The 288,358-nt window shown below is 32.8% G+C and overlaps 4 protein-coding genes across 10 annotated transcripts; 3 read left to right on the forward strand and 1 right to left on the reverse strand.

Annotated features, from left to right (window-relative positions):
• The first annotated feature begins 23,280 nt into the window (after positions 1-23,280).
• On the forward strand, positions 23,281-68,454 carry Coq9 (ubiquinone biosynthesis protein COQ9, mitochondrial). Of its 3 annotated transcripts, XR_004760755.2 has the most exons (9): positions 23,281-23,674; positions 36,221-36,424; positions 44,622-44,760; positions 45,740-45,842; positions 45,929-46,033; positions 54,081-54,236; positions 54,321-54,374; positions 64,220-64,391; positions 68,334-68,454. XR_004760755.2 is itself a non-coding variant. In XM_035376566.2 (8 exons), exons 1-8 carry the CDS (start codon positions 23,596-23,598, stop codon positions 68,370-68,372), a joined length of 879 nt encoding a protein of 292 aa, XP_035232457.1. In that variant the 5' UTR covers positions 23,282-23,595; the 3' UTR covers positions 68,373-68,454. The 3 variants fall into 3 exon arrangements, 2 of the variants coding, with proteins under 2 accessions (XP_035232457.1, XP_035232458.1); XM_035376566.2 differs by lacking the exon at positions 64,220-64,391 and having other exon boundaries at positions 23,282-23,674; XM_035376567.2 differs by lacking the exon at positions 64,220-64,391 and having other exon boundaries at positions 23,284-23,674; positions 45,761-45,842.
• Positions 68,455-79,544: 11,090 nt separating this feature from the next.
• On the reverse strand, positions 79,545-91,283 carry LOC146997576 (uncharacterized). Its single transcript, XM_085815083.1, has one exon. It carries the CDS (start codon positions 91,144-91,146, stop codon positions 89,839-89,841), a length of 1,308 nt encoding a protein of 435 aa, XP_085671209.1. The 5' UTR covers positions 91,147-91,283; the 3' UTR covers positions 79,545-89,838.
• A 1,444-nt stretch (positions 91,284-92,727) lies between these two features.
• CkIIalpha (casein kinase II subunit alpha) lies at positions 92,728-210,629 on the forward strand. Of its 5 annotated transcripts, XM_085815085.1 has the most exons (14): positions 92,740-92,864; positions 118,634-118,751; positions 131,271-131,437; positions 160,929-161,040; positions 172,160-172,261; positions 172,349-172,399; positions 173,003-173,062; positions 173,475-173,558; positions 173,679-173,789; positions 175,533-175,634; positions 179,884-179,984; positions 185,079-185,227; positions 194,515-194,610; positions 209,793-210,629. In XM_085815085.1, exons 3-14 carry the CDS (start codon positions 131,343-131,345, stop codon positions 209,894-209,896), a joined length of 1,167 nt encoding a protein of 388 aa, XP_085671211.1. In that variant the 5' UTR covers positions 92,740-92,864; positions 118,634-118,751; positions 131,271-131,342; the 3' UTR covers positions 209,897-210,629. The 5 variants fall into 5 exon arrangements, with proteins under 5 accessions (XP_085671210.1, XP_085671212.1, XP_085671213.1 ...); XM_085815084.1 differs by lacking the exon at positions 118,634-118,751 and having other exon boundaries at positions 92,728-92,864; XM_035361097.2 differs by lacking the exons at positions 92,740-92,864; positions 118,634-118,751 and adding an exon at positions 129,710-129,728.
• A 49,176-nt stretch (positions 210,630-259,805) lies between these two features.
• LOC118190398 (uncharacterized) lies at positions 259,806-266,301 on the forward strand. The gene is made up of 2 exons (XM_035361095.2): positions 259,806-259,993; positions 265,850-266,301. The coding sequence occupies exons 1-2, from the start codon at positions 259,976-259,978 to the stop codon at positions 266,186-266,188; spliced, it is 357 nt and encodes a 118-aa protein (XP_035216986.1). The 5' UTR covers positions 259,806-259,975; the 3' UTR covers positions 266,189-266,301.
• Positions 266,302-288,358: the final 22,057 nt, after the last annotated feature.

Here is a 288,358-nt window from a genome sequence, read left to right on the forward strand (position 1 = left end):
ATAATAATAATAACCCTTCCTTTTTTCTTTTTTAATTTGATGTCTTCACTTTTTGACATTCTACAAGGTCAAAAGAGTGAAGACATCAAATTAATAAAGAAAAAGGAAGGTTTTTTTTTTTTTTTTTTTTTTTTTTTTCAATCTCAGAATTTTTCCTGAGCTCTGAAAAATTTTTCCCAGCCGATCCCATTTCGTTTTTTGACTTTCACTTTCAATTCTTCTCTTTTCTATAAAAGTATTCCACGTTTTTGTTCAGAACAGTGTGGGCTGTTGAAAAGGTAACATGTCTCCCTCTCTCTTTACACAAATCTGGAACCCATGATGATCTTAAGAAGAATTCTTTAAGAATCTCTTACGATTCCTGAATCTTAGACAAGCTGAATGTTTCTTTTTCGTATTTCGAAGCTATTGATGGATCAAAGAAGAAGATTTCAATGGACTGACTTCATCGTTCTAGGATAGAATATTTTTCGAAATCTCTTCCTACTTTCGTCTACACAGAAATGCTTTCAACAAAAGTTAGGTCCTCTTTTACATTTCCTTTTTAAATAGTTGTTCAAAGGGATTTTCGTTCTGCTGATTCAGGTTTCCCGCGCTTCACGCTACCCATCCTCACCCATTCCTAAAGGATCTCAGAGAAAATTGAAAGGGAGATCGCGAAAAAGAAATACCCTCCAGTGAACACAGTTCTAACGACAGTGGATAGATTTTTTCGGTCCTTCCAGAGATATCCCCGGTGACCGATAGGTTGTTCAGCCACATGGGTGTCACGAAAAGGCACACCATGCCTGTTTCCCTCCCTAAAATGTTTCTTCGGAAAAGGGAAAGTTTTTTTCCCACCCCTTTGCAGATTCCTTTTCCGAATCGATACCCAAACCCATCGGCCAGAAAAATAAATTTTTTTAAGAACTTGCCGTTTCTGAAATATATTACAAATATACGTATTCATTCTAATATTGTTAACAAATTGGATGAACTAGTCTGTAAACTCTAAATTTCTTAAGTGATTCCAACAACATGAGACTTTAGTGTTATTTCATCAATCTTTTAAATACTATTTGTGTCTTGTCAAATCCTTTTTATTTGAGATGGATCATTGATAAACAAAATGGTTGAAATAGCATGATAAGAAGGAAACGAAACACGTGTTAGCAAATATTTACGTGACATAAATATTATCTAATTATTTCCACGGATCCAGCTAACTCAAACTGCCTATATATTAATTGTTTTGGGGAGTTAAACTCATCTTGTCATAGGCTTTAGCTAAATACACAATGTATTAGAAATTCCTTAGAAACTTTAAACAATATAGTTGTAAGAGGTTAGAAGAAAGAAATAATAATACGGTTCTTCCAAGCTACTTTACGTAAGATTCACGAAGCATTGTAAGAAACAATAAATAACCTCGTAAAATACATGTATGCATAATTTATTAAAAATATTACAATGAATACGTATCTTATATTGGGTTTCAAGAGTAGAAAGGTTCTTAAAAAATTTATTTTTCTGGCCGATGGGTTTGGGTATCGATTCGGAAAAGGAATCTCCAAAGGGGTGGGAAAAAAACTTTCCCTTTTCCGAAGAAACATTTTAGGGAGGGAAACAGGCATGGTGTGCCTTTTCGTGACACCCATGTGGCTGAACAAACTATCGGTCACCGGGGATATCTCTGGAAGGACCGAAAAAATCTATCCAATGTCGTTGGAACTGTGTTCACTGGAGGATATTTCTTTTTCGCGATCTCCCTTTCAATTTTCTCTGAGATCCTTTAGGAATGGGTGAGGATGGGTAGCGTGAAGCGCGGGAAACCTGAATCAGCAGAACGAAAATCCCTTTGAACAACTATTTAAAAAGGAAATGTAAAAGAGGACCTAACTTTCGTTGAAAGCATTTCTGTGTAGACGAAAGTAGGAAGAGATTTCGAAAAATATTCTATCCTAGAACGATGAAGTCAGTCCATTAAAATCTTCTTCTTTGGTCTAAGATTCAGGAATCGTAAGAGATTCTTAAAGAATTCTTCTTAAGATCATCATGGGTTCCAGATTTGTGTAAAGAGAGAGGGAGACATGTTACCTTTTCAACAGCCCACACTGTTCTGAACAAAAACGTGGAATACTTTTATAGAAAAGAGAAGAATTGAAAGTGAAAGTCAAAAAACGAAATGGGATCGGCTGGGAAAAATTTTTCAGAGCTCAGGAAAAATTCTGAGATTGAAAAAAAAAAAAAAAAAAAAAAAAAAAAACCTTCCTTTTTCTTTATTAATTTGATGTCTTCACTCTTTTGACCTTGTAGAATGTCAAAAAGTGAAGACATCAAATTAAAAAAGAAAAAAGGAAGGGTTATTATTATTATTATTATTATTATTATTATTATTATTTTCTGACTCAGAATTTTTTCTCGGCTCAGAAATTTTCCCAGCCGATCTGATTTCGTTTTTTTACTTTCACTTTCAATTCTTCTCTTATCTATAAAAGCATTCTACGTTTCTGTTCAGAACAGTGTGGGCTGTTGGAAAGGCAACACGTCAATGTTTTCCCCCTCGACTCGATGAGTCAAACGAGACCTATCTAAAGTGTTATTAGAACGAATTCATACTTGTGTATTGAAATCACTCCAGTTTCGACTTAACATCAGTCTGTGCTCTGTATTCTGCTTGGATACACACTTTTCCCTCCTAGAAAGAGCTTTTGTGAAGGTAGGCCATCCATTCTTCACAGCTCTTAGACATTTATTTACAGCTGATTTGATCGACGAGACATCACCTTATTTTTAAGCATCCACTCTCTGGGATCTATGAAAGTTTTTATCGTTTTGTTTCTGTTGAGTCTGTGCTGTAGAGCCCCCAAATGTCTACAAGGGTTCTTATTCTAGAACGTGTGCACTGTTTTGAAGTTTCATTTCATAGCTGGGGTGATGGGTGGGTCACCTTCCTTTCAAACTGCACCGTGAAGGTAGAGATGTTAGAAAGTTTCGAGCCTACGTGTTTAATTCATGGGTTAACCACGGTTCGTGAACAAAACAGGAACCTTCGTAGATCGTCCCTATGAAAAAAGCACAGAACGGAAATGGCTACTCGTGTTTTTGTCTATTCGACATTATTCAAAAGGATCTCTACTCTCTTTTTGGTTCGAAGTATGTCTCTACCTGTTGTCTTAGGTGTCTAAAGAAATTAGCTTTTCAGGAAAGGAGTTGTCTTAAGTTTCTAAAGAAATTAGCTTTTCAGGAAAGGAATGTTACTTGAGAAACAGGACGAGATAGGTTGAGAGAGGTTTCAAAGAAAAAAGAGAGATGTCGTTCATTTTTATCATGTCTGAAGACATGATAAAAATGAACAAAAAGTATTTATAATATATATTATATAATATATATATTATATAACATATATATTATATAATATATATATTATATAACATATATATTATATAATATATATATTTTTTATTTTTTAAATTTTTTTTCAAATCTCTCAGAAAATATTTTCCAGCTCATCTCAAAATGACCCTCCTACTCAGTTTCGAAAAAAGAGACTGTGTCTTACTACTCTCCATTTTTTCAACTTTCTAAGAAAAAAAACTATTTTACCACCTCATCTCTCACCATGAGCCACCTTCATGCTTTCTGAAAAACGACACGTTGGTATCGTCTTCATGGGTGTTTCTCTGAGATCCTTTAAAAATGGTTTCAGAATCCACTCGACAGGATTTGTCAAAGTATTCCGAGCTTCACTTCAGAGGGCGTGCGCTGCTAAACATACCTCATTTCAGGGAAAAGAGTTCCACGAGTCGTTGGAGGAGATATCCAAAAAAATATAACGTGGTTGTGAGTCAAAATAAACGAACTCTTTTCACTTGAGCCATCACGAGATTTCAGTGACCACGAGAGGGTGGAGAAGATATCCAAAACACATCTCGTGGAGATGACTATCTCGTAAGAAAGAAAGCTAACCGTCCCACCACACCTACACAAACACACATGTTTTTTAAAAGGATCATGCTTTTGGAAACTCATTTCAACTTTGAATAGGAAAATCATGTTTTTAAGAGAGGGTCTTGTCTAAAACGTAGGGTAAAACATATGAATCATGCCGGGTATAGGTAACCCTAAAATTAGGCATTGAAATTTTTTAATAGATTCATGATCAACAGAAAATAATACAACGTCTTACTTGCAACTATTTAAAAGAATCCTTTGAACCCATACTTGGAAAAGAAATGAAGAAATATCCAGCTAGCTCGTCTAAAGTTCAGAAAGGTTAAGAGATTCTCAAAGAATTCTTCTTTAGAACATCTTGGATTCCCAATTAATGTAGAGAGGGAGACGTGTTGCCTTTTCAACAGCCCACAGTGTTCTGAACAGAAACTCGAAATATTTTTATAGAAAAGAGAAGAGTTGAAAGTGAAAGTCGAAAAACGAAATGAGATCGGCTGGGAAAATATTTTCAGAGCTCAGAAAAAAATACTGAGATGTAAAAAAAAAAAAAAAAAAAAAAAAAATCTTTTTGTTAATTTTTATCATGTCTTCTAGACATGATAAAAATTAACTCATCCCCCTTTTATCTGGGAATGTTGTCTTACCGTTTCTAAAAATAGACCAGAACCCAATCTTTTCTTGGAATTCTATTCTTTAGAAAGGATGAGTCATGGTCTATTTTTAGAAAGTGGGAGACAACATTCCCAGACAAAAAGAGAAGGGAGTTAATTTTTATCATGTCTTCTAGACATGATAAAAATTAACAAAAAGATTTTTTTTTTTTTTTACATCTCAGAATTTTTTTCTGAGCTCTGAGAAATTTTTCCTAGCCGATCCCATTTCGTTTTTCGACTTTCACTTTCAACTCTTCACTTTTCTATAAAAGCATTCCACGTTTCTTTTCAGAACAGTGCGGGCTGTTGATGAGGCAACATGTCTCTCTCTACCCAAATCTGGAACCCTAGTCACGAGAGAATATGAGACTAGAAAAATAGTTTAGCTTATTGATTTAAAAAATATCCCATGCTAGAACTCAGAATTATAATCAGAGCGGGGCTTTCCAGTATCCAGTGCCAAGATTTTAGATTTGCCATGGGTGACATGTTCCCAAATTCATAAATTCTTCAATTATAGTCCCCTTCTTTGACAAATGGCTAAGAAATTCTTAAAGAATATCATGAGATTGGGTAAAGAGAGAGACGTGTTGCCTCTTCCACAGCCCACACGGATCTGAAATGAAACGCGGAATGCTTTTATAGATAACTGGGGAATTGAAACAAAGTCAAAACCCAATCGAAAGTAAAAGCCCAACAGAATTCCACAAGAATGAGTCATAGTCTATTTTTAGAAAGAGTGAGACAACATTCCCAGACAAAAAGAGAAGGGAGTTAATTTTTATCATGTCTAGAAGACATGATAAAAATTAACAAAAAGATTTTTTTTTTACATCTGAGAACCGACTGGTAAAAATTCTCAGAGCTCTGGAAAAATTTCCACACATTAAAAAAAAAAAAAAAAAAAAAAAAAAAAAAAAAAAAAACCTTCCTTTTTTCTTTCTTAATTTGATGTCTTCACTTTTTTTATTTCTACAAGGTAAATCTTTTTTCTTTTTAAATCTTTTTTCAGCTTTGAAAATTTTCTTCCCAGTCTTTAACATTTCGTTTTTGGACTTTCAGTTTCAATTCTTGGACCCATGATGTTCTTTTCTTGATGTTCTTGTAGTATATTCCTATACAAATTCACTCCTTTTCCCCAAAAAAGATATCTTTTTTTTTATTTTTTTTACCTTCCAATTTGTATAGCTATATACTGAAAACAGGCATTAAAGTCAGTTTGTAGTATATTCCTATACAAATTCACTTAATTTCCCAGCAAAAAGATGTCTTTTTTATTTTTTTACCTTCGAATTTGTATAGCTATATGCTGAAAACAGGCTTTAAAGTCCGTTTGTAGTATTTTCCTATACAAATTCACTGCCTTCCCCCCCCGAAAAAAAAGATGTCTTTTTTTATTTTTTTTACCTTCCAATTTGTATAGCTATATGCTGAAAACAGGCTTTAAAGTCCGTTTGTAGTATATTCCTATACAAATTCACTGCCTTCCCCCCCCCGAAAAAAAAAAAGATGTCTTTTTTTTATTTTATTTTACCTTCCAATTTGTATAGCTATACACTTAAAACAGGCCTTAAATTCCGTTTGTAGTATATTCCTATACAAATTTACTCCCTTTTCCCCAAAAAGATGTCTTTTTTTTTAATTTTACCTTCAAATTTGTATAGCTACATACTGAGAACAGGCATTCAAGTCCGTTTGTAGTATACTGGTATACATGGTCTATTTTTAGAAAGGGTGAGACAACATTTCCAGACAAAAGGGGGTAGAGTTAATTGTTATCATGTCTAGAAGACATGATAAAAATTAACAAAAATATTTTTTTTTTTTTTTTCATCTCAAAATTTTTTTCTGAGCTCTGAGAATTTTTTTCCCAGTCGACAGCGAACAGAAATGTTTCCAGCCAACGCGATTTACTTTCACTTTCAACTCTTTCTATATAAGTATTTAACGTTTTCTGTTCAGAACCGTGCGGGCTGTCCAAGGTGCAACATGCTCTTTCTCTCTCTCTCTCTCTCTCTACCTCCTCTAGACCTAGTATGTTCTTTCTCAAGAAGAGGAATTCTTTTAGTCAATTGCGAGGGAGGAAGATGGATTTCATCCTGTGCGTCTTTGAAAAACAACACACAGAAATAGAATTCAATACCCACGAGCCTCCTTCACGGAACTCTGTAAGGGAAGCTGGGTGCACTGGATGCTGGAAAGCCACTCCTTTCGTGATTTGTGAGTCGGTAAAAAGGGATTGAATGTGATATCCCTTCCGACAACACCATAGACGAGCGGTCCAATAGTTCCATGAGGAAATATCGCTTTAATCTTTTCAGCAACATTATTGAGGATACTTTTCTTGTAAAAAAGAAAAAAAGGTATTGTTTTCTTTCATCTAGGGAAACAATCATAGCTTGGATGTTTAGAAGAAGATCCGTTTAAGTAAAAAAGATCAGCCTCATCGCACAACATCATCATGGGTTCTCAATCTTATCCCAACAGCCCTGTGATCATTGTTTTTTCAAACGTCAGGCCAAAGTATTCCTTTTAAAACATTTTCTGTTCTTCCTGGGTGGGGGATTACGTACCGAGAATGTATTTTCCACAAACCCCACGGATTAGAACAGAAATATATTATAATCATCACGCCATCGTGGTTTTCGAAAGCCAAAACAATTCCTCATGAAACAACATCTTTTCTTCCTGGTTGTGGGATGAGGTAGAGATGTTGCATCGTCAACAACCCACACTGATCTGAACAGAAATGTGGAATGTTTTTATAGATATAAGAAATTAACTGAAATTGAAAGTAAAAATGAAATCGTGTTGGCTGGAAATATTTCTTGGCTGTTGAATGGGAAAAATATTTCCAAAACTGAAAAAAAAAAAAAAAAAAAAAAAAAAAAAAACTCTTCCTTTTTTTCTATTAATTTGATGTCTTTGTTTACTTTGGAATGGAGAAACCCAAAGACCATGACTCATCCTTTCTAAAACATATAATTCCTAGAATGAGTCATGGTCTATTTTTAGAAACAGTGAGACAACATTCCCACACAAAAGGGGGTAGGGTTAATTTTTATCATGTCTAGAAGACATGATAAAAATTAACAAAAAGTTTTTTTTTTTTCTTTACATCTCAAATTTTTTTTCTCAGCTTTGAAAAATTTTTCCCAGTCGGCAACCAAGTGAAAATTCTACAGCCAAGACGATTGGCCTTTTACTTTCACTTTCGACCCTTTTCTATAAAAGTATTCTACGTTTTCTGTTCAGAGCTGTGCGGGCTGTCCAAGGTGCAGCATGCTTTTTCTCTCTCTGCTGCATCTGGACCCAGGACCAGTCTTCTAGAAAGAGCTTCTGTGAACACAAGCTTTTTTTCAATTTTTGACGTCTCTCAGAATAGAAATAATTTTTCTTTTTAGGGGAAAATGTTTCCCATTTGAAAAGCTAAGACCCTTCGTTTGGATTTCATCAGCAACCGTTTATCAGGGTCTAGCGAAATTGGATGATCCATCCATGGATCAGAATTTCCCATCCGTGGTTTTTATGCATCAAGATTTCAACATGGTTTAAGAAAAATCCTTCAATCCTATTTGAAAGGAGATGACATGATATTGAAAGACATTTTCCCATGACGGACACTGAAAGACATTTTCCCATGACGAAATCTCTCTATCCCACACCTTCTTCTAAAGTGAAGTTAAAGAGATTTTTCATACCGGGTTTTCAATTTTCACCTCAAATCATACCGTTGACGACGTGTGACACACAAACCGTGACATAAATTTCAGTTTTCATGACCGCTAAGAGTCTTGAGGTTTAAACAAATGTATGAAAGAATTTATTTTTGATCCGTTTCAGCGATTGAGTGGGCTGGGAAAAAAAGGCTCTTTCCATGACAGCTAACACGCTTGAGCGTTAAACATGTATGAAAGAATTTATTTTTAATCCATTTCAGCGATTGAGTGGGCTGGGGAAAAAAAAGGCTCTTTCCATAACAGCTAACACGATTGAGTGGGCTGGGGAAAAAAAGGCTCTTTCCATAACAGCTAACACGCTTGAGCTTTAAAAATGTATGAAAGAATTCGTTTTTAATCGATTTCAGCGATTGAGTGGGCTGTGAAAAGAAAAAGGACTTTCCATGACACCTAACACTCTTGAGCTTTAAAAATGTATGAAACAATTTATTTTTAATCCATTTCAGCGATTGAGTGGGCTGTGAAAAGAAAAAGCTCTTTCCATGATACCTAACACTCTTGAGCTTTAAAAATATAGGAACGAATTTATTTTTAATCCATTTCAGCGATTGAGTGGGCTGGGAAACATTTTCTTAAGAGCTCTGGGGAAAAAAGGCTCTTTCCATGACACCTAACACGCTTGAGCTTTAAAAATGTATGAAACAATTTATTTTTAATCCATTTCAGCGATTGAGTGGGCTGTGAAAAGAAAAAGCTCTTTCCATGATACCTGACACTCTTGAGCTTTAAAAATATAGGAACGAATTTATTTTTAATCCATTTCAGCGATTGAGTGGGCTGGGAAACATTTTCTTAGAGCTCTGGGGAAAAAAGGCTCTTTCCATGACACCTAACACGCTTGAGCTTTAAAAATGTATGAAACAATTTATTTTTAATCCATTTCAGCGATTGAGTGGGCTCGGAAAATTTTCTTAGAGCTCAGGGAATGTGTCTCCAGGTTGAATGCACAGCACACACGGATGGGAAGTCGAAACTCGAGTGGCTTAAAAAATAAATATACGAAATTTGGGTCTTCGAGTGACTAGGAAAAATTCTCAGAGTTCTGGAAATAATTCTGAGTTCAAGCATCGGACTTGAGAACAGAAATATATTACAATCATCATATCATCGTTGTTTTCGAAAGCCAAAAGAATTCCTCATGAAAGAACATCTTTTTTTCCTGGTTGTGGGATGGAGTAGAGTTGCTGCATCTTGAACAACCCACACTGATCTGAACAGAAATATGAAATGTTTTTATAGATATAAGAAATGAACTGAAAGTGAAAGTAAAAATCAAATTGTATTGGCTGGAAATATTTCTTGGCTGTTGAATGGGAAAAATATTTCCAGAACTAGAAAAAAAAAAAAAACTCTTCCTTTTTTTTCTATTAATTTGATGTCTTCACTTTTTTTACTTTGGAATGGAGAAACCCAAAGACCATGACTCTTCCTTTCTAAAACATATAATTCCTAGAATGAGTCATGGCCTATTTTTAGAAACAGTGAGACAACATTCCCACACAAAAGGGGGGTAGGGTTAATTTTTATCATGTCTAGAAGACATGATAAAAATTAACCAAAAGGTGTTTTTTTTTTTTTTTTTTTTTTTTTTTTTTTTTTTTTTTCATCTCAGAATTTTTTTCTGAGCTCTGAAAATTTTTTCCCAGTCGGCAACCAAGTGAAAATTTTCCAGCCAAGACGATTTGGCTTTTACTTTCACTTTCAACGCTTTTCTATAAAACTATTCCACGTTTTCTGTTCAGAACAGCGCAGGCTATCCAAGGTGCAGCATGCTTTTTCTCTTTCTCTATCTCATCTGCACCTAGGAACATTCTTCTAGAAAGAGCTTCTGTGAACACAAGTTTCTTTCCACTTTTTAATGTCTCACAGAATAGAAATCAATAATACGTTTAGGGGAAAATGTTTCCCGTTTGAAAAGCTAGGGCCCCTCGTTTGGATTTCATCAGCAACCGTTTATCAGGTTCTAGCGAAATTGGATGATCCATCCATAGATCAGAATTTCCCATCTGTAATTTGGATGGATCAAGATTTCAACATAGTTTAAGAAAAATCCTTCAATCCTATTTGAAAGGAGATGTCATGATATTGAAAGACATTTTTCCATGACGGAAATTGAAAGACATTTTCCCATGACGGACATTGAAAGACATTGAAAGACATTTTTCCATGACGAAATCTCTGTATCCCACAGCTTCTTCTAAAGTAAACTTAAAGAGATTTTTCATACCGGGTTTTCAATTTTCACCTCAAACCATACCGTTGACGACGTGTGAGACACAAACCATGACATAAATTTCAGTTTCTATGACAGCTAACACGCCTGAGCTTTAAAAATGTATGAAAGAATTTGTTTTTAATCCATTTCAGCGATTGAGTGGGCTGGGAAACATTTTCTTAGAGCTCAGGGGAAAAAAGGCTCTTTCCATGACAGCTAACACTCTTGAGGTTTAAAAATGTATGAAAGAATTTGTTTTTAATTCATTTCAGCTATTGAGTGGGCTGGGGAAAAAAAGGCCCTTTTCATGAGAGCTAACATGCTTGAGCTTTAAAAATGTATGAAAGAATTTGTTTTTAATCCATTTCAGCGATTGAGTGGGCTGGGAAACATTTTCTTAGAGCTCAGGGGAAAAAAGGCTCTTTCCATGACAGCTAACACTCTTGAGGTTTAAAAATGTATGAAAGAATTTGTTTTTAATTCATTTCAGCTATTGAGTGGGCTGGGGAAAAAAAGGCCCTTTTCATGAGAGCTAACATGCTTGAGCTTTAAAAATATAGGAACGAATTTATTTTTAATCCATTTCAGGGATTGAGTGGGCTGGGAAACATTTTCTTAGAGCTCAGGGAATGTGTCTCCAGGTTGAATGCACAGCACACGCGGATGGGAAGTCGAAACTCGAGTGGCTTAAAAAATAAATATACGAAAGTTGGGTCATCGAGCGGACTAGGAAAAATTTTCAGAGTTCTGGAAATAATTCAGAGTTCAAGCATGGGACATGAGAACAGAAATGTATTACAATCATGATGTCATCATTGTTTTCGAAAGCCAAAAGAATTCCTCATGAAAGAACATCTTATTTTCCTGGTTGTGGGATGGAGTAGAGTTGCTGCATCTTGAACAACCCACACTGATCTGAACAGAAACATGAAATGTTCTTATAGATATAAGAAATGAATTGAAAGTGAAAGTAAAAATGAAATTGTATTGGCTGGAAATATTTCTTGGCTGTTGAATGGGAAAAATATTTCCAAAACTGAAAAAAAAAAAAAAAAAAAAAAAAAAAAAAAAAAACTCTTCCTTTTTTTCTAATTATTTGATGTTTTCACTTTGTTTACTTTGGAATGGAGAAACCCAAAGACCATGACTCATCCTTTCTGAAACATATAATTCCTAGAATGAGTCATGGTCTATTTTTAGAAACAGTGAGACAACATTCCCACACAAAAGGGGGGTAGGGTTAATTTTTATCATGTCTAGAAGACATGATAAAAATTAACAAAAAGTTTTTTTTTTTTTTTTTTTTTTTTTTTTACATCTCAGAATTTTTTTCTGAGCTCTGAAAATTTTTTCCCAGTCGGCAACCAAGTGAAAAATTTCCAATCGGCTTTTACTTTCACTTTCAACTCTTTTCTATAAAAGCATTCCACGTTTTCTGTTCAGAACCGTGCGGGCTCTCCATAGTGCAACATGCTTTTTCTCTCTCTACCTCATCTGCAGCTAGGGTGTTTTTCCTTCTTCAAGAAGTGGAATTCTTTGGGAATATCTTACAATTTCACGAGCTAGCTGTTTCTTATATTTCGAGATTTCAATGAAATTGTTTATAGATGTCACCTATTGCAGATGGGGAAAAAGTCTATACTGGATCGCTGGAGACATCTCATCCAGATAGGTCATGTTATATTTTTTCCCACACCTAAATAAATTGGACATGAGCCATTCTTTTGTTTTCTCATCCAACAAAGATAGACACTGCAGACCGTTTTGGGTTTTCACTCTTCGCGAACCGAGACGAGCCGCAGCGACACTTTGCGTTTTCTCTGAGCGCAATAATGGATCACGTGAGCAGCCATTTTGTTTCCCATCTCACCCAGATAGGTCATGTTGTATTTTGTTTCATGCACCTAGCCAATTTTGGACATGAGCCATCCTTTTGTTTTGTTTTTTTTTTCTATCGAACCAAAATGGACTCTGGAGACAATTTTGTTTCTCAACGGAAAAGTAAATTTTCTGAATGGGTGCCGGTGTTCGAATACTTTTGTGACCGACTGTACTTTGTTATCAAAGGAGCTGTTTCGCACGTGCTTATTACTGAGGATGGCGGTAGGAAAAAAAATCGAGTTCGAGTTAATGGTGAAATATTTCGAAAAAATACGCTGCTGGATTTAGTAAAGGGTATGGAAAAAAGAAATGGGGCACGTTAATGGATATTTTGAACGCAGAAAGAAATGGCGTTTTCAAAACTTCAGGTATGGGAAGAAACGTAAACATAATTTTACGTATGATCTTTTGCAAAATGGAAATTTTCTAAAAGGTTACATGTTTGTAAACTATTTGTTAAGAGGAATTTTATGATTAAATTACATTATTTTGTCTGACAAAGTTATACAACAACGTCATAAGTCAAATCATTGAAATATAACACCGCGTACGCGTGTTTAATATTCCTAATGAATTTGAATAAAAAAATTTAATTTTTAGCAACCCATGATTATATCAATAATTTAATTTATTCAGGAATTATACCTATCAGATACTACAATATACTATATTTGTGCTACAAATATACTATGTATCGTAGATACTAATAAGCAGTGAATAAAAATATAACAAATTTTTAACAAAAGTAATAGGAAGAAAAATAAAAAAATTAAATAACTATAGGTTAAATCATAAAACATATTATCTTGCGTACTCACACACACATATATATATATATATATTAACATATGCAGTGAAAGGAAATTGCAATACATAATCCTATTTATACCCTTTTTAAATCGATCCCACCAGTGACCGTGTGGTAATATCGCTGAATACTGGTAGTTCGGTCCGAGGTCCAAATACTGCGAAGGGGTTTGTTGCATTACCAACATATCTCTGATAACCAATATATCTGTCGTTACCAAAATATTTCTCGTAATTTCCAAAAGCATAAAAAATTAAGGCATACAAAACCTGTTTTAAATAAATAACTATATACGTGTATATAAATGTATTATAAATGTATTAATATATGCAGTGAAAGGAAATTGCAGTACATATTCCTACTTATACCCTTTTTAAGTCGATCCCACTAGTGGCCGAGCGGTAAAATCTCCGAACACTGGTAGTGCGTCCGAGGTTCGAATTCTGCGAACAGGCTGGACGCATGGGCGTCATTACCAATGTATCTGTTATTACCAATATATCATTGGTAATGACAGATATATCATTGGTAACTTCCAGAAGCATAGAAGTTTAAGGCACAGAAAATCTGTTTTAAATATATATATATATATATATATAAGAATAAATTGAGTTTAATTAAAAAAATTAAATTTAAATACATATTTAATTAAATATTCTTTGCGCCATTGCTGCAAGGAATGAAATTTAAACAAATTTAAATTCTTAACAAATACGGAAAAAAGTAAAAAAGCAATTTTAATTCTAAAAAAAGCCAAAATAATTTAAAATAATTTAAAAATATGCAAACATGTAAAAGATTTAATTCTGGAACTAATCTACAATATCATTTAAATTCAGAAGCATAAGCAAATCAAGTGCAAAATCTATCCATGAAAATAAATCTACTAATTTAATAAATTAAAATTAAATTAAACAATTTTTTTAAAAAATGCATATGTGAATGATCGTAGAGTAGGCAGGAGACAGACTTATCAAGGGGAAGTTGCCTCCAAACCTAACTCTCCAATCATTCAATTCGTGTTTCGTCATTCATGCAGGCAAGGGTAAAAGTCAAAACCAAAAGTAATTCCAATAAAGTGGTACCCTTAGAAATTAACATTTAAGTATTAACATTTAAGAATTAAAGTTCAAAAAGGAAAATACTAATTAAGTCTTTTGAGAAACAAGCAAGTAAAGTCAAGAATTAAACTTTTTCTTAAAAAATTAAATTTTTTATAAAATAATAAAAAAATCTAGAAACCAATGTATTTTAGAAATCCTTGTCTACAGAAACTTCCCCTACACGAATATGCATATCAATAAAAAGAAACTATAAAAGAACTATACATAATCCATATAAACCAATAAGAAATAAAAAACAAAAAGAACAAATTCACAATTTTTAAGATAAATATATATTTAAAAATATAATTTCATATTTAGAAAATACTTAGATACTACATAAAAAATTTTTTAAAAAATACTTAAAGCAAGTAAATAGTAAGTTTTAATTCTAACTTACCTACTATATGAGTGTTGGGGTCTGCAAAAGTGTTGTGAAAGAGAAGTAAGTGTGTTCTTCAAATTATATAGATGGCGCTTATGTAGGTAAAGTTGAGTGTCAAGCTGCTATCTTTGTTATAGTAAAAAATTTTTTGTAAAGATTAATATTAATTAAATTTAATTTAATTTAATTATAAATCCTAAAGGTAGTAATATCAATTATTTAGGGAGTTAAGTAACCGAGCCAATCAAGAGATGTATGTTTGCTTGAAGGAAATTAAAGTTAAGTGGTATGTGAAAAAAATGTAAACTGCTTGTAATTTGAAATGTGTGTTCTGTTGAAAAATTGTGAAAATTGTTAAAAAATTAAGCGGACGGTAAAATCGCTGAACACTAGAAGTTCAGTCCAAGGTTGAAATCTCGCGAACGGGCTGGTTGCATGGACGTTTTGTGGTTTTCCCCATGTGTTACGTGTATACGAGCTAGTTTTCCTTAGTATGTCCTCCACGAAGGCAACCCTCACTTTAGGCAGATAACCCTCGAGGATTTGCCGGAATTACATAAAACCAAAACTAAGCACTTTTTAGATCTGAATAAATATACACAAAACTGATGTAATATCTAAAAGTAGACCACATTAAAAAATCTGATAACTAATTATAAATCTGGCATTGTAATATTGACAAGAATTTAACTGGAAATGATACAGGAATTTAATTTGTTTTATACAGGAGATTCTAGAAACTATTGGAAATTGACATTGATATCGGTACAGTTAAAACTACTTAAATAAATTTCTTAACTCAAAGCAATTTAATGTAAATGTTGAATTTAGGATTGCATAGTTTGAATTATATACTGTATATTCTTTAATGCATGTCTAATGTATGGCATTTTTATACACTACAAATTCAAATAAAAGAGAGGGAAATACATTATAATTTAAAATATAAAATTTCAAAATTTATAAATTACTCATAAAAACATGAAATTAAGTACATTGATATATGCATTCGTTTAAAAATTACAATTTTAAATTAAAAGTATGCACCCCTTCTGTATATGTGAAATAGGAAAACACCAAATATATTAATTTCACTAAAATTTAATTAAGGCATTGGTAATGTAGAATAAATAAATAATGTAGAATCGTCAGCATCAAATGCGTTATTTCCATAGCGAAATAATTGAGTTTTTCACAAATCTTAAGAAAATAAAATATCTATTACGTACACTTTCAAAAACAATCCGTGACCTCCGCCGTCCTCAGTTTAGCTCTAAAACGACAGTCAGAAACCTAAACGGCAGCTGTCCAGCTGACGGAAAAATTTCCGACGCATCGATCTCTGTAATGATCGTGGCGATGACACCAGACTCGCTCTCTCTCGAGTAGATCGCAAAAAACGACCCGTTCTTCTAACTCGACGGTGTCCAGACTAGTGCCCCTACCTTCTGCTGTCGAGTGGAAAGAGAATCCCGACTGGTTTTCCGATATCGATCTCGACCGGTGTCCAGACTAGACCCCTTAGGGGTCTAGTCTGGACACCATCAATCGGCCATCAGTCGACGAAAAAGGTGAGTGTCTAGTCGAAGGTCCAAATCAGGGAACTGAAGAATCTATTATAAGTAAAAAATATTAAGGATGGAGAATGTCAGATGGATATTTGTGCTTTTCTCTGGGAAATGGAGAACATCTATGAGAGTTGATGCAGTTTTTAGGATGAGTGAGAACTGAATAGAAGAAATTTCTGGCAAGTTTTTGAATACAATCTTGAATTGCATCTACTTTGAGATAACGGTGGATACACACGAATTTGGAATGAACCATGGTGCGTTGATGGTCTCTCTGAGTGCTTTGTTTTGAGCTAAGGAGGTTAGAATAGAGGAGGGAGGTTAGAATAGTCAAGGAGGCTATTCTTAACCTCCTTGTTTGAAGTTTTCAACACAAAGAAGTTTAAAGCCCTTCTGGGGTAACGCCATTTGGGCTAAAAGTAAAAGGGAGACTACACATACACCAATACTTTTTATATTATTAGAAGGACAAAAACAATATTAGTATAAACAGGGGCGTAGCTAAAGGGAGGCATCTTTTCCCGGGCGCAGAATCAAAGGGGCGTCAAACTGATCTTACGACATTTTAGAATAAAATGTTTTCCATCCTTGGCAAGCAGTAGGGGGCGCGAAATCTTCAGTTGTCCCTGGGCGCTGAATACCAGGACTTAGAAGAGAAAGGCTAGCTCATAGAGCTTTTCCTCCTGAAGCAGAAAGTGAGAAGTGATGACGTAGTCATGATGACACTGAGCGCGCAGATGCAATTCACAGCTTGAAAATTAGCGATTTTGAACCAGCGTTTGAAATGAGCTGGGTGTGAAAGATAGCTATAATTTGGAAGAGACAATGTTACTGCTTTATGCATTTTAGACTGAACCATTAAAAAATTTAAAAATACTTACTCAATTTTAAAATAATAGATAAAATGTGCTACTCTTTTAACATAAAGTTCCGTGGGGTTTTTTTTTTTTTTTTTCGATTTTTATTTGCAGGTTTTTTATTTAATGAACGTTTATTTCTAATCATTTCTTTATCTGCATGCTAACTGAGAGAATTTTTATACTGCTTCTAAGATAACTATAATAGCAGCTATTTAAATTTACTCAAAAAACAACTTTACATTGACATAGGTTTAAACATATATCACATTTATGGCAACATTTCTGCTAACCTACGTTTGTTTTTTTGCCTAATTGTAAATTTTACATTGTTATAATTCTCTTCCGATTCAATATAATAATTTTTTAAATAATTTTGTAATTTATACTTATATCTATATTACAATTAAATAAATGTATGTAAGATTGTTACCTTAATTTTGACAAAATAGCTTTACTCAGAGTACCTAATACAGTTACTTAATTTTTCAAAATTGTGAGTAAAGGAAGCAAGTCTTTTTATGCCAATTACTTTAATATTTTATACTATTATATTTTATCTAGAATGCTAATTTAGCACAAAATCTAATCAATAATTAGTTACAAAGGATACAATAAGAATAACTTTAACAAGTACTTAACAAAATTAGTTTGTTAAATATTTGTTATTCTTGTTGGTACTATTCATAATACCGAAGATATTATCGATTAACTCATAGAAGTCAAATGCTTTTTGATTTCCTGTGGGGGTGGAGTATACCTTTTGCGGTACTTTTTGAAAATAATGTTTTCTCTGGAACGACTTTTTGTCTCTCGTTTCCCTTGACCATTAAATAATTTGATTTTAGTTTGTGACATAATTTGATTTCTTCTCAATCTCTATTTAAAACCTCTTTAATAATAGCAAAATTTAAAACAGTTCCATCTTCTAAAACAAATCCTTTATCTAAAACGTGGTTTCTCAGTAATTTGAGGCAGAGCGCCTCAAATTACGAAATGACCGTAAAAATGACTCAAATTGCGAAATGAGACCTCTGATTAAAACAAACTGCACATTTTGAAAAGAACCGAGAACTTGGTACAGTTTAGAGTCATAGCAGAGTTTTCAATCTATATGCATTTCGTCGAAACTGAGAACGCATATTTTTTCTACAGAATACAAATATTCGCCTCTTTCCTTCTTTAGAGTAAGAACATGACTTTGAATTCTTGGACTACACTAAAATTTAGCGCACCATTTCTTTAATTTGCTAATACTAGGTAAAGATATTCCAGTTTTTTTCTTAATTTTTTTTCTTTCCAAAAATCATAGCTTTAAGATGACAGAGCTCTTATGACAATGCAGCGTGAAATATCTTCACTAGTCCACTTGATTTTTTCCTTCTTTTTCAGTAATACATTAATCTGCGTCTTTATAAAAATAGGCTTTAGACATTTTTTCAAATTCTCCGATTTGTGCTTCCCCCCCCCCAAATTTCGCTATTTGAGATTTTAATTTTTGATACCAATTTCTGTCTAGATGTCGTCCACCTTCTTTGCCGCTGAACAAACATTCTAAAATTTTTCTTTTCTCTATTTTTCAATACTTTAATACAATTTTCTAAGGATATTATTTTGTTCTTCAAATTATCAATGCATTCTTGTTTATCCTTAAACTTAGGGCATTCAAAAATATCTATATTTTCATTTGTGAGTTTTATTTCAAAATCATTAAAATTTGATTTACTATTGTCATCATCAATTTCGATTTATTATTGTCATCATAATTTACTTTTGGCACAGCATTCCATTTCAACAGTTTCTTTTTGTGGCTATCCAAACAAGCGATTTTTCATATCATCTTCATATACACTGCATAGAAAATGTTCGCTGCAGATTTTCCCGCTCTTCGCATTAATAGAATCTTGTCTTTGACATTTGTGTATCCATTCTTTCGTCAAAAGCAAAACATTACCTTTGGTCCCATGAAATAAAATATCTCATCCTTTCGTACTTCTGTAAGTGCTACGACAAGTTACTACAGCGCAAAAAGCCATATTACGTAAACGGTACTTTACAATATAGAATTTAAAATAAAAACTGACTAAAATTACATATATATAAATTATTTTAAATATATACATTATTAGAAAACAGATATATATATGATTAAAATTAATTTGGAATATGTAGCCTCTAGAAAATCGTCCCGCAGCTGAATGAAACTACAGTTTTAAACGCGGGAAATCAGAACAGGTGGCATCACAGTGACGTCAGATTACTGCCTGTTAATTTTCCCTATTAGGCTCGCGTCGGCATGGAGGTAGGAAAGGGAGGAGGGGCCAACCCGCGCTAGAAGTGAAGCACTGCTTTGAAGCTTGGGTCACCAGATGGGGTTGTTCTTTGTTTACATTCAGAAGCTCGCTTGACAAGATTCTGATAGTATTTCGACACACGACAGTTCCATAGAAATCGAAAAAGGGACACTTTCGCATGAAAGAAACATTCATAGTGTGATGGATAATAGCAATTTGTATAGTTTAGTGACATTTACGCAAAAATCGCATCTTGGTTATTTTTCGATAACTAACAGCGATTTTGATTATGAATTTGTTTTATAAAATTATAAGCTGTTGCACTACAAAAATATAGATTTTAAGAAAAATGTTATGCTTAAAGAATGAAAAATACCTTACGGTACATTTCAAATAGTATACGTCTTTCGATACCCTTGATAGAGTATTCGCTACTTTTATTTTATTTTCCAAACGCCAAAATGTTTTAAATAAAACAAATTTTTTCCACATCCATATATTATTGTAACATGTACCTTTTAAAAATTTTTAGAGGAAAGGCTTTACTGCTGCTCATTTTAAACCCATCGTTTTAATTTTATATATCTGAAAAATAATCACTTTGGGTTTACACGTTTTATAAATATAAAATTATGTATGTTAAAATATTTGTAATTAGGCACATAGGTCAGATAAAGTTTTTATTAAATAGCGTAATGCATGCAAGGGCTATCTGCCTAAAGAGAGAGATGCCTTCGTGGAGGAATTTTGAAGAAAAACTGACCTTTGAGTGGGTATTAAAATTAATACTTATAATTTTCATTCAAATCATATTCATATATATTTTTTATGTAAAACTTTCGGGTGTATGCTAAATTAGTGTAAATTACTTTAGACGAAAAATATAGTGAATGCACAGAAATTAAAGATTTGCACATGCCGGAAATGAAAAATAGGAAATATGTATGGGTATTTATGCATGTGCTTGCAAAAAGCATATATCTGCCTTTGACAAAATACTTAAATATTCATTAAATTATTTATAAATGTATTTGAAATGAAGAATTTATTCACTTATAAATAACTGTGAAAGTACTGTGAAGAAATCTAATTATTAAATGTATCTAATTTATAATGATTATAAATGTTATCTAAATATATAATAACCTTAATATTGAATTGTAAACATAACTTGAAATCCTGTTGACAAATACGTTATAAAACTATTTAAGCAAGAATTGTTCGTATTGGAAAGCAATCTGTTAAAAGGCATTATAAAGCAAATGCTATGAGATGCGCACTTAAGAACGTAATAAAGAGTTTTAGAATATGAATTGTTGAAATGAAGGGTAAAAAAAAATATGATAAGTATAATTCAAACAATTATTCCACTTACATTTTATAATAACTCAGTTACAAGTTTTAAATAATACTTTAAAAAAAATATTTTATTCCCTTTCAGAAATGTTCAGAGAAAGTCAAGTACTATTTAATACCTATTTAATTATTAGGAATTAGCGAAATACTTATTTAAAGTATTTCGCTAATTCCTAATAATTCTCTAATTTAAAATGAACCGAATAGAGCATTAATTATAAATTGACTTACATTTTTCGATTTAAAAGATGCCTCAGAAGCCAAAAAATCATGTCATATTTAAGAAAGTATTTTAGGAAGAAGCTCTATAAATAGAAAAGAAATAATGCATAATTTTAATATTAATAATACAATAAACTCTTTATCTATATATATCTTATATATTATATCTTGATCTTAATTTTTGTACCCTAACCGAATAAAATTGAATTACCTTAAGTTTTTTTTTCTAACGTAATTAACGAAAACTTGTGAAAATATTTCATTCAAATTAAACCATTCTGAGAAAACTGTCCTGTGAAAAGTATAGCATTTAATTCCGTTCAGAATGAAATGTTGTTTAAAAATATGTTGTTTTCACATACTTAGGACTCTGAAGTGTTGTAGAAAAAGAAAATATATACATTTATATGTATATTTACGACGTAATTACAAAATATTTACATCCGAACGCGTCAAATCCCATAGAACTCAATGGTAAATGACTCAATGTTTTGGTCACCACGTAGGAATCGCCGGTGCTTCAGAGCAGCGTACGGGAGAAACTTGCTTAGGGCGACTCCATCTTACTTCCTACCTCCATGCGCGACGGCGAGGAGTCGAACAAAGAAATGAGCTAGCTCTTTCTATTTATCCGTGGCTGAATACCCTAGCTACGACTCTGAGTATAAATCTATAGCCGAGGACGCTGCGATCACCGAGGCAAGCGGCTGGACGTTCGCAGCGCTCCGTAAAAAAGTGAAAAAAATTCCTTTGCCCTTGGGGAATATAAATTAAATTACTTTGAAATACTGATTTTTCTACAATACCTACACGTTTTCAAAAGTTTTTCAGTTGCGATGTTGATGAGAAGGAAACAGCGGACAATGTGAGGAAGTACAACGAAAGGATGGAATTTTAAGATAAGTACCCTTCTTTCATCTAAACTCAATCAAATTTCTATAAATATGTGCCTTTAAATCAATAAATTTTAACTTTTAATCAGTTTTTAGCATTAAAAAATACTTGAAATTGCTTATTGCCTATGGCTTCCTTTGTTAAACAATTCCGAACAGACGCCAACGTTATCAGTTCACGTCTGTCGTCACTTACAAATCCCCCTATCTTGCTTTGAGGAATCTCGTGAGACGGAAAATAGGGGATTCACGGCATCGCGCTATTTCCTCTCGGATCCTCTGGATTCTTTTTTTTTTTTTTTTTTTTAGATCGCTTAAATATTTTTTGCCTTTAAATAATATTATACCTCACCGATTTTTTCTCATACTGTTCCTTGCTATCTGTTAAATGTCCATATGTAACGGATGGATTATTCGTCACTGCCTTAAATAAATTCTTAGAACTATGAGCTTATATAAACAACAGTGTCCCTCATTGTGTAATTAATTAAGTAATTAATTGTGTAATTAATTAATTAAGTAGTAATAAATTATGGTAGCAAAATAATAAATCTTGTAATAAATTATGATATATAAATTAATAAATAATATGTTTAATTTGTGTTTTTAATACATATACTCAGTAATTTACATACACACACATATATATATATATCTTTTTTTTTTTTTTTTGTGTGTGTGTGTGTGTACGGTTGTGGTCTTGTATTCTATATGGTTCTATCTTGTTTGTCTTGTCTGCTGCTGTTTTTTGCAAAAATGTATGAAAATGTTGGGAACGAAAATAGCACAAGTTACTTTAGTTAAATTAATATATACTTTGTATGATGACTTTTGTTGATATCTCAGGATGCAATACATATTACTTTGCATATACTCAGCATACATATTACTTTGTATTTCATGCTAAATACCTTGATACGAAGCAATTTAACACCGTCAATATTTTTTTCTCCCCCAGTAACACATCTATTCATCATTACCAAACACACTCACCACACACACACACACACTTGTGAGACACTATTTATTGTAAATGAAGACAAATTTTCCTCCTTTTAACTACACTCATGGACACAATCGTATTTTAGGATATTTTCTACTTCTTTTCCTTTTCTTTCTATAGGCCTTTTTTTTTTTTTTTTTCCCTCTCTATTATTTTTGGGCCATTTATTTTAAATTTTATTTTGTCCCATCTTTTCTTCCTGACCCTTTGAACTCGTGCAAGATGTACGAAGTTCCCTTTTTACTCTCCTCAAATACGAAATTGCCCCCTTTCTATATACCTTTCCTTCGCACCTATGCTTGATTTTTCGCCCATCGGTGCAGAAAGACTTAGCGGGTGCAAAACAAGACATCTGTCTACTTTGTCTGTCTGTCTGTATGTCTATAAATCTATATATGAATTCCAATAATTCAAAATACGTGATACAATAATTAAAAATACATGATATATATAAAGTTAAAGTTATTAAACGAAAGAGTTCCAGTCAGATTAAACTTAAGAAACATTGGCAGGTAACAATAAAATGACTGCCGTAAGTTAGGGGAAATATGGGATCATTCTGGGTTACCTGAAAAGCGTTGGTATTTAGCGCCGAAGCTTTTCTATACTAGAATGAAATTTCTTTCTAGGGGTTGACAATACGCTGGTTTTGTTGTCGTCTGTCAGTTTTCTGCCGAAATTTTTATGGCATCCTCGCGTTTGTTTACTTGGAAAGTGATTTCCCTATCAGTTCAGAAGAGTTCTTTTCCATGCTATAAGCAAGGTAAGTGATTTTATTCTGTTATGCACAAAGAAGACATATGAGGAAGAAGAGATATATTACTTCTTTAGCCACCCCAAAACTGTTTTCAATTTCAGAAACGTATGTAACGTATAAGTATCGTTTGGAAACTTAATGGCTAAGCAAATGAAAGATCTGCCTTACATATGTATTGCTGAAAAGATATATATTTTATCTTTCTAATTTAGCGTTGTTTCTTGAGATTTAATTCGAAAGATACTTGCTTAATTCAAAAGAACAATTGAAGCATAAATGGATTACTATAATTCATTTTTACTGCCAGCTAATTATTGTTATTATTTTTTCCCACTAATACTGCCCTAAATAATGCTAATAAAGGTGGTTTAAGTTTATTTTATAATATTTTCACAGTGGTTGATTCTTTTATGATATATTAGATGTTTCGAGTTTTCATCCGCAGAGAACCCGTTGGCGCCGTTGCATTTTTACTCGCCAAGCTGAGCCGAGCCGTAAACGTGGTTTTTAGTGTATGTAAATTCAAGTTAGCAGACAATGGTAGTAAAAATTCACAGATAATAAGTATGTAGATGTAAAACTAACAGGTTAAACGTGATATACGAAAATAAATTTGTATTAAATTCAAGTTAGCACAGAAAACAATGTATTAAGCATAACGGGAAGTAGAAATTCATTTAAAAAATAAAAATTAGTATTGTTATACTTACGTTTACATTATACTTCTATGTATTTTCTCTAATTCATATAGAGTACTAATATACAAGTGTCATTTTTCATTATTAAGTACTTGGCCTGTTGAGCCATGCCATTTCGATAAGAGCCATGCCCATGTAATAAATTAATGAATGCATGACCTTTAATACATCCATTTTACATAGTTTTCAGTATTTTTTTTTTTTTTTTTTCAAGTTACTTGCATACAGCTTAAAGCATTTTACGTTGCAACAAATACCTGTCCTTTTTCATAATATATTTCACAATACAAATAACCTTCAACAGTAATGAAATTTTCTTCACTAGCATTGTTAAGTTAATAAAACTAGAACTTTATACATTTAAAAATTATTTTAGGATTTGGAAACCTCATGGTTCTGCGTGCTTACAGCTGTTAATAATTAAGAACATAACGTGAACAGCATGTTACAAATTAGCATTCACCCCTCCCGCCATATTTTCTTCCTTTGATCCCGAACTGACGAGCCGAGAACCGGCATCTTTCGACGAAAACTTCTTTAATTATGCGAAAATATTTCTATCTATTCGTTGTTAAAAAATTCAGAAAAAATAAAAATAAATAAGAGAAGAATAATATAAATCTCCAAATGCGAACAACGACAATCTTCGCACAAGCGAATAGGATGAATTAGCTAGGTTACCATGTTTGAACTATTATCGCCAAAGTTGGCGATGTTTACATTTACCGGGTTCTCTGCGGAAGTGCTTCCGATGTCTCTTTCTAACTTAGCGTTATTTTCGCTTTAATGTCGTTAAGCAGTTTGAGTTCAAAGTTTGCATCCCAAAGTACATTCAGATGAGAACTTTTTAAGAAATTCATAATTATATTATAAGTTATATTCAAAGCTGTGATTAAAGTATATTTTATTAATACAATTTAAACCAATGGAGCTAAATTTGAGAAAATAAAAGTGAATAGAAAAGGGTATAAATAAATTGGATTATAATTATATTATAAGTTATATTCAAAGCTATGATTAAAGTATATTTTATTAATACAATTTAAACCAATGGAGCTAAATTTGAGAAAATAAAAGTGAACAGAAAAGGGTATAAATAAATTGGATTTTCTGGTACTTTGGAATTATCCCGTCGACTTGTAAATGTTCGCGCAAATCCTTTGGCGCCATCATAATAAAAAGCAATTTCCAAAATAAACATGAATCAAAACAAAGTGAAAACCTGTATTTTTTTTAACTACACTCTGAATTATTCATGAATTTAACCATATATATTATTGTAAATCATTTCAGCGACTAAATCATGTTATTTTCTTTTTTTTTTCCTACTTATTTATTCAGAATTGTTATTTATATTATGTTTAGTACTGTGTTTCAAATATTCTGTTATATTAAGCTTAATAGTATTATCTATTAGCTTAATTATTATATGCTAAATTATATGCTAAATATATCTGTATTATTTATTTCTGCTATTAAAATTTGTAGAAAAAGGTATTCCCCAGACATCTTGCATAGTTTTGTGAATAGAATTTTGTTTTTAAAATTTTCTTGAATCTGTATAAATCAATTACAGAATTTCGTCTTTCACATTTAAATGTTTTTCAGTAATGTTTTACTTTAAGTAAAATTAACTATGGAAATTTTAGGATAATGTATTGTCTTAATTTTAATTAGTATGTACATACTGTTTTAATTTAATCAATTCTTAACTGTTTATCAGTATAGATTTTGTTACATATTAAAATTTTATGTAAAGAATTAAATACTAGGTAACTATATAAATCTAAAAAATGATCATTGATATTAAATTTTTAAATTTAATTTTTGTAAAGAAGGGTGTTGTTCTTTATTGTGTTGGTGATAGTTCAAAATATATTTTCAATGATTATTCAGTTCATTTCTAAAGCACCATCTCTTACAATTAACTCAAATATCTAATTATCTGAAAATGTAAGATATCAGTATATAACATTTTCCAATACAGGATGCAGTTTAACATCCAAAATATCATATACATTAGCAGCCTATATTCATAAAATTTGATTACTCCCTTATACCAAGGAAGGTATATCTGACACCAGTTCTCGAAATAAAAGTTTGAATTCACCGATTAACTTATATAACTTCACCCATTAAAATCCACAGTATATTCCTAAGTAGCATTCGAATAAAAATGAAATATGAATTTATGGGCATGGTTATTTAGAAAAAGCTGCATTAACCCAATTTAGTCTAATATATTTCCAGGCTCCAAATGCACCTTTACCAGATTTATATATTCATGGAACCCATGAATTTTGAAGGAATTAAACATGCAGCAACCATAGCTTTCAAATTTGTTTTTATTATGTTATTATTATTATTTATCTATAGGAATCAGGTTATACAGTTATTTTTAGTATCAGTATACCACTAAAGATTAACATACTGTTCCAACCTCTACATATTATAAAAATGCTTGAAACATTAAATACAGTTTCAGTCAGTTATGAATTTAAATACTTCAAATATTAAAATGTAATTTTTGTCAATTATTATTTTATGAAATTACATCTATTAATAATAATAAAAGAATAACTGGTTAATCTTTGGATTATGGTAACTTGGCGATTTTTTGGCCAAAATTTGGTGACCAACCCTGCTACAGCAACCTGCAAGTTTTTGTTTGTACACATTTTGTTTTCACGAAGTAAAGGCATTTTTTTTTTTACTCAACATTTTTTTTCCAATAATCTGCTAGCCGAATTACGCTTATGCTAGAACTTTTATGGAAAAAAAGTGCTTAATCATGATGAAGATTAGGTGCAAAATTGGGAGAAAGTGCCGAATCGCAAACTGCTTGCCTCGTTTTTAAGAATTGCACATACACGGTATCCATGTACACATCGACCTACTTTCACTTAAAAAAAACATCCCAGAATTGCACAAAAATGGCACTGCACACACTCATGACTTTATTCATGTACACTGCTAAAGTCCTAGCTAGTAACCTTTATCGCCTTACCAAAATGTCACCAAACTACCTGTTACCATATTCCAAAGATTAGCCAAAACTAGGTAGTCTGAAGCTCATTCTACCTAACTGAAAGCCCAGTCTAGACAACATGCACAGATTAAAGTTCAAACTGTTCATATTCTCGTAAGGGAAGTATACTTTTGTATGAAAATTTCAAGATATTCAAGTTTCTTTATATCCACATGTGCAGTCATTCATCAGATTCGACCATTTTGTGAACAAGCTACTTGATATGGTATCTGTTTGAAATGAACAAGCAGGTATACTTATTTCTTGAATCATGAAAGCATGAAATTGTGGGAAAGGTAAATGAGGCAAGGAATGTTGACCAGCTTGAAGTTTTTCACCCATTTTGAGAGGAGTCGTTGATGCAAGAGACATAGAAAATTAGCCCACCAGTGGCCGGATGGTAATGCCTCCAAACACGGGTGTTTTGTTCGGGGATTGAGTCTTGACAAATGGGCTGGCTGCATGGGCATTTTCATGGTTTTCCCCCATGTGTAACATATATATGAGGCAGTTTCCCTTAGAAATCCTTCATGAAGGCATCTCTTCCCTTAAGCAGATGGCTCTGAAATGCTTTTCCATAATTAAGTAAACAAAACCAAATGTAGTAAATGACATACTTTCAGCGTACCTGATCCAAACTCTACAAGAATTCATATCTTTTATAAAATAAAAAATAAAAAAAAAAAATTGGTACTCACTGATTATCCATCCCACCCTTTCACAAAGTTTCAAATCATTGGCTATTAATTTTTTACCAACCCAGCATGTAAAAACAGTAGCCATTTTAAAAAATGACAATGCATTGAAAATTACATAAAACAGCAAGAAATTAAAAATGTAACAAACATCCTTAATAAAACACTTTCGGAACTACTCTGATATGCTCCCTCAAGTCGCCAAATTTTTTGCCAAACAGTTTTGGCGAGAAACTCCACGCTGCCTTATTACTATCTAAATTTTTTGTCCACATTTCGAACTTTAAGCCTAAAATGTCTCCAAAAACCCGGTTTTCGCACATGCAAAAACCATGTTTTGAACCCACAATTTAAGCTAAAAATCCGAAACAAAAACAAAAAATTTAGACAGCAAAAATGTAAAGTTTCTAACCAAAAATATTTGACAAGAATCCATGTACACAGAGATATGTTTTAACTTAAAAAAACATCTATGAATGGCACAATCTAGGCAACGAACGAATTTACAAACTACTCACACTTCACTTTAATAAATTAGCATAACAACAATAAATTTCAAAGAATACCATGTACACAGCATCCAGTTTAAACTTAAAAAAAAATCTACGAATTGCACAATCTAGGCAACAAACGAATCTTCGAACTACGCACACCTCGTTTTAATAAATTAAGATAACAAAAATAAATTTCAAAGAATACCGTGTACACAGCGTTCTAAACAACAATAAATTTCAAACAATACCGTATACACAGCATTCTATTTCAACTTAAAAAAAAATCTACAAATTGCACAATCTAGACGCTATGCATTAATCAACAAAATAAACTAAAATAGCTAAAATAAATTTCAAACAATTAAAAAAAAAAAACAATAACGACAGGAATTCATACTAAAAAAACAATGAATATAACATTCTACAAAATAAGAACAAGAATAAAATAAAATGTACTTACCATTAATTAATGCTTTTTCGAACAGCAGAAATACCAATTTCATACTGCCTTTAACATGCCATCACGTAATCACTATCGTTTTTATATGACAGCCAGGCACCCTATCCGGAAAATTCATACTATGGTTCACAAATCCCTACTTCTATCATGCACAGCCACTAAAAGTAATCTCCCAAATCCTCTTTCCACCTCCAAATACCCACTGCTCCTCAAAAGCATGGCCATGATATTTCCTTTTGCCAAACTTCAATTCAACAACTTCCACCATTTTATCTTTCTCTTTTATATTCGCAAACCAGTGAGCTCCAGCAAAAGATTTTTCAATGCCAGCAGGGTTGTCATACAACACGCGATCGCACCAAAAACCAGCGCAGAACACATATTGCCACATTTAGTGAAATTAAGGCGTATATCAGAGTTGTACCACACTTTCTTCTTTCATTGTCTTCTGGCCATGTGCACAGTGATATGTTTTAACATTAAAGAATGAAAGAAGGGGGGGCAGAGAATTGCTCAAATTTGAAAAAAGCTGTTATCATCCAAAATGGTTTTAAATATGGTATCATGTAGTTTCAAAATGCGCACACAATCATTAGTAGGCTACCAGATACCTACATTTTCATAAAATTTTTGGTTGCGTCCTTTGGTGACATAATACCTGGTGGTTCTTGTCAAGGTGGAGTGGATAATCAGAGAGCACCAAAATTTCTAATATCTTCAAAGCTTAATAATATTCACAAGAAAATAGTCATATATTTCCCTCTCTTTCTCCCTTTTTTTTTAGTGTCCAAGGAATGTTATTTAAACTTGCCAGTGTGTTCTTCAAAACTTGTTAGCATGTCCTGTCCACTCGTCACGAAGCTGCACTCCCCCTGACACTGCATTAGTCAAAAATTTTTTATCAAGATCTTTGATAAGTCTGTGTTCTTTTCTTTTGCAGGCTTCAAAGAAAACTCAAGAATTCATCTTCATGTTAGTACTGATCTTTTTAAAATATTAAAATTTAACATTAGCCAACCACTTAAGCTTCCTATAATCAGTGAGAACAGAGCAATAAATTGCTAAGAATTCCCACAAGGAAATAACTTACTGAACCATAGTGATTGCAAATAAACATCAGTAATGAATAAGCTCTTTCCTGATGAATACAGTTAAGACTTCCCACCTTGAATGCAAAACATCGCTGATGAAAAAAAAAAAAAAAAAAAACTTCAGTTTCTTACAAATAGCAGCGACACGATCTTATTTTTTATTCTTTCAGCCTTATCTTAAATTCTGAAATCATCACACCAAACTGGCATTAAAAAGTTAAAGATTAGGCAAATCCATACCTAATTTTAAATTCTTTAATATTATGCTTTTAAATTCCATTACTATTATTAATATTAAACTTTATGCTCAATTATTCCTGTTATTAATCCTGTGAGTGCCATGACAGTTTTATCCAGTCATGAGATATTTTTATCACTTGGTATATATTAGTTTATAATTTAAGACATTTTGCTTTCTTACTTTCTTTAATAATGTAAATGTCATTTTAATAAATGCAGGGGTGTTTGTGCTCCGGGGAAACCCTGGAATTCCGCGGATTTTGAACTTCAATACCCTGAAATTCTGGGGATCGTCGTTCTAAAGGAAGTAGGAATAATAATGAATTATTTATTTTGATCTGGGTAATTTTGTTGGCTTTGAAAACAGAAAATGAAAGGTCAGTGTGTGTGGTGAAAACTTTTCCTTTCTTTCTCCAAAGGCAGTGATAATACGTGAAAAGGGGGAAAAAACTTCTTTTTTGTTCTTTCCTTATTGCGAGTTATGACTCATTCCCCCGGTTCTCGGACATTCTCTTCTGGATTCTTTTCGGCAAGTAGGCGCGGCAGAAAAAAAAGGGAGAGACTTCGTTTGACCAGATGTGCGATCACATGACTCTGGGTTCAAAGGTCTTATCTCTCCTGGCATGGCGCCAATAAGTAGAGAAGGGGGATTTTTCGCTGTATTAGCTATTTGTCATTGATCGCTTCTCAACTTTTTTTTCTCCGCTGTGTAAAATTTTCGTTTCATTTATTGATGCACGTGTAAATTTTTTGTTTCGTTTATAGAAATATTTTTTTTATTTATGTATGCAAGAGAATTTCACTATGAAATTTCTCGATATAAATAGTGATATTATACAATTAGAAGAAGGTGTCCGGAATGCATTTAGGTAAAATTGGATTGAACGGAGAGATGGTAATGGGGATACCATCGGCACATGGTGCAAGAAAATAAATGTTGCTGGACAAGCATATTGTGTTTTTTGTAACTCACTGCTGAAGTATGGTGGGGAAGGATTCAAGGCTTTCACAAATCATTCTAAAACTGTGATGCACATAAAATATTCAAAGTGCATTAGACATTCAATGATGAAGTAATTATGCTAATTCAAAAAATACTGATGACTTACTGGAGACTGATGCTCGGCCATTGGATATAGTGACAAGAAAAGCACGCCAAGAGGTATTAATAACTTCGTTTATCGCCGAGAATTCTCTTTCTTTCAATGTAGCTCCCAATTTAATTGAACTCTGCAAACAGTTGAGCCGCGATCAGACGGCACTAAACTCATTAGAAATGTCCAGGACTACTGCATGTTATAAGATGAAATATGGGCTCGCAAAAACTATTAAGGAAAATATCATTAAAACTTTAAAAGAGACTCCATTTTCTCTAAATTTGGATTATTAAAGTACTAGCAATGCTCAAGAAAGTATACTGGCAATATTGGTGCAGTTTTATGACAACAATCAAAATGAAGTTGTAGTTCATCATTTTGCATCTCTAAAGATGGAATCTTGCAATTCAGAAGCTGTTTTTAAAGCAGTTGTTAATACTATTGAAGATAATAATATTCCATGGGCAAACTTAATTAGTGTATTAATGGACTCATGTAACACCATGCGTGGAAAAAAAAAAGGGTGTTGAAACCAGACTACGATCAAACAAAGCACCTCACTTATTAGATATTGATGGTGACACATGTCACACAGCTAATAACTGTGCAAAAAAATTTGCTTCATGTTTTGATAGATACTTAGAAGATTTGTTTGATGACATCTATTTTGATATGGAAAGCTGCAATAAAAGAGAAAATTTTTTCAAAATCTGTAAATCCCTTGCCATTAAAAAACTTAAGCCCTTGAAGAGACCAGACCATAGGATATTTTAGCTCACAAAGGATGCTTTAGCTTGGAAAAAAAGAATACTAAATGGGTTATTGTTATGCAAAACAAAACTTTATTGCATATGGCATTATATTCAGCAGTATTACCAGAGTTCAACACATATATTAAATTATTTGAAACAAAAAAAAAAAAAAAAAAAAAAAAAACAATGCTTCATTTAATACATTCCAGTATTTATAAATTGATGGCAAAATTTTTCTCTTTTTTTATGAAGCCAGAAAATATAGAGTGCACATCTTATAATGATTTATTAAAGGTTGATGTCACAAATCCAGAATTCTATCTATCTAGCAAAGTAATATTTACTGGTGCAGAAGCTTCCACTCTCCTGAAGAAATTATCAAAAAATCATCCAATAGCAAAAGAATTCCAAATTTATTTGATGAAAGCTTATACTAATACAGCACGGCATATGAAACAGAAATTACCCCTTAAAAATTCATATCTAATTAGTTTTACAGCATTAGATCCAGAGCATTTACAGCATTAGATAAGAGGTAAAACCAGTACAATATTAGCTTTTGAAAAATTATGGTCTTTTATGTAACATATTTTTAGTGATAATGAAAAGTCAAAAGTAGAAGCTGAAATAAGGTTATACCAGAGTGATATTGATATCACCAAAGAAATTCTGTACACATCTGATGAAAGTGGAAATCAAGTCAAGTGTACAATTGATAAATATTGGTCTAAAGTTTTTAATTTAAAAGATGATTTCACAAATGATTATAAGTATCCTACATTGGCTAAACTGGTCAAAGCCTGCCTTAGCTGCTTCCGTGGCCCGTTAGTGGAAAGTGCATTCAACTTAATGGATACACTTGTCACTGACTATAGAACCTCTCTTAAGATTGATTCCCTAGATGCAGTGCAGACTATTAAATATGAATTCAATATTTAATGGCTTCTAAAGAAACCTCATGGGAAAAATATGGCTCAAAAAATCCAATGACTGATCCAGTTCACAAAGATCTCTTACTGAATATGAAGAGAAGTTGGAAAACATATCAAGAGGACTTAAAAACATGTATTTCAGATGAGTCACCTATAAAAGTCTCTGAAAAACCTTCGACATTAGCAGAAAAGCAAACTGCTTCTACCTCTGCATGTGCAGTTCTCGAGGAAATTTCTTCAACTGTAAATGAGGAAAATAAAAGTCAACCTTCCTGCAATTATGAAGTTCACCACAAAAGAAAGACAAGCCCACAAACATCAGAAAATAAAATAAAAAAAAAAGCAGCAGAAATTAGATAATTTTTTTTAAAGAATTAATTCAGGTAATTTAAAATATTTACATAAAATGTAGTAGTTTATATGTTTGAAAATTTATGGTTATTAATTTTGCAAAAAAAGTAATTCATTGAACTTTTATAATTAGGTCATTCAATACTTCATAATTGTAATTTTTCATTTCTCTCCCCCCCCCCTTCTCGAAACTCCAAAATGTCGGTAGTAAGTCCGTAAAAGTTTCAGGGGATTTTTTGGGGTCCCACAAACACCCCTGTAAATGTATGTTCGTGAAAATAGAGACTAAAGTAAGTAAATATACAAATGCACTTAATAAAGGCTGTTTATGACAGATACAGTCAAAAGTCTTTAATCCGGACTCGTCAGGACTTCGGCGATTCCGAATTATCGATTTTTCCGGATTATAGATCATCAGTTTAAATCTGGTAAGATGGCATGCAGAAATTATAAAATTTAAAATATGAAACCGTAATTTATAAAATAATGAGCAATCATGATCTAAAGGGTATCAAAATTTACAAAAAAAAAGCTTAATATTTATTTGTTTACTTTATTAAACATTTCTTTTAACGCGCGCATGCGTAAAGCATACATTATGCATAGCCGAAATTAGAAAATTGCAACCAGAAAATTATTTGATTTGTATTCATGATATTTATAATGACGAGGAATTTGATTTAATTTTATTCTATCTATTTTATCTGCACCAGTAATCTATTTATAATTTGATTTAAATCATATCAAAGACGAAGTACATCGAGATGAAATACTACATTTAATAAGGAATTATAAGCTGAATAAAATAAAAACATCTGCCCTGAAGATAACGATAGTGTTGACAGATCAACTTCCAGTTCATTGCGCGCCGCCACGTCCCCCCCCCCCCCCCGCACAGAGCAGCATGAAATTGATAAACAGATTTCGGAACAGTTAGATAAACAAAGGATAGGCCTTTATCCATTTTTTGGAGCAATTCCACTTTTTGTTTGATGGACATTGAAACATACTTTCGTTTTCGTAGATCCTTTGGGAGCTCCAGCATCGGAAATTCTATTTGACATAATCGAAAGTTCAAGCTTACTTTTATAAAATTGCTCTTACAGTCTGCAAAAAGTAATAAGCCGGATCCAATTTGAAGATTAAGGAACAACACAATCGTCAACATTAACTGAAATAGACAATTAGATAATTATAGCTTATACTGTCCGTTATACATTAAACACGCAGCGGAAACGTATTCTGCGCTTGTGCACATGCAAATGCGCAGTCGTAAAGGTCTTACACGCGTGCTTAAACGCCTATGCGCATGCGTAGAAAGTTTTTAGCTTTGAGGTCCGGATTATAGATCATTCCGGGTTATGGGTGTCCGAATTAGCGACTTTTGACTGTATGAAAACCCATTCTGGTCAGAGGATTGATATTACACCGTGTGCACTACAATTTCATATTCAGAAAGATACGGGTATTACCAAAATGTAAATCACAACTTACATACTTTATCTTTCAAATTCATGTATTTTAAATTAATTATTAAAAGTATTGGAACTACTCTTATATGCACCCTCAGGTTGCCAAATTTTTCGCCAAACATTTTTGGCGAGAAACTCCAAGCTGTCATATTACTATCTAAATTTTTTGTCTACATTTCGAACTTTAAGCCTAAAATGTCTCCAAAAACGCGGTTTTCACACATGCAAAAACTACGTTTTGAACACACAATTTAAGCTAAAAATCCGAAACAAAAACAAAAAATTTAGATAGCAAAAATGTAAAGTTTCTAACCAAAAATATTTGACAAGAACCCATGTACACAGCGATATGTTTTAACTTAAAAAAACATCTACGAATTGCACAATCTAGGCAACGAATAAATCTATGAACTACGCACACCTCGCTTTAATAAATTAAAATAACAACAATAAATTTCGAGAATACCGTGTACACAGTGTTCTGTTTAAACTTAAAAAAAATTGTGAATTGCGCGCGCACTATCAACAAAATAAACTAAAATAATTTTCAAACAATTAAAAAAAAACCAACAATAACGACAGAAATTCATACTAAAAAAAAACAAAGAACATAACATTCTACAAAATAAGAACAAGAATAAAACAAAATGCACTTACCATAAATGATTGCTTCTTCGAACAGCAGAAATACCAATTTCAAACATCACCAAAACAATTTCACCACAAATTTGTTAAAAGCATCTTCTCCCGTTTCAGAACAACGATGGAAAAATATATAAAACTCCAAATCGCATTTCCGATTATAAGTCGGCAATGTCGCTTTAACACGCTGCCACATAATCTATTATGGCATCGTAATCTTAATTTATTATTTATATGACAGCCAGACTCACTATCCACAAAGTTGATACTATGTTTCACAAATTAATGTTCGAAACCTTCTTCTCCTAAGTACTTGTAGAATTTCCAGCCACCCGAAAAAATAGTTGTACGTGACTAAAATTTTGCCAACATGTCATAAATCACTTAATTACCAAACAAACCAACTAGCAAATCCAAGTTTCCGTGTAAAAAGGGTTGCCATAGAAACCAACATCACCCGAACACTCAATCATGCCAAAAACCAGCGCACAACACATATCGCCACATTTGCTGAAATTAGGGCGCATGTAAGAGTAGAGCGAAAGTATTGATTAAAATTAATTTATATATAACATTAATGTATATGTTTTTTATTTACAGCTTCACTGTATAAATTGGTATATTACCATAAATATGCAGCTGTACAACAAAACTTCAATGTGGAGAATCGGCCTGACAGTGGATCTGATACTGAATATGAAGAGGAAAAAATTAAAGATATTTCTGAGTTAAAAGTTAAAATATTAGAAGCTGCAGTAAATTTTGTTCCGGAATATGGATGGAGTAAAAAGTCTTTGGCACATGGTAAAAGCATATATTTTTAACTTAGATACTGCATTTGTGCATGAAAAAATATAATTTAAAGAAAGGAAGAAATGGGGGGGGGGAGGGGACATTGATGTAATCCTAAAAAAAAAAAAAAAAAAGGGGGGTATTTTCTGATAATGTGCATTTCTACTGAAATGTCGCGAAGTTGTTTGCAACTACTTTTTTGCCATATTAATGCATGAAAGGCAACAACCGTTTTCAGAACTGCAGCATTCTAAGAATTCCATAAAAGAGTAGTCCATCATTAAAATATAAAAATCTGATGTGCGCACCATATTACTTCCTTGTTCATTATATGCTTTGTTTGCTGCACATCATTTAAACTTATTTCCTCAAATTATTATATTTTAATTAATCTAATTCTCAAGGCAAATTGAAAATGATATCGAAACTGCAAATTTTAAATTAAATCTCCCATTTTATTTTTGTCGTATGAGAATCACACTTCTCGTAATTTTATTTTTTCATAACGAGTATAAAACTTTCCTAAATATAAGTATAAACACTGGGAGACCACATTAAACATTGGATTTTTGTTATTGTCAGAAATTAAATTTATTTTTGAATGTGACATTATCAGAACATGCACATTTTCATCATTTAAAAGACTTCTGTAACAGAAATTATGTGACTACAACCAACGATTGAGAAAATAAAGGCCAGGTAAGGACTTTTAAGCTGAGTAAGGGGTGGGCATGCGTATATTATATATGTAAGATAAAAATTGTTTAAATAAAAAATAGCCTCTTAATTCCTCATTTTAATTTGGGTATTTTCCTTCTTTATTCTAAAAATAGTAATACAGTGCAAAGTCCGAAATCCAGATATCCAGTATCTGGAATGATCTAAAATCTGGACCTCAAAGCCACCAACAACCTTTTTTTTTAAGGAAATTTCTTTCTGTATGCCTTACACATGCATATTTTATTTTTTCCTTCCCTCATAATAAATCATGTCGAGAGTCCGATTCTTAATTTCACTTCCGCACTAAATAAAATACCTCGTTACTGAAGAAACAATTAATTATATTAGCATAAATTTGTGAGATCAGTAATTTGGCTCCATAGCTGCACATCTGCTTGGTCTCAAACCAAAGCATTCTAAATAGAAACATCATTGATTTTACACCTACTAATATTTTATATCCGTGATACCTACTTCACAGATCATTACTTATTATATTTTGCTTTCATCACCACAAGTTTATCAATACGTGACAAGAGTAATGACTCATACAGCAATGTCTAAACAATGTTTTTTAATATTAGTAATTGAATAACAAAGAATATGGTAAATTTTTATGCTGACATTCGCTTGGCAATAATTACAGATTTAAGTTAAATCTGCTAAGAAATGTTGACAAGGAAAAATTTAACAAAAATTTCTTTCCATATTATAAAAATAAATTTTGTTAATGATACTCATAGGCCAAAAGATTACATTTAGTGCTATTTGAATTAAGAATAACTGATTTGTTATTCACATAAACCCAGAACGGCGTCACAGTTCGTATAGCTGCATCAGGAGGCAGAATTTAGGGAAGACAATATTTTGGAATTTAGAGAACCACGAGCAACAAAATTAAAGGATGACAAAATTCTTAAAACTTAGGAAAAGCACTGTAACCCCAAATTTAAAACTTAGGGAGTTGCCTGTCATGATTGGTAGAAGAACTTTGGACTCGTAGAGACTGCATCAGGCAGTAAGACATCTAATGCCGACCTTTCATAAGCTTTATGCATATGTGAGAATTCATTTATTCAAGACTCAGATAAGCCTTAAGCATGTGCAAGAAATAGACATAAGTATACTAAATAACTAATACAACTGGCTAACTTCAGACGTTATCTGCTAGACTGTTCTGGAAAAGAATGTTTCAAAATGCTTTTGGGGGGTTGGCCACATGTGTAAGGAAATCAGCCACTGACAACAAGAAGTGATTAAAAGATATTGTTCTCAATGGTCATTCTAAAGGTAGGTGATCTATAAATAGATCACTCGGTGGTAGCAGGTTGATTACTAAATCGGAAATACTACATAATAAATTTAAATAAAAGCAATACAAGTTGAGAGTATTCCATCAATTAATAGTGCAAAAGAAATCTCAGAAAAATAAATAAATATTTGTCTTTCAAACTTATTATATAGTTCGAAAACTGTAGGAGATGCTTCGTTAAAAAAATAAAAATTAACAATTTATTTATATAAAACATGTAATTCCTGTTTTCTGTACTCGCCAAATTTTACTTTTGCATTACTTAATAAAAACAGAGTTTCAAGTTTCACATGTTCTGAATTTTATTATGAAAGATTTTATGCTGATGAATAAAATTGCTGAACACTAGTAATTCAGTTGTTGAGTGTGGTTAAAATTCCGAGCAACGGGGTGGCTGAGGTATGGGTTTTTCAAAATTTTCTCCGTGTATAATGTGAATACGATCCAGCTGGTATTAGGAAATCCTCCATGAAGGTAGCCTACTCCTTAGGCAGCTAATCCTTAGATGCTTTTACCATAATCAAATAGCCTAATCTAAACTTTTACACTCGTAGCTTTGTCAAGATTTGATTTGATATTTTTTGTTTAAAGTTTTTCATGCAAAATTTTATTTCATTATGGCTGATGAAATCACTTCAAATAATGCAGAAACTTGATCATTGTGTATAAGATTTGTTACAGTAAAAAAAAAAAAAAAAAAAAAAAAAAAAAAAAAAAAAAAATTATAAAAGAGGTCCTAGATTTTTTCAGACTAGATAGATTAGAGGATAATTTATTTCATCCTCTATAATTTCAATTATTTCAAAATTTGGGGTAGATGCTAGCAATTTAAAGGTCAGAGTTATGATAGAGCAGGTAACATGTCATAAAAAAAGTTGGAATTTAAACTCGTATTAAAGCTTTCGCACCAAAAGCAAGCTATCCATACAAACCGGATGCTTATGTATATAATCAATGGAGTGTGCAGTGTAAGCAAACCACTATGGTTCTGATGAATTCAGTCGTTTCATCTGCTTTCATTGTAACATTCGTAACAACATATCATTATCTCTCTCATTTAAAAGGAATTACAGTTAACTTCAGGGATGAGCTGTTGATATCCTGAAAGCCTATAACATGGTCCAGGAAATAAGTGAGTTTTATATTTCTGAGCGTGAAAATGTAGAAAAGAGTATTCTGAGAGTATTTTGTTCATGCTGGGCAAATGTGTAAAAAATTAGATGTAGAGCTTAAAATGCCACTCAACATTTGAAAGCAAGTCTCAAAATAATGGTAATTTGATTTTGTGTTTAATTACTACAAAACTAGTTTAGCAATCCCTTTACTTGACCATCTCATTTTCCATCTAAAATCTTAATTTTTAAATTTAGAAAAGACTGCATCATCCCACTTTTGTATACTACCATCAATTAGCGTTGATCATGTAAATGAAATTGCTGTGAATGTGTTGAAGGTGACATAAAAATGATTTGCCCTCTCCGGAAATTCTAAGTGAAGCGCTGAAACGTTAGCGACGGCATTTTATGTCTATTCCCAAGGCAAAGCTCCTAGACACACCCACTTTGTCCTTAAAAGCTTTGAATAAAAACTTTTTCCCAAATATTGATATGTTTTTGCACAAAGCAGCTACATTGCTGATAACATCTTGTGAATGTGAACGTTCTTTGAAAAGATTACAAAATTATAATAGAGATACTATGACGGTAGAGTGCAAAAGTTCTCTGGCATTAATGAATATTCATTATACCAAAGAAATATTAATTGACAAAGTTACTGACATATTTTCCAGTTTACAGCCACAAAAAATGGAATTCGGGAATATTTTAATTGCTGAACCAAAATGAAAGGGCAGAAAACTGTTCGCTTTTTTTAAATCCATTTTTATTTGCAATTTAATTTTATGCCCAAAATAAATGATGCATTTACAACTTTTATGTATTTAATTCAATATCTTTATTATATAATTATATAAAATAGAAATATGGATTTTATTTATTTATTAATCTTTACAGTTGTATTTTGAAACTAAAGTAAGATGAATTTCAAAATTCTTTTAGTATTTCTTTGTATGTATTTGAGTGTGTATGTCTGAAATGAAAGTAAAGTACTGAAAGTACTTTTACTAGTGTTATTCTAGTTTTGTTATTTATTATTTCTCTTATTTTGCTTTTTAAAATTGCTTTAATAAAGGTTAAGGTGGTTAAGGGGAAAACAAAAGTACTGAGTTACGCATTTAATATGTTTGTTTGGTAATAATTATAAATACAATAATTAAATGCATTATATCCATAATTAGGATACATAATTTTTTTATTAATAAAATTTATAATTGTTACTTATATTCAGATAACTGCCATTAACATAATGTATTTGTCACGTAATAAATATCTACATATTTGAAAATGCTATAATAGGTAGAACAGTATAGCCATAGGAGTCCCGTATTTTGAGGTGCCCATGGAATTGCAGAATTCATGTCATCTCACAGCAACTTTGGCACTGCTTACTATGTACACAATGACGTGTTTTAACATTTTCTGATTTTTTCAGAAAATTGCTTTTATTTGCAAAACTGAATTTTTTAACATCAATTTTTTCCATATGATACATGCATACTTCTTCCAGATAACTACATTTATCAGTAGTTATATTCAGAGTCAATATTGAGACAATAAGAATTGTAAGAATGATAAGACCTACTAGGTGTATATTTTTTAGACCATCAATAAATAAAAAGAGCAGCTGTCATACATGATACTCAGCTATTCTCACGCCAATTTCCTACTCACATTGGAGCACTTTGTTGGCAATCTTTAACTGTACTTGTGCATACAATTCAATCATTTGCTTCATCATAATTCCAAAATGGCACCTATTATGTGCTTGCATAATGTGCACTCAACCATTAGTGCATTCCCTGATAAAATACATGTTCATTATATTCTGGGTTGCTTACTTAAGTGACATAGCATTTTGCCCGGTGATGCTTCTCACCACTGAGTGAATAATACGAAGATACCATTATGCTGCTTTATTTTGAATGTACATTATAGCTAGAAAAGATATCAAAGAATAAATTGAAGGCCAGTGTTCTTAAACATGTGTGTACGCAAGGAAAACATGAGTTGTATTAGAAAAAAAAATTTTTTTTCTGTGGAAACAAAGGACGAAAAAGTTATTAATGCAGAATGCCTGTTCTCTGCTTTTCTATTGAAGCACAATTTGCAATGAATGCATGGGATCATGCTGCAGCATTTTTAGAAAAATGTTTCCCGGCAGTAAATTTACTAAGAAATACTTAAGTGCAAGGACAAAAAGTTGCAGTTGTAGATAAAATGAGTTAAAGGAATTGGTATGAAAAATAAATCTTCAGTTGTTGATTGCATTAAAACAGTTCCGATGCAAAGCTCTATCCAATGCTGTTTTATTTATTTATTTTTTTTAAATCCAGAGTCTTCAGAAATTTAGTGTATCTTACTTTCTGTCGTCACCAGAAGGAGATTCAACAGGTTTTAATATATAGCACAGCTAATTATTATAACTTTAAAAGAAAGTACAATTCTTCGGGATATTTGCTTAGCACTTAGTGCCAACAATGCACTAGCAATTGTAGGCTTGGTAATTGATGTTGCAGACATCTTAAAAAAAGAAAATTCTGATTTGCAAATTATGAGGTGCATTAATTAAGTGTGGATGAACACATTGTTGATATTTATTAACTTGAAAAGAATTCTAAAAGGATTAAAAGGAAAGGAATTTGAAACAACTTCCTGCATAATACTGAAATAAGGAAAAAGTCGGAAATATGAATGTACATGCTGGTTATCTTTAGAGAAATGCTTATCCAGAATCCTCGACAAGTGGAACCGACTTCATTTTTTAAGAAAGAAGTAAATGTTTCTAGAATTAATATAAAAGGATGTGTTGAAAGTTAGAAAATACCTTTAGTAAATGAAGATGTATGTATTACATCCAGTGTTAAAAACAGGTGTGAGAAAAATAAGTAATTTCTGCACCTGCGAGCAATTTAATTGGCAATTCTCAAAATTACACCACACAATATAAGCGTAAAGTTCTTCCAAAATAAAATTGCTTGACAAGGGATGCATTTTCTGATTATTGTGAGTTTATCTTCTGAAGAACAAATATTTATGTTTTTGTCTTTACACTTGCTTGGAATTAAGCATTTTCCTTTTTTGTACGCTCCATTTTGCCATCATTTAACATTCTTAACACAATTCCACAGTGCAGAATTAATTCATGTTTTACATCAATGATTAGTGATCTGGTTAAAGTATTATTTAATGATTAGGGAAGTTGATTAGAGTACTTTTGTTATTAGAAGATACAAGTAATAAACTTTTTTTTAACGTGTTGTATTATTTGCATTTAAGAAATAATAACTTTCAGGTATTAATTAGTTACTATTTAAAGTTATTTAATTAAAATTTATTTTCTTTCTACATATTTTTATTATTTAAAAACGTAGAATTTAAGACTCTTTTTGTTGTTGAGGAAATTCTCCTGATTTCTTAAACAAAAATTTCCTGATTTTTGAGTGTCATAGTTGGCAAATATGAAGTCTGATAACATAAAATGATTACAACAGAATAAAATTTACTGAAACCTTTAGTTGTACTTTGGCTTGAAATTATAAAATCTGAAATGTTACAACTTAACATTTACTTTCTGTAAGTTAATAACATAGCGGTATTTTGTTTATTTATAAAGCAAATATCAGATTAGAGACTAGGAATGTGACTGCTATGTTAATGTGACTTTTAATTTAACTACAAGAAAAGTTAAAAACCCAAACTGGTGGACAATTGGTTCAGCACTTCAGTCGCAACCCTATTGGTTGAGATTGCCAACATTCCCCCTCTTAACTTAGATTCTGACTGCTTATTTAAAACTCGCTAAATTTGAATTTCTGTTGGAGTTGATGAAAAGAATGGAAAAAATTTTACACAAGAAAATAAACCTTACATTATATCGTATATCAGTATCAGTGACGGCTCTCCTTACCACCATAGTAATTGGATGGCCATTTAAAATAAGTGTAATTCAGAAATTCGAAAACAATCATCTATTCCCTCTTTTTTTTTTTTTTTTTCCCTTCTTCTAAAGTATTACTGGCAGTAGAGGATGCAAGAAGAAATCATTAAAAATTTAGCATTTTAATAACAAAATATTTGTTATACTTTAATGATGCAAGAACATATAATAATTGATACTGTACCATGTCTGAAATTCAGATATCCATTATCCAGGATGACCTCCAGACCATCCAGTACCCTCAGATGTCAGACAACCAGCACACCCTCTAAATTAACAATAAAAAAATCCCTTCAAAGTCTAGGAAGCAGAATATAAAGGAAGCAAGTGTTTGTAAATGCGACTTTTCTCTTGACTAAGATTCCTGCCTGCCACTTTCAAACCTCTGCTGGCTAGAGTCGCATTTAGGCCAGTGATAATACATTGGTAACGTGATTTGATTTTTTCCCTCGAGTGTTTGTGGTCATGGTGGTGGGAGGGAATTAGCATTTTTCTATCTGACCTAAACAATAATTGAAAACACAATATTCCTTTAAAACTGATGGTCTGAAATCTGGGAAACTTGCGAAGTCTGGAATCGCCAGAGTCCTGAGGATTCTGGATCTTGGACTTTGTACTGTATTTCTTTCTATCAGACTTACCATTTTCCTTTAAAATATACATATTCATAGTTTTCAGGTTTTTAAACCGATTAGCTTGCATGTTTAAGGTTTTCTTTTCTTTTTTTTTTTTTTTTTTTTCAAGTAGTCAAAAATATGCCTGTAATTTTAAGTACTGTTTTTGGTTAATAATTTATTCTTTAAATGGTGGCACTAAAATTGATTAATGTTTTAATCATTTCTCTTTCCTGTCATTTTATCACACATGAGCAGTAAATCGCATACTTCATAATTACCAGAAGTTTCTTAATACTGATTTTATTTGGGTGCGTATCCATTTCCTCACTTTCAGAAAAGATTGTTTTGAAAGTCTGTTAAACTTGCATTCTTTTTTATTATGACAAATGCTATAAATTGCATTTTATGTTGTAGTTTTAATTTAGTGAGGTGACATAGATTTAATTTAAGGAGATCAGTTATATGTTATTACTGTTAATGCATAATTTTTATTTTATATTATTAGGTGCAAAATCTCTTGGTCTATCTACAGCTGCTCACGGTCTTATCGAAAGTGGAGGGGCAGATCTGGTCCATTATTTCAACTTTTCAAGCAACAGAAAGCTTGAACAGCATCTTAAAGAAAATGCTGCAGAAAACGAAAGGCAAGATGTGTATTCAATCTCAGAGCCTCAGATTTGATTTTTTTTAAAGTAATGTGTTAATTAGACAAATTAACTTTGAGATACAGCAAATTTTAATTTTATTAATCCCCAATAATAAATCTTTAAGAAGTATTATACTTCTGTATTTACTGTATCATCATTAGTTTGTTAGTATTGGCTATGGAAAATCTTTTTTTACTTGCTTCACAATATTACCATGCCTTATTATTTCCTGAATTTTTAGTGTTTCATAAAAGTATCAGTTTAATTGAGTTTCTTATTTATTGCAGTTGTTGCATATAAAGTTAATGCATATTTCAGACTTTATTAAAACAGTGAATTTATCTTCTTGAACTCACAAGTATGTTATGTACATGTAATAATCTTTATTGTTTTAAGTTATTTTATGCGATTGTGAAATGAAGTAAATAATTTTCTCTCTTTGTAGCAGTTGATTGAAGATAGATTTTTTTAATGTAAATTTTATATTTTTGTTTATTGCTAGGTATTTTGGGCTGAGTGTCGCAAGTATTTCTGAAATAGAGTTATGTTTATTTTCAGTATAGATGTATTAAATTATTTAAATAATCATTATCTTTATTCTTTGTTGATTTTCATATTCTAATCCATGCATTCAGCAAAAGGAATCTCAGCTAATTGAGAGAAGAATAGATATAGGGCAATCTTTCTTAAGTATCATATTCTCTATTCATACATGTAATAAAAAGTCTCAGGGGAAAAAAAAAAATATGGAACTTTTAGATCATCAATAATTCTGCTTTTTCGACATTTGACTTTTGAGTTTTGTACTGTATGATATGCTATGACATTAATGGTTTTTAATTGTTATGGTAAGATTGCTTTGTTTAATAGTAGTTTCTGTGATGCCGAACGAACTTAATATTGAATATTGTTATGCATAATTTTATATTAAGGAAAATTTGTTAATTTCTTTTCTTTATTTTATTTGGGGCTTTAGCTGTATTGCTATTTCTTTTAGGACTGATCTGAAAAATTTTCTAGAAAATGCTCTGGAATTTAGGCTTAGAATGGTTATCCCATTTGTATCAAACTGGCCCGAGGTAAAAGCTGCAGTTCGTATCTATATAAAAAAACAGTCAAACTGTTCACCATAAAAGTAACTTATATCACTTTTTTCTTCTGATAGGCTATGGCTCTTATGTTATTTCCTACTCAAATTCCTGCTGATACAAAGAATTTGCTTGATATGGCAGATCAAATTTGGCATTATTCGGGAGATAAATCCTTAGACGTAAGTTCAAGATATGTTTTACTTCATTTATGAAATTGAAGCTGTTGACTGCACATATTTAATTCTAATCTGAGAACTAATGTGAGTCTTGCTACATTTGACTTGTCAGGTTACTTTATCTTGTAGTCAGTCTAGTTTTATATATATTTGATGTTGTGTGTGTATATACATTTTGTAATTATATGACACACATATACATACATGTATGCTATATAATTACAAAATATTGTTGTGAATGATAGTTTATGATAATTTGCTGCCCACCAGTGCTCAAGCAGTAGAGTTACTGAACACTAGTAGTTTATTCCAGAGTTTGAATCCTCACCAACTGGCTGGCTGCTGGGCATTTCCTCATGTGTAACATGTATGCAAGCCAGCTTCCTTTGAAAGTCCTCCACGAAGTCATCCCTTCCTTTAAGAGGTAGCCCTTGAGTGCTTGGTCATAATAAAAAATAAATACAATAATGATTTGCTTCAATTAATATTTTAATTGTGATGTAAATTTCCTAAATTAGATTTCTTTCCCCTTTCAAATTTTTTGAGTTAATTCATGAGTTTTTATGTTCAAAGTTGTATTCTGAAATCTTTATAGTTGAAGTTTATTCAAAGTACAAACTCTTATTTTTTATTGCTAGGCTATGCTAAACTTTATTCAGATTATGGTCAGTATATATTTTTCAATTCCATTTCACTTTATTTTCTTATATCTTAGCTTGCACCTTAATAGATGTAGCTTTTTAAATTCCACTTGACTGTCTTTTCTCAGTTCCTCTAAGCCATTAGCTGTATAACACTTCACTCTATGTATAAGTTTTTCTTGAAATGTATCACCTAACACATCCGTGTAATTTTCTTATATTTTCCATTCCTATCCAAAATAATAAGAACTCCTTATTATACTGCTTTTAGCTTACACTTTTATTTTATTAGATATTTTTTTTAGGTAACATAATTTAGTTTTATCAGTCTTCTGATAGATTATAACAAATTACAATATAATGTCACAATTAGAATTTCTTATTATCTCCCACTACACATGATGGTCTAATCCAGTGCTTCTTAAACTTCATTCATGACCCTTTTTTGTCATTGAGATATTTTTATGACTTCAGATATTAAATATAGAATAAGGGTATATAAATAAATATTTTTCTATAAATAATTTATTTCGTTGGTAAACAATATACATATGAAAAGTAATAGTTTTAGAATTTGTTTCAAGTATACAAAAATTAATGAAAGAAAATCACATTTTAATCAGTTGAATGCACTTGTTTTTTGCTGCATAGCAAATTAAATTTTGGTGTAAGATTTGACACTTCTTAATGTAAAACATCTTCAGTGTTTTTCAACATTGCATGACATTTGGATTTTAAAAGCATTAAAGCTGAAAAAGTTTTACGTAAGTATGTGGTGCCGAATGACATATAATGAATACTATTTGAGAAATTGTAAGAAATTCAATTGTGCTCCAATCCAGAATTCAGTCAAGGACTTTAGTGGAAACTCAGGTTTCAAGTTTGAGTCACTCAGTAGCTGAACAAACTTCTTTTAGGTTTAATTATGGCAGGCATTAATGTCAATTAATATAATTTCTTTAAAATTCATGTGTCTGCATTAAAGTTTTGTGACGCCATTTGAAATTCCTACCAATGGTTAAGAAATGCTGGTCTAGTGGACATTCCTAAGTAACTGTAATTGTAGAGTTATATTTCAAAGAATGAAATCTAGGTTTGTGTCCTTATATATCTGGGATTTAGTGTTGGGCAATCAAATTATTGTACTGTTTAGCTGAACTATTTCATATGCTCTCAATGTATGAATAAACTAGGAATTTCAAATTTGAAAAATTTAAGATCGATTCTCATGATTTTTCTTTAACCCATTAACCACCAAAACTACAAGGAATGTTTCTTTTTCTCGTGAAAATAATAACAAATATTAAATTAAGCATTTATAACGTAAATTTACATTGAAAATAAAAAAAAATGCTCTTACCTGTGGAAAATGCGAGTGTTGCGTTCGCGCAACATCAGCGGAATAAGACTACGGATGTTTAGTGAAAAGGATTGTACTCATGTGATGTTTCTTTTGAGTTGAGCGCAGGATTACTTTTTAGCTGTATAACGTTTTATAAATCTACAAATCACTTTACTTGTAATTAATTTAATATTAAAATATACATTGTATTTCTTTTACAAATACAGATTATTTCAATTGAAAGATTCAAGCATGAAAAGCTTGATTACAATCGTGATGTAAAGCTACATTACATACTTTGCATCTATAAACAGTCTGTCTATGGTACTCTTTACAACAAAGTCTTTTGTTATCAATGGACCATACAATAAAATGTCTACCATCTCCATGCAATGGTTTTTGAATGCTGAATTTACTAGGTCTTCCTGTTGCTGATCTATTTCTGGCTGATTTTAAACTCTCAATAGGAGTTTGCAAAAGGAATAATGCATTCTTGCATCTGAAATCTAAAAGAGACTTTATATTTCCAGTAGTAAAAAGTTTAGATATTTAGTAAGTTTAGATACGGTCTCACCTCATATAATTTATCAGTAATGTCAATTTGACTATTGTCAAATGCAAATTCTGCTTCATATTCCTGTACTGCAAACGTGATATCGATTCTCGTACAACAGGAACAGTCCTTATCAAAAGACCAATAAATTTTTTTCTTGAGGTAAAGAATGATATCCTGTAAGCAATAATATTCCAATAAATCTTCTCATATAGGCTTCAGATGCAATAAATTCTGGGTGCTTTTTTTTTCGCTGAGCGTATATATTTATCTGTTCAACGAGAAGAGAGTAAATGTCTAAACCAAAACGAAAATCGAAAATCTTTGCACTAGTTTTACCTTGTATTTTGTCTTTTATAATTTCTCTTCTATCTTTTTCTTCATGTTCTTCCTGAGACATAACTAACAGTTCCTTTTTTATCCACTTCAAGATTTCAGTCTTCTGCTTTTTAAACTTTTTAGTATGACTATAACTGCTTTTAGAAGGCTGAAACTTACTTCTTACATGAATTTCGACTTTCCCAGCAGTATTATTTGGTAAAATATCATTATCATTATTTAAAACATTGCCATTCCTTTCTTCTTCGTCACTAGATTCTCCAATTTGTAGGGGAACAATAACAATATCAATTTCATTTTGGTCATTATTAACAAATATTAAATAGCTGCTTTTGTTTCACCTGGAAGTGCAGCATTAGCTGTTTCGTTCTGATGAACTGCTGTTCTAGAAGATTCTGAATTCTTTTTCCAAAAACCTTTGTATTCTTCCCCCCCCCCCATATAACAGTTTTATTTCAATATTCTTTACTTAACGTAACTTCTTTTTCAATCTCCAAAGTTTCAAGCTCCAAAGTTAATTTCATTTCAATTTCTGTATCTAAGCTTTTCAGTTCATTGATTTTTCTCAATTAACTTTTCATTCAAATCCTTGATTATTTCAATTTTTGCATTTAATGGAATAGTATTTGCTAAATTCATTTCGACTTTGGTTACTAGTTTCGTAGTTAATTGTCCTAAATCAACCTTTTTTTTTTTATTTTTTATTTTTAATTTTCAAGAATGTCCTCCATTTTTGAAATATTCAGTCTGTTGATTTTCTGGTTTGTAATAATCCCGAGTTTTAGCGCCATAAATACAATACAGTACAAAGTCCGAAATCTGGACGTTCATTATCCGGAATGATCGGACCTCAAAGCCACAAACATTTTTTTTTTTTTTTTTTTGGTATGCTTGACGCATGTGCATTTGATTTTTTTTTTCCATAATAAAACATGTGGAGATTTTCACTTAAAAATTCCGATTCTTAATTTCACTTAAGCACTAAATGAAATACCTCGTTGTGGAAAAACAATCATGTAAGCATAAATTTGTGAGATTAATAATTTGGCTCCTTAGCTGAGTATCTGCTTGGCATACATCTCAAACGTTCCGTTTACTGCCGTTCGCAGTGTTTACCGAAACATTCATGTATTTTATATCCCTGACGCTGCCCTGGCGACTCATTATTTATTATATTTTGCTTTCATCACCTCGTATTTATGAATACATGACAGCTTCAGTAATAACTTGTGCAGTGATGTCTAAACTTTTTTTTATATATTAGTAATTGAATAACAAGAGTATGACAACCTTTTACGCTAACATTACACTTGGCGATGATTATAGATTTTTAATGCTGTAAGAAATGTTGATGAGGAAAAATTCAACAAAAATTTCTTTTCATATGCTAAAAATAGATTTTGTTAATGAAACTCATAGGCTAAAAGATTACATTTAATGATATTTTAATTAAGAATAACTGATATGTTATTCACCATAAACCCAGAAACGGCAGCAGAATATGTCGGCACTGGATGGCAGAATTTATGGAAGCTGAAATTTTTGGAATTTGAGGAAGCAGCGAATGGCAAAATTAAGACATGAGAAGTTTTTTTTATGATTTAGGGAAAGCACTGGGATGGTAAAAATTTAGAACTTATTAGGAAGGTGCTTTGTAGCACAATTTAGGACCCGTAGAGACTGCACCATGCGGTATTTAGCGCTGGCCCTAGATAAAGCATTAAGTATATGTGGGAGTTTATTTATTCAGGACTTAGATTAGTTTTAAGTATGTGCAAGAAATAGACATAGGTATAGTAAATAACTAATACAATTCAGGCTTAATCCAGTACACAATAGGAGCAAGACAAAATTTAGTGAAACAACTTAGCTTTCATCGCCAATCTTGTGATACACAGCCAATAATGTATCATGGACGCTATTGTGGTGATGGCGATAAGGAGCGCGCCTTGCGCCCTCCGATAAGTGTGGCAACCCTAGAGGAGAAGTTTCTTACGAGTAGCGAGCAGAGCGAAACAGGCAGGCTGTATGCGCGATGTTCCTAAATAAAGTTTAATTTTTATTGTGCACTATGTCTTGTTAATATTTATATTAATGCAGTAAGAACATAATCTGTGATATGGAATTTGAGGATTGGTGGTAAAAACATATCAGGAAATTACCATACTATTATGTTAGGCTGAAAGTAGCAGACTGCGCTGCTCCCTAATCTTTTAGTTTGGTCCAGCTTATTATTTTTTGCAGGCTGTTATTATTAAAGCAATTTTATAAAAACTAAGCTTGAACTTTCGATTATGTCGAAAAGAGTTTCTAATTCTGGAGCTGCTAATGGATCTAAAAAGCAAAACCATGTTTCAATGTCCATTAAACAAAAAGTGAAATTGCTGTAAAAAATGGATAAAGGCCTATCTGTCTCAAAATTATACAAAGAGTATGGCATTGGAAAGTCAACTGTATATGACAGAAGAAAAAATAAAAAGGAACTTTTTGAATTTTTTGTGGAAGCCACTTATACAACTTACATTGAAAGAAATGTTAAAAAAAAATCAAACAAATAAATATTAAGCTTTTTTTTTTTTTTTTTTTTTTTTTTGTAAATTTTGATACCCTTTCGATCATAATTGCTCTTTACTTCATAAATTACGATTTCATATTTTCAGTTGTATAATTTCTGCATGCCATCCTACCAGATTTAAATTGATGATCTAATATCCGGAAAAATCCCAAATCCAGAATCGCCGAAGTCCCGACGAGTCCGGGTTTTGTACTGTAAGTCTCTACTAAATCAGATTGGCTCAAATTTAAAGCAATAAACAAAAGATCTTTTTTTTACACAACGTTTATTGATGAACACCGAAGACGAACTGATACATATACATATTTACTGAAATCACGATTTTTTTTTTTTTTTTTTTTTTAACAAACAAACATTACTGCCATCTATTAGCAAACTGAGGATACATAATCATAAACTTATATTTAACACCCAAGGATTCTAATGCTCTGGCTTTCATTTTCAGTTTATCATATAATAGTGGAAGATCTGTTTGAGAATCTGCTGAGGTAGCATTGTTCATCACCATAGTCAGGAGATCTTGAACAGAAATCTGCACCAGTATATTTTCTCTATCAATAGTTACAGTACTGCCTTTAGGTAATATTCTGTAGTAGTTGGAAAACTTTCTACAGCACTTACAGCTTTCTATTTCGGCACTACAGCCTGCAAGAAATGCGGGAATTTGTCTTTTGTGGGCAAACTTGCATCGGTGTGTATTTTTTTTAATTGTGATCAAAACGAGAGAAATTCTTAAGCTTCTCCACTAAACTTCATTAACTCAATTTTTGGGAGTTGCATTTTTTCGGTATCATCCCTCACTGTTGGCAACGTCACTTTAACTTTGCTTTGGATTACACATTCTTTTATCAGTTTGTAATGCTTATCTCTATATTCTTTGAATTTTGATAAATCCTCTTCATAAATTCTCAAATTGAAAAATAGCATTTTCCAATTCTTGCCAGCCATTCGAACTTGTAGTTGAACTGCAATTCTAAAATAAAAAATTCGTTGATATCTGGATTTTCTTTGGAAAGTGCAGTATTAATTTTATTCGAACATGAAGTAAAATTCATTCTTAATCTCCTTCGTTTGGCTATTAATTTTGGGACATCCATATTGCTTAATCAGCTGCTAAGTATTAGCCTGAAGCTTGGGCACCACAATAATATATTCTGTGTAGGTCCTAACTATTCTAATGGGACTCTCATGCATCTAACCAATGCATAACAGCTGTTGAATCATTTAAATAAATCACCAATAGATCTATTAACAATTAAATTACATTAATTAAGAATATAAGAAATTATACAGTAGAAAGGATTGAATTTAACATTTCTGCCTAGCACATTCACATATGCGGCTGCAAAAGAATCAAAGGCAAACTGTCTCTTCAGTTCAGTTTCATTTCACTTCAAATCCAATAAGACTGAGGCTGATTTCTAACAATCTAAAAAATATCAGTAAGAATTTCCAAGCATAAAAGAAGATATTTTGAACTCTTTACCAGATAGTACATTAACAAAAATGGCACTCCTTTTGTTGAATATTCTTTGGAGCATTTAACTCAATAATCGCATGTGAAAAAGCCAAAATCACAAACAATCCCGGATGCAGCCTTAAAATCAGAGAAACATTAAAAATCACCACTAGACCATGTTGCAATAATCTTATATCTAGATGTCTTCCGGAAATTACAATAACCCGCAGAAAGCATTAAAAGAGCAGGAATTTAGGAATTTGAGCCATTCATTCCAGCTGCAGCTGACAAGAGGGTTCGTCTGCAAGAGTGCCTATTTTTTTTTTTTTTTTTTTTTTTTTTTTTTTTTTATGTTTAAACATAGTTTACTCTTGTTAGTGTACGAATATGCAATAACTCTGAATATGAATGTTGTATATATGTATGTTCACTATTTCTGCATTTGCAATTATAGTTGGTATTGAAACTAGTGATGATGTAAACATTTATTCTCTGAGATTTACATTTATTATTATTATTATTTAAAATTGAAATTCTGCAAAATATTAAATATTTGCTATCCACACAAGTCAGGATTTTAAAAAGAAAAGTGTTAAAAAGAGAAAGAAAAGTTAAATTTAAAGTAACTTGCATTGTTTTAAGTATTTTATAGAAAAAGGATGTAAATGTATCAACATTAACTGACAGGGAAAAAACTGAACACCTGAATCTATATGCCAAGAAAGCAATGAACAAAAGTGAAAATGGAGGGGAGGACAAGAAAGAAAGAATGAAAGAATTGTTAAATTGTATTGCTGCATTCCATTACTTAAATAAGATTATGAAAATTTCATTATCTTTTTTAATTTAAGTTGTAAATGATTGCTAGTATTAAAGTAATTTTTTATGTGTGTAATAATATTGTATGAGAATAATTTAATAAAATAGAATATTAAAGCAATTTTATTTAAACAAAAAAAGTAAATATAAATCCCAATTCTTTATGGGATTTTAATGCGAATTTTTATGAAGGCATATGTGTCATACTAATGAAAGATCTTTGATTTCTTTATCAAGAATTTAATTTATAAGCACAAAATAAAATCATTATTACTTTAATATGTATTATATTGTTAATATTTATTTCTTTTATATATTGCAGATGTCTTGGTACAGCAAAAGACTTTCAGTTGCTGCTGCTTATAAAGCTTGTGAGTTAAGTCTAATCCAAGATAAGTCATCTGACTTTTCAGACACCTTTGAATTTCTTGAGAGACGTGTAGATACAGTAACAGAAGCACTTCAATTGCTCGACAAAGTAAATTATGATCAAAATATATTAAGGAAAACTCTATAAATTTCATAATGTATTTGCAATAATCCTTCTTTCCAAATTTCACAGGTTAATGATAGTAGTAAAGATCTTACAGAATTTACAGCAGGAGCATTAATTACAGTAAGTAGTTTTTTGGATTTATAATACAAATAAATCTTCCTTCTTTTTATAGCTTCAAACAAATTTGTTTCTTTATATTACAATAACAGTAATTAACATGAAATGGCTGCTTGCAACATTTTTTTTTTCTTCTGCTTTTATTAACATTTAAAAGCAATAGGTTTCTAACGATCCTTTAATGATAAGAAAGTACTGATATCTTGCATTCAGGTTAAATATGCTTTTACCTGTTGTAATGATGATGTGTACACAGTACTTTCATATTAATTTTAAAGATACTATTTTTAACAACGAAAATCAGAATGTTTTAGATTATAGTATTAAATTTTAAAGTAAATAGTATTGGTTGTATAGTTTTAAAGCTGTTCTCTCTTTTTTTAAAATAATTTAAGTGTCATTTTAAATGCAATACAAAGTCCAACCTTTATTTTTTCTTTTATGCATGTGCATTTGATATTTTTTCATGATAAAGCATATGGAAAGTTTCTATTCTTAATTTCCCTTTGGCACTAAATAGAATAACCCCCCCTCCCCATATTGAAAAATTTTATTAGCATAAATTTGTATGATCAATAATCTGACACATATACTGCATATTTGCTTGTCATATATCTCAACCTGAAACACTCTAAATCAAAATATCATTGATTTTACAACTACTGAATAATTTTTATTCCTGATGCCAATCATGGGAATCATTATTATTTTTTGCTTTCATCACAGGATGACAATCAGCGCATGATGGCTTGAGAAATAACTTGTGGTGGTGGTGGGATTTTTTTTTAGATATTAGTAATTGAATATCAAAGAGCATCATGACCTTTTATGTCGACATCATGCTTAGTGATGATTATAGCTAATTGTGCTGCAAAGGGTGAAGTGTGTTGATGAGCATAAATTTAACAGAAATACCTTTATGTATGCAAAAAATAGATTTTATATATGGTATTCATAGGCTAAAGATTACATTTAGTGCTGTTTGAATTGAGAATAACTGATTTGTTATTCAGGTAAAGACAGGATTGGTACAAGAGCTGGTGCAGCTGCACTGAGTATAGAATTTAGGGAATGCAAAACTTTTAGAATTTAGAGAAGTACCGAGCAACAAAATTAAGAGATGGCAAAAACTTTTGAATTTAGAGAAGGTGCTGGAATGCAGAATTTTTAGAAATGAGCGACTGGGCAGCAGAATTTAGGACCCACAGAGACTGCACCAGGCAGCAAAATGTTTAGTGCTGAATCTGGATGAGTTCAAAGTATATGTGGGAATTTATTTATTTGGACTCAGATAAGCATATGTGCTGCTGCTTATCTGGTGCTCAGATAAACAGCAGAAAATAGGTATAATAAATAATAGTAAATAAATTTCAGGCTTAACTTTGACAGCATATGATACATGCAAGACACTTTTAACAGAACAATACATGTTCTGTTAAAAGTCACCAGTCTCATGGTATGTTCAAAGTAAATATACTGGAGATGCTATGTAAGCTTTATAATGAAAGCTCTGAATTTGCAGGTTTTCAGATATTCCAAACAAAAAGTGAAATATTCCAGTTAAAGGAATTTGGGAAACATTGTAGAGAAGTGATAATAAATGAAGATGCTAAGTGACACAGTAGTTGTTGACGACAAAAAAATTTCATTTGACAATTTACTGGGAGTTCTCGACACAGCAGTCACAGACCTTATAGAACTTTGTAACTAAACAAAAAATGATGTCTATCTATAAAATTAAAGAGAGAGTAGTAGCATAAAAAAGTGGAGAAACTTGAACAACTTGCACTGAATAAGATGTTTAATAACACAAACAAATAAATATCGAGCTTTTTTTTTTTTTTTTTTTTTTTTTTTTGTAAATTTTGATACCTTTAAGGTCATAAATGATTTCTTGTTTCATAAATCGCTTTTCATATTTTTAAATTTAAGCTAATAATCTAAAATTCAAAATTACTGAAGTCCCAACAAGTCCAGATCTTGGTTTTTTTGTTGTATTTCTCTAAGCAGAGTAGAGAACTTTAGTTTGACTCAGAATACTTTAAAAATACCAATATTTTTCTTATATAAGTTTTATACAGATAGTCTTTGACTTAGGATCAGTGGTGTCATTGTAAGTCAGATACTTATTTATATTTATTTGATATCTTTGATGATATTTTTATTTACATGTACATACTTTTCCTTTAAATTAATTGATATGAACAAAAATATATTGTTATGTCATGCAGGTTCATAATGGATTGAATGCACACTTATTTTCACAAAAGAAACACTTTGCAATTCTGGAACTTTCCACAGAAGTACTTGTGCTGCTGTTCTCAGCATAAGCACAAACAGTAGTTACCACTTTGAATCTCTATTGAACTCAACTCTGAACTAAAAACTAAAAATTGATGCTCTCTCTGGTCATATATAGTTTTCCCCCAGCTGACAAGAAATTTTGTATATCTTTGATTTCTCATAATTACTGCAAGGCATATACGGTTAAAGTTACATGCAAGGGCTATATACCCTTACAGTTACATATAGGGATCAGTTACAGTTATACAGGGACTGGACCCAAATGATTGCCAAGTTTGGCTACTGTTGGCAATTTACCACCAAATTCGGTGATAAAAATCAGTCGCTGAAACTAGTACCAGCTTGGCTATATCTCACTAATTTAGTGAGATAGCCATTTATGTCAATGTTAAATGGACCTGTTCCTGTAACCTTATTTTTCTGGTGAAGCTTCACTCCTGGGACCGTTCTTGTTACATTATACGAAGTAGGATTCAAAAGTTCTTGGACTGAGTCTATAATGTAAAAAAAATGTAGAATTGCAGAAACACATCCTCCTTTGAAATAAGACCCTTGTGCAACAACACACTTTCGCCAGCACCTGTAAAGTTCATTAAAGCATGTTTGGAATCCAATTTTTGTCCATGTCCTTTAATTCAGACTGCAATGCACATTTAACTTCTTCTCAAAATTGAAAACGACGACCCTGCAAGCGTCCTGCCAGGAAATAGGAAGAAATCATAGGTTGCGAGATCAGGTGAGTATGGAGAATGGGGCAAAACATTTGTTTTTGTTTTTGCAAGAAAGTCATTGACGAGTAGGGATCGATGAGCAGAAGCGTTGTCATGCAAATGCACCCATGACTGCCCAGCCCCCATTTTTGGTCTCATCTTCCGGATCGACTCGCACAAATGACACAGAATTTTGTTGTAGAGTTCTTTGTTTACGGTACGTCCTTCAGGGATAAATTCCAGATGCACAATGCCCTAGATATCGAAGAATACATCTAACATGACCTTTCTTTTAGATCGACAGAATTTCTGCTTTCATGGAGGTTGTGGTGATTTCCACATTGCCGATGCTCTTTTAGTTTGTAGGTCATATAAAAAACACCATTTCTCATCTCCAGTAATAATATTGCCAAGTAGGGAAGAATCTTTGTCTACAGCCGAGATTAAGTCTCCCGCCATTTCCATTCGAATTCCCTTTTTGTCTACATTTAACATATGGGGGAACAATATGTTGACACACCCTATGCATGTTAAGATCCTTAGTCAGTATCTCCTGACATGTGGCCTCCGATATCCAAACTGATTGTGCTATTTGGCAAATCGTTTGCTGCCTGTTTGCATGTACCGCCGCAGACACCTTTTTGATGTTTTTATCAGTGTGAGAAGTCACAGGACAGCCACAGTGTCCGCCGTCTTCGGCACTTTCCTTCTTTCTGTGAAATGATGATGCCACTCAAAAGCTTGCGTTCTTGAAAACGTTTCACTTTTGTGCACATGCTTCAATATTTCAAAAGTCTCTTCCCGAGCGAACACAAAATTTGATATTGATTCTCTGCTAAACTGATGTCATTTCTTTCTACCGCCGGTTACTAAATGTACCTGCCTATAAAAAACACTGTCACTGCGAGCTTTCGACCATGTGATTTTAAACAAACCACTTTTAGAAAAGTGGGAGAATGTAGTAACAAAAACGTTCTTGTAGTCGCACTACTGCAAAATATTTTTACGTGATAGACTCAGTCCGGGAACTTTTGAATCCTACAACACTCAAGAGTTACAATTTTGAAAATTATTTCACAAAAATTATTTACACATATACAAAATTTTTAACAATATAAATGATGTGTTTAATTAAAAATAGCTCGTGAATAATTGTTACTCATTGGATGATTGATTGCAACTTCGAGTAGTTTCTTTATTCAAAAAGTTTATTAATGCTGTCTTTCTTTTTATATATTTTGTGATAACATTGAACTACTTCTCTAATTTAATTTTCAATTGTGGTGAATCTATCAGTGTCTTGATTCACATTTATGGATAGCTGAATTCTGGATTTAATTTTAAAAAATTCTTCAGTTAACCTTAGGGCAGTAATTTGTTTTAACACTTTTTCTTCTTGATTTTTCATACCAATCCTATCTTCTACAGCTATTTCATTTTCAAAATTAATCAAATCATTAATCAACTCACCTTGTTTGTGATCTACTAATTGTTTTAGAGCTTCTGTATTGGTTGATGTCTAGCTCCGTCTTGCATGCTGTTTGAACAACTTCCTTGCCAGTTTGTCCCAAGATATGTTCATTCTATTCCTTTAGTATTTCCTACAGCAGAAATATTTTTCAAAATACTTCACATGCAATGTTGTGAGGTTTTCCCCATGAAGTTCCAGTATTCTGGATTTATTGACCAATATCATATTTTATTTCAAAATCTTATATTGTTATACAATTATATGGTAGGTGCGATATGCTTATAATATTTATGTGTCATATGAAAATGTAGTACTTGGATAATATGATTTGAATGCAGCTTTCAAAACTTGATCCTTAGGGTTAAATCGTAGCTGTTATACTGGGTAGTAGATCACATTTATATTTTTGCTAAAATCACCAAAATAAAAAAGATGCCTTGCAGATAGTCTTGAGGTATTAAATAATTGCATTTTGCCTATTTAGGAGTTTTACATTTTTAGTATATTCTCTCGCAACAAATGGTATTCTTGCATTATCCACCTAGCCCTCCCACAAAACCAGCAATTTTTGGTGACAAATGTTTTGCCAACTTAACACATGAAAAACAGTAGGTAATTTTCAAAAAAGATATCATGCTGAAAATTGCAAAAAGCAGCTACAGCTCAATGAAATTAAAATTCCAAGAAATATCTATAATAAAACAGAAAATTACATAAAACAGCAATAAATTATCTAAATTAAAAGTGCAGGAAACATCCATAATGAAATACTGAAAATTACATAAAGCAACATTCATAATGAAGCACCAAAAACTATGTAAAATAGCAGCAAAATAACTAAATTCAAAATATAGATATCCTTAATAAAACACTTAACTTTCCATTTTCCCTCTCTTCTGTCCATGTGCACAGTAATAAGTTTTAACATCATAGATTTGCAGAATTCTCAGCATTCTTGAGTGCCTTGTCTTTGTTCTCCATGTACTCATTGACTTGTTTTAGCTGTCGTAAACTATTTTTGTCTATCCTCAATCAAATTTCCTACTGGCATTCGAACACTTTGCTGCAGTAGTTAACTGTTGATTTCCATACAGTTTGGTTATTTGAAAAAAAAAAAAAAAAAAAAAAAAAAAAAACTTCATGATATGCTAGGCACTATCTACTACTAGCCAAAATGCCATGTTTCTGAAAAAAATGCAATACTATCTTCTTGATTAGCAATCAGGCTTCTATAAATTCATTACAATGTGTTACATGAAACAAATCTACACGCTAATCATGAGCTGGAACTACACACACACAGCACTCGAATTCCAAAACTATGTGCATTATGCAGTGGCGTAATGGGAATGCAATCATTAATGGGTTGGCAGATAAAATACATTTTTGTTATATTCTAGGTTTCCTCCTTTGGCAACATGGTGCTTTGCCCAGCGATTTTTGCAAAGGTTGACGGATAGTGCGATAGTATCCCAACAAACAAATAATGAAAAATAAACATTTCTGAATGTCATGTTATACATTTTGTAGTTGCATCAGTGTTTTTTATGCTGCATTTATACATATAAAAACAGTGCTTATATATATGTGCGTGTGCTGGCACAGAACAAAGTCCAAAATTGGGATTTGGCGATTCCGGATATTACATCATCAATTTAAATCTATTTAGATGACATGTAGAAATTATAAAATAAAATATATCAAACAGTGGCTTTTAAAACAGTGAAGCATTTAAGACGTTAAGGGAATCAAAATTAACAAAACAAGGTGAATATATGCATATTTGTTTGCTTTAAACATTTCTGTTGCATCAAGTTCATCTATTTACATTAAAACTAATGTAAAATTCCTTACCTGCTGCATCTTCAGTGTTCACGATGCCAGTCTTTTAATAATCACATTTTCTAGTAAGAGTTTCTATTAAAATTAACAGGCCATCTTGTCTTTTAGATATTTATTCAAAGGAACACTAATATACAATATTTACATGGTAGGTGAAAATTATTTTATTATTACAGTACATTTAATTGTTTTTCTGAGTCAGAAGTTTTGTCTTTACACTCCTCAGAGTGCTTCGAATCTAGTCTCGTTTTCAGATTTCAATTAGAGAAAAAGAAAGGAAGAATGCCTGCCATCTAGTGGCAAGAATGGGACAATTTCTTTCAATATCACTTATTGAATTTGTTTGGTATTTTGTGCTAATAGTATCTCTTTAATTATATAGTGAGACATAATTTCCTGTTCAGTTACAAAGTTTCACTGTTCAAAACCTGCAATTGCTGTGTTGAAAATTTCTACTAAATTGTCAATCAGTATTTTTTCATCCTTAACAATCTCTTTTTCCTTTTGTTACTCTTGGTAAGAATATTTTCTGGAATCAACCATTCTACAGAGTTTGCCATCCATTAGTTGACTGATGATTGGGGCATTGTTATTGCTATGAAAAACTTCCGTTTTATCATCTTTATTTATTACCACTTCTCCACATTTCTTAAAAAATTCCATTAATTGGAAAATTACACTTTTTTTTTTTTTTTTTTTTTTTTTTTGCGTGAACACTTTTCATATTTGTGGTGATTATTATAAAGCTTATCTAGTATCCGCTGTACATAACGATGGATCAAATGAAAATGGAACAGTAGCCATCAAATGAAAAGGTATTATTTATTTTCAAGTGCAATTACTAAAATTATACAAGCACTTGTCCACTGTTGCACCAAGTGGTGAATGCTTCTTTTGTAGAAAGAGTTTGGCTGAGATTGAAACGAGTCTTGAACTATGTCCATGACCTTCACTGTCAAAGTGTTGATCTCATGAAAAAGGGACCGTGGGCATAATTTGATGTTTTTTCGTGACTGTCATGAAAACTATGTGTAAAGGAAGTGCGGGAGCTAAGAAAGGCAACCCTTCTGCAGAACGGATTTGCCCTAAATAATTATGTTGATATGTGCTGGCGGCAAGCAATCGTTTGCATCCATGTCTGCATAATGTTTGCAACTAAAGAAGAGCAACATAGTATTATTTGGTTTTTAGCAGCAGAAGGTTTTAAAGTTTGGGGCACAAGTGTTTCTGCGAGGGACAGGAAAGATGATCCGCGACTGATCCAATTCTTTGAAAGATGATCCACGACCTGGTCAAAGTCACCTTGTCATCATGGACCCTTACAATGCAGTAAAAACAGTGTTGTGTAGTGCACTAAAACATTAAGCAGACAGACAATCCACTATGAAGGACATCAGCTAGGATGTGAGTGTGAGTTTCAGTTTTGCTCGTGCCATCATTACAGAGAAACTGCATTATAGAAAATTGAATGCAGAGTGGGTATTACACAGATTCACAGACAATCAGAGGTGGCTATGCATGGGTTTGTCCTTTCAGCATTATCTCTGTCATCATACTGAGGGCAATTTCTTAGACAGAGTTGTGACAGGTGAGGAATCCTGATGCCATTACTACCAACCAGAAATCAAGTGACAAAGCCAACAGTGGAAACATCCAAGCTCCCTACCACCAAATAAGTCTGGGATGATGGAGAGGAAGGGTACAATCATGCTGACATATTTTTTTTTTTCAATATGAAGGGTGTGCTTCTCATTGAATTCCTGGCCCCAGGTGAAACGATCAGTGCTGCTTAGTACTGCAATACCCTGAAATGCTTAAATGCAGCAATCAAAGCCAAGCATGTTGTCTTCTGGAGTGCTTTTACTCCAGAACAATGTCCAGGCACATACAGCCACACACACACACTGTACGTGCTTGTGCAGTTTTGGCGAAGTGTGTTGACACACCCACCATACAGCTCTGGCCTTTCACCATGTGACTTTCAAATCATTGGTCTGCTAAAAAAAGTTATTGCGGGATCAACATTTTGACTCCGATAGCTGTACATAACGGTGGACACAGTTCAAAACTGGTTTCAATCTCAGCCAAACTCTTTCTATGAACACTGTGTGGTACAACAGTGGGAGAGATACTTGTGTAATTTTAGTGATTATATTTGAAAATAAGTAATATCTTTTCATTTTGTGGTTACTGTTCCATTTTCATTTGGTCCACCATTATACTGTTGTCGATGTGTCATGAGGTTGACGATTAAGACAATTTTGTCTAATTCTTCGTAAAATTTTGTGTTGTAAAATTCCTTTAAATTTTGCCTTGCTTCTGTTGCAACTGATAAAGGTCATATCTGAATTATCTTAGTTATTTATTATTCTTATGTGTATTTTCAACACTTGCTTGAGGTGTATGCGAGTTCAAAATAAATAAATTTCCTTATACTCGAGGCGTATACAGGTTACAGCGCTAGACGTCTTACGACTTCTGTGTATCCAAAATTCTACTGCCAAGTGCCTTCTTAAATTTTAAAATGTTTGCTGCCCCTAAATTTTGTTGTTCAGTGCTTCTCTCAATACTAAAAATTTTGTCTCGCTAAATTCTGTCTCTTGGTGGGGCCACACCATCTCTGGCATCGGCCCTGGGATTATATAAATGATAAATCAGTTATTCTTAATTCAAGCAGTGCTAAATGTAATCTTGTGCCCTATGAGTATCATTTACGAAATTATTTTTTTGCGGATGGAAAGAAATTTTTGTTCAATTTCTCTTTGTCAACACTTCGCAGCAGAGTTAGCTGAAGTCTGTAAACAGTGCCAGGTGTAATGTCAATATAAAAGGTTACCATACTCTTTTGGTATTCAGTTACTAATATTAAAAAGGATTTTTTAAATATTACTACATTAATCATTTCTCATGCTGCAGTGTGTTGATGGCTATGCAGTGATGAAAGCAAAAAATGATAAATAATGATTTGCCAGGTTTATGTCAGTGCCAAAGTGAAATTAAGAATCGGGACTCGGCACATTTTGTTGTGAAAAAATGTCAGTTGTGCAAGCATAAAATTTTTAAAAATTTCTTTTAAAAAAAGTTGCTACTGATTAGATCATTTTGAATTTTGGACTTTGTACTATAGTAAATTTAAATAAGAGGATTTTTTTAAGGTTAATTCTCTAGCTGTTGTAAAAGTGAGTCAACAGTAGTTGAGGGCTATTTGTGTTTACAAAAATTTTCTGAAACTGTGTGAAATGATAATTTGAGTCATCATGAAAGCTTATAAAGTTGTCATAAAATTTTGCAGTTTTCCATAAAAATGGTACATAATTCACATGCTTTTAATATTGGAATATCAGTGTTTTCAAGTTTTGATAGGAATAATGCCTAATAACCATTGGACAAACTCACTGACTAGTTACCATTTGGTTTAAAAATTACTTTATAAGGGTTTAATTTTGATAATTTCATGTGGATCCAAGACATTTTTTAGACAAAACTTCATTGAAATTTAGGTAAAAGACAATTTTTTTTAGCTTTCTGTGAGAGTGCACTGAAGATAGAATTCGATAGAAGAAAACTAATTGATTTTTCATTATGATTGAAAACTGCACCCGTATGTGACTTCTTCTTTGTGCAACACTGGGTTTTCACTGGTCTATTACAAAGCAAGTATTATGAGAAAGTAAATGTAGAACAGGAAATGAGGTGACTTTCTTTGATTCCATACTAATTTAGTGTATTATACTTTTTTTTTTCCAAATTTGAAAATGTATTTTGTATTGCTATTTTTTTTTTTTTTTTTTTTTTTTTTTTTTTTAGATTGGTCTAGCTGTATTAACTGCACATGTTAAAACTGTTCATTAGGCTTGTGTTATGACTGAAGAAATTTGATAATTTAACTCCTATGAAAATGTGTCATGATTATCCTTCTCTGGCCATGAGTTTTTGTTGTTTGATGAATATAACGTTATTATTTAAAATATTTTTATCCTTTAAAGGTATATTAAGTGAATGAAAATTTATGAAAACCGAGACTAAAATAATGAAATTTACAAATTTAACAAATAAATGCTATTTGAATCCAGTTTTTTGTAAGAATATCAAAGCTGTGTGCTCAGAGTGTTAAAGATGTTGCAAAATGTTTGGAAATTACTGGCTTAAATCCTAATGATCATTAAGCAGCATGTTGCTTAATAATGTCTCAAACAAAATACAGTCATCATCCAACAAAAACAAAAAACTGAATTATTTTATTAGCAGATTGAATCATATACCACATTTGCCGGCGTATAAGACGCACCTCCTTTTTACTTCCTTGTATGAAGTAAAAAGGAAGTATTGTAACCGCGAAAAGTTTCAGGCAGCATATTTCAACGGAAATATCCATTTTGACTGCCATTGAATGCAATTTAACAATGTTTTTGCATAACATCTGTACGTAAGAACAGAATAAAAGCCTCTTTTACCCCCCAAAAATTATAAAACTGCTTTAAAATGAATTCTGAAGATAATTTTTCGTGTGTCTGTACATACGTACATATGCATCTCACATAACTCAAAAACGAGTAGCCTCGGAACGTTGAAATTCTGTATATAGGACTTGTAATTTTTAATATAGATATTTTGAGTTTTTATATATTTTTGCCTTGTTGCGAACAAGGCAAAACTTGCGTATTTTTGCAAGTGAGAACTGAATTAATTGAATGAGAAATACTGAACTGTCTATGAAAAACTGTTTCTTTTTGTTTTGTTTGCTTAATTTCTTTTATACATCATTCTAGCATTATTATAGTATTTGAATAGAACATGTGGCAACGATTAGATAATTCTTCAAATGATATAAATTTTGTTTATTCTGAGTTATAATATGAACGAAATATAATGCTGTTTAAGTGAACCTAGTGCCAGAGTGTCGCTATGGTAAACAAATATAGTGAATTTTAAAGAGTGCATTTATTCTATTGTGGTTTATGTGCTATCGACGAAGTAGATTTAATTCAATTCTATAAGTTTAAATGAAATGCAAGAAAAATGCGTATAATTTAATATTCCGTACAAGGAAGTCATCTGGTGTACACATCAGATTTTTTATACACATTTTTTAAGGATAAAACTTTATTACTGATCATTATAATGAATTTATAGTGTTTCAAATGTAAAGTAATGCAAATACGAAGTAATACTTTCTGCAAATACCCAGTCTATCTGCAAAAGAACAACTTTTAATCTTCTTTGTTAAAACCCAGGCACTAATCTCCAGAATTTAATGAAGAGTCACCTGAAACTAAATCAGCATCTGAGTCTTCATACAACAAATTGTCCTCTGGTCCTGTTTCCATGTTCTTAAGCATACGCAATCACATGTAGCTTGTATGCTATCCTGTAGCAATGTTGATGTTGTTTCGAGCCATAACTTGCCAACAAATTTAAGAAAATTGAAAAGTAGAAATTTCGCCCACTGAAAAGTCATTCAAAAAAATTAGAAAGTTTAAACGGAACCAGCTGTGATAATTGATGACAGCGCATGCACATCCACTGAACTTTACATAACTGTAATATTTCCACACTCCGCAAGGAAAGAAGAAAAAAATCGTATATAATAAAAAATTGAGTATCGACGTATAAGATGCACCCCATTTTTCAGACCTATTTTCAAAGGAAAAACAGTGTGTCTTATATGCCGGCAAAGATGGTATATGTCATGATTGGTTTTGGGGGGAAGATGAAACCAAGTTCATGCTTGAGTCATGGCTGAGACGACTGGTGCAAAATTCACAACTGGCTTGGTGGTTAAAAACATCATTTTTATTTTGCACAGTAACAATTATTTAGAAATACATTGCTGCTTAAAACATTTACAACACTAGGGATGCTAAATATGCGCTGTAATTTAGATGCATGCAGTTTACATTCTAGACAATAAAGAAAGAAGACAAAGTGAGAGACATGATTTACTCAAGCAGCAGCAGCTGAGAAAAAGCAGTGCATACTCATTGCGGTCTTATTTATAGTTGGAAAGTCATTGTGTTAATCCTGAGCAGCGATTGGGATAAAGATATCGCAGCACAAAGAGATTGTAGGAAAAGAATGATGTAACATGGGCAGAGTGATGCAAAATGGTGCATAGCATATCTTTGAAGCGTGATGTGTTTATGAATTTGAAGATCTATTGCCAATTGATTCCAATTAAGTTTAATAATTTTGTTTCATATTTTATATTTTACATATATTTCAGTTTGATTACATCTGTCTTTCAATATCTGTATGCTTTAATGAAGATGCAAACCTGCAATGTGCAGCAGAATGACTCATAATTGGATAATTATATAATAAATATAGTAGCTAGCAACATATATTTCAGATATATTAAATAAACTTTATATTTTAAATGCAAATTTAAATTAAATTTTTTTTTTCATGAAAAACTCAAATAGGTGTAGTTAATGGTAAAAGCATAATAGAAACCGATTGTACAAAAAATGCTAATTTAACTTTTAATGTATAATAAATATTGCAAAATATAAATTTTCCTGTGTTATTATAATAACATGATTTTTGTTATAATGTGTCAGTTAAATATTCTTAGTCAATTGACATTTCTAAAATCAGTTCAAACTATGGAGCAGTACTACTCAAGTAAACTGTTCTAGCATTCTTTTGGTGAATGTAAAATAAACTATGTGATTTGGCATCTTAAGTGTACTGGTGATTTTTGCTAATTGCGAATTAAGCTAAAATAGTTCAAAAACACAAATATAGAATTTGTTGCGTGTGTATGGATTTGTAATAGATTGAATGCATGCAGCTCCGATGATAGGCTGGTAGAATTTAGATCACTTCAGAGATCTGAAACTTTCCACAAAAATAGTCTTTTCATATATCATAGTCTTTTCAAAAATAGTCTTTTCATATAACTTTTCATAATATCACAGAATACAACTCAAACTACTATGAACACTTCAATCTGCAGCGAATGCTAAACACAATGCAATGCGAATTGCATCTAAAGAGTGAAGCTAACTCGGAGATATCTCTATACTCCGACACACACTGAACTAACAACCCACAACAAGAACAACAACTCAGGAACAGATTTTCTCTCTGGTTCTATATAGTTTTCACCAGGCTGGCAAGATATTTCTAGTATTTTCTGCTTCGTGAAATTACTGGAAAGCGTATGAGGACCGAATTACGGTTACAGTTACACAGAACATCATTTACAGTTATTCAATTACTATATCTATTACAGTGATACAGGAACCAGTCCAAAACATCGCAAAAAAGATGCCAAATTCTGGCGATTTCTTGCCAAATTTGACAACAAAAATCAGTTGCCAAAATTGTTGCGAGCTTGGCGATATCTCGCCAAATTAGCGAGATAGCCATTTATTCAAAATTGAATAGACTTGCCCCTGTATTGTTACTCTTCTGGCAAGCTTCGCATCTTTAGATTTTCATGTTACATTTCACAAAGAAAGGGAAAAAAAAGAAGTTAAAGAAGACATTAATTTCACATATAATTTCACTAAAATTATCTATGTATGTACAAAATTTGTAATAATATTTATTATCATTTAAGTGAACACTAAAAAATAAATTTTACGTATATTATTCTGCATTATTATTGCCTTTTCTTTTTTCTTACAGGCAAGAAATCTTCTTGGGATTAATCGATGGTTCAGATAGTGTAAATCTATACATTGTGGTCACAGAATTTACTCTGATTTGTAGCATTGTAACTTATTGATCATTAAATTTATTGATGTTAGTTTTATATCTAATTATTTTAAAGTACTGTATTAAATTTTTAGCACATTATATTATCAAAAATGTATATTTTTAGAAGAAATTCATTGTGTTCCCATGCTGTGTTTTTTATATTTAAATAGCCATTGAAACTTATAAAAATGAAACAGATTTCTTAAATTTCATTTAGCAGTCTGTGTAGCCATCTTACGTTAAAATTAAAAATTGTTAAAATTTTCTACATTTGAAGAAAGAAATATGATGATCATCAACTTTTAGGGCAAGAATTAACTATTGCAACCAAAAATGGACCACTAAAAAGTTTTATCCTGCTTTGAAGAATAATCAGACACATCATACATTTGTGTGGATGATCATGTTGCGATAAAACTACTGATTATACCCAACATTTGCCACAGCAAAATTAGAGCCTAAATGATTGCCAGTACAATATTTTGGTCCAGTGAATTTGTTTTTATTGCTACAGAAAAAGTGTTTGTAGAAAAACCAACAGCAAGATATCCTAACTGTTTTGATTTGGTGAACATTTAGATTAAGCGACTGAAGTAGTATAAATGCATTCCATGGTGTAATCTGGAGCAAAGTAATTATGCTAAAAGCTACATAAACACAATTTCTTTCTTTTTTTTTTTTTTTTTTCTGTTTGTTTTTAGATCAATTCTTTATTGAAATGATAAATAGCCGTAGATTTACTTACTTTGGATTTTTAATGCATTCAAGTATTCTTGCAGGAAGCCGGGATGGTATCTCCGAGATACCATCACGGGATTTGATCCCTGGACTGGGCAAGGTTAACTCAGCCTTTTATCCTTTGAATGGGTCGATAAAATGAGTACCAAGTTCGCTTGGGGGCTGAACAATGGGCGATCTACGACCACTTGTCCAGGGCATATGCTAATGCACTCCGGGGCCCAAGATCAAGAAAGCAGATTTCGGGGCACTGCAGGGCATAGCCCACTAGGGCTACTGTGCCACTGAGTTTAGTTTTATTTCATTACTCCTCTCAAATAACAACACACTTATCTCTTAAGCATTCATTGAGTATGGCTGAACCCATGAGACATTTAGCCAGCTCATCACTGAGAGCATTGCTTAAAGTGCACGGCAGGGACACATAACATAACAACAAACAATAACACATCCACAAAGAGGGAAAGTACAAAATGTAGACAAGCTTTATATGGGTGTCTAGCCCATACCTTCAGCAGTTAATCTCTCCTAACAGCATATCTTCTAGGGTGATATCTTTAATAATTCTTAACCAGCTGCATTACAACCAAGTCGTATGTTTTTGCTTTTTATAGGACCATGTGCATATGGTATAGAAAGGCCTGTCTATTACTTATCATTTGTACCAAGCATATAATGCTCCATTGCTCACCGTTCACATAATTCCAGCTTCGTGTTTTGGGAAATGATGATGAAGTCAAACTCAAGTTTCAGATCTCGAGCAGTGAACCTTAATATAATTAAACTGTTATTTAAACTGAATATTGCTTAAATACAAAGTAAGGGGCTGTATATTTAGTTTCTCTTAGTAATTGGAAGATATTGTGGTAGAAAAGTGCAACATTTTCATCATATGTATATAATATGCTGTTTTATTTTTCATCAAATTGCTGCTGTTTTCAGGAATGTTTTTGATAATCAGACTATGTATTATACTAATGATTCATCTAAGCACTTTGTACTACTTTTTGAACTGTCTGTAATTGCATATTTTGTCAAAAATTACCTCATGAAATATCTTAAAACAGTGTACTCCTTTAGTAGATTCCTTTATTATTATAATTCCTATTTTAACAATTTCTCTTACATTCCTGAGTAAATCTTTTGATATTAAGTTTATTCATAATATATTATATATATATATTATTTATTTTACAAGTATAGTTTTTTAAAATCTGTTCATTAATGTTATCTCTCAGTATTTCTCCTGTTTTTATAGTGTAATAGTTCACTCAGCGAGTCCTGAATTTAATATAAATTGCTGAAGTGAGGCCAACAAACTAGTAAGACCTATAATTTTGTTCAGTTGATTTGCAGTAATTGGATTTTTTAAATTAATTCCATGATTAGTTCAAGATTTTTAATCTATAAAAAGTCTAAAAAAATGCTACATCTTATTATTCATCTTCAGCACAGGAACACTTGCTAAAGAATGAATTCTCAGTTTGTTTGATCAGTTACCAATTTTATTTTTGGTGTTCTTTCTACTGTGAATTTATTTATCTAAAACAATAAATATCACTGTTAGTGGTATAATTACTAGAACTAAAAAACTAAAGGCAAAAGAATTAATTTGGTCATATTATTTTCATTATAAAATAATTTCATTTGAATCAGTTATTTTTTTCTCCATTAGGATGCTCCATGAATAATTATATTTTTCAGAAACTAATTTAAGTCAGAATTTGATTATAATTTTCATTTTGTAAAATGTAAGGAATTTGAGATCTAATGTAAATAAGAAAGTAATGTCTAAACACTTTAATTAAACTTTTATGCATTACTGAAAAATACAAGTATATTCTGTATAAGAGAAAGAATTGCAAATAATCTCTCCCTCTCTCTCTCTATATATATAATGAAAGAATAATGCAAAATAAATTTAAAAATAGTACATTAAAATTCTTCTCATGTTCATTTCAGAATAAACATATGCACAAAAAAAAAATAACAGAAGTACAGTGGGAAACTGCAAAAAAGAGGAGAAAAAAACATGCCAAAAACAAAAATGAAATAAGAAATTTACATTTTTTCTGCATTGTAATTAAGGGGTGGGTGCAACAAAAGAAGTAAATAAAATTAAAATGAAGTTATTGGTTTATCATAATTCTCATACCTAAATACCGATAACGATGCACTTACATCAATTATTAAAATTTCTTCTGCAGAATTTCTAAAGACAATCTTAAGAGGAATAATAACTTAAAGTATATTATTTCTCTTAAGATTACCTTCGTAAGCATTTTATATTATTTCTGTTTTTTAAGGATTTTTATATTGCAAGTGTGTGTTACATCAGCATTGTATTTCATTTCATAAATGTGAAAATGAACAAGCAAAGAAAACTTTATGGCCTCTACTTTTCTGCATGTAACTATTATGCCCCAGTAAATTGTAATACCGTAGAATTTTCATTTTGATGCTATACCATCTTTATTATATAACTATATGTAAACTAGAAGTAATATGAACATAAAAGCTTTTGAAGAAAGATGTTACAAAATAATAGTGAAAAATGCAAGTATAACTCTTATTATTTACTCGTAGAAATCATATTATGAATTACTTATGGTATCAGGTGATTTTTGTCTTTTGTGGAGGAGTTGCTATAAGAAATATACTACCTGATATTGAAAATGCAACACAATGAAGGAGTGGCCCAAATATTATGCAAATTTCAGGGTAGGCACATGTGAATGATGTGAAATGCTCAGCTCTCCAGCACACATTGAAGAAGATATAAGGGAAAGAACCTGCAAAATGTTCAATTTTTGTGCTGTCATTTCTGCCATGGAAATCATTTGCAGACCCTACCATTGTTGCGTTCAGAAGACAAACTTTGGCAAATGGTTGACAGGGAATGTAGAGCCATTTCTCAGGACACCATCTGTACTCTCTATGACTTTGTACCTAGACGTGTTACTTCTTGTATCGCCGTCCAAGGTGGTCCCACAACTTACTGAGTCGACACTGTTCTTGCTGTATATTATGCATATCATTTCAAAATAAAGCTCACTTATTGTTCATTGCAGTCTTTCACTGTTTGTCGAGTTTCATCATTTTCTGGCCGCTCCTTCTTGGTGTTGCATTTTCAATGTTGGGTAGTGTTTAATCATTGATAATGCTCATCATCACTTAATATTTTTAAAAGAATTCTGGCCTGTTTCATAAGTTAGTCACTATGTAAGATTCTAGTGTAATTCATTATTAGTAAATAATTTTCACATTTATGAAATGAAATATAACGCTGAATGTAACACACATTTGCAATATAAAACATTTTGAAGCTTTTCATATGAGAATTACCATAAAACAAAGAGTTTAACTTTATTTTAATTTTAATTACATTTTAAAAGTAATTCAAATAAACATACTTCTCATTTCATTTATACAGTGAAAATTGTTCATGAAACACGAAACTGAGGGGACTGAAATATTTTTTCGTGTTGAAGGATATTGCAAACATTATATATATTCAACAAAATTAAGTTTATTAGAGTACATTTTATTTACATACATATATAGCCCACCAGCGGCTGAGCGGTAAAGTCGTTTAACACTGGTAGTTCGGTCCGAGGTTCGAGTCCCGCGAACGGGCTGGCTGAATGGGCGTTTTCATGGTTTCATTCTCAGAAGGGAAATCTTTTCATGTTAAGCGATTTTCGTTTCATGTTAAGATAAAAACAATGCATGAAAATACATAGTAGTTTGTTGGGACTCTTGTATTATTTTGTGTTAACCGACATTTCGTCTTCGGCGTTTTCACGTTACGCGTATTTCATTATATCGTTTATGGTAATGGTACTAATAAATATGAACAAAATATTTCTCTTCCAAGATTATAACTTGGTAAAGTATATTATTTATCTTAAGATTGCCTTCAGAAATTCTGCAGAAGAAATTTCAATAGTTAATATAAGTGCATGGTTGAAATGGTTTGTTTATAAAAGCTCAACATGAATTAGTGTTCTGTTTTGTTTAAATTGAATGTTATAGAGCATATGAGGGCTATCTACCTAACAGGGGAAATGGTGGAGACTGTGAAAAGAAATTTCTCATGTTTACATTACATACAGTTCCCCCTCCTTATATAATATAATGTAAGTATGAGACATTTTGTAGGAAACCCCATGCAGCTAGCCTGTTCATCAGGCTTCAACTAATGTTCAGTAGTCTTATTTAATTGGCCGCTGTTACGCTTAATTTGCTTCCTTCTGCGTTTTAATGTTCTTTTATATGCTATATATTTGTTTTTTTTTTATATAGAAATGGTAATGAATTTTTATATTGTGTGGTATGTGTAAGTAATAATAATGGATAAATAAGTGAAACTACATGATGTTTCATCGTCAAAAATGAATTTATGTTAGTCCACCCACTATGCACAAAATCCTTCTCTTATTATTTGATTGTTTTAAAGAAAAGCAGCCCTCTATATAATTGCACATGTCACAGATAAAAAGAATTTTATTTGTAGATATCAATCGATACTACTGTTGCAAACTCAGCCGATAGGGGGTTGTAGTGAGTTCTTGAATTTAAAACTGATTTGTTTACGTTTATCTTTAGAATGTAGTTGAATGTAGCTAGATATGTAAGATGTGTCTTGTCAAGTAAATTGTTCTTCGTTATAAATGTATCAATAAAGAATTAAAAGCTAAGTAATTTTCAATTACTCTCTTTAGAAGCTCAGAAGATCAAGAAGCAGGTAAGATCTTGTTCATGCGATGTGTGCGTTGTTATACAATTTCAAATTAACTAGAAGTGGACTGTACTAAATATTTTATTCAACAACTTTAATCAAATGCGTGCCATCTTTCAAGTGATGACTTACTACTAACAAGAACAGCAATAAAAAAAAACTGAGTAAGCGTTTACAGAGTTGCTGTAATGAACATCTGCGCCATGCAAGGCGCGAAGAAGAGAAAAAATGACGTAATCTTACAGTTAAATAGTCCTAATGACTTAACAGATCTATTATTTATATCCGATTTTGTTTTAACCACCATGTTGGTGTAGAATATATCATAAAAGAGAAAAAGATAATGTCAAGTAATTGATATATGGAATCGGTGCAATTAGCGCAGTTACACTGGGTTGGCAAAAAGCCTAGCACTGCCTAGCACTTCTATTAGGAATTGAGAGCATAGTAATAAATGTAAATGATTTCATCTGAATAATCAATAAACTTAAAAAAAAGTAAAATCTGAAAGGTTTCAGATTCAACAGCTGAACAGCAAAATCACAAAACCATGAACCATACATTTATCATTCCTTATGCAGCGTTAAGTGTTGGTGTACAATTTTATATTTTTTTGCCATTGCTCAGTTTATTATATCAGTATTCAGTTTTCTTAGTAAGATGGCTAACAATTTTTTTGTTCTTTTTCTGAATTATGTGTTAATTTTATTTAAAATAATTTTTCTTGCACTTGTGCTACATAAAATTCAGTTCAACTGAAAAATCACAAAATATTTAAAAACAGCATTATTTTTAGAATTTCCCATTTATGTTAGAGGTTGTCATACATATTCTTATATTTCTGTATTATTATTAAAAAACAAATCTATACACGTGCAGTTATCATAAGAAAGAAAGAGTATATAATAATTATTTTAATGAGTCCAGCTAGTGTAATTTCATAAAAGTATTGAATTTCTAATTAGACATCTCATGTTTTTAATACATGTTTATTTAAATCAATCATATTAGAAAAGTTAAAAGAATATTCTTAAAAACTGTGTTTATTGCTTTAAATCACTCAATAACATTCCAGATTAAATTTTAAAGTATCTTAGGCTTTACTGAACCACATAGAATATAAAGGTATTTTATTTCCACCAGCAGCAACACTTTGCTTTCATAGAGCCAAGTTCATTGTTTAGAATTTAAAAATAAATATCTTGCATTTTGCCAAATTGGAACAGTTTTTCATGCTGGAGATAAAAATGTTTTTTTAACAGTGTTGCCACTGCCTGTTTTCAGATCATTAAGTTTATCAATCAAAATTCCATTAAAGTTTTTCAAAATGGGAAATAAATAATACAATTCAAAATATAAACTTCCAGGTGCACATGTTCGGGTGGAGAACCTGTGTTATTCAAAATTTGAAGTCTGTAGGTACCACCTTTTTTTTTCACAATGTAAAGAACATACATACATACTTGCAGATTCTTCATCATTTAATTTCTTTAAAAATAATACAGGGTGATAATATTTGGTAGCAACAATTTGAAAAGTGATATGCCATTTAGAGTGAACCAATACAAAATACCATTTTGAGACAAATAGCCTGTTTTTAGAATGTTAAATTCTGTTTTGGCTAAAAATAATTTATATGATTAAAAATAAAATAGAAATAGTAATTTATGTACATAACAATGATTTTTTTTTTTCTGAAGCCATAATTAAATATCTTATCAAAAGAAATGTTATAGTTAAATTGATAAAATATAGAATATTTGCTCTGATACATCTGTTCATTTGTTCTAAAATAAGTTTTCTGAAATGATTTAAACATACAGCTTAAGCAGTGATGTTTTACTAAGCTTTAAAGTAATGAAAAATAAGTAAGAAATAATGACTTCCAAAATGATTAATAATAATTTTTAATAAAAATAATAAGAATTAAAGATATAAGTTGTAATAGATTTCTTAATTTGTTAAGTATGTAAAATATTAGCTTGCTTTTTAAATGTTTCATGGTCACAGTTATCTTACAATATACAATATCAATACCGATGTTTACTTTTTCCCCCTTAAATACTGATCACTCCTAAAAGTGATCTATATGAAAATTTTGTAGCATTCTAATTTCATTTTTGCTTCATTAGAATTTTTGGTGCAATGTAAAACTCAGTTTTGGAATGTTTTGCAGTGCACTATCATTCCATTATTCAATTTCATTTCAATGCATTTGTCAATAATAAGCTTTTCACAGTTTTAACCTTTCCGACCCGACTTTTGCATGATTAAAATTTAACTATGAAAAGTAGTTTAATTTAATGTTGACATACTAAAAGAAGTGTGATATGACTTTAAAGTTTTTATCTTTTTCTGTTTCCTGGAAATCTCCTGGGACAATATGTCTCAATCGTATTGTCAACTGGGACTATTTGTACCAATTGTTTCTGTACCATTTCTCAGAAAAACTAAACTAAAATTTACTAATATATAATGTGAATAAAACTCTGTCACATGCACTAGTTCATATACAAAAGAAATTTTCATATATGTTTTATAAACACAAATGTAATATATCATCATGCAGTAATTTGATCACTGGTCGAACATATTAACCCACTGTTAAATAAGATTGGGAGAATATATCCTACAAAAAGAATTTATTCAAAATTTCTGAAATCTGACATTAAAAATGTTAAATTACTTCTTAATAAGAACTATTTCATACTAAGTACACCTTAAATATAACTGTACTTACTGCAAAATTAAAAAAAAATAGACAAATCAAAACTTGAATAAACGGTATGCTCGGAAAACATAAGTGCACTATCGGCAATCTAAAAGTGTTGCCAGGTATCTTTAATCATATATTTGTTCCCTAATTCCTTAAAAACACTGCAAACGTAAAAACCCATTTAAAAGTGGATTTTAATCTCTGGGACGTATGTGCGATTAGGACCAAAAGGGTTAAAGCAGTGTTACAAAATTTCCCAATTCAAAAAGTGCTTGTAAATTTTAGAAAACTTCCATAATAAACTAATCTTTCTTACTCTTCTTCTTTTCATATAAATTTGAAGATGGATTTAAAGCTATAAAAATCTTCATGTAATAGTTACCACGTAAGAGGTTATAGTTGATGTGGTAATTTCAATTTCAAAACTTTGTTTGCATATAAAAAATACGTAGTTTATTGTAATTGCCAAGTTACTTACTGTGATGAGGCTATTATAAAATCATTTTACCTCTAATCAAGGTGAAGTTGCATAACTAAATTAAAAAATGACATGAGGATTTTTAATGAATTTGTTTGGAAACTGAATAAATTAATACAATGTGTGTGTTATTATGGCAAAGCCTCGAGGGCTATCTGCCTAAGGGGAGGGATGCCTTCGTGGAGGACTTTCTAAGGGAAACTGAATCGTATACACGTTACACGTGGGAAAAACCACGAAAACGCCCATGCAGCCAGCTCGTTCGCGGGATTCGAACCTCGGACCGAACTACCAGTGTTCAGCGACTTTACCACTCGGCCGCTGGTGGGCTTAATACAATGAAAATGAGACATTGAATGTCTCCTTTAACTGCCTGCCTTTGAAACATATTGAAGTTGTATTATTCTCAGCTAAGGTCTTGTCGACCATTTAGTAAAAGAAGATTGGAAATATGAAAGAAGAAAAATACTTCATGAAAAGATTAGAATTTCTCTTAACATGGAAAATATGGATGTAAGAGTTAATGGATTTATGGAAGAAACCCATCAAATTTTGATGCTTGTTTTACATCAACCAAGTTGTTCTGGAATCATGTCTCAAAACATAACAAAGAGCTATTTTAAGCATGGCAGTCTTTAAATAAGTGATGAAATAGAAGTTGATAAACATGCAGTATCTCCACCTAACATGGATTGCAAGCGATCTGAAACTTGAGTGAATAATTGCTGAATTGGAACACTGAATAATGCAACTAAACAACTCTCTCAAACTAAACTAGAAAAACTGTAGAAGACGAAGTTGATGAAAATTCTCCACTAGTGACTGAAATGAAAGAGACATTCTATTTATTAAGGTAAATTAAAAAATCAATTAGATGATTTCTAGAAATATTATCAATATGAATCATTTATATACAAAATTGTAAACACATAAATAAAAATTACAATGTTGTTACAAGGTTTCTTCTACTATAAATAATTTTATTGACTTTCATTTCTAATTAAAATAGTGTTAAAAAGAAGCATTTGCATGAGTAGATCCAAAAGCTTTCAACCTCATTTCTTAAACATTATTCTGCAGTAAATTTCTCTTGCATATGTGTATTGGTAATACTAAATAAGGTTGAAAGTTTCATTTCAGTGTGTTCTTTTTTGACTGTATAATGAATGAAGTAATATGCTAGCTTGTTCTAAAATGTTTAAAATTAAGCATAGTTCTATGATTAAATTTTTGATTAAAGAAGGTGTTAATTCTAAAGATATAAAACACTGCTTAAATCATGTGCATACTGTTTCTTCTCTTTCCCATTCTATATTGAAACAATCGGTAATGCAATTTTTCATTCTTAAAGAGGCATCATCAACATTAGAAAATATTGAGTATAAATAAAAGTCAAAGAAACAGCAGGAAGACTGAATCTATCTATAACTGTTTTGCATATTCTACATAAACATATCCACATGATCAGTTTGCAAGCTGGGTATCTCAACTTCTTTTAGAATTTAAAAAACAATAGCATATCATTGAAATTCAGATACAGTAATGTAGGATCAAGGAGCTTTATTACCCCCTTAACAGTCCAGATTCAGTTTCAAATGATCATGATCTGTTTTTGGTACTGAAATCTGACCTTCATATAAAGAAATTTAAAGATGATGATGATTAAAGAAGAAATTAACTGAGTGTTTGTCTGCATGTATGTTTAAGAACATTGAATCTTCCACCATGCAAAATCGAAAAGAAAAATAATATGCATCACAAATGTATTACATCTCCTTGAGTAAGTAATAGAAGTAAAGTCACATTTTTTGAAAATTACATGAGCATTCTACCTATTTTGTAGACATAAAAGACAAAGGATCCATATTTTTAAAACTATTTCTCGAAAGCAGTGAAATTCACAGCACTCAATGGCAAAGACGAATGAAATAACTTAGATCTTGCTTTGTGCTTATCAGCTAATATATGTCAGACCTGCAGAGGCACTTGATGCTCAATGAAGAACTGGAACACAACGTTTCAGACACAGAGCAGATGTATCTTACTGATGAAGTAACTTTGGTTTTCTTTTACATTTAATCTAAAGAAAAACTAGTCACTTTCATATGCCCAAAACAATTTTCCTGGATGCAAATAACTAAGCCAAGCTACATAAAAACCAGGAGAAATTTTAATAGAAGGTCAGGAGAAATATGTTGGAAATCAGATTGGTGGGGGTACCATCTGAAATTGGGTGTCTCCTGTCTTAATCAGGAGAGTTGCCAACTCTGCAAATGGTACTGCTAGCTTTATTTTTACTTTAGGAAGCAAAATAGTATCAGTTAATATATAGATAACCTAAAGTCACCAGTACTGTATCTCTGTATTTTTACATGAATAACTTGTTTAATAGAAATATGCAAAACAGTTAATTTATTTTATGTAATTTTCTTTCACTAGTTCAAAATAAAGTAAGCAAATGCAATATAATTTTTTCACATTTTTATTTCAGATATAATTACAGAACCTATATTAGTTCCCTATAATCACACTTTATAAATACTAATTTACAAATCATTTGCATAGCTTTAACATTTGGCAAGAATAATTTTTGAACAATGTTCATAGTAACTATCCAAGTGCAATATCACCATCAAAACACTGCTTCAGTTTTTAACTCTAAATAAACCTCTCCCACAAAGAAAAAATTGCACAACTACATAAATTGAAAGAATACGAGTAAAAAAAGGCTATCAGTTTAATTCAATGTTAGGATTCAATTCTGACTTCAAATTGTGGGCATAAAATATATTCATACATATTGCTATGGAGAATTACTTCTTATGTGAATATGATGTTTTCCAAAATTAAGATTATCCAGGCACAATATGGTACATGGACAAAGTTTTTTAGGCACAGCTGCATATTTTCAGCATAGACACTATGATATAGTAATTATATCATTAGAGCATATAAAAATTAAAATACACTTTATATATATATATAAATATATATATATATTAATGAATTATATATATATATTAATGAAATTTTATATACTTGAGCAAGTTTAGTTTATTACAGAAATCCTATAACAAAAATGGGAAATAAATGTATTATCAATCACAAATAAATCTCATAATTAAAAATATTTTAAATATGCAGGAAATGAAAACTTTTATCAGATTAATAAATGCCTACAGCAGTAGTCATTAGATATTATCGTTATAACTTTCTTAAATAAATTAAGAACTGATGCATGCATTTTGTAAAAACAGGATACACTTTTAGAAAATGGATTTAGTGTGATTCATAATATGTGTTTATCATCAGGACTCCTAAATCCATTCTATGGTTATTTACATAAGACATTCATGCAGAAAAATTTACATAAAATTTTAATAAAATATAAGAAAAAATTTACTTTCAAAGAAAAATTCAAATTTTTTCTTTGCAGGTAAAACTTTTAAATTTATTACTAAATTAACTTATTGTAGTACATTTTATAAGACTACAAATATACTTTATTCATCAGATATATGCATTTATTATATATTAATAAATACTGACATAGTTTAGAGCAATAAATATATAATTAATTATAATATATGACATCAAACAGTAAGAGTCTAGTTTTGCAAAATGATGCAGGGATATTTGAAATTTTGCATCAAATGAAGATATAATGTACTTTAATACATTATGCATAAACTTCCTAATCTATTGTTTTAAAAATATGAGTGAAACACAAAAATTTGATTGAATAAATCTTTGTTACATAAAACTTGCATTAGGCTTAACACAAAATACTTTCGATTTAAGTTATTTTAATGCCTTTACCAATAAAAGCTATATAAATTAAAGTTATTTCATTTAAAATATGAAAAATAATTATATAAATGTGAAGGCATCAGTTTCCAAAATTTTGGAAGTGGATACTTATGTGAAAATGTTTTGGTACACAGCATGATTATTTTCATCAGTAGTTTGAGGTAATAATATTTGGTACAGATGGTTTTTAAAACAAGACAGCAATATGAAAATGTATATATCAGCAACACGACTTAAAAATGTTCAGAATTACAGTCTCAACTAAACACTTGTAAAACTGATTCTGGGTCATTATTAAAATATGTGATCAGCTAATATGATCAATATATAAATTATAAATAATATTGATCAATTTCTATATATATTTGAAAATAAATAATATAATAATCTCATTTATAGAGAAAAAGTACATATATAATGAATGGATGCAAAATATAATCAGCATAATATTTGAAGTATATGTTTGTCTTCTTCCCTTTATTTAATATAAATAAAGTAGATTAAAAATAATGAAACAAATTAGTATTAACAATCATAATCAAACTGGAATCTTATCTAGTGGTTCATATCAAATTAGAACCTTTGAGGATTATTGTAACTATGCCATATTACATATTCATAATAATCCTAAAAAAGGCCAAAGTGAAGCATAGTATATATGGTAGATAAAAATCTGGCTTCAGGATGACAACAAAAAATGAAGAAAATAGTTCACATGCGAAGATCATTTAGAATTTGGCCCCATTGCAGAAATGGCTAAGGATAGCTTAAATCAAGATTATATGTTTCACAAAAGAAAACAATAAATCTTTAAATTTCAGATAAAGAGAATTTGCCAATATTCACATGAAAAAATAGCAAATATTTAAGATTTTGAATCAGAATTTTTTTTTTTTTTTAATTTGTAAAATTAAGGATTTTGATGTTACATTTCTACTTAATATTAACTCATAGGAAATTTCAAAAAAGGGTGTAAATGATACATCTTACATATATTTATTTCATGCTGTACTGTATCCCCCCAAAAAAATTAAAATTATCAGCAATAAAAATAAGTAAACAAATATCTCTTGCCCATATAAAGGTCATACCTGTAAAATAACTTAATGAAATTGTTGTGAGTTATAGAAAGACTGACTGGGAACTAATGTACTAAGGAGACGGAGAGTATAAATGATGGGAAGGAAAAAAAGAGATTGAAAAGTGATTAGAATATAATGTATAACTGAGAAAACCTTGAATAAAGCTACAAGTAGAGCAGAAAGAATTCAGACGAAAATCAAGTTCATGCATAAATATATTAAATTTTGTTCCAAATGGAGTAGTTTGAAATTATAAATCATATAAAATGACATCACAATATTTACCATATTCTCCCTTTTTCCCACTAATTTTTTTTCGTACAAAATTATGGGAATAATTTAATTTCCAGTAGATGTGGTCATAGTTAAGAATATAACACATTAAAAGTACTCGTGTATAAAGTACTGGTAACTATCAATTTTTATTTATTTGAAAGGAACTCGCATTCTAAGAATGTATAGAATATTAACATAATATCTAGTAAGATATCTTCCATTTTTATTTACCTGATCTTAAATCTCACCCACTCTTACTCCTTTAACATCACACCATTCAATGCTGCTGAAACTGTCTGCATATTATGCTCCAGCTTCATCATCACGATTCAATCCATCTTCCCACATGTAACAATCTTCAAAAACCATTAGATAACCCCATTTTCTTAAAGCTCTTCAATGTTAATTACTTCATCAATCAAAGTTCATGTACCCAAAATACATGAGAAAATCTGTTCAATAAAAGATTTCTGAGCTTTTTCAAGTTTTAGTAAAATTATGCGACCTGCTGATATTCACTCGTTACAAATTTTTGCAGATACTATTTGAATGGTTTATTCACTAAAGTGGCTACAGAAGTGACGTAAGTCTTCCTGGAATAATGACAGCAACAGTATTTTTTTTTTTTTTTTTAAATCTGGCATGACAGAAGTTGTCTAATATTAGCAGTAACTTCTTATGTAGAACAGATCCTGGTTGACAAGTCCATACAATTTCGTTAAGTCGGATGGCATTCATACATGTCATTCTCAGTGACTGGAAAGGGAAAGATTTAATGAAACCTTTGCAATAGCTCATATGGATTTATCTTTGTTAATAAAAGGTTTTTATATGAACATAATAAGAATAAACATATAAGCAAAAGCAATTTAGTAGATTTTGCCACACTCTGTTAACCAAGCATATAACAATTCTTCAGTCTTTAACAATTAACATTGCTAATTTCATAAGTAATCATTTTGTTGTATTTTAAATTCCAATGTTTTTTATTTTTTTTCCTTTTTAACCTTAAACAAATGGGATTAGACTGGAATTAAACCATGGCAAAAATTTTGCATGAATGCAGTATTTTATTGCAAAATTTCATAACAAAACAATTGTTTTGAATTTATTCTAAGCGATCTGATTGATAATAGCATTAAATGCCTAAATAAAATGTAATATATACATATAATAATATGTATATAATAAATAATTTTTGCATTTATCAGTTATCCTTCTTTCTCTTGAGTAAAAAAACCACCAAATAGTGCCAATGTCGTTGCATTAATGTACAAGTATTGAATAAATCTATTATTAAAAAATGAAGAATCTTAATATATATAACCAATAATTTATAATTAAAAAACTTTTATGTACCATCTCCAAGAGACAGAAATTCCAATTAAAACCATAAATTATTAAACATTTTTATTCAGCTTTTTTGGTAGCCTGAGCAGTTGAATGTTATGGAAACCCTATTGTGATATAATCGGGTGCATGATTCTGGGAATTTTTGAATCATGGGATGTTTTGTAAGCGTTTTTGTGGTGTGTGTTGGTTTGATTCTTTAGACGGTAGATTGGCCGAATGTAGTAAGATTAATTTGAAGTTTCTGTACGACTTGCAGCGAAAGGAGAAAAGAGACTGGTGTGTAAATGAAGGTTTACTTAGTAGCCATTATAAGTGTCCTGTATGTAGGAAGGATATGCATCTAGTCGAATATAAAAACCGTTTAGATGGATTTGTAGGAAGAAAGGTTCAGATGGTCACTATATGAAGCGTTCGATCAGAAAGAGTACCTGGTTTAAAAAAAGTCATTTGAGTATGATTTATATTTTGATTTTTACGTGGCTCTGGGTGTACGAAGCGAATTCGAAAATCATGGTAAGTGAATATTTGCTTTTGGTAGCGCTTAAATGTATAACATGTTTTTCCTTTCTTATGTTATTTTATTGTTTGGTTTAAAATGTATTTTATTGAGATTATGTATTTTTTGTGTGCCTATATTGTAGTATTTGGTGCTCCTTTGACTTTTTAAGTGAAAATATATCGATGTGTACATGGATAAAGTAAAGGGGAGTGCACAATGCAAGTTTGTGCAATTCTGGGATTTTTTTTAAAGTGAAAATATGTCGTCATGTACATGGATAATGTTAAAAGAGTGCGCAATGCCATTTTAGTGCAATTCGAGTTTTTTTTTTTTTTTTTAAGTGAAAATAGGTCGACGTGTACACGGATAAAGTCAAAGGAGTGCGCAATGTCATTTTTGTGCAATTCGGCGATTTTTTTTTAAGTGAAAATAAGTTGATGTGTACATGGATAACGAGTTTGTGCAATTGTTTGTCTTGTTATTTTGGCTTTGTGTAGCGGCGATTTTTGACGCGAAAATCGCCGCTTCCCAAGTCAAAGAATTGCACAAAATCGGTATCCATGTACCGTGAAAAGTTGCCAAGGGGTACTCTAAACTATACTTTTACCTTAAGAAAAATTCTTAAACACAAAAATATCAACATAAAAAGTAAAAAATTTATAAGTGTGAAAAAGTAGCCATTGTCATTGATCACAGATTAATCAACTTATCAAGGGGATAAACCAATCTACCATTAACTAGAAACAACTGAATTAAGTGAGAATGTTTTATCTTTACACATAAATGTTCCTCGCATTGTGGAAAAATGACAACACATGTACAGCTACCAAATTTTCAACACAGTCCTCCATCCAAATATTTGCACCTCAAAACTTAAATTTTCATTTATGCATTTTGTAAAAAAAGTATCTTTTTGTAGCAATACTTGCATAATGGAACAACTGCTTTGAAGCCCTGGTTTTGTAAGATAGGTAGAAAGAAAAAAACGTAAGTTGCATAAGTAGAAGGGATACTTGTGCATTAACACAACTATCTTCATAGAGGTCACCAAATTTTCAGAATATGCCCTGGCAACCATCAATCCTTCCGTCAAGTAATGCCAAAATTTTCCTCCCTCCCCTGTCTTCTAAGTTTCAACTTAGAAGTTTTTATAAACAAATCATGATACTTTTTGCCTTAACTTTAGAAATCTGTCGCCAATGGAAGAAACTGCAATAAAATTTCTGCAGGAATACAAAATTTTTCTGAAACATTCTAAAGGGAACAACAAGAAAATGCATTTCCTATATAACTGATGTTTGCAAGAAGCCAAGTCTCAACAATTCTCAGATGTTTTTCAAGTGAAAATAAATCACTGTGTATTTCGAGTAAGAATAGTGCAAAAAAATTACAGATAAGTTTGAAGAACAATACAAGTATTTTATTTTTTAATGTATCACATAATCCTTATTTAATAATTAAAATTTTTATTTTAAATTACTAATATACATTTTCTTTTCAAATATTCAGTGTTTACCAACTTACTATAAACATTGATAGTTTGGGAATCTTTCTAAAATAAGAAGGCACAGAAACCATCAACAAAACTTGATAACTTCTACTTTTTCATGTGTGAAAAATCGCCAAATTGTGCCATGGTGTTTGCATAATATGTAAGTAACATAGAAGGAAGAACTGCACAAAAGTGCAATATATCAGGGCTGCTACTGAATAACTATCATATCATTTACAAATCTTCAATAAAAATAAAATGAAACTTCTGAAATCTGAACTAATATCTGTATTGTCAATACAGTATAAAGTCTTTAATCCGAATGTCCATAATCCAGACCTCAAAGCTACACACTTTCTGCACGTTTCGATGTCCATTAAACAAAAAGTGGAATTGCTGCAAAAAATGGATAAAGGCACGACAGAGAGGTGATGTTTCTCTAACCATTCCGAAATCGGTTTATCAATTTCACGCTGCTCTGCGCGAATGGGGGAGGGGGCAATGAACTGGAAGTTGATCTGTCAGCACTATCCTCATCTTCAGGGCAGATGTTTTTATTTTATTCGGCTTATAATTCTTTACTAAATGTAGTGTTTCATCTTGATGTACTCCAATATGATTTAAATCAATTTCCCCGTCACTATAAATATCACGAATACACAACAAATAGTTTTCTGGTTGCAATTTACTAATTTCGACTATGCGTAATGCATTGAAAGAAATGTTTAAAGTAAACAAAAATATTATACTTTTTTTTTTTAAAGTTTGGTATCCTTTAGATCATAATTGCTCTTTATTTCATAAATTATGGTTTTATATTTTTATTTGTATAATTTCTGCATGCCATCTTACCAGATTTAAATTGATGATCTATAATCCGGGAAAACCCCAAATCTGGAACTGCCGAAGTTCCGATGAGTCCGGATTAAAGAATTTGTACTTTATATACTGAAAAATACATCATATCAAAAATGATATAGTTGAACGCATCCGAGGTAAAGAAATAAGCTAATATTTCACATTCCGTGTTTAACAATAAGGTGCTTTTATGTACTGAAAAATACAATGCTTTAAACTTGTTTTTTCATTTTAGGTCTTTTGGAAGTGGAATTAAAAGATATTGTCATGCTAAAGAAGTTGTATAATGAGCTGCAGAATTCACTAGAACTTATTTTATAATCTTCATTAAATCTAAAGTCTAGAACCGTTCGATTAGAATGAATGATTAAATTAGTGTAATCCAAAAAGTTATAGTTTTGGTTTTATTATTGCATTCATGAATTATGTTTATGAAATTACACTAACGAATTCATTAAAATCATTATACTTTTTTAATAACTATTTAAGGCAGCTGGCCGTGCAAACAGCTAGTCATATAAAAGTAAGAAGCATACAGATTTGAAATTTAACAATTAGCCTAACTTCAAAGGTAAAGCTGTATTTTCTTTAGAGTATTGAGATTAAAGATGCATTTACATCAATCAGTAAAGGTATTTCTGAAAACATATCAATTTCTGATAATTAGGAGGCACTTTATTTTATATTACTTTTGGTTGCCTAATCACATGCTCACAGTAACTGCAGATCAATGAACAGACTCTTGAAAATGAATAACAGGCATCTAGAAACTTTGGACACTTGGCATGATTTTTAGTCTGTAGCAAATTAGGGCCAGATTTACATTACTTCACAGAGTGAGAAAGTCATGTAATGCATTTTGTAAAAGAAATAATTATTCACTGAAGAATACAAATAATAAGACTTTGAAGGGGGGAATATATATATATATATTTCCATAACAAAATCTGGCTCAAAAAAAAAAATCAATATATTATGAACTGTGTCAGTAAATAAAGGATTAATAATAAAAACCATAACCATTTAAATAAAATGACCGAAATCATTTTGAATAATCCATATAGGCTTTGGCCGCTAGTAGTACTGCCTACAGTATTTTTTAAAAATAAGAGGTGATTTGAAATTTTTAGATTTCACAGTCAAGTATTTTTGCATACAATCCACTAAGAAATTTACATTTTAAAATACGGGTTTTCATCCGCAGAGAACCCGTTGGCGCCGTTGCAATTTTTACTCGCCAAGATCGCGGCTCATCCTCGATGAACCGAGCCGTAAACCTGAATTTTAGTGCATGTAAATTCAAGTTAGCAGACAAAACAATATATTAAGCATATGGTAGTAAAAATTCACAGATAATCAGCATGTAGATGTAAAACTAACTGGTTAAACGTGATATATGAAAATAAACCTGTCTTTTTCATAATATATTTCACAATACAAATAACTTTCAACAGTAATCAAATTTTCTTCATTAGCATTGTTAATAAAACTAAAACTTTATACATTTTATTATTTTTCAAGAGTTATTTGAACTGTATTCCTTACACCAGCAGTAGTTTTATAATTTTGATGACCATGGGGATGCATCAAACTACTCTGTCATCTTAGATAATCAATATTTTTTATTTCAATTTAATCAGCTATTTATGTCACACCTGCCATCCTCTGAAAGGTTATTGTTAGAAAAATATTAACAATATAGTATGCTGTTAAAATTTTAAGCCATAAAAATTGGAGCCGAGAACCGGCATGTATCGACGAAAACTTTATTATACGAAAATATTTCTATCTATTCGTTGTTAAAAAATTCAGAAAAAATAATAATAAATAAGAGAAGAATATAAATCTCCAAATACGAACAACGACAGTGATAATTCAACAAAATGAACGCAAAAGCAATGGTTGCAACCTTCAAACAAGCGAACAGAATGAATACGGTAAGTTACCAGGTTTGAACTATTATCACCAAAGTTGGTGATGTTTACATTTACCGGGTTCTCTGCGGAAGTGCTTCCTAAAATACATTTTATCTTTAAGAAACAAGTTCATCATAAAAAAAAAAAGAGGGGGATAACTATTTTTATTTAACATTTTTCTTTGGCATTCTTTAGCTGTGTCGGGGTTTAGTTCAATGAGTTTTTTACTGTTAAGACATAATATAAAAATATTTGATCTTGGCTCTAGTGTAGAATTGGGTGCCCCTTCAATTAGCAACAATTTTTAGTAAAATTTTGGCGATGAAATCTCATTTCTGGTTACCATGATAGTTTAACTTTGCTTTAGCCTCCTGATTTTTTTAAATAAAAATAGATTGATGTGTACATGGTCAAATTTAAAGCAGTGCACAACGCCTAGTTTGTGCAATTCTGGGATTTTTTTTAAGTGAAATCAGATCGATGTGTACATGGACACAGAGTTTATGCAATTCGTTGACTTCTTATTTTGGTTTTGTGTAGCGGCCATCTTGAAATTATGTCTTCCTGACGCCGATCTTGGCGTCAAAAAAGAATCGCCAAAAAACAAGGGGCACCCAATTGTAAACTTTTACACCTTGCTCTTAACCAAATAACTTCAGAAATTAGAAAACTATTATTAGAAAATTTGTATAGATTTTTTATTCTTTATTCATTACAACTGAAAGATTTTGTAGATATGTCATGCTAATAATTAAAGATAAAATAATTCGTCAAAAGGCTGAATGGACTGATCAATCATTAGAAAAAGTTCAACATCAAATATTTAAAAGAATAATGCAATTTTCTACGAAAATAAGGGAATGTGAAAAAGTAGTATGCCAATAAGAAATATAAATTAAAACAAAATTCCACATTCAATTACCATTTCAATATAAAATGAATTTAGCATTAATTAATAATAAAAATTATGCTTCCCTACTTTATTTCTTAAAAAATCCTGCTTCATATACACATGCTTTAGCATTATATGATAATGATAGTGAACCCGGGTGAGGGTTAAAAAAAGTCTCTCTTCACTTGGACCGCCTAATCATTAAATATAGAAATTCATTTGTATGCATTAAAATTTTAAAGATCATATAGTAGCATATATATAAATTATCTTACTTATTTTGTTATATCATAAAAACTATGTCACCATAATATGTCATACATACTTTTGGAAAGAAAATTTTTAATTTGCTTTCAATATAAATTCTGAGTACCAAAGAATATTACCTATTTATTTTAAAATAAAAACTAATTTTTTCTTTTCTTCACAGTATTATTTAATACTTCAAAATCTCTATTAAAGACTTTTTAACATATTAGAATAATGCACAATATAAACTACCATATTAAAACCACAAGAGTTATCTAAGTAAAAATCATAACAATCCACTATTAGGCAGAAAATTGTTTTCGATCACATAATTTAATAATGCCCTTCTTCGAGATATCCTTTTATCCTCGCTGGCAAGGGAAGTTTTTGAATATGATCATATCGGGTATACTGTCTGATAACAAAACGACATAAATATTGCAAGGATCGCACCTGAGTGAACCTCGAAATTGGTTTTGTGAGACGAACAGGAAAAGAAGGAGAACCTGGAGAGCGACTTCGTGAATAACAGAACACACCAGATTGGGAATAGCACATTGACTGCTGAATTAGTTCTACAATAGATGCATGACCTTCAGGCTCAGGTTGAGAGTAAAAGCTAAATAACCCACTACTATGTTCAATTCTGGTATGTAGAGTTTTACCATAAGAACGAAAACTTAAACTCAAGATGTAACGATCATCTGAACTGTCTCGAACTAAAAATGCACCATCTGGTTGATCCACCAATTTTGATTCTGCTTCACTTCGATTGATAGGACCCCAATACCAGCCATATTTTGATAACTTGTATAGTTCTTGGGTGAGGTTTCCAACCCTAGGTAAGGCAGATACATTATAGGCAACGGGATCTAATTCGTTAGTTTTAACATTATCGGGACAAATTGTACTTGCATATGTATTTGCATTATTTACAGAATCGACATCGATTTGAGAAAATCTACTAACGTCACCTTCTGATTCAACTTTGAGAGCAAGACTAGAGGCAACAGGATTAGCATCACAGGATATGTCAGACAAACTACACGAAGTACGAGGAATAATTTTTGAACAAGACGCTCCATCTTCTGCATAGTTTGATTTCCTAGACGACGATCCGAAACAAGTACATATGTCGTTATCATCAGTGGCAGATGTTATTAATTCTGCCACATCATCGGTTTCATTTTGGGGGTCTTGAAGGTTTTGGCATCTCAGGATTAACGACGGCATTGGCCATACATTGCTTTTATCCCCAGGCTTTTGTTTTCTAGTCCTATAATTAAAAGAACAGCACGTGTGAAGATCACAATTTTCGCTGTGACACTGACACACATTCGTTACAGAATCGCTCCTGTTTCTGGCGTCACAACGTTTATTCCGCTTTGATTTTTTCCACTTTCGCTTAATAGTATTAATTATATTACTTTTATTTCTAGTTTCATTACAGCATTTCCCAGTTAAGTTGCTGTCATTTAATGTATCTCCCTTTGATTCATTTATCACCTTAACTTCAACACAGTTACCGCCTTCAGCAGTTGAGACGCCATTTGCATTGACGCCCTCTAATCGTAAACATTGCTGCACTTTCCGACTAACTTCCAATGGGCTAAATCGCGATAAACCAACTCTTTTCATCATGACTAAAATTAGATTATTTCACCATGTTGAGCAGTATATAAATTATATTTGTGAAAACACCACAGAAACTCCTATAATATACAATTTAGCATGCATATCAGAAGAATACACAAACACAGAAAACTACATTATTGCCATTTTACGTAAGCTTAATTGAAACGATTAAAATTTTTATGAAACTGTATTTAAAATACTTTTTCTTTTTATGAGATAAACACTTGCACATCGTATAAATTTAGTTAAAAAAATTTTTAGTTTAATGATATTTATTATAATAAAAAATATTTTGATTGAAGAAAAGAAGTTTAAAATATAATCACTAAAAACAATTTTACAGTGGATCATCTTTTACACCGAGCAGTTTACTCACTTGCATGAGCACATTCTTTTTATCTTCAAACTTTTGTTTTCTAATACTAAATTTAAATGAACAGCAAGTGGCAGATCATAATTTTCTCTATGACACTGACACATATTTAATATGAATCGCTAATTCTGATTTATGATTTTGGATCATGAGTATGATGACTGTTTGTACTCAGTGTTTTGCACCGGGACTAAGGGATAAACAGGCCTTGCCAACAACAAGCCTCTTGCAAGGCCTATATTTATGATATAGAATTCAAAGGAAACTTTGAAAATCCTCTTCTTCACAATTCCACTTTTTCTTCACATAAGCAGGGAAAGTCGGAACGGAACTCCCTAAATGAAGTTTGTGCTTAAATGAACCCAGTTCATCGACATTAATATAGCAAATGTGCCGATTATACTATAGCTTATTTTAAAAAGCAGACTTTATTTTAAAAAACAGGCATTGACACCCTCTCCCATTTGCTATTGTAACAACGTGTCATCATCTCTGCGCAACATTTATTTTTCTCTTTTACTTATCTTTCTCATTTGAAACTATGATTCAAATCAGTGTTTATTCACGCGATTTTCATGAAGCGAAACATACTAAACAGAAATAAACTTCAGGGGAAAATGTTAGACCACTCAATCGTCTGTTACAGCTGTCAATCCCATGCACATGGGGGGCGGAAAATAACTTGATTTTCATTTTTTAAACTAAAACACTATAGTGCATTTTCCGAACAATTTATTCAACAGATTTCTAAGACAAATACAGATTGTGACCAGAGGTATAGACTATTATGGACTAAGTGGTATAGGACTTAGTCCATAACTTAGGACACTTCTATTTAAATGCCATTTGTAGCTGAAGGCAGATTTTTGCTATACTTTATGGCATTTGACATGTTTGAAAGAATCGTTGGTGGGATCCAGTCAATCATCTTTGTAATTTGGGCGCTCTGAAAATCTGAAGACCTTCGTGTCCGCTCCGCTCCGTGTCAATCCGGCAGCTTTACGTATGACAATTTATATTAATTTAATAATTTCTATTTTTCTTCTTTTGTTAGATATTAAGACATGCTCTCCATGACATCACTTTGCTGTGTATATCATATTTAAATATTTCATTTTAATTTTGATTGAATGAAAATTTTTAATCAAAATATTTGCTACTTGAAGAACAAAATACAGTAGATCTGAAAATAAGCCTCGAACCGCGAAGAATCTGGCATAGTTGTTTGACGACCATGGTTGATCGGCCATTTTGCCGAACTTGTCTACCTGCTTGAGATTGTTTCATTGTAGCTCCTTTTCATGTGGTTATTAAGATAAAAAAGTATTGGATATAATAAAACGTCATAATTGTAAGTACTGAAGCAATATTCTACATGTATATCTTATTTAAAAATAATCTTCCGTTTTGCCGCATTTTCTCGCTAAATTACATGCATCCAAATGTCAGTAACGGGCGAGTTAGCCGGTTGAAATTTTAGTTAAGTTTCAAAAATCTTTTCATTTTCTTTCGAATCACATGGTATGTGAGCTTTTCTTAGAGAATGTATATTTCATTATTTTGTCTTTTACTTGGTTTTGAACAAGAATGTGAAATTTAATACAGTTTTATTTTTCTGCTCATTTAAATAGTTATGGGATGATACTTTTGAAATTTTAGTCTTTATTAAAAGGAGATTCTGAGCTTATGTGTTTTCGTGAATCACTGCGGATATTATTGTTTTTTAAACAATTTTGAGACGGAAAATTTTTATAAATTCATGTCAGTATTGAATGTATTTACTCTCTCGGTGTAGTAAACAAACAGTTCAAAAGTATTGTTTGTTAAGCGTAGTATTACAAATTATGCCGGATATCTCACTTTTTCTAAACCTTCGATGTACCAGAGATTTGATAGCATATTTTCTGTTACGAAATAATCTTTTTTTTTTTAATTATTTTTATTTTGCAATACTCTTCAGTTTTATTTTACTGATGTCCTTTCAGCGTGGTTCGCTTAGTTACTTATTACGTAATTAGTGATTAATGTATTCTACATACAAAAAATTTGAGTTGTTACATGCACATTTACTCATGCCTAATACACTAAGGATGTAATGATGTAAAGTGCAGTTTGAAGTTTTTAATAGTTTTTGGGTTTCGCAGTATTTTAATTTTTATACTAAAAATGTATAGCTGCATTAGTTTGTCTCGCTTACAAATTTAGTTTTTAATTTTTATGCAGATGGGCATAAAAGAGAATCTAGTGTATGAAATAACAGTTGAATGCAAGTTCATAAATGTAAATCTCATTTCAGAACAAGATAACAAATAATGGAATGTTATATTCCTTTGCTGGTAGTATATATTTATGTAACACTCCCCATCCCCCATGCATCTGTGTGTATTTTGATATTACTTAAGTCCTATAATTTTGTGATTACTGTATAAAAATATTTTAGAAACAAGGAAAATTTTTTTAATGCTTGTGTAATGAGTGCTTGTGTGTGTGTTGATTTAAAGAAACGAAGTTAAAAAGCTTATTTCATTATCTACAAGCTCAAGATTTCTGCTAACTAGATGATCTAACTTGTATTTATTGTGTACAGGAAAAATCTAGAATTTAACTCTTGCAGTATGCTTTTTAAGGAAAACACTTAACTGGGAAACATTAACATTGTGACATCTAGCAAAAGAAGTGAATAATAAATTGAATTTAAAAACAGTCATTAACGGTAATAAGCAATTATAGCTATAGTGTAGAATTGGGTGGCCCTTAAATTGGCAACAAATTTTGTTCAGTTTTGGCAATGAAACCTCGTTTCTAGTTGCCATAATAGTTTTAACTCATTAACGAGCCCGGTCCCTCCGAACAAAATGCTTTGAAAATGGCCATGTTGTCAGTTAACAAATCCACCCCTCAAAAAATCGCTTTCGTTTTCTGAAATCTGTCTAAGATGGCCCAGCCTAGGGCAGTATGTTCTCTTGCCCTTAGTGTGACGGATAAGCTATAAAATTTCCTTCCCGTTAATGAATGGCAAGAAGTTTGTTAGTTGCATTAGTTTCGTATCTCTGCTTTCTTTGTACTTGTAGCTTGTAGACTTGTTTCTTTAATATGTGACGTCCGAATTTTTCCAAATCTTTTAGGATGTTAGCTTTCAAGCTTGTAAATTTTCAATTATTCGACATGTTTTATTGGGCAGTATTTTAAGAAAGATCATTATTTATTTTGTTACACAAATTTTATTACTATTTACTTATCTATTTTATTTAACTTTAGTAGGCCAATTTATTTTGGGAAATTAAATTTTAACTCGTTTTTGGGGAAAGTGCAGAATTGCCCACTGCTCGGCGTGTTTTTAAGAATTGCACGTACTCGGTATCCATGTACACATGGACCTAGTTTCACTTAAAAAAACATCCCAGAATTGCACAAAAATGGCATTGTGCACTCCCTTGACTTTATCCATGTACACATCGACCAATTTTCACTTTAAAAGTCAAAGAAAATTGACAAAAATCCAATTCTTCTTACTTTTGTAAATAAGCAAATAAATACTCCAAACAAATAAGTGGGCGATTCTGCACTTTAGCCCCATTTTTTACAGATGCAGTTTTCTTTACATTATAAGTCCATATATATTTACAATAAGAGTACAATATTTCTCAGGAATTTTTTGAAAATTTGGCATGCATATTTAACATTGAATTTTTCCCACAAGTTGTTCGATAACTGTCGAGCGTATCCTCGTAAACATTTGATCTTTTCAGCATGGAACTGGCAAACAATAATCTTTCTAATGACAGTTTTCTGGGAATTTAAAGCAATTTCTAGAATTTTGGCGGTTTTATAAAAATATTTTGTTTAGCTATTATATAGTTGCTAGTAATATGGAATTTTAAATCAAAAATTTATTCCTTCGTTGATTTGAGATATCGCATTTCGAATTTAAACCAGAAGTTTAAATGAATTTAATGCAATCTTACCATAGATTAAAAAGAGTTATTTCTCTGTGTTTGATGGATTTTCTGACTTTTCCATATTTTATAGATTAAATGCATAAAGCAGACACGCAAAAAACCTTCTATGGTTCCAGTAAATGAATTGTGAAATTTTTTTTTTTAACTTTTAAAATATTTTTGCCCGTATATGTACAAATTTAAAATTGTTGAATCCCACTTGCAAATTTTACGATTGCATTGCAGTATTTCAAGTAATAACTGAAATGACATAGAATATAATTTCAGTAGTCAATTTAAATCAATTTCTATACTGTTCTAGTCTATTTAAATAAATTTCTATTTTCATTTAAAATTTGCCATTGTTAGCGTCCCCGCAGTTTTATGTAATTGTGGGATTTCCCGAATTCTGTTAGGTCCTTAACATAATTTCAAGGACTAATAGAAAAGTGATAGGTTAATCTTTGGATTATGGTAACTTGGCGAAAATTTGGCAACCAACCCTGCTACAGCAACCTCCTACTTTTTTTTTCGGCACCATTTTGTCTTCAGGAAGTAAAGACAGGTTTCTTTTTTTTTATTTACTCAACATTTTTTCCAACAATCTGCTAGCCGAATTACGCTTATGCTAGAAATTTTAGGGAACAAAAGTGCTTGATCATGACAAATATTAACTGCAAAATTGGAAGAAAGTGCAGAATCACAAACTCCTTGCCTCGTTTTTAAGAATGGCACATACACGGTAACCATGTACACGTCGACCTATTTTCACTTAAAAAAACATCCCAGAATTGCATAAAAATGGCATTGTGCACACTCTTGACTTTATCCATGTACACTGCTTTTTTCTCATAAATTAGAAAAATTTGCACGAAAATGCAGGAAAATTTTGTGAATCTTTAAACTCGGTAAAAAGGACATATATGAAATTACCTGATCGCGAAAAAGTATATACCCTTTCCAAGGATGAACATTTGCACGTATAAAATAAATAAAATATCCAAAAACTTTTCCCTCTAAATTATCTATTATAAACGTCACCTGCGAATTTATAACACAAACATTAAAAATGGTTGCAAATACTTAGTGTCAAATATTTAAATTATTTCCATGCACATTTACTTCTACTGAAATATATTCCAAAATACTACAAACATATAATTCACAAAAGCACTATCATTTAATTAAAATATAATTAAAAAACACTACTTGAAATGTAAATAAACACATACATTAAATTAATAAAAATTAGCTTAAAATCTTAATTACTTTAAACTAATTCATTGCAAATAACAATTTTCCAATAATACCATATTAATTTATTTATTCCTTACATTTAGAACAATGCATAAAAATAATATCCTCAAATGATTAAAAATACTAACTTACCTAATCTTCTTCAGAATCTTGAGTGCATGGCAGATAAACTTTTTTTATGGATTCAATAAAATCATTGAATGATTTTTTCTGGGAATTTTTCCGCCATACTTCCTCTGCTAAATAAAAAGCAAAATTCTCCTTATCATAATGCTTCGGAATAGCACTTTTTATAGCACCCCACATGCCCTCAATCATATTCGTATGTGCGCCTGTTTCAGGATCTTTGAACTGTAAATAATGTAACCAATTTTCTTCATAGTATTTAGGTTAACAGCAAGATGTTGAAAACCTTCATCCTCCAAACAAGCATATGACTTCCAGCAATCAGATATTATTGTACCAGGTAGAATATACTGCTTAATAAAACTTAATAAGCAATCTTTACTTCTATCTCGCACAACCTTAAAAAAACACTTATTACTACCCCTCTCAATCTCACCAAATACCTATTTTCCTTCCACTCTCCTACCTCTCTAATACTTGTGCTTTCCAAACTTACTTTCATTAATTTCAACAATAACATTTATACCACCAAGCATACCCATATCATTCTCGTAAAATTCCATGCACACTTCCCTACAGAAAGAGTTCCAATCGGCTACAGTACTACTGCTAATTTCTAAATCCGAAATCCAGTAGTCAACTGGCAGTCTATTCACCCAGTAGTAAGAAATTAATAAAATTTCACCTATACTCAAACGACTTTCAGCAAACCACGTACCCTTCCTTACACTCCGTTTCACAAAATGTTCATTTTCACCAGATTTCTTGCACAGCCATTCAAACTTATCTGTAATATCCTTCTTTTCACACAATCTCATTTCATTCCCACATGTTGGACATTCATACTTATCTGCAATTAATCCTACACTCATACACCATTTAAGCAGTTCTTTTGGATTATCAGTTAAACGCAATAAAAATTTCGTATTCACTTTAGATAGGGCCATGGGATCCAAAAATTAAGCAACACTGTTTCACACAACACACAATGAAGCTAAATACAAAATGCTGTAAAGTACTTCAGATATTTTTCAAAATTTCCCCCCTTTTCCGATTAAAGAACTGTGATTTGTCCATAAATGTCACATGACATATCTCATGATCTCTCATTTCTCTCACACAAAATAATGCGTAATTGGAACTGGGTACTTCTCACATTATTGACAAAGTCCTAGGTCGCCTACCAAAATGTCGCCAAACTGCCTGTTACCATATTCCAAAGATTAGCCAAGTGATAATATGGAAAGACTATGTACCAATAGCCAAGTATTTGTAATGAAATAAAAATAAATATTGAATACCAGGTGCTTTTTTTATTTATTTTTAGTCATATAACGGAAGATAAACAAGAATACTATCATTACATCTAAAAATTATTTAATAAATTATTTTGCTAATTTTATATGAATGAGGAACACAGTAAAAATGTTTTAATGATTGAATTCACCGTTAAAAATCAAACAAATCTCAAAAATCCTTATTCCCAAAATTGCGTAAAATGTTTTGATTAAATATGATTTGAATGAGTTTTCCAATTCTAGTTTGAGTGACATAAATTAGGATAAAAATGAGAAAAGTGCAGAATCCCCCCCTCCCCTGCTTCGTGTGTTTTTAAGAATTTCACATACAGTCAAAAGTCGTTAATCCGGACTCGTCGGGACTTCGGCAATTCCGGATTATCGATTTTTCCGGATTATAGATCATCAGTTTAAATCTGGTAAAATGGCATGCAGAAATTATAAAATTAAAAATATGAAACCCTAATTTACGAAATAAAGAACAATTATGATCTAAAGGGTATCAAAATTTACAAAAAAAAGCTTAATATTTATTTGTTTACTTTATTAAACATTTCTTTCAATGTAAGTTGTTTAAGTTGCTTCGTTTTTTATGTGATAATACATTCTCTTTAATTCTATAAACAGACATAATTTCTTGTTCAGTTACAAAGTTCCGCTGTTCAAGTCCTATAATTGCTGTGTCGAGAATACCGACTAATTTGTCAATCGAAATTTATTCGTTTTCAATAACCTCTGTCACTTTCTTCCCTATCGGAAGCGAATTATAATGACGAGGCATTTGATTTAAATCATATCAAAGACGGAGTACATCGAGATGAAATACTACATTGAGTAAGCAATTATAAGCCAAATAAAATAAAAACATCTGCCCTTAAGATAAGGATAGTGCTGATAGATCAACGTCCAATTCATTTTGGACCAATAATTTAAATGCACGCCGCCCCCGCGTTAAAGATAAACAAAGTATAGATAAACAAAGGATATGCCTTTATCCATTTTTTGCAGCAATTCCACTTTTTGTTTAATGGACTCCGAAAGATACTTTCGCTTTGTATATCCTTTACATATTAGTAAATATATACCGGAAATTCTATTTGACAAAATCGAAAGTTTAAGCTTACTTTTATAAAATTGCTCTAACAGTCTGCAAAAAATAATAATCCGGATCCAATTCGAAGATTAAGGAACAACGCAATCTGCAACATTAACTGAAATAGATAATTAGATAATTTTAGCTTAGCTTATCCCGTCCGTTATACATTAAACACGCATTCGTAAACATATTTTGCGCACACGCAAATTCCAGCGGTAAAGGTCTAACGCATGCGCAGAAGTGCGCGCGCATGCGTCAAAACGCGCGTGCGTCAATTTCTGCGCACTGCGTCAAAACGACGCATGCGCAGAAAATTTGTAGCTTTGAGGTCTGGATTATAGATCATTCCAGATTATGGGTGTCCGAATTAATGACTTTTGACTGTACTTGGTATCTATATATACATCGACCCATTTTCACTTAAAAAAAATACCAGAATTGCAAAAAAAAGGGCATTGCGCTCTCCCTTGACTTAATCCATGTATACATTGACCTATTTTCACTTAAAAATTAACAAAAATCTAATTCTTCTTACTCTTGTAAAAAGCGCCAAAAAATAAGTGGGCGATTCTTCACGTTACCCATTTATTATTGTAATATTTTTTTGCTCTAGTGTAGAATTGGGTGCCCCTTTGATTAGCGACAATTATTTTTAAATTTTAGCGATGAAACCTTGCTTCTGGTTACCATGATAATTTTAACTTTGTTTTAGCTTCCTGATTTTATTTAAATGAAAATAGATTGATGTGTACGTGGGAAAATTTAAGGCAGTGTGCAGTGCCTAGTTTGTGCAATTCTAGGATGTTTATTTAAGTGAGAACAGATCGATGTGTACATGAACACGGAGTTTGTGCAATTCTTATTTTGGTTTTGTGTAGTGGCCATCTTGAAATTGTGCTTTCCTGGTACCAATCTTGGCATCAAAAAAGAATCGCCAAGAAACAAGGGGCACCCAATGGAAACTTTACCTTTTTTTTTTATATTCTAATAACTTAGCAGAATATCGTTTACCGTTAAAAATTATATCTAAAGGAATTAAATTTTGAAAGAGAATAAACAATGAAATCAACTGTTTCGTTTTGTGCTTTATGCATGTATTTATATAAAAATGGAATCTGGCTAGGGAATTTACCACTTGTATATGAACTAAAAATTGGCATCTTGACAAAACTTGTCAGAGCATAACAAGCATATATTCTGTGATATTAATGCATTAATCATACTTCTGTATACATAAATGCAGTTTATAATTACCAGCATAAATATCATAATTGTTTTTATTAAAATGGCAAAAACTGAATGCATAATCCTAGCATTATCAAACTATGGCTGTTTATCCCTTTAAGGGAAAGACTCGGATAACAGGCACTTAGTGCAATTTTTCCCCCCATCTTGAATCCCGGAAAAATGCCAAATCCTTGGAAGGATTTTTTTGACGCCAGGACATCAAAAGACGCTTTCCAAAATTTCCGTCATAAGCCTGATATAGGGGAGAAACCTGCTAGGTGAAATTTGCCTGAGACTAAATACAATAATGCATTAGCGCAGTGTTTCCCAAGCTTTTTTGTGCTATGCCTTACATAATCCTCTCTAAAACTTTTATGCTCCCCCTAGCATATGCATAATTTTTAACATTTAAAAACTGAAATTTTGATGAAAGAAACTTGAATGATAGCTTTTAGGAAGAAATGACTACGAAATTTTATCAGTAAACACAGTAAGTGAACTTTCAAAACATGGAGAACTGAAATTATAGAAAAAGCTCATTTTAGTGAAAGTTTTTTATTTTACGTATTAAAAATTTTTATTATTTAAATTTAGCGAGTTCCTTGTGCTTGATACTTGCGCTGATAAATTTTATGTCAGATTCCAATTTAAATAACATGAGTCTCAAGTCTCCCGGTTTCATTATATCCAACAGATTTTTTTTTAAAGCAGCAAATCATTTATGGCACTAAATCCGCATTCAGTAAAATATGAAGATGGAAACGGTAACAATAGTTCTCTTGCAAATTTTGTTGCATTTGGATATCTGATTCTGGTTTCCTCACAAAGCTATGTCATCGTTCCTTTTATATTAAATAAAGTTTGAATTGACTCATCATTTTGCATTTCTGCGAGTTCTTTTTACTGCATATTTGAAATATCAGACAAATCCACTAGCATTGGCTGTATCATCCAAGTTGGGAAATCAATTTGTTTTAAGTTACAAAATCTTTTAAATCAGCCAATAAAATTTTCAGATGATTGACAATAACAAGTATAGCGGTAGTACAAGTACAGTACAAGATGTATTATATTTTTTATTGGTATATTTTTTACATCTGAGTAATTTTTTAGCTTACTATAAATATATTTGGAGGTAGTGGTGCTTTCTAATGACTTACAGAAGAACATTTCTTCGGCAAAATCCCCTTAATATATCTTATATAAGTTACAGATACGGGGCCTCAAGGTGCGTTCAGACGTGGGCGTAAAGCACATAGAGGCATAGTCATAAGGGCATAAAATACAGGAGACCCGTTCACACCTGCTAAAATGAGGTGTAAGCCATGGCCAATGAGAGAAGCTAAATTTGCGCTTGCGTGGAATGTCTACATTTTTCCCGCACTGTTCTCTCGCTCGATTGATTTCCCGCGTTCGTTCTGCTTGTTTTTTTAGTTGTGTCGTGGCTTTTTCAGCTCGCCACGAAGTTTTACTGTCTCAACAGAATGATCTTATATCTGCCCTTCTCATTAGCCAAGAGGATGAAGGTAAAAAAAGAAAAATAACAAAATGGTCTAGAGATATTTTCTTGAAAGACCAATACTTGGTTGGCACATATCTTTCTGTACAAAGCAGTATGGAATATCTCTGCATTGTACTGTAGTACTCTCTATACTATAAACATGCACATGCATATTTATATACTACATAAAACCTTCTTCAGTTTTTATATATAATTTCTCTTAGGAGAAATACGATATTCTAAATATGCCTAATTTAAAAAAAAAATCTTGAGGATAACTAACAGATAGCCTGTATATAATATTTTTCTATTTTGCAGGTGTGAAAGCAGTTAAGCTAAAAACAGTACTTACCATACATTATTATTATTATTGTAATTATTATTATTATTTTCAATCAAATGCTTAGCACTCCTTATTCACTCTCCTTGTCGATCACTATAGTAGTTTGCTGCACTACCAGTATCAATTATCACTAGTACTAGTATCCCACAACTGGTCACAATGACCAGCAAACACAACAAGTACAATACTAAGAAACGTTCACCCAACAATGTATTTTATGCTCAATCATTAAATACATTTTGCTGTCTTGCCAGCTGTTTGTATACATCTATTTTTAATAATTTGCATGTATAAGCCGCACCACTGAATTTAATTTCAAGATATGCTGTCATTTCTATTTACGACCAAATCTCAAAAGTAATTTCACATTGACAAATTTTAGGTACTGAAGGTCTTCAAATACATCAAAATTATAAACATTCATACCTTATCGAGGAATTTCTACCAGAGAAATAGCATGAATTTAATGATCAAAACTCCGTTCAAATGATAGTAATAAAGAGTGGATAATAATAACAAATACTATTCATTAAATTATAGTCCATGTTATGAATTATGTGTGCTATTTAGTTTCATTAAAAGTAAATTCCTTTCATGGAGAACGTAATTAAAAAACAGAACAGACAAAACTGGACTTTAACAGGAGACAAAACTGTTGACTGCTGTTTTAAGGATATTTCACTACATTTTTTCTTTCTTGGAATTCATAAGAGCATTTTTCTCAAAAGATTAATCTTTTATTGCTTATACAAAGCTTACACCATTGAATTGACTATTGTGACTATTCTTAAATAGGTGAAAATATTTTTTTTTTAAGTAATATTTTTACTGTTAAAAAACACAGCAAATTCTTGATATTGATTTGATGTTTTAGTAAAATTAATTCATGAAGTTTGTTTGGAAAGAAAATCAGCATTTGAAGCAAATACCAATACAATATTTCCAGCTTTTTTAATAAATTTATACTTAAATACAAAAATAATTAAACAGGAAAAAAATTACAGTAATAATTTAAAAAAAATTATAGACAGAAAGAAAGTAATAATAATAATTTACACAGAAAAAATAAAATTTTTGCAAGCATGCTTTTTTTAAAGAATTTTCATAATAAAATGAAAAATATTGGAAGGGATCAGTCATCTACAGGATCATACACAGCGTGCATAACTTTCGCTTTACGAGTTTCATCCATATTTTTCAATATAAATTGAAAAACTCATTAAAAAATGCATGTCATCATCGTAGATTTCTTGCAAGATCAACTCTTTATTTCGTTCGGATATGATTACAACTCATTATTTTGTTCGGATACGATTACAACTCATTCGGATACGATGTGTTCCATATTAAAAAAAACGTCGCCTTCTATGTGACTGTGAAATCGTCTTAAGAAAGCCGCTTCGTTTTAGCTTCGCTCTGATTGGTCGACGCTTATCCCAAACTCAGCGTAAAGTTGAAACCTTGGAACCTTGTGCCACGAGCCCTAAACCAGATTCTGTGACGTAGCAGTGACTGGTTGCCTTGGCAACGGAGCTCGGCTTTAACCACTTATGTCCTTTACGCCCTCGTTTGAACGGGGCCTCACTGTCTCTCAAAGTTGGTTCATCCATTTGCACCGAAAATTTTCTTGTTTTCAGATTTTCAACAAGTTGTATTTCAGTGTCCTCATTTAATCTTTCTTCTGCAAACAGTACTGTTATTTAGTGGCATAGCTTTAACGTCTTTGTCATCTTTTTCTAGAATAGTTTTAAATGCTGATATTTATGGTTTGATTCAATTCTCCCCTATAGCACAGCTTTTCCCAGATTAAGCGATGAGTAATGAAATTTGATAAATATCCTCAAGAGCACGATTAACAGTTGCATTATGAACAGTAAATAGAGACTTTAATATTAGTCTTTTTCAAAAATTTTCCTTAAACTGTGAAAATAATTCAAATCTGAATTAATAACAGCTTTATGTTTCGCCTTCAAATGCGCCTTAAGACGACCTAGTTTCATTGATTCGTTGGTCATGCATTATTGGCATAAAAGACAAAAGTTGACTGTTTATGGACCGGGTATGAAACCAAATTTTAAATATGCCTCGGAACACCGACGAATATTTTTTTCTTGCTTGCACTCCTCATTTCACTAAGGGCTGAAAGAAATAAAAATAAGATCACTATAAACAAAGCTGAAAGCAGCTGCTGTTGCCATTCAAGGAAAGAATAATATACCGGTTGCCATTCCTACAGTAAAAAATACAATAAATTCGTTGGCTGAAATGTGCGAGAAACATCTGGAAAGCATAATGTGTCAGTTATTTAAATGCAGGCATTTAAATGTCTATGTCTACAGCGAGAATTCTTTATAAAGTATTTAAAATGCACAGCACTTTAAAAACTTTTTTAAGTATGTATCACTTACATTTTTCTTTATTTTGGGGAATACAAAATGAAATTAAAAAAAAATGTTGACTTTATGAAACATATTTAGAACGTCCTTTGTCCCCTTAAACTCTGGACGAGTCCATTTTTGAATTGCCCCCTAACAGTCTAACTCGGCCAAATCCGCTAGCAATGGCTGCATCATCCAAATTGGAAAATCAATTTGTTTTACGTTACAAAATCTTTTAAATCAAATGATAAAATTTTCAGATGATTGACAATAACAAGTATAGCGGTAGTCGCGTCACATTTTTGGAGCCAATGAGACTTTTCAAACTTTTTGTGTTAAATAGTATATGTCTTACATAATTCAACAAAGATAATGAAACCAAATATCTTCCTTTTGCATCATAAGTTTTATTTGCTCCTTGAAGGTGTTTATTTAATATATTTAATTTTTCAAAGATATCAGCTAAATAACTCGCAATTGCCTTGTTATCATCCGTTAACGAATTTTTCATTTCAGGTTTGTCGCTTAAAATATAACTAAGAGTATCAAATAGTTCCATAAATCTTTCCAAGCAGTTCCTTTTCGACAGCCTTCTTACTTCAGTGTGAAGTACAAGTCTCATATAGTCTTCATTTTGTTCTTCATAAAATAACTTGAAAAGACGTTCACATTTGGCCCTAGCTTTAATAGCATTGATACACTTTATAACTAAATTTAGTACTTCATTTAGAACGGGCGAATTCCTTTTAGCTACCAGGTTTTCTCTACGAATAACACAATGCACAAGAAGCCTTTCTGGATTCTCATCTTTTGTCAATTTTAAGCAACCCTTTTCCTTATTCTGTGCTTTACTTTATTTTTCAACTATCATATTACGAGCACCATCTGCAGTACAAGATGTATTATATTTTTCAGCTTACTACAGTCAAAAGTCATTAATTCGGACACCCATAATCCGGAATGATCTATAATCCGGACCTCAAAGCTACAAACTTTCTGCGCATGCGTCGCGCAAGACCTTTATGGCTGCGAATATGTGTGTGTGAAAGCGCATAATACGTTTACGCATGCACGTTTAATGTATAACGGACAGTATAAGCTAAGCTAAAATTATCTAATTCAGTTAATGTTGCAGATTGCGTTGTTCCTTAATCTTCGAATTGGATCCGGCTTATTATTTTTTGCAGACTGTTAGAGCAATTTTACAAAAGTAAGCTTGAACTTTCGATTATGTCAAATAGAATTTCCGATATATATTTACTAAAATGTAAAGTATCTACAAAGCGAAAGTATGTTTTGAAATCCGAAATCTGTTTATCAATTTCACGCTGCTCTGTGGCAGGGAGGGGCAAAAACGGCGCGGCCGCACAATGAATTGGAAGTTGATCTGTCAGCACTATCCTTATCTTCAGGGCAGATGTTTTTATTTTTTTTTGGCATATAATTCCTTACTAAATGTAGTATTTCATCTGGATGTACTCCGTCTTTGATATGATTTAAATCAAGTTCCTCGTCATTATAATTTGCTTCGGATAGTGAAGAAAGTGACAGAGAGGTTATTGAAAACGAAAACATTTCGACTGACAAATTAGTCGGTATTCTCGACACAGCAATTATAGGACTTGAACAGCGGAACTTTGTAACTAAACAAGAAATTATGTCTGGTTAATAGAATTAAATAGAAAGTATTGTCACGTGCAATGAAGCAACTTAAACAACTTACATTGAAAGAAATGTTTAATAAAGTAAACAAATAAATATTAAGCTTTTTCTTTTTGTAAATTTTGATACCCTTTAGATCATAATTGTTCTTTATTTCATAAATTAATGTTTCATATTTTTAATTTTGTAATTTCTGCATGCCATCTTACCAGATTTAAACTGATGATCTATAATCCGGAAAAATCGATAATCCGAAATCGTCGAAGTCCCGACCAGTCCGGATTAACGACTTTTGACTGTATAAATATCTTTGGAGGTAGTGGTGCTTTCTAATGATTTACAGAACATTTTTTCAGCAAAATCCCCTTTATGAATATATCTTGCACAAGTACTGCCTCACTGTCTCTCAAAGTTGGTTCATCCATTTGCACCGAAACTTTTCTTGTTTTCAGCTTTTCAAGAAGTTTTATTTCAATATTCTCACTCATTTAATCTTTCTTCTGCAAACAGTATTGTTATTTAGTGGCATAGCTTTGACGTCTTTGTCATCTTTTTCTAGAACGGTTTAAAATGCTGATATTGATGGCTTGATTAAATTCTCCCCTATAGTACGTCTTTTCCCAGATTAAGCGATGAGTAATGAAATTTGATAAATAGCCTCAAGAGCACGATTAACAGTTGCATTATGAGCAGTAAATAGACACTTTAATGTTACTCTTTTTTCAAAAATTTTCCTTAAAGTGTGAAAATAATTCAAATCTGAATTAATATCAGCATTATGTTTAGCCTTCAAATGTGCCTCAAGCGACCTAGTTTCATTGATTTGTTGGTCAGGCATTATGGGCGTAAAAGAACAAAAGTTGACCGTTTATGGACTGGGTATGAAACCAAATTTTAAATATGCCTCTGAATACTGACGAACATTTTTTTTCCTTGCACCCCTCATTTCACTCATTTCACTAAGGGCTGAGAGAAATAAATATAAGATCAATATAAACAAAGCTGAAAGCAGCTGCTGTTGCCATTCAAGGAAAGAATAATATACCGGTTGCCATTCCTACAGTAAGAAATAAAGTAAATTTGTTGGCTGAAATGTGTGAGAAACTTCTGGATAGCATAATGTGTCGGTTATTTAAATGCCTTTAAAAGCATTTAAATGTCCATGTCTACAGCGAGAATTCTTTATAAAATATTTAAAATGCACCACAATTAACTTTTTTACATATACATCATTTACATTTTTCTTTATTTTGGAGAATAAAAAATGAAATTTCAACAAATTTTGACTTCATGAAACATATTTAGAAAGTCCTTTGTCCCCTTAAACTTTGCACGAGTCCATTATCGAATTGTCTCCCTTAACAGTCGCAGTGCCCCCTTGTAGGGCGTGGACCCTACGTTGGGAAACACGGCATTACCGTTAAAAAGGTAACAATACACATAGAACTAACTTAGTTATTGATGTGGGTAACTTAAGCTACATACTTTTTCCACCTTAGTATTTTATATTATGATATATATAACTCTAACGTTATTACCTTCTATACTTCTCTTTTTTAATTCTGACCATTAATTTCTACAATTATATATAATAATAGTTAAATATGTTTGAAAATATGTTCAGGTAAAGTGCAGAATCGCCCTCTTATTTGCTTAGCGCTTTTTACACGAGAAGGAAGAATTGGATTTTTGTCAATTTTCTTTGACCTTTTTAAGTGAAAATAAGTCGATGTGTACATGGATAAAATCAAGGGAGTGCACAATGCCATTTTTGTGCAATTCTGGGAATGTTTTTTTAAGTGAAAATACTTCGATGTGTTTATGGATACCGAGTATGTACAATTCTTAAAAACACGCCAAGCAGTGGGCAATTCTGCACTTTCCCCTTGTGTTCATCATATAAATGCACTAAAGATCATGTAAATGGAATATTTATCGTGTAAGTAACGTTAAAAATTTTGGTACTATTCGGTTTTGAGGACCGTAAAAAATTGCAGCGAAAATGTATGCGCAAAAGCGCCAAATCTAGCAAATACGCCCATTTAACAGCACACGAAATCTAGCGTACGCGTTGATTTCAGATTGTGTAAGTTTATATAGTTCTATATTTCTTAAGACGCCATTGACATACTAGTTTAATTTTTAAATCCTTTTTCGATTTTAAATAATTTTTTGATATCCTATGGATTTAAAAATTTGAGAATAGCCTATGACGAAAAGTCTGCAATAGAATTTTGGGTAAAGTGCAGAATCACCCACTGCTTGACGCGTTTTTAAGAATTGCACATACTCAGTATCCATGTGCCCATCGACCTATTTTCACTGAAAAAAAAAAAAAAAAAAAAAACCCAGAATTGCACAAAAATGGCACTGTGCACACCCTTTATGTACACACCGGCCTATTTTCACTTAAAAAGTAAAAGAAAATTGACAAATATCCAATTGTTTTTACCTTGTAAAAAGCGGCAAACAAATAAGTGAGCGATTCTGCAATTTACTGAGAATATTTTCAAAGAAAAGGCACCATTCATTATAGAAAATTAAGTTTGAACAACCAACGAGATGAAATTATGCTTTAGCGATAAGTGGGTAGCAAAATAGCGATGCAGGTATCCATTCAGTTATGTTTAGCAATTTTTATATAAATTATAATAATGATCTGAAATAGTTATTTACTCTTATGCCTCCATTCAGTCATGTTAGCCTTTTTTATATAAATTATAATAATAAAAAAGTATTATATGAAATTAACCTTTCATCTAAATTGAAACATCAATTGTAGATAGTTATTTACTATTCCTTTCTTGCATTAGGGTTGCCACAATTATTTTTGGCAGCATTGTCATCAACAATAGTTTGGCGATTTTTTACGGCCCTCAAAACCGAATAGTACCAAAATTTTAAAAGATAAAATATACGTGAATATGTTATTTTTTCGTTTCACACGTACATTTTATGTTGATGAACTAAACCGATCGTTATAGATTTATTTTACTCTCTATATTAAAATAACCTTATGTTAGCATTTTATATAAAATTATCCATTCACATTATATGAAAAAATATTTTTGATGAAATATGTGAATGAATGCAAAAATAGGTACAATATATTATATACTTTTCTAAATATGTTAATCCAAAAGATATTTAGACATTAATAAGATGGAAGTTATTCAAATAAATTGCTGAATTACCGTAGTTTTTTGGTCTGGGTGGGTAGTGTTTTGGGGAGTTATCTTCCTGTTTGTGCAGCTTTCAAAATTATTCCTATTTATTTTAGCAAATTATTCTTCAACCTTACTTTTCTCGTAATGATTTTTTTTAATATTGCATGATAATAGGTGAAATAAATGCAAATATCTCTCTACTTCCTTGAGATTAAGAATTTGCAGGAAAAAATATTATCATATGTAAACTTTGCCTTAATATTGATCTTTTGTCTGATTAATTACTCCTATTTTTTTCTTTACCATTCTTAAAATTTTTAGGTTTTTTTCTTTTATTTTATTACACACGCAGGTGCCTACACACACACATATATAGAGAGAGAGAGCACTTTTTGCAATTTTATTGCTGAAAAATTTTATAAATTGGTGAATGTGTCTTTTAAAACTCATTTTCATAATGTTTGGATTTTGAGAAAAGAGGAAACCAAAATGTAAAAAAAAGGGGGTACTGTGTTCCTATTCATTGCTTTATCTCATTACTAAGTTATTAACACTATAGGAGGGAGTTTTCGTCCCAAGGTTTGGGTCAAGATTAGGGTCATCAGAGTCTCCAAGAAGCCTGGATCCCCACAGAGTAAAATTCCATTTAGGAAGTTTTGTTTTGGTATAAAATAGGTTGTAGATACTAATCCACTCAATACACTTAATTGTATACATAAATACGTATATAAACCATAATAATAACATTAACCTTTGTATTTATCAAAGTTAGTGTCAGTTTGCATCTAAATTCGGTTTTCATTTCCAGGCAGTCATCTATTGTTGGTGTTTTTGAGTTCTGCTCTGAGGAGTATCGACCAATCCTGTTAATCTTGTCTAGCACTTCCTTGTTAAGAATAATATCATGGTCTGAATTATGTTCAGATTACTAATGTATAAAGTCCTACTAATTGATGTTTGGAGTTAAAGCACAAAATATATCCCTAACGAAAGCTATATTTCCGTAGAGGAATTTCTGAGAAAAACGGGCTTACAATAATGCTACATGTAGGACGTAATGTTTTTAAAATATGGGCACATCAACAAGCCTATAGATTAGTAATTGGTACATGGATAATTTAAGTCTAAAATAATACAAAACTTCTTTAAATTTTAAAATTAATAATAAGCAAAACATATTAATATATTTAACAGTTTTGGAAAAGAAATAATCATTTTTAAAACCAAATTTAACTGTAATTTATTTGTTTTAAATACAATATAAATTTATTTCAAGTTCATTTGCTTGTTTGAGTACAAAATGTTGTTTGAAAGAAATGAAGTGCTAATACTGATGCATAATTATATTAATCATCAGCATAAAAAAACCTTAATTTCGGTTCAAGACTATTTCAGAAATGAAATATATTTCACTTATTTGTTAGATATTATACAGAGCACGGCATCTCCAATGGTTAAATCCAATGGTTAAGACCTTTGGATACTGGCAGTTCGACCTAGATTCGAACCCAAACGGAAGGGATGGGATTCTTGCTTGTTTGGTTTTTGTGGTTTTCTACATGTGTAACCCAGTTGTCCACAGAAAGGGCTCCCGTATGCTTTGCTATATTCAAATAACCCTGATCCTCATACTACGACAACTATCACACTAAATTAGGGTAGAAGATTTTGAAACAAGATTTTAAATAAGACTGTGGTTCCTCACTGGCAGAGCATCTAAAATCGCTAAGCACAGCTAACTCGACATGGGTGCAAATCCTAGCCAACGAGCTGGTTGCATGGAAGTTTTCTTGGTTTTTTTTTACAAGTGGAACGAGAATATAAGTCATATCCTCTTAGTTTCCTTTCTCTTGGGCAGAAACAATTGTATGCTTCTCTGTAATCCAAATACATTAAACCCATCTGTATTGACAGCTATCTTTGTAAAGAAATATTAAGGTAAAAATATGTAAATATCAAATTTGCTTTAGACTGCAAATATTTTTAAGCAATTAACATTTTAAGCAGCAAAGCTTTTTAGTGGACTCATGAACAACTGAAAAGATTGTCTTATCGAAGGGTCTGGCTCGAATCCCAGACAAAGATGCATGCTTTTAAATGTATAGTGTCCGTTTGTAAATGTATAGTATATTAATAATAGTCACATGCAATTTTATTATTTTTAAAAGTGTATTAATAATAATAACATGCAGTTTTTTATTTTTGAGTTGTACACATTCCGTTAAAAATTGAGAAATATATTAAATTTTTAATTTATGCAAATGTTATGAATTGGGCTTGAAGTGTGGCATTATTTTCTCAAACACAAATATTTATAAGAATAAGTTAATATCTTGTTTTTCTTTTCATCTCTTTTTTTGTAGTTCTAGTTTAATGCATTTAAATTTTTACATTTTTTTAGAAGATGAAAAAATTAATTCATCACTTTTATGAGTCACTGTATTTTAAATGGGAGTAGTTAATTAGTATTTTGAAATATTAAGTTTGATAACATCATAGTTGTCACTGAAGTAGTGGAAATTTTAAAAATTCAAAGGTACAGGTATATATAAAATAAAGACAAAGAACGTTCTTTAGATTAATCCAGAGGATCACAGTTATCAAAAGCAAAGTTATGTAAATTCTTTAAAACTAAATGCTTTGCCTTATATTAGATGAACTGAGTTTAGTCAGAAAGCATGCAAAGATGATCATTCAATGAGAGATTTCTGCATAATTAAAGGCATTCAGCTCTATTCCTACTAAGCAAGTTGTCATGAAGCATAAGTATTATGAGAAACACTAAACACAAATGTCTGAAAAGGGCAACAAATTAAGAGTGTGAGACAGCATAATTCATGTTTTCTTGTCAGCTCTAGTAATTATTATGCAACTTTGATAATGGCAACTAGGTGTAGATCAGTGTTTATTAACCTTTCTAGCGAGTCGCACCCCATTGAAAAATGTGTTTTAATTTTTTTAGTCTAGAAAAATACATTTTTTTACGAAACTTATTGTTTATTGAAAAACATTGTACATTTTATATAAATACAAAACAATATTATTTTTATTAATGATTAGTCTGTTGTTTGTTCATTATTGTACTGGCGAAGCGAGGTTCCTTTTTTGAAAGACATAGGCATAAGTCATCACTTGCATTTAAGCGATTTCTCACTTTAGTTTTTATATGCAAAAGCGATGAAAATCCTATTTCGCACAAGTAGGTGGGTAGCAAAGGGTATAAGAGTAACTGCAGTGCTCCGTTCGCCAAATCTGGATAACGTTGTAACTGTGAACACCAGAATTATTGCAATTCTAATTGTTCGAATTCCATTTGAACATGTCCTCTTGCTCGCATTTCAATAAGTTGATCTTCTTTCAGATCACTATCATCCATCAATTTTAAGTCAAATAGAAATGGATCCAGTATCCATCTCTGAGTTTTGGTAATATTTCCGGTAGAAAAATATCCATTGAATGATTCGCTCAATCGTCTCAAATGTATTACAATGTCGGGTATAATTGTATTCTTTTCATTTTTCGCAATAACAGAATCAAGCAAGGGAAAGTTTGCAAAATTTTCCTTTTCTACTCGACGTATCCAAATTTCTAATTTTGCGATAAATGAAGATAATTTTTCACTAGATATTATTATATTTATACCAAATCCTTGCATTGATAGACTCAATTCATTTAAATGGCTAAATATGTCTGCTAAGTAGGCCAGCCTCAGCACTGCATCATTACTCTCAAAATCTTTTACAAATAACAGTTTTGACTAGTCAGTAATTGAATAATTTCCTCACTCAATTCAAAAACTCTGTTAAGCATACGACCCTTAGTTAACCATTGTATTTCAGTGCGATATAGGAGCACGGTATGATCAGCACCGATTTCTTCACAAAATGCACGAAAAATGCGATGATTAAGCATTCGCCCTCGGATGTATTTTACTACATTTACTGCTGTAGGTAGATGTTGTTTTAAACTTTCTGGTAATGCTTTCGACGCAAGTGCATGACGATGCAACATGCAGTGCGTTATTATAACTTCTGGTAATTCTCTTTTCATGTGTGAAAAAAATCCTGATTTTTTTGCTTAATATTGCTGGGGCACCATCAGTGCGTATTGAGCCAATCACATTCATTGGTAATTGATATTTAGTAAAAAAATCTTTTATGCGATTGAAAACATCAATTCCTCTCTTATTCACCTCCAGTGGCTCACAAAATAGAAATTCTTCTATCACCTCTTTTTCCTTCACATACCTGACAAATACCAAAAGTTGGCTATAATTATCAACATCAATTGACTCATCCAGTTGCATGCTTATTTTTAGTAGACTGATTTTTATGTCTTCGGTTACTTGCATGAAAATATCTTCACTGAGATCTTGTATTCGCTATCGTATAATATCATTCAATAATGGAATCTGTTGGATTTTTTTATGCGCTTCCGAATCTAAAACTGTTTTAACAATAATTAAAGCAGAAGATTTAATCAACTCTTCAGCGATCGTGTGAGGTTTCTTTTTTTTTTTTTTTGCACATAAATATGCCACTTGATATGACGCTTCTAATAAAGGTTTTTGAATTGCTGGTTTTTGAATTTTAGGATAGTTCCACTGGTATCAAACTGAGCCTTCTTTGACTTCAAGCTGTTCATGCTATGCGCTTTTTCGCCACCTTGTAGATTGTTGAAATGCTCTAATAACTTTGATGGTTTGAGATTGCTGTTTGAAAATATCTTGGGACACAAGATGGATTGCGGTCATTGTGTGCAATTTTTTTCGATTGTGCAAATAAATCCATAACCGGCATACTTATCGTTCCATTGCATTTTTTTTTTTGACATAGTGGGGTTCACTATAATCGATTTAATTATTTAGAAATAATGTAATATTATATATATAATGTTCTTACATTTGTAATATCACTGAATTTATTCGGCTTGAACGGGCAATTAAGAATGTATTAAGGCCCGTCTACACGTAGCGATTTTCTCGGCCGACTTAGCTGGCCGACAATATCTGAGATAGCTCGCCTGTTCACACGGAACAATTTTCTCATTAGCACAGGAATTCACTCAGCCAATCACTGTGAAAGGAAGTGTTCCCTCCCTCTACAGCGTCACACTGTCTACGATTTGTAAACAAAGCTTTCGGTGTTGTCAAATAGTCAAAGTAATGGATACTATTTTCAATTGCTACTATAGATACAGCTACAATTTTGAACTTAGCTATTGCTACAGAAAGGAGGGAAAATGCGTTTGGACTAGAAAATACCCCGTTCCGGGAGTTGCATATTGAAGACGGTACAATTCGGAAAGTATTTACGGATGATGCCGCTTGATTTTGATTTTTTGCTAAATTTAGTTTGCAGGAAAATTAAATATATGCTTTTCCTTTGTGTACTGAGTACACAGATTACTCCTTATTTTATTTTATTTATTTATTTTTAAATTTCACTTTCCGGCACTCCTATTTGTGCATTTAAATCTTGAAATAATAAAATAACCATGTTTCAGAAAAAATGAGTAAGAACTGTGTTTTATATCAAAACCTTTATTAATGAATAAATAGACAATAATGTCATGAATATCAAACCAATATGAATAAAAAGTAGTAATAAAGAATAAAGATTACTACATTACAAAGCAACAGTGTAATTTCAGTACAAAAATTTTAAATAAAAAATATCATAAAGGTGCAAAGTCTTAAGTAGTATATTTATTGAACATTAAGAAACTAATATCAGCATAATTGAAATACAATCTGGAAACTATGATCTTATGACACTATCAGTTAATCAGCGAATAAAATTTGGCAATATTGTATTAAATTGGGCTGTAATTTGCTTTTGTAAAACTCAACACAAAACTGAGTTTGTGACTTTCTTTTGACCAGTAGATCTAAAACACGTGCCAACGGCCATTCGAAAAATAAAAAGAAAGACGTTAAAATTTACTACCCCAAAAATAAAACGCGACTTTTAAGTCATGCAATTCGAATTTAGTGATGGAGAAACGAAATTAAAAAGTTCTTTCAGGTGCAGAAAGTCCAAAATTAAGGTGGAGGATCGAACCCACTATCTCGATGTACGCAGGAAAAAACCTAGTCTACTCTTTACACCATTGGGCTATGATCGCTCGTGTAGGAGGTGTCGGAAAAGCTATGAACTTCGTCACCTGATTAACTCCCATTTTCGGCGAAGCCAATTGAGTTACTGTGCTGTTTTATTCTCGACTGGAGATTTTGCTTTTTGAATTTTTTCAATAAGTGCAACCACAGTTTCAAGTTGTTTCTGAATATTTTCATCTACTACCCATGACACGGCATCATTAATAGTTTTTGGAACTTTTCTTGGGGGAGTTAAAATAATTTTCACCCCTAATAGAAAATATTTGAATATATAAAGTAATGGGGAAGACAAAAAGCTTACCAAAATAAGTGAATCCCTTAATTTTTTATTTTTAAAATTTACATTACTTGTATCCCACAACACATTTTCTCTATAGAAATCTATTAGTTGAGTTTTGCTCCAACGAAATGCAGCCATGTTTATTATTCCAAATGAGAAAAGCACATGATCACTCAAAGCAATCTTATTGGCTAGAGACTCCGATTTTAATCATACGCTAGTGAGCAGTGAATACCAGTTCTGAAATCGCGGCAGAGAACATGACCAATTTTTGGCGCAGGCGTAGATCCTTAAAATTGTTGCTCTACGAGAAAGTCGGCCGAGAAAATCGCTTCGTGTAGACGGGCCTTTGGTCTCAAGAGGTTTCTGGACAAGTCAGAATACACAATAATCATGTCGCAGACACAATAGTTGACTCAACCTAACACAGGCACAGTAGATGCAGATACAAATCTGTGAATCTGTAGATTCCATTGGAGTAGCACATATTGAACTCGGCGCATGCACAAGCTGGGATAACGTTCTCCGCTTTTATTCCCACAAAGTTTTTTTCTTTTCTCCCTCACCTAGCTGCCTGTTCACGTTTGTTTGTAGCGTTTCATGCCTTTCCGTAGCGTAATGTATACGCTCATCGGCACCGGCTCTTTCCTGTGTCTTTTGCCGATAAGTGAGCTAGGTGCTACCAATTTTTATGAGCTTCAATATTGGGGACACTATTGCAGATTTCAAATATTTTATTATAAGAAATTTAATAAATGATATTTAAGGGGCTTCTCCCGCACCCCCGGTTAAGAACCACTGGTCTAGATAATAAGAACATAGAGTGAGAAGTGTGAATTTAAGTGGCATTCCTTTACTAGATTTGGTAAGGAGTAGTGTCACATTGTTATGGTGATTTTTTTTTCTAAATGTTAATAGATAATTTCTGTTCCTTTTAACCTTCCAGCAAGTGCGTATGTGGAAAGTTTACGACAAATTCAGTTTTGCATTGCATTTCCATCTCAGTAACGTAAGAACTTTTACTTATATTTGAATGTGATATCATTTGTATTTTGCAATAATAAGATTAATATTTTATTTCTTAACAAATTTATTATCAATATTGACTCATTTCTGTCGTTTTTCGTGCCCAACACAGTAAAATAATGTATGTCGTAAAAAATACGACGTGCTCGTGCTCATCTAAAATTGCCAAGCACGCATACTGGAAGGTTAAACTCTGTAATTAAAAGTGGGAAATAAAAAATCAAAAGGGTGAAAAAATAGGTTATGCTTATGCATTTTATATGCAAATTATATCTTTTTGTGGTGAAGATTATTGTGGCAGAGCATTGCAAAAAATTTCCTCATATTCAGAAGGGTAACTACCTACCTTAGCATTTTTTGCTTTTAAATATTATCTTTTCGATATTCTATCTTGCCTATCTTGAGAGCATTGGTCTCAAACTCGAATTGCACATGGGCCAAATAGTCGACCCGGAAACAACTGATGAGCCAGAGTATTTTTTTTTAACAAAATGAAATTTTTTTTTATAAACAAAATAAAAAGTACTTTAAACACTTAAATACAACTCACTAAATATTTATCAAAATATACATTAACAACAGTAATATCACAAAAGGAATAAAACAAATTTTTTGTCTGAAATCTGAAGCTTAGTAGCTTAAGACACTTTTGTTGGTTATACTTTGTAATTCAAATATATCAACAGCCAAATATTCACATGACATTTCTCTTTCAAATAATTTTAATGTGTTTAATTAATCATTAAATAACTTGCTTTCATTTAACTTGAACCAAATTATGTAAACTTTTTGAGCTTTCGGAGAAAATTTATCAAGTGGGACAAAACCTGAGAGTAAATATTGACAATTTTGTCTCCTCCTCTTATTTATTAGATTTTTCATTGAAGCATAAATAAAATTACATATATTTGTATGTAAGTAATAATAAACTTTTGTTATACAGTCAAAAGTTGTTAATTCAGACACCCATAATCCGGACCTCAAAGCTAAAAACTTTCTGCGCATGCGCCGCGTTGACACATGCGCATAGGCGTTTATGCGTGCACATAAGAACTTTTACCACTGCGCATATGCGTGTGCGCAAGCGCAGTATATGTTTTCGCGTGATCGTTTTATGTATAATGGACGGTATAATCTAAAATTATCTAATTATCTATTTCAGTTAATGTTGATGATTGCGTTGTTCCTTAATCTTCGAATTGGATCCGGCTTATTATTTTTTGCAGACTGTAAGAGCAATTTTATAAAAGTAAACTTGAACTTTCGATTATGTCAAATAGAATTTCCGATTCTGGAACTCCCAAAGGATCGTACAAAACGAAAGTATGTTTCGATGTCCATCAAATAAAAAGTGGAATTGCTGCAAAAAATGGATAAAGACATGAAGAATGTGACAGAGAGGTTAGTGAAAATGAAAAAATTTCGATTGACAAGTTAGTCTGTATTCTCGGCACAACAATTAACGGGGCTTGAACAGCGGAACTTTGTAACTGAACAAGAAATTGTGTCTGTTTATAGAATTAAAGAGAAAGTATTATCACATAAAACAAAGCAACTTAAAACAACTTACATTGAAAGAAATGTTTAATAAAGTAAACAAGTAAATATTAAGCTTTTTTTTTTTTTTTTTGTAAATTTTGATACCCTTTAGATTATAATTGTTCTTTATTTCATAAATTAAGGTTTCATATTTTTAATTTTAGAATTTCTGCATGCCATCTTACGAGATTTAAACTGATGATCTATAATCCGGAATCGAAGTCCCGGCGAGTCCGGATTAACGACGTTTGACTGTATCTTACTATATGTGGACACTAGATGGTATTTCAATTTTGTTAAATTTTCTAACATTGGAGAAAAATGATGTTAGTGGGTTTTTTTTCTTTACCAATGTTCAACTGGGACAAAAAGCTGTTGACATGTGAATGAATTCCCAAAATGATTGCTCTCAGTAGAAATTTTTTTAATTAAGTTTATCTTTTGACAAGTATGAATTTTAATCCAATTTGTATTCCCATATCTCTTAGTAAGATTAATGTCCCAGTACAGAATAATTAGGTCCATTTCTAATTTTTTGACGCATTATTCACGTTTTTATTGGAAATGAAAATAATATAAACTCGGTATTTCAAATAACTAAATTAGGGTATACTTGCAATTTGTTTTATTTAGATAATAACATGCTTTCCATATTGTGATAATTTTGTTTTACATTTACAAAGCTCCATAAAAAAAGCATTAGTTGGAAACCCCATTCCTACTGGTAATCTGTAAAATGAACTGAATTTTCAATCAACTACTAGTTAGCTGCTCAGCTTAAGAATAGAAATAAATTCCTGCAGCAGTTTATCAGAACTCAGTGAGCTTATCCCAAAGAATGAAAGTTCTGATAACAGCTAAAGGAAGTCTAGCTGCCTATAAATAGCACTGCTGTAGTTTTAGGATACATTATCAATAGATGGCATGTGATTTCTGGTAGCATGTGCATTTCAGGATTTCCAGATGCAATCAGAATAATTATTTATTGTTAAAATGTCTACCATTGCCTGTTTAGTTTTCTGTATATTTGATAAGTTTGTTTCTGTAAACAAGCATGTAAAATAAAGCTCTACATTTTAGTGATTTATTTGTTAAAAAAATGCAGGTCCCATAAATAATGTATACACACTTTAACAAAAGAAAATTCTTTATTGTGTGTTAGTACCTATATTAATATAATCATATATGTCAAAAATTAGGTTTAAATGCAGTCTTCTTGTACCTGTGTAGTTACTTATGAGTGTTAATAAGTGTCATAGTGAAGCAATTATTGCTAGACATATAGCACAACAGCAAGCAGTTGCTTAAGCAACATTGGTCATTGTAAAAAAAATCTACTGAGAGTGCTGCACATACTGCTATAATTTTTTGACAAAGATCCTTGGGTATGATGGATTTCATGGTGCTCTTGAACGTCTTTTTAAGCCAAGGGTTCTTGGGTGGGAGGGGACTTCAGCTGCTTCCTGCTGTGCCATTAAAAAATTATGTATGTGTATTTTTTGAACATTTTGAAAGTGCTGTCTGATGATGTTCTAGTTATGGTGAAAGATGTACGTGAGGCAAAATGGGTTGAGAACCACTATGCTAGGGGATTTCGATTCACTGTCTGTTACATATTACAGACCTTGAGAGTACTGACATGTATTGATCAAACACTATAGTGCATAATGTAAAAGTAGTTCATTTCAACTTTAAAATCAATGCACAGAATATCTGTTAGAAGTGTGTAAACATTTTTCTGGCAGACCATATATTTCAATGGAAACATACCCAGGGAGTGTATAAAGCTTGTAATTCCCATCATTTCATTAATTAAATCTGCAGCCTCTCTCTCTCTCTCTCTCTCTCTCGAGAAAATAAAGATTAATTTAATATAATTTTAGTTATCAGTTTTATGTATAGTGGCAATTAAACTTCTGCATTGATGTTTTAAATTATGCATTCCCAGCGTGGCCACTAAAGAGATGTAGAGAGTGCTACTGGCTTAAAGGCCACTGAGAAGCAAGTTTGCAATTGGAACATATTTTAAAAATTTGTTTCTTTAATCATTCATGTAATTGTATTATGTAATACAGTCTCGCTTTGTTACAAGAATCACACCAGGTCACATGAATTGATCTTTAGCACAAGCTGATGTAAGGTGCATATAACATCATGTTTCATACTGAAGGGATTCTAAAAAATGACAACAAATCTGTACTTGCAGAGATATCCAATGCACAAGTAGCATATTCTTTCAAGATGTACATCTTTGTAAGCTGTTGTAGAATATTTTTGTAGGTTTATTATAATAAAAATCCTAATGTACGTTAAATGTTTTTCAAAGCTTGGAACTACTCTTGTGTACAGCCTCGCTTAGCGGCAAATTTCTCGCCAAATATTTTTGGCGAGAAACTCCGCAATACCATATTACTGTCTAAATTTTTTGTCTACATTTTAAACTTTAAGCCTAAAATGTCTCCAAAAATGGGTTTTCGCACGTGCAAAAACCACGTTTTAAACACACAATTTAAGCTAAAAATCCGGGGAAAAAAATTTTAGATAACGAAAATGTAAAGTTTGTAACCAAAAATATTTGACAAGAACTCGTGTACACAGCGATATGTTTTAACTTAAAAAACAAAATCACAGAATTGCACAATTTATGCAGCAAAGAAATATATGAACTATATAACAACAATAAATTTCAAAGAATACCATGTACACGGTGCTCTGTTTAATTAAAAAAAAAAAAATCTATGAATTGCACGAAGGAATCTACAAACTACGACTCCTTGCTTTAATAAATTAACATAACTGCAATAACTTTCAAGAATATCTTGTACACAGCGTTCTGTTTAAACTTTAAAAAACATCTACGAATTGCACGATCTAGGCATTGTACACTAAAACCCCGTTCAAGACGAGGGCATAAAGGGCATAAGTGGTTAAAGCCGAGCTCCGTTGCCAAGCCAACCAGTCTCAGCTACGTCACAGAATTTGATTTAGGGCTCGTGGCATAGGGTTCAAAGTTTTTAACTTTATGCCGAGTTTGGGATAAACGTCGACCAATAAGAGCGAAGCTAAAACGAAGCTGCTTTCTTTAGACGATTTCGCTGTCACAACGAAGGCGACGTTTTTTTTAAATATGGAACACATCGTATCCGAATGAGTTGTAATCGTATCTGAACGAAATAATTAGTTGTAATCATATCCGAACGAAATAAAGAGTTGATCTCGCAAGAAATCTGCGATGATGACATGCATTTTTTGATGAGTTTTTAATGGATTTTTAATGAGTTTTTCAATTTATATTGAAAAATATGGATGAAACTCGTAAAGCGAAAGTTAAGCTCAGGATTATTCACACTGTGTACGATCCTGTAGATCAAGGATGTCAAACTCGCGGCCCACAACAAATATTTTTGTGGCCCGGCCAATATATCGGCAAATAATAATATATAATAATAAAATAACATATCGAAGAAAAAAATGAAATGTTTACTGCTAAGTAATTAACGATAATTTATTCAGTGTTGTTAGATTACTCACAGCGAGCTAACACACACTACTTAAATTACAAATGCGTGTGAGTAGCTTGCGTTCAGCTACCTTCGGCTTTTGGGGGACATGTGCACTCAGAACTTGTACGCATCCCCCGATAGCCGAATGTGGCCGAACTCATGGTCTCAGTTTTCCAATCATAGTTTTGTACGATATATTGGTGCATGCATGTGCATGCACTTTGCTGTATTATTAATTATTACTTAATTCATATTGTTACGGATTTCATAGTTATTTATTTATTTAGTTTTTTTTAAATTTAGAATTGTAATTAGATTTGCTTCATGTGGCCTTAGCAACGCAGACGATTTTTGAAAAGACAACTGCTTTGGAAGGTTAAAAATAGAACAGCGTGTGCATTTAATACTAATAAATAAATATCTTGTAATTGCTGTTGCCATCCACAAAAATCCAGATATTTATAGATGTTTCCAGTATATTCGAGAAATTAATTATAAAGCTTATAAAAGCCGAGAACAAACAACTCATCTCAGTAGTAGCTGTAGTACTAGCGAACTGTTTACTTAATGCTGTGATTGATTTGTAGCGATTTCGCTGTGAGATAGAATTAGTTTCTCTGTTTTGAATTGATTTTTGCTAAACGGTTGACATTTTGTGATATTGTTAGAATATTTTTGAAGAAATATTTCAGCATTTTGATTTATCTCTTGTGGAAAGAATAAATTTTTGTTAACTTTTTAACGTTAACCGTGTTTATTCCAGCCCTTTGTATTCAGTATGTCTATATCAAAACCAAGTGGTAGTAAAATTAAATGAAAAATCGCTGACGAACATAGAATATTCCAAGTAAAATGGGAATTAGAATATTTTTGCTGTAAAATAAAAGATAAAATAATCTGCTTGATATGTAATATTACTATTAATGTACCAAAGTTGTATAATATTAAAGTCATTACGAACAACACAAATCAAAATATAACAATTACGAAGGATTAATGAGAGAAGAAAAGTTGAAAGAGCTCAAGTTAGGAGTGAAGCGGCGGTACATGCAAGCTACGTCTTGTCCGAGTTGATAGCTAAACATTTGAAGCCTTTTACTGGTGATTTCATCAAGGAATGCCTAATGAAAGCTGGAGAAATTGTTTGTCCTGGAAATGTGAAGGCTTTTCAATCCATTTCATTGTCTCGAAATACAGTTGCGGAAAGAGTTACTGATTTACCCGCGAATTTAAGTGATCAGATCAAAGCAAAATCATCTAGTTTCGAAAGTTTCTCCATTGCCTGTGACGAGAGTACGGACATTAGTGGCAAAGCTCAATTAGCAGTGTTTCTTCGTTCTTGTGACAAGAATTTTAACATTTTTGAGGAATTATTGGAACTAATACCAATGCCTGGTACTACCACAGGAGAAGATATATTTACTTGTGCTTTTGGACTTCTGCAGAAATACAATCTACCTTTGGCAAAATTAAATTCTGTAGCTACAGATGGCGCTCCATCAATGACCGGGAAAAACAATTGCTTTGTAGCATTACTAAGAAAAAAACTTTGTGAAATTCATGGTTCAAACATTCATCATATGCATTGTATTATATATCAAGAAGTTCTATGCACGAAAGTAATAAATATGGATAATGTTTTGTGATATATAAAAAAAGTTATAAATTTTATAAGATATCGAGGTTTAAATCAGCATCAATTCACTGCTTAAGTGAGTTAGATAGTGAATATTCGGGTTTGTCCTACTATACCGAGGTACGTTGGTTATCTTGCTCCAAGATTCTCAAACAATTCTGGGATTTGAAAGAAGAAATATGTCAGTTTTTAAAAACAAAAAATCAAGACATAAGTTTGTTTTACGATCCAATATGGATACAAGATTTATCTTTCTTGGTTGATATAACCAAACACTTAACCGATTTAAATTTATCGGTACAAGGAAAAGATCATATTACGAACATGTTTGACATAATTAAAGCATTCAAATGTCAACTAGTTCCTTGGGAAAAACAACTTGAAAATGAAGATTTGACGCACTTCCCGACGTGCAGCATGAACAAATCAAGTTTAGATGATACTTGTTTGTATCAAAAATATGCAGAAAAAATTGCAAATTTAACAACTGAATTTGAAATGAGGTTTAATGATTTTAGTTCCCTCGAAAACAATTTTTTTTTTTTTTTTTTTTTTTTTTTTGTTTTCTTCGATTTTCTCAATAAGTATTGACTCAGTACCCAGCCATACGCAAATGGAGGTGATCGAGATTCAATGCAACTCAAATTTGAAAGTAAAATTCATTGAAGTGGGTGTGCCTGAATTTTACAAATATTTACCAGCCAGGTTTGAAAATACTTGAAAATTCGCATATGAAATTATTTCCATGTTTGGTAGCACTTATCGGTGCGAGCAGTTATTTTCAGTCATGAAAGGTAATAAGTCTCCTATTAGAAACCGTATTAATGATGCTCACCTTGGGTCAGTGTTGAAAGTTATCACTCCGAACAAAATTTCTCCAGAAATAGGAAAGATAATAGCAGAGAAGAGATGTCAAGTATCAGGACGTAAACATTAAATTTTTCTTGTTCTTTTCTATATAAATATATATATATATATATGTTTATTATTGTATTATTCGAAATAAATCTACATTTCTATGAATATTGATTTTTTTTGTGCCCCGCCTAAAGTTAAACCTTGTTTGTTTGGCCCAAGTGTATCTTTGAGTTTGACATCCCTGCTGTAGATGATTGATCCCATCCAATATTGTCCATTTTATTGTGAAAATTCTTTAAAAAAATGCATGATTGCAAAAATTTTATTTTTTCTCTGTAAATTATTATTTACTTTCTGTCTATAATTTCCTGTTTAATTATTTTTGTATTTAAGAATAAATTTATTGAAAAAGCTGGAAATATTGTATTGCTATTTGCTTCAAATGCTGATTTGCTTTCCAAACCAACTTCCTGAATTAATTTTAGTAAAACATCAAATCAATATCAAGAATCTGCGGTTTTTTTTTTTTTTTAAACAGTAAAAATATTACTTTAAAGAAAAAGAAAAAAATATTTTCACTTATTTAAGAATAGTCACAATAGTCAATTCAATGGTGTAAGCTTTGTATAAGTAATAAAAGATTAATCTTTTGAGAAAATGCTCTTATGAATTCTAAGAAGGAAAAAATGTAGTGAAATATCCTTAAAACAGTCGAGAGTCTAGACAGTTTTGTCTCCTGTTGAAGTTCTGTTTTTTAATTACATTCTCCATGAAATGAATTTACTTTTAATGAAACTGAATAGCACACATAATTCGTAACATGGACTATAATTTAATGAATAGTATTTATTATTATTATCCACTCTTTATTATTAGCATTTGAATGGAATTTTGATCATTAAATTCATGCTATTTCTCTGTTAGAAATTCCTGGATATCGTATAAATGTTTATAATTTTGATGTATTTGAAGACTTGGGTACCTAAAATTTGTCAATGTGAAATTACTTTTGAGATTTGATCGTAAATAGAAATGATAGCATATGTTGAAATTAAATTCAGGGGTGCGGCCTATACATGCAAATTATTAAATAGGTGGATACAAACAGCTGGCAACACAGTAAAATGTATTTAATGATTAAGCATAAAATACATTGTTGGGTGAACATTTCCTAGTATTGTAGTAGTTGTGGTTTCTGGTTATTGTGATCAGTAGTGGGATACTATTACTAGTGATAATTGATACTGGTAATGCAGCAAACTACTATAGTGATCGACAGGGACAGTGAATAAGGAGTGCTAAGCACACATGTTTCACTGTCACAGAAACATGTTCCTTTTGATTGAAAAATTAAAAAAAAATAATAATAATAATGTATGGTAAGTACTGTTTTTAGCTTAACTGCTTTCACACCTGCAAAATGGAAAAATATTATATACAGGCTATCTGTTAGTTATCCTCAAGATTTTTTTTTTAATTAGGCATATTTAGAATATCGTATTTCTCCTAAGAGAAATTATATATAAAAATTGAAGAAGGTTTTATATATATAAATATGCATGTGCATGTTTATAGTATAGAAAGTACTACAGTACAATGCAGAAATATTCCATAGTGCTTTGCACAGAAATATATGTGCCAACCAAGTATTGGTCTGTCAAAAAAATATCTCTCGACCATTTCGTTTTTTACCTTCCTCCGTTGCCTCTTGGCTAATGAGAAGGGCAGATAAAAGATCATTCTGTTGAGCCAGTAAAACTTTGTGGCGAGCTGAAAAAACCATGACACAACGAAAAAAACAAGCAGAGCGAATGCGGGAAATCAATCGAGCGGGAGAACAGCGTGGGAAAGTTGTAGACATTCCACGCATGCGCAAATTTAGCTTCTCTCATTGGCCACTGCTTACACCTCGTTCTCGCAGGTGTGAATGGGTCTCCCCTATTTTATGCCTTTATGTGCTTTACACCCACGTCTGAACGCACCTTAATCAACAAAATAAACTAAAATAAATTTCAAACAATTCAAAAAAACAATAATAACGACAGAAATTCATACTGAAAAAACAATGGACATAGCATTCTACAAAATAAGAACAAGAATAAAATATGCATTTACCATGAATGAATGCTTCTTCGAATAGCAGAAATACCAATTTCAAATATCACCAAAACAATTTCACCACAAATTTGTTAAAAGCATCTTCTTCCGTTTCAAAACAACGATGGAGAAATATATAAACCACCAAATAAAGCACAAATTGCATTTCAAATTATAAGTAGGCAACGTAGCTTTAACATGCCACCACTTAATCTCTATCATATTTATATGACAGCTAGACTCGATATCCACAAAATTGATACCATCTTTCACAAATAAGTGTTCAAAACCTTCTTTTACTCTATATTTGTAGAATTTCCAGCCACCCGAAAAATAGTTGTACCAGGCACATGACTAAAATTTTGCCGTCACATCATAAATCACTTAATTACCACACACCACGCAAACCAATTAGCAAATCCGAGTTTCCACGTAAAAAGGGTTTGCAAAGAAACTAGCATCGCCCTCAAAACCATCACAGAACACGTATTCGTGCCAAAAACCAGTGCACAACACATATCGCCACATTTGTCGACCTGAGGGAGCATTTAAGAGTAGTACCTAAAGCTTTAGTCAAGTAAAATAAACCCCTAAAATTTGTATGCATTTTCAGTTAGCACCTACCAATTTCCTTTGAAGTATACATAATGTATCTATTATTGCAAGAGTAGTGGTGCGCTGTGCAAAATAAACATTGATATGGAAACAGTAGGCCAAAAACATTCGGGGAAACTATGATTTACTAAGTTATATTCAGATACTATAATGTGAGGAAAGCTTTTCCTCCCTCCAACGGTTTTTTTGCATTCTTATGCTGTTTTATTTTCAACATTTGAACATTATACTTGATATAATTTTATTACATACTTATTTTTACACACTTATTTGCACAACTGCCTTGTCACATTTTAGTGATTTTCTGCTAAGAAAACGAATGACAACTTATTATTGAAAAAAATTATTTACTGAATGCATAGGTATTTTTCTATTAGGTAGTTATACCAAAAATCAATCGATAAATTTACGACTGCATTTTTATTTCTTTCATGGTGGTAATTTTTTGGCATTCGCTTAAGGTATGTTCAAAATAATTGCTTCCTTAGCAAAATACTAGCAGAAATCTTACTACAGTTTTTTTTTTTTTTTTTCCATTGCATGCAAATCTTAGAAACAGGTTTCCATTGCATGCAAATCTTAGAAACAGGTATTTTAAAATTAAGTTAAGATTTGCATGTCCTTAAAAGTCCTTTATTTTACTTATCATCTCACCTGAGGAATGCTTGATTCATCGAGTAACATGTATTTGAGCAGTTATCATTTGAATTCATTTCTACATCTACTATAAACAATTAAATACTTGATTTTCCGGGCCTTATTTGCAGCATGAACTTTTCAAAATTATTTCTTTTTGCGAATGAAGAGTTCATATCAGAAACAACTTTTCACCTTAAGCTTCATTCAGATGAGGGCGTAAAGGGCATAAGTAGTTAAAGCTGAGCTCTGTTGCCAAGGCAACCAGCCTGTGCTACGTCACAAAATCTGGTTTATTGCTCGTGGCATAGGGTTCAAAGTTTTCAACTTTACGTTGAGTTTGGGATAAGCGTCGACCAGTCAGAGCGAAGCTAAAACGAAGCGGCGTTCTACAGAAGATTTCGCTGTCACAATACAAGCAGAGCGAATGCGGGAAGTCAGTCGAGCAGGAGAAAAGCGTGGCAAAGTTGTAGACACATCTACGCATGCGCAAATTTAGCTTCTCCCATTGGCCACGGCTTGCACCCTGTTCTCACAAGTGTGAACGGAATTCCCGTATTTTATGCCCTTATGACTACACCTCTATGCCCTTTACGCCGCCATCTGAACGTAGCCTCAGGGGATGGGAATTCTTCAGTTATGTGATGCTAACTTTGTCAACTTTTGGCAATTTTAAGGTCAATTTATATTAAAAATTTAAAACTGTTGCATAGGAAAAAAAGCTTCTTCACTTGATATTTTTGATTCAAAATATTTTCTGTGATTAGATTACTGTAGTTAATACTTAAAATAAATAAATAAATAAAAATTGAAGGTATTGCATAAGTTCACAAAGCAATTTTAAAATCTCCAGTAGCATTCTGATTTTTTTAATTATTTAAGTAGTTAGTTAGTAGGAGTAAAAATATTTAAAGATTTAATAAATAAAATGAAACTTAAAAAGATTTTTGTGTGTGGGGGACTGAATAAGAATAAAATGTTATGAAATATAGGGTTTTTAATGAAAGTGTCCTGCCACCACAAATATTGTCTGAACAAACAGTTCGTATTTGTGTGTTTAATTATAATTTGGTCAAACGATTTTTAGCAGTTGAAAGAAAGAGACTTGCTTTAGAAGTGTCAAATTTGTAAGAAAATATCGTTATCATGAAGTGCAAGGCATCTGAAATGGAACTATCACGCTACCAGATTAGAACCATTATTTACTTCCAGTTCTGTTGCAAAAAGTCAGCTACAGAATGTCACCAAATCATGCACACAGCTTTAGGTACTAATGTTATATCATACGACTCTGTGAAAGTTTGGTACCGAAAGTTCAAAAACAGCGACTATGATATTCAAGAAGCAGATCGCTCTGGCCGGCCTACTGATGTTGATGAGGCCCACATATGAGAACTTGCGGAAGATTAGTAGGCAACCACCCAAAGCTTAGTAAGGAGTTAGATGTCCATTAGTCGTACTATACATTGCATTAACTTGACGTACAAGTTCAATCGCTGGGAATATCATCACACTGGGTGCCGCGTGAGCTGACTCAAGCAGATAAGAACAGATGTGTTCGGGCCTGCATTAATCTGCTCGAATATCAACATAAAGATAAAATTCTAGACTGGATCATCACTTGTGATGAAAAGTGGATTTATTTCAACAACACAGGCTGAAAAGTGAGTTGGTCTGCACCCAGTGAGCTTGTCGCAAAGTGCAATTCAGCTAATGAAAAGATCATGCTTTCTATCTTGTAGGATTGCCGTGGGATTATCCACAAAGAGTATCTGAAAAAGGTAAATCCCTCGACAGTAAGGTGTACAGCAAGATGCTAATCTGTATTGACGCTGCTATCAAGGAAAACATCGAACTGAGTTCCGGCACAAAAAAGCAATGTTCCTTCAAGATAAATGCAAACCTACTCTAAAGGTACTGCTTTCATACTTTTTTCTAATTTTATTAAGAACTTTTTTGGGTGGAAAGCTTTCATTAATAGGTACTTTGACATATAAATTGGCAGTACTGTATCGAAATAGTTACAGTTTACGATAATTCTGGAAAAGGAAGGGAGACTGAATGTATTGCTTTTTAAGTAAAATGTTGCTGGTGTTATATGTAGCAGGAAGTTCAGTTTAATCGTTTGCACTTGAGGTTTTTATTAGTGAAGAGCTAATATAATTTTAGCTTGAATTTTTCTAAAGCTTAACGCTATATGTTTTTCTTTTCTTTTCTTTCTTTTTTTTTTTTTTCGAGCAAATGCTGTGAGACTAAACCAAGCTAAGATTTGTCTAAGTATGCAAGCCGAGCCTGATCCTCAAAAGTACTTCAGATAAGATCCGATCGCATATTGTAAATAAACAGATAAACTTTAAAAATGCCGTAATGGCAGTACAGCACACATCAAGTGGACATTTCAGCCTTACCGAGTGCCATTGTGGCACTGCTCGAGTGTAAAGGGTTAAAATAACAGAAAGAAAAGTTTTTATCAATTGGATCTTAATTCGTAGCCAACAGATTATGAAAAAAACTTTGGAAATAATAGACATTAAGAAGAACTGCTTAGTAAAAATTAATAATTTAGTATCTCTTTGTATGAGAGCAAAAGTGCGATCGAATTGAAATGGAGATGAATATGGCAAAGGAAACTTTTGCTACCTATGTAAATTGTAATAAATTGTTTTTCTAAGAGTGAAATAAACTTTATATAGCCTCTGATTTTAACATATAATGGCAAATAAGTGCTATATCAGATATTAAATTTATTAAAATAACAAATGTACTAAATAGTTTGTAGGACATGTTACTTCATAAACATGGTTTAAATTCAGACACTCTGGAACATGATTCCAATGTGTAGGTTTATAGGCTATTGGTGATCTAAATCAGTGTTTCTCAAATGCCGGTTCACAAGGAATATTTGCCAGTTCACGAAATATCCAGTTATCTGTCCAAAATCCAAAGTAAGTTGAATGTACATATGTAAATTATAACAAATAAAATGCTTTAAAAATTATTTTTGTCTTCATGATTTATTTATGTCAAAAAATTGTGCCAATGGGTCGAATTATTAAACTTACCGGTCTGCAAGAACGTACTGAAATCTTTATTTTACTGGTCCTTGGAGTAAATCCAGTTGATAAACAGTGATCTAAATTGCCAGCTTACTTGCCTGTAATCATGTTTAAATTCATTATGCATTCATCTTCATCATTACTGGCATTGATGACTTGTTTCCATTTGTAATTTATAACATTCCATATATTTATAATTTTTAATAATCTATATATAATTCTATTTATAATTCCAGTGGAATTTGTCATGCATTATTAATAATTGTAAGGAATAACAGGAATTTTTTACTTTGCTCATGGTTAATGCAAAGATTTTGAATCTTATTTTCTTTTTAATTTTAATGTAGTTTTTAAGTTCATTAATTGATATGTTTATCAAGTTACAACTTATTTTTTATAGGATTTGGATTAAAGCAGAACCTTGGTCGGTTCAAAGTTTCTGAATTTTTTTGTTTGTTTTACTTCTCGTGTAATGCCACTGCCTAGTCGAGCTCGAGTTTATGCTGATGTGAATTCACACAGACCAAGAGAATATTGGGACTATGAATCTCATGTTGTAGAATGGAGGTAAGCATTTCATCTTTATTGCAGTTTTAATAGTTTTCCAAATTCATCCTTCGTTTAGTAGTCTGCTAGTGGGGAAATTGATGAAGCGATGTAGTACCAGCAATTTGATTTGATATCCAGTTTCCAACAACAAAGCAAGCTGACTGTTTTATGTTTTTATAGATTTTCTTAGGTCTGTTCAGATGTATTAGAAGTTTTTATAAACTATGTCTCAAAAGCACTTGTTTTTCCCTATGTTTTAGTCTAATTTTCTGCTGTAGTAGTACCTAATATCTTATTTGTTTTGTAGTATTAGCATATTATGTTTTTAGGAATATTTACTGCAATTAAGGAAAATTGATTAGTACTTTCTCATTAGTAACACCATCTCAGGATGGCTTTTATTTCAAGCCACAAAATATTACTAAATTTGATAATCAGATGTCATCAAATAAATTTCAGTATTTTCAATGTTTGGCATGCAAACTATTTGACAGAACATTTTGCAACTTCATGAATTTGTTTATTTGTAGGAAAGTGCTAATGTATCTAAAAAATACTAATTGGAATCTATATTTAATACAAGGCACTTTTATAAAGTTGTGTGTGGGGGGGGGAGAACGCAGCGGCGCGCAATGAATTGGAAGTTGATCTGTCAGCACTATCCTTATCTTCAGGGCAGATGTTTTTATTTTATTTGGCTTACTAAATGTAGTATTTCATCTCTATGTACTCCATCTTTGATATGATTTAAATCAAATTCCTCGTCCTTATAATTCGCTTCCGATAGTGAAGAAAGTGACACAGAGGTTATTGAAAACAAAAAAATTTCGATTGACAAATTATTCGTTATTCTCAACACAGCAATTATAGGACTTGAACAGCGGAACTTTGTAACTGAAGAAGAAATTATGTCTGTTTATAAAATTAAAGAGAAAGTATTATCACATAAAACAAAGCAACTTAAACAACTTACATTGAAAGAAATGTTTAATAAAGTAAACAAATAAATATTAAGCTTTTTTTTTTGTAAATTTTGATACCCTTTAGATCATAATTGTTCTTCATTTCATGAATTACGGTTTCATATTTTTAATTTTATAATTTCTGCATGCCATCTTACCAGATTTAAACTGATGATCTATAATCCGGAATCGTCGAAGTCCCGATTAGTCCGGATTAACGACTTTTGACTGTATACGGTACACATGGGCGAAATTCGGTCTTTTAGACATTAATAAGTAGATATTTCTACATCCAGTTGTGGGATCCAAGCCGATTTTGTGCCGAATACTTCTGTATTGGAATTAACTTTGAAGGAAGAGGAAGAACTAATTTCCCTGTTTAGTTATCGAGGTTTAATTTTAAAATATTCGAAAGAATTAATGAATTCATTTTGGATTAACATTAGATGAGATTATCTTATGATGACCAGAAAAAAGCTTTAAAAATATTATTACAGTTTTCTACATCTTATTTGTGTGAATTCGGGTTTTCAGTATTAACCAACGTAAAAACGAAAAGATCGAGATTGTTAAAGGTAGAAGACATTGTCATTTTTATGACCAAATATAAATGAAATTATTCAAAAACATTAAGGTCAAATTTTTCATTAAAAGTATTCTTATTATTAACTTGTAAATAATCTCTTAATAAACGTACTGCTGTTTTTATAGTACATATTATTTTATTTTACATCGAAAATTATTATCATAAACTGTTTTACACAGTGTGTTATAGGTGAGTAAACAACTTATCTTTTTCTTTGTGTGCCGCCAAATTTTGAAATCATTAAAAGTGTACTGTGACAAAAAAAAAAAAAAAAAAAAAAAAAAAAAAGGTTGAGAATCCCTGATTTAGATTATATGAATGATATAAAAGTAAAATATAAATAATTAATTGTGCTATCTGAGTAACAAATATAGAAATTCTTTTTACTTTGTGTAATAACTTACACTTGTTGTTTGGATATATTTTCTTTATAAAATATGCTGTCTGTTTCCAGAGTTGGCAATTATCCCAATTTAGGTGGGAGACTCCCGATTTCTGATCATACTCCTACCAACCTGATTTACAGCATATTTCTTCCGACTTTTCTTATATTAAATTTTCTCATAATTTTTATGTAGCTTGGCTTAACCCCTTAACTGCCGCGAGTGTATATATATGCCTTGCTCAGCCGATGCGTTAACTGCTATAGGCGTATATATACACCCTTCCAAACTACTATCATTTGCTTTGCTCTGCTACCTGTAAAATTATTCGCAAAGCATTTGGAATGCAACACCACATGACCTTGACAAAGTATGCTAAGGAGGATACTATTTCAGAGAAGTGTGGGGAGAAATTGGAGAGAAGGGTGTGTCTAAAGCAATGAAAATGATGACTGCTCAGTATTGGCTGTTGTTTGAGTGAAACGTATTTTTTTTTATTCTGTGTCGTCCGTTTTCGTTTACTTTTTGTAGTAGGTTCCAGGAATAAAGAAAGATATAACGGATGTTTCAAACCCATTTATCTTTTTTGAATTTTCGTTTTTTATGAACTGCTCGTGCTTCATATTGTTGCTGAAACTAACCATTTTGTAGATGAGTATATGAACCAACACCTTGCAAACAAAAAATCAAGAACAAAATCGTGGCATTCAACCAGTTCAGAAGAAATATATGTTTCTTTAGGCATACTGATTTCACAAGGTATAACACTGAAACCCGATATTACACTTTACTGGTCTAAAGAGGTATTGATCGGAACTCCATTTTAGGGATCTTTTCTATTATAAAAACATCATTTTTATTATACTTACATCTTTTACTCAAAACATTACATTTTGTGCATTAATTTTTTTCTCTTATTCTTTATTTTGTGAAAGTAAACAGTTTTTAGAAAGTAAAACTTGCACTTATTTTCCCCCTAATACATCGCATAACTACACGCCCGCCTGTGTGAAAAACCGTGGCACTGGGAAATGAATCTTGTACATTTTCCGTGCCAGTTAAGGGGTTAATATTTCATCATTGCATCCAAAAAAGTGAATTTGGGATCTGAAAGCTCTTCATTTTTCTGTAGATTACATATAAAAGAAAAACAAAGTCATTTCATCAGTGAGATATGGCTTGCTTCTGCTTTGTGTATGAGAGTCCGAAACATGCCACTGTGATTCATCTGGCATATGTGTGAGCACAAAGCAAGATCAAGGTTATTATTTAGTTTGTCTCACTTGTGAGGATTGCTAGTTTCATGTACTTCAGAGAATTAAAAAAAATTACAATCTTTAGTTTCAGTTATGTCTGAAAAAAGGTAAAATACTCAAAAATCATAAATACTCAAATGTAAATATATAATACTTAAATATGATAAAAGTAAAATACACAAAAACTGTAAGGAAAATCGATTCTTCATCAAGGAAATGTAATACAGTCAAAAGTTTTTAATCCCGACTCGTCGGGACTTCGGTTTTTCCGGATTATAGATCATCAGTTTAAATCTGGTAAGATGGCATGCAGAAATTATAAAATTAAAAATATGTAACAGTAATTTATGATTTAAAGAGCAATTATGATCTAAAGGGTATCAGAATTTACAAAAAAAAAAGGCTTAATATTTATTTGTTTACTTTATTAAACATTTCTTTCAACGCGTACATGCGTAAAGCAGACTTTACACATTGTCGAAATTAGGAAATTGCAACCAGAAAACTATTTGTGTATTCGTGATATTTATGATGATGAGGAATTTGATTTAAATCATACCAAGGACGGAGTACAATGAGGTGAAACACATTTAGTAAGGAATTATAAGCGGAATAAAATAAAAACATCTGCCTGCAAGATAAGGATATTGCTGACAGATCAACTTCCACTTCATTGCACGCTGCGACGTGCCCCCCCCCCCCCTAGAGCAGCGTGAAATTTCGATAAACAGATTTCGAAATGGTTATAGAAACAAATCACTTCTCTGTCACTTTCTTCATGAATTATGTTGTTCTTATCTTCTGGTTAATGTTTTTATGCCTTTAGTAAATCTGTATGCAATAATTTCAGAATTGTGAACAATTTTAAAGTTGTTTAAGTGCCGTTAGGCCTAATAATTTTTTTGATGGCAGCCATTGCTTGTTTACATTTGAAACAGCAGGATAGTGGATTTGTTGCTATTTGTTGCCAATCTAGAGAAACTTAGCTTGGCAACAACAAAGATAAACCCTTCATTTATCATTGCGAATTAAATCATGCTTAATCCTTTCTGGAATTTTGTCGAGGAAATAAGTGTTTAAGATTTACTTCGTAATTTTTAATACAGATATTTTGAATTTCTATGTATTTTTGCCTTGTCGCAAAGTGAGAACTGAATTAATTGAATGAGAAATACTCAATCGTCTGTGAAAAATTGTTTCTTTTTTGTTTTGTTTGCTTAATTTCTTTTATACATAATTCTAGATTTATTATAGTATTTGAATAGAACATGTGGCAACAATTAGATAATTCTATTCTTTAAATGATATAAATTTTGTGCATTATGAGTTATAATATGAACGAAATATATAAGTTAACTGTTATATAATTATTGGATTATATAACAGTTAACTTAGTTTCCATTATATAATTATTCATAATGTTAAGTGAATCTAACGCCAAAGTATCGCTATGCTAGAGTGAATTTTAAAAAATGCATTTATTCTATTGTGGTTTATGCGCTGTCGGCGAAGTAGATTTAATTCAATCCAATAAGTTTAAATGAAATGCAAGAAAAAATGCATATAATTTAATATTCCAATACAAGGAAGTCGTGGTGTACACATCAGATTTTTTGTAATAAAGAGCTCTGAAACAACTTTCCGCTTTTGGGGATGTGAATTCTTTTATTAAACGGTTCTAAACTTGGTGATTATCAACATTTTGGCGATTTTAAGATCGGTTTCTATAGAAAATTTTTAATTCTGAGATCTGGGAATTTTTTGACGATTTTTTTAGAACATTCTAACTTTGATAAATTTCATTAAAATAATGGTTAATATATTGGAATTATGTTTAAGAAATAACATTAAAATAAAGCATTTTTATTTTTTACTGTCATATTATAAAGTTCCATTTTGGCCACATATTATAAAATTTTTTGAATCTGAAAAATAAGCAAGGAATATTGCTATAAAGCACGAAGTTTGCGAAACAGTTTTTAGCAAAAGCAAAATAGCTTTAAAAATGTAATGTTTTTTTTTTTTTTTTTTTTTTTTTTTTTTTTTTTTTTTTTTTTATTGTAAGAATTTTTTCCATTTCTCAGATTGATCAGAATATGCATCAGTTTTCTCTATAAATTTCACACTTTTTTCCTCCGATTTTTTCTAAAAACATTTCTGGGTTTTTGCTGTTACAGAATTGGTAGGGGTAATTTTTTTTTTAGGGTTTTAGACATTGAAGCTTGGAAAGTTTAGAAAGATTTCAAAGCAAATTTATAGACCCACAATTCTAAAAGATTCCAGAAAAATGTGATAAAATGAAAAATGTCTCCATGGTAGTAACACACAGTTTCTTACATTTTGGAGAACATCTGGAAGAACAATGAAAACATAATAGTTGAATGTTTTACTTCTGATTCTAGAATCGCTTTCTTAACATTTTTATCTTCCCTTTAATTTCTCTACTTTTCACTAGATACAAGCGTGGAAAATATCAAAAGTACTTCTAATCTTATCATATGAACAGGCATTATAGAAAGGAATTTTTTTATTAATAAAGAAATTGAAAACTGACAATTCAAAAGATTCATCTAATATGTCTTAATGCATCATACACAGACCTGGCGCTAGGCATTTTGCCACCTGATGCAGTCTCTGTGGATCGTAAATTCTGAAGCCTGGTGCCTTTCTAAATTCTGCTTTCAATGCCTGCTCTAAATTCTAAAAGTTTTTCCATTTCTAGATTTTGTTCCTCGGTGTGTCCCTAAATTCTAAAAATTATGCCACACCAGCTCTGTGACCAGACCTGTATTTCATATTTCTTATTACTAAAGAAATAAAATTAGCATCTTTTTCCATACATTCTAAATGCATTTAGTCTTTTAGAATAACAGAAATCTTTAATTAAATCTCAAAAATTTAAAGTGAAAAGGAAAAATGTTGAAAAAAGAAACTAAATATGTAAAGAGAAAGAAAATTATTCTTCAAATATATGTACAGTTATTATTATGTAAATTACCCACTTGTTTGCAGTTTTAGCCTTTACTATAATTTCCCATTTCTATTTCCTCATTAGAATGCAAATCACTTTGAACGTTTTTAAACTGAGTTTTTTGGACTGTAAGACGAGTGTTTCTGAACTCCACTTGCTCCCTGCATTAGTTCCTGTCAGCTCTGATGATTTGTAGTTATTAGTCTTTCAATTACTTCTGCTGACATTTGAGTTTATTATGACAATAGAGTTACTGAACCAGATTAAATTGAAATTAAATTGTATAGTTTTTACCACTAGTCCATATTTTTAGTTTGAATTTCACTCTTCTTGTTTATTTATATCACCACAAACTGTATTTTATTTTGTTAGCATAAGAACATGCCTATATGTTCCAAGTTCTTTTTTGAATAAGAAGTTTATTTAAATTTATTATATTTGATTTATAGTTACTTTCAGACATAGTGATAATTTGTTTCACGTCTGTCAGGGGGAGGACTATTTAACTTTTCCCAGATCAAGTAAACCCTCATAGGTAGTACATTGTGAAGAGGTTGGCAGTTAGGAGATAAACATGCAGAAAATAATGAAAACATTGTTTTGCATATTGAGATAAATTTCTAATTGTTAGAAAACATGTTTAAGGAGAAGGAAATCGATATAAATTAGCCAAAATGTCTGGGCAGGCCTTCAATTTAAAAAGACACATAATTACACAGTCCAGTCCCATTAATGTGACCACCACCTACTTTCGGCGTCAACGGAAAATAACCAATCACAGAAGGCATGCGGAAGCACATAGCAGTGGAGCGTATATGAAGAGTGTTCGAGCTAATCAGAAAACATGGCAATCGTTAATGTAATGCTGAAACGAAGCAATTTATCTGATGTCCAAAAGGGCATGATCTTTGGCTTTCGGGCCAAGGATGGAGGCATTTCTGAAGCGGCTAATTTTGTAAACTGTTCGCGTGCTGCCGTGGTAAAAGTATACCATGCATGGCAAAATCACACTATCTAAAATCAGCGATGTGGCAAATGTGGTGAACCACAGGCCTTTGATGACAGATGTGAAAGACGCCCTTTGAAATACGTTCGGGGGAAATAGATCGGCAACCGTTGAGCAACTGAACATCCAGATGAACCAAGGGGCTACCAACAGTGTCTTCTCAACGACAGTTCAGCGAACGTTTCTGCGTTTTGGCCTCCACAGCAGACGCCTATTTCGAACTAGGCGTCTGCTGCACTGACTGCAGCTCATCGGCCTATGCTGACTGAAGCTCATCCTGTGCTGACTGACATCCTACGCAACCTACCCTGATTGCAGCTAATCGATAACGAAGTCTGGAATTTGCACGCCAGCAAGACAACTGGACGTCCACTGAGTGGGATAGGATGAGATTTCCAATGGATCACGTTTTATGCTGCATCAGACGGATGGACGTTGGCGTATACGGCGTGAAACGTTGGAAAGCAAACACCATGCAACAATTTCTGGAAACGTACAATCTGAAGGAGGGAGTATTATGTTCTGGGTGAACTCATCATTGTGAAAGGCACAATGAATCAACAGAAATACGTATCTGTCCTTACGGACCATGGTTACCCCTACGTACGAATTGTTTTTCCTCAGAATGATGGCATCTACCAGCAGGACAATGCGAAGTGTCATACAGCTCGTAGTTTATGTGCGCGGTTCAATAGCACCAGGATGAGTTTACAATACTCCCTTGGCCAGGAAAATCTCCGAACTTAAACCAAATAAAAAGTCTGAGGGACCACCTCGATTGCGTTTTTCGTGCCATGGATACTCAACAGTGTAAACTAGCGCAGCTGGCCACTGCAATGGAGTCGGCATGGCTCAACATCCAAATAAACACCTTCAAGAACCTAATTGACTCTCTCTGTGAGACATCCTGCACATCTCACAGTGGTCTACTGTGCGAAAGGTGGTTATTCTGGATTTTGACAGAAACAGAGCGATTTATGGTCACATTAATGCGACTGGACTGTGTATTTTGTTGAGTTTTATGTTTTGTAGCTTTTAATGTGTAATTATCCTAATATTGTTAAAAAATCAATGTCATAAATTGCATGTATTTTAAACTGTGAAATTTTATAAGATTGTGATATTAATAGGGTTTTTTAACAAATATTATTAAAAAATAAATTTATTAGTGGCCATGTAAATCCATAATGACTAAGGTTATCTAATGACTAATTTAATTATAACTAAATGCATTCCTTTAAAAATTATCTCTCTATATTAAAGCAAGTCATTCATATGTATTTCATATTTCTTCCTTTCGTTAACACGTTGAGCCCGGCGTCCGTCCCTGGGGACCGGGACTGTAATTTTTGTTTGGCTGGCATCAGTCCGCGGGACAACAGTATTAAAGTTAACAAATAACTATAGTCTCAATGAAATGTGATCAAATGTAGTTTTAATGAAATTTATTGAAACATTATAAACAAAAATACGGCTTAGCTTTACACATATTACAATACGAAACAACTATTTTGGTAACATTTTTGGCTACCTTGCATCCAAATAGTTTTGAATTGTCATCATAACATTTCAAACAATACTTTTCAGCTTTATGTGCATCTCCTTCCTTTTTGTGAATTTTTATGAATAATTTAAGTTGGCAATATTGCACCGCTTGATCGCTCGCTGCCGACTGAACGGAAAGGACAGCAAATTCGGCAACAGACTCAACGTGTTAGCCTTTACCATAGGCACAAGGTAAAACACAAAAATATAAAAATTCATGTGAAACTTATTCTTTGCATCTAGTGAGACTTAATGCAGAACAACTTATCACCGCTAATGCTTTAGTCCCTTAACCTTAAAGTATATTAACTGAGTTACAACCCCTGGAATTCTGCACGAAGCTATGACACTAACAGCGTCAGACAGAAGTCAGCTAACTTTCAAAACTTGCTTAGCTGTGTCTACATCAGGCCTTTCAGGTTTGTTCTGATCAGCAGGTTTCTCTGTAGGCAAGCAGGAGCAGTGACAACAGCCTTTTGTTATAAAGTCTTTTGTTATAAATCATGCTGATTATAATTTTAATGCTCATTTTAACCTATGCTGCTTGACATAAAATCTACTTACTATTTACTAAACCTCTAGACTGAGCAAGTATGTGACAAAAGGAGATATTTAATAAAAAAAGGCTAACTGTTAGTAAAATGTAACTAAAATGTCACTTATCTTCTTTCAAATATGTCCAGTTATTATAAGTGTAGAATATTTAATGCTATTTGATAAATTTCATAAAATTAATTTTATTCTCAAACTTATTAATAATTATGTTAATTAAGTTGTGTTTAATTATAATGCATCCTATTCGCATTCAGGCACAGATATAATATTTTTAATTGAATTTACTCAGTTCACATTTACTCATAGGTCCTTAATTTTTTTTATTAATGGTCATTAAAAGTACTTAATTTCCGTGTGCAGAAATGTGTATGAACCCTGTTATAAAATTGCTCTAACAGTCTGCAAAAAATAATAAGACGCATCCAATTAGAAGATTAAAGAACAACGCAATCTGCAACATTAACTGAAATAGATAATTTTAGCTTATACCGTCCGTTGTACATTAAACACGCATGCGTAAATGTATTATATGCATGCGTAAAGGTATTATGCATTTACGCATTCGCAGAAAGTTTGTAGCTTTGAGGTCCGGATTATGAACGTCCGTATTAAAGACTTTTTCACTTTTCCATGTGGTTTGTTTGTCATTGCGATGGTATGCAAGGGCAATGTGAGATGTATTGGGGGGGAGGAATTATCTGTGTAAACAAAGGACCAAAACATTACCAATGCAGAATGCCTATGCTCTGCCTCTTCACTGAATGCATCAGATCATACTGCAGCTTTGTTTAGAAGAATGTGGCCTGATATTGAAATTGCTAAGAAATACACGACGTGCAGGGATTAAAATGACTATGATTGTAGAAGAAATGCATATGATAAATAAGTGTTCAGATGCTGATTGCATTTAAACAGCTCCATTCTGTCTCTCTACGGATGATTGCAATAATATCGATGCAAAACTGCATCCAGTTGTTTCTTTTTTTGTTTTAAATCTTGAGTCTTCAGAAATCAAGCATAGTTTACTTTCTGTCCTCACTGTAGAAGGACATTCAAGAGGCTTTAATGTAGCACAGCTAATTATGAAAACTTATAAGAAAATGCAGTTTCTCAGGATAATTGCTTAGCACTTGGTGCTGACTATGCACCAATAATGGTAGGTTTGAAGGTTGGTGTTTCAAGCATCTTAAAAAAAGAAAATTCAGATTTGCAAATTATGAGGTGCATTAAAAGGAAAAATTGAAACAATTCCATGCATATTACTGAAATAAAAATTTTGAAGCGTGTATGTACTTATCTATCTTTAGAGAAATGTTTATCTAGAATCCTCGACTAATGGAACCCACTTTTTACATTTTTTAAGGAAGAAGTAAGTGCTTTTAAATTAAATAAATGGCTATGTTCAGAGTTATAAAATACCTAAAGTAGATGGAGATATAGTAACTACTTTCACTTTTAAAAATAGATGTGAGAAAAGAAGTAATTTCTGCACCTGTGAGCAATTTAAATGGGAATTCTCAAAATGACAAAATATAATTGTAAAGCTAACACAAAATTCTGTCAAAATAAAAAAAAATCCTCGACAAGGGAAACATTTTTCTATTATTGTCAGTATATCTTATGAAGAACGAATTTTTATGTTTTTGTCTTTAGGCCTTAATAAAATTTTTTCCAGGTTTCATTTTGCCATTATTCTGTGTTCTTAATACAATTCCAGTGCAGAATTCCATTAGTTCATATTTTGCAATCAATGATTAGTGTTCTGTTTAAAGTATTATTTAATGATTAGTGAAACTGATTATTTTTTTTTAAAAGGTACAAATAATAAAAATGCTTGTCAAATGTAAGTAGTTTTGTATTATTTGCATTTAGGAATTAGTAACTGAACTTTCAGATATTAATTAGTTACTGTTTAAAGTTAATTCATTATTACAAAATATCTTTCTATATATCTATCTTTTTGTCGTTGAGAAAAATTCTTAAGAAAATCTGCCTTTGTGTCAGATGTTGGCAAGTATGTATTTGTTTTTATAATACAAGGAAATTTCACTGTGCTTTTTATAAATTCTGTTTCCCCCCCCCCTTCATTTCATAATATCCAGATATAAAATGACACCATTTTCTATATTTCATGCTAATGTTGTATAAAAAGTGTTTTTCAGTCTAAATTGAAACTAAATTAACTTTTGGCTCTTTTTCTCCCGTACAACATATGCATGGATTTCATACTTCAGCTAATCATTGCCATAGCAGTGACTTTGAGGGAGTAATTATGAAAGACTAGTAGCTCTTTTATGTGTGTATAGCACTTTTAATACTGGAAATTAATGTATTGCATCTGTAGATTATCATATGTTATTGCATTTTAAAGGTTAATGTAAATTTTATCATAATTTTACGGCATTTCTTATTAAATTTACTTTTTATTAAATACTCACTGTAGAAAGAAGTATAGTTATGTATTTTTAAAAGTAAAAGTTTTAGAAGTAGTAAGTTTTTTACATAATAATAATACAGTCAAAAGTCGTTAATCCGGACTCGTCGGGACTTCGGCGATTTTGGATTATCGATTTTTCCGGATTATAGATCATCAGTTTAAATCTGGTAGGATGGCATGCAGGGTATCAAAATTTACAAAAAAAAAAAAAAAAAAAAAAAAAGCTTAATATTTATTTGTTTACTTTATTAAACATTTCTTTCAATGTAAGTTGTTTAAGTTGCTTCGTTTTATGTGATAATACTTTTTCTTTAATTCTATAAACAGACATAATTTCTTGTTCAGTTACAAAGTTCTGCTGTTCAAGTCCTATAATTGCTGTGTCGAGAATACTGACTAATTTGTCAATTGAAATTTTTTTGTTTTCAATACCCTCTGTGTCACTTTCTTCACTATCGGAAGCGAATTATAATGACAAGGAATTTGATTTAAATCATATCAAAGACGGAGTACCTCGAGATGAAATACTGTGTTTAGTAAGGAATTATAAGCCAAATAAAATAAAAACATCTGCCCTAAAGATAAGGATAGTGCTGACAGATCAACTTCCAATTCATTGCCCCCCCCCTTTATCCATTTTTTGCAGCAATTCTACCTTTTGTTTGATGGACATCGAAACATTTTTTCGCTTTGTAGATCCTTTGGGAGCTCTAGCATTGGAAATTCTATTTGACATAAACAAAAGTTCAAGCTTACTTTTATAAAATTGCTCTAAGAGTCTGCAAAAAATAATAAGCCGGATCCAATTCGAAGATTAAGGAACAACGCAAATCTGCAACATTAACTGAAATATATAATTAGATAATTTTAGCTTATACCGTCTGTAATACATTAAATGTGCATGCGTAAACATATTATGCGCATGCGTAAACGCCTATGCGCACGCGTCAATGCGACGCATGCGCAGAAAGTTTGTAGCTTTGAGGTCTGGCTTATGGGTGTCCGAATTAACAACTTTTGACTGTAATAATAATAATATAAAGCTTTAGCTGGGCTTAAGTGGCAATTTAAATTTTTCTACTTGTAAGTAGACTTAATTGTATTTTTCTTCAACTATCGTGAAATTGCCAGTGCCTTGCAGAACTGTTTGAAAAATGCTTGCATAGAAAATCTAAAACAGGGTTCGTAGCGGTCCTTATAAGTGCTTATAAGTCCTTATATTTGAAAATAAAATACAAGGGCCCTTATAGGTGCTTACTTTTTCTTTAAAGCCCTTATTTTTTTGTTTTTAGTGCTTATTTTTTGCTTTTAGTGCTTTTTTTTTAATGAACGCGCTATTTTTCCCCGTACCAAAGCCGAAACTAAACCCCTCCGCTCCTCTTTTTCAAGTTACGCTCAACAGTCCGAATATTCGCCAATTTCTAAGTATGCGGATTAGTTAAGCATTTACTGTTAAAGGATGACTGCATGAAGCAAATTTCTGTCTTCTGATTTCAGAAATGTTCCTCTTTTTTACCTAAATTACTTTGCTTGCAATATCTGTTAAAGGAAAACTGATATACAATGAAAATTTAGAAAATGTTCAGAATTTAGATTTAAATTATTTAAATATCAATATGAGTGGAAAAATAAATTGTATTTATTATTAGGTTCCAAGCGAATACAATAAATATGCCTTATTATTATTTATTTACTCTATTTTGAACTGAAATTTCATCATTAAATTTTGTAATATAGTTTACTTCTGCATAGTTTTTTTTTCTCTCATTGTAAACTAGTTCTGTAAATTGAACTGTTATTTAATACTTAAAAAATAATAATAATTATTATTATTATTTTCCATGGTTGAGTTAATGCTTATTCTCTCTTAATAAATACTGCATTTCTCATATTTTAAATTACAAGTCTAATTTTTAAGGTTATGCAGTTGTGTATAATGTAATTAGAGAGGTGCTTATTTTTTTCCTTAAAATGTGCTTGAAAAGTGCTTATAGGTGCTTATTTTTTTAACTAAAATGTGGCTATGAACTCTGTAAAAGTTAAAAGATTTTATTTCCTTTTATTTAATAAATATTTCTGTTTGCTGTTATTGTAGTTAATGATTAATTATAAGCTTTATATTAAACAAGAGAGAAAATATATTAGGTTATTCCAAATACACTCACGTTTGTGAAAATTGCAACACCAAGAAGGAATCGTCATAATTGAATGCAATTTAATACACAGTTGAGTGGTAGTGGTACAAATAAATGATTAAATGTTCAAAGCAAACAAACAAGAACAAGAGATCAGAATCAGTATTTTGTGTGGCCACCACGCGCCGCAATAAGTGCTGCTACACGACGTGGCATGGAGTCAAACAAAGTTTGAATGTCTGACTGAGGAAGAGCATTCCATATCGTTTGTACGTGTACCCAAAGTTCGTCTGCAGACGCAACAGGACGAGGATCACGAGCAAGACGCCGACCAATGACATCCCACACATGTTCAATTGGCGACATATCCGGGGAACACGCAGGCCAAGGAAGAAGCTGTACCTGCTGCGCTGCAAAGAAGGATTTAACAATCCGAGCAGTATGAGGGCAGGCATTGTCCTGTTGAAATACAGCGCCTGGCAAGCTTTGAAGAAAGGGAACAGCTTCGGGCTGTAGAACTTCACGGATATACCGGTTGCTGTTCAGATTGCCCACAATTCGTAGCAATTGAGAACGTCTATGATATGCTATGGCGCCCCAGACCATAACTCCGGGTGTTCGTCCACTGTGACGTTCGATAATGCACTCCGGAAGGTGGCGTTCATCGGCATAGCGTCTGACACGAATGCGGCCATCATGGTACCACAAATTAAAGCGGGATTCGTCAGAAAACACGACATGCTGCCAATCAGCACGGCAGTCTCTATGCTGATTGGCCCATTGTAGCCGCAGGCGGCGATGGTCGTGCGTTAGGAGGATCCTGTATAAAGGAGTCCGTGCGCGCCGTCCACACTGCAGCAGACGTCTACGAATTGATGAAGCACACAATGAAACACCTGTAGCTATTGACCACAGTGCTGCCAATTGTCTAGAGGAAGCTGTACGGTCCGTCTGCGCCATGCGGACCAGGTGTCTATCATCGCGAGCTGACGTCACATTTCGGGGTCCACTCCCGGATTTCCGAGTTGTCCGACACTCGTCCGTCCACTGCTTCCAAACGCGCATCACTGTGCTGCTGTTACGCTGCACACGAGAGGCTACTGCACGATACGACAATCCAGCTTCACGAAGGCCGATGATTCTCCCTCGTTCAAACTCTGTAAGTTGTTCAAATCTCGCTCTCTTTCATCGACGAGGCATAAGTACAGATTGAGTTAACGTTTACCGCTAGCAGATAACCACCAATAACCATACACGCCTCGCTACAGCCGTCTATTTATTCGGATCCATCAGCCGTTCAGAGGGCGCTGCTCAGCATACGCATGCGCTACGGATTTGCAATTCTAATCATTTGCATATCATGCGCTACTTTGCATTTCCTGAAAATTTCAGCTCACTCGCGTAAGTCCTTCATGGTGTTGCAATTTTCACAAACGTGAGTGTAGTTGCATGTATGTTGAAATAGGTTATTAGAATATTTTAACAGTTCGAGTAGGTTCGTGTGTTTAAAATTCGGGGTTTAAGGTGTCGCCAATTTATCCCAGCATGCGGAGCATGGTACATGCATACAGATTCATCATTTCATAACAGATTTTATATTGCTATTTATACATGTCCGTCAATACTTCAGAAGGTTTAGAATATTGAAATGTCTATTCATGATGTGTGTTTAAAACCAGCATCAGTCATTGGTAAGTGAGATTTTGTTTCTTTTTATTTTATCCCAAGTACAATTTAATCTGAATTCTTTGCAATAAAAATTTATCTAAAGTATTTGCATAATTTGTTTGAAGACTGAATATGGCTGTTTGCCAAAGAGGGGATGCCTTAGTAAGGACTGTGTTCACCATAGTGCTGAAATTTTGTGCTACTAAAGAGATTTAATACTAGTACAAATATTTTTATGAAAAAAGATATTAAATTCCTTATAGTCATATGTGGCATTTTTGGTAAAATATTCAGATCTTGCGAGTAGATTTTTTTGAAAAACCATTAATCTTTGAGGATATTCAAGAATGTTGATAGGGTATTTTCAATTACCTGAAATTATTGATCTTAAAAATATTAGTATTTTTCCTTCTATAATTTTTAATAAAACAGATTTTACTTTGAGTATAAGGAAAACTGTTGTTTGTCAATAATATTGATGTGCATTTTATCTCAATTCTCTCAGAAACTCAGTTTTACTTGATGTACTATTTTTTTCTTTGATTTTCCGTCATTCTCATCTTTATCAGCATTCATTGATTTTATCAAGCTCTCTGTAATTCACACTTCTGTTAAAATTTAATGGCTGGAATAGTTTCCATATCCTTTCAACTACAATTTTGTATTCTCTAGTAGCACGTTATTGCCTTTAGTGGTTCCCCCTCCCAGTTCTTGAAAACACTAATATCTAAAATGTAGTTTAAGAGAGTTTTTTTTTTTTTTTTTTTTTTTTCCTGGGAACTAGTAGAAACTGTAAAGGGCCATTCCCACTGGGGTATATCTGAGCTAACGGAGTTAGTTGCATGTGTCGACTAGCACCGTAGTTCAGATTTTTCAACTTGCTACCCTATGGGGGAAAAAACTTTTTTAGAGATGGGTCGGCTACGTTAGTTGTCTTCGTTCTCATACATTGACAATAATAAATATTATTTTTGAGAGATATCCATGTTATGATAATGTGATTTACCAAGGACCTTAATGTTTTTTGAACCATTTGATAAGAAAAGTGGTAATAGGATTTAGCACATTTAACTCTTGCATTGAGAGGACCAAATATGTTTTCCTCAAACATTGAAAAAATGCCCATGTGTACGAATTTCTTTTGGAATAGTTTTCCTTTCCCCTTGACAAGTAGAATGCTACAGTGTTAACAATAACCTACGTAAGTAAAACAACAACTTCTTTCTTGGATACTTTCACCACTGTGGGCAAGTTCCCCTTGGGACTTGATTTCGGGCATCAAATTACTAAACATTGACAGTAAAAAAAGAAAAAAGAAATTGCATTAAAATAACAACTACTGTCGCTTCAAAACAATAATTGGCATGTCATTTAACACATCCCAAAAGCAGTGAGCAGTGCACTGACGTGATGGTGGAAAGGACTATATAGAAAATTAATGATTCAGGTGTTCGGGCGGCCTGCCGATGTCTGAATGAATGGTCAGGCGTTTTGTGTGACTTCAATGCGAAAGAGTTAACTTAAATGCATCGTAATGTAATTTATTTGCTTCATTTAGATTAAAAGTTATTGTACAATGATTTTTAACCATTATTGTATAGTTAAATTATTTGAAAGGAATGTCATGGAAATGGCTGTTTCTAATTTTACATAAGTATTTTTAGATACTTGTTAAATTTCCTTTTTTTGTAACTTCAGTAATTAAGTACTTTTCAGCATAAGCACTGCTAATTTTGATGCATTATAACTTCTAAAAATGTCTATTTAAATAGAATTACTTGTTGTGAATCTAATGGTTAATCATTAGAAGTCAACTCTGAAACAATGATTTAATGCAAATCTATTGCCATAAAGACTATCAGGTGATGCATTGCCCCATCTTCGTACAGCATTCATAACTCGGATGACAAACCTTTTTATAATAACTAAATACAAATGTATCGCTTGTGCTTTACAAGTCAGACACTGCTACTTGCGAGGTTTATGTAAGTAAATATAAGGTTGGAATGCTGGTTAAGATATTCAACAGAGTCCTATGAAGCTTTGGTTCAGGTTATTAAATACGTGAGCAGCATGATTGACAACATGCGAAAATCAATTAAAATAATTCTAAATCCTCCAGATTCTCTGTTGTGTGTCAGAAGAAGCGTTTCTGAGAATCTTTGACTTATGTGATCTGTTGACTTATGTGAAGATTTAAAAGTACATTCTGTCCTTTCTCTTAAACAAGACAGCATGCACAGCAAAACATCTTTGTGAGTGTCCAGTGCATTATATATGTATAATAATATAGAATATGTTGAGTGCATAGATGTTGATCCATACTTTATTATTATTATTAGCTAATTTATAGGTCTAACAAAATCTGTTGTGAAGCTGCAGCAGAATCGAGGTGTACAGAAACATGTGGGTAATCTTCTAATGTACTGAACTTGACTGACATCAAGCATTTAAACCTTCTGTTCTGATTGGCAACTCTTAATGCAAACAGTAACTCGGTGGTCAGAATTCTGGTCAAAATGTTGGTTAAGATATCTATGCGACTTGCTGTTTAGTTTGCATAAACTGCTGGGCTGAGTGCATGCATAACAAAACAAGGCATAAAAGAAAGAAATTAATATAAGTAAAACTTAAATCATAAATGTTGGAGCATTTCTTCAGTTGATGAATCTACTAGTCATTATGTTCATGAAAGGCATTTGCTGAGTTATTAGATTTTATATGTGGTTTACCTATGGTTATTCTGTTTATCTTTGATTCCTGGAAGAGAAGTTTGCTATGTTTTATGTAGGAGAAAAATATTTTAAGTTTGGAATATCATAATTAGAACTTTTGTTAAATTTGACAACTGATGCTGGAAGAGTAAATATTATTAAAATATAGACTAAAGTGAGATAAATTCTTCTGTCATGCCTTGGTTTGGTAGTGCAATTTATTTTCAAAATTTAAAAAAAAGTGCTGTCTTTTTTAAAATCTATAACCTTCTAAAATTTCTATAAAAAAACATAAATCTCATACAAATGCCAATTTCTAAACTCTAAAGATAGCCATGAACTGATTTCTTTGAAATACAAATACAAAACTCAAGACACCATGCATAAAATGTAAGGAAAACCCATGCATAAAATAATTTTATTAAGAATTCAGCAACCATGTTGGCATCATATATTAATCAAGATAAACCATTAATCATCACAATAATTGTGGTTAATATGTATATGCTATATTTTTATAAATGTACTCGGGTAAAAAAAATTTCCAAGTTTCAATAAATCATATGCAATTGGATAAATTCAAGCAATTGGAGTGACCCAGAGTAGACTACCAAAAAAGAACACAAGTAATATATACAAGATCAGACAATAAACATATTCCTCTAGGTTAAATAAGCATTGAAGTAATTGGATGACTGGCTATGTTCCTGTATAAACATTCTTTCAAAAAAAAAAAAAAAAAAATCTAATCATTACAACAGCCATACTTTAACTCCTTTTGTTGCTAAAATATCCTGATTTTAATATATGCCAGTCTTCTCAAATTAGGCAGTTTAAACAAAAAAATTTCTGTTTCTCAATCATTAGTTTATAACAGTAAAACCTTAACATTACTATTTTGGGATTTGGTAGTTAACTCATAAATGTTGCTAAGTACAGAATAAGGTATGAAAACACTTTTACACATTAAGATATACAACTAATTACCAATAAACAATAATTAAAAATTCACTTGGAGTTGGCAATGAACATCAGTCGGTGGGGTCAAGGAGTTGGTCAATAATTTCCTTATACAAATTGCCAAATACTTTGTTGCACATCCTTAAAAAACTGTTAGTGAGCCTTCTTTGAAAAACTGCTAGTGAGCTTCCATAATAGGCCAGTCCTTTCCAAGCATTTTTTTTTTCACAGCCTGGATTCTTAGCCTATATTTTCCTACAAGGAAAAACCTGAACCATGCACACAATACCAATGGAAGTATAGTTCAAAGCAGCACAGGCTACAAAATCCAGAGCTCCCTCACAGCAAGGCAGGCTGGCCCTAGTTCCATGCTATTTACTTTCTTTACACCTTGAAGTTTCAAACCAATCTCAATTCTACTGTTGTGCAAGCCTCAACAAAATCTCGGTTCCCACACTCATCAAAATATCATAGACTGAAAATAAATGTAAAATTAAGTTCTGAGTAATGCAGGATGAATTTAATGCATTTCATTTTCATTCCTTCCAAATGAATCAAAATAATAGCTGTCAGACAAAGCCTATTATCTAACTGTCATCAGTGAGTCACCAAGTGTGTTAGGAAGAAAATTTGACCCCTGCTGTTTTCCAAAAACAAGGCTATTTTGCACAAAGTATGAAAGTAAGACCTACCCTTATAATCAAGCTTTAAAAAATGTGTCCATTCGTCATCAAGTCGCTAACAAAGTCCTCTTGAGGATCTCTCACTTCGAAAGTGCAATTTATTTTGCAAATGAACATTTTTCTGCTCCACAAAAGCCAAGAAACAAGATAACCTTAAACTGCTCTTTTCTCGTTGTAACTCCTATTAGCAGCCCACTAAGAAATCTATTTGGGAAACATTGACCTTGAAATTTTAACCCTCATCTTCTGTCTAAATGTTTGGGAAGGAATATATGCTATTCTCCATGTTAGTCTCATCCAGAAATTCCAATCATGAGAAATAGCAACACACAGAGAAATAAACCAAATAGCTTCATTTAAAGCTAGAAGTAATACTTAATAAGAATCAATTTAAATTTTCGATTCGAAACACCTTCGATTTGTTCATTTTATACATGTGTTAATTTCTATACTACCATAATTGCCTGGTAAGTAATTTTTATGTTATTTGATACCTTACTATGTGTTGTATATTGTGGGTAAGTTTCATAAAATTCTACATGTAACTTTTTCAGTAATCGTGATTTTTGTGATTTTTCCTTAATTTATGATAACCAGTGTATTTGGATATTTTATTTCTGATATTTAAATACTCTGATACTGTTTTTCTTAACATCTTTATTTTCTCTCCTTTTCACTAAGCACAAGCCTTGAAAATATCAAAAATATATATAATCTTGTCATACGGACAGGCATTTGTAGAAAGGAATTTGTGTAGTTATAAAGAATGACAATTTAAAAGATTCGTCTTATATATCTCAATGCATTGTATATAGGGCTCGCGCTTGGCATTTTCTCAGCTGATCTCTGTGGATCCTAAGTTCTGCTGCGTACTGCCTTTCTAAATTCTTCTCCCAATTCATGTCCTAAATTCTAAAAGTTTCGCCATTTTAGATTTTTGTTACTCAGTGTTTCACTAAATTCTAAAAATTCTGCCACACTAGCTCTTTAACCGGCCCTTACCATATATAATTTTATATTTTTTTCTGAATGATGTTACTAAAATGACATTAGCAGCTTTTTCTATGTATTCTAAATGCATTTAGTTTTTTAGAATAACAAAAATCTTTTTAATTAAATCCAAAAATTCTAAAATGAGGAGGGAACTTATTGAAGATAGAAACTGATACATATAGAGAAAGAAAAATTATTCTTCAAAGATATGTACAGTTTTTATTATGTAAATTAATCAGTTGTTTAAAATTTCAGCCTTTATTATAACTTCCCCTTTCCTTTCCCCCACCAGAATGCAAATCCTTTTGATAGTTTTTAAACTGAGGTTTTTGGATTGTAAGACAGTGTTTCTGGTCTCTGCTTGCACATTGCATTAGTTCCTGCCAGCTGTGATAAATTCTAATTGTTCGTCTTTGCATTATCATTGCCATTATTTGAATTTGTTAATAGTTACTGAGCCAACTTAGATTAAAATTAAATTGTGTAGTCTTTGACTACTAGTCGACATTTTTTGTTTGAATTTTACTGTTCCTGTTTAATTACATCATCACGAGCTGTAATGTATTTTGCTAGCATAAGAAGGTGCCTTTATGTTTTACGATCTTTTATTTAAACCTTTATCTGACTGTGTAGTTACATTCAGACTTAGGGATAAATTCTTTTGTGTCTATCAGGGGTTGGGGACTATTTAACTTTTACCAGATCTAAGAAAACCTCATTAGGTACATTATCAAGAGATGGACAAGTTAGGAGATGAAGCATGTAGAAACTAGTGGGAACACTGGTTTGCATATTGAAACAAATCTAATTGTTAGAAAAGCTGCTTAAAGAGAAGGAAATTAATATGAATTAGCCAAAATGTCTTGGAAGACTTTCAACAAATATTTTTAAAAAATAAAATTTAATAGGGGCCATGTAAATCTTTAATGATTAAGGGTATCTAACTACTTAATTTAATTATTTGTAACTGACTCTTCACCCTTAAAAGATATCACTGCATGTTAAAGCTGGTTATTGCCTTTCATTGAACTTTACCATGGTCACAAGGTACAGCAGAGAAATGTAAAAATTAATCTAAAACTTATTCTAGGTAGGAATAATTAATACAAAACAGCTTATTACCTTTAGTAGCTTATTGGAACCTTAAACTATATTAACTGAGTTATAACCCTAGGAAGCTCTACACAAAGCTATGATACTAACTGCGTCAGACAAATAGAGCATAACTAGTTTTCAAAACTTGCCAACCATGCCTTCAAGACTTTCAGGTCTATTCTGATCAGCAGGTCTCTATGCTTTTTGACATAAAATCTACCTGCTATTTACTAAACCTCTAGACCCGTGTTTCCCAACGTAGGGCCCACGCCCCACAAGGGGGCAATTCAAAAATGGACTCGTCCAGAGTTTAAGGGGACAAAGGACGTTCTAAATATGTTTCATAAAGTCAACATTTTTTTTAATTTCATTTTGTATTCCCCAAAATAAAGAAAAATGTAAGTGATGTATACTTAAAAAAGTTTTTAAATTGCTGTGCATTTTAAATACTTTATAAAGAATTCTCGCTGTAGACATAGACATTTAAATGCCTGCATTTAAATAACTGACACATTATGCTTTCCAGATGTTTCTCGCACATTTCAGCCAACGAATTTATTGTATTTTTTACTGTAGGAATGGCAACCGGTATATTATTCTTTCCTTGAAAGGCAACAGCAGCAGCTTTCAGCTTTGTTTATAGTGATCTTATTTTTATTTCTTTCAGCCCTTAGTGAAATGAGGAGTGCAAGCAAGAAAAAAATATTCGTCTGTGTTCCGAGGCATATTTAAAATTTGGTTTCATACCCGGCCCATAAGCAGTCAACTTTTGTCTTTTATGCCAATAATGCATGACCAACGAATCAATGAAACTAGGTCGTCTTAAGGCGCATTTGAAGGCGAAACATAAAGCTGTTATTAATTCAGATTTGAATTATTTTCACAGTTTAAGGAAAATTTTTGAAAAAGACTAATATTAAAGTCTCTATTTACTGTTCATAATGCAACTGTTAATCGTGCTCTTGAGGATATTTATCAAATTTCATTACTCATCGCTTAATCTGGGAAAAGCCGTGCTATAGGGGAGAATTGAATCAAACCATAAATATCAGCATTTAAAACTATTCTAGAAAAAGATGACAAAGACGTTAAAGCTATGCCACTAAATAACAGTACTGTTTGCAGAAGAAAGATTAAATGAGGACACTGAAATACAACTTGTTGAAAATCTGAAAACAAGAAAATTTTCGGTGCAAATGGATGAACCAACTTTGAGAGACAGTGAGGCCCCGTATCTGTAATTTATGTAAGATATATTAAGGGGATTTTGCCGAAGAAATGTTCTTCTGTAAGTCATTAGAAAGCACCACTACCTCCAAATATATAATAATCCAAATTATAGTAAGCTAAAAAATTACTCAGATATAAAAAATATACCAATAAAAAATATAATACATCTTGTACTGTACTTGTACTACCGCTATACTTGTTATTGATACTGCTAATACTCATTATTGTCAATCATCTGCTAGTGGATTTGTCTGATATTTCAAATATGCAGTAAAAAGAACTCGCGGAAATGCAAAATGATGAGTCAATTCAAACTTTATTTAATATAAAAGGAGCGATGACATAGCTTTGTGAGGAAACCAGAATCAGATATCCAATTGCAACAAAATTTGCAAGAGAACTATTGTTACCGTTTCCATCTTCATATTTTACTGAATGCGGATTTAGTGCCATAAATGATTTGCTGCTTTAAAAAAAAATCTGTTGGATATAATGAAACCGGGAGACTTGAGACTCATGTTATTTAAATTGGAATCTGACATAAAATTTATCAGCGCAAGTATCAAGCACAAGGAACTCGCTAAATTTAAATAATAAAAATTTCTAATACGTAAAATAAAAAACTTTCACTAAAATGAGCTTTTTCTATAATTTCAGTTCTCCATGTTTTGAAAGTTCACTTACTGTGTTTGCTCACAAAATTTCATAGTCATTTCTACCTAAAAGCTATCATTCAAGTTTCTTTCGTGAACATTTCAATTTTTAAATATTAAAAATTATGTATATGCTAGGAGGAGCTTAAGAATTTTAGAGAGGATTGGGTGGGGCATAGCACAAAAAAGGTTGGGAAACACTGCTAAACAAGTACGTGACAAAATGAGACATAAAAGAAAAAGTCAACATAAAGCTGACTGTGTAAAACATAAGTAAAATGCCACCAATCTTCTTTTATACATGTCCAGCTATTATAAGTGTAAAATATTTAATGCTACTTGATAAATTTTATGAAGTTGATTTTATTATCAAATTTGTTTTATGATTATGTTTAATAACAATGCATCCTGCTTATGGGTCTATTTTATTCTTAGGATGCTATTACAAAAGTTACATTCACCTATAGATAATACCTTTAATTGAATTTATTCAGTTCCCTTTTGCTGACAGGTTCTTAATTTTTTTCACTAATGTACCTCAAAAGTATTTAATTTCCATGTGCATGAACCCTATTAGAGAATTGGATAACTTGCAATGTAAAATGTGTATAGCTAAATCACTTATTCTTCTTCAAACAAGTTGCAACCATAGCCTGTACAAACTGAAGTAACATTCATCCAAAAACAGTGGATTTTACACTTAGTTGTTAAATAGAGGCTACTGTATTACTACATATTTTTATGCACCTATTTCTAATCATTTGCGTATATAAGCTGCATTCCTCATTTTCATTTGCTCTTTTGTACCCCCACCCCCCAAAAAAAGGCTTACACATGAAGAATATGGTACGTGGCATAATGTGACCTAAGGACGTAATGTGGTGTGAGTCATTGTGTTGCCCTAAAACTATTACATCATATTATACCATAAGGCATAATGTTGTGTAATATGGATAACAACATTATGTTTTGGCTCTTATTAAAAATACGTTCAAGTATAAGACGTAGCAAGTTGGTTTTAGGATTTGATCCAATGTTTTAGGTTCATTGTGAAAGAAAGTGATGGACTTTTCATTAAAATTTGATCCTAAGGTGAGAAAGTATTGTGTTAAAAAATTTACACACCTTTTAAGTGAATTTATTAAGAAATGCTTAAAAACATTTTGCATAAAGTTGTGTTAATTAAGTAATTAAGAATTTTTTGACATGTTCGTTACCATCTATGAGAATACACATAATTAGCCAAACTGACTGTGCTTGCCAACTACGAGAAAACTCATTACTCATCTTCTTACTTTAATCACCAAGTACGAGTACTGTTGTAGCAAATACATGCAATATTTAGGTGTTTGGCATACATGAAGGGACTGAATAAATGTACTTGGCATACTGAAATAGGTCATTTTTCAAAGCATACAGAAGTAAATGTTTAGAACCCCAAAACCTCTCTCTCCCCTTTTCTTTAAAAATAATTTGGTATGCTCGAATAATATAATATAGTATAATTTTATAAATGGACTACTCGAATTCTGATCTGTAACTCATGCAAGACTAATGGGAGAAAACATATTTCATGTACAGAAGTTTTGCGTGAATGCTCAGAACACATGAGTATTGTTTATCTAGTTCCGAATTATATCATAGTTAGTACAGAGAACAAAAATGTTGTTTTATATGCCAAGTACAGGTATACTAGTGTGAATTTATTTACTGCTAAAAGTAACCCATTTTAGATATAGTTAAATAATAAAAAGTGAAAACAAAATGTGAAGATGCATATAGGATCATGGCACATATGAATGGATTCACTATTTCAGCTTTAGCAGCAAACATGTTAATTAAACCAAAAACAGGAAGGAATCATAATTTCAAAATGTTATTTTAATAAATGTTTTGTTTTACGTTACTGCTCTTTAAATTTCTGTTTAAACCAGTGCTGTGGAATCGGAGTCGGGCAGATTTTAGGGAGGAAAAGGAAGTCGGAGCTGGAGTCACTAAAAACAGGTTGACTCCAATTCTAGTTTTTGTTAGATCGTTTGAATTTGAAATTAAATTAAAATGAATTGAAAAAAATTAATGACAAGCTGAGTCATTATTTTTATTTATGATTTATATACAGTAATAAATAGTTATTTTCTATTTTATTGACGTATTAATAAATAAATACAAGGGAGGAAGATGGATGTGATAGTTGCCATTAGTGATTAAATTGATTCATTTAGTTACAAATTTCACTGGTAAATTTAGATAAACAGCTATAGCAGCAAGAACTCCCAAAACCGATGCCATTCTTAGGAAGCGGGCAAGAAAAGGAGATATTATTGATCAAGCAATGTAATAAGGAAGTATATATTTGATGATAAATTGTTAGAATTAAGAACTTTTTTAGAAGATGTAAATAACCCTAATGTTTCAATAACAGAAAGACTGTGGAATGATCTTGCAGAATTGGAAACTCTTCTTTTTACACCGTATATAGCCACAAAAAAGCTGCAATCTGAAGAATTGATAGGAGGCAAGAATGTGATGTTTGTTCCTTGCACAAGGAATCATTTCTTCAATTAAGAAAAGAGAAACTAATTTACTAGACAATGAGATCGTGCTGGGTTCAATATATGTAGATCTGAAGCACTGAATTTTCTTGAATGACGAACAAATTAAAAAGGCAAAGAAAGCCATCTATGAACTTTTATTAAGAATGAAATTATTCTCAGAATAATTGGAGAATTTGAATCAGGACAGTCAAACTGCAGACATTGCAATTGAGTCTCTATCATCCTCTTCCAGTGATGAATTAGATTTTGAGAAATATTTTTGGATAATATTGAGGCTAAGGCAAAGCGAGTAAAAATAAAGAAACAAGAGCCTTTAGATATAAAAATGAAAAAATATAAACAAGATTTCTACACGGCCTTTGAAGAAATAGAGAAATATGATTGTGCTTGCAAGACACCTCTTTTAGAACTTATCCTAAAAAGTTAAAAAAAGTAGCCCTAACAGTAAGAACTCTTTCTCTTACTCAAGTTAGTGTGGAAAGACTCTTCTCAGCTCTGAAGTTTATCAAATCGGATCTGTGGCCCTCCAACAAAGAAGATCTTGCTGAAGCTATACTGTTTCTTAGAAATAACTAATGCCAGCTTTTCCATTTCATAATAAATGCTAATTAATATAAATAATTTGCTATGCCATCAATTTTTCCGTGTAGCATCTATTACTACTTTTATATTAAAAAATCTGATGTGTACACCACATAACTTGTACAAAATATTAAACTATATGCATTTTTTCTTGCATTTCATTTAAACTTATTGGATTGAATAAAATCTATTTCGCCGACAGCGCATAAACCACAATAGAATAAATGCATTCTTTAAAATTCACTCTATTTGTGTACCATAGTGACACTCTGGCGCTAGGTTCACTTAACAGTATTATATTTCGTTCATAACTCAGAATGCACAAACTTTATATCATTTAAAGAATTATCTAATCGTTGCCATATGTTCTATTCAAATACTATAATAAAGCTAGAATGATGTATAAAAGAAATTAAGCAAACAAAACAAAAAAGAAACAATTTTTCACAGACGATTGAGTATTTCTCATTCAATTAATTCAGTTCTCACTTTGCGACAAGTCAAAAATACATAGAAACTCAAAATATCTGTATTAAAAATTACGAAGTAAATCTTAAACACTTATTTCCTCGACAAAATTCCAGAAAGGGTTAAGCATGATTTAATTCGCAATGATAAATGAAGGCTTTATCTTTGTTGTTGCCAAGCTAAGTTTCTCTAGATTGGCAACAAATAGCAACAAATCCACTATCCTGCTGTTTCAAATGTAAACAAGCAATGGCTGCCATCAAAAAAATTATTAAGCCTAACGGCACTTAAACAACTTTAAAATTGTTCATAATTCTGAAATTATTGCATACAGATTTACTAAAGGCATAAAAACATTAACCGGAAGATAAGAACAACATAATTCAATCATTTTTAAAGCAAAAAATTTACAATTTACAAACATTTAAGAGTAAAGAAACTTAGATCACCGAGCCGGATAACAGAGTGGATATATATATAAATATATTTATACACGTTTGGTGTGGCCGATTGCAACCAAAATACGAGATGCACATCTGCATGTTATAGCAGTCCTATATACAAAATTTCAACAATGGGAGATTACTCGGTTTTGAGTTATGCGAAATATGTACGTTCATACAGACGCCACGAAAAATTCTCTTCAGAATTAATTTAAAGCAATTTTATAATTTTTTTGGAAGAAAAGAGTATTTTATTCTGTCCTTACATATAAATATCATGCAAAAACATCGTTAAATTGCATTCGACAGCGGTCAAAATGGATATTTTCATTGAAATATGCTGCCTGAATCTTTTCGCGATTACAATACTTCCTTTTTACTTCGTACAAGGAAGTGAAAATATGCTAGAACCCTTGTATATATATATGTATACAGTCAAGAGTCTTGAATCCGGACGTCCACAATCCGGAATGATCTATAATCCGGACCTCAAAGCTAACGCATGCGCATAATATGTTTACACATGCGCGTTTAATGTATAATGGACGGTATAAACTAAGGTGAAATTATCTAATTATCTATTTCAGTTAGTGTTGCAGATTGCATTGTTCCTTAATCTTCTAATTGGATCTGGCTCATTATTTTTTGCAGACTGTTAGAGCAATTTTACAAAAGTAAGCTTGAACTTTCGATTATGTCAAAAAGAATTTCCGATTCTGGAGTTACCAAAGGATCTACAAAGCGAAAGCATATTTTGATGTCCATCAAACAAAAAGTGGAATTGCTGCAAAAAATGGATAAAGGCATATCCTTTGATTCTCTAATCATTCCGAAATATGTTTATCAATTTCACGCTGCTCTGCGGGGGGGGGGAGGCGATGCAACGTGCAATGAAATGGAATTTGATCTGTCAGCACTATCCTTATCTTCAGGGCAGATGTTTTTATTTTATTCGGCTTATAATTCCTTACTAAATGTAGTATTTCATCTCGCTGTACTCTGTTTTTGATATGATTTAAATCAAATTCCTCGTCATTATAAATATCACAAATACACATCAAATAGTTTTCTGGTTGCAATTTTCTAATTTCGACTATGAGTATTGTATGCTTTATGCATGCATGCGTTGAAAAAAATGTTTAATAAAGTAAACAAATAAATATAAAGCTTTTTGTTTTTTGTAAATTTTGATACCCTTTAGATAATAATTGCTCTTTATTTCATAAATTATGGTTTCATACTTTTAATTTTATAATTTCTGCATGCCATCTTACCAGATTTAAACTGATGATCTATAATCTGGAAAAACCGATAATCCGGAATCTCTGAAGTCCCGATGAGTCCGGATTAAAAACTTCTGACTGTATGTATATATGAGGGAGTTAGAGTTTTTAAAATTCCAGGGAGTCGGTCATTTTCTCTACCGACTCCACAACCCTGGTTTTAAACATTAAAATATATTTTCTTTTTGACTGTTGTTATTTTACAATTTTTAGCTCAAGTGATTGAAATTTTATTTGCTTCATATTTAAATCATTTTATTGTCTATATTAAAAAAAAAAAATCATTTTGTGTCATGCTATTTTTTTAAAAAAAACCTTTTAGTAATATTAAAATTTTATCTTTCAGAAATCAAGATGATTATCAGCTTGTTAGAAAATTGGGAAGGGGAAAATACAGTGAAGTCTTTGAAGCCATTAACATTACAAATAATGAAAAATGTGTTGTTAAGATATTAAAAGTATGTACATTTTGAATTTTCGTTTATATGTGATCTAGATTATTTATACATATATTTGTATTTTCATTTAAACCTTTAAAGCATCTGGCTGATATAAAACATCTAAATTTAGAGGAATATTGATAGATTATTGTTTTATTCTTTTTTATTGCATATTTTTTTTATAACCTCAATGTAAGGTTAAGTTTTATGAAAGTTTTGATCAATAAATATGTGTTGTTTCTATTAAACTGTATGAAAATAATCTTAACTACATTTCATAATATTTTTTAACAGAATTAATTTAAATTGTAATGGTTTTTCAATTGTGAAATTTTTGAAGTTATCAGATTAACTTTCATTTTGTTTCTTTTTGTTTGTACATTCGTATCTGTGAAACATTAGTAACTGTGGTAATTACAATAATTTAACGTACAGGTTAACATCAAATGTAGGGTCCATGAAAATGAATAATTTATAGTCATATTAGAAAAAATTAAGAAAAAATATTAGGAGTGCCATTAATGCCTAAAAAATGTGTGAAATATTAATCATTTTATACTTTCCCTAAAATGAGTAGGTATTCTTTAGAATGCTGAATTTCATATTTTGCCAGTAACAATGGCAGTCAGCATCTGTGGTTGAGATAGTGGCTCATTTTTACTGTTTCAGTATATGTAGTTTTGTAATTTTTAAAAGTATTGTGCAATATTATTTTTGGTCTGTGCTTATTTGATATACATGAAATATTCTAAAATTCTTATTGAAATTTGAATCTCATTTTTGAGATATATCATTATATCTCAAAAATGCAAAGGTTAGCAAGTTTCTTCCACAATGGAAACTGCAAGGTGCACATCTGCATGTTATAGCAATCCTATACACAAAATTTCAACGTTTTGATGCTACTCGTTTTTGAGTTATGCGAGATACACACATACGCAAGGGCGCCACGGAAAACTCCCTTTAGAATTCATTTTAAATAAGTTTTATAATTTTTTAGGGGGAAAAGAGTCCTTTATTCTGTCTTTGTGTACAGATGTCAAGCAAAAAAATCGTTAAATTGCATTCAATAGCACTGAAAATGGATATTTTCGTTGAAATACGATACCCGAAATTTTTTTGCGATTACAATGCTTCCTTTTTATTTCGTACTAGGAAGTAAAGGTATATGTTCAATGACCTCTTTTTTAGTTTTAACCTTTTCCATATTGAGATTTAGTATTTAAGAATATTCACAAAAAAATCAAAAAATGAAAGTACTACTTCAGAAATTCTTTACACATAAGAATGGTAACTATCATTGGTTTAATTCAAATGAAACTGATATATGGCCTCTGAAATTGGTCAAGAGTCATTAATGAAATTGTTCCCCAAATTTCTCTTCCAACGCTGCGAGCTTCAAATGGTACCTCTACTCCCAAATAAATTCCAAATTTGGTTACAAATGGAATTGGATAACAAATGGAATGTTGGTGTACTTATTGGCCAAAAACATTTTGACTTCAAATTTGCCATTTTTCATAACTAGATTTGTCACATCTGTTACAAAAGATAGAAATTGTTAAAGAAATCCATAATACACTGGTTATCATAAATTAAGGAAAAATCACAAAAATAGCGATAACTCCCTCAAAAATAAGCCAAACCGTGTAAAATTTGAATATGTTGCCAAGTAAGAGTAGCTGAGTAAAACTACAATATGCAAATTAGTGGCGCTGCACTCGGGATACGTCATCTGCGAGGAGCATGTTTGAGATCAAACCCAAATATTTTACCGTGAAAGTGACATCAGAAATGTGAGATAGCCAATTCGTAACAATGACCTCCAGGCATCATTTGCCTGAAGAACTAGGATGGAAAGCCATTGGGAGAATAGAGGCAGGATAAAGTCAAACAGAAGTGGCCAGATGGCTAAATGTGCATCCTTCTGTGGTTCATAGACTTTGGAGGCGATTTCAAGCCACAGACTCAGCATCTAGTAAGCCAAGGACGGCCAACTACTATGATGAGCGCCGATGACCAATATTTGACATAACAATTTCTATCTTTTGTATGTGCACACAGGAATAGAACCGCTACTCCAACTCTTCTTAGATCCTCCCTTGCTGCAGCCACTGGAAGGTTGGTGTCAATGTCAACTGTGTGTAGAAGGCTGCACGAAGGTGGTCTGTGTGCAAGACGACCAGCCATTTGCGTGCCGCTCACGTCACACCATAGGAGGGACCGTTTGCAGTAAGCACAACAACACGTCCACTGGACGCCTGATCAGTGGAGGGCTTTTCTCTGTATGGATGAGTCCAGGTTTAGTCTAGGAAGCGATAGTAGGCGTTATTTGATATGGAGAGAACCTGGAACCTGTTATCATCTGTCAAACATCCGTTAAAGAGATGAATACAGAAGAGGCAGTGTCTGTGTTTAGGGTGGCATCTCTTTGGGTGGATGCACAGACCTCCATGTCTTTCCAACGGAAATCGTGAATGCTCCGGTTTACGGACATTACATCCTGGATGCTTATGTGCCGGGGCAATAGGTGATGCTTTCCTGTTGCAGGACGATAACTCAAGACCACACAGGGCTCGCATCGTAGATGATTATAATCAACAGGAAACAATTATGCGCATGGAGTGGCCAGCTCGATCCCCGGACTTGAATCCTATCGAGCACGTTTGGGATGCTTTAGAGAGATGTCTAGCTGCTCTCAATCCGCCCCCTCAGACCCTTGCCGCGCTTGCAACTGCTTTGCAAGAGCAATTGCTCTCGCTTCCTATGGAACTGATAGACCGCATAATTGAAAGCATCACGCATTGCTGTATGTGCTGTATTGCTTCTAGAGACGACCATATTCCATATTGAAGTTACTTTTCCTACTGCAAACTGACACCTTCGATTTGTTCAGGGCTCATACGGTCCTTAAAAGTCCTTAATTTTGGTCAAAATGAATAAACAGTCCTTAATTTTTCTCATTTGACATTTCTTATCATTTCTAATGATTGCCATTCTAAGTGTGAATTGCGATTTCTCATGAATATGGAATTAAAATTACACGGCTCTTAACAATCTGTTGGCGGATTTGCGTAGCAAACGATAAAAAACACTTAGCTACCCTAGGACGAAAGTATTGGGTGTCTGATTGGCTATTTACTCAGTCTTTCGAAACAGGTGGTATCCATAAATTTAGGCATTGAAATGAATATAATATATAAAATTAGGCATAGTGATGAAAGCGTGAAGCCGGAAGTTCTTTAAGAGGCGAAAGTGATGATGAAGGTGCTCGAGGAAAAAAAAGGGGGGGGGATTCTGAAAATATTTGCCAAAATTAGAACAATCCCAACCTGGTCCTTAATTTTCATGTAAGGAAATGTGTACGAACCCTGTTTTATACATATGCTAATTTCTATACTATCATAATTGTCTGGTAATTTATTTTTATGTTATTTGATGCCTTACTATATGTTGTATATTGTGGGTAAGTTTCATAAAATTCTACATGTAACTTTTCCAGTAATCGTGACTTTTGTAATTTTTCCTTAATTTATGATAACCAGTTAATTGGTATCTGTAAAAACAGAACATTTTCAACCCAAGGGCTATTAATTTCATTTTAGCATTTTTCTTTGGTTCACTATAAACGGTGTTTCAGTTTCAAATTGTTGCCACCAAATATTAGAGCCTTGCATTATATTTAAAGAAATTAAATAAATGTGAAGAATCTGCCTGAATGTATTTATGTTTCTCTCATTGTGAAAAGAGAACGATACCTAGAGACATCAAATTTTGAATAATGTAACCCTTCACTCGAATATGGGTATCTGGAAGCCCAAATTTGAAATTGGTTTTATTAATAACTGTAATGAATGTTTGATTAACAAAAAAAACTGGATGATTTCAAAGCATTTCATTAACATTAATATCGCGTGCGCATTCAAGCATGGATATTTAATGCACACTGTTTTTTAACATTTCTTGCTAGTATTATGTTGGTAGCGTAGCAATACAAAGACGTTGCATTATGTAATGGTATTTTGCATTGAATGTCTTTAGCACTTTTCAAATAATGTTTTGAATTCCCCGTGAAAAAAATGTCCATATACCCCTTTAGGCATAATATAAAATCTGAAAACTTTCAGATTTTATTTGTTTGTTCTTGCATATAGTAACCTGTTTCATAATTTTGAATACATGAGTTCGAAAGCAAAGAAGAAGTTGTCCAATCCTGCAGAACTTTCATTTCAGCCGCATTACACAGTCATCATTTCTGCCATATAAGATTTAATATACGGTACAAAGTCTGAAATCCAGGTGTCCAATATCTGGAGTAATCTACACTGGTGTGCAAATTTTAAGCAACAATATAAATTTTAATTAAATAGCCATGAAATTGCAGAAAAGAAGTTCTTGTGATCAGTACACTGAACACACAATTCAGTAGAAAGGTCATGCGTACGCAAATGTCAGGAACAAAACGTCACAGGTGATGTGAGCAAAAAGCAAAACTCGTTCGGTCGGCGCGCTTAACTTGACACTAGAATAAAAGGAAAGACGGGATCGCAATTAAAGACATTTGCTGCAAGTGCAAGTGAGTTCTTTCGTGAAATATGGCTAGAAGAAATCACCTCGATGATTCCACACGTGGAAGAATGATCGGAAAGCTGGAGGAGGGCATAGTGTGACCTGTGTAGCTGAAGGGTACGGAATCAACAAAAGTGTCGTTTTGCGCCCTTGGGAAGCATTCCAAACCATAGGTACAGCAGTTAGAAAGGTTGGTGGTGGCTGTTCCAGGAAAACAACTGCAGTGGATGGCCGATATATTGTCCTGCAGGCGAAAAGAACCCAAAACTAGTCAGCAAGCGCCACAGCTCAGTAACTGTGTACAACAACGGGGCGACAGGTGTCGCGGTTTACTGTGTTTGGACACCTTCATAGAGGTGGCCTATTCGCCCGCCGTCCTGAACGCTGCATTCCTTTTAAAGTTAGCCATCAGCGTCACTGTTTAGAGAGGTGCAAGGAGCACAAAAACTAGACATCTCATCACTGGAGTCGTGTCCTCCTTATGGATGAGAATCGTTTTAGTGCCACAAGTGATTCTCAACACCGGTTGATTTGGAGAGAGGTCGGGACACAATTTCATCCCAGTAACATCACGAAAAGAGACCGTTACGGCGGTCCTGGAGTTCTCATCTGGAGAGGCATTATGCTGCAGTGGAGGACAGAGCTGCCTGTTTTCGACAGAGGTTCTGTAACCGGAGATCGCTGTTATCAGCAGGTGATCCTTTCCCATGTGCATCTGTTCTGAGGGACCTTTGGAGCAGACTTTGTTTTTATGAATGACAGTGCACGGCCACACCGAACTCCTGCTGTTCGGAAACTACTGGAAAGTGAAGCTATCACTCGAATGGCTTGGCCAGCGTACTCCTCTGATTTAAATCCCATAGAGCATGTGTGGGATGCTTTGGGGAGACGTCTTGCGGCACGATTACATCCTCCGGGGAACAACCAACAACTGAAATAGATGCTGATTGAGGAATGGGAACTCTTACCTCATGATCTGTTGGACAATCTGGTGCTGAGTATAGAAAGAGGGAGCGAAGCAACCACCGCAGTAAGGGGAGGGCATATCCCATACTAAGTAACATGTGTTTGTTGGTCTTCCTTGTACAGACAGTCATGTGTAACGACACTATGAGTTCAATAAAGCCTGTTTTTGTCCGATTCCATACTATATGCATTGTATTCATTTCCGTGCAACTATGCTTTCATCATCGTTTAAACACAAAATGAACATGAATTTGCATCGTTTAAACACAAAATTCATTTCTGAATTTCATGTCTCTCAGCTAATTTCTCGTGGAGTTATGGCAAAAGGAACACCTGTTGCTTAAGTTTTGCACACCAGTGTAAATTCCGGACCTCAAAGCCACAATTTTTTTTTTTTTTTTTTTTTTTTTTTTGGTATGCTTTACGCGCACATTTGGTTTTTCCATCCATATTAAAACATGCGGCGAGTACCAATTCTTAATTTCACTTCAGCACTAAATAAAATACCTCGTTATTGAAGAAACGGTCATTTTAGCATAAATTTGTGTGTTCAGTAATTTGACTCCGTAGCTGCATATTTGCTTGGTCTCAAACTGAAACATTCTAAATAGAAACATCGTTGATTTTACACCTACTAATATTTTATATCCCTGATGCCTGCTTGGCAGATCCTTACTTATTATACTATTTTGCTTTCATCACCACATGTTTATAAACACAGGACAACTTGAGTAATGACTCAAGTTGATGTCTAAACAATTTTTTTGTTATATTAGTAATTGAATAACGAGTACCGCAACCTTTTATGTTAGTATTATGCTTGGCGATTATAGATTTAAGTTAAATGCACTAAGAAATGTTGAGGAGGAAAATTCTAACAAAAATTTCTTTTCATATGCTAAAAATAGATTTTGTTAATGAAACTTTTAGGCCAAAAGATTACATTTACTACTATTTAAATAAAGAATAACTGATTTGTTATTCACATAAACCCAGAACCGTAGCTGCATGGCCACATCAGATGGCAAAATTTGGGAAGAACATTTTTGGAATTTGCAGAAGCACTGAGTTGAAATATTAAGGGATGGCGATTTTTTTATAATTTAGGGAAAGCAATGGGATCCTAATTTAGAGGTGGCGAAAATTTAGAATTTAGGAAGGCACTTTGTAGCAGGATTTAGGACTCGCAGAGACTGCATCAGGCAGTATCGAGCGCCTGCCCTAGATAAGCCTTAAGTATATATGGGAGTTTATTTATTTTGAACTCGGATTAGTCTCAAGCATGTGCAAGAAATAGACATAGGTATAAGAAATAAAGTAAATTAATACAATTCAGGCGATACAATTATTATCGCCTGAATAAGAGATAATGCAAATCTTAATTACAAATTAATACAATTCAGTATGCTATAGAAGCAACACAAAATTTAGTGGAACAACTTTTATTTCATCGCCAATCTTGTGATACACAGCCAATAATGTATAACAGACACTATTAAGTTAGGCTCAAATTATCTTTACTGATTCTAAGGCATTTCAGTTAATGAAGTGGACTGTGCTGTCCCTGATCTTTTAGTTTGATCCAGCTTATTAATTTTTGCAGACTGTTATTATTACGGCAATCTTATAAAAACTAAGCTTAAATTTTCGATTATGTTGAAAAGAGTTTCCAATTCTGGAGCTGCCAAAGGATCTATAAAGGCGAAAGCTTGTTTCGATGTCCATTAAACAAAAAGTGGAATTGCTGCAAAAAATTGATAAAGGCATATCCATCTCAAAAGCGAGGAGTATGGCATTGCAAAGTCAACTGCATATGACATCAGAAAAAAGAAAAATGAACTTTTTGAATTTTTTTAGGTTTCTGACACCCCACTCGCAATGAATAACTGAAAATTGTTGGTTATGCTAAAAGTGACGATCATGACAAAGTGATGATTTGAATGGGTCAGACAGCATCGCAGCAACGGCATGTCATTGCAAGTCCAATGCTAATGGCTCAAAGCCAAAATATTTCCTGAAGAAATTAACTTAAAACTGAGTGCACATATTTAAAAGGTTGGTTAATCAAATTTAAAAATTGTCATAGTATAAGGCAATTAAAAATTTCAGGTGAAAAAGCCTCAGCTGATACTGAAGCTGCTGAACTATTTGCAGATGAATTCTTTGAACCCATTACAAGTGAACAATTATCTTCAGAACAAATTTACAACACTGATGAAACTGGTCTTTTCTGGGAATATGGACCGCGAAATACCTTCACTCTACAGAAAAGGCCATAACTGGTGTCATAGATTCCAAAGCGAGACTAACCATTTTAGTGTGCACACATGCTGCAGGAATGCACACGTGCAAACTTTACGTTATTGGAAAACATACATGACCTCGAACATTTAAAGGAGTAATGATTTTTCCCGTTATATCGTGCAAATAAAACAGCATGGTGACACAAGCGTTAATGAAATGATTGGTTTGAAAATCATTTTATAAACAAGGCTTGGCAACATTTGAATTCGGTTAGTTTACCTGATGACTCAAAAATAGTCCTGACTGTAGACAACTGTTTGGCTCATACTTCACTTAAAGTTTTAGTGAAAGTTAATGTATCCCTATTAATTCTTTCCTCCAAATTTTACGCCCGTCATTCAACCTATGTATATTGGAATAGTGCATGCGTTGAAATCCAAATATAAAGTAGCATTTTTAAAGTCCATGTTAAATTTCTTGAACCATGGCAAGAATTTTTGAAATATTTTAGCAAAATGTCTGCTGTGTAGAGCATCGCATATTTATGATAGATGTGTCTCCAGATACTTTAAAGGTTGCTTTTCATAATTTATGGACAGCTACCATATTTCATGGTAAGGATGAAGAAGATGAAAGCCGCAAATTTGAAGGTTTTTCAAATATCACAAACTAAAGGTGAAATTTTCTAGTTATTGGATTTTGTAAAGAAATGTGGAGATGCAGTAATTACCGTATTTTTCGCCATATAAGACGCACTTTTTCTCCCCAAAATCAGGGGGGAAAGTGCCTGCGTCTTATACGGCAAATACAAAAGCCCACCATGGCCCTCCGCTGCCCCTCCACCTCTGCATACATACCTTACCGCAGGAATACACTCCGTTCCCTTCCACCTCTTGGCGCTGTCTGAGACCAGGAAGCCTCGCACTGTTTTTGGATGGTCTCTGCCTCACGCTGCGATTGGCTGAGCGAAGAGGCGCGTGCCTTCGCTCGCTCCCGCGCTGGCTTTGTGCACTTTTTAGAGTCTCATAAGCCAGCGCGGGAGTGGGTGAAGGCACGCGTCTCTTCGCTCAGCCAATCGCAGTGCGGGAGCAAGCGGAGGCGCGGATAGCTGTGAGCTGTGATATATGTAGTATGGTATATCTGAATGAAATATATCATATTTCATACCACCCCATCAAGATGTCGAAGCAGAAGAGACTCGCATATAAAGTTGCTTTCAAGCTGGAAGTAATAAAATTTGCTAAGGAGCATGGAAACAGAGCAGCGGAGAGACACTTTGGGCCACCTCCAACTGAGAAAATGATAAGAGAGTGGAGGAAACAGGAGGATCAGCTCCAAAAGTTGGATAAAAGCAAGCACACCTTGCGTGGACCAACTGCAAAGTGGCCAGAGTTAGCGGTAGAAGTAAAGGGGTGGATCACACGTCACAGGCAAAATGGACTTTCTGTCTCAACAAAGATGATAATCTATGAGGCCAAGCGCATAGCTGTGGAGAAAGGCATTCAGGATTTCACCGGATCACCATCGTGGTGCTATAGATTTATGAAGAGATTAAAGATAGCTCTTAGTATGTTACATGGTTGACATAAAATTTTTCTTAAACTGCTGTTAACTTTATACAGTTGATATAAAATATTTTACTACAGAATTTGGTTCATAATCTTTTTTTTCTAGATTTGCCTCCTTTAAAATTGGGTGCGTCTTATATGCCGGTGCGTCTTATACGGCGAAAAATACGGTAAATAAGGATGGTATAGCAGAAGTCTTTCATTGCATTGTGATTCTAGATCCAGAAAATACCGCTAACGATAGTGAAGAAAGTGAGTTTATTGAAAGTTTATTGAAAACAAAAAAATTTCGATTGACAAGTTAGTCGGAATTCTCGACACAGTAATTACAGGACGTGAACAGTGGAACTTTATAACTGAAAAAGAAATTGTTTGTTTATAGAATTAAAGAAGAGTAGCACAAAAAGACGAAGCTATTTAAACAACTTACATTGAAAGACATGGTTAATAAAGTAAAATAAATATTAAGCCTTTTTGTGTGTAAATTTCCATACCCTTTAGAACATAAATGCTCTGTATTTCATAAATCACGATTTCATATTTTTAGTTGTATAATTTCTGCATGCCATCTTACTAGATTTAAATTGATGATCCAATATCTGGAAAAATCCCAAATCCGGAATCGTCAAATTCCCGACGAGGCCGGATCTCAGACTTTGTACTGTATCGCATAGCATCACTGGAAAGGAAGATTTTTCAAATGGTGTATTCTCGGCAGCATTAGAAAACTTCTATACTGGAAAAAAACTGGCCATAACAAATAGGGGGGAAATTCTTATAATTATTATTTATTTCATATTAAATAATTATATTATTTATTTCATATTAATCAATATTTATATTATTTTAAAAATGTAAATATTTCAGAACTACTGTAATAGCATAATGTAACTTATTTTATTTTTATAATTTTTAAATATCTAATCAATTGTAACAGTTTAATTATATGTAATTTTTTAGTGAAATTATTTTACATTATATTGTGAAAATTTTAAAACTGCTATATTCAAATAAGTTAAATTGCTGTTAGTTAAGTTTATCCCCTTTAGAATCCCCATAAATGCATCAATGTTATTTCCTTAAAGAGAAGGGGCTAGAAAAAATGTCAGTTGCACATGTGGGAGCTGTTAAATTTGTAATGTATTTTGAAAGTAAATGTTTTATTATTTTTACAGTAACATGTTCAATTACGTAATCCCCTCCCAAAAAAAATCTTGTAAAAAGCGTAATAAAATTCACATTCATACTGATGTGATATTTCATTGAATTTTTTTCTGTTAAGTTTATTAGGCTAGTAAGAAAATAACATTCAGATTAAGATTTTAGAATTTAATTGATTTTTTAAAAATTTGTATAAATAATGGATTTTATGCTTCTGTCCTTTGTCCAGTAGATTTTTCCTTCCTTCCTTTTTTTTTTTTTTTTTAAACCCCATAGTAGCTCTTTGCAAACCAAGTTCCACTTGTTTTTGTAACAAAAGATTTTATTGAGTCCATGCATTTGTATGGCATGATGTAGAAGTAGCTAATATTTTTATTTCAAACTTTTGTACATTCTTGTTTCTTATAATTTTTACTTCTGTCTCAGAAAAGATTAATCCCTTTTGAATTTTCTGTTCCTTTCCTATACTAGGCATAACTAAACTTTATCATTCTTATAACTTATTGCTTGGAATATTATGTTGCTTGTTAAAGAAATATTTATCAAGAAGAATAATTTTTTATGCAAATTTTAAGTGAATCGGATATTCAAAACATTTTTCCCCATATCAACCCATTTTTTATCAACAGCCTGTAAAGAAAAAGAAGATAAAAAGAGAAATCAAAATTTTAGAGAATCTTAGAGGTGGACCTAATATTATTGCACTTCAAGCAGTTGTGAAAGATTTTGTTGTAAGTGTTTCAAAGTTCTATGTATTTCTATGCCTTTATATGCTATTCTTCTGTAAAACTAAAGTCTAATGTCTATTGTAATTTCAGTCACGGACACCAGCATTAATATTTGAGCATGTCAACAATACAGATTTCAAGGTAAATATTGTAATGATATGTTGTTTTAGAAAATGAAGTTTATTTTTTAATTAGAGTAATATAAAAATATATGCATTCTTAGTTTTATAATCGTAAGGATTGTGCATTAAAGATAGGATTGTGCCTTAAAGATACACCATGTTTTGAAATTTTAGCTGCATGATTAATTAAAAATGTTTGCTTCAGTATTAGGTGTGTACAAATTTATATTAAAGTTTATCTAACAATAACTGTATAGTTAGCTATGTTAGTATACAATTAGCATAACTATTCTTAATAATTTATGTAGTCTGGACTTAATTTAATTTTTTAATCTAATTTATTTAATTTTATTTTAGCTTATTTTCATTAAAAATATTTAATTTTATTATGTCTCCACACTTCTGAATCCAGATTGAATTTAGTCCTTAATACTATTGAGTGCAATAAAAATCTAAGAGGTTTATTTGAATCTTTTATTTTGCATTACAGAAAAATTCATTTAAATAAATTATTTATATTTTATGAAGTAAAATAGTATAGAATCCTAAAAGAAAATAGTTTTACTGTTTTTATGATTTTAGTTTTATAACTAAAGCATTACTTTTTTCCTCCTTTTTTCAGCAATTGTATCAAACCCTCACGGACTATGACATTAGGTTTTATTTATATGAGTTGCTAAAGGTATGAATTGTTTGGTTAACTATATTCAATATAAATTGTTATAAGTTTTAATCACATTTTTTCAATTATTAGATTGTTTAAAAAATTAGAGATTTCTTTTTAGCTTATTAAAAGCATTTGCTGACAATATATCTGTGATTACCATTATTTTATTAGTTTTATATTAATGCTTACCTGTGGTGCTACAAGCAAATAAAATGCGGTGTCATTCATGTAGATGTCTTCTGTAGTAGTCAGAGTTGATTATAAAAAATGCAGGAACTTCCAGTTTTTTGTATAAATAAATCAAGCTGGGGCATGTTTTAAAACTTGGGTATCAGAAGAGAGGATATTTTCATATCATGGGTTATTTTTTTGTTTTGTCTTTATGTGCCTATATACGCATAAAATATTTTCCCCCATATATTTCTAGGCATTAGATTACAGCCATAGTATGGGAATTATGCATAGAGATGTCAAACCACACAACGTAATGATTGACCATGAGAATCGGAAGGTAAATTTATAGTTTATTTGCTGTCTTAAATGGTTTTGCACAGAAAACTTCAGAAGTTAGTTTAGGTAGGCTGTACTGCAGTTTTCACATGCAGAGTGAAGTATTAAATATTTATTATAGTTACGTTTGATTGATTGGGGGTTGGCTGAATTTTACCATCCAGGCCAAGAATACAATGTCAGAGTGGCTTCTCGTTATTTCAAGGGACCTGAACTTTTGGTGGATTACCAGGTAAATATTTTACCATTAATGATTGATAATTTCTGAAAGGATCTATTTTATTTTATGTATAAAATTATTAAATGTGCTAAATTTTATATTTTTTTTTTCATTATATTAAAGAAATTCAATGCCTATAATTTAGTTAATGCTATTTTGATAAGAAGAACGTGGATGTTAAGATGCATGTTTTCTTTTATGCCCTACTCGGTCTTTTAAAGTGCTTGCTATTTTTATTTACAAAAATGTAGAATTTATCTGCACTGTTTTTTTAGCAATTAATATGGAATTGATGGGCACTAGAGCTAAGAAAAATATTTATGTTTTGACTAGCTGTATACATTTTTAAAAGATTACCATTTGAGAATTTTATGTTAAAACAAAGAGTGTTTGCTTCATACATGCTTTACATACTTTTCTTTTTTCATAAAGCTGTAAAAATGATGGAGAACTTTTTTTTTTTCCTTCCTTCTCGGTTAATTTTATTTATAAGAAAAATTTGTTTTTGCGTATGAAGAGCTCCCGAATTTACTTGATTTTGTAAAGAAATGAGGAAATGTTTGAGGCGATTTAAAAATCTCTCAGGAAAGTATTGTTTTATTAGTCTAAATCAGTCATATATTTGCTCTTCCATAAATACATGTATTTGGAATAACCTTTTTAGACCTTCTTATGCTTAAAATTAGTAAAATTAGTAAATATGTCTGATGAGTTTTAATTAAAAGTTGTACTAGTGTGTTGTATTAAAGCACTTAGCTTATATATTTTATAAATAATGTAGTTGTAATATATGTTTCAGACATATAAACATTTTTTTTAAATCAACTGAATCTACATTTGGTTTCTGAGAAACATGAGAATTTTCCTTATGGGTTGCATTATGTATTTCTTAAATCTGTATATGAATGTGGCACCTTTTTTGGGGGGAGGGGTTAGCTGTAACCATTATTTGTTATGCAGAAATAGTAGTCATAATGGTGATGTGGATCTTCCCCCTCATAGAATTCTAATAGGTATTTAGCTTGTTTGTGAAAAGTCTGAAAGCTTTCATCAGATTTGACTTACTTTGAGTAGCCCATTGTCTTGGAGTCCCAAATATAATACTGAAATGATAATAATAAAGTTAAAAACATATGCATTTAAAAAAAGCTTAATTAAAGCTTGTATATATTTGTTGTAGCATGATACAGTTCTTACAAAACCAGAGCCATATTTGGGTGGCAAAATTATTAAAATTTACTGAGGCTCTGGACAGCAGAATTTAAGAACTCCAGAGATTCATGTATATCAAATTCATTTCCGTGTTTTAAAAGAAGCTAATTTTCATAAAATGCTATTATGAAAGACATAAAAAGAAAACTTATTCATATTACGGCACATGTACTAGTACTGAGCAGCGTGGGATAGATAGCTGTTGAAAAATTAGTGTCAATCAGTCATTATAATTATAGTGGTATTTGTCTTAGATTTGTCAATACATGTCAAATTATTTTTGAAGAAATATTGAAAATATTAACAGTTTTTAATTGTCTGCCAGGAAACACTTCATCATTATTAAAACATCAAAATTTATGCTGACCAGTGTTTTCAAAGTAAATTAAATAGTATTTCATTATGATTGTAGTCTGTGCGTTTTCTTCTCTTCCCTTCTTTTGTCTGTTATGATAAATGAATTTGCTTGCAATGTGAATAAAGTCTTTAGAATTCATGTTTTTTTAAATGTCTGTAATTATAGAATTAATTTTAAAATTTCAGATGTATGATTATTCCTTGGACATGTGGAGTTTAGGATGCATGTTAGCTAGTATGATTTTCAGAAAGGAACCATTTTTCCATGGCCATGATAACTATGATCAGGTAACTCTGAAACAATGTATAATGTTTGTTTTTTTTTTCCCACTTTGGTGCTGTCACTCTCACATGTGTACTTTATTCATGCTTATAAAGCACACATAGTATATAAAGTGATAACAATTCCAGATCCATTAACCCTCTACGGGTTTAGCCCTGAAATATCAGAGTTCCTCAAAATGTCATAAATAAGTGGTATTTTCTTGACTGTAATTAAAAAATGACTCTCTCATTTTGTATCTTGATTCCTTTTCTTCCAATAACATCCAAACTGAAATCAGATACATTAAAAACTAGCAGAAATTTTCATATATAATGAATATAGAAGGCAGCCTTCTATGCAGAATTTTCCGGCCATAACGCTGAGAGGGTTAAAAAAAAGTATACTACGTATAGAAGCAGATCAGATAATGGTTTGTGAAAAAGATTTGTTTAGCAAGGAAAAAAGTGAGTTTACAACATGTTAAGATGAATTCCAGCTTTGAATCCATACTGATTTTTCATTAGAGTTTTTTCCCCCTTCTATAATCTTTCTTTGTGTGTGTATGTGAGTTAAAAAGCTGTAATTTGATAATCAAGATATGCCTAAGTAAATGTCTTGTATGTTTTACTTGTAAAAATATCCCATACATTCATGATTACAAAATGAAAAAAAAAAAAAAATAGATGCAGAATTTACATGTGAGCTTATATTATCAGATTGAATTTTGATACAGCGAATAAATAAGGTAAGGGCAATTTTGGTGAACACTAGGAATTGAGGTAAAAATCTCTGAGCATTGGAATGTGTGGATGATTTTTTTCAAAATGTTTCATAAGGTACAGAACATGCTTTAGTGTTTTTCTTGCCCTATAATTAAACAAATTTTACTCCTTTTAATAATTTGTGTGAACACTTATTATTATTAAATAAGAAATATTTAATAATTAATATTAAATAATATTAAATATTATATAGGAAAGATATAAATCAGGGATTCTCAACTGGTGATACACATACCATTGGTTGTATGCAAGAGAAAAATAGGTGATACGCAAAGAAGCAAAGTATTTTTTACCTACTAAATTCAAAAATTAAAACCCCAACACCCTGATTGAGTTTTTTCTCTATCACTCGTAAGTTTGTGCTGTTCAAGCTTTGTTCAAGAGTGGTGGTGGTAGTAGTACTTTGTAGTGGTGGTAACTAAGTTTTCAGTTTTTCTTTAGATGGTATGCGTTAGTCAAAAGGTTGAGAACCGCTGATATAGAGCAAATTGAAAATCCGAAAAATTGAATAACCTGCAGCCATTTCTTCAGCCAGTAATGATTTTTTGTAATGATGCTACAATCACTCCCTATCTCGTAGTTCATTAATAATTATTTTCTTAATAACTATTGATAGCTCTTGAATGTTTTTCCATAATTAACTACTTGTTTTGCCATCTCACCTATGTACTTGTGTTTGGGCTGTGTACATCTTTTTGTGGATTCCCTTTTATGTAGAAAATGGACCATTTTCTTAAGATTGTGAAGCATCTTGCCTGTGTAAATAGCTATGGTTAAATGCTATGCCATGCTTAAGAATTATAATTCTTGTTATTAGGAATTATATGGTGATTAGTTAATTAGTAATCCATCAGCATCATGAATGTGGTATTTATTTAAAAGCGGGAAGGTAAAAATTTGGTGAATGCACAAGCTAATTTAGGCATTTGAAACCTACAGCTTATTTATTTATATCATTCTTATTTATCGGAAATTTTTTCGTGCATTCCATTTCAAATAAGACTGAAGTTGCTTAAATATCTAAATTATGGTCTTCTATCATATTAAGTGTATAAATCTCTTTTTTCTAGGTGTTTTTCATTTTATTCAAAGTGCATATAGACATAAGTGGCAAGTAATGTGATTTAAATATTGTTGTTCATTTAAGAAACACTTGTTTCATATCTTAAAGTGGTATTCGACATTGGGAAAGTTGTACATTATTTTTATCAGTTTAATTGTCAGTTTGGATTATTTAGTTGTACTTAGAGAAAGGTAGTTTGATTCATGTTGGTACCTTTAGTGTGATTTATTTATTTATTTAAAAAAAAAAAAAAAAAAATTAAACCATAAAATTTTTAGCTTTTGATTAAAGATCACTATACAGGGGGGGTATTAGTAATGTATTTGAGTATTTAATGTGGTGTTTGAAAATTGAAAGAAGTAATGCTAAATTGCTTTTAAGATGAATTTTGTTTGCATTCTCCTTAACCCATGCATGCAGGAGGTTTAAATTTTTGGAAAATATGCATGAAATTAATGTTATGTTAGCTAAAAAAAAATATAAAAAAACAAGAATTTAAAGACCAAAAATTAATTTTCAACCCATTTTATAGTTATGTGGTGTTCCAAAAATGGAACACTAGGTAAATCCATTGCTATATTATACATATCTATTGGACTCTTGAATTTATCTTAGGAAGTGGCTTTTAATGACTAAACACTTTACAGATCTAAATTCATACATAAGCACACTGGGCTATACTTGTTTTGCATATTACTTCAAAACGGAAAATTATAACATAAAATACTGGATTTGCACCCACAACAGTTATGTACATTCTAGCACTGACAAAAAAATACCAAAGTTTCTATGAAAATATTATTTGCTTAAGAATGTCATAAAGGCCAAACTGGTATATGAAATACATAGAAAGGTGCTTTGTAATTTATATTATTAATTTTATCTTCAAAGAGTTCCAAGTTAATATGTTATTTTATTTTAAGAAAAGATTTATTTAACATTTTTATATGCATGCCATTGGTCCAGGTTTAAATCTTGGAAAAAGTAAAAATGTTTTTGATTTTAATAATATTTGTGGAATGTGGCCACACAAAATTTCTCAAACTGAGTCTTCTGAGGAGATTGTTATTAGGGGAAGAATGATCCTCAGGTTACATCCTTTGAGGCATTATCATTGAAAACTGGGAAGGGGCCTAAGCAGATAATCCCCACGTACTTTTGTTTAAATTAAATAACTGAAGCTGTCACATAGTGGTTATAGTTATAATGTCAGTTATCTTTTCATTTGCGTGCAAATTGAATTTAGTTGTTGTTTCCGTATTTGAATTTTATTTTTAATACAGACCAAAACATTTTTATTCATTGTATAACCATATTTCTTTGCATATTCTCTACAATTTGCTCTGCTAATTTAACCCCCTGAAAATTGAGAAGGAAAATAAAGCAATGTATGTTACTTTTGAAATGAAGGTTTAAATAAAGAACTTAACAGATTAAAATGCAAATATGAATAGGTGTACTATTTTTACTGTATTCATTATTCATTCAAATAAAGTTTCGATGTAACAAAAGTCTAATAATTAAGCTTACTTGCGACAGAGAATGGCAGATTATCAGGCTAAAATTACATATTGTGGCAAAATAATTTGTCATGTTACTGAATGAAAACAAACTTAATGTAGTGAACATATTTAATGGTGAATATGAATAGAAAGTATGTGAATATATACAGTTTTTAATGAAATTGAAATTTCCTTTCAGTTGTTGTTTTAAAAATCAGATTTATTTTAGAGGGAAAAGAAATGGGTATTTTATTTGAGTATAGGCATACTTATTGTTGTATAAAATGAAATGTTGAATTCACAAACCATCTAAAGAAATGACAGAATAGTTTTATAATTTTACATTTGACTAGTAAGATTTCATTAATTATGGGAAATAATAATGCTACTATTTGCTCAGAGACTGAGTATAATAAACTCACATGTGCAGACTATGTGCAACTCGTATATTAGTATGCTTGTTTCAGTAGTGTACAACGAACTATGTTTTATGTGTGTGTTTAATGCATGTACAATGCATATACAGGTTTATTGTGTTATTAGCAGAACCTTTATACCAACTGTACTCAACTGTAGCAGTGTAAATGTATTCAAATTTCTCAATTACCTCCCATTAGGGCATATTTGGGGGTCATGTGAGAGGTATTGTTGCTAGGTAATGGAGGATGAGGGACATACATTTGCTTACTTCTGGCAGCCACCAGGTGTCCGCAGTGTCCATCACCTGGCTGCCATCTATCAAGAAAATTGATAACTTGGCATCAAAAATTAAGAATGTTTTATTTTTCTGCTGCATTATAATGTATAATTTAGGATTCTTGTGGTGATGCTATTTTTGTGTTCTTTACATTAAAGCAGATGCATATATTGTTTTTTATTAAATTTCCTTGCAAGTTGATCCTATCATATACTTTTCTTCTTATAGTTAGTAAGAATTGTCAAAGTATTGGGTACAGAAGAACTCTTCGAGTATCTTGATAAGTATCAAATAGTCCTTGATAGCAGATTCAATGACATCTTAGGAAGGTAAGCAGTCATTAATTCCATTTTTCTATTTAGAGTGGAGCAATCTTTGAAAGCTAGTTTTGATGCAGTCATACGTTTAACCTTTCTGAGAGGGTATATAAAAGAATTGTGGTAAAATTATGCATGAATGGTAACTTATGGACACTAAGAACATTTAAAAAAAATCTTGAATTTTGAGAGCCGGAATATATTTTATACCATGGCCCATGTAAGGTCCCCCCCCCCCCAAATGCAGCTGCCAGTTTTGTTTTTAATTTTTGCCACTTTCTGTTATAGGGCTTCTTTTTTATTTTTTGTAAATATATATGTAATATATCATTTTGTTCATTAAGAAAAACTGTTAAACAATTTTATTACTTGATACACCTCAGATCTCTTATTTTGATTTTCAGACCCTCAGTCCCACCTAAAGGACTGTTTTTAAATTTTCGATAAATAAGAAAGTACCGTAATTTCCAGAAGAAAGGCCGCATCAGCCTTAACGTGACACTCGAGAAAAATGGCAGGAAAAAATTTAAATTGCACAGAAACGCCGCATTAGCGTAAATGCTGCGATAGATTAAATTGCACATGACATAATCGTGGGTCGTGTAGATGCAAAATCTCAACATAAGTCCTGATATATGACATATCAGTTAAGAAAAATGCATGAAATGAAACCATAACTCAAAAATAAAGGTAAGAAATGTTGAAAATATTATTTATGTTCACGTATATACTTACATTTACCCACTAAAGAAGTCCATATTTGTAATACTCAGACTATATTATAAAAAATATTGCAGCAACAAAATGTTAAATTTGGATGACAAAAGGAAATTTTAAATTTTACGTACAAAAGGAATTACAGCAAACTATACATCATATGAAGCCATCAAAATCTGATTCTTCACTATCTGAATTAAAAAGATTTAATAAATCCTGATTTAAGTCCAAGTCTTTCAGATCGTCACATTCATCCTCTTGGTTTACAATCTCTTTATCTAAGGATATAATTTCAGCTTCTTTTAACCCTGCTATTATTGACGATGTTTTTACTGATTTCCACGCATTTCCTACCCACTTTGCAACTTCTTCATAAGATGCTCTACGCATTTTACCGTTTTTGGTATACGTATGCAATCCTTCACTCATCCAACACTCCCACCGCTTTCGGACTTCAGCTTTGAAGGATTTATTACCTGACAAATCTAATGGTTGTAAGATTTTTGTCAAACCACCGGGAATTATTGCTACGGTCGTAGATAATTTTTTACGTCTGGTTTTCACTGACTCAAGTAAATGAGCGCGCATGGAATCCATTATCAATAAACCTTTTGGTTGGAAAAAAGATCCCTTACGACACTGCCAAACTTTTTGTAGCCACTCGTGCATGATTGTTTCTCACATCCAGCCATTCTCATTTGCACAAATAATTACGTCATTAGGAAAATCTCCCTTTGAAATAGTCTTTCATTTAAAAATGTTCATCGGCTTTAGCTTGTCACTGTTTGCGGCACAAACTAACACGCATGTAAATGACGTTCTTTCATTCCCTGTCGTAAGCACAAATACAGTTTTTGCACCAGTTTCATCAACAGTTCTGTTTGCAGGAGAGTCAAAAGCTTCTTCGGTCACAGCTAATAAATATGGCGTTACATCCATATTTATTAGCTGTGACCGAAGAAGTTTTTTTTTGTCAATAATATCTGTCACATATTTTAGAAAAGATGCCTTTTTATCCTGCCAATCCATTTGTAATTGTTGCTTGACTGTTGTTCTAGTACACGCAAAAATATTTTTTCTTTTCATAAATCTGCTACACCAGCAAGGTCCTCATTTAAAATCATTTATGTTCATTTGTTTTGCTCAAATTTTGCTTGTAAGCGAATTTTTAAAGTCAAAATTGCCATTCCCTTTCCTCGTTACTCCTTTATCCAATTTACAAGGTCGTCCTCTAGATTTGGACACCTTATAGTAAGTACCACTTCTTTTGGCTCGTTTCTGTTGTGTCATATTATTAAGAAGTTCTCTTTCAGTTCTCCAACGTCGAATACATCTCTCGTTCACTTCAAACACTCGAGCTGCTTCTCTATTTCCAATTTGTTCAGCACGTGAAATTACATTAAGCTTAAAACCAGTAGTATAGCTTCTGTGCCGTTTAGGTGCCATTTTCAAAACATTTCCGCTCCCTTCTTACTTAAAAACTATCCAACAAGTACTTGTACCCAAACTGATGGGATCTGTATCTGGTGAATGCCAAGAAAAATCGATTCATGCTGAAGGGGAAATAGGTCAGAGTTCTTTATTGTGAGGCAGGTGGAGTCGAGTCCACCTTTGAAAAAAATTTCAGAAAAGGCAGGGGTGGGAAGAGGATGGGTCTGGAAGATTCATTGAATGGCAGAGGAGAGAGACTATTCAAACTGATGAGGATGTTGATTTGAAAGGGAGAAGAATGTTATTGTTCTGAGATCCCATGTAGGGTGAATAAGGCATGTAGGTCCATTCAAGGGAAAGAATGTAAACAAAATAACGTTCACGAAAAGCAACTGAGTGGTCTTTTGTGTGGGAACAGCACCAGTCTATGTACAATGGCCATCATTAAGCAATATTTTATTTTTAGTGCACCTAAATGCCGCACCCGCTGAAAATTTAAGTTTTAAACATAAAACGCCGCAACATTTCTTCTGGAAATTACGGTAATACATAATTTTGCTCAGGAATGACATCTCTTCAGTAAAGGTCAAACATACCACAAAGTCCCCCTTTTTTCCCTGATTGTCAGGCCCTGTGGAACAAGTGGATATTTTCCTTCCAAAGGTAAATGTTTTGTGTCTAAAACTGACCTTGGGAATATTTTCCATATTTTCACCAACTGTGAAGTCTTCTTTTGAAAACCACCTACTAATATCCTTACTCAGGGAAACAATTTCTCTTGTGTTCACTAGTCTCTCACCTGAAATTAACAAAGATGATCCCCTAAAGTATAAAAGCATGCTTTAAAATCAGCAAATTTTCCATTTCACTACCAGGTGAAAACCTAAAGTGCACGTCTGTTTCCAATGTTAGTGAGTGAGCTTCCTTTTTGTGTGATCTTATCAAAACCCTCCTGTGGCAAAATTAGCCATTTATCACCTTGTTTCATTTTCTCTGCATTCTAGTATTTTGAAAAATGTAAATTGACAGGTCTCTTTCACAGCTAACATGCCACATTTAACTTTTATAACTGTGCATGTTTTGATGCCAGACGGCAGTTTTGAAATTGATGACACCTTTTTCCCAAGAAAAACTCATCGATTAAATTAAAATTTTAATTGAAATTAAAATTTTAATTAAACAGAAATGCATGAAAACTTGGCTGGAGTGAGCAAAGTATAAAAATAAACTAAAATACTTTTATTCATTCCTAGCATATGGCAGTAAATATATATAATGTTCAGCATGCGTACATCATATATTTGAAGATTTTGAATCCCCTTCCCCTTCAATAGAATTTATGAGTATTTAAATATGATACCTTTGAATGAGGTATATTAATTTCATATCTGCAAAATATTGACAATTCATAAAATAGTGCTGCCATTCAGAACCGAAAGGAAACTCAAGATAACAGCTTTTGGTGTAGAACATTTTAAAGGGTTAAAAAATTGAACAAGTGTCTGGTACAGTGGAGTCTCACAAACTTGACTCCAATATCCTGACATTCCGTATAACTTGACAACATTTTAGAAACTATAAGATATCTCTAGGCCAAACAGAGCAAATATTACATGCAGTACATATAATTATTATTTATGTGAATGTCTTTCCTGTTCTGTTCAAAGATTTGTGTATTCTTTTTCTGTAATTTTTGCATTGTGCGATTAATCCTTAGAGCTGCCTAACAAATTTCAAGATACGTTGTAATACTTGGCAACGTTGTTTGCTTCTTTTGAGGATACAAAGAAAGTCAGATAGCAGCTGGCCGCCAGCTTATGTTCCTTTCTATTATTGCGAAACGTTACAAAATTTGTTTGAAGTTTTTTGACCGCATCTTATTGCAAACTAAACTTTCATCAATTCATTGCGGTCATCATTCCTCAGTTCACATCCAGGCGTATAAGTGTTAACATATTTTTGGGGACTTTTGATATTATGTGAAGCGAAAATGTCGTTCGAAAAGAAAAGAAAGCAAACTAATGTGACAATGAAAATGAAACTAGATGCCTTAAACAGACTGGACAAACGAGAAAGTGTAAACAAAATTACCATGGATTTAGGTGTTGGATGGAGGGTAAAAAAAGGAGAGGTCCGAAATAGAGTCTTGGTGCGTAAAAAGAGCAGGTACAGATAGTTTAAAGGAAAGAAAAATTATGAAAGGTGGTGAATAGAGAAAAGTGAGCAAGGTGCTTTATTTATGGTTGATACAGCAAACGGAACAAGGAACACCCATTTCAGAACCAATTTTACAAGAGAAAGCCCTAATAAATTTTATGGTAATTACTATTAGTTGAGTACCTTATTTACATATACGATTCTATGTCCAGTATTGTGCTGCAGTAATTTACACTTAAATATTAAGAGTTCTGAAAAACCCACCCCATATTCCGTAAAACTCGACAGTCTCTCAGTCCACATATGTCAAGTTTGCGGGACTCTACCTAGTTTACTTAACACAGTGTCCTGTTCAGAAGAAAAACCCTTCTTTCTATTCATGAACTGGTTTACAACTCCTGTACCAAAATGTGATGTCTCATGCCTTTGTTTCTTTCTCCTGTTTCCTTTTTTGGGAAGAATACTTAAATAGTGAACTGTAGAATATACAATGCAATAGGTTAACTAAAAGTAACATGTAACCAAAGTTATGTGATGTAGAAAAGAAATATGACTAAAATACATAGGACTAAATCAGGATCCAATATTAAACAGTGTAAAATGTAAAAGATTTATAAGTGAGAAACATGTAAAACAGTGCTGCACTGTTTTTTAAATTGTGGTTGCAGGGTATTAAATCACTACAGTAAAAATAAGTTTTTCATTTTTGAATATGTCACGTGCCTTTTTTTTTAAAAAAATTCCCTTTTTCCTCATGACAGTATCATTTCTTATATCTGTTTTTTGTTATATTTTTTACAGACATTCACGAAAAAGGTGGGAACGTTTTGTTCACAGTGATAATCAGCATCTAGTGACACCTGAAGCACTTGATTTCCTGGACAAACTTCTGCGATATGACCATCAAGAGAGACTCACAGCACGTGAAGCTATGGATCATCCATATTTCTGTAAGTTCTTTTCTTTTTGTGTTTAAAGTGTGTAACAACCTTTTTTTTAATCATAAATGATAAGATAAGAGGAAAGCAAAATTCTCCTTAATACTTGAGGGAATATTACAAATCTCCAGAATCACTCAGAACAAAGTATTACTGAGCAAGAATAAATATTCAAATAAAACTTGTAAAATATTCAAAGACTGTGAATTAACTGTTTGGACCTCTCTATATACTTATAGGTTTGCTTAAAGGGAGGGAAGCTTTGAAAACATTTTCAGAAGGTTGCTAGTTTAGCAAGAAATTGCTGAATTGCCAACAGAAATTATCACCAAGAGCCAGAAAAGAGTTTCTACTCATATCTCCAGTCCTGTTTAACCTTTATTATTCGAATATCGATCAACTCTTCTAGTACCTGAAGTGGACAATAAATGTACAATCGTCATGGAAAATATATTAATATATAGGATGACAGTTAACATATTGTATTGGCTGAAAAAAGTTTTGTTTAAAGATATGCGATGACATACATGAAAGGGGTAGTGTTTCTAAACCAGTCTTTCTACCTTCCTCATTTTTAGAGGACTAAAAATGGTTGGTTTTATTTATTTATATCAGTTCATTAAAAGAGGCTCGATTTCCTACATCATTTTTTCTCCCTTACATACCTGCCAACTTTTACGAATTTTTCGTAATTTTTACGAAAATGCGTTTGTCTTTACGATTTTACGATCGTAATCCATTTTTTACGATTTTTTTCCTTTTTCAAGTGTTTTTAGTGATTTTTGTCGAAATTTTACAATTTTTCGCCAATTGCATCGTGTTTTACCGCCAACTACCGATTACTTCGAATCCAGTAACCTGTGGTTTCTCCCAACTCGCCGCTTAACCAGCTAATCCAATGCGCTGAACTTGTTTCTCCCACTCTTTTCTTTGTGGGCGCCAGATTATTTTTTTAGCGTGGATTTTTTTCCCCCCACGTGCTACGAATTTTCTTAATACGTCGTTGTTACGAAATGAGTTAAAAAAAACCGTATTCTCAATATTTTCGGCCTGCCTACAAAGCCGAATTTCCAACAATTAAAAAATCCTTCAAAGGAAATAACTATGCATTTTGCAGCGTGTGCGTGTGTGACTTCATAATAAGTCACGGTGGAAGAAGCGACATTGTGAAGCATGTTAAGTCTAAAAAGCATGAAGTTAATGCTTCGGCTTCGACAACGTCAAAAAAGTGGATGATTTTTTTTTTTTCGAATTCGGGTTTTCATCCGCAGAGAACCCGTTGGCGCTTCGGGAAAGAACCCGTTGCATTTTTACTCGCCAAGCTCGCGGTTCATCGACAATGAGCCGCGTAAGCGTGATATTTATTATTTTGTAGACGTGATTTTTAGTGCATGTAAATTCAAGTTAGCAGACAAAACAATATATTAAGCATATGGTAGTAAAAATTCACAGATAATATGCATGTAGATGTAAAACTAACCGGTTAAACGTGATATACGGAAATAAATTTGTATTAAATTCAAGTTAGTACAGAAAAGAATATATTAAGCATAAGATAATATATAAGCATTTATAACGGAAATAAAAAATATAAATTATTATTAATGTACTGAAATTACCCGGTTAAACGTGATAAACGAAAAAAATTAGTCTTAAATTCCAGTTAACATGGAAAACAATATATTCCTTACACCAGCAGTTGTTTGCTAATTCTGATGACCATGGTGATGCATCAAACTATTCTGTCATCTTAGATAATCATTCATATTTTTTATTTCAATTTAATCATCTATTTATGTCACACCTGCCATCCTCTGAAAGGTTATTGTTAGAAAAGCATTAACAAGATATTATCTTGTTAAAATTTTACGCCATAAAAATTGATTTATTCTCGTAATTTTAGATGACAATAACCAATAATAAAAATAAAAGCATTACTTAATTACTTAAAATGCACATGCATATTTTTGCAGCCTACGAAAACAAATTATTTTAGGGGTTAAAAACCTCATAGTTCTGCATGCTTGCAGCTGCTAATAATTAAGAACACAACGTGAACAGCCGTGTTACAAATTAGCATTTACCCCTCCCGCCGTATTTTCTTCCTTTCATCCTGAACCGAGAACCGGCATCTATCTACGAAAATATTTCTATCTATTCGTTGTTAAAAAATTCAGAAAAAATAATAATAAATAAGAGAAGAAGAATATAAATCTGCAAATGCGAACAACGACAGTGATAATTCAACAAAGTGAACGCAAGAGGAATGGTTGCAAACTTCGAACAAGCGAATAGGATAAATTCGCTGGGTTCCCAGGTTGAACTATTATCGCCAAAGTTGGCGATGTTTACATTTACTGGGTGCTCTGCGGAAGTGCTTCCTCAAATTCGGCTACGAATTCGGATGCCGATGTCATTTTGGCAGAGTTATCGTTTACACAGTTTGAAGACTTTGCCAGTTCTGGAGAAGATAGACTTGATGTCCTCATTGGTACCTTAAAAAGAATAAAAAGAGCTGATGGAACACCAAAATATGATAGACTAGCAAGAGTTTTTTTATGTGCTATTCTCGTAATTTCACACAGTAATGCTGAGTGCGAGAGAGTCTTCAGTGTTGTGAAGAAAAACAAAACTATGTTTCGTTCTTCAATTTCGCCAAAAACTCTAGAAAACATTTTAATTGCTAAATGTTATGAGGAAACTAATTGTTATGATAGGAATTTTTCCAAAGAATTTTTGGCTAAAGCCAAAAAATGCACTCTAAATTCATTGCAATAATTTTTTTGCGTAACATTAAGTTTTTGTTTTATGTTTCCTAATAAATTTTTTAGTTACTACTTAATTGGGATTTATTAATGTAAGTACAATTTTCTTTTTTCTATTTGTATAAATTGTTATTTTTTTAATATCAAAGCATGATATTACTTCTTCGTGTTCTTCTGAATTTTGGAGAAATCTTCTGAATTTTTATCTTTAGAGGTTGGCAGGTATGCCCTTAAGATAATATTTGTTTGAATAACTATAAATTGCTTTTGCGTCAAAACCAAATAATAACTGAAAAGGGTTGCTTCTATTTATTTATATCAGTTCGTTAAAAGAGGCTTTATTTCTTACATCATTTTTTGTTTAAATAACTAGAAATTGCTTTTGTTTCAAACCAAATGATGCCCATAGCAAACTAGAGATATCAAAAAGTTTATTTGAAGCAAGTACTCTTGTGAAGAAAGAGAAATCTCGGTTCAAAGTAGAACTTTTAACTATTAAAATCATTAGATCAGAAAGAAATTTATGCAGCATTTCAAAACCCCAGATTTCTCTTATTGTTTGGGGTAACACAATAAATAGTTAAAAACAATTAAATAACGCAATAAAACTTAAATTTTACAATGTAGTAAAATAAAATAATTTTCAAGGTTCAATTTTAATTCTCATTTGTAAAGGGTCATATAAATATTGTCTAGAGGAAATGGTGAAGAATAATTTCTATAACTTTAAAAACTTCTAAAATCTTAATTGCAAATTACTGAGAAGTACATGTGCGGCCTTTGCTGACGTAGCATAGAATAAGAATGCAATACCTCCTGATACTGCTAGTACATTTGTGATTACTTGAATTGCGAATTCTATCCATATATTTAAGATATAAATCCCCAGATATGACAGAACTAAAACAATAGTTACTTCTTACAGAGAAAGCATGATATCTATACCAAGACATAGGATATAATTTGAAAAATAGTTTGGAATCAAGCAAGAATTCTTTTTAGTTCCAAATGGATAAGTCTCGAAAAAGCATTTTGCGTTGAATCATTATAAATGGCGTATAACTTTTCAAATTTTTGCCACCAAATATTATCACCTTATATTATATCTAAAGAAATTAAGTAATAAACAATCTGCATGAATATATGCATATTTCTGTAAAAAAAGAACAGTAGATAGAGCCAATGAATTTTAAATAACGTCCACCACTTGAACACAGGCACCTGGAAGCTCGAATTTTGAATTTATTTATTATTCATTTAATATTTTGTAAAATTTTAAGGAATTTTTTATTAACAAACTCGACGTTTTCAAAGTGAACAGTGCGGGGGGGATGTTTTGATCTCCAGTGCCTGAGACTGTCAGTAATTCTAAAGTTATGCTGTTTTTAAATATTTCGAGATTTTGCTGTTGAATCGAATTTTATGTGCTGTAAGTGCCTGGCATGTAATATTTAATAAATAAAGCAAACATGCAAAATTTAAACAATAAAAAGACGGAAAAAAGTTTCGTAAAGCCATTTTTTAGTAAGAACTGAACATTGATATGATGAACTTAAAAAAACTTGGGGGAGGGGAAGAATGTATGCGAATACTTAATGCTGCATTGAAAATTCTAAACATATACCGCTATGCTGCTTTTAAATTTATTTTATTTATTTATTATTTGTAATTTTGGTGTTGAATGTATATGACGTAAGTGCAAAGAAAATAGAGCTAAAAAAAGACCAAGAAAGGGGGTTAGTAGGATTGGGTGTAACAGCAGACTAGTGGACTGCAATCTTAGTGACCGCGTAAAAAACCTTAACAAACCCATTTGGGTGACTGTTCCATTTAGATTTTTTATTTATTTATTTTTTGGGAATTTTATTCTAGCTGAAACAGTGCATTCATCTAGGTTCCTAAACGTCAACTGAGATTACTATGTCAGTCCTGTATTGTGAATTTTTTAGCTATGTGTAGAATTAACTTTTTATATTTTTTTTTTTTTTTTTACTTCAACAAGAAGCAACAAAAAAGCAAATATAAGGTAACTAAAAATGTTCTTCCTGTTTCTGATATGACATTGGAAGAGTGAACCCCAACATAAAAATAGTCGTCAAACCTGGCAATGAAGTGGTTGGGATGGGAGTGCGGACATTGACCAAGAGTATAAAAGCACGTTGCATCTGTACCTCAAACATAACTTGCACAGCGACTGATTGAAATGGGTGCGTCAAAGGTGCTTGTTCGGAGTTGTTTGCTGTATGATTTTAAAGTGGGCCTGTCAGTAGCAGGATCAAGTCGCCGAATTTGCCAGGCCTTTGGGGATGATGCCGTTAAAGAACGACCCACTAGGCAAAGCTTCCAGAAATTCAGTTCAGGGGATATATCTCGTAGTGATGCACCACGTAGCAGTTGGCCACAAGTGCTGGACGATAGGCCCTGAGAGCAGCCATTAAGTGATGGTTGCCAAACATGTGATGAGCTTGCTGCACACTTACAGGTATCTGATGAAACGATCATTTTGTACCGCATAGGAAAGGAATATGAGCTGAGTAAGTGGGTACATTACTCTCTAATGCAAACAAGCAACAGCGTGTGTCTGTGTGTTTGTCATTGCTTACTCGGCACCGCAATGCATCCATATTTGATTGAGTACTCACTAGTGATGAAAAGTGGGTCCAGTATGACAAACTCAGTCATTCCAGACTTTGGTTGTCACTACGGGACCCTGTGCCTCACACTGCGAGACCTTCTCTTCACCCACGCAAGATCATGCTCTGTATCTGGTGGTCTACTCGCCAAGTGGTGCACTGTGAGCTCCTGCCAGTGGGCCAAACCATCACAGCAGATGTGTACTTGCAGAAACATGTGCATCAGGCACTGATGCATAAAGAGCCAACATTGGTCAATTGTAAGGGTGCACTCCTCCTCCACGACAAAGCGAGGCCGCATGTGGCTCAGGGGGCCAGAGACACCGTCCATTGGCTGGGCTGGGAGACGCTACCCCCTCCACCGTTATTTACCACTCCTTGTGCCAACAGACTATCACCTTTTCTATTTCCTGGACAACATCTTCATGGGAAATCCTTCAACTACTGGCTAGACCTCGAAAAGTCTCTCATGGACTTCTTTGCATCCAAGACTCCTGAGTTTTACTGCAGTGGTATCACACAGCTAGCCACTCATTGCCAAACGGCACTGGATGTCAGTGGTGATTACTTTGAGGATTAGGGGTGATTGTTATTTGTTTTATGACTTTCTTTCTGACTGTCCAAAATGGCAAGAACGTTTTTGGTTACCTTGTACATAGCAGAGGGAAAAAGAAGAGAGAGACTGAGAAATTTTCTGTGTTACTAAGTAGTATTTCAGTTTAGTCACTTAAAACAGCAAGCTTGATGCTACCTGATTTATCTTGGAAATTAGATGTGCAGGGATAACCAAGATACTCGTGTGATTGCATTATTGAATTACGTTTGTTTGGTAATAAATACGAGCGATGAAATACGATTGGTAATGGTGCTAGTTCCAAAATAAAACTAACTAAATTAGGCCACACAAATATTTTATTATTTACATAATGTACAAGTTTACAGGTTATGTGCTCTATTAACACAGACAAATCGAATGAGCGAATGCACCATAGGTCCGCTGTGTACATCTCAAAATATACAACAAACTACAAATCCAAAACCGTTTCCTGGAACAGTAAGTCTTTTGACGCGCTGCAAACTTTATCCGATTTTAATTAGAAACATTCTGCACCCAATATTAAATCTGTTTTCTCAGGTGTGTTATCAAGTTTTCTAGAGAAAGTTTTTTCCTTATTGGCAATTGAAGTCCTCAATTTGTAATTTAAAGTAACATCAGCTCCACTTAGTCCTGAAATCGGAGTGAAAACCTTTGTTTTTTTAATCTCCAATTGTTTTACAAAATGAATGACACGCAGTTAATTTGTGAACAACTGTGAAAGAGAGCATTTCCTTTGATGAATGTCCCTTCTGAAGTTTTTATCATAAAGATAGCAGAAGGCAAGATAACACTTTTATTCGTAGCTAATAAACAATTTGAAAGACCCATCACCAGAGGAATATTCTTTCCTCCAGCTGTCTTTTGCTCTGTCATCTGTGGATGTTTATTTGAAACAGAACCCAAATTTGATGACTCGTCCTTATGAAGCAATGTGTGATGTTTTGAATGACAAATATTACAAAAATTATTTGATCTACATTGCAAGGCAATGTGCTTTTTTTTCCAAACAATTCAGACATAAATTATTTCGCTTTACTAGCGTAAATCTTTCACCAAAATTCATATCAAGAAAGTTACTACATTTAAAAAGAGAATGTGACAAATTACATATTACACAATTTCTTTACGAATTACTTAAATGAACAAGAAGGTTTTTTGTTCTTATTTCATTTATTTGTTTTGATTTTACTGTGTTTTTTGGATACTTTCCAGAGTTTGACTTCTTTTTTTTAAGAATGTCATCAAGTTATTGAAATTAGGAAAATCTGAAGCATTTATGGATAATTCGAATTGTTTTCGAGTTTTATTGTTTCTAAAATGACAGTAGTAATTAAAATATCAGAGAATTTGTTTCATTCGAAACCCAGATTATTTAAAACTCTAATGTTTTTATTCACAGCATCTACTAGATGCCTTAACTCTTTCGATGATTCATGAATAATTTTTTTAAATTCTAAGATAGCTTTAATGTGAATATTAACAAGAATTCTCTTGTTTTCGAAGCGATTTTTCAAAGCCCTAAATAATGATTCAGAAGTATCTTCCTGAGTTAGCAACAATTTTGCTTCTCCCTTAAGAGGATCATGCAGATAATATAGCTTTTGTGCATCTGTTAATTAAATTCAATTTTAAACATGTTCCACTCTTCATACTTTCCGCTAAATTGCGGAAGTGGAATTTCAGGTAACTTTATTTTACAACTACTCTTTGTGATATCAACTTTATTAACAGTTGCAAAACTATGAATTAACATTTGATTGAAACTTACCTCTAGATCATCGATTCTTGCTTCTAAATCTAATAACTCCTCTTCTATTTCAGAAGTATCATCCTTTTCAGGCACAGCAATATAATACTCTGATCAAAGTGTATCCAATGCAACGTATATCTTTTCCGAGGCCTTGAGTGTGGCATCTATTTTGATTTTAGTCCATGTGCTGGAAGTATCCGCTATGACAGTCTCCATTCTGGTTAACTGAGCCCCCCCCCTTTTTTTTTTATTTTATTTAAAGCAACTATAGTGGCCATTTTATACTAATGCAAACTTAGTTAACAAAAACAAAAGTATCTCCAGGTCGACGGACCAGTTTTATGTTTGGTAATAAATACGAGCGATGAAATACGATTGATAATGGCACTGGTTCCAAAGTAAAACTAACTAAATTAGGCCACACAAATATTTAATTATTTACATAATGTACAAGTTTACGAGTTATGTGCTCTATTAACACAGACAAATGGAATGAGCGAATGCACCATAGGTCCACTGTGCACATTCTGCAACTACTAACTAGACTAAATTTGGCTTCTCAAGAGGGCAGGGCGCTGATCGTGGAGGGCACTATATTAAACCGAATAACGTTTTCTAGCTTAGCTTCACATGCTTAAAAACATATAAATTTTGTAAGCTAGGTTTTTATCATGTTTCCCATAATATATATTTTCTCAAAATATGTTTTCTGCAAAAGTAACAATTTTATTACAAAATTTAAACAAAAGCTTCTAGCTAACTGAATACCATGCTAAAAAATTAGGCTAGTGCAGAACATAAAAAAACTTGTCTTTCAAAATTTAAAATGAAACTGGTAACTTTTAAACACATTAATATAAGAAACTGAAAGTTTAGTTGTAATTCTTTTGAAGAAAGAAATTATAGAAAATGCATTTTTAGCAATTTATTTTTTAATTATGTAGCAGGTGAGTTAACACTAATCAAATACTTCACAGCACAGTATATACTGTTCTTTTACTATCTTTTCTTGCACTTGAAGTTCGAATATGTGCATATGCAGAGCATTGCGAAAAGTAAGTTGATAAGATAATTAGTTTCAGTGTAAAATTTAATAGGCAATGCACTGTGTGCTAGATTAGTCTTTAAATGTTTTGTTATAATTATGATAATTGAGGCATTTGTTCAAGTAGGTTAAGCTCATCTAAAATGTGTAATCTGTTCGATATTAAACACAGATGTTTTGACATCCTTCTTATTTGATGATCAAGGTGGTCCTTAAAGGACCATAAACTCTGGTTTATCTGTGCTAAAGGAGTCAGTTCCATGTGTCGACTAGCTCTGTTATGTGCAAAGTTTGGATTTTTCAACTCGCTGTGCTATGAAGAAAAAATGATTTCGAAGCTGCATCAGCTATGCCAGATATCTTAAATATTACATTTAGGGTAATAAATGTTTTAATCTTATTTTTGAGATGTCCCTTCTACTTATGCAATTTATGTTTCTTAATATTTCAATCTTTGTTAAATGTCACAGTTGGATTTTAATCCAAAACATTTAATAATTTTTTGTAGATAACATAGTTAAAGAGCAACAGGCAAGATTTGTAGAGACTCAACGTATGTCTGGTCACAGCAATTCACCACCACCAGTTACTTCTAGTGCTGTCGGTAAGCATAAAGCTAAAAAAACTACATAGAAAGCTGTTTCATCTATATATTAGCATTAATTTACGATGCTTAATTCAGCCAAAGACTTTTTACAAAAAATACACTTTCATAAATGCGCAATTGGGTTCATTTAATATTATTATCACACAACTGTTGTTGAGAGATACAAATCACATAGTTTAATCAACATGTATTATTTTGTATAGTTTTTAATACAAAAAATTTGCTCTTTAATAACTTGAATTTGAAAATTGCCCCCCAAAAATGTAACTAATTGAGAAAAGGTATTCATTTTGCCATTTTTAATGGTATGTTTTTGTTTAAATTTTTCTTTTGGTAATGTGAGATTATTTTATATCAAATAAAGATTTCGTTGTTATATTTTCCTTTGTATATTGTAAATTTCTGTTAGTCAATCTCCTTGCAACATACTTTAATATTTTAAATATGTGCTAGTCATGCATGTTTTCGATCATAAAGAAACATGTTTTGACCTTCTTTTGAATTTATGTTGTAAAGTAACTAATGCACTATTTACGGCATGGCAAAAATTTTCGTAATTTTATTAATTAAGATTTATATGTGTGAATGGTTAAAATGCAGTTTGTTATGTGACTAGCAAAAGAAAGCATGCTTGCACTTTATAAGGCATGATAAAATTATTGCATCTAGATGTATGAGTTTATTTCCATTTTGTATGCAAAACTGTTCTTTTGAAATAAACAGGATACATAATTTGACAGTCATTTAAATTATTTATAGAAAGATTAAAAAAAAAAGCTATCTAGCATTGTACTGTCTAATGAAATGGTCTTCATTATAGAAATTTTTAATGAAGCACATTTTTCTAAATTATGTATGACAGTTTAAATGATGAGAAAATACTGATTGGAAGACATTAAAAATCTTCACCAAAATGACATTTTTATAAGTCTGTTTTATTATTATTTTCCAAAAAAACAGTAATAGGTTTCTATCCTAAAGCTTTAAAACATCACTTTATCTGCTGAATAAATTTCTGTGAAATTCTATGGAATAGTCAACTATGTAATGAGTTCTTCATATGATCACATGTGGAAATTGTAAACATTTTTAGATAAATTTTCCAGTTTAAATCTGAAAATGGCTCATCTGTAGAACATGAAATACAAATTTTTCTTTTTTAGGCATATAAAGAAAAAAAGTTAAAAAAGTCTTAATCCAGTTAGTTTTACTAGTTTTCCCTTCAGATGATCGCATTGTGCTGATGCTTAAGTTTTTGTTAGGTAAAAAGATGTTGAATAAAAAAAATTTCCTGAAAACGGAACATTAACTGGTAGACTTTCAATAAAAGAAGGAAATTTTAATTTAAAATGTGTACAATATGTGAGCAATCAAAAAGGTTTGCCATAGTTATTATAAAGTTCAACCAGTTAGAAACAAAAGGTTTGATTTAACCTTAGTAGATAGTTTGTAAGGATTTCTCTGTGTTAGTAAGGCATCACATGGTGGACAAATCCATTTTAAAATTTAAGAGTGCTTGTTTTCTGAATGCATTGAGAAAGGGGGGAAACTTAATATTTTCGAATTTTCAGAACCTGGCGCTAAAAAGCTAGGGGTGAATAAGTGAGGAAATGCATCTGATCATTTCTTATCTAACATTTCTGATCTTAAATCTGATATATTTCTTTGCATTGTCTTTTTTAGCATCAAATTGTTCAATGTCGTCCATTTTGTTATTCATTTCAACCTTGGAATATGACGTGGGAACAGGAGCTGCATTATTCATTTCATTTTCGTCATTGGAATCTGCATTAATGATCTTTTTTTAGCTTTGAACAAACTCCAAAATGTCTTTATCTGCCATATTTGGGGCAACACACGTTATCACCAGCTACTGCAACAAATTCTTCCGATAACACAGCAGTCCAATAATACAGAAACGTTCTCAAACATTTCATTAAGTGTCGACTCAATTTCAATATCCTCCTTCTCCATTTCTTTTGGTGCCAAAGAATTTGATACCTTTGATAATCATTTTGAAAACAATTTTCATTTTGGACTCGCTGAATTACATGCAGAGTGCAACATATGAACCAAATTTGCAGATTTTTATTTGCATTACGATATGTACTCATCATTGAATTCCAAAGCCAACTGATGAGAAATGAGATGTTTGTGTGGCATTTGTAGAGGTGGAAGGTGAAAGTAGCTTAGATAAACAAAACTGGCTCGTGTCACAGGCTATTCCGAGGGTATTTAAAAAGCCAAGGTTGACTCCTTTCTACAAAACATATGAAACCACCTCTCTTTCATTTCACGCACCTCTTAAATCTTGCCTGTAAAGCCATTGTTTCCCATGTTTTGTCCATTTCCAGAAAGGATAACTTTTTGTGATAAGAGAAACAAAATGCATGAAAATATGTAGTAGTTTGTCGGGACCGTTGTATTATTTCATGTTAACCGATATTTCGTCATAAGAGTTTTCACGTTAAATGTATGCCACTGTAATTTTATTTCTATTAAATAAAAGGCAAAACACTGACCAAAATTGAATAAGTTATTTCACTATTTGTCGTACTGCTTTATATTTAAGAACATATAATACTGAAGAATTTTAAAAATAATTATTAAATATAAAAGCATAAAACAAGGCAGAATGTCTTGCTAAAGAGAAAAAATATTTGTGGAGTAAACTTACTCTTTATGCAACGTATAATCAATTTATCTGTGTCTACTTTGATGTGCAAAATTTAAGCAACTGTTCTGATTTTGACTGTAATTTTGCAAAAAAAAATCAACTGAGAGACATGAAATTTGTATTAAAAAGATGAAAGGATAACTGCAAAAAGGGGGGGTGTTGCGATGTAATGTGAAGGAACTAGATACCCGTCCTCGTTTTAAACACAAACTTATATTAAATAATTGCACAATACAAGTATAAATAAGAAAATGACATATGAAACTTATAATACGAGAACACAATAAAAATAGTGAAGAATAGACAGCATTCCAGCTGCCTTGCGTATGCGTTCGTCTGAGTCCGACTGTTCAACTGAATTCAATGTTCTTTGGCATAGTTCCAGAAGCGAAAGAGTCAGGTTGAGTTGTTCTGTTCCGGTACACTGGAACATTCTCCCACCCGATCAGGCATTAGTTCTGATATATGGGCAAAGGAGCTAATTTATGAATGTTTCTTTTAAAAATAGATCTTTTAGTTTTAACCGTGGCCACACGAACCAGTCCGTCAGCACCATGATGAAGTTCGACCACTTGTCCTAGTGGCCAAGAACCTGGAAGATGACCATCATCTAGTAACAAGACGATGTCTTCAATTTTTATATTCGGCTGAGTGTCCTTTCATTTCTTTCTGGTTTGAAGATTAGATAGATGTGCTTTGGTCCATGATTTGCAGAAGTCCTTGCGCATCTTTTGAAGGAGATCCCACCTATTCCGTATATTGGTAGGACTAGTAAGAGGTAGTTTAGGAGGGGATAGGATCACGTCTCCTGTAAGAAAATGTGAAGGAGTGAGAATATTAATGCAATCAATGTCAGTATTGTTTACGCTACGTAATGGGCGAGAATTTAAAATGGCTTCTATCTGAGCCAATAGAGTTGTCAATTCTTCGAAAGTTAGTAGAGTTTCACCCATTACTCTTTTACAGTGATATTTGGTTGATTTAATTGCGGCCTCTCAAATTCCTACGAAATGAGGAGATGCTGGAGGTATAAAGTACCATTTTATTGATGCTTGAGTTAAATGATGAGCAACGGCTTCGTTCTTAGGAAGTGAAGCCCACAATCGTTGTATTTCGCTGAGCTTTCGATTAGCCCCAACGAAGTTTGTTGCATTGTCGCTGTAAATGTGACTTGGAGCTCCTCGTCTAGTACTGAAGCGACGCAAAGCAGCTAAAAATGCATCAGCAGTTAAATCGCTCACTGCCTCGATGTGTAGTGCCTTAGTAGCGAGACAAATAAATAGAGCAATATAACCAACCCCTTGGTTGATTTTGCTCCACGACCCTTGTTGAATTTGATTGAAATAGGGCCGGCATAGTCCACTCCGCAGTTGAAAAAAGGCCTCTCGAGTGTTACTCGATGCTTAGGTAGATTACCCATAAGCTGGGATGCGATAGATGCTTTAAATTTGAAGCATTTGATGCATTTGTGAACACATTTATTAATGAGCTTTTTTCCACCTATTATCCAATATGATTGTTTGATAATGTGGGAGAGTAATGAAGCACCAGCATGTAAATAAGTCACATGCTTTTCTTTTACGATGAGCTCACTTATCTTGTGTTTAGCAGGTAGAATCACTGGGTGCTTTTGATTAAAAGACAATTCTGAATTTTGTAAATGCCCTCCCATCCGTAAAAGACTGTTTTCATCTATAAACGGATGGAGGGAATGTAGCTGACTTTTCTTAGGCAACGATCTTTGATTTTTAATGCATTTTAGGTCTTCATTAAAATAATCTTCCTGAACCCACTTAATTATGATTATTTCTGCATTTTTAGTTTCCGTGTAAGTGAGTGGAGAAAAGGAATCAGTTATAAGTGTTTGACATTTGTTACTGGTTTTGCACTTATTGATGAATCTTAAACAATATGCTAAAATGCATATAATCTTAGAAAATGATGAATATTTTTTATATAAATCACTATATAATTCATTTGGTGTAGCACTATGAAATGAAAATATAGGATCAGATCTTTGTTCAGCTTTAATTAGATCCTTAAGCGAATTCCTTTTTCGGCCAGTGAGACGAATCCAAAAAAAGCCAACTTGGGCCATTCCACCACAAGTTGTAATTAGGAAGACATTTGGGATCAATACCACGCGAAGCGATACCTGCTGGGTTCTCTTTGGAAGGGACATGCCTCCAGTATTTTGTTGGAAGTACTTCAATTATTTGAGACGTCCGGTTTGCAACAAAAGTCTTCCATTTACGGGGACGTGCCGAAAGCCAGGAAAGTATGACTTTGGAGTCTGTCCAAATGTAAACATCATATTTTTTTAGAGTGTTCATGACTGCATGATATAACTTTTAAAGCAAATGAGCACTGCATAATTCCAATTTAGGAACAGATACTTGTTTGAAAGGTGCGACTTTTGTTTTAGAAACAAAGAGAGAAATCTTTATTTCATTTCCTTGTATTTGCTTGCAATATATTGCAGCAGCGTAAGCAAGTGTTGAAGTGTCGCAAAAGCCGTGCAATTCAAATGTGTCAGAGGAAATAAGCGTGACACCTTTAGGAACGGTAAAATGTTCAACTGCATTGAAAGATTTCTGAAATTTAAACAAATCTTCAGCAAGATTTTGTGGAATAGGAGAATCCCAGTCCCCTTTTGTAAGCCAGAGCTTTTGATAACAAATTTTCAATACAACAGTACATGGTGAAATTAATCCTAATGGATCGAAAATGCGTGCCGATTGGGACAAATTCGTCTTTTTGTCAGCGGTGAGGTGAGTGCAAGTACGGGTTCGAAAATGAATGTGTCTGTTGAAAAGTTCCAAAATAATCCTAAGACTTTTGTGCTTTCCTTATCATTAGGAATTATTTCTAAATTAGTGTCCATTGAACAATGTTCTTGAAATTCTGCAAGAAATGCATTTGAATTAGAATTCCACTTTCATAGGTGGAAACCGTGCATTTCTAAAATATTGGTAATTTCCTTACAAAGTGATATTGCATCACTATCAGTACTTGAACCCGATAGTAAATCACACATGTATACATCGTGTAGTAAAGTATGAAAAACAGCAATATTTTGTGAATAATCTAGTGCAATTCGCTTAATGCACCTTAGTGGCTAGGAAAGAAGTTGGAGCTAAACCATATGTTGCGGTGTTTAACTTGTATGTGCGTATTTCTTCGTTAGGATTAAACCTCGAAAGAATTTGTTGGTTATTCCGATCCTCATCGGACAATAAAACTTGACGGTACATTTTCTCTATGTCTGCTGAAAAGACTATTTCCGGAAATCGAAAATTAAGTAAAATTTCGAAAATGTCCCGTTGCAATTTAGGACCAACACCCAAGATTGAATTCAATGATTTACTGTTGGAAGTTTTACATGAAGCGTCGAAAACGACTCTTAATTTGGTAGTTGTACTAGACTGCTTGATCACTGCATGATAGGGAAGTAAATATTGCTCATTCTGAAATTTATTTAAACAGTTTTGTGTGACCAATTCCATAAGGCCTAAATTTTCATATTCATGCATAAAATCCTTGTATTGGTTTTCAAATTCCGAGTTTTCCTTAAATTTACATTCCATAGCATATAATCGAGAAAGTGCAGCTGGTTTTGAATTACCTAATTCAGATTTAGATTTTAAAAATGGCAACTTCACCACAAAACGACCATCTGAATTAATTGAGTAATTTTCCTGAAAATGCATTTCAACAGATTGTTCTTCAGGTGAGAATACAGTGTCAGTTGAATTTGGCACTTCTTCTAGCTCCCAAAACCGTTTCAATTCGCTATCAATATTTATTTCATAAACATGCAAGTTTGAAAGTAAATTTGATTTCGTTTGAGATTCCGGTAGTTTTCCCGGATATGAGGAAACCAAAAATTGAGTTTTGAGCAATTAATTCACTTATTTGTCCAGGAATTAAAATGAAAACAAGTAGTCAGATCCTAGAATAATATTTATCTTATTCGGAATGTGAAAATATGGATCAGCTAACTTTACATTTTTCAAATGCGAAAAGTCTTTCTCATTTATTTTTTGGCTTGGAAGCGCAGCAGTTAGTTTATCTAATACAAATGCCTTAATTGGCATTCTCACTGATGTATCATGGATTGACATCAACTCAATTTCAACGCAACCTTTTGTAACTGCGACTTCCGAGTCAGCTAAACCCTTGACAGGAAAACGCGCATTTTTTCTTTTAAATCCCAATAAATTAATACAAGATTCAGAAAATAATGTTGATTCGGAACCACTATCACAAAGCATTCTAATATTACGTTTTTGACCCATCAAATCAATTACATTTACATACGCAGTTGGCAATAAGCCAAAAGTTGTTTGTACGCTATTATTTTGAATTACAGTTCCGTTTTTGTTTTCATTTGTAGATGCAATGTCTGGTATTTTATTCGTGGTTGGATTCTTTCTTTGCTGTTCTGACTGAAATCTGCTCTCAGAAAGAGACGCAGAGGTGGAATAACTTTTTAACCGATTTTCACACAGTGTACTATGATGCAATAACTGGCAATAATGACAACGATGGGAAGACATACATTCAGATTTTTTGTGCTGACTAGACAAACAATTTAAACAAAGATTATTTTTCCTAACAAATTCGTTTCTTTCTTTGACAGTTAGTGCTTTAAATTTGGGGCATTTGAAAAGAAAATGATCTGATTTACACATAATACATTTGATACTTTTGTTAACAGAAAACCTTTTAACACTAGGTTGAGTTTTTTCCCTTTCTTTTTCGTGGAAAATTTCTAAAGAGGAACATCTATCATTTATAAATTGAATAAACATTTCAAAAGTAGAAAATTCCACTTTTGCTGAAAACTCAGACCCTTGTTTACATGTTTCGTTGTCAACCTTCTGTAATAAAATATAAATTAGCCAGACATCCCTTTCATTAGCTTTCGGATCAATAGATTTTAAACCTCTGATAATCTCATCAGAAATATCGACAATATTTCGCAAATTAATTGAGTTTGCATTAATTACACAAGATTGTTCCATGAAAGTTTTTATTAGTGATGTGACAATTTGTTTCTTCTTATCATACCTAGATAATAATTTTCCCCAGGCTTCCATATAACTATTTTCTGAAATGGGAATATGTTTAATAATAGAAGCCGGTTCATCAGTTAATAAACCCTTTAGATATTAAAATTTTTTAATATTGCTTAAATTTTCATTGTTATGCACTAATGATACATATAAGTCCTTGAAAGACATCTAGTTTCTGTAATTACCATTGAAGGATTGCATATCTATGCTCGGTAATTTAAAATTATTAGCAGTATTTGTAGTACTATAACCTGGTATTTGACGTTCATTAACATTAGTCACATGCATATTAACAGTAACATTTAATTTCTCAAGTTCTTGTTGTAGTTTGGCTTTGGTTTCATAATATTTTTTCTGAAATTCTTCCATTTCAGAACTTTCCGGCAGAAGTTCTGCATCTGCCTTGTCAAAATCAGAATAAATGCTTTCAATTTTTTAAAGTTTATTCATCAAATCGTGTTTTTTGAATAACTGCTTATCATCATTAATGAAATTTGAAATTCTGGTAAGAGCAGCTTTTGCTCTACCTTTTGCAATCTTAACCATGTCTTCCATTACGACGTAATGGTGCAATGAGGAAAACCAAAGTCAAACTTGTAAAAAAGAAAAAAAATACTTATCTTTCTTGGTCTTTAAATGAAGTTCAAAGCTCCAGTAATATCCAGTACTGTACCGAATGTAGAGTTGCAGTGCTGACGTACCCGAAATCAAAATTCCTTTAATCTCGACGGTGCCTCCAAATATTGTGTTGCGATGTAATGTGAAGGAACTAGATACCCGTCCTTGTTTTAAGCACAAACTTATATTAAATAATTGCACAATACAAGTATAAACAAGAAAATGACATAAAACTTATAATACGAGAACACAACTAAAATAGTGAAGAATAGACAGCATTCCAGCTGCCTTGCGTATGCGTTCGTCTGAGTCCGACTGTTCAACTGAATTCAATGTTCTTTGGCATAGTTCCAGAAGCGAAAGAGTCAGGTTGAGTTGTTCTGTTCCGGTGCACCGGAACAGGGGGGAGTAAATAAATAAACATATACAGTGATAATGACCTCTCATTGATAAAAGAAGTGACTCCATTGATGAGGTGTTCAGTCTGTGTTTTCTCTGCCACTGTAAATGGTGCTGCCAAATAACCTGCTGCCATTGGTTCAGGACAGGAAGCGAATAGTCCATTTTTCATCTGGCACCCAATAAAGCGGGACACCTGTCATCCTGTTGGGCCATGCACAACTGCTGAGCAGTATTGGTAACTATTGTTTTCCTTGGCAGACCACCACCAACCTTTCTCGCAGTTGAACCCTTTGTTTGGGTGACTTTTCGAGCTCATGAAACATTTTTATCGGTTTCAAACTTTTCAGTGATAGCATCAAAGTAGGTTCCTCCTCAAGTTTGCCGATCATTCTACCACATGCAAAGGAATAATGATGTTTTCTTGTAGCCATACTGCATGCACAATCTTACTTTCACTTACAGAAGAATGCCTGGAAATCAACCTTCGTTTCTTTTTAAGTTGCCTTGCACTGCACCTGCTGTTTTGCATGCCTTGACATCATGGTGTCGTCAGGGTTGCCACGCTACCTGGAAAACCGGGAAAAGTCAGGGAATTCGAAAATTGACCAAAATATTCAGGAAAATGTCAGGGAATTTAAATATTTTTGTCAAAATCTGGAAAAGTCAGGGAAGTTCATACAACGATCCCGCCAAAAAAAGCGATTTTTGCGCCGACGTCGGAACAGGTAACTTTTTCGGCGAATTATGTATCACGTGAGTGTCATTCGGGTAGCTGGCATAGAGCCAATTTTCGCAGCTCCAATTTGATTGTCTTTTAAAAAGGCAAAGCAACTTTCCCGCAACCTTTGGTTTCCAGTATTCTCGAGAATCGCATGTGCAGTGCATGAACTAAAGAAAGTACCTGTTCTCGTATGAAACAAAATGGGTTTAATCCTAGTATACGGTACTATGGAGGTTAGAATCAAAGAATATGTATTGTAAAGAAGGAAAACCTCTCTGCAACAGATGTGGCTGTGGCTCCGTTCCATCATAGAGGGAAACAGCTGTGCATGTCTGATATATCTGTCACCAAAGCTCGAAACCGGTGTCGAAGTTCGAAGGTCACGTTATCAAGAGTTCATAAAATGAATATCGTTTAAAATTTCTTTAACCACTTGCGCTAAAAAGACGTGCCATGCACGTCAAGATGCTTTTGTCTAAAACCGCGAGCGACGTGAACACCACGTCGATAAGCATTTATCGCAAAACGTGGTGCACATGTCGCCTAACAACGAGATTGTTTATTTCTCGAATTACAGCTCTGGATTGCACTCGCAGATGCGGAGCGGCGTAAATGAGACACTTTACCGCTTGTTATATTGTAGCGCACAACACCGCAACCGTGAAGTTTAGTCTTAGCGCAAGTGGTTAAACTCTAAAGGAAAAGAAAATATTTTTTGGCGCAAGTAAATTAATTCATGGATTAGTTATTTTCAGATGGAAAAAAAAAAAAAAAATACGAAAATCCGTTTTTAAAATTATTGCGAAAAATCCAATCATCCAATATGTATGCTGCAAAATAAATATAAAATACCTCAATTTATTAAAATAGATTTCTTTCTTTCGTTTAGCTGCAGAATGTCTGCAAAAAAAGCCTTATTTTATTCCAGATTGGGAAGATTCTAATCTCAATCTTCAGTGGAGAAACAACAACTATTATAATTATATTTGTGTTTTCAAGTGTTAAGGTGCTTTTTAAGAACATACCTCACGCAAATTAAATTTACCTAAAATCTAACCTAACTATTTAGCATTGCGTTGTGATTTATAAGGACCGGATTAGCCTCGTGTTGAACTGGTGATGATCATGAGTAATAATTAAATAAAACATACATTTGTTATCCAATATATATATCTTAAATTTTATTAAGTTTCTTAAGTGGAAAACTAAACAAAATTATCAAACAAAGTATACCAAGAATAATTAAGAATAAATGTCCTCTGGGATTTATTGAATAATTAAGTGAATTTGCTACACAATACAAGTAATACCATAATTAATTTACCTCTTAGCACAGCCAACGTACATTACGCGGATAGACTGGAATTTTCTTGAAACACACCTGGAAAAGTCAGGGAATTTCATTCTCCTGTTTGAGTGGCAACCCTGTGTCGTTATTTGTATATGCATCCTTTCTAATGAGTTGGCTTTTCATTGTACTGATCATAAAAAGCCCTCTTTAGTAATTTCATGGTTTTATGTTGAACAATGAATTTGTTGTTTCAATTTTGCACACTGGTGCATTTAGTAGAAGTTAGTGAATTATTACGGAATACATGTGCATTGGCTTAGAAAAAGTTGTAAGCTAATAAGTGTATAAAAATAATATAGAAGGAAAGGTAACAAGAAATATTTATAAGTACTTTCTGAATGTTACCTGCCAATAGTATAGTTTATTTTATGTAAAGTCAAATAACCACCACCTTTCCATATATATTCATTCATTTAGATGATATGTGGGTTATTTCACTCTTCAACACAGAAATTATCTAACTTGTTCACATGAAGTTGCTTTTTATAATATTTCTTAAACTACCAAAGAATAATAAAGATCCAGTACAGCATCATAAAAAATATAAATTTTAAAGTGGAGTGAACATGCAATTAAATATGAAGTTAAATTTTTGCCCACTGGAAATTTACCATGTAAATTATCTATTTTCAAAGAACTTTAGAAATATCAGCCTTTAGGTGAAATAGTTCTTTGTTGAGACAATGTCCTGTATATCATTGTACAAATTTTACCAAATATGTATGTACTGATTAAATGATTAAAATTAGAGGTGGGCAATTTTTGATTTTGACAGTAAGACTTGTACACATAAAGACTACTTTAAAATGTGCATTGACAAATACGCTGCCCATATGTTTTGTAATTAATATCTAAAAATATGTCTAGAAAAAGGTGAACAGAATTATATTGAAATAATAGATACCATTTATTTCAAATTATCAGTTTGGAGAAATATTCACCCTTATAGTTTGGTAATAGTAGAGACAAAAATTAAATTACATAGATAATAAATTGACATTTTAAATACATTTTTCATTCAAATTTATTTTTGAAATCGAGTTTAATATTAACGCAAATAATTTGGTCCAAGCCACCAAAATAAATTTTCAGTAAGGTCTAAAGGAAATTAATAGTTAATAAGATAGCTAATAATTTCACTACTTTCATAACAGAAAATTTGTATTCATGTACGTATAAATGTTCAAAACATAAAAGCAATCATAGCTGCCAGTATCTAAAAACCAATGCATATCGCTAATAAAATGTAGAAAGTTCTTTTACCAGTTATATAGTTTTGAGTGTCTGGTGTCTTATTGCCATGAGGTGTAGTATTTCACATTGACTGTTACCCTTCCACACAGAAAGAAATTATGTGTACACGTTAGCAAGTCTGCCGCTGATTTAGTTCACCTTGACAATGGCCATTAAAAAAAAAAAAAAAAGACCTTCAGATTTTACATTACGCCCAAGGGGGCGTTTTCTTAATGTTTTCTGCTTTACCTTTACTTATTAAATATCATGTTCTTCACACTTAAACCACAAAATTAAGTTCAACAGCAGTATCACAAAATAATTTTAAAATGAGCATATCTTTAGAATTTCCAATACAGTCTCGCACCCTGGGGATAAAAATGTTTCTTTCCCAGTACAGTGTTGCCATTGCTCTCTTTGAAATTGCTGAGTTTTTTAACCAAAAATTCGTTAAGTTTCACAAAATATGAAAGATAGTAAAACAAATTTCAAACTTGGGCTTCCAGATGCCCATGTTTGGGTGGAAACATAGTACTTTATTCAAAATTTGACGGCCCTAGGTACCGTTGTTTTATCACAATGTGAGAAACATACATACATTTATGTAGATTCTTCATTATTTAATTTTTTAAAAATATAATACAGAACTCTAATATTTGGTGGCACCAGTTTGAAAAGTGAACCGGCATTTAAAGTTTTCAGCGCAAAATAAAATGCCAAAACAAAATTAATAGCCCTTCTGGGCTAAAAGAAAAATATTAGATATTTCTGTTCAAAATGAAAAATTCAATCACTAATAGAAATTTAATTTCTAGTATTTAAATTCTTACTGGTATTATTTTCACATTTTATTCAACATTATGAATTAATTACATTTCGTAGTAGTAAATATTATTCTTTAAATCAATAATATTTACTGTAAATTCGGCTGCCTCAGCCACATGCACTATTCGGACCGAACTGTTTTCAAAATAAGGTGAATGGACATGAATAATGTGATAGGAATTTTTTTCCATTCTTATTTTTCCTTATTTATTTTCCTGGCATTCAGACTGCAGGCATAAGAAAACAGAAAATTACTTTTAAGTAATGTAAATTGATATGCTGATCATCATTTATAATTAGCTGTTTTATCATATCATATTTAATTTTGTGCATTTACATATTTATAAAAGTACAAGTTTTTTCCAAATTAGTTTTGCTATGTGTACATTATTTTATAATAAAACTTAGTAAGTAAATTTTATTGTAACATAATTATAACTATTATGCTTTGTTGTATGATTTTCATTATTGTTACAATAAATTCTAATAATTTATCATTATAATTAATTATAATTTTCATACAATAATAAATAATCATAATTTTTGATAAGTTAGCTAAGTCCTCTATTCTCAGCTTCAGCATCACAAAATGTAATCACATTATGTTGCAATTTCTTAGCACAAATGCGAAACGCCTTGTTTTCACCTACTGAATTAATTTCTACAAGCTATTTTCCTAACACTCACACGAAAGGCCACAATATTGGCAAATATGAAGTTAAAATCAACTACAATCTAGATAAATCCCACTTAAATGGGGTGGAAACCTATTGACCGGGGCCCACCAACAATCGAGTGGTAAAATCACTGAACACTCCGAGTTCGCTCTGAGGTTCAAGTCCCATGTATAACGTGTTTAGAGCCAGTTTCCCTTAGAAAGTACTCTACCAAACATCCCTATCCTTGGGCAGATTGCCCATGAGCGCTTTGCCATTTTGCCTTGACTTTAAGTGCAGGTCATGCTGTAATTAGTATTTTAATAAGCTGTTTTTCTTATTTTGAAAACATTTTTAAATAGAGAATAAATTCCTAAGATTTCTATGCATGTTTAGAGATCTTTCCTGGTATAGAAATTTGAATGTTAATGTACTTTTAAAGAAGTTTATTTTTCATTAAAATACCACTACTCCTTTTTTTTCTATATTTTTGTTCCCAGAACTGGTATTTTAATAGATTAATTTCAGAATGAGAGAATAGAAGTTAATTATCATACTATAGAGAAAAATTTTGTTTAAAAGTTAATAGAACTACACAGGTAATTAACACATACATATTGATATAATTACCACTAATTAGAACAGTCACATCTAGCTGAGTAATTTCAATTCAGGTCTGTTTTCAGTATATTGGTCAGTGGTATGTTTGAACAGCAATGTACTGCCGACTTTCTTTTTTCGTAGTAGAGAAATATTATATTTAATTACATAATTTAGCTTTCATTCTAATCAGAGTTATGCTCTCAATCATGTAAAAAGGGTATTTTTTGTAGTAAAGACTATATGTAAATTTTTATTTACATTCTTAATGTCTTCAGAATGTTTGTTTCAAGGATTACACTTCTTGAATTATTCGTGTATACACTATAATTTGAGAAATGTTTACCCATGCTTACGTTTTTTACACCCCAATCTTTGTGTTATTACGTAATTTAAAAGTTTAATTTTCAGTTGCTACTCTATATCAATAACATACCGTGGCAGTTTACTGATTTGAGTAATAGTTTTATAACTTAAAGATTTGGAAGAATAATGAAACTAGCAAAAGGTCTTTATTCATGTGATGGAAGGTGTTAATTCAAGTGTATGTATTTCATTTAATTGTCAAACAAAAAAATTGAACACAATGTTAACTTTATGCCAAAAATCACTGATTTGTATTTTTGCTTTTTTACATTACCTTCTGTGTTTTCAATGCCATATTAAACAAGAGATTATGCACATTCTAATTTTATGAATATTGGAATCTTAATATGATTTTGATTTTTTAAGTACATGGTAAAACATTTAAATACATATTTAAAATTGAAAGACAGCAACTTTACACTCTGATGATAATGTTATGGGCATTTATCGGCAGGATCAGTTTATAGTAGCAGACTATAGAAGTTAGATATATTTTTAAAAATTTCTAATTTGGTGTAATTTGTAAATATTGACAGCTGCTATTACTTCTAAATAATCTGCTCATTTATTTTAATAAAAGTTCCCGTATTAATGCTTATGCTACTGTAAAGGAAAATTAAAAATACTTAAGCATTGTACATTTATTTTCCAGCTAATGCAGCCTTGAGTTCCAGCAACATCACTGGAATGCCAACATCACCCATTTCCTCTCCAAGCATCACATCTCTACCAAACACCACAGCAGCCCAGTCTTAAAATTGGCTCCATGACCTAGCTACAATTTTTTTTTTTTTTTTTTTCATTTCTGGGAGCGTATACACCTGGACTTCGCTCAAGCAAAGTTTTTGTTTATTAAAACTTTTTAAAAGAAAAATTTGGACTATCTTTGCCAAATTCCTTCAAAATCCAACAATCGTAATGAGAGATCGTCGACCGAAATAAACATCTTTGCAGCCGAAGCATCCGTCATCGGCGAAACGGGTACAAATAATTGCTGCCACGTGTTGACTGGACCTAAAATGATCTCTGTCTTGATGTTTGTTTAGTTTCTTTTCCTCTGCAGCTTTATCCTTTTTCAAACAGCAGTGCTGACAAAATAAATTCCATTGTCAAAGTTTACTGTGTGCTTCGTTAGTTTCAAGAATGAGGGCTAAGTTCATTTTTTTAGCATTCATCCATAGTTGAGTATCTAGAAACCTGACTGGAAATCATATCTTTGCAGACATTAGGAAATCTTATAACAATTGTATTTTTAACCAGATCAATTACTACTTCCATTTGTAATGCATTTTTGAGGAAAAATGTCTGATTTAAATTATTATTATTAACAATTAGTTTTATGTGAAACACATTGTATGTAGCAATAAAATAAAAAAAAAAAAGGGAAAAAAGATGCCATAACTTTTTGTGGTTTTTCTAAAATTGTAGGTTGTTAAATATTTGTGTTCTGTATGATAAAGATAAAAAATAAAGGAACATTATAAGGAAATTGCATACTCTGAGTTGTTTGTTAACAGGCTTGAAAGGCATAAAAAATTGCTAGTCTTCCCCCAATCTCTTTGTTAGAAGTTGACAAGAAATGCTCCAAAAATGTTATAAATTCATGAAAACAGTGTTGTTAATAGGCATTTTAGAACTGAAATATGCCTATGAATATAGTTTAAACTCTGCATGAAGATAGTCGTTGTTTTGGGTGGATAAAAATTCACTAAAGAACTCGTAAATCTGCAATTTTTGAGAAAAATCTGAATGAAAAATTTCACATTCAGCATGAATTGTAAATTTTTATAAAGAGAAATGAAAGATACTGACTTTATCTATTTTATGATGGATAAAAATTGACATACAGCCAGCACCTAAGCTTTTATATTTTGAAATGTATTCCTTTTATAAAGTGATTAAAAAAATCTAATGTGTACACCACATGACTTTCCTTGTACGGAATATTAAATTATATGCATTTTTTCTTGCATTTCATGTAAACTTATTGGGTTGAATTAAATCTACTTCATTGATAGCGCATAAACCACAATAGAATAAATGCACCCTTTAAAATTCACTATATTTGTTTATTATAGCGATACTCTGACACGAGGTTCACTTAAGTGCATCACATTTTGTTCATATGATAATTCGGGATTCACAAAATTTATATCATTTGAAGAATTATCTGATCGTTGCCACATGTTCTATTCAAATACTATAATAAAGCTAGAATGATGTATAAAAGAAATTAAGAAAAGAAAACAAAAAAGAAAGATTTTCACAGACGATTCAGTATTTTTCATTCAATTAATTCAGTTCTCACTATCGACAAGGCAAAAACACATAAAAACTCAAAATATCTATATTAAAAATTACGAAGTAAATTTCATTTCCTTGAATAAATTCCAGAATGGATTAAGCATGATTTAATTCGTAATAATAAAAGCTTACTGTGTGCTAAGGCATTATCTTTTTGCTGCAAAGTTTAGTTTCTCTAGAATGGCAACAAATCCGCTATTTTGCCAAGTTTCAAATATAAATAAACATAGCCACCATCACAAAAATAATTAGGCTTTGCCACTTTTTTAAACAACTTTTAAATTGTTGATAACTCTAAAAATATTGCATGCAGATTTACTAAATGCATAAAAACCTTAACCGGAAGATAACAACAACATAATTCAATCATTTTTAAAGCAAAAAATGCACACTTTACAAACATATAAAATTAAAGAAACTGAGATCACTGAGCCGGGTAACAGAGTGGATATATACAGTACGAAGTCCGTAATCCGGACATCCATTATCCGGAATGATCCATATCCTCTAATCTGGACCTCAAAGCCACAACCTCTTTTTTTTTTTTTTTTTTTTTTTTTGTGTGTGTGTGTGTGTATGCTTTACGCATGCACATTTAATGTATAATGGACAGTATAAGCTAGACTAAAATTATCTTTACTGTTTTTAAGGCATTTCAGTTAATATTGCAGATTGCGCTGTTCCTTAATCTTCTAATTGGATCCTGCTTATTATTTTTTGCAGACTGTTAGAGCAATTTTATAAAAATTAAGCTTGAACTTTGAAATTATGTCAAAAAAGAGTTTCCGATTCTGGAGCTGCCAAAGGATCTACAAAGCGAAAGCATGTTTCGATGTCTATTAAACAAAATGTGGAATTCTTACAAAAAATGGATAAAGGCATATATCCGTCTCAAAATTATGCAAGGAGTATGACATTGCAAAGTCAACTGTATATGAGATAAGCAAAAATAACTTTTTGAAATTTTTATAGATTCCGACACCCTATTTGCAATGAATAACAGAAAAAGGGTTCATTATACTAAAAGTGATGATTGAATGGGTCAGACAGCGTAGCAGCGAGTGTGTGCAATTAATGGGTCCAACGCTAATGGCTCAAGCCAAAATATTTCATGAAAAAATTAACTAAAACACCGAGTGCACATATTCGACAGGTTGGTTAACCAAATTAAAAAATCACCATGGTATAAGACAATCAAAAATTTCAGGACTAGTGAACAATTATCTCCAGGACAAATTTACAACGCTGATGAAACTGGTCTTTTCTGGCAACATGTACTGTGAAATACCTTGGCAACCTCTATAGAAAAGGCTCCAACTGGTATCAAAGATTCCAAAGCGAGACTAACAATTTTAGCTTGCGCAAATGCTGCAGGAACACACAAGTGTAAAGTTTTCGTAATCGGATAACATGCTTGACCTTGAGCATTTAAAGGAGTAACCATTTTCTCCATTAAACATCGCACAAATAAAAGAGCATAAATGACACAAGCATTGATGAATGTTTGGTTTGAAAATCCTTTTATAAAGGAAGCTCGGCAACATTTGAATTCGGTTGGTTTACCTGATGACCCAAAAATAGTCCTGATTGTTGACAACTCTTTGGCGCATATTTCACTTAAAGTTTTAGTGAAAGATAATGTATCCATATTATTCTTTCCTCCAAATTGTATGTTTATCATTCAGCCTATGGATATGGGAATAGTGCATGCGCTGAAATGCAAATATAAAGTAGCATTTTTAAAAATCTATTTTAAATTTCTTGAACAATGGCAAGACATTCAAGACTTGAAATTTTTTAGCACAAAATCTGCTGTGTGGCTGCTAATTTATGGTCAACTACCATATTTCATGGTGAGGACGATGATGTCACGAATTTGAAGGATTTCGGACATCACAAACTAAAGATGAAAGTTATTGGATTTTGTAAAGAAATGTGGAAAAGCGGTAATGAATGAAGATAACAGAAGTTTTTCATTGCGATGACAATGTCCCAGCCATCAATCAATTAACGGACAGTGAAATCTATAGTCTGGTTCTAGATTCAGAAAATAGCGTTTCTGATAGTGAAGAAAGTAACAGAGAACGTTATTGAAAACGAAAAAATTTCGATTGACAAGTTAGTCGGTATTCTCGACACAGCAATTACAGGACTTAAACAGTGGAACTTTGTAACTGAACAAGTTATGTTTGTTTATAGAATTAAAGAGAAAGTATTAGCACAAAAAACGAAGCAACTTAAACAACTTGCATTGAAAGAAATGTTTAATAAAGTAAACAAATAAATATTAAGCTTTTTTTGTAAATTTTGATACCCTTTAGATCATAATTGCTCTTTATTTAATAAATTACGGTTTCATATTTTTAATTGTATAATTTCTGCATGCTATCTTACCAGATTTAAATTGATGATCTATAATCCGGAATCGCCAAAGTCTGAGTCCGGATTATGGACTTTATACTGTATATATATATTTATATACGTTTAGTATGGCCAATTGCAACCAAAATACGAGGTGCACATCTACATGTTATAGCAGTTCTATATACAAAATTTCAACTTTCTGAGGTTACTCATTTTTGAGTTGTGCAAGATACGTACATAGAAACACCATGAAAAAAAATCTCGTCTGAATCCATTTTAAATCCGTTTTAATTCATTTGGGGAAAATGGATTATAATTTTTGTCCTTACGTACAGATGTCATGCAAAAACATCGTTAAATTACATTCAATGGTGGTCAAAATGGATATTTTCTTTGTAATATGATACCAGATTTTTTTTGCGATTACAATAGTTCCTTTTTACTTCGTACAAGGAAGTAAAAACATTTACTGTTGTTGGTAATTAACAGCTTATTTAATTTTAATGAGTTTTGAAATAAAGCTTTTTTTAGCATTGGACATTATAAGTATTCATTCATACTTTTCTTTGAAGGCACAATTATTTAACCAAATTAAATCTTTCAGATTGAACCACATTGCAGAGCTACTTGCAGAGTGCTACACTGCTCCACTATTTACAGGACAATTTGCATATAATTTATTTGTATTCACATGTTTACTAAAAAATGAATAATAATTTACATTAATAAAATTAGACAAGAATCCAATCATGTTTCGAATTTTGCCTATTTTTATTCTCAAATTTGATGGAAAAACCTTTTATATAAGAGTCATAAAATTCATTTTCAAGTTATTGCGATTTAACATAAAAATTAGTAGTAGTTAAGTCATATTTTAAAAGGTATTTCCCTCTGATATTTAATAAAAGAAATAATACACTCCAACCTGTTTTTGTGCAAATATGCGGTCCCTAGTAACGGCATAAAAACAGGTTTGAATGTATCTACAAAAACAGTTTTTGTAACACAATTAAAATGTATTTTTTTGTGTTGAATAAGGACTGCATAATTAAGGTAAAATAACATGCCGAACAAGAATTAATTTAGAATTCAAACAAATAAAATCAGCATTATATTTGCAAATTTTCACAGGACTAGTTTCGATGGTTTTACCAAATCATCTTCCTCAGCTGCCAAAGCGCAAACGAACAAGGTAAAAATCTTATCTCGTCATTATCTTGCTTGTTTGCTCTTTGGCAGCTGAGGATGATGGTTCGGTAAAACCATTGAAATTAATCCTGTGAAAATTTGCAAATATAATGCTGATTTTTGTTGTTTATATTCTAAATTAATAAGGGACTGTATAATTTCACACACACGAAGAAAAAAAAAACCGCACAGAAACAGGTACTGGTGTAATGCATTTTTTCAGATAAAAAAATTTAAAATTTTTGCAATATACCTGGTGCACATTATCAAAATCTTCGTCGATGGCATGGGAAATATCCAACTATAATTTATTTCTAAACCATATCTTTATGTTGCCAAATTGATGATCATAACTCAAATTCTGTCATGTTGAGGTTAGGTTAATTGCTTAAGGTAGAACAACTCAAGAGTTATCTGTGAATGGAGAGGCATATGTTCATGGATGACTTCCAATGTAAAGTGTCTCATATTAAACAAAATATGTGTAAATCTCTAATAAACAGACTGGATCGCAGTTAAAGTAATAAACAGAGGAGCGTTCTTCCACACAACATTTATTCACGAACACCAAAGACGAACTGATACATATACATAATTGACATCACAGTTTCTTTTTACGGGTTTTCATCCGCAGAGAATCCGTTGGCGCTTCGGGAAAGAACCCTTTCGGCGCCGTTGCAGTTTTACTCGCCGAGCCGTAAGCGTGATATTTTGTAAACGTGGTTTTTAGTGATGTAAATTCAAGTTAGCAGACAATGGTAATAAAAATTCACAGATAATAAGTATGTAGATATAAAACTAACAGGTTAAATGTGATATACGAAAATAAATTTCTATTAAATTCAAGTTAGCACAGAAAACAATGTATTAAACATAACGGGAAGTAAAAATTCATTTAAAAAATAACAATTAGTATTCTTATATGTATTTTCTCTAATTCATATACAATACTAATATTTCTATTACAAATGTCTTTTTTCACTATTAAGTACTTTGCCTGTTGATTGATGTATTTCGGTAAGAGCCATGCCCATGTAATAAATTAATGAATGCATGACCTTTAATATATCCATTTTACATAGTTTTAAGTATTTTTCTTTTTCAAGTTACTTGTATACAGCTTAAAGCATTTTACGTTGAAACAAATACCTATCCTTTTTCATAATATATTTCACAATACAAATAACTGTCAACTGTAATCAAATTTTCTTCAGTAGCATTTTTAATAAAACTAGAACTTTATACATTTAAAAATTATTATAGGGGTTGGAAACCTCATGGTTCTGCGTGCTTACAGCTGTTAATAATTAAGAACATAACGTGAACAGCCATGTTACAAATTAGCATTCACCACTCCCGCCATAATTTCTTCCTTTGATCCCGAACTGACGACCCGAGAACCGGCATCTTTCGACGAAAACTTCTTTAATTATGCGAAAATATTTCTATCTATTCGTTGTTAAAAAAATTCAGAAAAAATAATATAAATCTTCGGAAGCACTTCCGCAGAGAACCCGGTAAATGTAAACATCGCCAACTTTGGCGATAATAGTTCAAACATGGTAACCTAGCTAATTCATCCTATTCGCTTGTGCGAAGGTTGTCGGTGTTCGCATTTGAGGATTTATATTATTCTTCTCTTATTTATTGTTATTTTTTCTGAATTTTTTAACAACGAATAGATAGAAATATTTTCGCATAATTAAAGAAGTTTTCGTCTAAAGATGCCGGTTCTCGGCTCATCAGTTCGGAATCAAAGGAAGAAAATATGGCGGGAGGGGTGAATGCTAATTTGTAACATGCTGTTCATGTTATGTTCTTAATTATTAACAGCTGTAAGCACGCAGAACCATGAGGTTTCCAAATCCTAAAATAATTTTTAAATGTATAAAGTTCTAGTTTTATTAACTTAACAATGCTAGTGAAGAAAATTTCATTACTGTTGAAGGTTATTTGTATTGTGAAATATAATTTGAAAAAGGACAGGTATTTGTTGCAACGTAAAATGCTTTAAGCTGTATGCAAGTAACTTGAAGAAAAAAAAAAAAAAAAATACTGAAAACTATGTAAAATGGATGTATTAAAGGTCATGCATTCATTAATTTATTACATGGGCATGGCTCTTACCGAAATACATCAATCAACAGGCCAAGTACTTAATAATGAAAAATGACACTTGTAATAGAAATATTAGTATTCTATATGAATTAGAGAAAATACATATAAGTATAATGTAAACGTAAGTATAACAATACTAATTTTTATTTTTTAAATGAATTTCTACTTCCCCTTATGCTTAATACATTGTTTTCTGTGCTAACTTGAATTTAATACAAATTTATTTTCGTATACCACGTTTAACCTGTTAATTTTACATGTACATACTTATTATCTGTGAATTTTTACTACCATTGTCTGCTAACTTGAATTTACATACACTAAAAACCACGTTTACGGCTCGGCTCATCGAGCTTGGCGAGTAAAAATGCAACGGCGCCAACGGGTTCTTTCCCGAAGCGCCAACGGGTTCTCTGCGGATGAAAACCCAAATCTTCAAATGCGGACGACGACAACCTTCGCATAAGCGAATAGGATAAATTAGCTAGGTTACCAGGTTTGAACTATTATCGCCAAAATTGGCGATGTTTACATTTACCGGGTTCTCTGCGGAAGTGCTTCTTTTTTTACAAACAAACACTACCGCCATCTATTTGCGATCTATGGATACACAATCCTAAACTTAACACTCCCCCCCCCCCATGCATCCGTAACGGATGCACCAGTTTTACTGAACTTCAAGATTATAAAGTCTTTCAATTGGTCTTCTAACAACACCCTTATCCAACTGAATCTCACAAGATCTAATTCTATCATCTCTTCCATGAAATAATTCCTTAATCCTACCTATCTTCCAGTTACAGCGTTTCACATTATCTTCTCGTACAAGTACAACATCATTAATTTTAAACACGGGAGAATTCTTTGGAGTTTTTGAAAACATGACTGATCTTAATTCTAACAAATATTCTTTATAAAACCTTTTCCAAAAATGTTCTAATATTAATTGCCTATGCTTCCATCTTTTAATCAACTGAGATCTTGTAGATTCTAGTTTAGATTCAGGTGAAGGTAAAACAGTCAATCTAGATCCAGTTATAAAATGAGATGGTGAAAGAGGATCAGGTTCATTTGGTTCATTGTATACATACGTTATAGGTCTAGAATTAATAACAGCTTCAACTTCAACTAAAACAGTATACAGTTCTTCATAATATAAAGAAGCTTTACCTAAGATACGTTTTAAACAAGTTTTTACAGATCTTACCAAACGTTCCCAGAATCCGCCTCACCAAGGATCACCTTCTACAATAAATTTCCATTCAAACCCATTTTTACCAAGGAAATTTAGAACCTTTTCATCTTTACATAATTTGTACAAATATTTTAATTCACAATCAGCAGTTTTAAAGGTTTTAGCATTATCAGAATATATAACTCTACAAATAAAGGCTTGAATGAAACACTCTGCACTTAAATTTGATAACAATTCTAAATGGACTCCTCGAGTCACTGCACAGGTAAACAATGAAATATACACTTTTGTACCATCCTTTAAATACAAAGGACCAGCGAAATCTATGCCACTTACCTCAAATGGTTGAGCTTTCTCCACTCGGTCAGCTGGAAGAGGAGCCGATATCTCGTGTCCAGCTTTAGCATTATATTTTTTACAAAATCTACAATCATGTAACACAGATTTTACAAAACGTCTAGCTTTTAAAATCCAAAATTTCCCTCTTACTTGCACTAAAGTTTCATTTACACCACTATGAAGTACCTTTTCATGACAATTCAAAATAATTAAACGAGAAAAATAATTATTTGGTAATATTATAGGCTGAATTTCATCGACATCTAATGATGATTTCACTAATCTACTTCCAACTCTTAAACAACCCTTTTCATCCATTACTGGATTTAACCCAAACAATTTGGAATTATGAGACAATGGTTTTTTACATTTAACATCATTCAACTCTTCAAAAAAATACTCACCTTGTGATAAGATAATCCAATAACACATAGCATTACATATTTCATTTTTGGTCACAGGTTCAATCACTCTATTCTGTGACTTTAAATTATTAATGAATCTAAATACATATGACGTGACTTAAAAGTTTATCTAAGTCACTAAAGTTTTCTATTTTTAACACAGGTTGTAAAGGTTGAACACTGCTAGTAACTTGAGTCACAACTCTTTCTTCAGCATTACCTACTATGTTACAATGCTCGTTCACTTTACGCCAATTTATTTCATCTTGATGAAGCCATGGAGGTCCATGCCACCACACTTGATCTACTACAAGATCACTCACTTTAACACCACGTGTGATTTTATCGGCTGGATTATCTCAGCCAGGACAATGATGCCACATGATCGGGGATGTTTTGTCTTGAATTTCAGACACTCGATTTTGTACGAATGTTTTCCATCGCCGTGGTGAGTTTTTTATCCAATGAAGCACAATAATAGAATCTGTCCATAAATGAATCTTAGCTTGAGGAAAATACACACGGACTGTAGTTACAAGTCTAGCACCTAACACTGCTGCCATGAGCTCGAGTCTTGGTAAAGATAATTTTTTCAGGAGAGCCACTCTGCTCTTGGCTATCACTAAACTTGTTCCACAATATTTTAAGCTACGGAATTTCATGTACACTGCTGCTCCGTAAGCACTTTGAGATGAATCACAAAAACAATGTAGTTCCAGTGTTTCATCAACATCACGAAAATACCATCGAGGTATCTGGATATTAGGTAGATCACATAATTGCCTATACTATTTGTTCCACTTGTCTTGCATTTCTGGTGGGATAATTTCATCCCAATCAACACCTTTCAGCCATAAATCCTGAAACAGAACTTTTGCTTGAATAACATATGGAGCAAGAAACCCAACAGGATCGAAGATTTTTGAAGCAGCTTTTAAAACACAGCGTTTTGTTTGGTCATTTGACTGGATGAAATCAATAACGTCTTGTGCATTAAAACAGGAGATATCCTTAATTGTATCCCATTGAAGTCCAAGAATCTTTGAGGGGGAATTACAGTCAGGCAATTTAAAGCTAACGAAGTTGTCACTTGATTTATACTGGTTTTTTACAGTATCCGAATTAGAATTCCATTTGGTCAAAGTCATTGATGCCTTTTTCATTATATCATTGGCTTCATGATATATCTGTATAGCTTCCTCCTCCGTATCTGATCCACAAATAAAATCGTCAACATACATGAAGTTTTCTAACATTTCTACAGTTCTGGGATGGATGTCTTCAAATTTCTTTATATGATGCTTAATGCAAGCGCTCAGCAAAAATGGACTTGATTTTGCTCCAAACATTACACGACACATCCGATAAACTTGAATTCTCGGATTGCTCAAACTTGAATTCTCATCAATCCACAAAAATCGCATTGAATCCCGATCTTCAGGTGCAACAGAAATTTGTAAAAATGCTTTCTCAATATCTGACGTAAATGCAATTCGATGAAGTCGAAAATTTATTAAAACTTTCAAAAGTTCAGGAAGAAGATTTGGTCCTTGTAGTAAATTATCATTTAGAGATTCAAGATTTTTTTCCTTTGAAGAAGCATCATAAACAATGCGAAGCTTTGTAGAATTATGATCTTCACGGATGACAGCACGGTGAGGTATGTAGTAAGTTCGTCTCCCAGATGGAGTACCAAGATCGACCTTTTCTATTTCTTCCTTAAGCTGATAGTCAATCACTTCTTTATACTGCGCATAAAAGTTCAAGTTTGATTTAAATTGTTTGATCAGCTTTAAAAATCGTCTTTCAGCATTCTTAAAATTGTCTCTTAAAGTCACATTCTGATCTTTCCATGGAAGTCTAACTTCGTATCTATCACCCTTTTATGTAATCGAGTTGTTAAATATTTGCAAGGCCATTTCATTTTGTTCTTCGTCAGAAATATTTTTAATTCCTATAGATTCAATATCCCAAAACGATTCGACGCTTTTTAGAAGTTTCTCTTCTACACTTACGTTTAAACACGCATCATGGATTTGAAAGTCTGATGAAGGAAATTTGCCTTGTATACACCACCCAAACAAGGTTTTCATAGCTACGGCATTTCTGTTTATCCTTTTTATTTCTTCGCTTGCTATTTTCCACATAATGTCCGCGCCGATTAAAACGGAAATATGATTCATTCCATCGGCGCCGCCGCAGTCTGTCAAAGTGACGCCGAATGCTTGGAGTTTGGATTTGATTTCTACATCTGGTACTCGTATATCAGCATTTGTTATGACTGGTACTTCAATGACTTCGAGATTTATGTATTTTTCAGGGTCATTAATATTTCGGAGCGTAAGTTCAACTTTCTTTCGACGCCAATATTTCCCGTTCTTTTCACCTAAGGTATGTAGATTTAAAACAGTTTCTCCTTTCACCGGTAACTGTAATTTTCTTGATAAATCTTCTCGAATTGCAGAGATTTGGCTACCGCCGTCAAGAAGACATCTCACAATACAATTCTTATTTCTGCCCTCAGCCACAGCATACACCGTTTGAAGCATAATATTAGATCCAGTTTTGGCAGAAGAATTTTGAACAATTTCTGCCGATGTTTCGGTTTCCTTATTTTTTACACTGGAGACAGCTGATGTGGGATTTACACACACACTTTCATGATGTTTACCGCGGCACTTTTTGCAGGAAAACTGTTTGTTCTTACAGATGATAGCTAAATGTTTACATCCAAAACACAGAAAATATTTTCCTGTACGTTTCAAAATGTTGCGTTTCTCATCAGCGTTCACCTCAGTACATTTATATTTCGTATGATCTTCTTTGTCACAAAATACACATTTGTATCCAATTGTTGATAAAGCTGAAGCAGTCGGAACTTTCGGTTTATAATTCGGATAAACTTTCGTGCGTTGTTCATTTTGACGAAAGTATGGTTTCTGATTCGTTTTCGCAGAGTTCATTAAACTTGCAGCTTCTCGACAGTTAACTTCCTTTTTTAAGAATTCGATGATAAGTTCCTTTATATCAAATCCTGCTTCCATATTTCGACTTCGATTAAATTCCAAATTTAATTCCTCTGGAAATTTCTGCAAAATGATAGGACAGAGAATATTTCCATAACTTCCAGAAGTAACGTTTAACGATTCTAAACTTCGAATGTTGACTTCGCATTCATCGTACAGCTTACGCAGTGCTTTAACATTTGAAATGTTTCCCACTGGTTCAAGGGATAATAATTTATTCATATGCGAAATGATAACAACATCTTGTCTTCCAAAACGTTCTTTCAATATTTCTACTGCGGAATCATAATTCTGGTCACTTAAAGCGAAACCGGAAATGGCAGCTAAAGCATTACCTCAAAGTAAGGATTTTAGGTACGCAAATTTTTCAGTTTTTCTCAATCTACTATGATTACGAATTGTATTTTCGAACTGGTTCCAAAAGTCTAACCATTTACACGAATCTCCGTAATAAGTTCCGATTTGCAGACGTGCCAACTTCACTGTTTTCGTTTCAACTGGAAGTGCAACATTAGCCGTTTCGTTCTGATGAACTGTTCTAGAAGATTGTGAATTCTTCTTCAAAAATCGTTGCATTCTTCCTCTCCATATAACAGTTTTATCCTGGTATTCTTGACTTAAGGTAACTTCATTTTCAATCTCCTTCGAAGTTACTTTCGTTTCTATTTCTGAATCTAAACTTTTCAGTTTATTGATTTTCTCAATTAACTGTTCATATAAATCTTCGATTATCTCAATTTTCTCATTTAGCGGAATATTATTTGCTAAATTCGATTCGACTTTGGTTATCAGTTTCGTAGTTAATTGTCTAACAACCGATCGTTTCTTTTTCAAATTTTCAAGAACGCCCTCCATTTTCGAAATATTCAGTCTGTCGATTTTCTGGTTCGTAATAATCCCGGTTTGCAGGCACCATAAACAAAATATGTGTAAATCTCTAATAAACAGACTGGATCGCAGTTAAAGTAATAAACAGAGGAGCGTTCTTCCACACAACATTTATTCACGAACACCAAAGACGAACTGATACATATACATAATTGACATCACAGTTTCTTTTTACAAACAAACACTACCGCCATCTATTGGCGATCTATGGATACACAATCCTAAACTTAACACATATCTATGTTTTACATGGGGAAAACAACCATTCCTGTTATATTTATTCAACTGTAAGCTAACCTGAAGAAATCAAAAATAAGCAATTACACAAAACCATATATGAATTTTAGGCCAAATAACATATTTTGAATTACTAACAACTTAAAAGGCTAGCTTGCAGCATAAATATGGTAAACTACTAAGTGGATTATGTTGTATTTTATCTCAACTCTAGATTAGTCAGGGTTCTAAATCCTAAGTGACAAAGGTTTTATTGAAATTTTTACTGGTTTTTATTAATTTTATAATGTTTTAATAGAGTTCTACTTTTATGCTGATTTCAAATTCGAAAGGCCACCTTGGGCTCTTGCATCAGTGGTTAATGTTGACCTTGATTTGGTATGGAAAATTCAGCAATTGCATTGTTCTTTTATATTTTAATGAAAAACATCAGGATACATCACAGTAATACTGTAATGGGGCAACAATTGTTAAATAAGGTCAAAAACCAAAATATTCTCTTTCAACAAAACAGTGTTATCTTTTGATGAGAAATTGCAATACACCCTATTTGTACTCTGTGGAGTATACCCATCAGTAATGAATGTTCAAATAAATATAAGTACAAATTAGTAGTGAAAATTATATGGAAAATTAATACTATATTGCATAAGCAAATATGGTAAACTATCATTTATTTCTATCATTATCACCACTTTTAAATTTCAAAAGGATAGATCAATTTGGTTGGCCTTCCATAAAGTCCTTGAGCAGTATAAATCAAGCATCAATGCAAATACCTGTCTATACCTTTATAAACTTCTGTAATTCCAAGAGCTATAATAATTTTTATTTTGTTGATTCCTGCTGAATAAAACCTCACCAGTTTTTAAGATTCCTTTCAGGAGATGGATTCAGATATCTGTATGCAGACTGCAATTCTAGGAGAAAATTCTCCTCCCTCTTTCTCCAAATTTATTTCAAAAGGTTAATCTGGTATTTATTTCAAAAGTTTAGTCTTCTTGTTAGATGTTTCTTTCCTGAAAAAGTCAGGAAAATGAGCAGGTATGAGAGCTTGTGACTCTTATTTCATTGTGGGTATATGTAAGGCCCATTTCACACAAACAACTGTTTCGAACAATTTTTCTGCCTGGTTCACTACTGAAAGAAAGACATACGACCTTCCTTGGAAAAAAAAAAAAAAAAAAAAAAAAAAAAAGCAAGTTGTTCGTTTTCAACCAATCAGTTATTAGCTTGTTTGTAATGGAGATCCAGTTTCTCCTATGTTAACCCCAAAGCGATCTATGGTGATTGGCTGCTGTGACAAACAGGAAAATTGTTCCAAACAGTTGTTCTCCCGAAACAAAATGACGTATGATAGCAGCCTAAGAGGTGTGTGATTCAAAACTAACTCAAATTCTGTAAGAATAGTCAGTCGTCTTTCTCTCAAGTCAAGAAGTGCCCTGAGAATTTTTCTTAAAGCTTATTTGGTGCTTTTCGTGAGCCTTAAAACCCACCCAAGGCATAATATATTGCCAAGTTATACCATTTATTAATATTAAATCCTTTTAATTTTAAATCTATTAAAATTTTAGCAAATTCAGAATTCCATTAGTGACTTTCAGGATCTTAGCATTGTCAGAAATAATGACAAAAAGCTTGTTGATATATTTGCGATTAATCCTGTCTACAAAGTTTAGTCATTTTTTTTGGGGGGGGGCATTTTTCTAGTTATTTATTTAGTTGGTTTCAAATTATATTTTCGACAAAGCAAGTATTTTCATAATACTCTTTTTTGTCTCCCTCGTGGAATCCAAAATCTTGACCTTTAGCTAATGTAAATATCACTGCACCATGAAAAAAATTTTTGTGCTCTCTAATAATTAATAAGTGTAGACTGCTTAGTCAGAAGCACAGGCAGAGCCATATCCTCTGTAAACGGTCCTTCTTCTACCTTTTATGTGCAACACCCCACTACCGTAGAGAAGTGTGGCTAAATTCAAAAATGAAGATTTTGTAGGAATCGACTTTTAATCTTCTGGAATTAATTCAGTGCAATTTGTTTTATCCTGTCTATTTCTGCACTTTGAAGTTATGCTGTGAGAGGACCTGCAATCATTTGCCATTTTTGAAATTTATTAACATGCCATTTAACTAAGCCACTTATTCTTAATGCTTTTAACACACAACTATATTGCCTTAAATCTAAAATTTTCTACCAAACATTTATTTTGTACTGTTATTTAAAATTCCTTTTTTAGCTCAAAGTGTACATCTTTAGGCTTTAAGCTGTCTTTTTTTAGTAGGCCAGAATTCAGGTGGTTGGCTTAATCCTCTCAGTATTAAGGATGTATTATTCCGTATTGAAAGAGGGCTTTCCAATTCATTTTGTACGAAAAATTCTGTTAGCTCTTGATGGATCCAAATTTGTTAAAAACAATTATTCCTGCCTCACATTTTCCTTCTTGAATTCATTGGGAGCATAATGTTCCATGTTGTCATTCCCCTGACCTCCTGTCGTGCTTAATTGATAGTGGAGAAACAGCCATTTTTAGAGAATGTTATTATGTGAGGTTATAAATAAAAACCTCAAATCCAGCCATATCATCTGCTGATCTGAGGGCATACCAAAACAGGTAAATATACTGTAAGCGAAAAATTTATTTGTGAAACAGAATTTCTTTTCTTCAAAAGAAAATGTATTTTTCACGGAAGCCATGAATAATTTTTAAGAAATTAGCGTAACCTAATTTACAAATACACTTTCTTAGCATGGAATAAATACTTAAACAGATATCTTTAAATGTATAAATGCAGAAATAGAAATTTTTTTCTTCTGTCCTTTGATTTAAAATACAGTATTTTTAAACTACTGTAACAGTTCACAAATACATTTGCTTTAATATATATTTCCAGTAAACTAAACTGTAAATTAGATTTAAAAAAAAAGAGTTCAAATCGTATAATTCCATTTTAAATTAACATATCATTTATGTATTTATATCAAAACTAATTTACTTGCATAAATGTGATGTTTGGGTATTTTGTACATTGAAATTTGAGGACAAGCTGCATTTCCTCAAAAAGTAAATTCGTTTACTCTCCTGATTTTGTATCAAAAAATAACTTTTTAAAATTTTCTTGCGTGATTTGAAAATAATTCATAATTAATATTGTGAAAGATTAGTCCATGAAATCATATGAATATATTTTTTACCTTAAACAAAATACTTCCGTTTTACTGAAAGTGTTATCTACTAAAAAGTGACTAAATGGTATTTGATTATCAATATTTTACAGTTTTATGAAGAGCTGTTTATCTCCGAACTTTGAAACGGGTGCAACATAAAATTCTTAGCATCTAAAAGTAGGAGAAAAATAATTTAGTAGAAGAAAAATTTATCAGAAAATAATGGCTTTTTATAAAATGGTTGCAGTCAGTACAGAACACTCAGGAGAGGACCATCCATTCCCTGGCTTTCCCGTCTTTGAGCTGCCTTTAATGTTTAAACAATCCAACCTCAGAGACTGTGCCGGCGGGGCTCCAACCCACCGAACAGTCCGCAGGGACTTCATGTTCATAGCCACAATCCATCACGCTGAGGACTGCGCGGGGAGCCGTCCTCCTCCCCCTCGGCACAGCCCTTAAAATCTACATGAGAATGTCCTCACAACCAAGGCAACAGACAAGACAGTAGCAGTACGGTCCCTGCCAAGCCTGCACCTACCATAGAATAGACCTATGGTTCTAGTCACTGTGAAGTCTGATTATTTTCCCAAGAAACCAAAGCTGTCTGGACACAAGTCTAGCCAGTGATCTGGAAGAACCCCGGGTCTCCTCCCATTTCTGGTTGGTTCCGGAAATTCCTGCCAGTCGATCCCAAGGGGTGAGTTGTTCAGCGTCATTAGCCTATGCCCATAGTTACCAGCGGGCGCCACGAGGAGGCTGATGCTGAACTGAGGGAGACGCAAGCAGGCACACCTGAAGCCATTCCCTTAACAACCGCCCTTTGGTCAAACGCCGGGTCTCCTGTCTTTCACTTCTGCCTACGATGATCTCCCGCGCACGGTTCACGCCACCTACAAAAGCTTCCAGCAGGTTCCGGACATTCATCCTCCAGGTCAGGTGCCGGCAGTGTGGCCCTAAGATCAAAAACCAGGTCTCCTCCTGCAAGCGGTCAGTTCTGGATATTTGTCCTCGGTTCCGAACACATGAAATCGGAAAAAATGTGATGATATGAGCAATGCAAAAAATGTTTCAAAAAGGAAATGAGAAGTTGCGATTTGTTCTGAATCAGGCTTTGAAGTGATGTAATTAGATGCTCAGGTAAAGCTAATTGACTTTCATGGTTGGTTTGGTTTATTTAATTACGGCAAAGCAGACTAGAGCTAACTGCTTAAGGGGAGGGATGCCTTTGTGGAGGACTTTCTAAAGGAAACTGGCTCGTATACACGTTACACATGGGGAAAAACACGAAAATGTCCATGCAACCAGCCCGTTCGTGGGATTCGAACCTCGGACCGAACTACCAGTGTTCAGCGACTTTACCGCTCGGCCGCTGGTGGTCTCTGACTTTCATGGATTTTCTAAACTATATTAAATTGGATTATGGTTACTATTTGCTATTAAATTCATTAGTTACTTATGCTTGGGGTTTTTACTAAAAAGGACAAAGTATTACACAACATTATGTATGTATTTCTTGAAATCAGTTTTCACATTTTGTGTGCAAGTTTTATGGTGCCCTTCATTAAAGTCCATTAAAATAATTTCATACCCTAAGAACAGAATAGCATTATTTAAAATTTATTACCTATGTTTCGTTTGAACTATTTCTTTTTGGTTTGCTTTATTTGGTAAAGCACTCGAGGGCTATTTGCCAAACAAGAGATGCCTTCATGGAAGACTTTCTAAGGGAAACTGGCTATTATGCATGTTACACATGAGGAAAATCGCGAAAACGATCATTCTCTGGGATTCAAACCCTGAATCAAACTACCAGTGCTCAAGGAATTTACTTGGTGGGCTTATTTGTTTCGAGTTAATAACAACATTTTATGTTTTTAATAGGCATAAATTATAATCTATGCTTACTGTTGTGAATTACATTTCCAGTGATGTTTATCATGTAATGGTACCATGGAGGACTTTCTAAGCTAAACTAGCTCATATCCACATTGCAAATGGGGAAACCACGGTAATTGATACAAATATGGTAATATTTGTCTTTGTCACTGTCAATAATACCAGTCATACAATTCTGTTTCGGAAGAAAAATATTACTTGAGAAAGAAATAGATTTTGTGATAAATTAAAAGAAATTGATAAAATAAGTAACATAAAAAAAGAAATCTCGGTTATATCTTTAGGTTGTTTGTTACAATTTACTTTGTGTATTGATATTGTCATATTTTATTTTTTCATATTTCATTTGGGGAAAAATATATTACATGGGAAAGAAATCGATTTTGCGATAAATTAAAAAGAACTGATAAAATGAGTAACATAAAAAGAAAATCTCTGTTATATCTTAGGTTGTTTGTTACCATTTACTTTGTGTATTGATATTTTCATATTTCATTACTTTTAGGTGTTGCTTTCTTAATTATTAAATAATTTGCAAAATGAAAAAAAATTGAAATTTCTTCATAAATTCTCATAATTTTAAATGTAATTTTCTTTTTGAGTTCTATAAATGTAATCCTGATATAGAGTAACAAAGGTATGTAATACAGTACAAAGTGTCTAATCCGGACGTCCGTTATCCGGAATGATCTATAATCCGGGCCTCAAAGCCACAAACTTACGCATGCACGTTTGATGCACGCGTCCACTACGCATGCGCGTAAAGCCAGTAAAGCGTTTACCCATGCGCACTTCTGATAGTGAAGAAAGTAACAGAGAATGTTATTGAAAACGAAAAAATTTCGATTGACAAGTTAGTCGGTATTCTCGACACAGCAATTACAGGACTTAAACAGTAGAAATTTGTAACTGAACAAGAAGTTATGTTTGTTTATAGAATTAAAGAGAAAGTATTAGCACAAAAAACGAAGCAACTTAAACAATTTACATTGATAGAAATGTTTACTAAAGTAAACAAATAAATATTAAGCTTTTTTTTTTTTTTTTTTTTTTTTTTTTTTGTAAATTTTGATACCCTTTAGATCATAATTGCTCTTTATTTCATAAATTACGGTTTCGTATTTTTAATTGTACAATTTCTGCATGCCATCTTACCAGATTTAAATTGACGATCTATAACCCGGAAAAACCTCTAATCCGGAATCGCTGAAGTCCGGATTACCGGACTTTGCACTAAAATAATATGGAAATATGGTCAATTAAAGTGCATATTGGTAATCGATTCATGGTAGATGTCATTTACACTTTCTTCAAACAGATGGGATGATCAAACTATTTTTTTAGCATTTAGCACCGAACAATGGTTCCAAATTATGAAAAAAAAAAAATCAAATAAAGTAGGCTTCTACACAATAGCACTTTTTTTATGATGACACCTTTTATTGCTAACGTATGAAACAAATTTCTTTTTGTCCTCCATAAAAAAAATGCATCAATGAATAATATTTTTTCATAACGCAATTAGGAAAAGAAATTCATACTCATTTGATGCAAATTAACTGAGAAATTTCTAAGCAAAATTTTGCATTACTGTTTTCAAATGTTATGCATTCAAGCACTTACTACACAGAAGCTCCATTTTTTAAGTTAAATGCAGAGCTTTATAAATATGAGGAATGTATAGAGGTTTCAAATTTTATATTGCAGAAGTGTGAAAATATAAAATTTTATATAGAAAGTAATTTAGTTTTGAAGGGCTAATAAAAGTGACTGCGCTGCAATGCAAAGTAATTGAACTCGCATAATTTTAATAATATTTTCATATAATAAATTGTCCCTTATATGAGTGTTTCGAGTTATTTTATTTCTCTAAATTTTCTCTAGCAAGGTAAGGAACAATCTATTCAATGCTTTTTTCTTCCTCTGTATAGAAATTTAAATATTATATAGGTCTATTATATATTTGTTGTCGAAATTGTCCTTATCTGAAAGTATCCGATCGATTTCTTAACCTGGAATCATAGCTGCTTGAGAAATGTTTAAATGTGTACTCTTTTTGAAACACCCTATATAATCACAAAATGCCAATATATAATCAAAAAACGTTGTGCAAGCACATATGTGGAGCACGCTCATTTTATAAGAATAAGTGTAAGAATATGTAGGGGTTTCCCAGTCCATCCTTTCATTTCATCTTGTGGTCAAAGTCTTGTCGTTTCATCCCCTGCTATCCCCCATCTCCCTCATTAATACCTCTGTTGGCAGAAGACAATGTTTCCCGATTCACGGCCTTTTCAAAAAGTCGTTATTGAGACAGGAAACATTATGTGATAAATATCTATTGGCTTGTTACACTTAACAGTCTAGGCAATACAGTAGCTGATAGAGTAGTTTCTGAACGATGCATAAGCATGAAATGCAATCGTATTTTCAGTTGTTAGCCCAAGGGGCCATTAGACCCAAAGGGATATTAGTCTCAAAACAACATTTTGCTTTGTTTCACTTTCTGCGTTGGTTCTCATTTCAAACTGTTGCCAACAAATATTATCCCCATGCATTATATTATTTAAAGAAACTAAATAATGAAGAATCTGCATGAATGTTTATTGCATTGTGTAAAAATGACGGAACCTAGAGCCATCAAATTTTAAATAATACAGTTCTCCCACCAGATATGGGTACTTGGAAGCAAGAATTTCGAATTTTGTAAAACTAACGAATTTTTCACCAACAACCTCAATGATTTCAAAGCGAACAATGGGAACACTGTACAGAAAAAAAAAAAAAAAAACATTATCTCCAGTGTGCAATACTGTATCAGAAATTCTAAAGGTATTGTTGCTTCACGATCAAACTCCATGAGAGGTAAGTTTCTCTGTTCGGGAATGGCAACAGATGTAACAGTGAGAAGCTGAAACGTTTTTTTATATGGGGGAGGGGGAAGAAAAGCGTTTCTCGTGTTTGTGCTGCACCTTTTTTTTCCCTTTTATTTTAAATATATGTTGTTGATATTTTCTTCAGTGTTGTCATCTATCAACAAAACTCCCTACATTCATTTTCACTATCAATCCTAACAGGAACTATATTTCTGACACTCCAGGGTGGGGCGAGTTCTGTTTTGGAGTTTGACAACGGTAAGAAAGTTGAATTTCCATTTTGAAGTTACTGATGTAGTTAGATCTTGAATGTAGACATTTATCATTTAATACATGAACAAATTTAATAAGATAGTAAAGATGGAAATTATTAAACGAAATAAAACAGCACAGCGCGCTGCATTTACGAAAGCATACACTAAGTTAGAGAGTGTGTTGATAAATGAAAATGCTAACGCAGAGAAAATCGAAGTGTGTTTACATTTGCTTTCGCAAAAAACAGACTCATTAGAGTTAACACACAATAATTATTTGGATGCTTTAACAGATGAAACAGAATTCAAAACTGAATTTAATATTGTAGAAGAATATAGAGAAAAGGCTTTGAGAATGGAATTACGAGTCTAAACCTGTATTGGAGAATATTAAGAGCAAACAAAATAATAACGAAGGTAGTATTTCTGGCAATAATTCTCAATTGACTGTGTGCAAGATTCCGTATAAAACAATTTCCCCACGACTTCCTGAAGTTGAATTGTATAAATTTGGCGGTGAATTAAGTGACTGGCTAAGCTTCTGGAATCAGTTTAAAAACATACACGAAATTAAAAATTTAACTAACTGTAATCAATTTCATTATTTAGTTCATACGACGGAAATTAAGTCAGAAGCTAGAGAGCTTATTGATTTTTTTTTCCTATTACTAATAAAAACTACCCTTTGGCGATAGAAAGCTTAAAGATACGGACGAAAAGAACTATTAATTGATTTTTATGTAAGAGAATTGTTCTTGCCGAAGATAGCTCGAACTTATTTAATGATACTTAACTTCAGTAAGTGGACTGTAATATTAACAATAACAATTTTATTTTAACAAAAACAACATTATTGAATACTAGCACACGCACGTGCTTATAGTTACCTATGTAATTTAGCTAAGAGCGAGCAACCATATGCTCTTACATCAAGTCAGAAATCATTCATACTAATAAAGCAAAAACGAAATAACTTTAGGGTTACACTAAAGCCAAACTCTGCTTGGCGTAAAACAATGCTGCCAAGCAATACTCTTTCAGACACCGAACATCCCGCCCGGCGTTGAAATATTAATTTCAATACAATAAGTAAAATTCAAAAAAGTAATAAATGTTCATACAATACAAAATGATACAATGTAAATTAATGCACAAATTATAATACATGTAATTACAATGTGAAAAGAACAAATATGATGGATTACAATTCAAACCTTCAAATAAACATAAAAATTCGTACATTATTTCTCAATTGGCAGTACAGCAATTTTAGTAACTGCTCGTTTATAAATACCATTTTTGGTTTTGACAGAGACAACTCGCACAAGGTTGTCCTTCCCATAAAACACATCTACAATTCTCCCTAACAACCATTTACAGGTAGGAAGATTTTCTTCCTTGATCACTACCATATCCCCTATTTTAATATTTTGTTTAGCAATCATCCATTTATTTCTTTGAATCAAAGTGCTCAAGTAATTATTAGTCCAGTTCTTCCATATATTTTGTACCATTTTTGTAGTTTTTTGCCATAAACTAAGTCTGTTATTATCTACTTCTGTTAAATTGGGTTCAATTATTGAATTGATCGGTCGACCTATAAGGAAATGACCAGGGGTCAAAACATTTAAATCATCAATATTAGAAGTTAACGGTGTAAGAGGGCGAGAATTTAAGATTCCCTCTACTTGAACTGTTACTGTCAAAAATTCTTCGTAGGTTAATACTGAATTTCCTACTGTTCGTTTAAAATGAAATTTAAAGGATTTTACTCCTGCTTCAGATAGACCATTAAAATTTGGTGCTCTTGGGGGAATAAACTTCCATTGTACACCTTCCTCGGCTAGAAAATTAGCTAAAGTTCCATTCTGCTTTAGAAAAATACTCATTAATTTTTTTATTTCTGTATTTGCACTAACTAACAAAGTTTTTTGCATTGTCACTAAATATTTTTTTGGGTTTACCTCGTCGGGCAAAGAACCTCTTCAGACAAGCAATGAATGCTTCTGCGGTTAAGTCATTGACAATCTCTAGATGAATTGCTTTTGTCACCATACAAACAAAAATACAAACATATATCTTATAATAGTTACCCTTGCGTTGCCCTTTGTACTTTATCAAAAATGGGCCGCAGTAATCAATAGCACAACAATTAAATGTAAAGTTAATATTAATTCTCTCTTTAGGTAATTCTCCCATTAGTTGTTGAGAAATTATTGGTTTTGCCTTAAAGCAAATTATGCAGCTTTGGACTATCTTTCTAGCTATATTCCTGCCATTAATGGGCCAATAAATTTGTCTAATAGAATTTAATAGTGATTGTGGACCATTATGAAAATCCTTTTCATGAAAATAAATAAATATAAGTTCAGTTAACTTATTCTTGGCAGGCAAAATAATGGGATGTCTTTGACTATAACTTAAATTAGAATTCTTTATCCTACCACTTACCCTTAACAGACCTTTTTCATCTAAGAAGGGATCAAAATATTTTAACTTACTCCTTGATGTTATCTGTAGACCTTTCTGCAACAAAGAAATTTCTTCTGCAAAATACCTACCTTGGATATATTTAAGGAGTGTATTCCTTGACAGCTCCATTTCATCTATACTAATACTACCTGTTCGTTTCTCACTTGTGTTCCTACAGTTGTAGATAAATCTGAAAAGTAAACTAAGAATTCGTATTAGTTTCAAGAAATCATTAGTTATTTTTAGGAAGTCATCAAAGAATGAATCAGTTTTTAAAGTCAACAAGGAAGTCGTAACTGGTTTCAGTTCTGAAGAATAAAGCTCATCACTAAGTCCATTTTTATCTTGAAAATTGTCCTTATTTAAAAAATCAGGACCTTTCCACCACAGCTTGTTAGATCCAAGAGTTGTAGCATCTGATCCTCTGGAAATGATGTCGGCTGGGTTTATTTCTGAAGACACATGTCCCCACTGATAGTTAGAAGTAAGTTGTTGAATTTGTGAGACTCTATTACTCACAAAAGTTTTCAAAAGATGCGGTGATGTATTGATCCAGGCTAAAGCTATGCTTGAATCTGACCAGAGCTTAACGTCATCAATTTTGAGTTTCAAAGCTTCTGAAACCTTTTGCATAAGTTTGGACAGGAGTAGACATGCTGATAGTTCTAATCTAGGAATAGTCATAGTCTTGATTGGTGCTACACGAGATTTGCTACAAAGAAGTTTACTACAATATTCACCAGGGCTTGTAATGCTTTGAAGATATATCACTGCCCCAAATGCCTTCTCGGAGGCATCCGCAAATCCCTGTAAAATGAGCATTGAAAAGGTCTCTTTTAAAATGCAACGAGGTACTTGTATATTTTCTATACTCTGAAGAGTTTTAATAAGCACATTCCATTCATTGGCAAGATGTGGTGGTAACTGTTCAGCCCAGTCTAGTTTAAGCAACCAAAGTGCTTGCATGAATATCTTTGCCTTGCTAATAATAGGACCGAGTAAGCCTAAAGGATCATATAATCTCGCTATTTGAGATAAAACATCTCTCTTCGTAACATCAGGCTTTTCATTAACAGTAACTTTATATTGCAATGTATCCTTCTTGTTCCGTCTTTTTGGTAGATAGGTGGCGCTCCTTATGCACGCCGATGAAAAATATTTCACTTGACGCTTGAACATGAAGAATGACGCATGTCATATTTATTTGATGCTTGATTATGTTTCATGGCCGCTATAAGCGGAATTAATATAAGTTTATCGTTAATAAATGTTATTTCTATGTTCCGTGAACTCTTGAAATTTTGATTTGAAATTCTAATGCTCTCCCAACCGTGACTCCTGAAACGAAACGATCGTTGAATTTATGACTCATGAAGAGAGACACCACACATTTTTCTGGTGTCTGAAACCCGCGACAAGGGGAATTACCTTTTGAAAGGTAAGAAATTTGATTTATTTGTTCTTGGTATCGATCTTTGAAAACGAAACATAATGGATGATTTAGCAAAAGAGAAAAAGAAACGTGCTATTGTACGTAGTAAAGTTACTACACTTCTACATAAACTTGAGAAATTATTATCGGAAGCATTAAGTAAAGAACATGTAGAAGATCTAAATTCATCATATGAATTGTTAATTGAATACCATGAGAAACTTAAAACTCTTGACTCAAAGATCGATGCTCTCATAATTGATGAAAAAGAATATGATAACGAACTACTTGTATGTGAAGAGTATGATGAAAAAATTATAACGTTTAAAGCTAAGATTGTTAGTAAAGTAAAGAAAATTAACAGTAATGAAGTTGTTGAAAAAAGTATAATTACAACTAGTAATGGTATTAGTAGTAATCTGAATGGTAATAATGTTGTTACAAGTAGTGCTTCAGTAAAATTACCTAAATTAAATATTGAAAAATTTGCTGGTGATCCCAGTAAATGGCTCGAATTCTTTAATTCGTATGATAATGCTATTCATTCTAATCCAAGTTTATCTAAAATAGATAAGTTTACATATTTGAAAAGTTTATTATCTGGTTCAGCATATAATTGTGTTTCTGGTTATGCTTTATCTGAATAAAATTATGATCTATGCATTAAAAGTTTAGAAGAGAGGTTTGGTCGTAAAGATGTTATTATATCAAAATTCATGCAGATGTTGTTACAGTTAGAACCAGTTAAAAGTTCTTCAAATGTTTTTGAGTTAAGAAAGCTCTATGATCAGTTACAAATCTGCGTTAGAAATTTAAGTAGTTTAGATGTTACTAGCGGTTCATACGGATAATTGTTGAACCCAATAATTCTTAAATTGTTACCTGAAGATTTAGCTCTTGAATTCCATAGAAAAAGAACATCTAACCAAAGTATAGAAATAAGTGAATTAATAGAGTTCATTAAAATAGAAACTGAATGCCGAGAAGCAAGTATTTTGATTAATAGCTCAAAAGGTAATAAATACACAGGGGTTAATCCTAAACAAGGGTTAAAAAATTATAAAGTCAAATAACAAGCTTCTGCTTTTAACACATCGGTAAAAATGTTTTGCATATTCTGCAAATCAAACGAACATACATCTGCCGGATGTTTGAAATTTTCCGACGAACAAAAACGAAAGAAATTGAAACATGAAGGTCGCTGTTACAAATGCTTTCTAAAACATTTGTCGGCGTTTTGTCAATCAAAAATACAACCATGCGAAAATTGTAACGAGAAAAATCATAATAAACTTTTCTGCCGTTTGAAATCGAAAGAAATGGAAGATGTTAACTCCGCAGATACGCAAAATAAAACTTTAGTATCTACTTCCCACTGTAACACTCTAAAACCTGAAAATAGTGTGCTTTTACAGACATGTTCTGTTATTGCTCAAAGCAAAAATAAATCGAGAATCGTAAGATTATTAATTGATTCAGGTAGTGAACGAAACTTCATCACCCACAAGTTAGCGCGCGATTTAGAATTGCAAGTCATTAGAAAAGAATTTCTAACAATTTATTCGTTTGGAAATCAGCGCGGTAACTCGCAAGAATTTGATGTATATAGTCTAAAAATAAAAAATAAAAACGATGATCGCTGCCTTGTTGTAGAAGCTATCGGGATAGAATTAATATCATCAATAAACTTCCAGGCGCCATCAACATGTCAAAATATTAAAGAATTTATGACTAAAAAAGGTTTGGAACTTTCGGATACAAGTCCCATTAATGAGAACATAAATATTCTGCTTGGCGCGGAGCATTTCTGGTATATACAAACAGGAAGTAATTCAATGATAAATGATGGTTTGTTTATAGTACCGACCATATTTGGATACACAGTGATGGGTAAAGTAAAAAATAATAATACTCGAATTAATGCGTTGTTTTTATCTGCCGTTGAAGGAAACACATTTGATTTGCAGTCATTTTGGAAATTGGATTCGATAGGAATTGAAAATGAAAACAAAACATTTTCGGAAACTGATTTGGATACTATTAAGCATTTTAACGACAGTTTAAAATTTAATAACGGCAGATACGAAACAAAACTCTTTTGGAAGGACAATAAATCACAACTCGCTGATAATTTCTTCGTTGCTAAACAACGATTTCTAGGACTAAAGCATAAATTAAAGGGAAATGATTTCCTATATAATGAATATGATAATATAATTAGAGAACAAGTTGAAAGGGGGATTGTTGAACAATGTAAGTTTGTTAAAAATGAACCTAACTGTTATTATATGCCTCATAGGCCCGTTATACGTGAAGGAAAAGTAACAACAAGAATAAGAATAGTTTATGATGCCTCTTCTAGGTCTGAAGGAGCTAAATCGTTAAATGAATGTTTGATATAAGGCCCTAATTTAAATCCTAACTTGTTGGATATAATTTTAAAATTTCGCGTACATAAAGTTGCATTTTGTGCAGACATAGAGAAGGCTTTTCACCAAATTCAAATTGATAGTGAAGATAGAAATTTTTTAAGGTTCTTGTGGTTTGATCATTCTTACGACGATAGTGACAATAGTTTAGGCTTTAAGGTTTTACGAATGTGCCGAGTGCCGTTTGGAATGACAACAAGTCCGTTTATTTTGTCCGCCACTATCAAACATCATATTAAGGGTTATGAAAAGAAATATAGCAAAGCTGTTGACATGTTAAATAAGTCCTTATATGTTGATGACCTTATCCATGGAGCAGACTCTGTTGAAGAAGTTTTCTCATTATCAACTGATGCAGTTAAAATTCTTCAAGACGCTGGTATGAACTTAAGAAAATTTGAATCAAATTCCGTATCTTTAAAAAATCATTGGCAAGATATTGGTTTAATTAATAAGGAAGATAATTTGGATAAGAAAACGTTAAAGGTGCTGGGAATAATTTGGGATTTGGATGAGGACACATTGAAATTAAATGTACAAGAACTTTTACAACCAGTTGACTGGAAACACGTTACAAAGCGAAAGGTATTACAAATTGTGGCAAAAATTTATGACCCAGTTGGATTCATTGCACCCTTTGTTATCAGAATAAAATTCTTATTACAAGAGTTATGGGAATTGGGTATTGATTGGGACACAATTTTGCCCAGCTATTTGAGTGAAAAATTTAAAACTTGGTACTTTGAAATTGAAGTTATTCTCAACTTGTGTATTCCTAGAAAATACATATTAAATGATGAATGTGTAAATTTCGATAAAATAGAGCTTTTTGTCTTTTGTGACGCCAGCCTCAAGGGATATGGAGCTGTTGCATATTTTCGTGATCCTGATTCTTGCTGTACGTCTTTTGTTCTTTCAAAGAACCGTGTATCCCCACTTAAAAAATTAACCTTGCCTCGTTTAGAACTTATGGGAGCCATTATTGCCGCAAGAATAGTTAAATATTTAAGGAAATTATTTAATATCCAAGAAGATAATGTATTTTGTTTTAGTGATTCTAAAATTATTCTTCACTGGATCAGGGGTACCGCTGATAAATGGAAACCCTTTGTTGCTAATCGTGTACGTGAAATACAAGATGTTGTATCACCTTCGCAATGGAAATACTGTAAGGGAAATGACAATCCGGCTGACATAGTTTCACGTGGATTAAGAGCTTCTGATCTAGTGGAAAATAAACTTTGGTTCAATGGACCAGTGTGGTTAAAAGAGAAAAATGTACCTTCATCATCTTTTGATCCTTTGATCGAGCCTATGGTGGAAGAGGTACAGGTAGAACAGCGTCAAACTACTGTGTGTGTGTGTATTTAATTATGGCAAAGCACACGAGGGCTATCTGCCTAAAGGGAGGAATGCCTTTCGTGGAGGACTTTCTAAGGGAAACTGGCTCGTATACACGTTACGCATGGGGAAAACCACGAAAACGCCCATGCAGCCAGCCCGTTCGCGGGATTCGAACCTCAGACCGAACTACCAGTGTTCAGCGTCTTTACCGCTCGGCCGCTGGTGGGCGTCAAACTACTGTATATTCTGTTATTAGCCAAGAGGTTGAATTTGAATTGATATCCAGGTTTTTATCCTGGAAAAAATTGAAACGCGTAACTGCATGGTGTTTAAGATTCTGCCACAATATTAAACCTACATCTGTAAAACTCAAGGGTTTTTTTAAGAGTTCAAGAATTGGATAAGGCAAGCAATTTGATTTTTAAAATCATGCAAAATTCCGAATTTAGAGAAGAAATTAGACTTTTGAAAGCACGGAAGAAATTGAATCTCAGCAGTAAAATCCTGAAATTAAATCCTTTTCTTGATAGAGAAGAAATCCTTAGAGTGGGTGGTAGACTCTGTAACTCGAATCTTTCAGAAAACACAAAGTATCCAATCATTCTTCCCAAAAGTCACCAAGTTACTGAAGTGATAGTCAAACACTTTTACGAAGTGAACCTTCACGGAGGAGCCACATTAACATTATCTGCTCTGCGACAGAAATATTGGATCGTTAATTGCCGAGAAATTGCAAGAAAAATAATTTGGAAATGTATAAAATATTTTAAAAATCGAACAAGCACATCCAGTCAGATAATGGGCGACCTACCTGCTTCTCGCGTATTGCCGGATAGTACATTCTCGAATGCAGGACTAGATTTTGCAGGCCCCTTTTTAATTAAAGCTAGAAGAAAGAGGAGGAACGAGATATAAATGTTACATTTGCCTTTACATATGCTTCACCACAAAGGCCATTCACCTAGAAGTAGTCAGTGATCTAACAACTGAAGCATTCCTAGCATCTCTGAAAAGATTTGTGTCACGCAGAGGAAAACCCAAGAAAATCTTTTCCGATAGAGGCACCAACCTTGTTGGGGCTGATCGAGAATGAAGAAGATACATAGCTACACTTTCCTCTGACGAAGCATTTCAAAACTACCTGAGCGGTGAAAATATTCAATGGATCTTCAATCCTCCTGCTGCCCCTCACTTTGGAGGCCTTTGGGAGGCTGGAGTGAAACAAATGAAGATTCACTTAAAGCGGACTATTGGGACCCAGGTTCTGACATACGAAGAATTTCACACCTTAATTACACAGATCGAGGCGTGTTTGAATTCAAGCCAATAGTTTCCATCTCATCTGACCCTGAAGATTTTAATCCTTTAACACCTGGACATTTCCTAATTGGGACTACATTAACAACAATTCCTGAACCTGATCTTACAAATAATAAGCTAACCCCTGCTGAAAGATGGAAATTGACACAGCAAATTTTCCAGAGCTTTTGGAAACGTTGGTCTAGAGATTATCTTTCACAATTACAAGGGCGTACCAAATGGTTGAGGGATAAACCAAATTTAGCCCTCAATGACTTAGTCTTGATAAAGGACGAAAATTTGCCTCCATTAAAGTGGCGACTTGGACGAGTAATTGAACTATATCCTGGTGCTGATGGAAAAGTTCGTGTTGTGAAACTAAAAACTTTATTGGGCGAAATGAAGCGTCCTATACATAAACTTTCCCGCTTACCATTGAGTGAATAAGACTCTAAAAAAAAAAAAAAAAAAAAAAAAAACTTGTATATTCATAATTTGTGTCTTTATTATTATTATTAATTCAATTATGTTTCAGATTCAGAGAATGGACCACAATTGTGGATTATGGTAATTTAGCAGTTTCATTATTTTGTTTTCCTTCTAGAGATTGTAAGTATGTTTAATTGGTAAAATTTTGTGCTAAATTTAATGTTGTTATTCAATTTAAATTTGTCATTATGCATTTTTATTTTATATGATATACCGTTGAACTTTTGGAAAACTTGTTTAAATATAAAATTGAAGATCTTTATAACAATGTTGTAATGAACCAATGTTCATCGGGGCGGAGTATGTTCCGTCTTTTTGGTAGATAGGTGGCGCTCCTGATGCACGCCGATGAAAAATATTTCACTTGACGCTTGAACATGAAGAATGACGCATGTCATATTTATTTGATGCTTGATTATGTTTCATGGCCGCTATAAGCGGAATTAATATAAGTTTATCGTTAATAAATGTTATTTCTATGTTCCGTGAACTCTTGAAATTTTGATTTGAAATTCTAATGCTCTCCCAACCGTGACTCCTGAAACGAAACGATCTTTGAATTTATGACTCATGAAGAGAGACACCACACACTTCTTATTATTCCACAACATACCTAACGTCTTCACAGTTGTATTACTATTACGATCAAATGAAAAATTCTGTAAATCAGAGTTCTGAGAATCAAAACTAGTACACCACTTGTGTAGCTTCATTCCTCCTCTTTGGAGCAATTCTGTCAAATCTTTCTGGAGCTGAATGCATTCCTTCAAATTCGAAGATCCAGTAAGACAGTCGTCTACATAGAAATCTTCCAAGACCACTTTCGATGCTACAGGAAAATCCTTTTCTTCATCCTTCGCTAACTGTTGAAGAGTCCTTTGTGCCAAATATGGAGCGCATGCTGTGCCATAAGTTACCGTTTTGAGTCTGTATAGTGCTATAGGCTTATCTTCATCTTCCTTCCAAAGTATTTCCTGATATTTGGTCTGCGATGGCAATATTTCAATTTGTCGAAACATCTTCTCAATATCGGCAGTAAATGCATAAATATGCTTTCTAAACCGTATCATGATGGAAAAAAGTTCCTCTTGAATCATTCCACCTTTACATAATATGTCGTTCAATGAACAACCGTTAGTAGTTTTGGCACTCGTCAAACACAACGCGTCAAACACAACGCGTAACTTTGTTGTTTTACTATCAGGTTTCAGCACGCCATGATGAGGAAGAAAATATCCTCCTTCAGTTTCAGAATAGTCTTCCATCCTCTCCATATGATTTAATGATTCATATTCCCTTAAAAATGAAACATAAAGTTCTTTCATTACAGAATCACTCGACAAACGTTTCCACAATTGATTCAGTCTTTTTTCAGCGATTTCCTTTGAATCCCCTAATTGTATGTTTTCACCAATATCTGGCTTGAACGGCATGTTAACCACATATCTTCCATCCGCATGCCGGTAAAATGAGTTTTTAAAAAGTTCGTTGCAATAATTTAATTCAGAATTAACTATAGATTTAGTTTCATTTACTTCTTCAACTTCCCAGAATGACTTTACTAAGTTATTTAACGAATTAATTTCTGTTGACAAAAAACAATAATTTAAGTCATAATTTTTTACATGTAGAATTCTAACGCTTCCAGAAACGAAAAAGCCGAAGCAGCTGTTTTGAAGAAGTAACTCATTATCTTCTAAACGTATTTTATCTGTTTTTAAAAATTCAAAAAATAATTCCGCACCTAATAATAAATCTACCTTTTTTGCCTTGAAAAATTCATCATCAGCTAATCTTTTCGGAATACTTAATTTCGAAATATCAATAGATTTCGATGGTGTCATGTCAGTTATTTTGGGAACAACTAATAACTATTTCCCATTCATTTTCCAAGTTCGATAAACGCGTCTTTATTTGCGATTTAACATTCAAAGTAGTGTTGCCTATTCCACTAACTGGAATAAATGCTCGTTCTTTTTTTATTCCTAATGAGTTCATAACACCTACAGTACAAAAATTAGAAGTCGAAGCTGAATCAAGCACGGCTCTAAAAGGAATTTGTTCATCGTAAACATCGCGAAGATAAACAATCGCTGTATTTATTAACACAACCATCAAAGTTGTGTGGGGGGAGAAGGGCAATCCTCTTTCCCATTCACTGACGAAAGGTTCAAGGTCAATTCATTTTCTTTCGATGATTCATTTTGTTTTTCGTCAATTTTATGTAACAGCGAATGATGTGTGTCTTTCTTACAGATATAACAATTGAGTTTAGCCTTACACTGCGATAATACGTGTGATGGAGAAAGGCATTTAATGCATAATTTATATTCTTTAACAAAATCATACCGCTCAGAAACAGAAATACTCTTAAATTTCGAACAATGATAAATTGGGTGTGGTTCTTTACACATAATACACTTTCGAAAAGGGTTTGTTTTAGTTACCAAGGATTTTGAATTTCTAGAGCGACTTAATTGATTTGATACTTTAGTAGCATAGCTCTGCTTAGGAAAACTAACTTTGTTTATTTCTTCAAGAATGCGAATTCTTTCTTCGAGAAATTCTAAAAATTCATCAAGTTTGGGAATTTCATTTGATTTTACGTTTAGTTCAAATGCTTTTCTAGATTCTCTATCTAATTTATGCAATAAAATATTTAATATCAAAACATCAGATAAATTATTTCTATCAAATTCTAATACACTTAAAGATCTCAAACATCTTTTAACATTATCTACCAGTGATCTCAACTGAGAAGGTGAGTCATTTATTTTTTCAAAGTTCAACAAATTATTGATAAAGGCATCAACTACTGCTCTTTTGTTTTCATATCTGCTTTCAAGTGCAGAAAATAGCGACTCAAATGTATCCTGACATGATTCTAACATTTTTGCTTCACTTTTAAGTGATGCTTTCAAATAAAACAGTTTCTCAGTATCATTTAAATTATTATTATTACCAATCATAGACATAAATTGCACTTTAAAATTTTTAAAATCTTCATATTTACCATAAAATTGAGGAAGAGGTAAATCAGGCAGTTTAAAATTTGATTTAGAAACAGTTTTGGTTTCAAATTTATCTGTATTATTTGTTTCACAATTAGAAAGAAAAATTCTAAATCTTACTTCGAACTCTTCGATGCTTTCTTCCAATACTTGTGTAATGCTTAGATTATCCTTCAAGTCAATTTCCTCTGGCAAATTGGTGTATTCCACTATGAGTTGTTTACCTTTCAATTGATCGCAATATATGGGTCGGTTTAATTCCAACAAAGAATCCAATTTAGTCTTCATAATAACATCATGCTTGAGTTTATTCTCCTCCATTTTATACTCATCAAGGAATTTTATCAAAGCTCCGAGTTTCGTTTTCACTACGCCGCGTTGGCGATTCAATGAAACATATTCTTCTCCGGCTAACGTGAGACCAAACTGTTCTTGCCGAAGATAGCTCGAACTTATTTAATGATACTTAACTTCAGTAAGTGGACTGTAATATTAACAATAACAATTTTATTTTAACAAAAACAACATTATTGAATACTAGCACACGCATGTGCTTATAGTTACCTATGTAACTTAGCTAAGAGCGAGCAACCATATGCTCTTACATCAAGTCAGAAATCATTCATACTAATAAAGCAAAAACGAAATAACTTTAGGGTTACACTAAAGCCAAACTCTGCTTGGCGTAAAACAATGCTGCCAAGCAATACTCTTTGAGACACCGAACAAGAATTGTTAAAACTTGTTTTAAATAACGCTACTAAAGAGGAACAAGATTCTTTAAGCGGTCTGTATAATAAGCTTTCTACTCAACTTCGAGCTGTAAGTAGTTTAGGTGTAACTACGGATCACTGCGGCATAATATTATATCCGTTAGACGGAAAGTTCGTTACCGACCCATATATTGCGATCAATTGAAAGGTAAAGAAAAAATGTTGGGTCTGAACAGAATAAATCGACACTTGATGCTATAGTTTCGTTTCTAAAGAGCGAAGTGCAGTCAGAAGAAAAAATAAAACTAAGTAGATCGGACAATATTTCCATACGTGCGCGAAAGCACGAACTTGGCAGACAGCTGACGCTCGCTTCCATCTGCTAATGAATTATTCAATCATGATTCAAACGAAGTATGTGTGTTTTGTTTAAAGAATCATACAACTGGCTCTCGTAAAAAGGTGTTTTTCATCCCATTAGAAGAAAAAATCGCAATAATAAAAAGGAAATGATTGTGTAGAGTATGTTTATCTAAGGGACATAAAGCTTCCAGATGTCGATCCCAAATAACGTGTCAATTGTGTTCTAAAAGACATTTACAGTTCATGTGCCCAAGTATTGGATGTAATCAGTCTGATTCACCCAAACAAGATGTAAATGACAAAAATATTAATGAAAAAACAGTTACATTCTCGTGCAACGAATGAAGTTATGTTACAAACTCTTCTCGTAAATGTACATGACATTAAGAGAAGAATGTAAAGCTAAGGCTATCATCGATACCGGATTGCAAAATTCATATATTTTGAAATCTGCTGCTGAAGAATTGGGTTTTAATTTGAAGAGGGAAGAATAATTTTGTCATTCCTTATTTGGCGGGACGAAAACGAGATGTAACTACGGTAACTCTGAAAACAAGGTGTAACTATAAACATACTTGAGTAGTCTTGATGGTGTAACTATATTTGTAAATTAGATACTTTGGATCATGATGTCATTTGTAATGACATTTCTAGCGTAAAAAATGGTTCTTGGATACATGAATTGAAAACGCAGGTCCCATCAAGGTACTTTTGGGTGCAGACGTTGCCAGTGAATTAATTAATGGTTGACGAGAAGAATTAAAGGCAGGCTTAGTAGCATTAGAAACCAAGTTAGGTTGGACTTGTTTAATGGGTAAAGTACTCCTATATACCCATCAAAAATATGCAAGTATGAATATCGTAACCATGTTATCTCAAGCAGATATTCCTGTTTCTTCATTGTAGAATCTGGAGCTACTTAATATACGGGATCCCACTGAGCAAAACTTAAGAGAGGAAACGGAAAAAGCTGTTATGTTTCCCTTGCTAGAAACAGCTCGAGAAAGGGAGATGGAGCGTAGGCGAATGTCACCCATTGATAGATGTCAGCCAATTGATAGGAGACGTCGAATATCAGAAGATCGAAGATGTCTTTTTGAGCAAGAACAAAGGAGAAGGTCACCTGATCAAACTATGGATAGATGGTGCAACAGATGACCAAGCCCTAGAGCTCGACCTAGAACGCCTACTCATGAAGATCCACGAATGATGGACAGAAGACGAGGGCGTTCTCCTAGGGATGCTCGTACTAGATCTGGAGAAAGACGTGGCAGATCTCCAATTGATAGGCGAGATAGACCTCCTAGCGATAGGCATGGAAGATCTCCTAGCGAAGATTCCCTAGCGATAGACGTGGCAAGTCTCCTAGTGTCATGCACCAGAGATCTATTGAAAAAATTATGTCACTTGAGAAAAGAGGTGGTTCTCCTATGAAAAGGCTTAGACGTTCTCCTAGTGAATCTGATAACCAAAGGAAAATAAATTTTTCTCCTCCGCCTGTAAAAGCAACCACACCATCTGCATCATCATCACCAATTCTTCAAGTTCGCCAAGTAAAGAAAAAAACGAAAGGTTGATCGTGAACGAAAGGTTGATCCTTCTTTCCAAGGATCACCTCCTCCTCAAAGAATAAGGAGAAGTGAGAAGTTTTTGAATCACCTGTACGGAAAGTAAAGCGACGTTCCATATCTAGATCAATTTCACCATTCCGTAGGCCAAAGTCGCTTGAAGATGATAGAAAACTTCAAGACGATTATCAGCACTGAAAGAATCAAAGATGATAATGCCCTGCCTATAAAACGAAGTAGTTCTCTACAACGGTCTGATCAGTCAGCTTAACCACCAGGTACTAGTGATGAAAAACCTAGGAAAAAAGATTAAAAAAAAAAAAAAGAAAAAAGAGAAAGAACACAAAGAGAAGAAAAAAAAATCCAAGAAAGGAACAGAAAGTAGCGAGGCTCAGGAATCTGATGTTGAAGTAACTAAAGAGAAAAAGAAGAAACACAAAAAGCATAAGAAGCGCAAAAAACGTAGAAAAGAGGGAGGAGGAGTGAGAGCCATCAGCATCTGAAAATGAATTGAAGTGCAAGTTACGGGAACGGGCTTTGATGCCAATGTCCAAATCTCAGACTGCTGTAAGAGAGAGTGATAATGCAAATAAAGAGGGACAGAACTCTAAAATATTGATTTCAATTCGCATTCCAATGTTTCTATTGTTATTTGTAAGTTTCTGTTATCTCAAATCGTATGTATATATTATCATTATGTTACTGTTTTTGAGTTTGTATCCCCAAACTAAAGGTGGGGAGAATGTTGCGTCACTATCAAACTCCATGAGAGGTAAGTTTCTCTGTTAGGGAGTGGCAACAGATGTAAGAGAGCGAAAATCTGAAACTTTTTTTTTTTTAAATGAAAAAAAAAGAAAAAAGCAAAGAAAAAAAAAAGCTGAAGCACTTTCTTCTTTCAAAGCAGAAGAAGCGTGTTCTGTTGCTTTAGAAGTATGTGAAATTTAAAAAATAGAAATTATATGACGAAATTGTTGCTAGATTCAGATGTACACTTTTTGAACACGCCTGAAATTTTTATTCTATTTAGAATAATTTGTTTAATGGAAATATTTATTAAATGTTAGCAATCAAAAGCTAAGTGAGGTCAAAACAGTAAGGATCACTTCTCACCTTTTCTAAACTGTTTAAATCAACGTATACATGTATTGGCTTAAAGGCAGTAAAGTCGGAAAACCGGAAAAATTTCCGTTTTGGTAAAATTAAGTATTACGAAATTTATTTCAATATAAATATCGGGTTTTAATGAATGGTTCCCGCCAACCAAATAGTTTGCTTTGTCGTGTTTAATCATATTTTATCAACGATTTTTAGCTTTTGAAAGAAAGAGACTTGCTTTAGTGCACTGCTTTGTGAAATTTGTAAAATTTGTAAAACGCTTTAGAGCACTGCTTTGTGTAATTTGTAAAAACATAGCGTTATCATTAAGTACAAGGTGTCTTAAATAAAACTATCATTTACTTCCAGTTCTGTTTCAAAATATTACCTACAGGATGTCACCAAATCAAGTGTATAGCTTTAGGTACTAATGTTGTATCATATAACATTGTGAAAATTTGGTACTGAAAGTTCAAAACAAGAATTATGACATTCAAAAGGCAGAACAATGCGGCCGGCCTACGAGAAATGGTGGAAGAAGATTATTTTGTAACCACTCGAGAGCTTGCTAAGGAGTTAGATGTTAGTGCCATGTCCGTTAGTCGCGCTATGCTTTGCATGAACCTGACGTACAAGTTCAATCGCTGGGGCCGCATGAGTTGACTCAAGCAGATAAGGACAGACGTGTTCGGGCCTGCAATAATCTGGTCGAACATCAAAGCAAAGATAAAACTCTGGACGGGATTGTCACTTATTATGAAAAGTGGATTTATTTCAACAACACAGGTTGAAAAGGCGGTTGGTCTGCTCCCAGAGGGCTTGTCGCAAAGCGTAATTTGACTAACGATAAGATAATGCTTTGTATTTTGTGCGATTACCATGGTATTATCCACAAAGTGTATCTTGAAAAAGGTAAAACCCTCGACAGTAAGGCGTACAGCGAGACGCTAATCCTAGTTGATTCTCTTATCAAAGAAAAACGTCGAACCGAGTTCCGGCGCAAAAAAGCAATGTTCCATCAAAATAATGCGTCTGCATTCACCGGCTGAACTCCGTAAGGGCTCAAATGGGATCTTTGCCACACCTATCATATAAGCCCGACATCGCTTCTTCGGACATCTACTTTTTTCGCAGCTGCAGTTACATCTTGTTGGTGCTATCTTCCATTCTGCTCAGGACGTCTAAAATGGGGTTGATTTATATTTGGACTCGCGGCCACTATGTTTCTGTGCCGGAGGCTTTGAAAAACTGCCAAAACGTTGGCATAAAATCATAGATTTGGGTGTTGACTACTACCCACATTAAAGATACTGATTTCACGTTTTATTCCTAACTTTATTAAGAACGTTTTTTGGCAGAAAATTTGTGTTGCAACCAGATATATTACTCTACATAAGGAAATTGACAAGGTTCTTTATTTCTCTTAATTTTTCTAAATTATCGTTCTAAAAAATAATAGTACTTTCTAGTAATCTAATTAGTTTATTATAAACTAATTAGATTATTTTCAAAATACGATATGTGAAACTTGTTTCCTCCTTAGATTAATTTTCGTAATGACAATTACGCACTTTCTTTATATACAGGATGATTCGCTATCAGACCCCAAACTTGCAGGGTGTGTAAGGGCACAGAGACCACTTGGAATCAAATCGGAACGCAGGGTCGCAAATGTCGTACTTGAGAGCTATGGTGCAAAGAAGCACAGAAACATCAACACATTAGTGGGAGCGAAAACATTTTATTGAAAGGTGGTACTACAACAGGCGTTCAAAATTACGACCAGTAGTCGTTAGGCAGGCCTGACATTGACGCTGCATGGAATTCCTTACGTTCTGGAAGATTCCTCCGCGGAAGTTTTGCGGTAGATGGCACTGAACGGAAGATTTCCTGAACAGCGATCCTGCTCGAAGTTATCATTTGCAATCCGTTTCCCTAGGTAAGATAACTCTTGGCTGCCCTGCCCCGGGAACAGTTAAAAGCACATTACAGGTCCCCTCCTCCTTTGGGCACTTCGTGGAGGTTCAAGCTCCACTATTACCCCACACCACCTGGATATGACACCAGACAGCACTGGTCGTCAATTGCTACCTGTCAGTCGAATGGGCGAGCCCGTCGCAGAAGGCCGTTACCCAGCAAACCGGGGGATAAACCCCCGGCTACGGATCCAACCGCTCAGGACATGCCAGACCCCGAGGCCGGCCAATTAGTGACCTTTCCCGAATTTCAGAATTTTCAAAATCGTGGCCGAGACTGCCTAGGTACAGATCCTAGCCAGTAGCTTCGCAGATTTCTCTACGTCGACCCCCGGGGGGGCGTTTCCCTAGGTAGTATTCAAACGAATGAATGCGTATTCAAACGGGGAGCTGGTCGACAGGCTGATCGTGTATAGAACTGGGATGTAACGGGCACGGCGCTCGGCGGTTGTACCAGGAACTTGACCCGAACAGGAATGCTCAATATCACATGACCTTCCCAAGTGTGAACAAGAGGTTACGTGAGACTGGTTGTTTAATGAGCGCTACAATGAATCGAGAGCGAACGACGAGAACACCTGGCAATGAGGAGGCGGTCTTACGTCTTGCGGAAGAAAATCCAAGTACGAGTACTCGAGCGATAGCCGAACAAGTGAGTTTATCTCAATCCATTGTCTGGAGATACTCGAACCAAACCAAATGAGCGCATACCATATTCATCGTGCCCAATTATTAGAACCTGAGCATTATCCACTCCGGAGGACGTTGGCTACATGTTCCTGCAAAAGATTGCTACAGACAACGTATCTGCTGCGACCGTATTGTTCACGGAAGGAGCATACTTCACAGGTGAGGAAGCCTTCAATCAGCATAACGCCTATCTCGTCGTTCGAATATCTGTAGCTGGAGAGAGGATACGTGACATGCCAGGAATCTTCCGGAACTTGAGAAATTCCATGTAGCGCCGCTGTCATCCCTACCAGACGACTGCTGGTCGTAATTTCGAACACCTGTAATAGTACAATCTTTCAATAAAATGTTTTCTGCTTTCAATAAAATTTTTTCTGCTCCATTAATGGGTTGCTGTTTTTTTTTTCTCCCCTCTTCTTTGTACCATAGCTCGCAACTACGGTATTTACGACCCTGCATTCCTATGTGATTCTGAGTCGTCTCTGTACCTCCTACACAACCTGCAAGTTTGTCGGTCTGGTAGCGAATCACCCTATATACGGTACATTTATTTTAGTACTTTTCTGTAATGTTTTATAAAAAATAAAATAATTTAAGCTTAAACCACTTTATTGCAAAGTTATGCAAAACGTGGATTCAATATTTAAAAAAACAAAATGTTAATTTTACGGTAAAACATTCTATAGTATTTAAAACAAAGAAAAGTAAATTCGTTATAGAGAATTTTACTGACTTTTTTCAATGAGATCTTTAGGAATACTTAAAAGATGAAAATAATCAACCCCTCCCCAAAAAAAAATCTGAAAGCTTTCAGATTTTATATTACGCCCTCCGCATCGTTTTTTTTTAACGTTTTGTCTGATGCTCTTCGTTCTTGAACCATAAAATTCAATTCAACAGCAATATTACAAAGTATTTAAAAAGAGCATATTGATGCGCTCTCCGGTTTCGTGAACTTGATAGATGATAACATGTGATGAAGAATCAAAACACAGTTTATTCGGCAGTAAACATTGCTATACACGACTGTTCGAAGAACACGTTTACAATCAGCGAAAAGCTACGATAAATACGTTGAAATGATCAGCAGCACAGCCTTCAGGCTGTAACAGTGAAGACAGCTTCACGGCAAAGCACTAAAGTACAGCTCCCGACTCGGTCGATCGCCCTCAATCTAATCTCTGAACTCAAGACAGACTACTAAACTCAAGATACTCCTACTCCGCGTATAGGCAGGGTATATATAGCTTTAACCTAACTTCGAGAACACTGTAGCTAAGAATGCGTTCTAGAATGTTCTCGTTCCGTCTATGACATATCGCCAATTTGGTGGCCAAATGGACGATTTCAAGCTAAATCTGGTAACCTTGCCTATCTCTGCCACTTTCTGGCAACCCTGCGGGAGATTTATCTTACAGAAACTGGGCATTTTGGAACAATATGTTTAGAATTCCCAATACAGTCTTGCGTGCTGGAGATAAATTCCCCCCCCCCGTGCAGTGTTGCCATTATTAGCTTAGACATCCTTGAGTTTGTTAATAAAACATTCCTTAATGTTTCACAAAATATGAAATTGATAATAAAACAAATTCCAAATTCGGGCTTTAAATGCCCATATCCGAATGGAGGACTACGTCATTAAGAATTCAGTGCAGGTGATCTCTCTAGGTACTGTTGTTTTTTCACAATGCGAGAAATATACATACATTCATGCATATACTTCATTGTTTAATTTTTTAAATATAATGCAGGGCTCTAATATTTGGTGGCAACAATTTGAAGAACGACACAAAATGTTAAAACGAAATTAATAGCCCTTCTGGACAAATTGCCCTTATGGGCTTAAAAAAAGAGACTGCCATTTCAATAAATGTATTTGTAAATACGCAGGCACACACACATGCATATAATTATAGAACCCGTGCTTAAAGGTCGTATATTTTATGCACATTTGTATCATAAAATTGAAGCTTTTTACGGGAGAAGATGTTTTTCCCTATAGAGTTTCACTCACAGAAATGTGTTTCTGAAAAGATACTGAGAAACGTTTGGCTTCTTTTTTTAAAAATGTATCATGTATTTTCAAATGGGATGCATGCTGAAAATAAGCATTAATATAAAAGCGAACAGAAGAAAGAATAGGATATGTGTCGATAATTAGAAGAGGAAGGATTAGAATGAAAGGCAACGTGCATGGCCATTCCAGATATCATTTGCTACCTTTGATGAAAGAAGACCTCTTTTTTCCTGTCCACGAGTCACGACATCTTACTTCTTAATATAAATGGTGCATACTTGAATTTTAGGCAAAAGGTCCTGTCTTAGCTGGAACACAAACATTTCGAAATAATTTCTTTTTTTCCGATTGAAGAGTTCATAAAATACTGCATCAATAACAGCTTTTCTCTTTTTGGAATACGAGTTCTTTTATTATGCAGAGCTAAATTTAGCGGCTTATCAAAAGTTTGGCAATTTCAAATTGATTTAAAAAACATTTTGGCGATAAGTTTACAGAAAAAAAAAATTACTCAGATTTGTAAAAATTTTGGCGATTTTTCTTAAAAACATTAATAACTTTCATAAAAAATAATATATTAAAATTATAATTAAGAAATAACATTAAAATAAAACTTTTTTATTTTCATCTGCTATATTTTAAAGTGGCGTTCCTTTTTATTTTGTATTATTTTAATTCTGAAAATAAAGCAAGATAAAAAATGCTACTGTAAATATTTGAAAATTAACTCCATTCGCCTTCTTTTATACTTCTTCCTGAGCAGCGTCATTCCTGATAAGCGTCTTTTCTCATTGAATTGTTTCAGAATATTTAAATGTATATTAGTTTTTTCTGAAAATTCACGTAACACTTCTCTTTTCTGAATTATTATTATTTTTAGAAATCTTTTGGCTTTTTGCTCTTACAGAGTTGGTAGGGATAATTTTTCTTTCGGATTTCCGACCTTGCACATCGGAAGGTCTAAAGACAAGAATTATAGATTATTATTTTGATGTCGAGATTCATAGACTTAAAATTTTCAGAAAAATGTGACAAAATGAAAAATGTCTGAATGGTATTAACGCGTAATGGACATGTTTTATAAGAAATTTGTTACGGATTTCTCATCCTTGGATAATTTTCGAAAGAACAGTAAAAACAAAATTATTTGAATTTCCTTCTTTTGATCCCAGATGTTTTTCATTTAACATATTTATCTTCTCTTTAGTTTCTTTGTAATGTGTAAAGGACTGTAGCAACCTGCTGCGTAAAAGACTGTAGCTGCCAATCTGATGATCTGGAAAATATCGGGCGTGTCCGGGACTTTCCCAGGAGCTGCCATGATGCGTGCAACAAGTTCCTCAGCATCTCTAACGGGGTTTCGTACACCAGTGTCTTGACGTACCCCCAGTGGAAGTAGTCAATGCAGGTGAGGTCTGACGATCTTGCTGGCCAATGCACCGGACGCATATTTCACAAGTGCACATCAACGTAGCCACTGAGGGAGGAGTTTCGAAAATGGACCAATGAGCTTCTATTACTCTTGTGACACTAAATTCTTCGTGCATGTGAGCGTATGTTGTTTACGTTTTAACTTTTATGTTTCGCAGTTATAAATGTATGGCGCAATAGTAGAAAATCTCGTAGTGCTTTCGTTTTATGAGTTTAATTAATCGCTGTCATTTCACTTTCGCGATTTTTATCTCGCATTAATATTTGGATTAATGTTCACAGCATATTATTACTCTTTACATCGAGAAAATGACTCGAGCTATAATTAGCCTCGAATATTAAGTATTTACTAAAACCTGTGGATTAACAGAATTCAAGTGTATAGCTTTTTTAAAATTGAGTTGAGAAGGATTGGAAGTGTCACAATGAATCTAGTGTTTTCTTATTTCAGTGCTTGCATTCTTTTGATTTTTAAAGTGGTAAGATGCAGAATACATATTGTGTATTATCTGATTATATGCAATGTTAACATTAAAAGTTATATGTTAATAAGTTGAATATATTCGTTGTAAATAAGATAAATCCATTCTGCTTGATGAGTATTTCTTGAGACGACTTTACATTTAAGAGCTGTTATTAATTATTAATGTGGAATTTAACACACTAAATGTATACGAAGGCAAATTAGTAAAGTTCACTTTGAATAAAATTCTGCTTTGTCTATTATGATGCTCTATAATGAATTTATGGTACTATTCGGTTTCGAGGACCGTAAAAAATCGCCAAACTATTGTTGATGCCAAAGCTGTCAAAAATAAGTGCGGCAATCCTAATACTTGCGGCAAGAAAGAAAGTATATAGTAAATAACTATCTAAGACTGATGTTTTAATTTAGATGAAAGGTTAATTTCATATAATACTTTTTTATTATTATAATTTATATGAAAAAGGCTAAACATGACTGAATGGAAGCAGAAGAGTAATTAACTGTTTCAGATCATTATTATAATTTATATAAAAATTTCTAAACATAACTGTAAGGATGCCTGCATCGCTATTTCGCTACCGACTTATCGCTAAAGCATAATTTCATCTCATTGGTTGTTCAAACGTAATTTTCTATAATGAACGATGCCTTTTCTTTGAAAATATTCTCGATAAAGTGCAGAATTGCTCACTTATTTGTTTGCCGCTTTTTACAAGATTAAAAACAATTAAATTTTTTGCCAATTTTCTTTTACTTTTTAAGTGAAAATAGGTCGATGTGTACATAGATAAAGTCAGTGCCATTTTTTGTGCAATTCTAGGATTTTCTTTTAAGTGAAAATAGGTTGATGTGCACATGGATACCGAGTATGTGCACTTCTTAAAAACGCGTCAAGCAGTGGGTGATTCTGCACTTTACCTAAAATTCTATTGCCGACTTTTTGTCATGGGCAATTCCCAAATTTTTAAATCCATAGGATATCAAAAAAGGATTTAAAAATTAAACTAGTATTTCAATCGTGTCTTAAGAAATATGGAACTATATAAACTTACGCAATCTGAAATCAGCGCGTACGCTAGATTTGGCGCGCTGTTAAATGGGCGCGTTTGCTAGATTTGGCGCTTATGCGCGTACATTTTCCCTGCAATTTTTTACGGTCCTCGAAACCGAATAGTACCTGATTTATTTCTATTATTATATGCATTAAATATAATGTTTTATTTATGCTCTTATTTATTTTAATTTTCCCTGCAAGAATTTATTTTGAAAGTTACGAATTTAAAGCTTACTCCCTGTATATGTATATATTTTTTCTTTTCACTTTTATGTGAATGTACATACATGTGCTGAGACTTTGGGATGTTTCCAGCTCTAAACTTTCACTACCAATTAACATGAGATAGTATTAATCTTAGATCCTTATCTAGTATTAATACCCTAAATATTTCTAATAAAGCATTTTTTAAAAAAAAAAACGTATTATAATAATTGCTTTAAAATTCAGTCTTCTCCAGCAGGAGCGCAGGAATGAATTAATTAAATATTTCCATTTTCTTTGCCTTATGTATGTATATATAAAGAGAAAAAGCTTATCTTTGTAACTTCTTTAAAAAGAGATATGAATTTAAAATTTATGAATTAAAAAAAACTTTTTATGGATTATGCATAAGATATAACTGCGCATAGCGCATTTTGGAACAAACGAGCTTTCTAATAAATTATCCAGCTACGACTCTGAAGAAATTGATGCTAAAATTTTATATATTACCCGTTTTCTCCCCAAATTTGGGTATATTTTAAAAATATACAATCTCACATGGCGGTCAACGGTATACAAGCATAGCAAATTTTGTGGAAATATTGTGAACCTTACTTTACAGTTTGCCCTGTATTATTAAAGTACCAACTTTTTTTAAATGCGTTTAACTTTTTTATTTGTTTCGCTGTAACAGTACATTTTAGTTTTAATTATATATCATTTCATTAATATTTAAGGCTTCCAGAAAGGCAAAGAAATTTTTAATTGCTTCAGCTTCTACGCAATTAGTGATGTTCATAATATACATTATAACCTTCCTTATCTAGAAATTGCTAGCGTACTTTACTTTCACAGTTCATATTTTATTTCTGCTTATGAAATAAATTTTTCTCTCTTCGTCGTCTCTTCACAATATCACAGAGTACAATCAGTAGTTAAACTTTAAACTACTATGAACGTTAAACACAACGCAATGCAAAGCTAAAGAGAAAGCTACCTGGAGATATATCAATGCTCCGAACTCAAGCTGCTCTAACAGCTAACAACATGGAATTTAAGTATCTTAAGAGTCCGAACATGGAATTTAAGTATCTTAAAATAACAACATGGAATTTAAGTATCTTAAGAGTCCGAATCCCGTAAGATGTCCCACAGAGATATCTGGTGGCAATAAATGCAATCTACCACCGAACTTCCGTACGCGTAAATCCAACGCAATAGTGTTTGCGTATGAGTTTCTTCCAGTGACGCTACGCGTTCGCAACGCACTAATGGAAACGAGGCTTTAGTCTAATAAAGTCTTCGACAGCCTCGAAATTGGATCCCATGGTACAACCCCAATAGGAAATCTTTTGATATTCTTTTTCCAAAACATATAAGAACCTGTTTGTTGTGCCCTCTTTCCTCGATGCCTAAGCACGTGTTTCTATTGCTTAATGGTTAATTCAGCCCTATGTATACAGTACAGCATTTCATTTGTATTACAGGTACGTGTTTTGGGGTATATGTGTTTGGGCATGTGATACATCTATTTCAAGCGTAGATATTGTTGCGTGGCTGCGGGATTGTAATAGATTAAAGCACATGAAATAAATTTATCAACCGATGACAGGTTGATAAATTTATTTCATCAAATGAAACACTTCAGAGATCTGGAACTTTCCACAAAGACGGTCGTCTCTTCACAATATCACAGAGTACAATCAGTAGTTAAACTTTAAACTACTATGAACGTTAAACAAAACGCAAAGCAAAGCTAAAGAGAAAGCTACCTGGAGATATATCAATGCTCCGAACTCAAGCTGCTCTAACAGCTAACAACAAGAACGAATGATAGCAGATGCTGTTCTTGGCCTTATATAGTTTTTCACCCTGCAACCGAGATATTTCTACTACTTTCTGCTTTTCGAAATTATTGAGGGAATATGACGGTCGAATTACCGTTACAGCTAATTAGTGGTCAATTACACTTATACAATTAGAATACCTATTACCGTGATATAGTCAAATGCCGTAAAATAGTCACCAATCTTGGTGCCTTTTGGCCATTTTTCGTTAAATTTGGTGACAAAATTAGTCGCTAGAACCGTTGCCAGCTTTGTGATAGCTTGCCAAATTATCGAGCGTATGTTACATTACACAGAAAAATACAATTTCACATATATCTGTACTAAAATCCCCTATCTATGTACAAAATTCTAGCAGTAAGCAATGGTTTTAATGAATTCAATTAATATCATTTAACGAGTCCAGCTAGTCATTAATAATATTTGAAATGAATCTGCTTTTAAAGTACTTAGTTTGTTAATAACAAAATAAACTTCAAACAAAAATTACGTTTCTTATGCTTAACCAAATGGTAAAAACTGGAGTGTGAGAAAAAATTTTTATAGTGGGTAGTAGCAACACATTCGACTCAAATCATTGAGTTTCTTTATTAAATTTGGAAGACAAATAGCTTACATTTTCCTAGTCGGCAACGCACATCCTTTAAATCGTAAAGTTTCCTGATTAAGTTTGGAATATTCTAAAAGGGTTTGTTAAGGTCCTTTAAACTCTCGTTAAGCTCGCAGTCTACCAGTCTGCTGTTGCACTTGGTCCAGTTACCTTTTTTTTTAAAGCCCAAAGGGGCTATTAGTCTCAAAACGGCATTTTGCATCTATTCGCTATTAAATGCCCATTTTACTTTTCAGATTGTTGCAACCAAATATTATCGCCCTGTACTTTTTTAAAAAAATTAAATAATAAATGGAGAATTTAGATGAATGCATGCATGTTTCTCGCATTGTGAAAAAACAACGGTACCTAGAGCCATCAAATTTTGAATAACGTAGCCCTCTACCCGAAAATGGGCACCTGGGGACCCGAATTTGGAATTTGTTTCATTTTCTATTTTATATTTTGCAAAACGTAAACGAATTTTTAATTAATAAACTCACCGATTTCAAAGCGAGCAATGGTAACACTGTAACGATTAAAAAACATTTTAATCTCCAGCGCGCGAGACTGTCCATTGGAAATTCTAAAGATATGCTGTTTTAAAATATTTTTAGCCCAAATGATTTCGCAACGTGTATGTATGTGTGTGTAAATAAATAAAAAAGAACTCTGCCCTTTATGTAATAAAATATGAAAGCTTTCAGACTTCTTTTATTTCCAGGCCCGGCAACAAATTGTTTTCGAGTTTGTTAGTTAAAATTGAAAGCTTTTACATTAGAAGAATCTTGAAATTTCTCGAAAGACAACAGTCTCACGCGCTGGAGATAAAAATATTTTATTTTCGAACAGCCACTGCTGGCCTTCAAATCGTTGAGTCTGTTAATCAGAATTAATTTAAGTTTTATAAAAAAAAAAAAAACGAAATAAAAAATAATAAAACAAATTCGAAATTCAAAATTTTATGCTTCAGGCGCACATGTTCCGGGTGGAGGACTACGTCATTCAAAACTGTATGGCGGTAGGTCCTGTCGTCTTTCACAATGCGTGGAACATACATACAGATTCTTCATTATTTGATTTCTTTAAAAATAAAACAGGGAGATAATATGGTGGAAACAATTTGAAAGGCTACACGCCGTTTATAGTGAACCAACGCAAAATCCTGTTTCGAGACTAATATCCCCTTTTGGGCTAAAAACAAAATTAAAATTCAAAATTCAGGCTTTGAGGCGCATATGCTCGCATGGAGAACTACGTACGCTCAAGGTGCCGCCGTTTTCTACAATGAGATTAAATTCGAAAGAGAAATATATTGTGGTTTGCTCAGTGGCAACACACTTCTTATATATATGAGAGTTTTCTAAATAAATCTGAAGCACAAATATATTACGCTTTGTCGAGTGCCAAAACAACATTTCTCTCTTAATGTGCTTTTAATTAAACGTTCCTTAAATTCGCAGAAGATATGAAATAAATAAACTAATTCAGAATACAAATTGTCCATTGTTGGGATGGAAGACTACGTATGTTCAAAATTTGGTGTTTCTAGATGCCACAAGTTTTCGCAATGGTGATTTAAGTCAACAGTTATATTGGATTTAAATTTAATCCTGCAAAATGTGAGTTTGCGATGTTAGACCAACAATGTGAAAGTGCAGTTTGCATTGCTCCAGCAATAATGTCATGCGTCGCTAAACATCCTCGAGATTTTTGTTCACACCTCCCCTCCCCTCACTTACCCAAATGCTGCTAAGAGAAAAAGACAGTTTTTATCTTTTAAAGCTCTTTTCAATTTTTTTTTTTTTTTTTTTTTTTTTTTTTTTTTTTTTTTTGTTTTGCTTTGTTTTGACGAGGCTCTGAAAGGTAAAAGATGAAAGATATCGCCACCACTCGCGGTTGCTCATCTGCAGGACAATTCATTCCACTTTTTTTTTTCCAAGTTTTAATATAACCTGAGAAACGGGAAGGGCATGCGAATCAACAGCAGAGGCGTTGTACTATGTATTCGATGAGCCGTGAATAAACTATAAAAGCTTTCAGACGAGTTCATTTCCTTTTTATGTGATGTGTAATATGATGAAGGTAAGTGATACATTTCTCTCTAATGAGTGCTGTCAACTAATTCTCATTCGATGAATGATTTGCAAAAACGTCTCAGATAAAATTGAGACTGAGATTTTTTATATTTTAACATTAGTAGTCACACATTAAAATTAACATTATTTATCCAGTTAGTTCTCTTACAATATGTACATATAAATTGCTATACAAATTCATTTTGGGCTTAACTTATGAAGGTCTTTTCTGGTTCTAGCACTATTTCTTCAAAAACTGAATTTAATAGTATAAGGTAAATTTTCTTGAAGTGTATTAAGTTTATATATATATAATTTGAATATTGTTTTTTAAGTTGAAGGAATTGACTTTATCTATAGTTCATATAATGGCTAATAACCATCAAAATAGCTTCATTTTATTGTGGTGTTTGATAGATGTCTGGTTTAGAACCATTGATGGTACATCAAGAAAAAAATATCCATAGAGTACCAACCGTTTATTAAAATCACTTCTATTCCAAACGCATTTGAGTTTATTAAGCGGCTGTGTTTAATATATTGTGTATTGCAAATTGTGATACCGGTTTTAAAGTGGTGAAGTAAATTAAAAACTCATTCAATAATTAACCATAACATAATAATTTAAAGTTAATCATAAAGTTAAACTGTTTATGTAATTTTTTAAATAAACTTTTAATGTTTTATAAACACATTTTTATAATTACATTCTTGATGACATTTTATCTCTTAGAAGCAATTATTCGGTGTTTGTTTCATAGTATTTAACTAAAGTGTTTCGACAGAATTCTCAGTTTGTAACTGCTGGTAGCTTTTTCTGAAGAGCATAAACTTTCAGTTCAATAGTTTTTCTTAGAACTTGAAGTGCTGCGCTAGATTCGGCTGATGTTAATCATATCTAAATTTTTTTCTGTATGACTTTCACTGTGAGTTTCTACAGTTCTTTTTAACACTTTCAAAGACAGTTTTTATACGCGTTATCTCAATATTTTTGCGAACATATTTTAAAAAACAATCTTCATCACTTCGATGTTGCCTCTAACATTAACTAGCTATTGCTCTGAGGTTTCTGTATAAAGATCACATTTTCGGAAGCAGTTTTTAACTGAAGTAAAAAGATAAACTCCACTCTTTTGATTATAATACGCATGACCTCTAGCAAAGATGTTCCCTTCGAAGTGCTTGCGCTTTCACAACGTTCAGTTCTCTTCATTATTTCCTTAACATCTTTTCTGTAATGGCATTTGAAAACTCTTATAATACCCTGAATGTTAAAAACTGTATTAGCAGGAAGCGACACTAGTGTTTTTCAGAGAGATCAAAGGGCCGTGTACTGCAGAGTTGTCTAGATTACCTAAATAGTAAAGTTCTCTTACCCCGTTACAGTTCGTTGTCCCATTTCAAAAGAAAATCAATAAAAATACTACTTGTCATCAATGAGATCTTGTTGCTATGGTAAGTTATAAATAAATTATTGATTGCTTTCAAACACTGAGGTTTTCAATTTTTGTCAATAGCCAGTGAAATAATATCTTCTGAGATGGTGGCACATTAATTACACAGTACATTAATTGCACGCTAACAACATAGTTACTCATTTCTGCAGTTACTTAAAACAGCCGCTGTTTCACTTTTAAATATTAATGTTTGTTCTCTTAATGTTCTGTAGCGCAGTCCAGTTTCCTCTGTATCAAAAAAAATTTGTGTCAGTTGATACAAAATTTTCATCTAGCATTTAACGAATTGGTGAAAAAAAGCTCTAGAAGCAGAAACAATTTTCAGATTTATAACTTGAAAACATTCTTGGAAAACAGTTTCAACGTTTCTGTATTTTTTATCTTTCTTGTGCTTTTTTGAGATATTTGCATATTGTTATTATTGTTTCCTTAGTAATAATTCCTTGCAAACCGCATAATGTTGTTTGGGAGATTCCCAGTTTCAATGTAGTTTTTTCTCTGGCTGCAGTTACCAAGAACCCCAAAATATTTACAGTTTATCTTTCTTTCTTTTTTTCTTTTTTTTTTTTTCAGATAAGTCTTTTTGCTTGATATTTTCGTTAGGTTGCTAGTTAAACACACAATAAAAATAACTCCTTTTGACTATTTAGTCGATCTGCCACATCATGATTACAAGCATGACCAATGCTTTTTTTTCCTTCAACTTACACTTATTACATCTTTCTCATTCAAACATTGATAATGTACGGTAATGGTAAGAAGCATGATTGAATAATTTTTTTTATAATTCTTTGTGATCTGTTTGTGTCTGTCCGAAAGGAAAGATGGTACTTTTCCGTTTTGCTGGCGCAGGCGATAAAAGTCGCCTATAATAGTACAACTGATGTCAAACGGCATATCCTCGCTGGTAACCTTTTGCGCCTCATTTTTAAAACAAGTCACATCCATTTCTTATCAAATTGATTGTTTCTCTCAATACTGACATACAATTACATAGAAGTTTTACCAGATAGTTCAATTTTATGGTCTAAGGCCCTGTCCCTTCACAGTAATTAAGTCAATTAGGATGCAATCACACCGCACACCCAAAGACGAAAATATAGAAAAGGCAAAGTCAAGGGTTAACTTCATCAATTCTAATGAGAATGCACTAGCGAAGTAAAGCACTGCGGTTTTACATAATTTCTGAGTAAGCTATTCGTACGAATTGAAATAACTCTTTCATTTAAATTTGTATTCCGAACTAAGATTTAACTTGAAATTAATGTAGATAAGATAATTAGATGATTAGATTTTTGTAGCGTAGTTTACGTGAGATGAGATCACTTGGGGTAGCGTGATATGCACCGCCGAATCAGGATGTTGGACCATAAAAGCATAGTAAATTATTCATTTAATGTCTTTTGACAAATTTATTGTCTTTATTTATTGGCTTTTTACAAAATTTTAAACTATATTAAAATGTTTATGCCTTCAAAATCATAACTTCTTAAGAACTAACATTTGTTATAATATTTTATGTGTATACTGTATGTTGCCGCCAATAAAGTCTGCTTGGCGAGATTTGCGCCGGCGAAACGGAAAAGTACCGGAAGATTTTGAATGTGAAAACTTTAAAAGATGAGATACACAAGTTGCACTTCTATCTTTCTGTCAGTTGGCATTCGAGAAGGAACTCTCACTCACAATACCTATAAAGCATTGTTTTTGCTGAACCTAAGCTAAAAAAAATCTTATCCCTTTCAAGTCCGTTGCAGGAAAATAACCCTGAAAACAGTGTCTCACAGGTGCAGGGAACGGAAGATAGGAAAATTTAGGTCAAAACCTGAAATACTACACACCTCAAAGATAAACCATAGCTCACAATACGTTAAATGAATGGACGATGAAAAGCTTTGATAAATACACGTACAATATTCTGGCATTGAAGAAGCAGTCTTTTGCTAATATAAGTTTAATAATTGGCGGAGATGTGTTTAATATAGGGAGGTTTTTCTAGTGATTATTTGTATTTAATTTATTATCGTATTTTACTTTCTATTGCATTTCTGTTGATTTATTTGTTTTGGGGTCTGGGAAAATTGAATGTAATAAACGGCTGAGTTTATTAACCAGAGATTTTAAAACGCGGCAGCCACTGTACGTAATAACTTAAAGGAATCCAGTTAATGCCATTTCATGGGTCCAGCTAGTTATTAATAATAACTGATATGAATCTACATCTAACCTTTCTTTTTGTATATTTAGTATAATAAAGCTGCAATATTGCTTGTGCATTGGCTGATAAGTTATTTTCTCAATGTTGGTGGCTTCGTATATTTTGGCATTTTGTTGACGTAACAATTACAAATTCGTACAGCTTGTTCTTTACAAGGAGTGAAAGTTAGTCTTTACGGCTGAAAAATTTTTGGAATTTCTATAGCAAGAGGATTGATATCACTATGAAAATGTGAAAAATGTAGACGAAAAAGTGAAGATATCACATGTGCCAGAAGATGCAGACGTTTAGTTCCATCTGAGAATCTTCAACAAGAAGCAGAGCATATGCCATTGTATGGGACAGCTTCCGATGTAGTTTATGCAGTACAAAATCTGAACCCCATTGCACAAAATGGCAATGTACAGTTTGCAATGTTGGATGCTGCCTGAAGGGATAAGAATTATTACTTTCTATAGTACATCAAAGATAAATCAAGACGTACAGTCCTAATGACATTGCAGTGTAACAACCGTATTTTTAATAATAATTAAAAAAACATTCAATAGAATTTTGCTGTTTACATCAATCATTACCACTATGTTAACCACGTGACAAGAAAACAAATCTTTCGGTACTTACGTATTATGCCATAGATCATCAAAGTTGGCTTTATTGAGAGATGAAATTTGGTGATCACCAACCAACAAGAAAAGGGTAATAACTTAGTCCATTTTTTTCATGAAAAGTCTAACCCTTTCCAACAGTATCAAACCCTTTCTCACGGAAAATTTCAAGGAACGTTTTCAACCGTATTTCTGTCAAAACTGTGACAAGGGCATTCATAAACAAATTAGGAAGTTTACCTTTCAGACGAAAACGAAATATGTCGAATTCCCACAATTGAAACACGTGTTCAGTGTTGAAAGTTGAGTAGGGAATCCGTAGCTTTTCGCGCCGACCTTTGAAAAGCAGCTCGAGGGGAAAAAATCACCCTTTTTTAGATTAACTTTAGCTAACTTTAATGTAAAACATTTTCAGAAACTGTGCTTAAATGATAATATATTAAATTCATCATGAATCAGAATTAAATTTATTATTAATTAATACATAACAATTAGTTATAAATAATAAATATTTTTGTACTTACGTATTGTCTCATCGACCGCTCACAAAAACTTCAACAACGGTCGACAGTCATCAAGATTTGCTGTGGAAATCTAAAACAAGTGAGCCATCCGTAACTCGCACTACATTGCGCTACTTGGCGGTCGAGGGGATAAAAAGTATTAATATATATAAGGGTTTAACTTATTGGGCATCTATTGTTATTTGAAATATATTTTATTTTCATCCATGTGTCATTATCAGCATCAAACATTTGCTGGGTCATTTCTATTCCGGTCTCTTCTCTTTGTTGAAAATTCGAATAGTTCTTTAGCTATTTAAACGTTCCCCTGTTAAAAATACTGTTTCACAAAAACATATATTTACTGAAATCAGAAATGAACTTACACTAATGTTGGATTTTAAAACGCGCTGGAATATTTTGCTGTTAATGAGGAAGAACGAGTTAAGAACGAAATCTCCGCCAAAGCAGGGGTGGCTGAGTCAGATTGCCGAGGAAAACAGGGGCTATCTATGCAACCTTTTTTTTTTTTTTTTTTGCGCATGCGCGAATTACCTGTCGAACAGGTGTCGAAACAGATCCAGCATTAATACTTTTTTACCCATGAGCGAAATAGTTGTCGAATCGGTGTTGAAGTTTATCAAGAGTTCGATGTATGGAGAGTTCGAACAAATATGTCGAAGTCACATTTATCAGGAGTTCAAAGTTCTGTCATACCATTTTTTTCCCTGGCGTATCGACGTAAATCAAATTAGTGATCCGCGCAAGCAGATTAATCAATTGATTATTTATTTTTAGTAACTAAATTTACAAAAAGTTTTGTCTTAAGTTTTCCCTCCACAATATAGCGGCGCAATAGACAAACAAGTTTATGTTAAATCTATGGAAACTTTCTTTCTTTATATACAAGTTTTTGGTTCAACATCCTACTGAAGCTTCCGTTGTCGCTAGCGCCACCTTTGTATAAGACGCACACAGTTTACATATACAAAAGTTTTAAAGAAAAGTAAGACTTTCACATTGGCTTAAATGCTTCCAGCTTAAATGCTTTAATGAAGTCTTTATAATGTATCGTTTCAGATAATTCTCTCAGTGTGCCTAGTAATACTCGTGACACAGCAATGCAAAGGGGACAGCAGTGAAGACGAAGATGAGCCACTCGGAGGAGTCAGCATCAAAGTGTTTAGAGGTCCTTCAAAGAAAGTCAATGGCCGACAAATATTCGCACCATTTGGATACTACGTCAAAATGCCAGCAGATACTAACAAGCGAAAGAAGTCCGAAGACGAGAGCGATGACGACAACGAACAATTCAATGACGATGACAAAGAGCAATTCAAAGACGATGATAACGAACAATTCAATCACGACGACGACCATTTCAATGATGGAAGTGCAGAAAATATGGACGATTTTTGAGTGAATGTTAGTTTGCCAACGTTAAGCTTCGAAATACACTCATACTGTCATCTCATGTAAAACATCCCTCATCTGTGTACAATTCATACAATAAAGATTAATTTAATTTTCTTTGAGGTTTGTTAGAACATATTTTTCTTTTAAATACTCGCCAATTTATCCCACATACAAATACTCCTTTTGGCCTGACATTTGACATGAACTTTGGAATCATAATGCTGCCATGAAAAACAGGGAGATCTGATACTGATTCAATGTAGATTTACTTAAATATAAGAACCTAAAAACACACTGCTTATTATCTTTCGATAAATGTTTTAAAGTTGGTCACAATCACTGGCTTCGTATGTCAAACCAGTGGAGCAGAACTTAATAAATTTAGAATATTTAGTAACACAAATCGATCTCATATTATGGTGAAAATAAAAATGTGCTGACAAAGGATCTCACTGATATAATTTTCATATTTACTCGCTGAAATGAAGTAATAATATTTAAACTAATTTTTATTCATGAAGGTTATGATAATACATCTGAAGATATTATTGAATATGAATGGCAGTTTTGGTATCGGGGGATAAATACATTGAGCTGGCGGTTCACCATAACCTGTGGGTGTGAGCAAGTAGTCCTAACTTCCTTAACTCGCCTGGCACACAGGCCAAGGTGGTTACGCTCTGTTGGTCTCTCAGACATTCGCGTAGTACTGATCCACGCATTTAGACGACCAGTCAAATTTCCAGGGCAATACGGCTGCACCCTGCAAATATCGGACTAGAGAGTGATGAACTCTCGGGCCCAGTCCGGGGACGGTGCTATGGAGCAAAAATTTTTAAAAATTGTAGGTGGTTCGGTGTGGGGCTCGGATCATCAGAAAGATGAGTGTTTTCATCTCCAAGGTGGCTTTTTGGCTGGACTACCACGCCTTGCCTAACATGTGGGTACTCAGCTGGAATTCCAGTCCATGCAGCAGAATCTAGTTGTTAGAGCACGTAAAAGTTTGTTATTATTATCTTGGTAGAAAAAGGGCAGTGTGCAAAATGTTTGGATTTGAGACCTTTGTGCCAGTCGCACCTAAATCGCGGAATTCCGTGGTAGACAAAGTTTTCAATATCATTTCGCTATTACATTCTAGTTCAGATTCATGTTTAAAGAGACTAGTTTACGTTATCTGAATATGATAAAGCACACAAGGGCTATCTGCCTAACTTTCGTGAATGCCTTGCTAAAGCAATATGGTATGTTCCTTAAAATAAGGAGTAAATATGCTTTTCACGAAAATGAAAAGATTTAACCTTTTAGAGAAATACTGACTTTTGTTGTTTTATGTTGAAATTAATAATCGATTTTCAACAAAACTTGCAAAATTGGACATCGACTTTTTTTCTGCCAAGGTAGTCATATTTTTGTAATGCGTTAAGACTTCGTTTATGTTAAAATAAAGAAAATGAAAAGAATGCGTATTATAGCATTCTTCCTCAGAAAAACCTGAACCGATTAAAGCGAACAGCATCTGGGAGTAACAAATCAACCTCTAACGAATACGCTGTCAGTATGGCTGGTTAAAATCGTTTTCCATTCTTGCACTCGTGATATAACTGCCACATGAAAAAAGCAAGGAGGAAAACACCGAATTTATGCGTCATGGCAGAACGAGATGGCAGCGCTAGCTTGCAGACGATTTTGATGGCATATTTCATTTTAGAAAATTACTGTTAAATTTTTTTGGAGTGAGAAACAAATTTGTGACAGCTTTTTTTTAAAGTAATTTAGGATGTTTAATCACTTATACTTGTTACTAAAAGTGACTGAGAAGGACTAAACCGACACTGAGCCGAAATTGAAAAGAGTTTCAAATGCAAAATGCTGTCCAAAATAAGCCTTTTGTCCTCCTAACTTCAAATCACTTATATTGCTAGATATTAAGTTTTCAGATATCCAGCGTTGTTCTTACCTCGGTTAGTTAATTTAACAAGGCGAAACACTTGCATGCTATGTGTCTTACAAATGATGTTCCGAGGAAATTGGAACACATGGCCAAGAAATATTAGCGTACGAGTAGTTCGCCCTGGTTTTAATCCCGGAAGAATGGGTTAGCTCCACAGGTGCTGTTTTATGGTTTTCGTTATTTTTAACATCCATGTAAAACATTTTCCTTCAGAAAGTTCTCCAAGATGATATCCTTTTTTAGGCATATGACCCTCACGTGTTTTAGCATAGTCAAACAAAACAAGCCAACCAAGGGTTAGGTTATTCGGACATGTCCTAAGTACAGAAGGGCTATCTGCCTACGGATATGAATGCCTTTGTGGAGGACTTCCTAAATGAAACCGGCTCATATTCACATTATACATAGGAAAAATTATGAAAACCAACCATGCAGATGGCCAGTTTGGCCTGGGAGAAAACTCAGTTCAACGGTCTTAACCACTTGGCCTTAGTTTTCAACGGTCTTAACCACTTGGCCAATCAACTATGGGAACTGGCTCTCATTCGCATATCGTATAGGAAAAACTACAAAAACATCATAAACACAATCCATTCGTTCTAATTACCAATAATTCGGCAGTTTGAATTACTTGGCCATTAGTTAGTATCCACATTATCATGGATAACTGGTGTTCTACTGTAGTTAAATAGCACAATTAATAATACTGGAACACTATGGCTTAATAATTGTGTAGGTCATTTTGAACAAGAGTGTTGTCAGCCTAAAAGAATAACTGGCTTCCTGTAGAACAAAAGGGAAACTAGCTCATATTCTCATTACAGGCGGGAAAACAACGAAAATCAACCACAGAGCCAGCCCGTTCAACCCAGGTATTCAGCGACCACTGATGGTATTATTACTTTTTTGTTGTTTTGTTTTGTTTAAGGCAAACTATCTAAGATCAGACATGTCATCGCGTATGGCCAGGCACTTCCAGGCATTCGCCAGGCACTTCGTCGATGAATGTACGCTTACTCGGAGTGCAAGAGAGAAATATAGAAAGAATTTTAAGGAAGATTTTAAAAGGAACTATTCAAATTTGAAAGATTTTGCAGAGACAATAATGAAGATTATAAATACGAAAAAAGAGTTGGAACTCGGCACTGAGACTCAGATTTTGAACTTTATATGTTTTTCCCCCTTATATTTGTTTTTTCTGGTCATTCCAATTTTTTTTATCATACGGCCGGCTTGTGCCGGCTAGGAGGATCGGCGCTGTGGCCTTATAATAATAAAAATAATAATAATACTGTCATCGCGTAATGACCTTTTTAAATGAAAATGTATCATATATTACGACTGCCAAGCCAATACTAGCATTTAGAGATCTTACTCCACTTAGCTACTGATGGCAATAGATAGAATTCAATAATCAATGTAAATAATGATATCTCTGGGGGAAGAGCTGTTGAAAGAGTAATTCAAAATAGCATTCTTTGATTCAAATTAATTGGAATCATATCGAATTCATAGTCAAAAAAGAAGACAAAGATAATTTTCAGCTTGAATTGAGAAATTCGAATGCAACTGAATGATATATATATATATATATATATATATAATTTCTTCATTTATTATTTTTGCAGTTAAATATGCTTTCAAGTAATCAGAAAGAACAAAAACGCCTAATCAGAATTTCTTAATTATTGAATGAAGTTATTGTAAGAGACTGGCCGTTAAGAGTCAGCCTAATATCATGAAATCATCAATAATTTATTAAATTAATTATATATTCTGGAACTTTTTAATTATTAGTATCAATTTCTTTAGCAATAGTTATTTGTCGTTACTTTGCATAAAATGTTTTTCACTCGTTTTCTACGTTTTGTACCTCCAAGAAATGTTTCCTGATTATAATAATTAGAATAATATTATATATATATTATTTATAAATATATAATTAATTAAAATAATATATATATATATATATATACACTTCAAGTCCTTCAAACATGAAGCCATATGTTATGGCTTCATGTTTGAAGGACTTGAGGTTTATTTTGGTAAATCCTAAAAATTTTACGAAGCAAAATGTATTAAAGGAAAAAAAACAATATTATTCAAACTGTATTTATATAATTTCTTAAACGTTTTCGCTCTTAAAACATTCCAAATACAATACAACTATTATATTCTCGCTCTTTGATACATATCACCTCTTGATCGCAGAAAAAAAAGTATTTTCGAAAGAGTTCATTTCATGTTATAAAAATACTGACGTTCTGCCAATTTGCGTGCCAATTTCTTAAAAGCTGTTGCAAATGAGCGTTCTAAACACAATAGAATTTGGCGGTGTTTTTATGCATTTCCTACGCACTAAAAATTTGCGTGTGTAAAATTTTCAATGGAAAGAATAATTATTTTATTATTTATTTACTTGCATTTCGAGAGTTTGAGATGTGAATTTATTAACTTGAAGACATCATTACTTGTCTTATTGATCTTTCGCTCTTAAATGCTACTCGTATTATTAGTTTTATTTACAACTTGTTTTTCCAAATGCTCAAGACGATTATTTGCCTAAGGTAAAGTCTTCGTGAAGCACATTTTATAGGAATCTGGCTCGTATTCCCTTTATACACGAAAAAATGCGAAATTAAACATAAATATGCCCTAAAGCATCCGAGATCGGAACCTTGGGTTAAATTTTTCGCTCTCGGTGTATCATTTATAATACGCTTCAGTTTCTCTCCGCGAGTCCACCGTATCAGATATGATACGGGAGTGAAATGCCACTGGCTGCTGTATATTTGATACACTGAAACAGAACCCAAGCAGAACGCCTCCAAAAATATAAGCACAGTTTTGTTAAAAGAAAGGTATAGTATTTTTTGCTCGCTATTTTTACGAAAATTATACGAAACCAAATACATTGGGAGAAAAAAAGAAAAAAACGCTACCGGCTTCATGTTATTTTTCTTCCGATTTATACACGAATTCTACGTGAATTCAAAATATTTAGCGATTTCCTTGCATTTTACATTTTTCTTTTTTTTTTCCATAAGCATGAAAAAGGAAATTATACAAACATTTTTTCCTGCCAGCATTTTTAGGTAACACTCAATTTTTTTTCTGCGTTTAAATGGTTCGTAAGTTAAGTGATTTTCCCCTGTTTAAAAAAACTCTGCGAAATTGGAAACTGAATCCTGGTATTTTATTTAATTTTAAATTACTTTATACCTTATTCTAGCACTCACGTACGAGGCTAAAATTTTTCAACGAGTTTTAAAATGTGGGAGAAATTTTTATATACATTTGGAAAAAAATTATTACGGATATTCTTGATTTAAAGACTTGAAAAGTGATTTGTTAGTTTTTTAAATAAAACGTCATTATTTTATTTCAAATTTAAAATACGTATACATCATGTCAGAATGCTGCTAAATTTCAGTGAATGGAATCTCTTGATTGTTAGCCTAGTTGTTATGCTATGAATTTTTTATTTTTTTCTATGAATGTAAAACACGGGATGGTAACTGTGCGCGTTCATAATTTAGACAAAAGTTTCATGCTCTGCAAACTACTCAAAATTTGGTACGTAAATGTGGCAAAAGGTTCTCGTGGGCAAAGATATTCGAATTCTTATATTTAACTTCATTACTATAGAAATAATTCAGTTAGAGAAATACAATCATCATTACTAATATTTCACATTAACTTATTTTGAAATTTTATTTTAAATATTAGGATTTGGTGTTTATAATATAAGAAATAACACCCAACATATGCAAGAGTCCAAATGTTTCAATAAAAACCTGATATAGGAATTTAATATTTATAGGATTCTTTTATTTTTGTGTGTCAAAACGTTCTCGAGCGCTCGGAGAAACTTTCGTTCTCTCGGCGATCGGAGAGAAGAGGTTGAACCTACCAGGTTTCAGTAGTATTATTCGCACAGTCACTGATGGGTTCTCTTACTTTTTTAAATACACTACCAATTCATATTTGGGGCTCACCAGTGTATGTTTTTGTAACAATTCAAACAATAGAAATGTCTTGAGGTAGTTTCGCTTATCGACTCTGGAAGCATTAGTCTACCACTCATCTTTAAGATTTTTACCAGTGTTTTTGTAACAATTCAAACACTGGGGAATATTTTGCGTTGCTTTTGCTTTTCGCCTGTAAAGCCTTAGTCTATTAGTTGTCTACTACTACAAACATTCCATTACAGGATTTGTTGTTTGATTCTGCGAACGCGAGAACTGTTTGTCTTAAGGGAAAGAATGCCTTCATGGAGGACATAGAGGAGTCAGTAGCCGCTCCGGATGGTACAATAGTTAGTGACTACTGAAAAATGACGAAGCATACGATGGCTATCGAAAACATCCCTTCAAGGAGAACTTTTTAAGATAACTAATATTCACTTTACACATGGGAGAAATTGCAAAAAATGGCCATGCAGCTATCCCGTTCGCTTGTGATAGAACACTGGCTGAACTTCCAGTATTCAGTGGTCTTAGTCCACTGGTGAGACTCGTAGCAGTTCCCTCTGGAGTTTCGAGAATCATCCTTTCGGCTACCCTATTTGTTCAACTTGGACCACAATCTCTGTGTTCAGATTAACTAACTGTTTCCCCCCATTCAATAGTTAAAGAGTAAGTCTCTAGCCATTAAGTTAAACATGCTTGATCTTTAGGGAAGGGGAAATTTACTTTGTTTAGCAGTTAATGTTTTCTATGAACACAAGTTCATAAAATTCTTCACAACTAAAAGTTGTGAAGAATTTCTGCAGAAGTGAAGCAACTAAGATTGTTATTAATTTTCAGGTTAGAAATAAATTGAAAATTAGTAATTATAACGGCAAATAATTAAAATAATAAATCTCTTATTGTATAAATAATAGAAAGCGCGTATTGGAAATCAAGCAAATTTGAAATTTTCTATGGCGAACAAGGTAAGCCCATCATGTGCTTTACCGTATTCAATTAAATAAACAATAAGTGTTGACATGATCATGAATATTATCTTCTTGAGAAATACTTTTATTGATGAATATTTGTTCGCTGTCATGAGCTCGGCACTTTAATTTATAACTATATTATGGACCGACTTATTGTTGCTTAGCCATTTAATAGCCTAGGCAAATAACCAAACAGCTCTTTATCCTGGTAAATATTTCTTATGTAAGTATTACCGCGAATAAGAACGAAAGAATATAGAACTGCACTAAACATATGGCAAATCTAGAAATAAATATGGGTAACATAATAGCAGTTTTATGGGTTATAGATTATACGAATACGGCAAAGCACACAAAGACTATCTGCTTAAGGGGAGTGATTATTTCGTGGAGAATTATCTGAGAGAGTAACCTCATATTCGCGTAACAGATGAGGTAAATCACGAAAAATAATCAGCCAGCCGGCCCATTTGCCAGTATTCAGCTGCTGTAACCACTCACTTATAGCGCAGCAGTTTCATGTTAACAGAAGAAATCCGTTATTTACGGAACGAAATTTAAAGAAACGTTTCTGGAAGTAATAAACATGACATGCAGGAAATTCAAAATATTTTTCTTCACATTTAATAAATATTAACCCCCTTCGAGAAGAAGGCTATTCTCTTCTATCATAACGCAGCTTAATACACAAGTAGTATTGTTTCAAACTGCTTGTAAATAATAAGATTCTGAATGAAATGCTAAACAGCAAAGCAAGTCCAGTTATCCTCAGAGGAATAAAGAAATGCAACAGGTTAAGCCTTCGAGAACGAGGTCACGAAAAAGGACAGTGAGACAATGCAGGGAGAAAAAACGCCGCTTTTAAAATGACGCACTTTGAAAGCATTTCGTATACTCTTAAGCAATCATCATTACTAGATTCAATAGGTTCATAGCTCAATAAATGCAATTCGTTTCACGTAGCTAGATAAAAAAATACAGTGTCACCAACAGCTGAAAATAAAGGATTTTTTAAATGTTATTACTTACATGCGTATGTATGTATGCATGCATGCATGTATGTTTGTTTAAACAGCTATGGCAAAGACACGAAAGCAATGTGCCTAAAGGAAGAGACGCCTTTGTGGTGAATATTTATAAAGAAAATTGACTCGTACGAAATCTTAACCCATAAAAACTTCGTTTCTCTTAAAGCCCCATTCCCATATATACCTATTTACATTACCTATGGGGATGGACCTGGTTATTTGAACATGTACAAGAAAACAAGGGCTGCTCAACGATAGGGATGACAACGAGGCTATAACATTTTACAGATTACTGGAATATGCAAAGCATACGAGGGCTATCTGTCTAAGGGAGAGATTCTTAGTGGGAGGAGGAGGAAATTTCATAGTTTCAGGAGGAAATGCAGTCAGTCATCTTTTTATTTACCTATAAAATACTTAGTTTAATTTATGAATAAAGAACTACTACTATTATTCAAGCTTTGGTATTTAACTTATTTAATTTCTGAAACATTGTTACGAATTTGGTATTTAAAAAGCTAATGTTAGTTCAATTATAAATTAAATGGTTTTATTTCTCGCGCAGTGCAGCGCGTGACGAATATTAAAAGAAAGCTAAGCCGGAAAATTGAAAATACAAGAGCGCGTGCATTAAATAAATAAATATCTCTTTTTGATTTCGAAAAAGTACTGGAAAATTCTAGCGCGTGGTTTTAAAATCTTATAAAAGGAGGAAAACATCTCAGTTTGTAGTAGTTGCTTAGTTTGTTGTTGTTTAGAAAACTACTGTTGTTGATTATAGTGAATTCGCGGATTAGCGTTCCTTAGCTGTTTTGAATTACGTTCTATTGGACATTTGAGTAGTTAAAAGATAACTACTGTGAGATATTGTAATACTGCATGATAATTTGAGAAAATTTAAGCATTTTTGTTGTGATAATAATAAATTTTTGTTCATTTTTCATCGGACTTGTGCATTCATTTCATAACGAACCCGCACGCACGCAACAATTTTTGGTGTCAGGAGTGGGGTTTGAATGCCAATAACAAGAGGGATGGAAGAACAATTGAGACAGCTCATTACTGCTTTTGCTGCTTTCCAAGAAAAGATGGAAGCTGGCCAAACATCTTTTAAAGAAGAAATTAAAGAGAAAATGGATGCTGGTCAAAGGTCCGTTAAAGAAGAAATGAAATTGGGCCAGGAATCCCTCAAAGGAGAAATGAAATTGGGCCAGGAATCCGTTAAGGAAGAGATGAAATCTCTTAAAAATGAGATGAAAGCAGGTCAGGACGAAATGAAAAGAGAAATTACCTGCGTAATAGAAAATAAATTTGAGGCTATGGAAGGCAGAATAACGCGGTTGAAACTAAAGTTGGACATATAGAAGAGAGAGTTTCTGCCGTCGAACAACAAATTGATGATAGGGTTTCTGCTGCCGTCGCCAAAGAAGTTGACAGCCTAAAGAAGTGCATAGCGACGGTAGGAAACAATTCTGAAGGTTTCAAATTTTTATCGATGCCTGCTCGTTCCGTTCTGAAACTATCTACATATGCTGGGAAGACCTCCTGGCAGGTGTATAGGACACAATTTTCTATCGTTGCGGATGCGAATGGGTGGGATTCCCAAGCTAAGGCCTGTCATCTCGCCGCTTCTCTGAGAGCAGACGCAGCGGATATCCTGCAGACGCTTCCCGAAAATCAAAGGCTAGATTTCGAAGCTCTATCCGGCGCTTTGGAGCTGCGCTTCGGCGAGAAATGTTTAAAAGACTACAGCAGGCTCCAATTAAAATCTCGTCAACAGAAGCTCACCGAAACGCTTCAGGAGCTCGTCACGGATGTTGAAAGGCTGTCACATCACGCCTTTTCAGAGTGCCCGACAGAAACAAGGGAAATCCTGTCCCTGCAATATTTCATCGATGGCATCCGGGACCCTGAAATACAGAAAGCACTGCGAATGGCGGATGTTAAAGATCTGAAAAGCGCTTCAGTGTATGCCATGAAATTTGAGGCAGCCCAGCAAGCCACCCGTCGAGACCGCCATCCAGTCAGAGCTGCTCAAGTCCAGGAGCCAGGGGATCAAGTCACTGCTCGTCTAGACGATTTAACTAGACAACTGAACGCCTTGAGACAGAATATTGGTGACAAGAAACCGACCGTAAAGTGCTGGAACTGCGGTGCTGAAGGACACATCCGCCGAAACTGCAGAACACCCCAGGGCACGGATGCTAAGACTGCTCCTAACAAACAGCAGGGAAACTAATTAGTGGCCATCTCGCGGGGCGGAGGTTGCCAGATCATGAAAAGCCCCAGTTTAAAGCGCTTCAGATTTCTGCAGTGAGAGGCGGCAGTAATGGACTTTTCATAATAGGACATATTAATGGAGTTCCCTGCAATATGACGATAGATACAGGAGCCAACGTTACCATCATCCGAAAAGATTTGGCTCAACAACTGGGAAGCAAACTTATCTGGACGCCGCCCTGCGTTACCCTACAGACTGTGTCCGGTGAGAAGATCAACATCGATGGAAAAGTAAATGCTAACATCACGTTTGGAAGTGCCGCTTACCATCACACGGCATATGTAGCAGAGATCACTGATTCTTGCATACTCGGATTGGACTTTCTAAGGAAATACAATTTTTCCTTGGACTTTAAAAATAACGAATTGCATTCTACATCTGAGGACATAGCGTTATTTGGAGTCAATGATGAAGTTAAATCTGTCCACAAAATCATAGCACAAGACAATATCACAATACCGGCAAGAACAGAAATTTTACTTCCTGGATCCATAGCCGAAAACAGAAATTTCCGCTACGGCATCATAGAATATCCCAATAACTGTAATAGCCCAAAAGGAGTACTAGTAGCCTCAACACTCGTCGACCTATCCAGAACGGTTATCCCGGTGAGAGTCGCCAATGTAACTGAGAAGGGGAGAATTATTAAGAAAGGTGAAGTGGTTGCAGCATGTACTCCAGTAACCACCGTTGAAAAAAAGAGTAACATCCAAGAATCCGTGTCCTCAGAGAGAATTACATCGGAGTTATTGCAGAATGCGCAATTAAACGATGAAGAGAAGAATGCTGCCGATCGCGTTATTAAAGATCTTCAAGTTGTTTTTTCCCGCTCGTCTTTTGACGTGGGTCGAACTAGTTTGACACAACATAGAATAGATACCGGCGATCATCCCCCGATCAAGCAACATCCAAGGCGTCTGCCGTTTGCTAAACAGGAAGAGGTGCGAACACTGTTAAAAGATATGGAAGAAGGCGATGTCATCGAACCTTCAACAAGTCCATGGGCATCTCCCATCGTTCTCGTCAGAAAGAAAGACGGCTCAACAAGATTTTGCGTTGACTATCGCCGGTTGAATGAGGTTACGAAGAAAGACAGTTACCCTCTTCCTAGAATTGACGACATTCTAGACACTCTTTCTGGAAGCAAGTGGTTCTCAACGCTTGATTTAAAGAGTGGGTATTGGCAGGTAGAAATACACCCTCATGACCGAGAAAAGACGGCATTTACTACGGGACAAGGGCTTTGGCAATTCAAGGTGATGCCGTTTGGACTGTGTAATGCGCCGGCAACATTCGAACGCCTCATGGAGACTGTTTTGAAAGGACTTTCCTATGAAGCCTGTCTGATATACCTGGACGATATCATCATCGTCGGAAAGAGTTTTGAAGAGCATCTAGAAAATCTTAGAAAGGTGCTTCAGAAACTGAAAGAAGCCAATCTAAAGCTGAGTCCCGCTAAATGCAAATTGTTCCGAAAGGAAGTGACTTACCTGGGACATGTCATCTCTGCAGAAGGTGTGCGCACGGATCCTGAAAAGGTATCAGCGGTTAAATCCTGGAAACGTCCCGAAAATGTCCATCAGCTGAGAAGCTTCCTAGGGCTTTGCACCTACTATAGGAGATTCGTGAAGGACTTTTCTGCCATCGCAAGACCCCTTCACAAGCTGACAGAGAGCAACCAAAAGTTCTTGTGGACAAAAGAATGCGACGATGCATTTAACAACTTAAAGGAGGCTTTAACATCTGCTCCAATCCTGACGTATCCTCAGCACGACCGACCATTTATTCTCGACACCGACGCGAGCAATGAAAGTGTCGGTGCTGTTTTGTCCCAAGAAATAGACGGCCAAGAACGTGTAGTGGCGTACTGGAGCAAGTGCCTGTCTAAACCGGAGAGGAATTATTGTGTCACCAGGAAAGAGTTGCTCGCCATAGTCAAAGCTGTAGAACAGTTCCATCACTATCTATACGGCAGAAAATTCCTGCTCTGCACCGATCATGCATCATTGACCTGGCTTTTAAATTTCAAGAATCCTGAGGGTCAAATAGCCAGGTGGATACAGAGACTCCAAGAATATGACATCACTATCCGTCATCGTAAGGGATCATCACACGGAAACGCCGACGCCCTGTCTAGAAGACCTTGCCAAGAAAACTGTCGATATTGTTCCAGGGTGGAAGCGAAATACGAGCTGCTGACTCCGGTCGCAAGACAAATTACAACATCAACATCGGCTGATCGAGAACCGTGGAGTAATGATGAAGTCAGGAAAGACCAGCTGGAAGACCGCGACATTAAACCCATAATTGATCTAATGGAGTCGTCAAACAGGAAACCAACCTGGCAGGACATTTCTATCTGTAGTCCTACAACCAAACAATATTGGGCACTCTGGGATTCACTTCACATTCGAAACGGCGTCTTATACCGGAAATTCGAATCGGATGATGGGAAGACGTTCCGATGGCAGCTGATACTTCCAAGATCACGCATTCCTGATGTCCTTAAAGAACTACATAACAGCCCTACGGGAGGTCACTTTGGAATAATGAAGACCTTACAGAGAGTTCGTGAGCGCTTTTACTGGAATAATGCAAAGGATGACGTGCAAAAGTGTTGCCGATCTTGCGATGCCTGTGCAGGTCGGAGAGGACCTAAGAGACGCAGCCGAGGCAAGCTGCAACGTTACAACGTAGGGGCGCCTTTTGAACGAATCGCCTTTTACATCCTGGGACCTCTGCCACGAACTGCTGATGGCAACAAATACACACTCGTTGTCGTTGATTACTTCACCAAGTGGCCTGAAGCTTATCCTATTCCTGATCAAGAGGCTGTCACAGTAGCCGAGGTAATGATACAGCACTGGATTTCCAGGTTCGGAGTGCCTCTTCAGTTACATTCCGATCAGGGAAGGAATTTTACCTCGGTAGTAATCAAAGAACTATGCAAACTACTCGGCATTGACAAGACCCAAACGACGCCATTACATCCCCAGTCGGACGGCATGGTAGAGAGGTTCAATCGAACCATCCTTAATAACCTCTCATTAGTGGTTTCCAGAAACCAGCAGGACTGGGACAAGAAATTACCACTCTTTTTACTGGCTTACCGCAGTGCTGTCCACGAGACTACCGGCTGTTCTCTATCACAGATGCTCTTCGGTCGTGACCTTCGTCTGCCTTGTGATCTATTGTTTGGCCGCCCTCCGGATGCTCCTTCATCGTCTGAGGAATATATTCAAGATCTCCAGGCCCGGTTTGAAGTGATGCACAACTTTGCACGAGAGCGAGTCAACTTGGCGACGGAGAAAGTGAAGACCAGATACGACACGAGAGCTACTAGACATAGATCCAACAAAGGAAACAAGGTGTGGTTGTGGAACCCGATTCAACGAAAAGGACTGAGTCCTAAATTACAGTCACCTTCGGATGATCCGTATACAGTGCTGAACAGACTAAATGACGTCGTGGTTCGGATTCGTAAGTCTTCGAACTCTAAACCTAAAGTCGTTCATTACGACAGGTTAGCTCATTACTATGGCCATAGTACATAATGTAAATAATTGTGAATAGTATAAGACCATGGTCCATTTTGTTTTTAAATGTGTATTTGATTTGTATTAGATAGCATTTGATTTGTTTTATGTATTGCATTTATTGTTCATGTTGTTTATTATTGTAATGTAAATCTTATTAATGCATTTATGCCACAGTTGTAAGTTTAGCTTCCTGTCCAGGGATTGTACTGCCCGGGACGTGCAGTCCTTGGGAAGGGGGCAGTGTTACGAATTTGGTATTTAAAAAGCTAATGTTAGTTCAATTATAAATTAAATGGTTTTATTTCTCGCGCAGTGCAGCGCGTGACGAATATTAAAAGAAAGCTAAGCCGGAAAATTGAAAATACAAGAGCGCGTGCATTAAATAAATAAATATCTCTTTTTGATTTCGAGAAAGTACTGGAAAATTCTAGCGCGTGGTTTTAAAATCTTATAAAAGGAGGAAAACATCTCAGTTTGTAGTAGTTGCTTAGTTTGTTGTTGTTTAGAAAACTACTGTTGTTGATTGTAGCGAATTCGCGGATTAGCGTTCCTTAGCTGTTTTGAATTACGTTCTATTGGACATTTGAGTAGTTAAAAGATAACTACTGTGAGATATTGTAATACTGCATGATAATTTGAGAAAATTTAAGCATTTTTGTTGTGATAATAAGAAATTTTTGTTAATTTTTCATCGGACTTGTGCATTCATTTCATAACGAACCCGTACGCACGCAACAATATTAAAAAAATTTAAGTAAATGTAATTTAAGTAATGTAGTATTTTTTTAGTATTGGCAAGGAAGAGGGCATGATCTTCAAATAATGGTCAAAAAATTGAGAACCACTAGCCTAAAGAGAGGGATGTCTTCGTGGAGAATTCTAGCAGCCTTCCCGTTGGTCCAGGCTTGAACCAGTTGAACTCCAATATTCAACGGTCAAAACCGGTATAAAGATTAGCGTCGCTGACTGCCGTACCGAAAGGCCCGGATTCGAATCCCGCAGAAGGCATGGGTGTTTGTAAATGTATAGTGTTGGTGCGACAGGACGGCACTCTAAATATGCGTCGAGTCGAAAGTTCTCTCGTGTAGTTTGGTGGAAGGGGAGAGGAGTGGGAAGCCCTCGGACCCCCCCCCCCGGGGTTGCTTTTCATCAAAATTGGAGGCGGAACTGAGCTAAATCGCACTATCACCTGAATGGTGCTCAAGGCTGTTGCCAACGGTGGGCGTAATCTAGCGCTCCTTGCCACGAGGAATTTCGTGGGCTTGGGCTGACTGTATCAGACAAATGAGCGTAAACGACAACATCAGTCGACCATTGGTAGGACGGACATTTTAAAGGAAACACGATCGTAATCTGGGAAGCATAAAACCGCTCGTGCGACCATCTCTTTCACCGGGATTTCAGCCCCGGTCGAACTACCAATGTTCATATTGCTGTGTTTAGCGGTCTTAACCCATTCGACTGCTGTACACATAATTCTTACACACAAGAAATCCCCTAAAATGAACCTGAAGTTAATTCTTCTGAAGTTAATCCATTTTACCAGTATTTACTTGATTACTCATGCGCCCCGCATAAATGCATAATATGGCTTCGATTTAACTATACAAGTGTAGCTATCATATACTAAATTTAAGCTGTTTGTTAGTATTGTATAAAGCTTCATCAGATCCTTTCAAATATATAAAAATTAAATTGTAAATACTATACATGGCTGAGAAATAACTTAAAGCAGTTTAAAGTAATAAAAAGAGTACTTACATAGTTTATCATCAACCGTGAAAGTTTGCTGTCACCGATCGCAAAAGCCGATTGAGATTCCGCCTAACTTGCGCCATTCACTTCGACGGAATTTGAAAAGCCTGGATGGCTGTTTTTTTAATTAGATAATCACACATTACTTTACTTCTGATTCAGTTGTATAATCATTAGATAAATGTTACGGATACGGTATTAAAAAACATAAATATGAACTCAAGCTTTGAAGTTATCTGATAAAGAAATTCATCAGAATTTGTTCCACTTATTCCGGCGGCAGAAGTTCCCTAATGGTATTTAAAATAGCAACAAAACAGTCGTTATTGTAAACTCTGGCTCCACATAGTCATTTAAATAAAGCAGTATCGAGTTGTTCTATGGTATTTTTTTTATTGCGCCATTTTGTCGAACTTCAGAGGCCTAAAATGTTTTGAGTATGTGCATCAGTATCAGGATTTACAAAATGATATCAGTGATTAACTTTAAAATGTTCAAATCCTGCAGCTTAGTTCATTAGCATTAATTTTTTCAGACATTCCAAGAATCCGAAACGATTATACGAGGCTCGTAGATCAAAATCGAATATTTCCACGCTGGTTTACCAAGAAATTAATCGGGATACATAAAGTCAAACCAAAGATCTTATGTTTAGATTTTGACGTCCCGTTTTTAACCATTATTAGAAATATTAAAGATACATCGCACTATTTGGTGATAAGTGTTTTTGGTCCAAATGGTTGACGTCAAAATAAAATGCCGTAAAAAATATAAATTTGAAAAAAAATCAAAGCTTTTAGATTTTATATTATGCCCAAAGGGTCGATTTTAAAACTTTTTATGTGTTAACTGTATTTATTAAGTATCATGTTCTTCGCACTTAAACCATAAAATTCAATTCAACAGCAATATCACAAAATATTTAAAAAGAGCATATCTTAAGAATTTCTGATACACAGTCTCGCGCGCTGGAGATAAAAAATGCATTTTTTTTCATATAGTGCTGCCAATGCTCGCTTTGAAATAGTTGACTTTGTCAATAAAAAATTCGTTAAACTTACGAACATGAGAGAGAGCCAGCCTGTATTCAAAATATGAAATAGATAATAAAAGAAATCTCAAATTCGGGCTTCCAGTTGCTCATTTTCGAATGTAGGACTACGTTATTCAAAATTTGATGTCTTTAGTTGTTTTTTCACAATGCAAGAAACATACATACTCGTATATTCAGGCAGATTCTTCATTTTTTAATTTCTTTAAATACATACTTTCTTTAAATATATTTGGCGGCAACATTTTGAAAAGTGAGATGCTTTTTTATAGTGGACGACTCTAAAAATTCCAAAACGGGCAAATTGCCTCTTTGGGATGAAAATTCGAGATAAAAATTAGCACAAATACAGATTAATCTTTATTTGTACTCATTTTTACATTGAAAAATGAAATATTTTTATTTATATCAAAATTAGATTCATATAACTATATTATATTATATTCAAGTACATCAATATTAAAAATTAGTACATTAAAATTCAATAAATTAATTGCTATATTTTTAGCGGCGATTAATACGTTGACTACAGGCTGTTTTTGAATGTGACATTAAAAGCAACTTCAGTAGAGACTTTTCAAAACTATTTCACAATTAAGTTATGTCATACTAACATACAGATGGAGGACAAAATAATGTGAGCACCTGTGAAAAAATATGACGTATTTCACACCTGCAGTATAGCCGCGCCACCTGCAATAGAAGTCTGCCATCTAGTGAGCGTGAAGAGGAAGGTATCAGTCTCTCAACAGCAGTCACCTGCGTTGCATGCTTCGATCGAACTGTCTGTGAGAAGTTGAAATGTCAGACCTGTCAGAGTTCCAAAGAGGAATGAAAGTTGGAGCGCATTTAAGTGGAGCATCGGTTAAGGAAACAGCAAACCTTGAGGGGTGTGCAAGGAGTACGGTATTAGCCGTTATGACAGCGTACACGAAAGAGTGTAAGACGACGTCTTCAAAGCACAACAGTGGCCGAAAGTCAAAGCTGGTTGATAGGGATAGACGGGGCGCATAGTCACGAAAGCACCAACTAATGCTTTCAAGCGACGCCAGTGGTGCAGAGATCACAAAGGCTGATCACCACAGTAGTGGTAGCAGGTAATATGGTTAGATGAATCGTCATTCACCCTATTTCAGACAACCAGACGCGCTTATATCTGGAGAACGCCCAAAGAAGCGGTTCATCCTGACTACCTCTTGCCGACTGTGAAGCAGGGAGGTGGCGCCATTATGGTATGGGGTGCGATATTTTGGCGCGGTTTTGGGCTACTTGTTATTCTGCATGGAAGGATCACATCCAATAACTATCTAAGCATTCTAGGGGATCATGCTCATCCTTTTGTCTAAACTGTATTCCCTGGGGAGCGACAGCTTTTTCAAAACGACAGTGCCCCTATCCACACTGCTAGGTGTGTTCAAGAATGGTTCAAAGAGCATGACGATGTAATTGAACATCTCGCTTGGCCCTCTCAGTCTCCGGACTTGAATATTATTGAACATTTATGGGCATATTTGGAGTCCAAACTTCGTTCCCGATTTCCACCTCCATCCGGACTTTCGGAATTAGAGACCGCTGTGCAGGAGGAATGGCTTAATATTCCTTTAAATATTGTCCACGACCTTTATGCATCTATCCCACGTCGCATTCAATCTGTACTTCAGTCAAAGGGTCCTCCAACCCTCTATTAATAAAGATTTTCCATTATTTCACAGGTGTTTGTATTATTTTGTCCTCCATGTGTACATTTATCACTCATGAGGCTTAATAATTACTGCCACTCAGCAGAAAATAAGATCTTTAATTTATCTACTATGTGCCCTCCGAATAAGCTAGTTCGCAGCGTGCTGTTCTTAACAAGACCTTGAATCTCCCTTACAAATTTGACCAATCTGATTGCTTAAAAACCAAAAACCAGAAATGAAAAGCAACAAACGCACTTCTTAGTAAATGAAACCTTTCCTTTTTAGTAATTTATAAGACAATTTAAAGTATTTAATCGATGGCTTATTAAAGTGAGAATTTATGAAATTTTTCATTATTACTATAATTAATAACAGATATTTTCAAAGACATATTAATGTAATTCGTTAAAAGACGTTTCTTGATATTTAATGGCTGTAAAACGTTTTGCTTTAAGAATTACTGATTCGAAACATTTAAACGAATATGCTACAGCTGTTTAGGTCAAAAATGTCAAAGTCCAGGTGAAATTATAAAAAGAAGAGAACTATAATAAAATTCAATTGTCAGTTGACTAAAATAGTTATCATAAAAAAGAAAAATATATAATGAATTTATTGAGTACAACATCTGTAAATTCATAAATGTATGTTTAATTAGGGATCTCATGATCTAAATACATTTTTTTAAAATCAATCCGAGTAAAAAATAGAAGAAATATTTCAACAACTGCATTAATTGCTTTTAAATCGCTTGGTTTACTAATCAATAACTGACTGATTAAATTCGAAGTTAAATATAATTTTGCGAATGGCAACACGTGGCTGATGGGAGATAAGAGTATTTTGATTCAGGCAGTGGTAACGCATTACTTTTAAATAATCGAATTGGTAGACTAAAAATTGAAACAATTTAAATTAAACTTGAAACCTTATAATTTAATAAACGGAAACAGTCTCGCTCGAAAAGGCATTTTTTTTTTTTTTTTTTTTTTTTTTTTTAAATTTCGAACAGTGTTTCCACTGCTCGCTTTTAAATCGCTGCATTTGTTAACCCCAAAATTCATTCAGTTCATACAAAATGTGAAATGAATAAAAAACAAATTCAAAATTTGGGCTTTAAGGCGCACATGTTTAGGTAGAGAACTATGTGCGTTCGAAATTTGGTGGATCCAGATAGCTCCAATTTTTCACAGTGTGAGAAACATGCAGCGGCTCAAACAATTGAGAATACACTTTACTTCATAAATCTACAGAGGATGGACAAAAATATGGAAACACCATGTGAAATGCATGTTTGAAAAGAAAGATTGATTTTAATGAAATATGTAGGTGGCGCTGGCGTTTTTGACTACTGACGCCACCTATACAACTTCGTAAATGTGCTAAATAGTTCAGTTGTTGTCGGAGTACTGTTATGTGAGGTTGTCATTGCATTATGTCAGAGTTAACAGACTTCGAACGTGGGCAAATTGTTGGAGCACGTATGGTAGGTGCTTCCGTAAGCAAGGTAGCCGAGGTGTTTAGTGTTTCAAGAGGTACTGTATCGAAGATTTATTCCGCATATTTGAAAAGCGGAAAAACATCATCTGCTAAATCACAGCGCGAACGAAAGTGTGTCCTGAGTGATCGTGACAGACTATCATTAAGGGCAAGTGTGACGAAAAATGAGAAGACCACAGCTGCAAAAGTTACTGCTGAAATGAATGTTGTGTTACCGAAACAATTAGAAGGGAGCTTCATAAACAGGGAATTGCTGTCCGTGCTGCAATTGAGAAGCCACTCATCAGTGATGCTAATGCCCGTAACAGGAAAAGGGGGTGTTTAAGTCATAAAGCCTGGACTATAGAGCAGTGGAAGCGAGTAATATGGTCTGACGAGTCTTCTTTCACATTGTTTCCCACTTCTGGCCGAGTTTACGTCTGGAGAACGCCATCTGAAGCCTATAATACAGACTGCTTGTTGCCAAAAGTGAAACATGGCGGGGGTTCTGTTATGGTTTGGGCAGCCATATCGTGGTTCTCTGCTAGGCCCATGATAACTGTGTCAGGGCACATGACTGCCAAGACTTATGTGAACATTTTGGCCGATCAAGTTCATCCCATGGTACAAACTTTGTTCCCCGATGGTGATGGTGTCTTTCAAGACGACAAAGCCCTGTTCACGAAACTCACATTGTCAGGACTGGTTTTCTGAGCACGAGGATGAGTTGTCCCATCTCCCCTGGCCACCACAGTCACCAGACCTGAATATTATCGAACCTTTGTGGTCTACATTGGAACGGAAAGTGCGTTCTCGTTATCCACCGCCAACATCGTTATCTGAACTTGCCATCGTTTTGCAGGAAGAATGGTATAATATTCCCTTGGCAAACATACAGGAACTGTATTTATCCATTCCGAGAAGACTGCAAGCTGTTTTGGATGCCAACGGGTTTCCTACACCATATTAAGCAAAGAAACATGTTTTTTTAAAGGTGTTTCCATATTTTTGTCCAACCCCTGTAACTTTCAATACAAGTAACACATTATTAAGAAGAGCGAACATGTTTTTATTTTTACACATAACGAATGTAACGTAAAATTAAATTTAACGTAAAAACGTAAAAATTCCTTAATTTAACGTAAAAATAAATAATAATCAGACCAAAAATTCTAAAATGAAAAAATTTAAAAAGATTTTAAATAAACAAATGCAGATTTTTGCCTAAAAAATTAAGAATACACCAATGAAATTTTTGCAATATCTCACATACAAAGAAAGTGTCAATATTTTATTGCATGTTTTTTGGCTTTAATGATCTCTCCCAAACGTTGCAATACCGATTCGATCAAATTTTGGAGCATATTTGAAGATATTTTTATTCAATTCGTCACGAAACACTTGTTTTAAATACGTATTGTTTTTAATGTGTTTTTGGATCGCAGTTTCGAAGTTTTGCCCACAGAATTTCTATGACTATTCTATGTCCGGAGACATGGTGGTGTGCGTAACTGTTGTTTATAATAAAAACGACACCACATTTTGATGTTATGTGCCGTGTATTTGTGGTCATTGTCGCACTGGAATATGAAATTTCCAACTAAACCAAACTGTTTAGTATTTTCTATTAGATTTTTGTGAAGTATATTCAAGTAAACATTATGATTAGTAATGATATCTATAAAAACTAAATTTCCTACTCCAGTTGAAGTCATATAACCACAAACGGAAGGAGCCACCACTATGTTTAACTGTAGAATATAAATTTTTTGGATCGAAAGCGGTGTCGGGCTTTCTCCATACGATGCGGCGGCTGTCACCGCCGAGAACGTTGAATTGACTTTCATCAGTAAATATATTTTTCTTCCAAAATATATTCGTCTTCAATTGATGAGTTTTTGCAGACTACAAACGCTTTTCTGATTTTGCAAGCTGATGAATGATTTCTTTCAAGCAACTCTACTTTTACATCCAGCTTGTCTAATTACATTTCGCACAGTTTCAGCACTTAAACTTCTGCCAATGGTTTTACAAGATTTTGCAGTAAGTTTGACTGCGCTTGCTTTAGGATCAATCTTGATATCAGTCAGAATTTTCCTTTTAGCGACATCATCTAGAATACCTTTACTTCATCTTCCACTTTTGTTTTCAATCAATCCATCACTTAAATTTTCCAGTGGTTTTACTAACAATTTTAGCTATTTCACGATAAGAGTTTTTCTTTCTTTCTTTCTTTCTTTCTTTTTTTTTTTTTTGTATAATCTTAGTACGAATTTCCTTACGTCAATAGAGATTTCTCTTGCCATTTTCTATTCAAAAGTGTGGCTTTAAAGCCACACTTTTGAAATAAGTGTAATAATAAATACACTTTTGTAGTGTAATAATAAACACACACAGTGTAATAATAAACACACTTTTAATAAATACACATTTTTTACAATAATAATAATAAATACACTTTTGTG

This window comes from Stegodyphus dumicola, chromosome 4 (genome assembly GCF_044657685.1).
Source record: "Stegodyphus dumicola isolate Sdum_Otavi_A_Nest chromosome 4, ASM4465768v1".
NCBI classification, from domain to species: domain Eukaryota; kingdom Metazoa; phylum Arthropoda; class Arachnida; order Araneae; family Eresidae; genus Stegodyphus; species Stegodyphus dumicola.

What these genes read in the sequence shown, in the direction of transcription:
- Coq9 (XM_035376566.2), top strand. Translation starts at nt 23,596, where the DNA reads ATGGCATCCTCGCGTTTGTTTACTTGGAAAGTGATTTCCCTATCAGTT. An exon ending in TTTTCCATGCTATAAGCAAG is followed by an intron (nt 23,675 to 36,220) that starts GTAAGTGATTTT and finishes TTTTATTTACAG; the next exon opens with CTTCACTGTATAAATTGGTA. An exon ending in AATGCTGCAGAAAACGAAAG is followed by an intron (nt 44,761 to 45,739) that starts GCAAGATGTGTA and finishes TTGGGGCTTTAG; the next exon opens with CTGTATTGCTATTTCTTTTA.
- LOC146997576 (XM_085815083.1), bottom strand. Translation starts at nt 91,146, where the DNA reads ATGATGAAAAGAGTTGGTTTATCGCGATTTAGCCCATTGGAAGTTAGT.
- CkIIalpha (XM_085815084.1), top strand. Translation starts at nt 131,343, where the DNA reads ATGCCACTGCCTAGTCGAGCTCGAGTTTATGCTGATGTGAATTCACAC. An exon ending in GTGTTGTTAAGATATTAAAA is followed by an intron (nt 161,041 to 172,159) that starts GTATGTACATTT and finishes TTTTATCAACAG; the next exon opens with CCTGTAAAGAAAAAGAAGAT. An exon ending in AGTTACTTCTAGTGCTGTCG is followed by an intron (nt 194,611 to 209,792) that starts GTAAGCATAAAG and finishes TTTATTTTCCAG; the next exon opens with CTAATGCAGCCTTGAGTTCC.